This window comes from Motacilla alba, chromosome 1 (assembly GCF_015832195.1).
Source record: "Motacilla alba alba isolate MOTALB_02 chromosome 1, Motacilla_alba_V1.0_pri, whole genome shotgun sequence".
Classification (NCBI taxonomy): domain Eukaryota; kingdom Metazoa; phylum Chordata; class Aves; order Passeriformes; family Motacillidae; genus Motacilla; species Motacilla alba.
Genome location: NC_052016.1, coordinates 93,560,087 through 93,803,879, shown reverse-complemented (window position 1 = coordinate 93,803,879; position 243,793 = coordinate 93,560,087). Strand labels below are relative to the sequence as shown.

Sequence of the window (243,793 nt, the reverse complement as noted above, 5' to 3'; positions counted from 1 at the left end):
GCAGATCTGTTTATGTGGGCACAATTGTAGGACTGGGGCTATTTGCTATTTGTACAACAAATTCCATATACCAGAATCAGAAGAAGTCAATAGTAATTTTTATGTAAATTGCATTAAGTAGTACAATTAATAAGATTGGTGTTTCTAAGTATTTTTCTCTTATTTCTCCTACATTCCCATACCACTATTATACCTGCTTTCCTATACAGGAATCTCCACATGCCCTATGTTTTCCCCCAGAATTGGCCTTCCGTTCTTCTCAGCCTCCCCATGGATACACTTCAGCACATCCCCAGCGTACTGAAAGGAGGTTGTAGCCAGGTGGAGGTTCACTCTCTTCTCCCAGGCAACTACTTTCCAACTCTAGGTTGGACATCGGGGGAATTTATTAATGGAAAGAGTTGTTAAATATTAGGATGGGCTGCCCAGGGTGGTGGTGGAGTCACCCTCCCTGGAGGTGTTCAAGAAATAACTGGATGTGGCACATGGTGCTATGGTTTAGTTGACAAGGTGGTAACCGGCCAAAGGTTGGACTTGACAATATTGGAAGTCTTTGCCAATATAAAAGATTCTGTGCTTCTGCAATTAAGAATGCAGAATCACATGGGAAGAGCCAGTGGGCGTTATTCCGTGTCCAGCACGCGAGCGGAACAAGCAGGCCCTTCTTCTGCGGAGGAAATCCCTTCTGCAGCGCGGGTGGCGAGGCCTGAACCCGGCTCAGCTCCCGTCCATCCAGGAGGACCCAGCCTGCTCAGGGTCAGGGCTGGGGGGTGACCCGGCTCCCGGGTCCCCGGCCAGGAGGTGGACGCGGCGGGGGCAAGCACGGCCACAACCCCACTCGGGCCTTCGCCACCCGCGTCCCGGCTGCAGGGCGCTCCCCGGGCGCGGGAGCTCCGGCGCTGCCCGGTACCGAACCGCCGCCCGCCCGTGCTTGCGGCGCGCCCCTCGGGCCGCCAGGGGGCGCCGCCGCCCCGCGCCCGCCGCTGCCCGCCCGCGCGCCTGGGGAGGCGCGCGAGCTCTCGCGCCGCGCCCCGCCCCGCCCCTCCCCGCCGTCACGTGCCCGTCGCGCGAGCGCCGCCGCCGCCAGGCGCCTCTCTCCCTGCGGGCGTGCCGCTAGGGGGCGCCGCGGCCCAGGGGCCCTGCCCGGGCCGGCGCGCGCCGTTTGTTGACCGCGCGGCGGCGGCGGGTTGGTGGCGCGAGACTCCCCCGTGACGCGCTCGCGGGAAGGGAAGGGGGTGGGGGGGAGGAGGGGCCGTGCCGGGGACACCGAGCGAGGTGCGGGGAGAGGAGGAGGGAGGGACGGAGGGAGAGAGAGCGGCCGGCGCTGGGGAGGAGGAGGAAGAAGGCGGGCAGGAGGCGGCCGTTGCGTGCGTCCGTCCGTCCGTCCGTCCGTGCCGGAGGGGGAGCCGCGATGTGAAGCTCCCCACACACACAACACGCACACACACACGCGCACACACGGCCCGGCAGGGCGGGAGGCGGCGGCGGCGCTCCCGGGAATGTGTGTCTGGGACGCGGCAGAAGGTGAGCGGTGGCGGAGCCGGCGCCTTCCCCCCCACGGCGCGGCGGACCCACGGCGGGAGGGTCGTGCGGGGGGCTGGCTCGGGGACAGGGAAAAGGAAGGCAGGGAGGAAGGGAGGGGAGCAGGAGGCAGACGCGGGGCCCGCAGCCGCTGCCCTGCCTCGCAGCCCCTCCCTGGGCCCGCGGCCTGGGCCTTCCCCGTTCTCTTCCCGGCGCGGGAACGGGGGGAAGGGAAGGGGAACGGCGCGCGGCGTTATGTAACCGGCGCGCGGGGGCCTCGGCTGCCCGCGCGGGAGGGCGGAGGGGACACGGGGACAGACCCCGTGCGCGCCCGCCAGGCGCCGCGGGGGCGCGCCAGGTGTGCGCGTGTCCGGGTCACCCGCCCCTCCCGCACCTGTGCGTCCGTCTGTCTTGTCTGTGCGTCCGTATGTGTGTCTGTCACATGGGGCCTGCGCTGTAGACACAACACGGGTCCCCCAGGCAGAGCCGGGGAGAGCGAGGCTGTGCCACGGCGTTCTGCCAGCGCGGAGGGGTCACTGCAGGGAAATAGGTTGGAGGGGGAGGAGAGGGGAAGCCCGAGCCCCGGCGCGGCCGTGCCCTCTGGAACGCTCCCGCGCTGTAGCAGCGTGTATCTTGTCTGCGGTTTCCCGTAGTGTTTGTCACAAGTTGCATTTGCTGAGCAATAGTGCTGGGTATAGCTGGTGTGCTGAAGGGAAGAGGGAGGACCTGTGCTCGATGAGCAAGCCCGTGCTTAACGGCACTGAGGGACAGATGTGTTCACATCTTGACTTGACCCCTTCCCCGTCTGATTTTGGTGCTTTTTGCTATACAGTTACCATGGACTTGACCTGTGATACTGAGCTAAAAGCCCCTGATGGGAAATGAGCTGTAATGGCATGTTAACCCTAAGAAGGAAGAGGAACATAGTATCACCAGTACGTTTGGGGTGTTTTTGGTAGAAAGTCTGCGTGTTCTGTGCTGTAACATTCCATTATTTCTGACGCTTTAAAATTAAGATCACAGTTTTCAGAATGACAGGGCTGTGAATTCTCTGCTTGTGTTGGTAACTGTCTTAATGAATAGATGAATTGATGTTTGTTCTGCATCTTGATCTAAAATCCAGGTCCTGCCTCAAATTTGACTCACTAATCCAAAGAAGCAAAACCAGGGGACTTTAATTTTATAATCTGGATTCTTTATTCATTTAGATGCAATTGTTGCTCAAATAGAACTGGTTTGAACAGTTACCTAATAACCATTAGTTGCAAGAAGTTACAGCTAAAATTGATTTCCGGAATAGTTACCATTTTACTAAGGTTTATGACATTCAACGCAAATGAAATCCAAGATCAGACAGAAATCCAAATCTCTGACAAATTCCTTGCCATCTTGCCTCAAGCATGTAGTTATTACCCGTTCCCACCATATTGGTCTTTCATTCAGTCCATTTCTTCTGCTGGATAATGTACCAAATCCCTGTTAGTAAATAATCCCAAGCTGTCACACTGGAGGTCACTGGTAGGACAGTGTTAGTAGAGGCACAGTGCAGACACCTACCTTGTGACTCACTCATGTTTAACTGCTTGAAGAAAGATTTTTTTTTTTTTAAGTAAAGCGCTAATAGGAACAATTCATGAGTATATTTCAAGCCTCAATTGTAAAGTGGTTGTACATTTTTTTCTGATAACAATATGTGATTTTTTTCAGTACACTATCTAGTAAAGGGCCCTTCAAACCTAGGACCAGTCCATCTTTCTGGATAGTACATACACTCTGGTACAGCCTGTTCTGGTGCAGTGATAGTGTGTTGTAACAGAGTGCCAATTTTCATTAGTTGTTTCTGATCCCTTGACCTACATGACTTCTTGGAAGAATTTTTATGGCAAATTTTTAATCTTTCTACCATCCCTTTCATTTACTAGAGAGATTAAAAAAAAAAAAAGTAAGAATTAAATCTGGTTTTGAGTAGGTAGAAAAAAATTAATGTGATTACACAGAATTTTTTTAATAATCCAGGACAAGCAGGAAAAAATAACTTGCCTGACCCTGCCATGTGCTTTCCCCATTTAATTTGTTAGCTATTGTTTATTTCATAGATAATGGGGTTTTTTTAATTCAACATTTTTCTCTTTTAATAAAGGGGTATATTATTGTCACTGAGATCTCTGTCAGCCCTTAGGAGGTTTGCCTGGTGTATATATAACAAGGGAGCTAAATATCCCAATGTTGAAACCCTTCATCAAGAATATAGTGTAGATTAATTTGATGATAGTGCCACATGTTTACCTAAGCATAGCAAAATGAGGAAAAAATTGGAAATTAGTAGAAATGAGAGTGGCCACAGAATTACAAAAAAAGTTGGAAGTAAGAGAGCAAACCTTAAAAACCATGAGGCATTTTTAGACATGTGTCATACAGTATACTTGTGGAGGTGTCTTTGTCTAACAGATAGGTATTTGTAGTGCTCTGCCCCGAGAGCAGCTTTTTACTCTTGTGGAAACCAGACGGCATTTAATTGGACACACGAATGTTTTTAGGGAAGAGGGCCTGCCATATCTGTGATCCCTTCACTCTGTATTTCATGTGGAATAGCTGGTGCTCGTAAGATAGAAATCAGAATTAGGAAAGACTTCTTTCTCAGTGTTCAGCAGAAGAGAGGTGAGTGTGCAGAACAGCCCTGAATTCTGGGCTGCAATGATAATTTCCATTCCTGTGGCTTTTATTTCAAAATCAGCTTAAGGACTGCTGCCATTGTAGCTAAGGAATCCATGACCATGAAATTCCCCTAGGAGATACTTTTAGTTTGGTATACCCATAGCAAGGATTGTATATTCCATATTCCTTGCTTTAAATGACAGGCAGACTGTGGTCCCTGGATTTCAGGGTTAGCTCTTGGCTAAAGCAACTCCTTCCCTATCTCAAAGTTTCAGGTTTCCCAGCTGGAATTCTACCAGCTACTGTTATTAACAGGTATTAACAGGTATTATTAACAGGTATTCTACTACCTGTTTGGTAGTGCTGGAACTGGTGAATTGAAGTTCAGTCACTTGCAGAAGTAGAGCTTAGCCATGCTGTGGCTAACTCTTCTGTTGGTTTTGCTTTTCCATTCCCAGCTATATATAACTACTTTACCCAAGTCCCAGTGTCATGGAATTCTTGGTTGTAACCTCCTTATTTGGTTTGCCTCAAGTAATGCACATCTCTTTGGTGTCTTGATTTATGAAAGTAAATAACCCTGGAAAAGAGAAAGGTGGTTTCTCTTAGGAGAAGACACTGCTCAGGTACCTTGTAGAGTCATTCTTGCAAATGCAGGTGGATTGGTTTGAATGCCAGAATAAGAAAGCAGTACAGAAGCTGCGCAGAGTAGGATCAAGAACTACTCTAAGGTTTTTCCATATTAACATAGAGACTGGCAATCTTCTGGTAAGGTGAGGTATGTGGTGTATTTGGCAGAATCCTGGGTTTTGTCAGGTTCTAGTTGTCAGTGAATATCCAAAGTAAAATAAAGTTCTATCCACCATGTTCATGACTTCACCTCTTTGAGCTGGCTCACATCAGGCGTTTGTTCAGGGCATGATGAGTTAGCATCTTTAACAAATGGTTGTGCTCCACTGAGGTCATTTCAGAAACCTAGGAGCTGTTGCTTTTTAAAGGAAGTAATGGAATTCTTACAAACAGGAAAGCCCCTGACCCCATGGCATATAAGGTAAATGATTAGTGCAGTTTCCCAAGCAGTGTGAGTGTATTTTACCATTCTGTGAAATTGAATGAAACTCCCATTTGAAGTAAAGAACTAAAATGATGGTTTATATTGAAAGGATACTGTTCCTGATTTCTGAATCTGCTTGTTGTTTTCAGGAAACATTGGAGCACTCAGCTCTAATGATGTCTTTTCAGTCACAATTCCTTGATTTTCATGCTGTAATTGCATTATTTGGTAGCAGTTCCAAGAATCCTCTTAATAAAGCAATACTAGGGGAGAGGTAAGGTTGAAATGACTTTTTACTTTAATTTCTGGCTGATTTGAAGTTTTAAGCATTGCCCCTTCCTGTAACTTCTACATTGATTTTTAACCCAAGTTTTAAAATTGTAGCATTTGCTTGGGATAGGCCATTTTTGCTCTGTAGCCATTTTTTATTGTTCTCTCTCCACTAGGCAGCAGTCTAACATTGCTGGTTTTATGTCAGAGGTGCTTAAAATACCAATTTAGAACCAGTACAGGCCAAGAACACAATTCAGATTTGAGTTTAAATGAAGGATCTTGAAGAATTAGAGCATTTTTGGTTTTTCTCTGTATTTTTCCTAGAAAATACAGAAACATGATGCTCTTCTTATTTTTCTCTGAACATAGGAGGAAACTTGATAATATGTTGGGTCAGATCAGAAGTTTGTTCTGTTAACAATAAGCAAACACACTGAATTACTTTCCCTTTGTGTTCTGAGCTTCTGTAGTTTGTTACCTTAAAAAAATGGAATATGTTTTTATTCCATTTATCTATTGAACAGATATGGACTTTTAGCATCCTTGGTATCTGGTGTCACATAATCTTCAAATAAACTAGGCTCTAGATTAAAAAAGATTTCCATTTCTTTTGATCTCTCCACTTGCTAGTTTCATCTGATTCTTCCTAGTTGGTCTGAGTTGATGAAAAAAAAGTAATATCTGTGGACTAAAGAAAGATGTAGAAAACTTGAGTAGAAACTTGAAGCTTCAAGGCTAAGCATAGAAGCCTTATGTTGTGAAGATTTTACTTCAAAAAAGATTTTGCAGCTTTGAGAGTTTCAAAGGCAATGTCAAAAAAGCATTTGGGAACTTGACTATGCAATGTCAGTTGAAATTAAGTAATGTCATTCAAATGCTGCTATGAACAGAAAATCTATCTATTTCAATACTGAATCTGTAGTTATCAATGCTTTTTCTGGTGAAGTTGTTGAGTTCTTAGAGTTTTGCTGCCCATACATGAGTAAAGAGTTCTCCTTAGTATCTGACATCATCTACCATTTGCAAAGTAGATGCCTTCTCTCTCATTTTCCCTGAAAAGCCTGGCAGGATCAACACTTGGTCAGTGATAACATTGGGTTGACCATAAAGCACAACTGCCTTGGGCATGTCTCCTAAAAAAAACCCAACGTCATCATGAAATAGTCAGGGCTGCAAAGAACCTTAAAGGTCATCTAGTTCCAGCTCCCCAGTCCTGTGCAGGGACACCTTCCACTAGGCCAGGTTGCTTAGAGCTCCATCCAGCCTGGTCTTGAAGACTTTGAGGGATGGGGCATCCACAGCTTCTATGGGCAACTTGGTCCAGTGCCTGACCACCCTTACAGGAGGGAATGTATTCCTAATCTCTGATCTAAACCTACTCTCAGTTTGAAGCCATTCCCTCTTGTTCTGTCCCTACGTGCTCTTGTAATAGTCTCTCTCCCTTTTTCCTGTATTCTCCCTTCACATACTGGAAGGCCACAATTGCATCACCCTGAAGTCTTCTATTCTCCAGGCTGAATAATCCCAATTCTCTCAGCCTCTCTCTTAGCAGAGGTGCTCCCTCCCTCTGATCATCTTGGTGGCTCTTGTCCGGACTTGTTCCAACAGGTCCATGTCCTTCCTGTGCTGGGGACCTCAGAGCTGGACACAGCACTCCTGGTGGGGTCTCCCCAGAGCAGAGTAGAGGGGCAGAATCCCCTCCCTTACCCTGCTGCCCACGCTGCTTTGGATGCAGCCCAGGGATATGATTTGCTTTCTGGGTCATGTTCATCCTCCCACCCACCAGCACCCTCAAGCCCTCCAGGGCTGGTCTCGATCAGCTCATTCCACAGCCTGTATTGATTCTGGGGGTTGCCCCTGCCAGGTGCAGCACCTTGAGCTTGGCCTTGTTAAACTGCGTGTACCCTCTCATTGCACTGCTTACAGCGCTGGCCCAGAGCGCTGGGATTTGTGTCTGTGCCAGTCACTACTGCCAAAGTGGGCAGTCTGGGTAGCCAGCGCTCACGTTGGTCAGCAGCAAAGATCAGTTTGTTGTGTGTGCACATACATACAGATACCCATACACGTGTGTGTAGTCAGATACCTAAATTCAGTCAAAAAGATGTAGTCTCTTCTGAAGGATTTCACCCATCTCCTGGGCTGTAGTCTGCTTTCATCTCTGGGGAAGCTGAAAGTAGTATATGTCAGGTTTTTACAAGCACAGTTCCTCTGAATTTGATATTAATAAATTCAGAGCATCCACAGATTCCTTGCTTTGATCACCTCATGAAAATTTTGCAGTTATTTTTGAATAATTATACCTCCACTTACCCACTTTTTCTGCCTTGTTAATTTTTTCTTTAGCTTTACAAGGATGTTTCTGTTGTGCCTAGAAAGTCTCAGAAAGTCCTTAATCATTCAGCAACAGCAACTCTTCTAATTATTTGGGAGTAGTGATCGTGGGTTTACTTATGCTACCTACTGACTTCTTGGCCTATGCCTTAGTGTAGACTGCTTGGGGAAGACAGGAGTTGTGGAACTGGATTGTCATACTGAGTGCACAAACCAAAAACCTTCTAAACAAGTTCTGTTGATTTATTAGGTAGAAAACTTAACATGCCAGTCTTCATTTTCAAAGAAAAAAGAGACATAATTCTCCCTTCTCAAATATTATAGATAGCTAAACAGAGGGGATTGGAGGATGACTATGCAGCTCATAATAAGCTCATCTTGTTTATTGTTTTGGATGCTCAAGTCCAAGAGAGCATTTCCTTTTGGTGATTTACAGTCCCTTCACTGTGTTGGTATTAGAGTCCTAATTTCACAAACTATGTTTCTTATTCTGATTTTACTTAATGGTTTTTATTCTGGATTCTAGGCACTTAGAAGCTGGCATAAAGATTATGAATGTGCCAAGTCCTCTTGGGGTTGAAGCCCCAGAAGAATTTAAGCAGAGAAAAGAGATTATAAAGCCAGTTGATGAAGTTTGCTGAATCTTATCATTGTAGTGTGGCACTAAGAACCCTTGTGTGAAAGAAGTGATACTTGAACTAAAAAGTGAATTGAGCTACCTGGTTACGTATAGCAATAAACATTTGTGAAGAAAAGCTCTTAATCACTGGAGAACTCTGAAGGGGCTGGGGAGGTCATGACTTAAACAAAAAATGCAGAAATGTTGAAACTGCAGGCCAGTCTTCTGTAAGCAGAAGAAAAACCAGGTTAAACCACTACTTGTGACAAGCTATAAATGAACTGTAGCTGTTACTGAGTGTTATTTCTAGAGGGAAATTGACAGTTGGTTTCAAGTTAAATCTGCCTTCCTGTTTTTCAAAGAATTAGCCATCTCAAATGCCATGTATAAAAGCAAAAATGATATATTGAAAACAGATTGTTCAAAGCTGGTGTGGATTGTACAGTGATCCTGGTTTCTGGACCTCATGCTCATGCTTCCTCAAGTTGTGACAAGTAAAACAATTGTCTGTCCCAGACTCCCAAGTTAGTTGTAACAATATATAAAGACACTTGTCTTGTGCAGCTCTGGTATAAAGTTGTTACAGTTATCTGCTGTACAACTGCTTTTTGTATTATTGTGACATTTAGCCAGGAAAATAAATCTATATTTCTTAGTTGTTACTTGTGTGTGAAGTATTTAGTCCATGATTGTACTGATCATGAAAAACTGATGTGAAATAAAGACCATTTTGATTTGCAAAAATAGTCAGTTTGGAAACTGGATTAGTTTAGCAAAGAGTTCTCTTTCTGAGGGGCTGATTGAACTGAAAGTTCTCAAGAATATAATTTCTTTGCTATCAACCTCAAATGAAAGTACGCACAGAACATCATTTTAGAATAGTTATCTGCTCATGAGGAGTTGATTCTGAAAGACTTGGAAGTTTTTTCATGTTTTATTCGAGTTGTATGGTATTTTGCCTTTCTAGCAAATGCCATGGATGCTCATGTTTTAGACAAATGGTATTTCTAAATTTCTCATACTGTTTTCTAATATTTAAATTGCCAAGGTTTTAAAGTTTGTTCTTTCCTAATTTACACTCCTATCTTTAATCACGGGACATGGAGGTGGTGTTGGGTGTTTTTGGGGATAGTTACTGGTTCAAGCGTCCTTCAGCTAATTTGATTTCTCTTGATTTAAAAAAGATTGAACTGCAAAACAGAAGTTGCTGGTTGGCCCTGTAACATCAGGTGCTTGTAGTTAGTGCTTATCCTTTGGGGTCGGGTGGCGTAAGATGTGGAGCTGCTTGAATGTAACTTCTTGTTAAAGCCTTTACCCTATGGAAAAGGTAAGGTAGCCTATCCCTCTGGTTTATCGCAGGGGAAAAAGCATAAGCAGCACTACTTAATGAACAGTAGCCAGCTCATTAGAACTCTGTATCTACATTTACACTGCCATTAGTTACAGTCATGACCCAAAAGTTGCTAGTGGTCGCTAAGATAATTTTAAGATCCCATCCATTCCTCTTTTTTTGCCTGTCTGCTTTGGCTTTATCTGATGCTTTTGATAATCACTTCATCTTGCTAAACTTAGGGAAAGCTAAACCATAAAATTATGTCAATTTTATGTTGATTTAGTGAGCTGAACTGCACGTAGCACCAGTGTGAATGTAGGGGTCATATGAGCTTGGGAAGAAGGGATAAAGCCTGTTAGGCCAGCAGAGGCTGAAGAGCAGAATCATCACTTTTGGTAGCAGTCAGCCAACAAGTTGACTCAAGCATATTATGAAACTTCACCCTGAGACTTTATTTCTCACCTAGAATAAAATTCAGCTGTTTTGCAATGTACTAATTGGTAATTTTAATATAGAATAGTAGTGCTAACCCTGAATTGGCTGAAATCACAGGCTTTTAAGCATATAGTATCTTTAAAAAAGCTTTTGATTTTTTTGTGAAAGTTCTTTTTACTGGATTCTGGACTTCCTAATATGCGATAAAACATAGTTTTCTACCCTATAGCAGCAGCTCTTTTCCAGAAGATTCAGCCAAGAATAGGACTCTTGTGCTTAGAAATGTATAAACACATAAGATAGTTCTTTGCTCAAAAGAGCTTGAGGACTAGTGCCAAGCAGAGTAGTGAGTTTGATGTGGGAGCTGGAATGTAGAGGCGTGAAACTCAAACAAGACACAAAATACCCACTTGATGGAAAAAGCTTCTAAGCCCTGCTGAGCTGGGATGAATTCAATCTAGGGTTCAAGGAAAAGATTCTGATACTCATTAGCAGTGGCCCGAGACACCCATATTTCTGCTGGAGTTACACCTTTTATATAGGCTTGTAGCATGTGAATATGTTAATATGTGAATATATATAAATCAAGTTCTTTTGCATTAGAGGACAGTGACAGCGTGTCTGCTCTGGTCAGAAATGCAGACTAGCTGTTATAGTGTGTTATACTTCCATACAGCATTTAGTTACCAAAAATTGGGTTATCTGGATGAAACATTACTTGTGTGATGTATTTAGACACAACTTTGGCAGGGTTATTTGTTGAGTCACAGTGCAGCCTCATTTTGTCTTTGGAAATAGTTCATATGTTTTCTTGCAGAGAAGAACCATAAAGTTTATATTCTGCCAGATTCAAGTTGGCTACTTGAAGAGGTTGCAAAAATACCTCTGCACTGCACGCATGCTTGGCAGAGATATTGCTGAAACATATGACAGAAGCAGGGACTAGTACTGCACTGGAATTAAAAAGTTCATGATGATCCATGTTCACTTCTTGCAGAGTCATTGCAGAATACAGATCTGTTCTCCCAACCATTTTTCCCCATAGTACCTGTGATTTTGGTCTGGTTTGGTCCCTTAGACATGTTAACAAACTTGTGCAAACAGAGAAAACTCTTCTGAAACAAGTTAGATACTTTAGGAAAGATCTACAAGAAAGACGAACTCTTGTCTGAAATTGGCTTGTTTGTGATGGCTGTTTGAAGTCCTCTGTCTTGATTTCTACCCACTCACACCTCATCTACTTCCCACCTTCACATGTTCTTTACTAAGTGTTTCTCTTACTCATCCCTTCATCATGATTCCTATAGGGGGAGCATCGTACCATCTTTACATTTCTTATTTCGTGAACCAGTGAGCATGTTTAAAATCTTGCTTAACTTTCCCTCTGGTTTAATATATCTTGGGCAAGAGATTTCTCATGCTCATTTGTTCCTTAGGTTTCAGCAAGGCAGCTGTAAGAGGTTACCTTCATTTTCAAGGAAAAATTCACACTCTAAGGACAAGTCTTTAGCAGAGAGGTTTCTCTGTAGTCCAGAAACCTTGGTTCATCATTCAGTTCCTGGAACTGTAAAGGAAGAAACTAGTTTCCTGGGTTTTCATATCAGCACTAAGAAAATAATCTGTGACCCTGAAAGGGAAGACTTGAGACAGAGGCATCTAGTAATGGCTGAAGTATCATGTTCCTAACCTGGGTGTTCAGAATTTCAGTGAACTGAGTCGAAAATTGCATCTGCTAAGGAAATGGTAAATCACTATCAGATGTTTTAAGTAGGCATTACAGTCTAGTTTCTCTAGTTTTGCAGGCTCTAGGAAGACAACTTCTGAGCAATTGATAGATCATGGTTTTAGGACCTTGACCTAAGTAGTTTTGTTTGATTTCTAATTTTAATCAAACTAGGCACATAACCATGATTCTGATTTTAATTGGCTTCACTTTCAGACTAGAGATCTTTCTTTCTTCCTCACCTTCTAGTGTCCTGAATAAAAATGAAACGTGTTTCAAGGTTTCAGAAAAGCTCACTCTTATGAAGGCAGTTCTTCAGTGTATCAGGCATTAGATTTTTTAGTTTTAGCAGGAGGTTGTTGGATAGGGGTCAGAGTTAAGACCTATGAAATCCTGTCTTCTCAGTGATTGGTGTTGTGGTGATTTAGAGTATGCATTTGATACATCTTTGTTTTTTTCAGAGCAAAAGTTTATATTTGTATGAGGGTTTTTTCTTTGATACTCTTAGAATCATAAAGCATCCCAGATTGGAAGTGACCTTAAAAGAGTATCTGGTCCAACCTTTCATGGGTAGGGAAGCCTGGTTGAGGTTATCTGGTGCCCTGTCCAATTACAACATGAAAATCTCCAGAGATGAGGACTCTGCCAGGTCCCTGTGTTCCAGTCATTGATTGTTCTCACTCTAAAAACTATTTTTCTTATGTCAAGATGAAACTTCCTAGTGCAGCTTGTATCTGTCTGTTGCCTCTTATGCTTTCCGTGTGACTCCTTATGAAGAGAGAGCCTCTGCCATTTTTGTAGCCACCTTTTAAGACTTTGTCATCCTTGATTAAGAGGGAGAAAGAGTAATCATTAGTTAAGATTCTGGTGTCTCTTATGAGCTCATACACTGATATCTGTAGTATCTAAAAAAACTAGATTACATTTTCGTTAATGGTTTTTCTTTTTTCATGAACTTACCCTTTTCTGTTTTTCCAAGAATTTCTTAGCCAGAAGTGATAGATATGAAATACATTTCACTTCAGCCAATGAAAAAATACAAATTTTCCATATGAAAGAAGTCATCAAGCCATTTTCACTGTACACTGTCCTCTGCAGGAAAAAAAGTCAGTTTTGTATCTTAAGTGGTCATCTAGCTCACCTCCTCTCTTTTTCCTCCGTGCTTAAGAGTTCTGTGGTATCTATTAGATGCAATCCAAACCACTAAAAATTAATTTCAGAAGGCCTGATGTCTTGGAAACAGGTCTGTGGGTAAGAAATGCAGATACCTAGAGGGAAAACACAGCAATTTGAGGAGAGGTTGCTTTGTTTTGGATGTTGGTGTAGAGCTCATCTCCTTGATTTGTAATTGATCTTCATAATTGCACACACAACAACGTCTATGTCAGTTGTGTATCAAGTTACAAGCAATTGTTAGCACAGAACCAAGTGCATCATGATCTTTCTGTGTTTGTGGAGGTCCTGAAACATAAAACAGATGCTTACCTTTTCAAAATACCTGCTACCTGCTTTGACTATAATTCTGTGGTTGCCTGATTTGGCATATGTGCAGTAGTCAATGAAAATTATAGTACTTATGAAAAGTTCTGCGGCAGCTGTGTCTTATTTTGCAGTCCAAGGTGGTTTAACTGGATATCAGAGTATGCCTACTTAGTCCTCTAGGACAAAAAGGAATTAAGAGACAAAAACTAGGACTCACATTCAGCTAGGTTCATAAGAAATTGAATGTTAATACTATAAACGGGGTAGTCTCCAAAACAGTGCAGTAGAAGGCCTGGATAGGAAAATGACCAGAATGTGTTATCATCTCTGTCCACAGCTGTTTGTGCTTTCTGGTAAGCTGGAGACTGAGTGAAGCTTCTGTGCTCTTGTTACTGGACAATGCTGTGGATAGTCCAGAGACTCTAAAAGCAAGGATGTGGGCAAGGATGGAAATAAAAGTAGTTGACTTTCTTCTATGTATTTACTGTAGTTTTGCATGGTTTTTAGGGAGGATAAAGGAATATAAATTAAATATATAATGAAATAGAAAACTTACGACAGTCACCTTTTTTTCGTTTCAGAGTCTTGTGCTGATCCTCTAAGAGCTGATAGACCTAAAAGACTATTTTGTCTTTTTATTTAGAGAACTATTTTGTCTTTTTATTTAGAGAACTATTTTGTCTTTTTATTTAGAGAACTATTTTGTTTGAAAAGTGAGTGATGTAATACCAGGCAGTGATCTCATGATCTTACCACATCATTAATCAATATTCTAAAATCAGTTTTACAACAGCTATAGTAAATATGAATCACTTGGGTGCAGTGAACAGTTGGCCACAGTCCAAGCATTGCTTTTTCTATCCAGGAGTTCTGGTCTAGCCAACTAATAGCTCATCTGGGGACACGGCTGTGTTCAGCTTGTGGTCCAGGGATAAGTGTCTTGCAAAAAGGAGAACTGCAGTTTGGCTGGTTGGGTTTGTTTATTTATTTATTAAGCAATGCAAATAAAAAGCCTTAAAGAATCAAATCACAAACCTAACTATAGATCATACTAGGTCACTTAAACTGCTGGCTTTTCTTTGACCATAAGATCACCTTTGGTTTTTGCTTTGATGTGATATATTGCATTACAGCAACATATGCTTGGATGTTTTATAATCAGATGTAAATCCATTGGTGTCTCCATTGTAAATCCATTAATCCAGTCTCTAATACCAGGAGATGGCTGCCTGCATTGCACCATGTCTATGGTATCAAATAGGAAATAAAAGATTGTTCATGACCTGGACAATATTTTGCATGGATGTTGGCAGTTGTATTTAAGAACCTTTTATTATTCCTTTTTTAACAGGAGATGTATGATGAACAAAAAGAATGTAATAAATTGTAATGGACAGTGAACATTGTAAGGAGTTTTTAATATTCAGGGTGAATAAAGCAAAAGGTGCGTGTGTGGTTTTTGATGTGTCACAGGAATCACGGTATGCATTACTGCAAAACTGGGGAATGTGTTTTTATGTGATCTTGCATTTCTAGATTGGCTGTGAAACTCAAATACTTCAGTGAAGTTGATTGAAAAAAATTAATCTTTGTGATAATCTGTAAATGGCCTGTAGTGCCATCATTGAAATGCCACTGATGAACATTTAATTGATCAAGCATTGTTCTTCCTCTGCAGAAGCTTCAGTATGAGGCGGGGTGGATGGCGGAAACGAGCTGCCGATGGCGATGGATGGGGAATATGGGTATGTTCGAAACCTAGTGGCTTTTTTGAAACAGGTAGATGGCACTGTGGTTAAAAAGGGATTACAGTTTTGTTTTACATGCTAAGACGACGCTATGAAACCCTTTTAACTTTACTTGAAAACACATAATTAAGTTTAAAAGAAAATTTTTAATTACCAAGTTTTGAAGTCTGTGTTCACAATAATCACTAAATTTCATTATAATAAGTGCAGACCCTTGAATAGTTCTAAATCACCATTTAAAATATAAGTAATTTGAAAACTATTTACAGTTGTCTCCACCACTTTCTGTAGTTGGACAAACAATAACTGAGCCACCTAATTTACATCAATGTGTAGAGTACTACTGTCCTGTGTATATTTAAGGACTGAAAATATATAGAACCACATTGTTTTGTTAGGCAATGAGTCACCGATTTAGCACCCAAATTTGCATAATTGTGTTTTTTCATCTTCTTTTTATTCTATAAGAGTTTTTATATATATAGAATCTTTTTTATATATAGAATCTTTTCCTATAAGAAGAAGATTAAGGAGTATGAAATAAATCCTGCCATGTTGATAACAACATGCAGTTATCATGTAGATGTAAGTTTATAGTGGAGCATTTGCTATTTTTCATTTGAAAAATAAATGTCTTTTATGTGTCAACCAAATACATTTTGGAGGAATGTTCCTTACCTTTCGAGTCTTATAATTGACCAGTTTCTGTATGTAAACATTAGGAAATAGGACTGTCATCATGGGTTGTGTTTTGTTTTGATTTAAAAACTAGGGTGGGTACATGTCAGCAAAAGTTAAGAAATTGGAGGATCAGTTCCGGTCAGATTCAGCCATACAACAGCAGAGGGACGGAAATTCATCAAGTATCTTTAGCGGAGTCGCCATCTACGTCAATGGCTTGACAGGTGAACCTTTATTTTTCTTAAGGATCTGTATTGTGTCATTCTCATGTTTACCATCCTGAGTGGAAGTAACTGCAAAACACATGAATTTGCAGCTAAGTACATGACAATGGCTGTATATGTTTTGTATATACCGTTGTTTTTCGTTATTAAGGTTTTCAATATAAAAAAAACTGATTTACATTCTGAATATAAATATTGCTTTACTGTATCATTTATATAACATAACTTGTAGAAATAGGAGTAGATCTTTCCATGTTTCTGTGATCTTATTATTTGAAATGAAGCCTTTTAATATCCTCCATCCTCCTACACTCATTAAATTTTTAATTTTTCAAATTAGTGATGGTTAGATTGTATGCCTTAAATTTACATTTGGGAGAATCTGTCCAAGTTTTCTTGCTCAGAGTGACATAATGTGTGAGACAGAACCTACTGATAGGGGAAGGAGGAGCAAAAGGTAAGACTTTTGTAGATTGTAGGGACCATCTGTGATGGACTGATAGTGCATGGTAGCTGGAGTAAGGTTTTTAATCTACCATGCTTATGTTCATGCTTCTTATTTCTGTAAAGCAGCTTAATAACCTTTTGGAAACTCCCCAGAAGCCTTATTCAGGGATCTCTGCCAGGAATGTTGTGATTATTATGTAACTGATGCATAGAGCTTCTATGGGATAGATTAGTGCTGGTTTAAGCACAGGGCTCAAATGGATTGAAAAAGGTTAAAGTGGATATGTTAAACCATTAATACATATGGATTGGTTGTTTAATGCAGGCATTTTCTTTGGTGAAAATCCAACATTTGTATATTCTTCAAGGGGCTAGTCCCTTAAAAGAGCTCCAGAAGATGGTTGTCCAAAAGGCTGGAGTAGGAAATGTAACACTCGTAGAAAGTGTGTGCTATTTTTAGTTAGAAGTTAGAGGAATAATGAAATGTTAGACATTTTCTGAGAGTTTAAAGAAAAGAATTGTAACTGTAGCCTTTAAAAAATTTTTCCTCATTCTTGTATTGTTCAACTTCTTAAAAAAAATATCTTGTGCTAGATTCACTATTCAGACATTGTGTTGGTGTTGACCCAAATCTTTTGGTGCCTGTGTGATGCCACTGCAAACATTTTCCAAAGCTAACACTTTCTTTTTTTTTTCCCTACTTCTGCTTGCAAAATAAGTAGTGTTTTTAAAACGTTTGAGGAGATCAGAAAAGTTGTTGGTTTTTAAGGTATTCTTTGTTCCCTGTAACAACTCAAGAATAACCTGGTAAGGAAGGAGTGACCTAACTGCTTCAGTACATCAGAAATTACATAGTAGGAGTTCTGTGCTGTTGCTAAACCCTTTTGATATTAATTATTTTCTGTGGCTTCTGGGTATAAACTCTTCTCCTGAACTCTGGTGAAAAGATAATCCAATTTTGTATTATGTTGATGTAAAGCATTTTTGATGTAGTTTAATATTACTTGAGTATTTTTTCCTGCCTTCTGCCATACATTTTGTGGGAAGCTCCTCTTCGCAAGTAGAATGTTTGCATTTTGAGTTAGTGTTTTCAAAACCACAGTTTTCTGCATTTTTTTGCAAAATGTTTTTCTGATTTGTTATTTGAAGAACTTGTAAGTTTTTTTCCAGAGTAAAACAATGGTTTTCACTCTTTCTGACCATGGCATCATATTTATCAATTAAAGTTATTTCTCTCACTGTATTTGCTGACACTAAACAGGAATATTTCTGGTTTTAATTTTATAGATCCCTCAGCTGATGAATTAAGAAGGCTGATGATGTTACATGGAGGCCAATACCATGTGTACTATTCCAGATCAAAAACAACTCACATTATTGCCACCAATCTTCCAAATGCCAAAATAAAAGAATTGAAAGGAGAAAAAGTAGTTCGGCCAGAGTGGATCGTGGAAAGGTAAATTTACATCTACTGCATTTGGAGATTTTCCCTTTTGGGGGAAGAGAAACCAAGAAAAATCTGGACAGAAAAAAGATTGCATTTTGAGATTATGGTTTAGCTTAAAATAATTAAGTCATGGAACAGCTGAGTAGAAATACCACCGTTACACTGAAGATTTGTTTCTTTGGGATTGTTCTTTAAGAAACTTCACCAAGAGCATTCAGAAAGTCTCAAGCATATTAGGAAACTGAACATTATCCTCTTCATTCTGTTTAATATCTAACCAATTGACTAGACATCTCAGGATGTTGAATAACTACTATGTGATTGTTTTAAATCTCCTGTCGTGTGTTTTGCATAAGTTTCATGTCATCTGTATATAAAGAAGGATGGCAATTGAAAAGTGTTCACATAAAATTGGAACTAACCCATCTAAACATTTATTGTGTTGTGACTTTGTAAGAAAATAATAAAAACTAAAGGAAAAAAAAGTCTACATTTAATTTACAAAATATTTATGTTCTTTGTTTTCTCCATCCCCTGGAATATATAGAATCCACTGAAGTTGTCCTTGATAAAGACAATAGCCAAGCTCAGAGCAGTTATTGTGGCTTGCGTCTCTCTACTTCCGTCTGAGGAACTCATAGGAAATAGAACAGGCAGGATCATGTTCTAGAAATTATCCTGCTGGTGTCAGGCCATTCTTAAGTAGCCTCTTTCCTAGATAACCAGCAGAAACAGGCAAGGAACTGTTCCGTAATGCATGTGTGAAATCTTATTTGCAGTTTGATGGTTTCCAGTCCTTTGTATTCAGCTGTTTCATTTAATGTATCTTTATGGTCAATTTTTAAACTTTAGTTAGACATTTTAAGTTATTCAGCTTGAAAAAGACTTTGGGTAGATTTTTTTTCCCAACACTTTTAGGGCCTCACCCCTGTGTTTAAGGACTTGGAAAACTGATGGCAAGTGTGTTTTTTATTTGGAAGATGTGACTGTTTTTTATTTGTGCCATTAGAGCTTGGTATGATTTTGACCATATTGGAAAGATCAATTTGTGTATGTTCAGTAGAGACTTCATAGAACCTGATATATCAAATCTTCTAAAATTTTTATTCTGGTGTGTTGTGTTCAGATTCCGCATTGTGGCTCTGGAAGGTTGTACTCTAGAATAAGTCAGAAATAGCAAGCATAGACAGATACATGAGTTTGAGCACAAGAAAATGGGGGGATTCACTGTCTCAAGAGAACAGGGTTCATATTATAATCTAGAATAGAAGCTAATTTTGTAACCACATCTTTTTTGTTTCCCTTCTTCTCAACAGTATTAAAGAATACTCAGGGATTAAATAATACTTCTCTGTATACGGAATACCAAATTATGTTCTCAGTAGATCAGTTAGTGAAAATTAGTGTAGTAGATGTAGAGTTTCCGATTTCATAGAATTGGAAGGGACCTTAAAGATCATGTAGTTCCAACCTCCTTGCCATGGATTAGGTCACCTTCCACTAGACCTTGGATGAAATTGCTCAAAGCCTCATCCATTCAGGCATGGGGCATCCACAGCTTCTCTGAGCAATCTGTTCCGGTGCCTCATGATCCTCACAGTAAAGACTTACTTTCTAATACCTGATCAAAACCCACCCTCTGTCAGCTTCAAGCTATTCCCCCTTGTCCTGCCACTACACAGTCTTGTAAAGAGCCCCTCTGCAGTTCTCTTCTAGGCAGTATGATGGGTTTGCAATTTTTTCAGTTTGGTTAAGAATCTACCCTAAAATGTTGCTGTCACAAACTGCTGGCAAAACAGCGTTGTTAGATCTGTGGTCTTGTCACCCAAGGTTGCAGAATGAGGAAGTTGTTTGTCTGTGGAGCTTTGATTTGTTCCTTATGAGCATATATTATGTTTTAATCCTTAATTACATGATCACATGCCATCTTTTTTCACTATGGCACCTGCCACGTTCTCTGTACAGAAAAGATTGAGTTCAGGTTACAGACTGCTAATACAGTGACCTGGCTTTTCCTTTTTGTCTCCTGTTCCTTACTTATTGCATGTGACTTGAATTCTTTGCTGGTAATGAAATGAATAATTAATTCCTGTCTTTTATTGGTGCTTATCACTATAGCATCTGTCTGCTTTCCAAAGATTAATGAATGTAACATAGCACCATTACAATGGCTATTATTTAATTTAATTTTTTTGAGAGCCAACTAAAGGACATTGAGGTGAAACACCAGAAATGTTCATAATTTGGAATATGCCATGGAAACTATATAAGATTCTGCAGAGTTACTTGCATGAGGATAGTGAGGCATATGAAGAACTTTATTGTTGCATTAAAGGCTTTGCGTATTCTGAACTATGGTCTGAAGTCAGACTCTTATAAATCTGTTGTTAAATGGAAGTGGCTCTAGAATTTTAGTTTAGTTAGCATCCCATAGAGATCTTCTGTAACAGTAGTTGCAAAATCCAGTGTTGCAGAGTAATAGTGTGGTTGCTGTAGCGACAAAATCATTCTTTCTGCATGCCCCTTATTGTGTGTTTTTGCTACCTCTCCATGTTTGCAACAAATGAAGAGAATTACAGGCACGCCTTCTTCCTAAGTCAGTATTACTTTATTTGAAAAATACACCATTACACTATACTACCATTATGTAGCGTGGAAAGGTTATTGTGCAGTGAAAGCCAAATTCAGATGATCTGAGGGCTTGATTTTAAAGTTTGAATATTCTTTTAACATTCTTTGACATTTATAATCACTTTTCAGAGACTGAGGATAGCTGACATGAGGTACCAGTATTTGTGGATTCCTTATTTTGATTTTCAAATCAGGTCAATATTTTTTCCTAAAGAACCCTGTTAAGCTAATACAAATATGAAGAAAATAGTTTAAAATATTTTTTTAAAATCCTATTCTGGTATGACACCTAGTTTTCTGATGAGGATTTCAAATGCAAAAGAGAGGAGTAGCTATCATTTGCTATGACTACAGTAGTGCTTTTGACACAGTCCCCTGTTGCATTGTTGAAGACAAATTGGGGAGATATGAATTGGATAGTGGGCTGCTGGCTGAGGGATGTAAGTAGTGGCCCAGCTGCCTCGGTCACCACAGTGGTCAGCAGTTCAGAGTCAAACTAGCAAATAGCCACAAGGGGTATTTCTGAAGGGTTTATACTGCGGCAGATACGGTTTATGAATTCACTAAAAATGTGGACATTGGTGATACAGTGGAAAGTAGCTTCGGCAAGTTTGTGGATGATTTAGAAGGCAACAGTTGATACACTGTAGAGAAGGTCTGCCCTTTGGGGAGCATCAATGGACGGTAGGAATGGGATGGCAGAAACTTGATGAAATTCAACAAAGCAAAATGCAGAGAGTCCTGAACGCAAGACAGAGTTAGTTCCATGCAACCAGACAGGCTAGGGGCTCGCTGGCTGAGACACAGCCCTGTAATCCAGCAGGACCCTCAGCTCTTACCCTAAAAGATAACTGTGAAGCTGCAATTGTGCCCTTGTGGAGATATAGGCTAACAGCTACTGGTTGCATTAGCAAGACCACAGTCCAGATCAAGGCAAGGTATTCTTCCAATTTGTGCAACACTTCTGAAGTTAAATCTGGAGTTGTGTGTCAAATTTTGGGCTTTTCAGTAAGAGAAATACTGACAACTGCAGTGTTCAGTTCAGAGGAGTACTACCAATATGAGCATGTGATATATAACAAGAGACTGAGGAAGCTGGTTCTGTTCTGCTTGGAGAGGGGACTAGGATGGAGTCTAACTGTTGTCTTTCATTACCTGTATGGTGGTTACGAAGGACGTGGAGCCAGATTTTTCTTCAAGATGTACAGCAAGAGGACAAGAGGCAATAGTCACAAGTTGCAGAAAAGAGAAGTTCGACTATAAGAAAAAGATTTTTCATACTTAAAAGAGAGTAAGCAGGGAAACAGGCACCTAGAGAGGGTTGTAGAGTTTCTGCCTTTGGAGATACTCATAATTTGGGTGGACTTTTAGTCCAGGGCAACCTGATATGACTTTAAAGATAACGTGTTTGGACTAGAGACCTCCAGAGGTCCTTTCCAACCTAATTTTTTTTAGTTATTATGAATTCTGTGACACAGGGAAGGTGAAATGGGTAAAGATGTTGAATGGTGTATCTTAACTAGGATTCCTATTGCTTCGTGGTAATGCAGTTTGGAAAAAACAACTGTTTGTTTATCTAGTAATGCAGCTACTCCAGTAGCTAAAACCGTGGCGTTGTGAACAAGTTCTTAAATAAATGTGGATTTCTTTAATCATCTTGAAATTGTAGCAATTACTCTGAAATATTGCCAAGTTGGTTCTGCACCTATGTTCACACGGCCTTTTGAGAAACAGTCAAGTCAGTCATCGTAAAAAACTCAGATGCTGTATTACCACTTTGTGTACAAGAAAGCTTTGGAACTCTCCCAGGTGTGTTTTTAACTCTGTTTGGCAATGTTTAATGCAAATAATGCTCCTTTATGAATGATATATATTCATGTATCAAACAGTATTCAATTGATAAATTTTTGTGGCTGTTTTGCTATTCCATTTCCATAGAAACCTTACCAGGTATATGTATATGCTTAACTAGTTTTAATTTATCTAATTGGGAAATGTGATCTCCTACTATATTCTCTCTAATTGCAGCCAGAAAACTCACAAGGGCTTTTGTTCTACTGTCCAGCTCCCTTGATAGTAGTGCAGATTGGAGCAAGAGAAAGCATTCAGGTGCTGAAAAACACAGAGCTAAATGATCTTTAAAATCTGACTCCAGTTCTATCTTCAAAACTGAATGCTAATACTAATCTGCTTTGATACGGGAGAGGTTCCTCTGCTGGAAGAAGTCCCAGCGTCTCTGAGCCAGTGTTCAGTATGAGGAATTGTGTACAAAAAAGAGGTGAAGTGTAGGCTTGGAAGGCTCTTATCTCTGCTGCAGCAACAGGTGTTGGGGTGGAGGGATTAAATCATCCTGTGGTGTATTTTTAAGACTATTTCACTTCCAAATGTGTGGCTTCCCTAAGGAATTTAGCAGTTACTCAAGTATAATTGCAGTTTCAGTGGAAGATGAAAAAGAAGAGGGAGATAGACTGGAACACAGTAGGAATAACTGGAATGATTGCTGTAGATATTTATGGTAGGTCTGTTTGGAAATTATTCTTCTGTTTAGCTTGCCTCAGTGAATTTTTTACAAGAAAAGGTAATTAGCCTTGTGGAATGGAAAAAGTAGTTAATTTTTAACAGTGAACCACATCCTAGCTGACCTCCTTCAAATTCTACCCTAATTTCTTCCATGATAAAGAGCTCAATCACTGTTGTTCAGGTAGAATAACCTGGACCACTAAGCAAGGGTTTTCTGACTGTTTTGTTTAAATTAAATATTTGGGGTTTGTGTGTGTCAGTTGGAAAGAGAAATGGATGTAGACTACTGACCAACACATGTTTGCAAATACCTCTTGTTGCACAAGTCACCACATCACAAATTACTTTTCAGTTCAATCCAGTTAAGGGTGAGAAAGGGGTTGTGGAAGGCACTACAAGTACAAATAAGGGGGTTCTTTTAACATAAAAGGTTGGGATTTCTTCAAAATTTCTTAAGCAGTGACCTGGTTTTTCTTTTTTTTTTTTTTCAGCATTAAAGCTGGACGTCTCCTTTCCCACATTCCATATCAGCTTTACACCAAGCAGTCAAGCGTTCAGAAAGGTCTCAACTTTAACAGCGTACGCAAACCTGAAGATGCTGTGCCAGGTCCAAGCAATATAGCTAAAGATCTCAACAGGGTGTAAGTGTTTCTGATTTTGTAATGCAGATGCTCATCATTCACCCACAATGAGTTTGCATCTGTAAATAGCATTTTTAAAGCTCATTTCAGCTTTTTAAGGGGCATTTCAGCTTTGTAAGCTCTGAGGTGCTGAAATTTAAAAGTAAGGTACAGCTGTATGAATAGTTGGGGAAGGAACTCAGTTACCCTGACTCCAAGCCTTATCTCTAGTCTTTGGACCACAGTTTGTTTGATAATATGACCTAGGAGTCCTAGGATGTAATATATCTGTATGGAGGTAACAGGCATGCATTAAAGGATTCTGATAGGTGGGACTGAAAAGTGAGTCTTTATCTCAAAAATAAAAAGCTGGTGACTGCTTTTGCTAAAGGTGCCTAGGAATGAATATAAATGCATACTAGTTGTTAATCTCTTTTTTTAGCCTCTTAAAAAAAAAAGGAAGTCCCAGCATACATTATGTATGCTAACACCAAGGTTTAAGTCATGCTTGAGAGAGAAGATGGATTGAAAAATGAAATTACAATATAAAAAATTATCCTAAGACACCTAAGACCTTGAGAGGAGACTTGAAGAGAAAGCACCAGTGAAACTTTTTCACTGGCAGAGGAATTGGAGTTTGGAAAGAAACATTCCACTTGAATTCTTCTAGATATTTTTTTTTAATAAGAAGGTTCCTGCATCTTTTTCAGAAATACATTGTTTGTTTTTTATAGGCAAGAATAATAACATTATAGAATTTTTTAGGTTGGAAAAGATACCTTGATGTCATCTGGTTCAACACTACTACTCACGGAGGGCCAAGGATACTGTGCAAGATACTATACTTTGTGATTTGTGCTGGTGATCTGAGTTCTTCCACAGTCTGCTGATTTTTTTACAATCCAGTTGTGCATAATGCTGAGCAGACTTCACCACATGAGTGGGATTTATCTACACTTGGGAAAATAAAACCAGTCTCAAAAAATTAATATCTCAAGCAGTATTTCATACCCATATTTTAAACAATGAGTGGTACAATCATCATCATCACCTCTTACTATTGCATTGTTGAAGATTTTTTAAATGAGAAGGATATTCAGACTTCCCAAAGTGTCAGTGTAGTCTGAAAAACATTACTTTAAAAGCCTGCCTATCCACTAAGTATGTGCCACTTAATATACCATTTTCAACCACACAGCTCTTCAAAAATACGATCTTTACTGCAATTTATATTTGGATAATCTTAACCAAATTGTTTTCATGCTTAATTGAGTTTCCAGTTTCAGTAGCATACTGAATAGCTAATTTTTTCCCCACCTATTTTTGTGTACTTAAATTGCTAGCTTTGGTGCTGGGAGTGATGGTTGGGTTTGTTGGGGTTTTTTTTCCAGCAGAATAAGAGTGTATAGAACTCTTGAAGACTTTGGTTTTCATTTCCAGAGTTAATTTTTTGATTGGAAGCTTTGTCTTTGTGCTAGTGTGCTTGTGGCAGAATACTTTGGTTTATCGGCTTAAAAGCTGAAAATTAGTTTGTTTGTGGTTTTTATCAAAGCTAAGTGATTTCTAGAGCTTGAAGAGATTTTTTCATTATGAAAATATAAAATGGATCTAACATTAAAATAATTTCCAAAAAAATAGTTCTGTGTATATATTTGTCATTTCTTTTTGTTTGTTTATAACTAGTTAAGGAAAATCACATCTCTTGGTAAAAGAACAGCTCCTTCTGATGGTTTGCGTATTCCTGCAACATTCATGCTGCGTGTGGCAGTACAGTTCTGTTAACAAACAAATAATTGCTGTAATTCAGTGGGAAACTGCCTGCCAGATTAAAGATCTTGGAAATAGCTTTTCTAATGTGAGCGTGGTCACTCCCATGTAAACTCCTTGTTAATATTGCATGAAATGTGTAAAATCTTTGGTTTGGCGTTATCTTTTGTTCTTTGAGAGGGTGTGACTCAGAATTTGAGATAATTGTCTTGGGAATGTAACTGAAGTATAAATTGAGAACACATAAGTAGAAAAAGCTTGAAATTACATGTAAATGTACCTTTATTTATAAAATATATGGTATTTAATTACTACATCTGTTTCAGAAATCATATTAAGAAGTATGAAATGGAAAATGAAATCACACCCAATGGAATAAACAGCTGGAATGAGGAAGAGGAAGAAGAAAGTGACGATTTTGGATTTATGGAGCTGGAGGAGATTCTTCCCATACGGAAACAAAATGGGATTCAATCTCATAAAGACAGCACTGCCCTTTTTAATGGACACACACACACTTCTACCAGTGCCTTAAAGACACAGGATTGCTTGGTGCCCTCCGGCAACGGTGTTGCAGGCAGGTTGTCTCCAGGCCCTGTGCAGGAGGAGGGGAAGACTGACAAAGGCATGGTTGACTTTAGAGACTGCACAGTGCAGCAGTTGCAGCAAAGCAACAAAAATACAGACTTTTCTTGGAGTCCACACAGGACTATGAGTAACTCATCCTCATCTTCATTTTTGCACAGTAATGCTAAAATAAATGGTGCTCACCACTCAACTGTTCAGGGGCCTTCAAGCACAAAAAGCACTTCTGGACCTGCTCCTAGCAAGGCAGCTTCCTTACCTGTGTCCAAACCTTCAGATTGTAGTTTTATTTCTGACTTTTATTCGCGTTCAAGACTGCATCATATATCAACGTGGAAGTGTGAATTGACAGAGTTTGTCAACAGCCTGCAGAGAAAAAACAGCGGTGTCTTTCCAGGAAGGGAAAAAATTAAAAAATGGAAAACAGGCAGGTCTGCACTTAAATCTGACACAGGTAGATACTTATTTAAGAAGGTTTATGTTAAGAAGATGCCTTATATCTTCGTACATTAAATGTCCAAATGAGACTACATAATTTAGTATTGAGTATTCATATTATAGTCAGACTATCTGGAAAAACTTGATGACTTTGGTGCATTGAACACTAATGGATGCAAGTGCTGTTGGCTTTGTTGGGTTTTTTTAACTTAAAATGTTACTTAATGTGATACTCTGGTCTATATTCAATTCTTCCTTGTAGAAATAGTATTTCTGACTTTACCAAGATCTATGGATTCATAAGGGAGAAAAACACCATGTATATCTAATACACAAATCTGTAGTTGCTGTGTGAAAATCTGCAGGGGGGAAAAATAGAAGAAAAAATCCTTACTGTTCAGCATGAGCATTTAAAAGATGAGTAACATTTGGACGTGAATTAAAATCCAATTTTTTTTTGTTAGTTAGAGTTTTATACAGCTCTGTGTCTGTTAAAATGGGTAGTAGTGTCATAAGAGACTTTTAAACCTGGCTTGAAGAGAAGTATTTGATGTCATTGCATCAAGGGCCAAAGTGAAAAAATGCAGAATTCATTACAGTTAAAACGTTACAGATAAAATATTTTACATCTTTAGAATCTCTTGTTTACAGTCTTACTAAATTAAAAGGTTAGCTCTGTACCATTAAAGAGATTCTGAGTCCTGTGCTGTAAAATTATTCACTTGTAATCATACGAAAATATGCTTGAGAAATTGCAGCATCTAAAAAATTGTTAGATAATAAATTTGCTGATTCTTGTGTTTGTGTTAGGACACCCCACTTATAAAACATGTTAGCTTATGAACTACTTAATGTGTATTTTTTTAATCAAAATGTGGTATAAGCTAATATATTTTTATTTTCTCTTTGATTTGGCCTAGAGTATTCAAATAGTTAATGCCTGTGATTCAGTTGACAAGTAGCAGCTCCTTGACTTGATCACTTGATTTGTAAATATGCTCATTATAAGACAGTCCTTATTTTTCAAATGAGTTCAAAATGTAAATTATTAAAAGCAAGAGGATATTTTTCTGATTATTCAGTTAATTAACTCAGATGTTAAGTGGAACAGTTCACTTGATGTACTGAAGTATTTTTCACTGTTACACTTTATGCATTGTTCAAGTTAATTTTTTTTGTTAGATATTGCCACCTTTGGTAGGTCAGCAACATAGACATGCAGACTTGAACTTGTAGAAGGCATTTCCAGTGTTTTAGGCATGTACAATTTTCAGTGAGGAGTTACCTTGCTCATCTTCACTCAGTGTTTGCATGCATCTAAGTACAGCAGTGACAAAATCCAGTTGCATGGGACTTTCAAAACTAATTGTGGTGTGTTTAATGAAGCATAATGGTAGCTCATAGTGCAGCTAAACTTACATTTTTATCTTTTGAAGCAGTCTTCTGATTGATGAGCAAAAAGGAGTAAAATTCTCTTCTGATTCAGTGTTAACATAACACAAGTAAGATCCAGTGCCAACAACATGCATTAATCTCCTTGGATTTGGGGAACCTTGTTAGGATAAAAGATGTTAAGTATAAGAAAATAAAAACCAGAAACTCCTAAGTTAATTCATTGTTTAGGCTGTTTGTGTACTGTTTATGTTTATCTTTCTCAGAGTAAATACCTTTTGGTGAGAGGAAACAAACATTTTTATGGTTTAGAGGTGGTAAAAACTTGGTAATAGACCTTGATGACTACTGTGAGTAGCACCGAAGTGTGTAAATTAGGGTTCAAGTTTTCTGTTGGTGTATCTTCATACTAGGTAATGTGTCTGTTGCGAGCTCAGCCAAGCCACAGAGCTGTATAATGCACGTGGATATGGATTGCTTCTTTGTGTCTGTGGCTATCCGAAATAGACCAGATCTCAAAGGTCAGTATTTTAAGTCTGTATGTTACCGTTTATTCAGTTAAGCCTTTAAAAAACCAAACTTGCACAATTATAAAGTTAATTTGGCGTATTAATCTTTTTTCTTGCATCTTCAGTAGTTAGGCCATGCAACTTTCATATTCCTGTTTATTTTCTCACAATCCAAAAGGAAGTGGAAGAGAGAACTGGAATTCTCCTTGCTATCTCCTTTCAGTATCTAAAGTAAGAAGAGAGAATTTAAATCTATAGTAGCTATTCTTTGTGACGTTGTACAAAAACTTGCTCAGATTTTAATCTGCCATATTAGAAATTGGAAATTGAATGTCAGTTATACTAAAAGTGGGGTATGGGCACTGTCTATTAAAAGAAAAAGAGATAAATTAAAGAAAATTGCATAGTCTTAATATTCTTCCTGAAGTGGTTTAAGCAGCTTTGTTTAACTAGAAAAGTGGAAAGGTCAAGGTTGAGAATTAATTGTCTCTACCTAATGCATATTTTTCAAGAGAAGTTTGCTTCTCCTTTCCTTTCCTCTCTAAGCGATTACACATGACATATTATAAGACCTGGAGGATTCAGGAACAATTCAGTCGGCATTTAGAGGTCTGAGTTGTGTGATCATCCTTAAGACACAGGAGAGTTAGTGGAGCACCTTAGCAAACTTTGGTGGGTTTCTTTTCTACATGTGCACTATTCAGAAGTGGAGATCCTAGTTCTGTGCAAACACTGAACTTCAGGGGTGCACAAGTTTGAGGGCTTGTTGCAGGGGTGACCATCTCACATTCCCAGCTATCACAGACCTTGGGAAAAGAGTAAGATGCATATATGGTTCCATTGCTCTCTTCTGTCCAAAGGCAGGAACAGCGGTATTAAAGATTCTTCTGCTATGTTTGGTACTTTAAAACTTGATTTCCTGCCAAGTTTCAAATTCCATTACTGGAACATAAAGAATGTAGGACTTTTTTGCAAATACTTTTTTCTGTTCCACAGAAGTTTGCCAGACTTTTCAGTGCATAAATTAGCTTGCTTTGGAAACATCATGGATGTGTTGATATTGCAGAAAAGTCAAAAGTTTACTAAAAATTTTGGTTTGCACAGTTAAACTAAGTGGAACTAAGTGTTTTGGCCTGTGTATATTTTTCTGATTTATTTAAGCTATAAACATGTTGAAGTATTTAAAATCAGTCTAGTGTTTGCTGTATCTTAAACTAATGAATCGTTAGGTTATTGGTGACATTTCACAGCTTCCATTTATATTTGTTATTAAAGACAAGCTAGTGTTAGCTGTATTTTCCCTTGTGAAAAGCTTTTCTTCTTTACATATGACTGCAATTAAGACAGATTCGTTGTTGCAATTCCAAGGCCGTTTCATAGCTGTTCCTTCTGCCTTGAGAGCACCTAAGCTTGAAAGAAATTATAGAAAATAAATAAAAAATCCTTATGATCTTATCCTAGTTGTGCTTTTATTAAAATGTAAGCTATTATAGGTATTGATCTATAAGTATATGCATTTTTTCTTCACAGGCAAGCCAGTAGCTGTTACTAGTAACAGAGGTACAGGGAAGGCACTGCTGCGCCCTGGTGCAAACCCCCAGCTTGAACAGCAATATTACCAGAAAAAGCTATTGAATGGCAAAGCAGGTACAGATAAGTCTGTCTGTATGTATGTTTTTAACTGTTGTTATGGAAGACTTTTTCTTTAAAATTATTCAGAAAGTGTACATGGATAAATTTATTTCTTTCATGTGGGAGATTTCAGAAAAGAAATACCTTTGGACAACACGGTGTTCTGTGGCTTCAGTAATAGCAGGACACCGTGGCTTCTTGTTAGTTAGCTTTGCTCAGTATGGGTAAATTATTTTAGAGTAATTTTAGGTTTTACTCACTTTCTTGAGGTTGAGTGTAAGATAGAATGTTAGTAGTTATTTAAAATGAAAACTAAATATGGATTGTCCAGGATCACCTTTTTCTGAGAAAGCCAAGTATAGAGAAGAAGGTGCAAAATAAATTTTAAAAGTCTACTACATGTGTTTCTTTCTGTAAAGGTAGTAACAACAGCACATGGCCAGTGAGAAACTGATGGTTTGAAGTTGGCTTTTGAGTTGCATATGTAGAATGTATGTGTACAATAAGTTAATTTGGGTGGTCCATAGAGCATTTTAGGTCTCTGGAAAGTCTGTGCAATTTTCATTATTTCTGTTTGTTCAATATTTTGTTTTTTGAAAACCAGTTTGTCTGTTGTAGTTTTAGAATTCTGTACTTGCCTGCAGGAATTTAGAAGTGTGAAATTAGAAATAAGTGTGATATTAGAATTTAGAAATTACTTTGTGTCCTCTAGTAGTGTACTAATATAAACTAAAGTTTTATTAATAGTGCCTGAACTTTATTTAGTATGAGAAAGTATATTGCTAAACATTGGCAACTTAAGTGCCAATTATTAATTTAATATTAATTAAATTTATATTAATTATTTAATCATCTAGAAGCCTAGTTCTTGCCACAGAGTTGGTAAAAAGTGCATATACAATGTATGCATATGCATGCATACATTAAGTTTGGTTTAGACTTGGAAGTTGAGTTTCTCCTTCGCCCTTTTGTATATGCAGTTTTTACCAAATTTGTGATACTAAGTACTGTTTTTATAAAGTTTACACCTCAGTGTTTTATTTTGGTGAGACAAGATGGGGCAAAAGACAAGTTGTTCTTCCATGGTTGTTTATGAAACATTAGTACTTTGGAAATTGGCAGGTTGTTGGGGGTTTTTGAAGACATACAACCAGGGTATTACTGGAACTGATGCCATTTCATTTGTCTTTTTTGCTGTATTTTAAGAACACTTCAAAATTGAGTTAGAATATATGTTTGTGGAACCCACAAGCTTTTAAGGACTTTTCAGTATGCTCCAGGCAGAGATAGCTGTGGTCTTTATGGAGTTGGATTTTCTGTAGTAGAGCTTGTATATGAAGTATTTATTGGTAGTTCAGTTTATACAGTGACTTGTTAACTTTTATTAGGGCCTTGAACTGGATAAGGATGTGACTATACAACTGGGTGGTTTGGAGAGTTAGATGGTTGAATTACAGTTTAGCTGATACCTGGCATGTTCTTTTGACTCACAAATTCAGTAGTATCTCTTCTGCTGTATTGATTGCTAAGTGTACAGCAGCTTTCAACCTTATTGTATAACAAGCTCAGTTTCTTACTGTGGCAGCTTTTTTCTGGATATCACACATTCATTTCTTTAACTTCAGCATCCAGTCTCAACTGGCTTGCATGCAGGCAGGCAGCTAGCTCTTTCTTTCTTGACACTTAGGCTGATTGTGCAGCCTATTGTTTTGGTGAAAGGATTTTTTCCAAACGCTCTTTTTATAGTCTCTGTTTTCATTAGCTGCAGTTCATAATATTTTTGAGTCTCTGTTTATTTTATCTCCATGTGCAATCATTTTGCCAATTAAAAAAGACCCAAACCTGTTGTTTCTGCTTGCTTTTTCTCAGGGTTTGTCTTCCTTTTGGGGTAAAGAAATTATAGTTAGTTATGGTCTTAGGTGTAAAGGTGGAATTGCTGATTAGGCTTCTCAGACATCACAGTATCTTAGAAAGTGACACACTTCACAGCATGTGTTTAATTGTGCCATGCCAGAGGGAAATACAGTGCAGTGGGCACAAGCATTACATGCAGAAATGCTTTTACAAAATGTCAGAAATATGGAATAGTAAATTAGGCTGTTAAAACAGACACAATGGGGACATGTTATTTATATGAAATAGAAGGGTAGTTGGGAGGAGCTTAGAACATGAGCATATTTTTACATCCATGCTTCAACATGGAACCCACTTCAATTTTTGGTGCTTCATACTTTCTAGGCTGTTCTCTGATATTGCCTTCTCCAGATCTTGCTTATTTGAAAAAAGGTTCCAAATTACAAACCAACCAAAACCGCAGAAACAGAGCACCTCCCCCCCTCAAAAAAAATGCCAACAAAAATACAACAAAAAAAACCCCCCAAATGCTTGTGAATCACTTTTGACCAAAAACTGAATTCTGCTGCTTCATTTACTTCTTTTTTTTTTTTTTAATACTTCTTTAGTGATACTGGTTCCTGACTTTGATCTGCATTGTTAGACAAAATCTAGTGTCAATAGAATCTTCAGTCTTTTATGAAATACTTTCTTTTTCTTGTATTAATTCATCTAAAAATGCATAACTTTTAAATTAAAAAACTTGATACCGTTCTCACCCTAAATCCCCAAATTTGAGATAGGCTTTCTAGGTAGTAGAAATTGCTTCTCTGCATACATGCCATCTTTAACATTCATGTTCTAAAGATAAAAGATTAACCTGTGTTAATCAGGATTCATAGTTTGGGGTCTCTTCCATGGCCAGGATGCCCAAGATGTGAATGTTTTCTAGACTTCCTTTCCCTCAACCCTAGAATCTCCCTTTCAATTCTAAAGAGCAGCAGATTTTAACCATCATATTAGTCACAGATTTATTCTCAGCGATTTCTTTTTCACAGACTTGGGTCCTGGCCTCTGATTTCTCCATCCGTTGCTCCACATTCACCATGTGCCTGTCTAGTTTCCCAGCTTTTGGTGAGAGGTTCTCTACCTTGCCTTCCATTGAGGACAATGTGTTCTGCATTGCCCTGAATTTCACATGAAGTGACTCCATCAGCTCATGGGGGGATCTGCTCTGCTGCGATGTGGAAAAAGTCGACGAATCCAGTGAAGATAGACAAGATGACAGCATCATCTCAGGCCAGGGCACAGGAAGGCATGGACTAAAGAAGTTGTTCTTGTCATTCTTATCTTTATTTGGGGCATAATTTTGCTCTAATTTTCAATTGCAGACATCTTAGGTAACTTATTGAGCTCATCGTAAATAAAATATTTAAGAAATTAAAAAGTGGACAAATTTAGCAGGAATTCTGAATAAAAGCAGTTTTCCACATGAGTTAGGCTCTACCCCTGGTATCTCCACTCACTCATTGCACCACTTTCTCTGGTTTGATAGCTACTCATATGTGCACACAGCACCAGGTTTCCTTTCAGTCAGATTGTCGGTGTGTAAGCTGTTAGTACTGTGGAGTATAATTAGGCATTGTGGCACTCTATGTTCATTGTGGGACTATAATCAACTCCCATTTATTATATTACAAAGGTGCATGGTATTAAATAGACGACAGTAATGAAAAAGAGCTGCGTAGTAGATTTCATTTTAAATAAATAGAAGCATTTTATCTATATGATACCTTGTTGCTTTGAATCTGATGGGAGTTTGGGCAGGCCTAGTAGTTTTTGCATCTAGTGATTTTTTTCCAAGCTGATTCATATTTAGAGTATAGCACATATTTCAAGGGTTACATACTACAAAAACCCAGATAGAACTAGAAATCTTTTGCTTGTTTCCATTATTCAGTGTCATGGAATTCTGTCTAGTACCTAGTACCCAGTGGGCCTGGAGGATCCTTTAAAATTTATGTAAGAATATGTAGTAAAGTTTTATAGAATGAGGGAAGGTCTGTCTCATTTTAAGTCTGAGGTTGCAGTACCTATAATTGTATCATTTTGATCCAAGATAGGTTTGTGGTGATATTTGAAAGAAATTGACACATCCTAATAAGGGAATTATTAATAAGTAAAAGCAGAATTATTTCAGTTAATAGCCCCATAAGAGTGTTAAAGAAAATAGAAATTTCTAGCTAGTGTTTTTTATTTCAACTAATTGTCATTCTGGTTTTCACTTCTTAAAAATCACTTTGTGGTATCTAGACTAATAGAAAAATAGTTGCAAGTCTGGTATGAAGTGGATTTATATTCTATATGAAATGTCAGTGTTTTGATATCAGGGATGCATTTTGTAAAAAGGAACATAGCTAAGTGTCTTCTTGTTTAGTTGAGCAATTGTTAAATAATTTTTAGTCTCTTGTACTTGTTGGCAGGATGTGGTTTTAACATTTAGCCAAGTGCATTTGATCATTTTTATGGTCAGTAAAGCTAAGATCATTCTTATTTTGCAGTATGGTATATGTAGTCACCAGTGAGCTGCTGTTGAATAATTTTGGGGGAAATACCATTTTTCTGTTAATATTATTCTCAGTATGTACAGTCCTATCCAGAGAGACATTACTGGGGAAGGGGTCTGGTTTTTTTTCTGGACCACAATATGAATCAATCTTATTAAGAACATCTTTGTCAAAAGATAACAGTATAGAAATTGTATAAAATAAAATCCATAATTTTTATTTGCATTCATTCTGTTGAAGTCTTAGGAAGAATAACATAGACCAATTTTATTTTTTAAGCAGAAATTAGAGTACCTGATCAGCTGGACTCATCAGTCTGGGAGCATACAGATTCCACACATGTGAACGGAGCTGACTTCAATCTCACTGTTCTGTCCATGGCTGAAATAGCTTCTTGTAGTTATGAAGCCAGGTAGGTAAAAGTTACCCAGTAGTCTGCTTGAAAATCCCATACACAGAGGCATAAGATGTCCAAAAATAGGGGTTATTAGTGTCCTTAAATTTATCTGGAGGAGAAGTTTCTGTTCAAAAAATATAATTATATAGGTTGTTAGAATTTAACAGAAACTCTTCCCTTTGGGTGCTGCTGCTTGGTAGATGCTGCTCAGTACCTCTCAACCCAACCTACGTATAAGTTGCAATAAAGCCTGTGAAGAAAAACCTTGTGCCTTTCACTGTGATACTCTTGAATTCATTTTATCGTCATGTGTTTGTTGCATCAAAGTTGCAGTATTTTGTAGAACTAATGACACATTCTGAAGGTTTTATTTCAAACAGAAAGTGTGACTATTAAAACCATTTTTTGCAGAGACTTTGCTGACCATCACCAGTGACCTAACTTACAAAGGTTTAGAATGTCAAACGACTTTTATAAATATAAGCACAGTGTCAAAAATACAGGGGGTTTTCCCTGATGGAAATAATACTCCAGAAATTATTTCTTGGTTGGAAGCTTTCTTAGGCTTGCTAGGATAGGCAGGCTTCTATTTGTATCTCCGCAAGACTTTATTTATTAGCAGGAGCCTAATTATGTAAGCTTGCACCTTGGAATACAAGATCTTGCTGCCTCAGTCACTGTCATATATGTGTGGTTTTAATTGGAAACAGAAGATAGCAAGTGTGCTTTCTGGAATCTTTGTCTTTAGCATTTTCCTAAAGGCAGATTTCTTATGCTCCATACACAACTAATTCAAATACTCTAGTTGCAGTAATTTTTTTAACCTATTAAGTTTCTACCTGTTGACTGAGTTCTTACTCCCATTTTTGTGGGGAAAGACAAATAATTAAATTGAAAGTACTCCCAGTTAATTTGTGGAAAACTTTGCACTGTGCTTACTTGGGATTTATTTTATTATTTAATTTTAGACAAGTTGGCATAAAGAATGGAATGTTTTTTGGCCAAGCAAAAAAGTTGTGTCCAAATCTTCAAGCAGTTTCATATGATTTTGATGCATACAAAGAAGTTGCACGGACAGTATATGAAATACTAGCAAGGTAATGTGCTGTTTGCTTGCATGATCTTCATGGTAAGGTTATCAAGCATATTTTGTTTGCCACTACTGAATGCTATTATTCATTTTGGATTTTCATCTTCCACTCTTCAGCTTCAGTGAAGCTATTCCTGTTTGAGGTCTTCCTTTGTAGTATTTTTGTTACTTTGAGCACCATGCTTCTGAGCATTCTTTTGTCCTTAAGCCAAATGCTGTAAACAATCAGCATCTCACTTCCAAATGAGTCACTGTTTAATTTTTTACTGATTCACATAGTGAGAAGCAGATCCGTGCTTAGAAGGGAGATCCTTCCAAGAGATGTTTTTGAGTAATTTAAGAATGGGTTATTAGAGTAATAACTATTAGAAACTACTTTCTGGTTTAAAATGCACTTGAAATAAAACTGGAAATTTGTTATTGCCAATGAAAAACAAATATTCCACTCCCTCTCCAGCTGTTCCTTTAAAATCAAGATGCATGTTGAAATTAGTCTTACATTAGTAATATTACTGTAGTTTGCTGTTTTAGCATTTTTAATATCTAAGTGATGTGTGATACAAAATAGGCAGGGAAATGCCACCAGAAAAGGAAGACTTTATTTGCTACATATTTGTTTTAACAGATGGTGAGCTGTTGCTGGTGTTTCACCTCCTTTACTTTGTGTTGATAGCTATACTCATAACATCGAAGCAGTCAGTTGTGATGAAGCACTAGTAGATATCACTGAAATCCTTACAGAGACCAGACTGACTCCAGATGAATTTGCAAACGCGATCCGCACTGAAATCAAAGACCAAACTAAATGCACAGCTTCTGTTGGGATGGGTAAGTAACTTCATTTCTGTTTACAAGCAGTGACTGCTTTTGTTAATGTATCAAAGTTGTGCGTTTGCTGAAACTCCTAAGTTTGTAGAATGTGTTGCCATTTATATTAAAATAGTGTGAATAAAAATGCAAGAAATTTTTCATAACTGGAAAGTTTTAAGCAAAAATGTATAAAATTTCTATATCAGAGACCACAGGATATTCTAAATTGGAAGGGACCAGCAAGGATCATCAAGTCCAACTCTTAAGTCAACGGCCCATCCAGCTATCACTTCTCATTTATCTGAACACCATCCTAAAATTCCACTCTTGCATTCATTTTTATGAAATGCTTCCAGTGAAATGTTTCCAGTACATAGAAAAAAGAGCACAGATTGTGTTACTTAATGGAGATAGCAGTAAGAGTTTACAGGGTGACATGATTTTGCATAGTTCTTAGAAGGTATTGAGGGCAAAGACTTGTGTGATTTGTAGTAGGTATTGTATATTAAATCACACATCTGGAAATACTTTCTTGATTTGTTTCTTCTTGGCTGGTTCCTTTCTCCTTTCTTTTTGTTCTTAATTAATACTAGAGTTGAGTATCTGTACATACCTGTACTGAGTGTATGTAAGTGTCTGAAATCCACTTGTGGGACAGGCTAAAATTCATGACTCCAAGGAGAATTCTTCCCTTACTAACTTTGCAATTGCAGTTAGCACTACAGTTTAACTGCTGTTATAGCAAATAAATGCTAGCTGGGAATTTGAATGTAGACACCGCAAGTATAGATTAATAGATTTCATTAAATTCTTGGTAAAAGTTAAAGAATTTGACTGTACTTTCTGCATTTTTTCCTTGAGTGTTAAACTGTGGCATTCTACTTGAGCATCGACAGAAGTTATCACAGACATGCTTTAATTGGTTGTTTTTACAGGTTCCAATATTCTGCTGGCCAGAATGGCAACTCGTAAAGCAAAACCAGATGGGCAGTATCACTTAAAACCTGAAGAAGTGGATGATTTTATCAGGGGGCAACTTGTTACCAGTCTTCCAGGTACTCCTATCTTTGAGAGGGCATTTTGCCTCCTGATATTAAACCAGTTTCAGCTACAAATTTGCTTTCTAGATCAAACAGGATTAGCTGCTATTCCATGTTTATGATCCAAAAATGTGATAGACAGTAAAAGCATATGGCATCCACCTGTATGAAAACAGGCTTTATTGTATTTTTTCAATTGTTCCAGGAGAATACTTAAAAGGTTTGTAACATAAAGCATTTCCTGGCATGTAACTCTATATTGTTACTTAGTACACATAGATAGTGTACTGTGACAGAGGCTCGGTGCAAGAAGTGTTGAGTAAGCGCTCATTTATGCTTTCAGTGATCAGCTGACTACAGCCCACATGTATACACATATATTTAGTGTTAGATATAAAAAATAGTGTCTTCGTCTGTTGATGATTAAAAAAGGAGGGGGGGCAGTAAAAAACAGGCAGCCATAGACACTGAAATAGAAGAGTGGTAGAAATAGCATCCATAGACAGGTGCAGGTTTGCCAGAAATTCTCATTATGTAACCCTTAGTGGCCAAACACTACAGCACAGCTGTAATTTCTCTTTGGCATAACTTACAGGAGATATTTTTCCTCCAGAATATTTACTCATATAGAACTGTGCTTTGACTTTGACACTTTAAAGTTTTCAGAATTCACTTGCATGTTCATAGTTAAAGCACTTTAGTGTTTTCGTTAATAATACCCTCTCGACAGAGAAACGGATTATCAAGAGTAGAATCTGATTACCTAAGATTTCCAATTTTTGCTGACTTTGGTAGTGTGAACTCATAGGATTAATATTTTCTGGAGGTAACAGGCCACCTCTCCAAAACCCAGAAATATACTTCAGTTTATCACACTTACATATGTGCCGTTGCCATGGATACCTACAATTTCCAGTGCTTGGTAATTCGAAGCACAAGTGATACAGGTACGCTATCACTTCTGCCTGAAATATTATTTTTCTACCTAGGAAGCAGTGCAACAATGGTCAAAATATTTGTTGGTTTTCATTTAGATTAGATCACTTGTACATGAGGGGAAAACATATTACTTGTTGGACACTCGTTTTGGACTGAGTTGTTGAGGGGATTCAGAATGATACAATCTGTAACAGGCAGACAATTTCCAAGCAGGATTCATTCATATTTTACCCAAAAATAAACAAACGTGCTGTAGTGCAACATCTTAAACGAAATATGTGAAACAGATTAAAGATACACTGGTGATGACAGCAAAAGTTTCCATTCAAGCCATGTTTTATGTAGCAGAATTTATTTTATAGATATTTATTTGTTAATTTGTTTTGACTTAATATAGGTTTAAAAATAAAAATTTTATGTAATCAGAACCTAACTGGCTTTGCATTGTATAAGGTTAACAGAACTAATTGCTTTGTTGTTAGGAGTTGGCAGGACAATGGAATCTAAGCTGGCTTCTTTGGGAATTAAAACCTGTGGAGATCTGCAGTGTGCTTCAATGTCAAAACTACAAAAAGAATTTGGTCCAAAAACAGGACAAATGCTCTACAGATTTTGTCGTGGTTTGGATGACCGACCTGTTCGTACAGAAAAAGAAAGAAAATCCGTTTCAGCAGAAATCAACTATGGAATAAGGTTCACACAGGTAAATTAAACTTGCTTCTTTTTTCCAGTGACTTCTTTCAGCTGTAGAAAAATCTTCTCATATTCTGATTATTTTCACTTACACTTTGATCTGTTAGAGCACCATCTTAGCCACGAAATAGAAATGAGGAAAATGAAGAAGTAGGAGACCAAACGATAAAATGGGAAGAGAGACTGCAAAATATTGGACTGAAAAGAAGCTTGCACAAAATTAGCTGGCTATTCTGCATTCGTTATACAAGTCTGGTACAGAAAAAGAGAACTGCAGTAGGTTTGTCAGCACCTAGCATTCTCTTTCATTTAAATGCTGATTATTCGAAGATGCCAGTGCCTGAAACTATCACCAGCTGCTCCCGTGCAACATTTCTATTAGATTTTTTTTTACAATTACTTTTTGTTTGGGGGGAGAATGTTATTAACAAAATTGTATTTAAAAAGTAACTCAGCACTTTTTTGAGATCTTGAGTATTTATAGAAATGATAGGGAAAAAAGGGAGTTTGAAGAGACCTGATGGTGTTGTGTAGTCCAGACCTTTGCTCAAAGCAGGGGAAGCTAATAAATCAGATCAGTTGCTCAGCACTTTATCCAGTTGGCATCAGAAATCTCCAAGAGTGAAGGCTGCAGACTTCCCTGAGCAACGTGTTCCATTGCTTGACTTTCCTCATGGTGAAAAAGATTTTAAGTCCTATACTCTTCATCTTCTAGGTTTGTGCTTATACTTGCAATTTTGTGTTGGGATTTCTAAATACACTTTTAAAAGACTTCTTTCAACATTAGGACAGGAATCTACCATTTCACCTAAATTAAGTGACCTGCAGTGAAAACAAACCACTTGAAGTTAAATGAGACAATTGCTTGTGAGTCAGCTTGCTCTTTTCAGTTTGCGCAATCTGGATTGTATTAACCCTTAATGATTTACTTTCAGTATTCGAAAACTAGTAATTATCTAAACAGGTTGTTTTTCCCCTTCAGCCTAAGGAAGCAGAAGCTTTCCTTCTGAGCCTCTCAGAAGAAATCCAGCGTAGACTTGAAGCTGCTGGTATGAAGGGTAAACGATTGACCCTTAAAATTATGGTCAGAAAGGCTGGAGCACCAGTAGAACCTGCAAAGTACGGAGGTCATGGAATCTGTGATAATATTGCCAGGTAAGTACCAGACATGAACACACTTCTGCAGGATCTGAAATTTATAGGTAGACAAGACATAAATTTCAAAGTGCCTGGTACTTCTTGTCTATATTTAAAACTTGCACCAAAGTAAGAAGATTATTATTATCAAAACTCCTCTGTGTTTGGGTTGTACATTTGGGTTGTACATTTGTGGTGGTTATCAGTAATGTATATGTGCTTCTGTATTGTTGGTGTAGCTTTCTCCAGCTTGCTCAGTATTGGAGATGAGGGTTTTCTTAGAGTGTTTCAGGAAGATGTATTTATGTCCTGCACTATGACACACATGCAGCACCATTGATTTCTTTAAGTAACCAGCCTCCTATAACTTTGTTACTCCAATTCTTTGTTCCTTACTGGTAAACTGGATGACTAAATATTTTTTAATCTGAATATTATTTATGTACTTGCATACTAAAAACACAGGGATATAATCTAGACGTAGAGTATCGTATGCTGTTACATGATTGTCATGGAATCTACATACACATATATTCTTCAGGCATACACTTCTTTATCAAAGCAGTTGTTCTTCAGTACAAGATGATCCTGGCTTTTGAGAGACCATAGGTCTTTCTACTTTTCCTTCCATCTCAGGTGGTTGTAACAGACTAATCCCTCCTGAGCTGCAGGGTCGTTTGGTGGGTGTTGCTGGTAACAGAAGAGGTGGTGGAGTTCACAGATCACAGAATATACTGAGTTGGAAGGGACCCACAGGGATCATCAAGTCCGGGTGCTGGCCCTGCATAGCACCATCCACGTGCCCAGGAGTTCTTTCAGTGGGTTGGAGTTCAGTAGTAAGACTTGCATGCATAGAGCCTGTCCTGCTTGTGATCTTGTTGCATAGAATTCAGCTGTAATAAAAGCTGAAACTACAAAATTCATGTTTTACTGTAAGGAGCTCATCACTTTTTAGAATTGGTAGATACACCAAGAAGAAAATCCCTCTGTCTATACTTTTGTCTTCTGGCTATCCTGAATTCTTTGAGCTGAAGATACATTCTTAACAGCCTAAGAACATATCTTAATATTCAGTGCGCATTGAGATAGAGCTTTATTTCTCTCATATTTTAACTATTGTCAGAGCGCATTTTCGTGAACATATCAGTGCTTTGGACCCCTTTTCTGTGGCCAGGCATACTAATGTACACATGCCCTGAAATTTCCCTAATTCATGAAGTCTTCAGTAAGGTCAGGGGGCACCCAAGAATGGAAAATTGTTCACACATCGCTAAATCAGTTCAGATGCCAGGATTTTGTTTGGTGGTTTCTCTGTTTCTGGCTTTCCAGTGACCTTGTCAACCCCAGACCATCCTGGTCATGCTGTAGGTGGTGTATTTCTGTCTTTGTTAGAGCATTTCTGTTCAGCCCAGTAAAAAGCTTTTTAGCAGTGGAAGGGTAAACTCCTAAAGCTGAATCCAAGCAAATGGATTAGAATCTCAGTGTAGTGTTCCCCAAGTGACCAGTTTCTCTCTTCAGTTTAAGATTTTCTCTGTAGCTATAGCTCACAACTCATTTCTTGCTCCTTTACCTCACAGTTGAATGGCTTGCTATGCTTTCTTATCCTACAGGTCAAGATCCCCTAGCATGATAACCATAGTACCTACAAAGGATTCAGACTTGCAGACACACTTAAAATCAAACTCAGCTTTTGAGATTAAATGGTATTTTTCCTGCATCTCTGAAACCCAGTCGTGATAGTTCAGCACAGACCTTTTTAAAATACTTTTCTGAGAAATGTTGTGTACCTTTAGTGATGTTGATCCCCTTTTTCTTAAGAATACTAACATGTAAAGCTTAAGGAGATCTTCATATTGTTCACAGTCTGAGGGTTTTTTGTTTTCATATTGGCAGAACTAGACCTTTCCAAAGAGCACTTGGCTGTTCATGGTGGTTTCTGACAGATTCAAAAGCAGAGTAACACCATCAAAGTGTTTAGTAAGTAGTCAGGATGCCACCCTGTCAAAACACCAAACTTCATTTTGTTGATAGAGCCCACTCTTATCAGAGCTAAAACTGCATCAGTTATTTCAGTGAGAAGACTTTACATCACTCACATGCGTTTGATGAGCCACTTGAAATTTTGTCAAAGGTTAGGCCATTAGAGAACCCAGAGCTATCCAAGCACTGCTGCTGCCCTGCCATACTCTCAAGTGGTAATCTGTAAAACTCAGAGCCAGGTTGTTTTGTGAGTCTTGTTGCAAAAAATCGCCCATAGCTTAAGATAATTTGGAATGTTGTTTAAAGTTAATTGCCATTAATTTGAATTCCTTGTGGCTTGTAATCCACATGCACATGCCTACGTCTGCTTCCCCTCTGAGTTCCTTTTGAAACTCCTGCTGTAGACAATTGACAACTGAAATAATACTGAGCAAACTCTCTGTGAACCAAGCTTAAATGAAAGACAAAAATGCAGGCATGTATTTTTGTGCAAACTGTAAACTTCCTGTGAAACTTTTTGTCTCGCTTCAATAGATGGCATGTGTGTGTGTGTGTGTATATATATATATATATATATATATATATATACACAAAAATTGACCTTTTAATGTGTGGACTGCACACTGAGAATGTTCAGTTAGTAAGCATTCTGCTTTTCTTACTTTTTCTATAGATCATGCTTAGTTTTAACTACCTTTAAAACAAAACACAGAACAAATAAAAAGTGTTCAGTTTCTGTATGCCAAGAAATTATGATCTGTCTTTCTTTCAGGTCCTCTCTGGAATAAATACAGAATTTTTGTCTTCAGGATTTGTGAACAGTTTCCTTTTTAACCATACTTGTTTATTCTTTTTAGAACTGTGACTCTAGACCATGCAACAGACAGTGCAAAAGTAATTGGGAAGGAAACTCTGAACATGTTTCACACAATGAAACTGAACATATCCGATATGCGAGGGGTGAGTTGATGGGAAAACTGAAATTCATTCTCTTTAACAACCTGTTTCTGTCTTTTGTGGATTTTCAGTTCTGTATGGTACATGATAACCAAACTTATTCAAAAGTGTAGGTAGTACAAAGCTAATGTAAATTAGTGTATGCAATTATATTATATTTTCTGACCTTTGAAAAACATGGTTACAAAGCCATCACGTAAAAAAAAAAAAAATTTTGTGATATAAATTAATGCACAACTTAAAACATCCTGAGGTGACAAAGTAAGACTGTCTCTTCTACAGTTCTATCAGCATGTATAAGTTTTATTTTGTCTTGGAATTTTCTGTAAACTTTTGCTATACATTAATTATGTAACTAATATAAACTAATATATAACTGTTTGTAATGCCAACCAAAGATAGACATAAAAGGAGTTTTTGTTCTAGACTGCAAGTCTTAGAGCAAGAAAAGTTACCAGCCCATGTTTTGACCTTTGTTTGAAGGCTCTTTTGATTCATGGCTTATTTTAGAACTCCTGCTCATCTCAGTGGTTTTGTCATAGCAATGTGACCCCATGATGCTGCTATTTTGACATCAGCCGTTTGTTACAATAGAACACAGTTTGTTTCTAAAACAAACCTGCATTAATTCATCGTCTGGATGTAGAAGTAGGATTTGATTCACAATGTTGCTTTGCAAAGTCTGCTCCCTGGCTTGGAGTTGAGGAAATATTTAATTTAAATGTCATATCCCATATTGCAACTAAGAAGGTGTTAATAAACAAAATCCTTTCTATGTAATTATTGAAGAAAACGTGGTGGAAATATATACAGTAGCTCCTTCATGCTTTCTGAGTCCCATATACAAGTTTTTCTAAGTGTCGGGGTTTTTTCTTTAAAATTATGGAGGATTGGCAATAAACTCATACAGTGCACCAGTGCATTCTAAGTTAGTCATGTTTTGAACCACTGCTGATTTGGTATTTAAAAATTAAATGAAAATCTAGGATGTCTTGAAAAATGAGGAACACCTCATCTAAAAAAGATTACTTCTACCAAAGTAATTTCATCTATTGAGACTTTGCAAAACTAGTGTTTACAAGTGAAACAATAGTATTTTTTCTCATTTATAGACTGGGGTGATGCATTTAGTATAGATTGTCTTTGGGGAAAAGCATTGCTGGGTAGCCAGATTTAGTACTAACCACATTCTTGTCAGTATTCCTGTATTTGTTAATGTCTAAGAAATTTCATAAAAAACACATTGCTTCATGATCCTGTTGACAGCACTTTCTTATATCAGAGACGTTCAGATGGTAGTACCTTTGTAATTTCTTAGTTGTTGGATTATGGTGGGTAATCCTGGGATTTGTTTGGGATGTTTTTAGTGGCTGTTTATGTGTATTTCAATATATTTTTATTTGTCCTCCCCCTCACCCACAACAGGCAGTCAATTCCAAAGAAGGGAGTGTTATGATATAATTACATATTTAAAAATTAATTTTGTTTATTTCAAACTTCATTAAATGAATGCATTTATTTTTGGATTTAGGTTGGAATTCAGGTACAGCAGCTAGTTCCCATCAGTAAAACAACTTCAGCTCTCTCAACAGTACAGTCTGGACATTTACCTGGTGGATCCCATTCAGTTCTTGATCTTTTTCATGTTCAGAAAGCAAAAAAGCGCTCCGAAGAAGAGCCTAAGGAAGGTCAGTAAGCTTTGTACTTGGCATGTGTGATAGTCATCAGTTCTGAAGGACCCTCACATAGATCATCTTTTGGAATAATTATTCAATATTATACCAGTGTAAATTATGCAACATAAAATTTCTGAGTGGGGTTTGCTGCTGCAAATGAAAATGCTACTAATAAAACTTTGTATAGGATTAGTCCAATTAGGTTTTTTTGGTTAAGTTTTTTAGTTAATAGTAACAGAGGATACTTTGAAATAAAGTGTTATGATGGTGCTACATATTGTGTAAACTCTTCAAATAATCCTAGAAAATACCTTTTGCTGTGTCTTGAATCTTCAGAGTATTTTTAACTATTAGATGATCACTCTGTGTTTTGTTTCCATATGTATAGTATTTGTGGCTGCTATGGACCTTGAAATATCTTCTAATTCAAGAACTTGCACTTTCCTTCCATCTCGTGGTACCAATGTCTCAACACCTGGTCACAATTCTAATGCCAACAACACCGAGTCTGCTGTCAAGTGGAATGGTGTGCATTCTCCCATCAGTGTGAAATCCAGGCTCAATTTGAGTATTGAGGTTCCATCTGCTTCCCAGGTAAACCTGAGAATATGAAACATCTGCAGTATATTGTAATCACTTGGGATTGTCTGTCTTATTTGGACAGACCCAAAAGGAGCTCTTTTTAAATACAAAGAGTTCTAGTAAAGTACAGTGCACAGTAAGTAACTCTTATTGATGCAAAAATATTTTGCCTTAATAAATAATGTTGAAGTTAGGATGCACACTTAACATTTGTACAGGATACCACTATTTAGATGAGAGGAGGACAATCTTTATTTAAATAGAATATTTCTGTAGGATTTGGGGATTTTTTAGGTGTGTTTTAACAAAGGGACAGCCTTCATTATTTCTGCCCCACATGCTGTTCAAGTAGACTCTGTTAGAAGGGTCTGCTATGAGACAGCTGCACAGACTTCTGCAGGTATTTTAGATACAAGCAGACCTACTTCTCTTCTGTAAAAATCTGTCATTTAAATGTCTGTCATTTAAATCTGTAAAAGCATTTCTGTAGTTTTTTAACAGCTTTCTCAAATATTTATCAATTTTAAGAAGCAAATTATGCTTTTGGCAGGAAACGTGTTCCTATAATGCAATATCAAAGCCAGCTCAGGATCTAAAAGTAACTTGATTGAACAGTAAGAAGCTCTGTACACTCACATGCTGCCACAGGAGGAATATGTATAAACAAGTGAAAAATGCACTAGCTGTTCAGCAAAGTTGCTACTTTGGTGGCCTTATGGCACAGTATCTTTCTTTCTGCTTTTAATCATATTATAATAAGGAATGTAATAAAAAATTCAGGGCTGGGAAGGACTGGTGAGAGTTAGTGTCACACTGCTGTTTGTATACTGTACTAGGGTAAACAGCAATCCTGGGTATTTCACACCTAGGATTCCCAGGAAATTATTATAGAGTTTTATATGAAGCAAATTTGGAATGAGTGAATACAAACAGAATATGGAAGAGTAACTGAAGTGATTAACAATACAGACAGCTTTCATCAAAAGCTCTCAGTTACCAAGCCATGTAGATTTTCATAGGTATTTGTGGTTCTTCTCTGTAAATCCAGAACCTGGTCATAAGCTCCAAAGTTTCCTCTTAAAGGTAAAAGAGAAACTATTCTAACACAGCTATGAAGTCTTACTCAGCAGAACTCAGAGGCAAACGTTGGCATTTCTCTACATAGTTTTATTCAAATTTTACTTGAGAGAAAAATGATGCTGTACATCTGCTTGTCAGTTGTATTCATTCAGTTGTTGTGCAGCTGTTATTGTACACAGCAGCCTCTGGACACTGAGGGGCTAGCTCAGTTCTTTCAAGTAAATAATTGATAGTAAGTAAAAGCTTATTTCATCATCCAACTCTGGCAAGTCTGACAGTGTGCAAACATATGTAATACCAGTTAAGTAAATCAGTAACATACACCCTAGAACTGTATAAAGAAATAAATTAATTGCTTACAGCTTTGTGCTGGACACCAATTTAGTATTCATATCAACCTGTTGCCTGTATAATTTGAACTCAGAATTCAGGTTACTTTATCATTAGGTAGCTGTAGAGGAAACCCTATATGGTTTTTGGTAAGAAGACTGATCATTGTGAAAAGATAAAACTGAGCATTCATATTTACTGAGCTGCATAGTCTTAAATGATATTTTACTGCTGCAGAGTGTAACTCTCAGGTTCCTAAGGATGTTTGCATACACAGGGTAATATGTAGCGGGTTTTGTAAAATTCAGGAACTGTATAACTAATGTTCTGACTAAAATAGCTCTGTTACCTGTTCCTTAGAAAAATCTAAAAGCTTTTATGTACTTGTAGCTAGATAAGTCTGTGCTAGAAGCTCTGCCACCTGATCTCCGAGAGCAAGTGGAGCAAATATGCACCATTCAGCAAGGAGAGAGTTACGGGGAGAGCAAAAAAGAGCCAATAAATGGATGTAACACTGCACTTCTGTCACAACCAGTTGGAACAGTGCTTTTACAAATACCAGAGCTCCAAGAACCAAATACCAATACGGGAATCAATGTAATAGCCTTGCCAGCTTTCTCACAGGTAGGATGTTTGCATGGTATAAATAAACAATTCGTTTTCATCTATAGGAATTTAGAAGCTCTTTCATGAGACAACTTATGATTAACTGGAACCTGTGCCTTCCCACAATCAATTGTTCATGGTCTCTTAATGTCTTTTAAAAGTCTGTTTTTTAAATGTTACTTTATCTGTCAGAAACATAGTATGGTAATATTTCTTGAAGATTATAGTCATCAGTCTGCCTGTGTTCGTGCTGTTGTTCAATGCAAAACCCCCTCAAATATGGTCTGCTTTGCAATCCAGTCTGTAAATAGCTTTTTTTTTGCAGCTGAGTTACACTGAACCATAAGTCTTGAAGCAGTCCTAAAATCTGCTTAGCTAAATCACAGGAGGCTCTGGTAAAGTGTGTGTTCTCATGGGGTATAGCCAGCCTCTGCTAGCTTCTTCTGTAGATGTATTTGTTTGTATCCCATTCCTGAGAGAAGGGCAGTCATGGCTCAAGGTTGTGCATATCTCCATAGTTTTTAAATGGACTCATACATAGAATGTCCAGGATGAGAAAAGAACAAAGATGTTTGTCAAAATAGGGACCTGAAAGGGCAGCAGGGAACAGTAAGGATGCTTCTAATGTTAGTCTGCTCGTCAGTCCAAGAAGGTGCTGAAAAAATGTAGTTGAAAAATTAAAAGAAAAAAAAATTTAAAAATCAAAGATTGGCTTACCCAGAGATACACTGTCTTGCATTGCATCATTTAAAATGGAGCAGTGTTTTTATTTTTCTGTTTCATCGCACCTTTGCTGTTCTCAAATGAAGTGATACCACTTAATCACATTTATAGATTTGTTGCTTTTTCTAATGCATAATGTTGCTTAGCTGACAAAAAATCCAGAGAAAATAATGTAGAAATTCCACCAAATAGTTAATGCACAATCGTTATTTTTAAAAATTGTAGTCTGTTCTTTTACTAAAATTTCCTCATCTTGATTCAAGTTCATTGATTCAGAAACAGTTGTGTCAGTTTTTATTCCTGAGCTGCAAAGTTTGGTTCCCCCTGTGGATTAGTGTGCAAATAATACCGAGTTCTCTCTGCTCCAGCTGTTTTGAATTTCGTAGTTACATCTGTCCATGAGCAAGATGTGTGTTAAATTAGGCTGTGCACCCCTCCACACTTGGCTTGCCACTCAGTACTGTTTTTCAGAGTAAATGGTAACTGCATATGGCTTTCTATAAAAATTCTCTTTAGCTTGTTTATGCTTTATCTGTCTAATAATTAGGTAGTCAAAATTGATTGTTATTTTTTAAAACAGCATTACTTTTTGAAGTTTTCTTAAAAGGACCTAGTTTGAACTAGTTTTTTGCACTGTTTTTTGTCTCTCTACTTACGTATTTTGTGACCCAGTTACTTGATCCAAAGATGCAACTTAGTAGAGCAGCCTTTTTGTTTGAAGATGTAGTACAAGAGGAATTGAGTACTTCCTATTTATTTGTCAAGGATATCCATACTATCTGTTTGAGAGTGCCTTATGCTCATACTCAAAATTTTCTCCTGAAAGCCATTCACCTTTCTTTAATGGCAAAAAGAGCACTAATATTTACAATTTTCATTTTCTGAGTCAGGTCTAAGTTTAATACCTAGAATAGTATGGTTGAAAAGCTTCCTGTAGGCTTGGTGGAAAAAAAAAGGGCTCAACCCAGTTCATTAATACAAGAAGATTTTTTTCTGTGTTAAAATCAAACATGAACTTAATTCAAAAATACCATCTTACTCTAAATATAGTTTGACACATTTTTTTCTCTTAAAGTCTTTGTGGTAGTGTATATGCTATGACTGCACACAAACATTTAAATCTACTTTGTGGCCCATGAAGCAGTGAAGTGAGTAGTCATAGGTTTTGGGTATAGAAGTACTGCAAACCACTCCAAAATGAGTACTTAATCTACATCAGATGTAGATTATGCCCTGTCATCTTTTTATAGCTTAATAAGGTTTGTTTTGCAGCTCTTCATTCCTTTTGTCTGAGCTGAGTTTTATGATCAGGTGCAAAGCCAATTGGCTGACAGTGATTTATTCATTAGAAAACATGTGGAACATTTCCTTTGTTAGGTAAAGTTCTCCTGTGAAAGGAATCCCGATAGGTTGCATTCCTTTTCATCAGTTGCTGAAGTAATCTTAAAATTTAGAATAGTTGTATATCTCTGTTGCCTGGCTCCTGCAGAAGCGTAGGATGCAAAACATAAAGATTACAGATGCCTAGAAATGAATGACATTTGTAATAATGGTGTTAATTAGTGGTGGCAAGTTTTCATTTAATCCTTGCAGTGTCTTCACGTGCTCCAGATTCCTCCTAAGGAAATTGATATAAGCACATCAGAAATACTGATATCTGTATGCTGAGGTCACCCCATAACTCTGTAAAACCAAGGTTCTCCATAATGTGAAAGCTTCCAGATACCTGCATGACAATGTTAGGACATTGTACAATCAGTTACTTGAAACTCCAGTTATATTGGACAATTCATGTGAATTCAACTGATGGCTCTTCTAATTGAATTTTTCCATGTCACACTTTGAGAGAGCAGTGATGGGGGAATAACAAAAATGCATCCAGTTCATGTACTGCACTATTTCTGCATTAATTAAGTGGTGTACACAAAAGCCAGTGTCAATTCAGAGCATTCCAAATCCTTGGCTCTTGAATGCTTTACCACAGAGCACTAAACTTTTTTTAAAAGTTTTATGAATTAAAATTTGTATTTAAAAAGATAACTTATCACCTGTGATGTAATTGGCTACATTCCACTTTAGTGCTTTGTTCTGCACAATGTATATGGTAATTGAGGTCAGAGGTGTTCCTGTTTCCTCCTTCAATTAGTGCATATTCTGTGGTGAAAAATTCGTGTTACTCATGGAGTTCTGAAAAAGGAACAAACTTGTGCTGAGTTGATGAATTCTAACCTGTAAGAGCACATTCATGTTTATGATCTGTATTATTTAGACATCGTGTGTGAATAGCCCACTGTACCTCCCTGTCATAGCATACATGTTTTGGTTTAAAAAAAAGAAATCTCTATTGAAAACAAGAGATAAATTTTAATACCTTTGCAGATTGACATGCAATAAATGCAGTATTTCAGATAATGATAGAAATTGCATTGTACTCTTTGAATAGTAATTGTAGTTTTGACCAATTTTTTGTTGTTTCTGCTCATCTCTGAATTCTGCCAGTGAAATGGAGGGCACTCTCCCACTGACAGATTTAATCCACTAAATGATAGCTTTGCTTTGAATTAGATTTTGAAGATTATGAGCTGAAAACACTGTTTAGTTGTAATGGGAAGCTCCAAATACAAGATGAGTCTGTCACTGATGCGCTACTTCAGACACGCAATGAGAAAAAATAACTGATAATACAAGAAATTTTATTTTGTCCATGTGAGTGTGTCTGGCAATTGGCATCAAATTATTTCCTGTCTAGACTCCCCCTGGGACAGTTGCAAGGGACTGTGCTTTTATCAGTCAAGCAACTGATGGACAACTGTGGGAGAAAGAGATTAAACCCTTTGGTGCTAATTCAAAATATGACACAGCTGGACTTGGATTTTCCTATCCTTTGGGATATCTTTGGGATATCTTTGGGATATTCTTTGGGATATTCTAACAAAAATAGTCTAAATACCCCAAAGAACTGAGATCATTTCCAAGAATATTCTGAGTTATATAGCAGCTTGCAGGAAATAGAAGTTTCAAAAGAAAAGGAGGAACAAAAATCTGGTGGTCACAATGTTTGTGTTTTCAAATTTGAAGGGAGTGCTCTCTGGGTTAGGCTTAATCCTGCTCTTAACACAGCTGTACTGGGTATCAGTGGGTGGGTAAAGATGGTTAGTGCATTATATGCTCATAATAGTAATTTTATTAAATAGAGTAATATTAGATGTACAGTTTGTTGCTTTTACAAACTAAAATATGCAAAGAAAATGCACAATGTGTTTTACAGTATTTCAGTTCTATCTCCTTTTTTTTTTGCTTGCCATAAAATGTAAATGCCTTTCTCGTGTGAGTGACCTAGAAAGAAGTAAACGGTGCTGCTCACTGCTACAATAATCAAATGAATCTTTTGTTACTGTTCAGGTGGACCCTGAGGTTTTTTCTGCACTACCTGCTGAGTTGCAAGCAGAGTTGAAAGATGCATATGATCAAAGGCAGAAGCAATCAGAGCAGCAGCCTGCTAACACTTTAGGTGAGAATATGTAGTTGTGCAGTAGTCTTCTGGTGTAGGAGTTGTTTGCTATCTAAACAGCTGTGCAACCCTAAGTAACAAACTGGAAAATGTAACCAAAGCTTCTCTGAAGATGCTACGTTCAACTGAATTTCTGTATTTATTTTTGACAGACTGTCAGTTACAACCAGCTGTGGTTTCAGTTTGCGAACAGGTGCCCAGCTTTACTCAAATGAGTAATTAATTCAATTCATGGGGACTGTGGCACTAAGCTTCCCCACATCCATATGTTTGCCAAATGGAATCCAAACTAGATGTGTCTTGTGATTTAAAGTATTGCACTTTCTTAAGTTAGTTAAACTCTTTTCAGGGAGCAATCTCGTGGTTCCCTGAAGCCCATAGCACTGGCAGGGTTTTGGGGCAGCTAGAGAAAGATATACTGCATCTCACTGAATGTCTTACAGTCAGCTGGCTTTACTCTGAGCTGATCATCCAGGTCTTCTTTTTATAATCAGTAGAAAGAAATAAGACTAATTCCCTATGAACATGCTTTGTCATAAAAATAGATTGTAAATGTTATTGGCTTGATTGCCAGTTAAACACTGCACTGTAATTATAATCACACCCTGATTTCATAGCCAGTGGACTAATGCAGATATGTGAGAATGATGGAATGAGAGAGAGATTTCCTTCATTAACTGTGATAAAAGCATTGTGGGGGCTTTACACTGCTGGCTTGCTGCTAACCCTGGTGGGACAGTGCTCTGACTGAGGTGGGGCAGTTTGTCCAGGAGATTCACATTTCACCAGCTGCTTAATGTGAGCATTCAAGTACTGAAATGCTCCCCTTAAGAAGCTTATGAACAGCTGAGTGTACAATGAAAGTCTAACAGTGCTTTCCAGGTCTGCAATGGTGTGTACGTGACAGTTGCTTTATCTAGGCTATGGTTTCTCAAGTGATCATTAGGTTTTTGTGGGAGATACAGAGTCCCCCTTTCAATGGAGAAGTATCAAATTTTAAAAGTATCAACCATTGACTGTTCCTGTGTTTTTCAGTGTCAAAAAATCCTTTCCTACACCTGAAGCATACAACTATGAAAAATAAGAAAAAAACACGGAAAAAAAATCCAGTCAGTCCTGTGAAAAAGATTCAGAGTCCTTTGAAAAACAAACTTATTGGTAGTCCTGCAAAAAACATGCCAGCTACATCTGGAAGCCCACAGAAGCTAATAGATGGCTTCTTGAAACAAGAAGGAACAGCTGCTCAGGTACTTTTAACACAAACAGCTTTTGGTAAAGCTGTGTCTGCTTCTTTAGACCGAGTTCAGGTTGCTGTTTTTCTTTACTGGATTCTTCACTGACACTTACCTCTGTATGTACATGGTGTTCCCATATTTGTCAGACTGAGCATTGTCCACTTCCATGTTTGGAACAGGCAGAAGCAGTTCCATCAACTTCAGATTCTCCAGGCCCATCCGCTCTGCAGACGGAGCAGCAGCCGGGCTTGTTCAGGCCACAGGCCCCAAACCTCGCTGGAGCTGTGGAATTCAACGATGTGAAGACATTGTTGAAAGAGTGGATCACAACTATCTCAGGTGAGGGATGTCACACTGGGTGATCTTGCAGTGCATCACAAAGAAAACTGCTTTGAGTAGGCTTTTTGTACTTCCTTTCTCCTTCAGTCTGTGGCTTTGTCAGCTCCTCTTGCTTAACATCATGAAAAATAACATGATCCTTCTTGAAGCCCTGTGTCTGACCATTGTCCTGTGCCTCAGTGTTACTTGTGTCTGAGGTTTACTCTATTTTTCCAACATATTGCAACCGCTGGGATGAAAGTTCTTTAAAGGGAATTCATTTCTTCTGTGAAGATCTCTTCTTAGAGGCAAAGGAGTGCAGGGTTTGGGGTTTTGTCAAAATAAATGCTGGGAAGAACACTAGATTAAAAAAACTGTGCAACTGTGACACTCTTGCTGAATTGTGGTTTGAATTAGGTCAAACAAATAGCAGCTCCTTAAAACCTTGGGAAATTTGACCTTCCTGCCCTGGACATTATTATTCTCATAAGTTTCAAAGCCACTGCATTCTAAAACCCAGTCTCTTTTCCCTTTGGCTACTGCTAGCTTTGCCGTCAGTTGTTATTACTGAAAAGAAGGATGCCTACAGGACAGGTATTTCAGGACCCTGCAGTCCTGTTACATCCACAGCTTCTGGTATCAGGAAGATGTGCGAGAATACAGAAATTGTCAGGTTGGCCTCTGATATGCTGACACTGCAGAATTTCTTTCTATTGCATTCCCATTATTCTGTGATTATTATTATTCTAAGTATACTTAGAGAAAAGACCTCATTTAATTTTTTTTTTAATTGCAGATCCTATGGAAGAAGACATTCTACAGGTTGTGAAATACTGTACTGATCTAATAGAAGAAAAAGACTTGGAAAAGTTAGATCTGGTTGTCAAGTACATGAAAAGGTAACTTAATTGCTAGTATTTGTGAAGTTTAGACTATTTTTGTTAGAATTTATACACTAGATGCTGCATTGTGAGCCCATTAACCCATTAGACATTCCAGTGATGAGTGGTTTTAAGCTTGAATACTGGGGTTGAGGGAAGGAGTTGGAGTGTTAAAATAGGTAATTTGTGAAAAAAGTAAGAGTAATATTTAGTAGTAATTCACAGAATCACAGAATGGTTTGGGTTGAAAGGGACCCCAAAGATTACCCAGGCCCAACTCCCCTGTCATGGTCAGCCACTTCCTTCACTAGACCAGGTTGCTCAGAGCTCCATCCAGCCAGCCTTGAACACTTCCAGGGATGGGGAATCCACTTCTCTGGGAACAATTTCTAGACAAAGACTGTAGTTTTCATCAGCATTGTCTCTTTTCTTCATCCTGTTTTTGTTCATTTTTTCATGGTATCTCTAGACCCGATTTCATTCTCTTGCTGTATCCAGATTCTGTCTCACCTCCAGCCTTTAGATGCATTCCTGTTACTTTGTAATTGTGCTCCTATTACTCTTGCCATGAGGTTTTAATCCATTTATGACTTGCTTACTAACTAAAGCTTAACTGTGCAGCTCAGCTTTCTAGGTTTTAGATCTGCAAATATGTTTCACAAAATGAATCAACACCAAAAGGACTACAGAAGTGTAGGAAGTTCACTGGGCTTTTGTATTACATGATATCTTTAGGCCTTGGGAAATGCAAAATACACAGTGCAGTGAACTGTTTCATGAAATGTGTATAGCAAATTCTTTATAAAGCTCTTCAGAATTGTCAGAATGTCCCATTCCTGGTCCCTGTGTGTTGGATCTGCACTGGTGGCAGTGTGTCTCCCCAGAGGGTTCACACTCACCCATGTGATGCTGATGTTACCCCCTCCAAAGCCCTGGGTGTAGGAACCCTCTGCTCTCCTGCAGTACAGGGATCTCTAGAAGGGAGATGGAGAGGGCAGAGCTGCTTTGTTTTCCTTGAGCAGTACTTTCATTTGCTTCTTGCAGCTGCTGATCATAAAAGTAACTCATCATAAGGGGAACTCATAGTTCTCTGTGGATTTTGTTTTTAGCAATAAATATAAAAAATAAAAAATTAATATATAAAAATTATATAGTGCCCCAAACCCTATTATTTAAATGTGTTGATTGCACTTGGCATTTGTTGGAAATAGAGAAATTGCATCTCTGTCTTGGGATGAGGAAATAAAGATCAGGATTCAGAAGCTTGCCATTTCCGTTCTGCAGTGTGCAGTTGGTGGAAGGTCACCCGCACTTAATTCACAGGCTCACACCACTGCCAGGTGCCAGCCTTCACAAGCTGCTGTGACACTGCTCACAGCAGGAATTCGTGCTGTTAAGTAAGGCTTGGTGTGTTCAGGTAGAGAGGGAGGGCTTTACCAGAACTGGATCAAAATTCCATTCGTGGGGAGCTGTTGTGATCTTGTTTTCTGGTGTGAAGACCAAAAGTGATTGTAAAAAGGACTGGTTCTGTAATGGTCATTTTCAGCCTCTTCTTCCTTTTCCCCCTCAGGTTAATGCAGTCATCTGTGGAATCAGTTTGGAATATGGCATTTGACTTCATTCTTGACAATGTTCAGGTAGTTTTACAACAAACTTACGGAAGCACATTAAAAGTTATCTGAACTTGTAGTAAAGAGCTTGATGAGAGCCTGGAGCTCTCTGCTAGCTGTGCCATAAGTGCTTGTGAGGTATTTGCAAAGTGCATGACAGTAATGCCCTGAGTTTTTATAATTTCAAATTTCTTTTTAAACAACAAAGTGTTTTGTACATTTCTTTTCAGAAAGTGCCAAATTTGTCAGTATTGCATGTAAATAATTGTGTTAAAATTCTTTTATTGTAGTATAGAATCTATTTACAAAATGTTTGTTTATAAAGTTTTATGGATTTTTACAGTGAAGTGTTTACAGTTGTTTAATAAAGAACTGTATGTATATTTTTGTACTGATTCTATTTTGTGATGCTTCAGTTTGAATATAGTGAAGCCCTTTTACTAAAGCTGCAGCTTGGATTCATTTCACAAAGTTTTACACAGTGGCTCTGCCTCAACACATGGAGGAGGCTGCTGTACATGCACCTGGCCACTTTTTGTTTCTTCTTGGCTAACTTTATTACAGATTTTAAGCTGAGGGAAGAATATTAGTTCATTTTCAGTTTCATCCTTCAAAGATTCAAGCAAGGGTGGCCCAGGCACTCCTGAAGCGCACAGGATGTCAGCTGAAGGCTGGGTGCTGTGTGACCTTGGGTGTCCTGTCACCTCTCACGTGCTTCTGGAGGAAGGCAAGTCACCCCAAAGCAGCACTGTAAGGGAGGGGGAGTAGCCAGCACGGAGCATTGCTCAGGCCTGCTGCATCCATCCTCTGCATCGCTCCTACTCAAGGAAGAGCCACGTGTAAAACACCACCGTTCTCCCCAGCCTGTGGCACGCATTTTCTTCATGCAGCATAACAAAATAGGTTGTGGGGAGCAGCTGAGACAGAATAAACCATCCCATCACTGTGTCCCTGCCTGGGGGGTGAGCTTGCATCCCTGCGGTTCATGTTTCGGGCAAGTCTGCTTTCTGCAGGTGTGCACCAGCCTCACACAGGTGTACTTGGCCCAGTATGCTGAACAAGGCTGTTCAGGGACCTGGAGAGAATGAAGAACGCTTGACAAAAACCCCGTTGGTAAGAAAAATCTCTGCTGAAGAAATGATGGGGGGAGATGAGAAGTATCCCACGTAATGCTGGGCATAGAATTGAGAGCAGGAATGCAAGCTGGAGCTAACCCTGGAGCAGCATTTGCACCACTGGCTTAAATGGAAGCCCCTTGCCTAGCACAGGGCAGGAGCTGCTGCATGGAGAGCAGCTGCCAGTACAGCTGGGGCAGAGAAAGCTCTGTGCTCCATCCCCGTCTGCAGCGCTGCTGGCAGCAGTGGCAGCAGGGTCTTAGCTGGGACCTTGGCTTACCACACACTGGGAGAGGTGCCACCCTCTACAGCCAGGTGACGGGTGAGGGAGGGGCAGGAGATGTCACTTCCCTCGACTTCAGTGTGGTTTTTCCTTAAATCTCCTGTACCATCCTCAGGGAGAAGCTGATGAAGAACAGGCTGGAGAGAAATTTACTGACAATTGGGCAGGCAGGCCCTGGGCGTGGTGGGCAGTGCTACGAAGTCCTGTTAGGGGCCAGGCCCAGGTGGTAGCCAGAGCCAGTAGCAGGTCCCGTCCTGTCGATCACCTTTGTAAAGGACCTGGGCAATGGGGCAGCGCAGCCTCAGCGCGTTTCTGATGGCACAGGGTGGGCTGAGGGTGGGGGGTGCTGCTTCCAGGGACCCAGCCGGCGCTGGGAGCCGTGTGAAGTTCAGCACAGAAGCGCCAGGTTCTGCTCCAGGGAAGGAGGGGCCGGCTCTGCACCAAGGCCTGGGGCTTGCTCGGCGCAGCACAGGCAGTGCCAGGCTGCAGCAGGAAGAGCCCCAGGAGTCAGGGCAGGCGCTTGTTCCCTCTGCTCAGCACTGGTGAGAGGCAGCTGCGGTGCTGAGCCCAGTGCTGGGCCCCTCGGCAGGAGAGGCACAGAGCAACTCCCAAACACAGGCCCCAGCGGGGCCACTGGGAGTGGAGCTTCTCCCACAGCACAGGGAGGGCTGAGACAGCAGGGAGCTTGAGCAGGCTGGGGGAATCTGACCCATGTGAATAAACAGCTGATGGTGCTCATTTCCTTGCATCCAGTCATCAATACGTGTCTAGAGGGACATTCATTGTCTGAGCCAAGACCTCTTAAGTTCCCTCAGTCTCGAGGTTGGGTCTTTTGGAGCCCCTTCAGTTGCTGCTATAGAAGCTGCCTTTTTCTCTTGGCGTTGGTTTAGAAAAACCAGCACATCAGCTGCTCCCATCAAGGCAGGCACTGCTGAAACTCAGCGGGTATTTTACCAGGCAGGTGTCCGGCACAGCCCTGGTTTTGGAACTGGCACCCAGACAGATGGACAGTTGGCATCTTTAAAAGGACTCTGCATTAATTCACTGTCAGGCTAGTTTAAGTTCCACAACGGGAGCCTGCCAGAGGAGCACATCTGTGTCACAGTTTTTACCTATGGGAAGAACACCCTTATGGAGCTGAGCAAACAAAGAAGAATACCTTGACCACACTCTTGCCATCTGTGTTCTTAAGAACTTTTTATTAGTGTAGTTTTCATGATTGCATAGTTTGCAAAAGAAAATCTTAACAATGAAATGCAGTTTCCTCCCTCTGATCATTGTGTTCGCCCACTGATGGGAAGTTGCACCGCACACCAACCATAGTGAAAAGGTCCTTTTCCATGGCAAGTTTAAAGTCTAACAAAAAAAAATCCAGAAAGTTAAATTCCATTTGCAAAGGAGGTAAGTTACTAAATGTTCCTTTGTAATGGAGTCCACATAGTCTCAATCATAACATTCAGATTTTTCCAACAAAAAAAAAGTAATCCAAGTGACTGAAGAAATCTGATCAAACTGCATGTTGAATGTTAAACTCCTGTAAGTATCTTAAATGCTAAAAATCTCAGCTGCATAAACGATCCTCGATTTTGTTTCAGCTTGTGCTTTTGAAGAATGTTTGTTTTGCTCCCATCAGCATGAGCCGTGAGTTACCCAGAGACAGCCTCAGAAAGAATACATCAAGCTGTCATCCCAGGCAGGGAGGGAGAGGGGAAGGGGGGTAGGAAAATGCTGGGATTGCAGACTGACTCCTGGTCATCACAGCCATCCGTGCTGGAGCTGGTTCAGTCCCACGCTGTCAGGTGACTCCACAGCTGTGATGCAGCATCCACAGTCACAGCTCCCGGGCCAGCAGCTGTTGGCAGGTGCCCACACCCCTGAGCAGCAGGTGGAGAAGAGATGCCTGCAGTGACCTCCGGGAGTTTGCCGTGTTAAACACCTGGCCTGCCCTTCCCGTGCCTCGGGAATGCTGACATCACCACCTTGAGCACACAGGAAGTGCATTCTGAGGAGGAAACGCCTTTGCTGGAACAGCCTCCACCCTTCTGCCAAGCAGAGGGAGGTAAGAGGGTCCCTACCTGGCCTTTCCACACTTGCCACAGCCCATGAAGTGAAATTGCGATTACCGAAGCAAACTGTAAAACAAATGGGCTGCTGTGTCCATCTCCTTTATTTGTGGCTCTGCAGTATAATGATTACAGGTTGACTTCCATGAACTGTACAAGCAGTAAAAGGTGGGCAGCTATGTTTACAACATCGTTTCACACAAAGCAAATACAGAGATACCCAATTACCTAATTTTCTATTTAAAAAAACTCTATAGGCACAAAGCAGAAGAATGTTGGAAAAGAAAGTCAAGGAAAGAGGTATGCATAAATAAAGAAGTATTTCTTACATCAAAAATGTCCCGAGAATCACAAAGTCTGCAGAAGCTTGGTTAATCAAATACTGCAGTACTGCTCTCATCAGTATAAAAGTGAAAGAGCTTTAGTTCTGTAATAAAAATTCAATTTATTTTATTTTGGAGAGAAGGAGGGAAAAAGGGTGGAAGGAAGGTGTAAGAGAGGGAAGGGCAAACTTTAAAACAGCAGCCAGTATTAGGAAGGGTAGTAGGAGAGGTGAACAGGCACATTGGAACCATGGGAACATGTAAATTGACCACTGTCAAACCAGTGTAAATTTCTTGGTTTCTCATGGAAAACATTTTATCCACATATTTTCCTCCCAAACATATATCCAACACTGTCTTCAATATAGGACTTTGTTGGTAACTTTTTTAGTAACAGGAAGAGTGCGTTTATTCCTGCCTCCCCATTGCTGTACAAGTTATCTAGATGATTTCAAACACTTTCTTCAGTTCTACTATAAGCTGCCAGTCAGACTTCTGCATCTCATCCCTGAACCAGTCCTTCAGAGCATCGATGGACTGACGGCTGATCTGTAACACACGAGACAAACCCATCAGAAACGCACAGGAATCGACAGCAGCTTTCAGCACACTGGAAACAGTTATTCTGAAGAAAGAATGAGTCCACCTGGCGTGCAAACTGCCCTAAGTCCCCATTTGCTACTGATCAGCTGAATGACCCAACCTCTTTGTTTCCCTTCATTTCTCCTCACACCACGTCCCTTACCTGGTCTAGAGGGGCTGCGGCTGTACAGACCAATCCACACCTTATGCAGTGAGGCAAGAACTGGAGAGGTCTCCTGCTTCCACCAGGGCCTACAGGACCAGCAACCCCTGCCTGTGCCAGGCCCTATCGGCCCTTCATTTGTGGGCACACGCCCCGGCACGCGCGTGGCAGGTGTCCCATGACATGGTGACTAAAGCAGTTGGGAAGGTGGAGAGCTGTAGCTTTACTTGCAACAGCAAAAGATGAAGTGAAGGATCCTCCTCATTCAAGCCCAGGGTCCCCCAGTCAGAGCAAGTGGAGGATTGCTATTCGTTGTGCCATTTCAAGCACAGGCTGTGGTGCCCTGGGGCCCAGGCTGCTGAGCTGTGTACGAACAGTTGGCAAATAGTGAGTGTGGCACTTTGCCCTCTCAAGCACTCTGAGCTGCAAGGTCTTTGCAGCCACAGCACCTCCTTCCTTTAGGCCTCTGCAGGGGCACCACTACAGACCTCAAACCACGGCTCCAGAGACCTGGGCTGCACGATGCCACACACACCCTTCCAAGTCAATGTCAGTCTGTGACACAAGGCTCCTCGCCTGTTTTTGAGGCTTCATGCTATAATTTCACTTCGAGCAAGCTGCCACTCTGTCCTAAGCCCTCTCCACGAATGCAGATTGCTCTTACCTTGCTGACAAGGATATCTGTTGCTTCAAAATGTCGTCCATACATTTTAGGTGATTCCCCGGGAATAGGTTCTATTTTAACACAAACTTCTTGGCCTTTCTTCGCAACGTCCACTGGTTTGTGGTTTATTTCAATACTTGTAACTATTCCGATTTCAACAAACTGTAATACAATGAAGCAGCTGTAACACATCCACCAAACCTCTGCACATGCACCCTTCTCTAAACTCCTGTTTGTAGGCACAGACCTGCTGCAGGAAGTACGGCACTGCCGGAGCTGCTGCCTCAGCACAGGCAAGCAAAACGTACAGCAAGTGCTTCATCCTGAAAAGGGCAGGGACACCAACCTCCCACAGCTCATCCGGGATATCAGCTGGCTAGCCCTTAAAATGTCAAGAGCTGGTTCTCCCCTTTTTTAGCTAGCAGGTAGGACAATGTTGCCCGTTACTCAACGGCACAGCACAGAACTGGCAGGTGCCCTGCAGCCACACTTCCTGTGCCCTGCTCCAGCGCTCAACTCTTCCGGCAGAGCGCAGTGAGATATTGGAGCACCAGAAGAAAGACCTGATCTGCAAGTCTGACCCTCATCTCCCACCAGCGATTTGTGCACTGAGGAAAAGCATGCAAGTGCTCCAAGGAGCATCATCCCAGGAACTACCAGCTGGATCAAACTTGCAGTGGGAAGAGGCCTTACTTACATTTTTGCTAGGTACACACATGGGAGTCCCCTGCTTCACCTGGCCGGCCTCAACCACCACACCCATCACTATTGGGTCACGAGAGTTGAAAATGAACTGAGGGAGTATTTTCAACTTGCATGGGAACACTGCTATATGCCTGGAAGATGACAAGAAAAGGCACTTTGAAAGATACGCTGGAACATTGGATATATCATTAACAGTTCTGCCTTCTCCCACACTTCTTCGGCATTCATTCTAGGAGTGTTACTTGGAGAAAGGCAGGAAAAAACCTCTTTTCCAGTCTTGCTAATTCTAGTCCATAGCTGTTCTTCAAGAACTACAGGGAGTAATAATCATTCATGCCTGGCATGGATTTTAATTTGACAGGCTTCAGCGCTCAACTTAGACCAAGACCAAAGGAGTAGTAGTTTCACAGTGTAATTATAGCCTCACAAGAACACAGGAATAGAAATATTGCTGCCTGAACTCCAAAATTTCAAGGGGTTTTTTGCCAAGTGAACAAATACATTTAAAAGCTGAGCTAAACAAACTCAAGTTGGGATCAATATGAAACAAAACAAAATACATTTTCATTTATTTTGACTGCCCTTATTTTACTGAAGGCCACCCAATGACACAGGATTCCAAAAATTAATTTTGGGTCCCTATAAATCCTTGAATGATTACATATTCATGTTACTGCAGGCAGAATTAAGCCCTCTACACCAGGATCACGTGAATACAAAACAATAGAATCCAAATATTTTCCGTTTTGTTTTTTTAACTCTGCAAGACTAACCCATCTGCCACAATCTAGGAAGAGAAGCCAAGTACAGAAAGCAAACTGTAATAAGAACACTCCTTATTACACAACTGTTCTAGCTGAATCCTGCATCTGCTGCACAGCTTTCACAGTTCTCACCCTACTAGGCCTAATCCAGATCTAAACAATTAGACTGGAGCACTGAATTCTTGAAAACTATCAATTTATTGTCCTACCATCTTCCTCCTCTCCTCCCTTTCCATGAGAACTATATGCTAAGTAATAAGAAAACAAGTAGTTAATTACAGCTTCATTTGCACTAAAATAAGAGAGAGACTTATTTGGGAAACATCCAGAAAACAATTGCTCATACTTACTTGAATTCCTCCTGTTTCTGTTTTTTGTAATCTTGTCTATATTTTGTGAAGGCATCAAATAAGTGATAAATTATTTCAGCACTAAAGATCCGAACTCCTAAGCTGTCGGCCATCTCCTGTGCATCCCGTTCGATCCTCACGTCGAATGCCAGAATGACGGCGTACCTGCAGGAACAGCGAGCCCCAGGGTTCAGCAGGCTCCCCACAAGCCCCGAGCAGGCCAGGCCTGCCTGCAGCACCACTGCATATCTACCAGCACGGTAAAGCACAGCTACTTACTGTGGGTCATGCTCCAACATAACTGATGCCTTCATAACATCTTTTTTATGGACAGGACCTATATTAATTCCTGAATACTGTTGAAGAAAGCCACAAAAATCAAGTCACTGATCTCTGAGTGAAAAGGAAACATTTACTGACTAAACACAGAATCAATGGCATCAGACAAAGCACAGTAGTACTTACTGGCACTTCTGATGTTTTAAGAAATTCAAGTAATGCCTCTAAAGAGCCTAAAGTAGAAGCCTGGACATAAACACCTTTCTCTTCTAATTTGATTGCATTCAGTGTTTGCTTCAGTTCATGTATTAGTTCATCCTTTAGGAAAAAAAAAAAAAAAAAAAAGAGGAGAGAAAAAAGCAAGTTTTAGTTCTCTCGTTATTTATGCCTCAGGGTACAAAATCTTCCAGTTCATGAGCTGCTGAAAACAGGCAACAGCCATGGTGATAGGTCCCAAGTGACAGAGCTACAGTGTAAATCATACACAGCCTGTGAGATACTGACTGTTTCTGGCATTAGAAAAGCCTCCGCTGAACTAGACCTGAGGATTATGTGGGAAGATGATCATATAAAACTGAGCAAATGCCCACCTTCGGAGCTGGAAACATTTCTCTGCAGACTACACATCACTTTCCCCAGCAGTCCAAGTTTCTGCTGGCAAGGCTGAGCAAACACATTGCGGCAATGCCTTTGGCTGCCTGGGGATCAATGTCAAAAGCTGACACCTAAAACCACGAGCTGGAAAGGATCCTGAACACTCTTTAGGCCTGGGTACCAAACAGGATGCAAGAGCAGCAAAGCCAATTTGTTGCTTTTAGAGAAGTGAAAAAAACACATTTTTTCAGAGCCTATGCCTTCTAACCTCAAACACTAAAGTCTCTTCCTCAAGCAGATGAATGGGTTTTGCCATTGACTTTTAGCCATTGTGTATCTACTACCAGTAGTACACTTGAAGTAAATACTCGTACACAGCAACAAGGTCTGTGTTTGGACGTCCCAGAAGTTTAACCTCCCTTCAAAGGCACAAATAAGTAGACAGAAGACTAAAGGAAGACTATGATCAAAAGTAAATTAGCAATGTGTAAACTGGCAGCATGTAAATGAAAAGTAAATTAGCAAACTAACTTCCTGCCTTTGGAGAAGCAAAACAGAGCAGTTTTGAGCTTGGGATCGCTACATCCTTTCCTCTACCATTTTTAACATATAAGTCACAAAAGAAATTTATTGCAAAAGTCTTAAATTAGCTTTGCAATTAGGAGAGTTTCCAGAACACCTCTAGTAGATATGTACCTACTATAATTTGATTAGAATATATCATAATTTACTACAAATACCAAATCAGTAATTAACAGAGTCAAACTATGCCATGATACTTGTTTTCAAACCTTATTCTAGCAGCAGAGACACCCCAGCAAAATATCAGGGAAAAAACTAATGGTCAAGATACTAAAAACATCACACCACCAAAGCTTCACATGGGCACAAGGCTAAAACCTAAAACTGTTACTGGAACAGTTTTTAAAACAACCAAAAAACCCACTTATTTGCAAACTGAGCTCTCAGCATTTGAGCTTCATCACCAGAGAGCTCAAGTTACCCTCAGTGTGCTGTACTTCAACATCAGCCACCTCACCTTGAGGACTGGGACTTCATCCTCTTTATGAGCTACAAGCAATGGCAAACCAGCCAAGGTTTTTTCCAAATCTTTCCCAAGAATCTTCACACCTTGAGCAGCAATAACCTCTTTGTGCTTTTCATACTGGTTCTGAAAAAGAGAATATACACACTAGCAAAGAGTTCTGCACAGAGCAGCTGAAGAGCACGGCGGGGAGCAGTGAAGTGCAGCAGTTCCCAACTTTCATCATTATTGCCTTCGCTTTGCACTTGCACATTTCAGTCCTCCTGCTCCTCTCCCTGCACCCCTGCTGAGGTGGGCAGGGCGCAGGGAAATGTTCTAGAAGCAGAGAAGGGGGCCAAAAAGGAACATGTACTAGAAAAAAGCAGGCAACAATAGGCATCTACTCACTAATAAAACCCACAAATTCAGCCCCATAGGCAAGTAATGAGAAGATGCCAACAGCTTAACAAAAACACTAAAGCTTAGCTGACACACAGCCCAAGCCTCTCTGCAGGAGGGGCTGTCTCACTGTCCCACTGGAGGCCATCCAGCCTTCTCATGTGCTTAATTCCATGTACAATATCCCAGGTTCTCTCCCCATCCCAGGGGAACCTCAAAGATGTCACACTCAGGGCATGGCTCTAAGACATAACAAAACCATTTCTGAAGATCTTTAAATTGATGCTGGAAGGATTTTCTGATTCGTTTCCTAATTTCTTTTATTTAGATGTCCCATCCTTTTCTTAAAACTGCAAGGCAGCTCCCTTCCTCAATAAGCACTTTGTTCCTGCAAACCTCTATCCTTTAGCCCTCCACCCCAAGAATCTGGATCTTATTTCAAGGATGACAATTCCACATGAACAAGCTGAATCAAAATGCATCCTCACTGCCTGCATCAAAAAAGCCCAACAGCTCCCCTAGGTTTACTTCTCCAGCTCAGGGTTCCCAAATCTGAAAGGCTTATCCTATTACATTCACCTAGGTTATCTACATGGTTTTCTTTGCCTTAAAACATGTCTGTGCAGACATTTATTCCTTCCATTTCAAACAGGAAACATCAAAGCAGTTCTTTTCATCATCTTTGAACTGCATGCATTCATCTTAACATACGTATTAATTTATTTAGAGCCTTTTGATTCTGTGTCTCCTCCTCATTTCAAGGAAAGCCATGCAGGAAGGATTTCAAATTCAGGGCCTCTCCTCAGGCTAATAAGACTAGGGCAGCAGAACCTACAACTCCTGAAAATGCCAAGAGGCTGCAGATTCTGCAGAAGTCCTGGTCACTGCCACTCATCAACCAGCCCTAGAAACTCATGTGTTCATTTTTCTCAAATGTAAGTGTATATGGTTTTTGTTACTAAAAAACCACTTCTACTAATATTATAACTTTAACTCAGAAGCTGCTGTACCGGTACACTCCAGTTTCCATTTGAGATGGGGATTTCCCTCTCACATGCAGCCACATACCTGAATCCCTTATTAAAGCATACACACCCTAATCCTCACTGCAAGGTAATTCCTTGATCATTCTCTCTGCCACTGTGACAACGCACACCCCAACATGAACATACAAGTATATTTTCAAAAAAGACACCAGATTTCCCCTGCATTCCCCTTGAAGCTCCTTTTAGATACCATTAATATAACCACATTCTACCACATTGTCTTTTTATAAAGCTTGATTTTTTTCCTGGTTATAAATGTCAGTACAGTAACCAGCTGCCATACCTTAACTCGTAGCTCCTTCATAGGAGGAGGCAGCAGCAGACCTCTAATCTGAGTCACGATAGGACCTTCTACCCCAGGAACAATAATGGTGTCTCCTTCTCTCAGACGTCCATTAATCAGAATAACATCTATGGTAGTGCCCATGCCTGGCAGCGCTTTAACCTGAATAAAAGGGGGAAAAAAGTTAAGCACTGCAAACATACATTTTTTAATAGAAGGAAGGATGCAGGGAAGGGAGAAACTTTTATATTAATTTCAAGAAAGAGTTGCTGCATTACCTCCATGACTTGAGCTCTCAGCTCCTGACACTCAGCCAGTCTCTTGGTCAGCATGGTTTGTGTGAGCTCAACGAGAAGAGCTATCAGACTTCCCATGCCATCCCCTGTGTGAGCAGAGGTAGGTACAAGAGAAACAAAAGTGCGGGGATCCTTATTCTCATAAAACAAGGCAGCGTTCAAGCCCTGGAATCAGGATTAACAGTTACACAGGGAAAAGCACATATACACATCAGTATTGACAGTAACATTCAACCCCAGGCAAATACCACTGCATTTTTAAAATCCCAATTTAAAAAGCCAACACTGTTACTGACAGCATGCTATGGAACAGGAATCCTCAATCCACACTTGGAAGCAGTGTGGGATAATTCTACAAAGCTAATTACCCGATCTAGCTTCTAGACAGCATTGCATGTCACCAACAGAGGAAGTTCCCAGAACTGATGTGATTCATACCCTGCCAGCATCCAAGAGAAAGAGACAGATGGGATTCTCTCAGGCTATTCCCAAAGAGAAAGAGAACAGTGACAGAAAACCTCAACTGCTATTCATGACTCCATTGATCATGCACAGAAATTAGCTATTTTTCTCCAAACCAGCAGTAAGCATGGAGCAGTTAAAATGATGCAAAATGTAAAAACAAAGTTTGGTTTATAAAAGGTTAACACCAATGTGTCAGAAGAGATGCAACAGCTTTCTTGAAATTCCGAGTTGTTTTGAGGAAAGGGGAGAAAAAACAAAACAAAACAAAAACCACCCACTCACCCAAAACAAACCACACCACACACCAATCCCTCTTTACTAGCACTTTTAAGCAAAAACGCTTGAGTATTCCAACCTACCTGTTTTGCAAATTCCACTATGATAGCTTTTGCACGTTCTTCGAATTCATCTTTTGTATTCTTTTTCTGCTTCTTTAAGGTGACAGCTACATCTGTATCTGGACTTTTCTTCCAGTCATATAACCTATCAATCTTGAAAATACAACAGTATGTCATCTTATGCAGCTTACTAACGGGTGTCTTTATGCTTATGCCATATCATCAGTGAGAAATACTTTATCAACCAACTTAGCCAGACATCTATCTGCTCCAGTAATCAAATTAAAGTGTTCTTATTTGCTTTGGCTGCTATATTTAGCTCTCTTTATGTCAGGCAGTATTACAGGATAGCAACGTTACTTCAGATTTTAAAAATTCAAGCTATAGTAATCTTTTTCATATGGAAAAAGTTTATGTGCATAAATTACACCAAGGTTAAAATAAAACATCAGAAGAGGCCTGTTTATAGATTCACATACACACAAAAAAACCCCAAAACCATGGAAGTGTTTGTGATTTTTCCTGAAAGGACACTACACTAGTTTCACAAAGAACTTGTAAAATTTCCTGGTAAATATGGACCCTTTCCCATGTTGCTACAGAGAAGGGACCAGAGTGAGGTTGTTTAAAAGACACAACTATATTTCAGAAACATTTCCCCACAACAGCTGCCAAAGCAAGACAGACTTAGCCCAAAAATATATTTGCTGTAGAAATCAAAACTACATCTTAGGAAAATGGATTATAACCTGGTCAAATAATACAACTATAACTTAAAATGCAAGAGCGCTTAGCCATTTAATTTCAGACTCATTGTAGGCCTTTGATGGCAATGAATAACAGTCGGGTCTTCGGGTCTGACCGAGAGACAACTCTCTACTACTCTGCCATAAGGCCTGGACACCTCTCCATCCAAGAGGCTGGTTGTATTCTTTCAAAAAGTAGCTGGTTTTGGCAATGAGATAATGGCCTCCTCAGTTCCAACCACCTTCAATCTTAAAGCTCCTTTCATTAAGTATATTGCAATTTTTACACTGCAAATAGCAGTGTAAAAATAGCCTTCTGACAGCCTTCTGACAGCTCTCCCTTCTGACAATAGCCTTCTTACAGCTCTCCCTCAGCAGATCAGATGGCTTCCAAAGTCACTGGACATGAGTAATTTCCATATATATAAAATAATTCATTGAGTCATCACAAACAGGCAGCGTAATTTCTCATGCAAAGGATTTCTAAAAACAGGGCTGAAAAGAACTGGAAATTTTCCATCTAATATTGCAAAGCTCAAAACACTTCCCACCAGTGATCAACATTACTGCTCCATGGCCTAAAGTCAGCTTGTGTTCAAGTCAAACTGACCGGTATCAGTGGCTAAAATAAAGTATGACTCATCAACAAGAAGCTTGTGCTGGAATTTTATCAGAAAATGGACACAAATCTATGTAAGTAGGCACAAGGAAAAAAACCCCACAATTGAAGAAGAACTTCCGGAAGTGTGAATCATATAGAGAAGTTACATAAGGCAACAAAATTTACCAGTCAGGACTCCAAGAACTGATTGTTCTGCAAAGCTCCCGTAGAGCCATTGTGGTATCAAGGACACAGAAAAATGCAACACGCAGGACCCAAGAACCACCCCTTCAGATTTTACACAAAACAATTCCAGTTCAAGGAAGAAAAAAGACAATTGTCAAATGCCAAATGCACTATTAGAGTGGAGAAATATACTAACAGGATAAAAATCTATCCTACCTTGTTGAGAGCTACTATAAAGGGGCATTTCTTTGATTTCAACAGATTTATTGATTCAATTGTCTGTGGTTCCAAACCATGCATGATGTCAACTACAAGTATAGCAATATCACAAAGTGAGCTTCCTCTATTTCTTAGATTGCTGTGACATTAAAAGACAGGAAAAAAACTAAATCAGTCATTTAGCAACAGAACCTTTATAAAAACACAAAGTACAATGTCAAACTTACACAGACAAACAAAAACCTAAAGCTCATCAGTTATTTCTCCTAAAAAATGTAAACCATTCAAATGACACTTTGTAATTTTCATTTAACAAAACACATTAAAGAATGTGTAAGCTAAACTAAAATTATTATTATTATCCTAAAAGTTTTCATATTATTATATATTTTTACAATGCAAGATATGTTCTGTTCATTTTCTGCACAACAATTGAGACCGTTAAAGTGAAATGCAGGAGTGCAAAACCTGAACAAGACTTTTTTTTTGTATACGGCATAAACACTATCACGATTTTATACAGTACAAGGTAAAGAGACTATCACATCTTTGTTGGCAAACGAAACCTGGCTAGAAGATGGAGAGCTGTAAGAGGTACCATGCCAAGGTACTGATCTGAACATCACCAAGTGCTCCACAACACAGCGTTTCGATGCTGACAAAGGTTTTTACTGAAAAATGTCACATCAAAGTCTTAATCCTTCTGTTTCAAGATTTCATCCAAGATCTCACCTCAGGCAGTTCAGTTATGCTTGTCATGTTTTACCTTTAAAAGCTGACTTAGTGGCTTGCCTGTATGCCACTGGTGTTCCTAGAATGCATTTGATCTCTGCTAAGACTCAGATGACTTGTGTAATTAGTAACTTCCAGTCTTACAAACTCAGTTACCTTAACTGGGACACTATGAATGAGAGACCAGGAAAAAAGTTTTAATTTTTCAAGTACTTAGGTCACCTGAAATCCTCACCTTTTTTCCTTCAGCTAGCTTCCTGCTTCCATCTTTCCTCTTACACTAACTATTTATTTACATGCTTTTTCAGATATTCATGGCTCAACTGGCATGAAGACAGAAAATTAATCAGCTATAAAAGGCCAGCAATTAACCAGATATAAAAAGCACCTGCAAATGAAGCAAATCCACTTAATTCCTCTACTTTAAGTTGGTTTTGTCAGACTTTTTTTCAAGTGAGAACTAAAACAATAGATTAAGCAAAGACCACACTTAACTAAGAATATCTCCAGATGCTTTTGCCACCAGTTCTGAGAAGTACAACACTGTGAGAAAACATTACCTGAAAGACTCATGTCCTGGAGTGTCGATTATCAGCATGCCTGGAATTTTTATGTTCTCTCTGTCAAACTAACATTTCAAAATATTAGCCATCTTGTAGAGATTACACAAGAAGAAAAAAGAACAAAATACGAGCTGGCAACATTACTGACAGTCGGCACTTCAAAAATCCAGATACATATTTTAAGGCCAGCACCCTCTATAAACCAAATCAGTCAACAGTCATTTCAACATTAAAAAAACTGATGCAGCACGTTGCTCCAGGTGTCAACTAGCCACAAGCTAAGCTAAAATCTAAGACAAGGCAGCCTACAGAAGAAAAACCATTTCAGAGTAGTGAGATGTACCATTCTTGTCTTGATGATTTTCTCCTCTCCCCTAAGTTTACAGGTTTACTAAGTTGAGTTAAATCTTGGAAAAAGTCATTACCACACCAAGGCTTTTAAGCCAGCTGCTTCTGCAAGCAAAATAGGATATAGTATCCAAAACAAATGATATAGAACAGTTACTATTTCTGTAACAAGATAAAATTCATCGCCCAGAAATTAGCCAAATTTCAGTACACCACAGCACAGGGTAAGTTTTCAACACAAAATGTACTCAAGAGGTTTCAAGAGTCTCAATTTACAATCAAAATACTGACAAGTAAGCAGTCTGTGTACATATGTGCACTGTCCAGAACAGAGTGAACAGTATCTTCATATTTTTCTGAAGAAATAGCAATGCATTAACTGAAATCAAATGTATGAAAAATGAGACAGCCTCCCCTTTGCTGGGGGAATGATAGGAATTAAAAAACAATAGACCACAAAATTAGAGGGGGGGAAGTACATCTCCCTGTCCATGTCAGGAAATCTCACAAGGCCTTTATTAGTCTACATTTCACATTTTTTAAGATGCAGTAGTTGAAGTGCTGTAACTTACATTTTTCACCATCTTCGTTTGTTCATTAATAGCTTCAAGAGGAACATTAGTTGCACCAATCTGCTGAGTGATACCACCAGCTTCACCGTCCTGCACGTGAGTGTGGCGGAGCTGAAGACAAAAAAGACCAGAAATACTTACACAGAAGAGACTAAAGTCATGTCTGAGCACACTCTAATTCTTTCTGTCTTCAACCAAAAAAATAAATGCTTAAACAAGAGGCACAGGCAGTGCTTTCACACTCCACACCTTACCTTATCTAAAATTTTGGTCTTGCCTGTGTCTACATGCCCCAGGACACAGATAACTGGTGCTCTGAGCTTTTCAGTGTTCATATTTTTGCTGTTTTCAGCTCGTCGTTTCTATGTAAAAAACAGGTAAAAAATTGGTGAGTATAAACCAAAAACCACAGCTCACCTCTTGACTTGATTACATACATACAAACACAGAGTTAGCTGTGGCACTTATATTTTCAAGGCAATTTAAGGTCTGTCATCCCTCTTCTGGTAAATAAAAAATTTTTGACTAACAGTTACATTTTCGTTTGGTTGGTTCTTCTAACAGTCTAGTAGGCTAAGTTGTTATAACCACTAACAGTAGCTTTGCTGAACAAGCACCTTGTGTGAGAAAACCAAGAACATTAGCAGCCATGAAAGCACTGAACAGTTTAGACACATCTTTTAGAACATGAAAATATCAATCTGCAAAGAATAAAAGCCTCTTTTTCCAGGAGGGATATAGAGGTGGAGGGGAACAACACCTAAGTTGCCATCTTTGTGGTCAAATTACCTAAAAACAAATACTTTATCTTAACACAAAACCAAGTATTTTTTTCCTTAATTAATACAATTTCTGAACCTGCTTAAATACTAGCCCTGACACAACCACCATTCTGACAAATTTGACAAAATTAACTGAAAATTAATCTGCTTGCTATACAACACAAGAATCCAAGTGTATCTTCATACCTCAATTCTCCGTTTAGCTTTGTCATAAGCACGCTCCTCCTTAGTGCGGTCGTCATCAGAGTCATACTCAGAATCAGAGCTAATTTCCTTGCTGGGCTTTTTTTCCATAGATTGTTTTCCAATAGCTTGGGAGTCTGCCTCTCTCTCATCTGAAGTCTTTTCATCCTCATCTTCACTGCCTTCACTGTCTTCAGATTCTTCACTCTCTTCTTCCTCTTCCTCCTCTTCCTCTTCCTCCTCCTCTTCATCATCCACTTCATTTTGTTCTTTGACTTCAATATGGACAGGTTTGCTCTCTGTTAAAAAAAAAAAAAAAAGAGTAAAGTAAAAATTCTCTATTAAAGTTCCCACTTCTGGGAGGAGATGGCACCAAAAAGCAAAAGAGACCACTAGAGAAGAATGAGGACTGAGAGTAGGTTCTACAATAAGTGCTTGTCAAGATAATTTTTAAACTTCCAATGCAAAAAAAAAAAGGGGGGGGAGAAAAGGTGTTTCATGTTCAGAGTTGTTGGCTTGTGCTTGAAATCCAGAAAGAAAGCAAATTTAGGGTGGAGTGAAGAATGATATTATCAGCACACTTATGTTTAATATTATTTGCAAACATTCAGACATTCTTTAAAGTCATGTGCACTTCATAAAGGAATAATGCAACAACACCTTTTTAATAAAACCAAAATACTCCAAATCATTACTATATGGATGCTGTACACTACTGATCAGGAAGGCACATTTAAGCAGACATAATAATCAGAACAAATGGTCTCTTTTACGCCCAGTAAAAAAAAAAAAATCTCCTCTTCAGGTTTTCTTAGATGGTTCAGAGAAGATTAGCAATTTTCACAGGAATTCTTCAATAAACAAACAAAAAGAATTATCAGTAAGTAATTTTCTTTCTTTGGAAGCTTCCCATTTATAATCACTGTGAAATCATAAAAGGCAAGCTGATGATCACTTTAAAACCATGGATTCTCCTCCCTACAACACTGCTGGCAGGCTCACTGCTCTTAGAGATTAGTAACATTTCCTTGCTACACTCAGTCCATCAGCTTAGTTATACACTAAATCTAATACCCAGGAAGTATCTTTTTCTGTATCCCACTGGCAGAGCCTTCAAAGCCAAGCAGTAAGAAGTGCTATGTCCTCTCCAGGACAGTGGTGCCAGACTAAAACAAACACTCGAGAAGGCAAGCAGCCCTTAGAACTCAAAAGCACCAGAAGAACACATCTGTGCTGGAATTAAATCCATTCTGGAGTATGTACCTGTATATCAAGTATCACACTCAAAAGCACAGGTGTCAGAAGTATAGGCAAGTAACAAGTATTTGGTGAATAAATAGCCTGTAAGCATAAGAAACAATTAAGACATTAAGGAAGCACCAAGTCCAGTAATCAACTCCTGTTCAGGACAGCTCAGAGAAATACACTTTCCTCCACCACTAGAAGAAAGTATCTAAGAACGTATCCCTGCACTGTAGCACAGCCCTAAGATTCCCATAAACACTGCTGTTGAGTACAAACAGCATACGGCCTTTGGCACACATGCACAGCAATATATATGTTATGGCAATTCTTTCCTTTCTTCTAAACCTGCCTCTCAAAAGATGTGTGTGTATATATATATATATATATATATATATATATATATATATATATAATCACAGAATGGTCTGGGCTGTACGGGACTTCAAAGACCATCTAGTTACAGCGTCGCTGCGAAAGGCAGGGACACCTTCTACTAGAGCAGATTGCTCAAAGCCCCATCCAACCTGGCCTTTAACACTTCCAGGGATGGGGATCCACAGCTTCTCTGGGCAACCTCTTCCAGTATCTCACCACCCCCCATAGTAAAGCTCTTCCTACTATCTCATCTAAACCTACTCTCAGTTTGAATCAATTTCTCCTTGTCCTGTCACTACATGGTCTTGTAAATAGTTTCTCTCCATCTTTCCTGTAGGCTCCCTTTAGGTACTGGAAGGCTGCAATTAGGTCACCCCAGAGACTTCTCTATTCCAGGCTGAACAATCCCAATTCTTTCAGCCTCTCCTTGTAGAGGAAGAACTTATGGCACATGCACACTTAACCTTCACACCCTTTTATTCCTCCACTTTGAAAATTTCTTGCAAGGGTACTTCCCTAGATGCTGCCAGATTCACTTAATAAAAATATACCACAGCTTTGAAATGATTACTAGAGAAATACAATACCAGGTAAAAGGTTTCCCTAAGCTCACAGAGATGGTTTAAGCACATATTAGAGAAGAGGATTTTTACTCCCATAAGAAAGGACAAAAAAATACAACCCATTTATTTTAGATGGTAACTCCACATAAGAGTATTTTCAAAGGATTGTCTTAAGCAGTATTTGCATGGCTTCTGAAAGCTCTGCTTTTGAGAAGATGTTGTTGTATTTATCCTCATACCTACCTCAAAATTTATCTAACAAAGCAGAGGAAAAATCTAAGTCAAATATTGTTCTCTATAGAAACAGAAAACTTAGCCCAAAGCCTCTTAACAAGAAAAAACATATACTTGGTATTTACATGCTCACCTTTCTCTCCATCTTCATCACTAACCATAGCTTCCCAGTCATCCAGACCTCCATCTTCTGTTTCATCTTCTTCCTCCTTTTCTTCTGAAACCAAGAAACCAAACACTGAAGTTAAAAAAAGTCAGTCCAGCAACATATAACATTTTTAGATGCCCCTTCTTTTGACATACTGACAACTGCAACTTGCAAGTTCATTGTTACCATAATTCTATTGAAGTATCTCCACATTCCATAAAAAGAAGATGCTGCATACTTAAAAAATAATCTCCAATTCTCTCCACAAAAAGCATGTAGTGCTAGTATCTTTGCCTAGACAAACTTTTGTGGAAGACACAGAAAACCTACTCATCTAGTTCCTGTCTACATATCATGCCAATGCCTGCATAATGCCTGCCACACAAACCTGTACCACAATCCCGATCCTTGCAAGGAGCTGCCCAATTAACAGTCACCATGTGTAACAAAGTAGCAGAGAAACAAGAATACAAGTTACAGTACAATTTTAAATAGTGAGAATATACAAATTGTCTATAAAAAGGACACCAGGTGCCTTAACATAAATACACCATGGATTCCAGAAGCATTAAACATATTAATTCAGCAGGAATTCAGTTAGATTTATGAAAAGACTGCAGCTCTTAGTAATAGACTGATGGAAAAATGCAAACATACAACCCTCTCCAAAAGAGACATTATACAATATACGTTTGCTGCAGCACACGTGTCATAAATTTCAGCTCTCTGAAATGAAGACTAAGTTCCACACTGCTAGAATATTAGCTAGGAACTAATGTTCTGCCAGTGAGCCCCTCTCTTAAGGCAACAGAATGGCAATCATGAGATAAGTCAAGCTAGAATCACAGCACACATTCAGCTTTGTTTTCAAAAGCTGCATATTTTGTCAGTATTTATCTGACTTAATAAGGGTAAAAATTGAACCAGTCTCCTTGCAAAGAAAGAAGTCCAGTACAATGTGATTTTGACCAAGCAAGTACTGTGTGTAAGCAAAGATGAGGGCAACAATCTGATCAGCAAACTTGCTGATAACTCAGTTTCACAAGTGAACACAAGTAACACATATCCTCTTCATTCAGCACCTGTGAAAGCAAAACATCTGGCATAAAGAATATAATCACTGTGAATATTGCACTATCAGTTCCAGAAGCAGCATATTTCCTCCCTACCTCCACCTAACTGTTGACAAAACAGACTTGTAAAAGAAAGTGAAAAGTCAAGGGAGAGAATAAGGCACTGAATGTGCTCATCTGGCATAACTGATCAAGCCAATTGAACATCCGAGTTCACCCAGAATAAGGAAACTTGACACACTCATTTTGAAGCTTCATGCCTTTTACTCCATAAAATTTCATCAGTTCCTCCTTTAAGAAAGGAGAAAAAAAAAAAGAAAAGGCAATTACCTCAAGAAAGGATGGCCATTCAGCCCCATCCAGCAAGGTACAATAATTATCATGCAGCACTGACACACAAGCTTAAGTGTTTGAAACTTATTAGCATTACCACCAACCTGGATCTACAGGAACAGGAGCCTCTTCTTTCACTGGTGTTTCCAGTTCTACAGCATCTTCAGCTGGGGAAGTTACTTCCACACTTTCTGAAATCACAAGACAAGAAGTTGGTTGCTACATACTTTCAAAGTGCAAAGTGACTGACTTACACAGACAGCTCCACTCCAGCTTATTTGGAAAACACTTGGCTTTCTAAGCAGTTTAACATATTTATAAGATAGGTCCCTTACTGACATTAAAAACTCCTCACTTTCTTTAAAAGACAAAAGAAAAAGAAGTAATACTAGCAAACTACCCACATCTCCCCTACTGTTCCATTAAAAATGAAAACTAAAAAAAAAAAAGGAAAAAATTACTCATACAATTCAGATCAGCACCATTTTCAATTCTTTACACACACTCCATAAATGATAAGCAGGCACGTAACTAATGTCAAAAAAAAAAATAGAAGAAAAAACAGCTAAGTAAGAAATACATCTGAAATTTTTAAACTAAGGGTTAGTCTTGAGAAAAGCCACAGTAATCCCCTGGAGGAAAGTAACAAACCACAAAAGTAAAAAACTGACACGTTCAGCCCACATCTACCAGTGCAATGAATTCTAAGGTTTCAAAAATGCAAGCTCTTTGAACTGCTCTGAACTTGCACCCAGGAGCCAAAAATTGGTTTTATATACCAGAAAGCAAATGAACAAACTGTCTCCAATTCAAAAGTACTAAAACTAGGATCAATGTCTTTTCATCCTGGGACAAACTCAGACTTTTAATTAAGTCACTATTATTTAAACAACTTTGTATTTGACATATATATGCACACAAAGCATTCAACATCACATTCGTGAAGGCCTTTACACCCTGTACATACCCAACATTTAGAAAATCTAAACCCTGAAATGAAATTAGCTTAAGTTTAGCTGATTTATTTCTAAAATACTTCCAGAAATGTGACTGATCAATTAGGTATCCCTATATGCAAACTATACCTTCTTTATTTTCTGGCTGCTGCTGCTTCTTTCTCTTTTTGTCTTCATATATTGGCCTCTTCTTTGGCACAGAGTCTTTCGATGGCACTTCAACACCTGTAAAACAAACAAAAAAACTGTTAAAAAGAAAATCCAGGTAATTAATAAACAAACTTTGGTTTAAATGAGAACATGTTTTCCAAAAGTGGAAGATGGAGGAAGAAAGAGTAGAAAGTATCTTCAATGCATCTTCTATCTTTTTTAAAAGTCTGAATTCAAAAGCTAGAAAACTTAAATGAAGTAGTTCTTTAGATACTCCTGACTGCTCTCTAAAAGTCAGATAACTGGAGGAAGGGGATGGCAATGAAACAAAAAATAAACAAAACAATGGGGCTCTACGACTGCAGGTTTGAAGTTATCACAAACTTGCATAAAATGCCATGAACACATATGTCATGATAAACAATTTAAGGTCTGCTATACAAAAATTCACTTAAAACCTGTCTGCCAACGGTCCTAGTTTCAGACAATTTGGAGCAGTTCACAGGCAGAACTCCTCTTAAATGCTTAAGGCTGTTCAGCAGATAACATTTTCCCTTCTGCTGTGCGGGAAGGTTTGTGTTTTTCAATTTGTTTTGTTTGTTCAGGTTTTTGGGTTTTGGTTTGTTGTTGTTTTAAGGGTTTTTTAATTGTACAATATTGATGGTTTCAGGTATTAAAATAATGCCAGGTTCAGTTCACCAGTTTAATCTTTGCCTCACCAGGAAGTGTGTGCTGTAATATATGAAGGGACTCCATCAAAACCAGAAGTTTGGTGCGAAGACAAATTAAAAACTGAATTACCGCTGCACATTCAAATATTTTTTCAGGTACTGAGTGATTCGTATTGCAGATCTGACAAAAATCCAGTTGTAGGGGCACATAAATAGAAAGATTCTACTAGCTACAGCAACAACCAAGGAGAAATAGCCTTCGTGTATGTTTAAGAGCTCCAAACATTTTACTAGCTATGAAGATTCCTACATTTATACAGCCACCTACCAGTGAAGTGTCACATAGTGTACTCTACAAATACACTCAGCTCCCACAAATTACTTTCTTTTTTTAGTCAAAAACCAGTTACCAAGAACAATTTAGGACATTTTACTTACAACATATTGGAGAATTTTACTTCATTCTAATGGGGACAGATTATATTTCACAGAAAAGCAGGAAAGCTCTTCCATACTCCTGGCAAATCCCAGAGAAAAACATATCTTCTCCGTGGACTTCCCCATTGTTTTTGAAGCAAAACAGTGCACTTGCCTAACTAAGCATGTGAATTAATTCAACAAGATCCAGATCACTGGTCTTACAAGACCTTCAGCACAACCCATGTGCCTTTCCTGGCTTTTAGACTACACCACTTCTTTAAGTGCTTTTTCCTAAGTTCCACAAGTAACATCTTTAAACTGCAAGTAGACTGTATTAAAAAGCTGGATATTCAAAGTGTTAGATAAAAATAAAGGCACTTAAATCTACTTAAGAAATAAAGGGGAAGGGAGGGCACACACTGCCTTCCTTGACAACAGAGCTGCTTTACCTGGAATCACTCAGTACTCAGCCCTCCTAGCTCCAGATAGGAAAAAAAATAAAGACAGAGCCATAACAGATACAAAGTTTGGTTGGGTTTTTTTGTTTGGTTTTAATTATTATTTAGCTCTACTGCTTACCCTGAGCTTGGAGTAGTTTAAGAGTAGCCTCTGCTCTGGCTCTGGCTTCTCGCTGAGCTTTTGTTAAAAGCTTTCCCTCTTTCTTCAAACGCTCCTTCCTCTCTTTTTCCTTCTGTTTCTTCCTTTCTTTCCTCTCTTGCTCCAATCGTTCCTAGAAAAAGATAAATAAACATGCAGAAACACTAAAGCATGCTTTACACAAAAGCTGCCCAAGTATGTTCTGTTTATGAGAAATGTATTAAGGATTAATTCACTAACTGTGCCAGCAAGCAGACACATTGAAGTTACTGTCTTCCTTATTTTATCCTTGGAGTGAGATATACAGTACCTCCTCTTTGCGTTTTGCTTCAAGTTCTTCCAGTCGTCTTATGCGTTCTTCCTCCTCCCTTTTTGCCCTTTCCTCCTCCTCTTTCATTTTAGCCAAGGCCTCTTGCATGGCTTTAACTGTGGCTTTACTGGGACCCTTCTTCTTCTCTTTCTCTTTTTCTTCTTTCTCACCTTTCTTTTTTTTCTTGTCTTTTTTCTTTTTGTCCCCCTCATTGTCATCAGCTACAGAAAGAAGAGGCATATTTTCAAAGACCCCAGAAATTTCAAAGATACTCTAAGTACAATTCATGCTTCAAATATGATAAATAACATCAAATGAGGAATATTTTCCCTGGCTTCTACATAAACATTTCATAATGAAAACAATTAAACTCTCTTAAGTCATGGCCTGAAGTCTTAAAGTATCAGAATAACAGGGAAGTGAACAAGTACTCTTGCAATATAGAACTGTAATCATATACTGTAATGAGAATTCACCATTTGGCTTGTTTTCTCATACACCTGAACAAACTACAGGCCAGAAAACACAGCCGCCTGTGAACCAACACAGAGGCAGACAAGGCTATCAAATTTCTAGTATTCACAATTCAAAACAAACCAACACACTACCCTCACTGCCTGGTACCTCTCTGGCCTTATAAAAACTACAGCATTTAAAATAAAATTTAAGAAACCATGTTACAAACCTTCTGCTCCTGCAGCAGTCTCTCCTTTCTCCCCAGGGCCAGGGATTGCTGTACCTTCATGAGAAGCCTTCTCTTCAGCTTTTTTTAGCGATTCCTTTGGCTTTGCTGGTTCTTTACCACCTTCTAATTCTTCCTTCTCCTTCTGCTTCCTCAATTTAGCTTTTTCTTCTTCACGTTTTTTTCTTTCACGTTCTTTTTTTTCTGCCTTCTTCTGAGCCACTGTTTTTACTTTGAACGAAGATTCTTCTTCATCATCCCCACTCTCTGCAGCAGGAGCAGACTTTGGCTTTTGGTTTTTCTTTTGTCCTTTTCTAGACTGGGAAACCTCATCTGATTCATCACCACTCTCGCCTGTAGACACTCCTCCCCCACGCTCTTTACTTTTCTTAATGTTAGTTTCATCTTCTTCTGACAAATCATGTTTTTTATTTGACTTCTGAGTTTTCCCTTTGCTTTTCTTAAGCTGTGTCTCATGATCATCATCATCACTGCCAGAAAGCATGTCTTGTTTTGCTTTCTGAGTTTTTTTTGATTTTTTATCTTTATCTTCCACTTCCTCACTGTCATAGTCATTTTCCAGATTGGCTTTTTTATTCTTTCCTTTTCTTTTTTTATCTTGCTTTGATATGCTTTCTTCATTGTCATTGTCAACCTGGTAATTAAACAATTCAATAATTAGCCATGAAAAATTACTTGCCATCATGAGCTAAGCATTGAGATACATCAAAAAAAACCTCTCTTGTTGAACACAAAGTTTGAAAGCAATAACTACTCCTGCTGAGTGTACCATACTTCAGCCCACAGGTAAGATTTATTCTGACTGGTTTTGAATAATTATCAGCATGACGACATGGGGTTTTTTGTGATTAACTTTTTACTATAAAAATATGATCAAATAAAAGAATGTGCTAGCTGCACATTTCACATAGGATTTCCACTACACTACATACTAGAAGTTCTCTGGGACAGAGGTATCTCATATTTTAATTATTTCCTATTAAAAAGCCCACTCCCCTCTCAGTGTTCACCTTTCCTGTAGAAGGTTGTTCCCTGTCAACTTTCCCTCCTTGCGCCTCTATTGACAGTTCCTCCAGCTCCTTCAGGATATCATCTTCACTAAAATAAGAAAGAAGTTAGCGCACTTAAGTAACTGAGTTTTTGGACAATGGAGTAAGATCAGGCAGGTGGAAAAAAACCCTAACTTACTCAAAATCTTGTTTCTTCTTCTCTTTTTTCTTTTTGCCTTTGGATTTTTGAGGCTCTTGATCCTTTGCAGCTCCTGCACCTTCTATCTCAGCAGCAAGGGCATCAATATCAATATCATCTTTTGCACTAAAATGAAGAAGGAAAGCAAGGTTATCAGTAATCCAAACGTTAAGTTTACATAAGTAGAAGCCATTTGAATACAAAAAATAGAAGTTATAAAATGCAAAATCAATCACAAAACATATGCAATGCAGGAAAAAATGCTCCATGTTTAACAAACGATTATGCACTTTTACCTTATTCCACGCAGTAGGAAAGGAAGGAAAAAACCTTCACACATGTGGTCTGCTTGAAGGGAGGTGGAACAGTAAAACCCATTCAGTCCTTACAACCCCAGCTTTGAAAGTTTAGCTGTGCAATTTGATGTAACTTCTTGGAGGAATGCAACTAGACTGTTCGACTTTGGTCCTCCAAAAGATAAGTTGTTCAGCCCTTCAATTCACAGGTGTCCTTGACAGAAAAGCAGCCACCACTATCAAAGTGTAAAAATGAAGCACAAATTCACAACCAGGGGATCCTACTAAGAGATATTTATCTGCTCCTTACACCCTTTAGAAAACGAAAAAAATGCTGTATTTTTATTCAGCAAATAAGTGAAAGTTCTCTACAGCTTCCAACTCACATTAACAGTTTCTTGTGCTTTGCCATCAGACAAAAATTTTATAATCTTTCAAGAAAAGAAGTCACACAGATGAACAGAGTCTAGCCCCAAGCCAGACTTTAAAGCATAGAATAAAAAATACCAATGCAGTTGAGTTGGCAAGCAATCATTTGTAGCACTTGCCTTAGCATTACCTCGCTGAGGCCTAAGGAAAGCCAAAGAAGTTTTTATCCAGGCATTTTACCACCTAATCACACTCACAGTACAACTGTAAGAAAGGAGACTTTTACTTATTTCGCACTTCACACTTAGAGCTTGGGTACTCAGACCAAAACTGGTTTGATGCTACTTTTATCACAACTTGCAGTTTCAAAACCTATTTAATCAACAAGCTGTTAATATTTCATTTAACTGCCTCTTAGATAACTGGACAGAAAACTGTTGTTTTACAACTTCACTGTCTCATTTATTAGCACCCACTCAGGATAAATCAGCCAAAGGCTGACTCACCAAATACCCAAAACTGTATCCAGAAAATAAGGGAAATAAATTTCTTCCAGATTCAGGACTTTCAAGATATCAGCAAATTCTAAACTACCAGAGCTTCAGTTGTGCCAATTTATAAATCCAGAAGATGAATCTTAATAAAGAAAACCAAGTATTTAATTATTCAGCAACAGATTCTAAAATTCAGTAGGCCTAAGCTGCAGTTCTCTTTACAAAAAGGAAAGGGCTGGATTCTTCTGCAGGTGAATGCTGACATATTGGGAATACGCAAGTCACCAAAAATTGTCTACATGTGACAACAGCACAGTTAAACAACAAAGGCTGTCATTTCTTTAAAGGCCAAGACCTATTATTTGTATTTTTACGATTTTATCTTTTCTTCTGGGTAGACAGGACAAACCAAACAAAAAGCAGCTCAACAAAGTACCTGACAGTACAGCACCTGTATTGCCAGAGATACTTTTAGTCAAGAAGAGAAAAGACACACCTAAAATACACCTAGTAACACTTCCTCATCTGCTGATTTGTAATACATTTGTAAAAATAAATGTATCTCTCAAATAGTTAATGTGAGATCTCTAAAGCAATCCTCACCTCCCTCAAGAGAAAACACACATTTTGGCCATTCTCACCCGAAGATGGTTTGATGTTTCAGCAATTAAAGTGCCATTTTTACAGGCAGTTTAACTGGCTGTATATCAGGGGTAACAGCTGAAATAAAAATGCCACTCACTTCTATACCTAGAATTAAAGCCCTAATGTCAGGCTAACTACATTATATCCAGGCCTAGACATGGGCCCTCAAACTTGTTTTTGCATTAATTGCTGAGTATCAAGTTCATTAAGCAAGCACACTTGCTTACCTTCTGTTCCTCCAGGAGTTAATGGAGGAGACTGAGTCACATCCAAGCTTGAAGCAGATTCAAAACACCCAAACACATGCTCTACTACTACTTCCTCCAAGGCTGTACTGCTCCCCTTACTACAGGATCTCAACATGTGGTTGTCCAGATAGCAAAGCAGCAGGCCTTTAAACAGCTCATATTTTACATGGGTATTACCAAGGCTGATTTTCACAATGCAGTTCAGCAGAAAGTTATGTCCAAACATAAAACACACGGGCTTTTTGCTACAAGCAAAAATGTCATCTCATGTGGTATCTCAAGTTTTCCAGGGTACAGGCTTTAGGAGGGTAAGGTTTTTATTTGCTGTTAAATCAACTCACTTCAACCAAACTTTGAAGAAGAAAAGTTCTTTGGGGGGGGGGGGGGGGGGAACCTTAAACACTGAAAAAGCTATTTGACAGACATTAAGTTTTAACACCCACCAGCAAGAACAGTTTAGGAATAATAATAATAATAATAATAATAATAATAATAATAATAATAATAATAATAATAATAATAATAATAATAATAATAATAATAATAATAATAATAAAGACCGCCCAGCTGTCACAATATCGGCATCAATACAAAAGCCTTTCCAAACTTGTCTTTCACTGTTTAGTTTCTGAAAAAAATGGCCAATGATTTCTGACCAAAAAAAAAAAATCACAGAAACAAGCAAACAAACAAACCAATCAAAAAATCCTCCATAGTTTCCACTTCACTTTCATTTATTAAGAAGTGACAGAGCAAGCTTCAAGTATTTGAGCCTCAGTGGAATAAGAAGTAAAATTAAGGCTGCATGCAATTATATATACAGCTATAATTCATAAGAACTAACAAATAAGAATATCATTGGAAACCCAAGGAATTCACACATTGGTTTCCATTACTGTAAGTTTATTCCCATACTGATCTTGAATTTCCTTAGCTTTTAAAACTCCAATAATATTCCACTAGGATTTTATAAGAAAGTTGAAAAGAAAATTAAGAAGGTGCTTCCCTCCACTCCTGGGAGATTCTTACTCCTTTTTATAAGGAACCCACTACACTCAGACACATAACATGTACCACATTTCCTATGGGCATTGTTAGATACACCATGGAACTTTTTCCTGTAAAGGCTTTTAACCAGTCTCCCAACACACATTTCAGAAACCCAAACATTCTTTCAGGAGCCTCCTTCTCCAACATCTCCAAAGGTCTCCATTCAGCCTTTACTAGGGTCCAACCCTAACAGGGCTTGATACAGGAACCTGAAAGGAATGCTCAGGAGATTTTCAATTTTGACCTCAAACTGCTTTTGCAGGAAGACTTTATAAACAGATTTCACAGCCTCACTACCTTAGACCATTCAAGACATAATGCTTTGGCACTTAAAAAACCCTCACATTCCCCCAAGAGACTCAAGGAGATCTGGAAAACAAAGTGCTGCTGCACCGCAGAGATGGAGTTACTTCCCTGATTTTCCTTTGTCTTTGTTTCACAGGCAAAGCCTAAGCCACCTCTGTTATTCACATACTTTGATTTCAGCCTCTGGTTTTGCTGCCAGATATAAAAAGAGTTTTGATACTGCTAAAGCAGCGTTTCAATGCATTCAATTACAGCAGGAATTAGGTGTGTGTACTTCACTTAAACCCAAACAAGCAGTTTTCAAAAAAAAATGGCTGCAGACATTTTTCCACTGAGATCTGGCCTAAGATAGGGCAAAACTCTGCAGTGGAAAAAGACAAGTCACACTAATTAAAGGAGAGTGCAGTAATCAATAACATGTACACAGAGATCACTATATTTCACATATCAAACAAAATATTACATCACTAGTAAAAAAGAAAGTGCTCATCATTTTCCCTACACAATTTCACTGCCTTTTGCCATTTAAGCAAGATTACAGAAATGTAAATCTTTAAAATAACACATAGAAACATTTACATACTTCATACTGAAAAAATACTTACCTTAATGCCCTAATGCTCTAGAACTTACATTAAGAACTCCACTGTTTCCCAAAAGGGTTTGAGTACAAGTTGTCTGCACAGACTAATGAATACCTGTATTACGTGGGAGAAGCCACTTCAGGATAGATTCCTGAATATTCACTGGGTCACAAGTTAAAAGCTGTGCTAACACAATATTCTGTACAAAGCTAGGATCAAATATTCCCAGACCATCCCAAGTAAGTGTTTGGAGATTTTTAAGACACAGGCAACAGAAGAAGTTCAGTAACCTCACTCACACAAAGCATCAAATCAGGCCAGTAACAGAAATTGATAGCCAAAACATTAACCTAAGTTGCTCATGTTAAACAAAAATGTTCAACAACAAATAAAACTACAATCCCAAATCTTGCCTATAAGAGAAAGTATTAAATTTTTTTCAGTGGGAAGATTAAAACAGCTAGGAAATAAAAGAGCTGTCACCTACCACTGCTACCACAAAGACATCCAGTAGCCCTGCTATTTATAAGATCCCACACAGTTGCAAGCTATTGAGTCAGAAAAGGGAAAAAAAAATCTCGTGACTGATAGATGCACAGTCTGTAGGAAAAAAACCCAAAAACCTCTGCTGTGTTTCTCTTGCTTTTACAGCAAGGAAACAGCATTAAAGACGAGAAACACACTTTGAAAACAAACCAACCAATCCCTCAGCTAATACATCACATCTGCCAAAAAATACTAAAAGCACCTTAAGGTGTTGCGTTTATTTTATTTGAAGGGGTGTTTGTGTTTTTTTAAACATTAGAAACAAGCACAGTTTTGGATGAAGTTCTTTTTCTGATGCAATAGCCCGCAACAACCAGAACCTAGAAATTCCCTGGGGAAGCCATGTGGATACCAGAGTTGACCTTAAGACTAACTCTGATTTACAGATACCGAAATTAACGTTAATCCTAGGTTTCCCATTCTAGGGTTTGCTCTAGTCTTTCATAGGTAGCTTTCCTATTTTGGTTAAAAAAACCCCTCACACAGGGGTTGACAGTTTCTAATACTTGTTCACGATTAGCAAGATTTATTTTTAAGTTCTGAAGTTCCACCATTTCTTTCAGTCAACAATACTACAGGTGTTCATCAGTGCACCACTCACTGGAACAGAAGCTGTCATGCTCCAAATCAAGATTTAAACCTACAATTCTCAAATACCAAAAAACATCAATGCTTCCTAATAAAGTACATCAGAACAGTTACAAGTACACTTCAACTATTTATCACTAGTACACTCGAACTATTTATCACTTCTCTCTTCCATGGAAGGTTAAAAACTTACTTCAAGTACTGACATAGTTAATATGTTCATCATTAGGAGATTTCCGTAGTGTGAACCTGCCATACTAAGGACAGACACTGCCCACAATAGAATCTCTGAAACAGACAAATGTAGGCATGGAAATTTGAAAGACTTCCTCAGCATTGCCCAGGAAAATGAAGCCAAATGCAGGAAGACACTACTACAGCTATTGAAATAAGAGTTAATAAGCTTTTATCATTTTTCTTTGCTCAGCAAACTTCTGCAGCTAAAATGCATAATTGCCTTTCCTTGCCAAACAAGCTCCTCCAGCTTTCCCTGCTGGTTCTAGTGCAGGAAAGCCTGACCAAGAGCATTTCACAGACTCTCTAATAACAGACAAGCTCATTGCATTAGCAAGACCACCGGCAAACACGCACATTTTCCTCCTGTGCTTTCTTAAAGCCACACACAATTAGGACTTCCAGTACACTTCTTACAGTACCTACAATACACATCCCCAAACTGAGGGAAAACTTCATTATAAACAGGCACCTTGCAGCTACACGGGACAGAGACGGCATCCTGACCAGCAGAGAGATAAAGGGCAAAGAAAAACTGCTAATCCATTCAAGAACAGAAAGAGTGGAACAACGGATTATGCAAAGGAGCTGAGTTACCCTCATTCATATCAATTTGACACTACTGAAATTAGGTAAATGAAACTGCAGAAAATAAATGGAAGAATTCACCTTAAAATGAGGCAAGCCCTAAACTACTGGAAATGCAACTTCCAGCTTTGCAAACAAAGTGGACAGGATAACACTGTCCTGCTGAAACCAAAACTAAAGTGTACACACAGACTAAAAAATTACAAGCACTTTTCGATCCATTGCACTGAGCAACACAAATATGGTTACTTACGCTTTCCTTCATCTTACAGCGAACATGCTAACTCAAATCAGGCTAAAAATCTTTTACTTAGGATTGGTTTTCAGCTCTCTTTAAGGTGAAGTTGAAACATAAGAAAACACTGTACAATTAAAAACAGACTGAAACAAAGAAACTAAGCTTTCATGTGCAAGGGGCAGAAGTCAGCAAGTTGACACAGCAGGAAAGTTGCATCACTGCTGTGAACTCACTGCCCACATTCCTGCATAATGAGAAGACTCATTTTTGCTGAGGCAACCTTGGAGATATTTCATCAGTTACATTACACCAGCTCTTCTAAACACCTTCAAAAGTATGTCACTAAATAATTTCCTTTGCTTAAGAAAAAAAAGTCCTTGACCTTCAAAGACTGAAGAGAAGCTGAACCATCTCTTCCCATGTGTTTGGTTTTGCAGTAGTTTTAGACCAAGTAAAACTAATACCTCTAGACAGATCTTCATCATTGTTTCCCTAGAGCCTTATCCATCCTCCACATACGTGAGCCGTAAACCCAGTAATAAGATAAATTTCTAAGTACAAGATTATCCAAAACCAGCAAGTTACCAATGCTGAATGACATACTTGTAGTTGTTTTCACCTGTAGTATTAAGACTGTCTGAAAGAAAGAATGCTAGTTCAAGTTCTTCTAGAGCAACTGTTTTAAACAGTGCCAAAACATAAGCCATTTTGGAAGTAATCATTAAATTGTTCAAAACCCCACATCACCAACTTGTTCTTTAAATGGGTTATGAAATGAAAACTGCAAGCATCTGCTGGCTCAGCAAGGCTATTCAAAACAAGGAAACAAAGCCCTGGCCTTTTTCTCATTTTGGCCTATCAAAGTACATCAACATCACAAGCTTCTTTTTTTGGTTTTCTCTTTTCCTCCACTGAAAACATTTAACTTACTTATGACTGAAACAGTTTGAAATTCAGGAAAGAAAGAACTGTGCTCCTTTCTCAGCCCAGAAAATGAAGGAGTGTCCACGTGAGTACCAGCTACGCAACCCACCACTGCTGCTCAGAGAATAAAAATAAAATCTCAGCCCCAGAAATAGGGCACCCTCCTCTTGCCTTTTCCTCAAACTAAGGTGTAGGGGAAGGAGGAATTTACTTCCTCGCCCATTCCCAGCCACATTTCCCCCTCTTATCAGCTCAGGCAAGACTGTGGCCACATGTCCATGTAGAAAACCCTTTGAGGGCAGCAGATGAAAACACACACCAGATCTGTACTGTGGGCCCATGAGCACTGAATGCACTGCACGGGAAGCAGGTACAGCTGGCAGCTGGGGACAGCAAGAGTAACACCACAGGGCTTGAAATGCCCAGCAGCTCGACTGAACTGAGCTTTACTTGGAACTACACCTTTGTGATTTTTCATAGGTGAACGAAGCTGGTGAGCTACCTAATTACATGAGAGAGCAAGGAAGTAAAATCTGACTAAAAGGGTAATTGCTTTTCATTCCAGCTCCCAAGACAATGATTCCATTATTAATATTAAAGAGTCATGCCTTCTCTTTCAAGTTTGGCTGGGGAAAAAGAGTGGCATAACTATCAGCTAAGCAAAACCCTCTGATAAAAAAGATAGAGAACAACACCTTTAACCCAAACAGATTCTAGAAAACTAAGAAGTCTCCTTTATATAACCCAGATTAAAAAAAAAAAAATCCAAACCAAATGAGCAATCAACCAAAAACAGAAGAAAAAGAATCACCAACGGGGAAAAAAAAAAAAAAAAAAAAAAGCACAAACCACAACTCCACAACCTAAAATTCCCATTTAAACAAAGATATAGCAAAACTTCAAGATAAAAAGCTTCTCTTCATGGTTCAGTTTATGTGTTTACATCTCAAGAGAATAAGATGACTAAAAGCATGGAATATGAAACACTAAGTAAAAAACTAGTATTCAGTCTTCCCTGAACAAGTTATTTTGTTTTTTTTTTTTGTTTGAGAAAAGTGCAGACAACAGAAACTACCACCAAGTTCAGTGTTTCACAACTTCCATATCCTATATATCTCACTGTATAAAATCAAAATACATCACAAAAGCACCATTTAAAACAACTTCAGAACTACACTTTACATTGCCCATAATCCTGAAAAGCAAATGATGCCCACCTACATGAAGTGTAATTAAAACCAATACTTCATCTTACAGCACGTATTTAAAGAAACACATTTCACGCTTTCAGAAGTCTGCAGAGAACTGAAACAACAGGTTCTGCAATTGCCGATGGCTTGCACTGCACTATCGTCATACTTTTTATGAACACTAGTTACACATGAGGTTTAGATGCCACCATGAAGATAATGAAAAGAAAGATTTCCGCAAGAAAAGCTGCTTCTTACAATCTCCCTAGTGCAGTGCAGTGTTTTTTGGTTTGTTTTTTGGCTGCCCTTACCACAAATATTTCATGATCCTTATAGACTTTTTACAATTATGCTTTGCTTTAAAATAAAATCCAACAAGTATATATAGTTTTCTTGTAAAGATGAAAAACTATAAGTTTGGGAGGAACAGAAATATACATTTGCATAGAACAGGACAACAAATTTCTGTAATGATGAATTTATTTTGCATTATTTTAATCCATCTTTCAGTACAAAATCTTCCATCTTCCAGATGAGATTGGAAAAACAGGGATTTCAAGGGTTTATCAGCTATTGTCCTTGATGGAGCTACAGAAACCTTTGCTTGTGGAAATATTTTTGAGAAGCAGATAACTTACAGTGACAGAATGTTTCCAAACTCTGTTCTAGCCTTCACAGAACTTTCCTACACAACATTGAGAAGATTTTACTTAACACACTAATAGAAAAGGAACCAAATAGACTGACTAGTAGACAATACCACATAAAAAGCAATACACAGCATCAGCAAGAGCTAAAAGTCTCTAAGTCTTATTTTAGCAGCTGTGTTCACTCTTGGCTGCAGAATCACAGCCAGCACCTGTAATTTCCAAAGCAATAAGCATGAATGATCAGAGTGGAATGCCTAGGCAACAGGTCACATTATTAGAGGGCAGAAGAATAAACACAGCTAAATGCTACCTACTGGAAGCTAAGAAAAACTATTAAGAGAAAAAGAAGGTGACTTAAAGCTGGGAGACAAGGACAAACACATGAAAAGCTAACACCTTCAAAGGGAAAGATCCATATTCTAGGCAAGCAATAATCTGTAACATAGAGCACACAGCACACTCACTAGGAAGTCTACAGCAGCAATTTGAGGCTCAGATTCAAAGCAGAGGTCTGTAGTTTATAACAGCCTTTCTACACAAACATTAAAATAAAAATTCCTAAATTCCAAAGATAGTAGGATAGGACCTTGACATACCTTCTACCATTACAACTATATCAAAGAACCAAAGCGTAACACTCCTCTCAAAAGGAGCTAGACTATACATCAGAGAACCTGTTCTTCAATTAGAAAAGCTTGAAAACATAGATCTCTCATATTTTTATTGAAATATTTGCCACGAAATTTCATTTGAAAATGAGTGGTCACCACAAAAACAAAAATTTTGAAGAGGAAACAATTAAAGCAACTTCCCTATTCAGGCTCAGGAGCTATTTTTACCCAAGACACTCTCCACCTTTACAAAGCACCTAACACACCACGAAGTCACCAAGTATTTGACCATTCTAGATAAATTTATTCTTCGTTGGCAGATGCACAGCAGCAGGAGTCACTAACAGAGTTCCAGAAGGGCATAACAGAGGTGCTGGTATGGTATAGATTTGTTGTATAGATTTGTAGTGTCATAACAGATTCCAGTCGTGCTTTCCATTCTTTTTCTGCTCATCACACCTATCATCTCACTCAGGGTCTTATTATACAAACAGGGTATAAGTACATAGGGACAAAATTCCCTGCACACATCAATAGCTATTGGTATGACCACTACCGTACTCAGCAGAAACGGGAGGAGGAAACGCCACTACAGAAGTCAAAGCTGTGAGGCTGAGGGGAGAAAAGCAGAGTAAAGATTACTTGTACCTTACATAATTTGTCTCAGTGTGTCGAGCAGAAAATCTCCTTCCTCTCACCACATCGATTCTCAAACAAATATTCATACAGCATAAACATCACCACCTGCACCTTCCCACATGCTTCCTCTGCACTACAAGTTGTGCCCATGAGCTGCCACATGCTTTGGGAGCCGCAGCCAAAAAGGATATAAGGGACTGTACCTGTAACATAACTGTTGGGGAAAAAAGAAGGGAAAAGGAGGGAACAAATAGTACTGCACTATATGGCACAAAACTGAAGATACAGCAAGCAAATCCAACTGGAAGCCTTTGAATGCACAGTGCCATTCCTCTCACTTTACTGAAAACGGAGGGGAGACTGATGGGAGATTTTGGAACTCCAAATTCAAGCCACAGATACAAAGATGCAGTGCATCCTCTCTCTCAGGGGAACTTGACATTCACAAGGATGCCATCTAGAACCAAAACCACCAGAAAATGAAAGTTATCTCTGCAGATAACACCTGTTCCAAAACATGACTGGCCTTCCAGGTCCATCCTCACTTCCATCCCTCAAAGCCCCTGCTACAAAACACAGCCAAGTGTAACCATGCTGTTCTCTTTTCTCAAACACGTGCCTGTTTGTACTCTTCTTCCACATCATCCCTCTCCCTGCCATACAACTGCGTAGCCCTGTGACAGTACTGTCACTGCTAGGAGCAATTACTAAGCTCGGTACCACACCGGCAAGACCTCGGGACTAAAGCCTGTCAAGGCCTACTTTGGCTGAACTCCTGACCTGCTGCAACCGTTCCTTGCTTTAGCTGTGACAGCGATTTCTCCAATTAACCTGTGCCTCATTCTACTGCTGTTTACCTGGGCACGCTGCAACCATCGTTTCATACAGAATCGGTGACAAACAGTCACTGCACAGAATGAGATAATCGCAAGTCCACAACAATAATGTAGTGTAGAGAAATACAGGCCTGGTATGGGAGCAGTGGCCTTGGAAGAGGCAGGACACAGCGGGCACAGGCACACGGGATAAACAGAGACTTGGCGCAGGACGCCCCACAACCTGAGAGACACTGGCTAAAAGAAACACAGTTCTGAACAAAATCGGTTTTAGGGGTAACAAACAAGAAAGAAATAGTATTTTACACAGTGCCTTTCTCTTTTTTGGATGTACTGTGGAGCGAACCAATGGAGGTAGCTAACCACAGAGCTTCATGGAATAATGAGCGAAGAGCAAAGCCACATTACCGAGCACATAAAATGATCTCAAGTGGATCCTAGAGCGAGGAAGATGAAACCACAACCATGAGCAACCACACGCACCCGGTGAAGGACACCTGATGCTGACAGCTCTCTGTATCAGCTCACCACCACCACCAGCATGAAACCACTGACCTTAGGACTCGGCAACAGGGAACACAACTACTGTAACTGCACTATTATTCTTTCTTTTTCGCAACATTAAGATCTGAGGCAATAATAATCAGGCTCTCAAGATGTCAACTATTCTAACAAGAAATTCTTGACCTTTGCTTTAAGGTATGCTCCCATTTTTAGTCACAACACTTTGTGCGTAGCACACCAGAGAGGCCTGTCCTCAGTAATTCACACAGAGAAATATGAGCAGAGATACACAGAGAGAACGAAGTATCCAGCAGGTACCAAGACTCTCAAAGTGTTCCCTGCACACCAGCCACTAGCCCTGAAACAGCCCCAAGAAGCTCCAAGAAGCAGGGATTCAGTACCCAAAGGTTTTTCCATGCATTTGGCATCTACCACACTGCATACAAAGAGGGGCACTAAGTCTTCTTTCCTTTTGAGCACAAATGTCCAACCCTTCCCTCTTCTTTCTCAAGTCACGCTCAACTCACCTCAGAGCTCCTCACCAGAGCTGCTCCCAAGACATCCCTGTCAAATACAGCCCATGAAACAAGTCGATACTAAAAAGCAACACACATGGCACGGCAAAAGGCATCAGGAAAACCAGACAGACAGGAAAATACCTCACTGAGAAAACACTCATTACCCAGAACGGACCGGTGAAACTGAAACAGTTTATACCCTAACCCGATACAGAGTAACAGCCTTAAGTTAGCATTGCATTTTTAATACATGCTTAAGTAATAAGTTCTTAGAGACAAAATAGTATTTTGTGACACAGCTGTCATGGGAAGAACTTCCAGAGGAGAAACACTTAATGTCTCAAGGAAAAAACGTTCTTGTTTCTAGTTCATACACGTTTAAAGACATCAGCTTTCATTTAACTACCTGTCACTATTAAAAACTAAAACCACTCTTTGAAGTGATTGCATCTTTGTATTATTACTCTATAGTGACGAGCAAAAGTACATTCTCTCCTGCTAGTGCATATATATACACAATGTCATTCGATAAACATTCCATATGGTTAATACAGCTGCCTTCACAGGAAACTCTTCGACACAAAAAAGTTCACAGACGGGGCATTGTCCACGACGATATGAATATAGCGACAGAGGCGACTTTCTTGTCATCCAACCACTAAAATATTCAACGCTTGCATTTATTAAGCAAGCGCACGAAGCATGTAGATATCAGTGTCACAGCACGATCTATAGCACTAACGCCCAGTAAGAGATAAAAAATAATTAAGAAACCCACATTTGAATCACTTCAATTGCACTAAGCAGTTATTTTTCAGCTGGAAATCGAGCTGCCTGCCCCTTCACGGACAAACACACGCACGGCCAGGCCGAGCCGGGCCTGGCGCGCCCCGCCTGCGATGAGGCCGCGAGCCCCGGCCGGGCCCGGCGCCTGACTCAGCGCCGTGTGGGCCGTGTCACGCCGCCGCGGACGGCCCGGCGCGGGGGTCCCTGCGGCGACACGGGGGAATGGGAGGGGGTTTCCCCGCGTCCCTCACCTCTCCTCGCCCCGGTTCTTCTGCTTCTTGCCCATGGCGGCGGCACCGGCGCGCGCGACCCCTCAGCGCTGACCGCGCGCCGCCCCGCGCGCCGCCCCGCGCATATGGCACCGCCGCGCGCCGCGCACGCGCCCGCCCCGCCCCCAGCCCCGCCCCGCCCGCGCCGCGGGCCCCGTGCGCGCGCGCCCCCTGCCCGCCGGAGGGGGAACGGGCTCGGCGCCGGCTGCTCTCGGGCGCTGCACAGACCGAGCGGCCCCGCGACACCGGCTCGGGGCGCCCCGGTTTGGACGTTGGGCAGCCCCCTCAGTGAAGCCCCGAGTCTTGTAGCTTCCCTCCTACTCCTCAGGCAGCCCCGGGAAATGTCTAAATGATGCCCTCAGTCTGTAGTTTCCCTCCAGCCCTCCTGCATTTCCAGGGGCCCCAGGACGTCCTGGCGGGATTGTGGCCCGATTGGCCACGAAACCTGACTGATAGTCAAAATAAACACGTTTGAAAAGTTTTACCTGGAGGCAAATGGGATAGCTAAGCCAAAGTGGGGGAATGGAGAGGCTAAGGGGGAAGTTTTCATGGAGCAGGGCAGCAGTACAGGGACCAGGAAGTCATTTTGGTGCGGGACATGCCCAGGACACCTCTCCCAGCCCTTCACGGCGCTCTGCGGGTCCGTCACCCCCAGCACCTCCCCGCCTACCTTGCAGGCGAAGTGTAACCAGTGTACCATCTCCCCTGAGGGGACTGGCCTTTTTCCTAACAGAGGGGCCTAGGAGGCAGCACTGAGTTTATGGCAGTGACCTAATGGAGCTCTAGGAGTGGGAGGCATTTAAAGTACGGTAATTCCTTCCCCGCTGCCAGATTTTCTCAGCGTACAAAGCTTTCCCTCCCACTCCCCTCCAAGGAGCCTAGGGAGCAGGAGCTGCGCCCTCTCACAGGAGCGCCCGGCTCCTGCTGCTGCGGAGCAGGCGGGGGCGGCCGACGTTCGGAGACCGCGGGGAAGCGAGGCAGCAAGCACCACGAATTGGGGCGGAGAGGCTTCAGGTGCGACCTCACCTCCTTGTGGTGACTTTCCTCCGGAGCAAAGCAAGGTGGAGCAGAAATAACAACGCTCACAGGCAGCACAGACATCATTTTACGTATTTATTTAATAGGCTTTGAGAGCTGCACGTGCTCTGTTGTTGTCATCACCCTGCCACCGTAACTCCCTTGGTCGACAGAGCAAAGCTCACTGTTCACTACACCCTTCAGCCTCAGGATCACCACCTCCATATTACTTCGCTCCCTAGGACCCTGAGTTCTTACTTCCCTTTGCCTTTACACAGCTGTAGCTCCTTATCAGTCTCTTCCACCCAGGCTCAGCCGACTGCAGATAAGGCCGAGTTTATCTTCCCACCCTTCCCACCCCGTCAGAGAACTTCGGTACCGGGGAGCCAGATTTCCAAGAAAGAAGAAAGCAGAACACGTGTGTTGGGTTTGGAGTTTTTCGGGGGGGTTGGTGGTTTTGGGTGTTTTGGGTTTTTTTGGATTTTTGTTGCTGTTTGCTTTTCTAAAAAAACCCACGCTTTAATATCCCATTACTTATATGAACGGATCTTCCAGCGCACTTACAGGAAGAACCAAAGAGACAGCGAGCCGCAGCTGCTGCAGCACAGCCCGGTTCTCGGCGAGCCCGCCGGGGCTGCGCAGCTCCCGCAGCGGGACTTACCTCACGCCACCGCTCCGGGGCCCGGCCCCGCCGCTCCCGACCGCCACACCCCCGCCAGGGCCGGCCTCGGCCTCACGCCCAACCCCGAGCAGGAATCCCCCAAAGAGCAGCGGCGGGCGCTGCACCGCCCCCTCAGCAGCCGCCAGGGCCGCCTCCGCGACGGGAAACTGCCTTGGAAGAGGGGGCGTGCCCTGCCCCGCCCCTCGCGGCCAAGCCCTGCCCGTCACAAGCGCGGCGGGGGAGGGAACCGCAGCGCCCCAGCATGCGGAGACACCTCGGGGCGGAGCTGCGGCGGTTCGGAGGCCGGGGCGGCCGCCTCGGGCGAGTCGCGCTCCTCCCGCGGGGCGGGCGGACCCCAACTCCGCGGCCCCCGCCCGCAGGTGCGGCCGACGCACGCACGCACGCACGTACGTACGTACGTACCCGGCATGGGGCGCACGCGCGCCAGCGGGGCGCAAGCCCGCGGCCAGTCAGCGCGTCGGGAGTAGTTCCGCGGGTGCGCGCGCGGCCTCCCGCAGGGGCGCGCGCCCGCTTTCCCGGCCAATCAGCGCGTCGGGGGGCGTTCCAGGCGCGCGCGCGGTGCGCCCCGCGGTGACTCTCGCGATAGCGGCGGAGGGGCGCGGCCGGCGCGCGAGGAAGCGGAGGGTGAGCGGCGGGTGCCGGGAGCGGGTCGGGGCTGCGGCCGCGGGCGGTGACACCGCCAGCACCGAGCCCGGGCGGGGCGGGCGGCGCGGCGCCCCTGGAGAGTCCGTCCTGAGCCGGGTGCGCGCATTGTCCGTGGCGTTGTGTGTAGCGACCCCGCGGAGGAAGGCGCGCGGCGCCTGCGCAGTGCCCCCGCCGTGTGCCGCCCCGCTCGTCCGGGACCCCGGCGCCGCTTCCCGGCCGAGCGGCGGAACCGCGCCCCCGCCGGTGGCGCCGAGGCTCCCGGCTGCCTAGGAAAAGCCTCTTGGCACGCGGGGTTCCGCGACTTGGGAGCCGGGATACCACTGGGCAGCCCGGATTGCAGGGGGACTGGCGCGGGTTGGTGCTGCTTTCCTTCCCGTTGCTGGGAGGACGAGCCCCCTTTCCCCAGCTGAGCCGGGGCTCTCCGGCTCTCTCTCGCCTGGAGACCTGCTGGCCTCTGATCTTCGCCGGCAAGGTTCATGTTGCCTCTGGAAACATAAGAAAGTGTGGGGGGCAAACAGACTTGGTGGTTAGCAGCTTTGGGAAGAGGGAGGCAGAGCGGGGTGCCGCGGCTCGGAGCGAGAGTGACAGTGACACGCGTGGCAGCGGGCCGGGCGCTGCCGTGCTGCCTGGACCGCGGCCGGCATCTGCGTACTTTCCCCGTCGTTGCTTAAAGTGCTTCTCTTGCCTGTGTATGCAAGATGTTCGCAGAGCCAGTGACGCTGGCAGGTCGCCTGCTTTGAAACACAGCCAAGAGTACCCTGGAACGCAAATTCGGCACCTCAGATCCGTGGTCAGCAGGTTGAGAGTCTGAGTGGGGTGACTGTGCACTGTCACTGTTTCAGAACTGTCAGTCACTACCCTGATAATTTTCTGCAGTGTAAGTTTATTGGGGAGAACAGTCGATTTTGTTGTCACAACTCTTCATGCACTCTGGTTAGTGTTCTGTGTCTTTTGATGTGTTTGGGCAGGGAGAACTTAACAGAAAATTATTTTGGCTGTGTTTCTTCACACAGCAATTAGGTAGTGGCTTTTAAGTCCTCTTGCTGGCTGCCACCGGTTGCTGTTTGCAATAGCAATTTTCTGGAACTAATTGAAGCAGTGTATTGGCCTAGAGCATTTGCTGTTGAGCACCTTGTCTTTCTTATAGCTGAGGAGAGGAGTGTTAATTCAGATTTATATATGTTACTGTGCCTGAGGGGCTTAAAGTAAATGCATTTAAACTACTGGCACAAACTTACATACTGAGCATTGCTTAGACTTGCTGTGAGGCATCCTTTACCTCCTCCCAGCAGCTTGGAGCTTTCCAACTGAATCTTCTTGTTTCAGAATATTTGTTAAAGTAGGTGCATCTTCCATAATTTTGGAACTGGTGAATTTTTCTTCTTTATATTAACAAGCAGTTTTAGGTTCCTGTGCACTTTCAGTAGCTGCCTTTGGGGCTGAAATAATCGGACTTGGTTTGTGTCTTTGCCATCTATGTTCATCATGAAAGTATTCTCCAAAGTGAGTTGCAAGAAAGAAAAGAACTATCTGCTAAATACTCCTGGTTTCAAATAGCAGAGAAGTTTGTTTTCCATGGTGTGAATTGCAAGCAAAGAGTTTTAATTGTTTGTGTAAATGTTAATTCCTTGTATCACTGTTTCCACAGCTCTGAAGAGACCACTTTCTAGCTAAAGATGGCTGCTGATACCTCTGTTGATATCCTTCAAAAAGTTCTGGAGAATGAAATACTTCAGTCAACCAAGGTTGTGGAAGAACATCTGGATGCTGAAATACAGAAGCTGGACCAGATGGATGAAGATGAATTGGAACGCCTTAAACAGAGGAGGCTTGAGGCCCTAAAAAAGAACCAGCAGCAGAAACAAGTAATTTCTGTAGTACAGACTCCTGATATGTAGAGTGTGACAGACTTTTTGGAAATTGTATATGTGAACTAAGTGTTTTGGGGTTGTTTGGTTGGTTTTGGGGATTTTTCCATCTTTCTCTCCCTTCCGTGTTTATTAATTTTAAATTATCCAGGAAAGTAAGTGTCTGTCCACGTGTGCATGCTTTGTGTTTTTTGACAGGAGGAGAGAAGCACCTCTGTGATTGTTACAATAAGGACAGGATAAGGAGTCTCATACAGAGATTTGAGTGTGTCCCTGTTCACTGAACATTGCTATCTGGAAGCATAAGTCTTGTAGGCAACCTAACCATAAGGCTTTAGGCTCCTTCTGAAGTGTCTTCCTTCTGAAGCTTCTGGATTTTTACTTACAGTATGTGATATGTGCCCTCCTGTTAAGGTATTTTGTAGAAGGGTGAAATGGGATTTTTTCTTGCTCCTAGTCTGGAATAATTTGTCATGCTCCTTCTGAGCCAATGAAATGTTGGCTTTGTATGTCTGCTCATTTCCTCTTACAGGAAGGAAATACTGCCTTGGGATCTGACACCTCATGTCACATGAGGTCTTTATGCTCCCTCAGAGCTCTTCTTGAACAACAGTTTACACCATAATTTTGGTAACTTATAGTGTGAGACCTGAATTATAAGTAAGGAAGCTGTAGGTTTCTCAGATTATTCCATCTGAGCTAACCTAAACAAGAAGTTGATTGTGGTGGGGGAGAAGTGGCTTGGCTGAAAGGAGATGCCTGGCTGTGATGGAGTCCACAAAAGCTGATGCCAGACTTTGAAATGGTAATGCAGTGAAATGTCATGGCATGGCTGGGATGCTGGAGGACGGGCAGCGCCAGCAGCTTTGGTTCTGTAAGCACAGAAGCAGAGAAGGTGGCACACTGTTCGCTTGTCTTCAGAAGTTCAGTTTATATTTGATCCTAGTGTCTTCCTTTTTAAGAATTCATAGTACTTAGATGTCCTTGGATGTGAACATGTGATAGGTCTCATGCAAAAACTTCTTCATGTCATGGTCTGAAGTCACTGTTGTCGCTCGCTTTCAAATGCGAGTGTGCAGTAGGATACTGCTCAGTAAAAGGAGTGTGCTGTCACGCTATTCCAGAATAAATCTGTGCAGAGGGGAATTAATGCATAATCACTGTTGAGGGATAAGTGAGTCCTTGATTTGCATCATGATGACTTCTTCATATGCTCATACTTCCATGAATTTTTAATGTATACAGTATTCAGGAGATTCTTTGTTCTATTCTAATTTAGCTTACAGGATATCTTTGGTTTGCTTGGAAACCTTTTTTTTCTTTCACCTTCCTGAGACAAAACTGAAAGATTAAGAACAGTGATTTATCTAATTTTTTTCCCCCATTGGAAAATTAAGGTTTTTGTCAAATTTTGTCATACTGCACTACTTCTAATCACTTAGTCTGACTTGTTTAAATACACCGCAATTACCTTTTAGCAATGTACAGGCTGTGGGTTTTTTCCTTTAAGTGTAAGATTAGCTCTTTGGAAACTGTTTGCACACTTAATCAGACAGTTTTTGAAGTTACCTCTAAATTTTAGCTTGTGACATTCTGTTTCTCCATTGATGTTATGACTGATGGTGCACATGTGTTTTCTGCATGATTTTCTGTGAGCTTGGTTCATGTTAAGATCCCTTCAGTGTATATTTGATAGGTAAACATAATTTATTGCCGATGAGTTAGTAGGCTTTTTCTCTCACGGATTTTTTTCATAGAGTAAAAAATTAAAATAAATTTATTTAAATAATGTAATTACTTGACTAAGTTTAGACGAGTTCTTTGAGTGTACATAAAAATTTTCAAATGCCAAGAGTTTTTGTTGTATTCTTTGAACTACTCTTGTCTTACTGAGAGGCTGCATTGCAGAATTTTATGTAGCTCTGTACGAGATTTGTATTTCCAAATAAGTAAGGTGGCCTTATCTGTGTATTTTTTTAAATAAAACTAAAGGGGAGGAAGTAATTTGTTTCTCCACTGAAATGGGTTTTCACTGCAGGCCCCCTCTTCCATTTTCTAAAAGCTGTAGAGTTTGCACAACAGATAGACTAACAACCTCCGTACTAATTATTTGCTTTTATGTTTTTCAAGGAGTGGCTTTCAAAAGGACATGGAGAATATAGAGAAATCCCAAGCGAGAGAGACTTTTTCCAAGAAGTCAAAGAAAGTAAAAATGTGGTTTGCCATTTCTATAGAGATACAACGTTCAGGTATAGTAAATAAGCTGTGCTGAAGAAACTTTTGTTTAAAGATGTCTACAAAAGCAATTGTGGTTTTTGTTCTTTCAAATCCCTCTCATGAACAGGCATTTTTAGAAGTATTCACATTGCTTCATTATAAATCTCAGTCACATTTCAAGACATTTGATTTTTTTAAATGTATTTTTTCTACTACAGTTAATCTGAACATGATTGGACAACAGTTAATATTCTGCTACATAGTTGATTAGAACATAGATGTATAACCTGTTTGACAATATGCTGTGTTTCATTACTGATTTAGTTTGAGGCAGCTAGGTCTGTAAATGTAGACCATACGAGAGCATCCTTTCAAAAAGATGGCTTTGGTTAGTCCACATAGAGATAATCTGGGAGGTTCTGGCAAACAGAAAAAAAAATACCCAAAATCTTGTCTAGGCATCTTGAGAATTTAACCTTTTACTTTGAAAGGATCAGTTGCAGCTGCCTTCCCTTTGTTCCTGTGCCTTTGTGATTCTGTCACTTTTTTTAGAGTGTGAGACACCTAGATCTGAGAATATGTGGTGACTCAGAATAGGAACCCAAACTAAGATGTCCCACTTCCTTAGAAGAATTTTGGAAGTTCTCAGTTGTAGGCTGTTCCTCACTGAGTCTCTCTCAATATGTTCTGTTAAAATGCAGTAGCAAAGTAGAGTAGTTTATTGAAGGAGGAGCCAGTTGTCCTGGTTTTGGTTCTTTGGGGTTTTTTTTCCCCCCAAAGGTGTTATGTTCTCCCTAGCTTATAGAATATAAACTGCAACAGCCTCCATGTGAGAAATGCAAAGAGGTCAAGGCTGGATTTTGCAGTGTCCTACATTTCCTAAGTGTTTAAAGCAGTTTTGTTTGGCTAGCTTTTACTCAAGAGGGTGAAAGGCTATCACTGCAAATAAAGTAGCTTAGGACAGGTTTGGGTTCCTGTTTCTTCAAGCAGCAAAGTCTGTAGGCTCAGACAGGAGAAGGAACTTCTGAGAAAGTGCTTTGTAAAGAGAGTCATGCTGACAAACAGGTTGAAGCTCATGTGTTGGGTTTGCCAACCACCTTATCAAGTTGCTTTCATCTTTGCCCAGTCCAGCTTTTTCGATCTGTTTTAAGGACAGTCACATCACAGAATTCATGCAGCTAAGTCAAACCGCTTAAGAGAAGGCAATCCAGAAAGCTGAGATTGCAGGTGACAAGTCCACAAATCTCTGTGATCTGACAAGTATTTTGGGCAGTTCACATCACTGTCCCATGGCTGAGAAACAGTAGTTGTATGCTCACTCCTATTCCATGGCATCAGAGAAGCCAGGTATTATTGCCTTTAGCGCTACTGTGCAAAGCAGTCCGTGCAAATCACCTTTTTTTCACTTACACTGAGTTATTGCATCTCAGCTGTGAAGGTAGTGACTGCAAAAATCCAGAACATTGTAACATGTTGAGAGTACTTCTCTGAAGAAATCTTCTCTAGAGAAATTTTTCCATTTGACAGGCAGTGAAGCTAGAGCTGGAACAATGGAAAGAAATGTCATCAGTAAGTGCAGGCCTCCAGAAATAAGAGTGAGGCTTCCAGGTCTACGGAAGGTAATTAGGAAGAAATTAGAGAAAGGGATGGTATAATTAAACAGTAGAGGTGCTCCAAGCTGTTCCACTATTAGTCATTAAATCCAGCTACCTCTGAAACATAGTTTGTCTTGAAACTAAATTCTCTATTACAGAGGTAATGTCTAAGTATTAACATGATAGATCTAGCTCTTTACTGCTCCTTTTAAACTTCCTCTCAAATGCATATTCATCAGCTTATTCATTCTAACACTTGGTATATTTTGGGTTAATTTTTCCACAGGTGCCAAATAATGGACAAACATTTGACTGTATTGGCAAAAAAGCACATTGAGACAAAATTCTTGAAATTAAATGCTGAAAAATCTCCTTTCTTGTGCGAGAGACTGCGCATCAAAGTAATTCCCACTCTAGCACTAATAAAAGATGGGAAAACACAAGACTACGTCGTGGGCTTTACTGATCTTGGTAACACTGATGACTTCACTACAGAAACCCTAGAATGGAGATTAGGCTGTGCAGATGTAATTAATTACAGGTAATTAAGCATTTTGTTACTCTTGTTTTCAGATTAAGTACAAAGAGAATGAGCTTGCAGACAGGAGACTCTGAAAGGTTGTAACTTTATTATGTTGTATGCTAAAGAAGGCGTGTAAGAGTTTAATCTAGTTACTTAATCTGTGTGCTTTATCAAGGGAAAGAAGATAATCTCTTTGGCACAGTATTGAGACATTGTAATGAGTGTTGAGTTGTCCTTTTTGCAGAGTAATTAAAATAAACTCAGTTCTTGTCATGAGGTGTCTGGAGTAGCAGTGATGCTCTGATACGGCTTCAGCGTCATGCATCTAATGTAATCCTATAGCATCTATAGATGCTTCATGTCACAGTTGCACTGCAGTGAAATCTGAACATTTTTCATCCACTTCAGAGAAAACTCAGCAAGTCATGCTTAAACTGTATCTAAGTCAGTATTACATACATTAATATACTTCTTGCTTCAGCAAATTGTACTGAAAATGGAAAATAATTCACATAAATGTAAATAAACTGAGTAACAGTACAATATAATCATCATAAGTACCTTGTTAAAGACTACAGAACACAAAATGCAGTAGAAAATGTCTGTTACCACAACAGCCTAACTTTACAGGAGAATTATTTACCAAAATTCTGCTTTCCTTTCCAATGTGGTTCAAATGTCATCTCTCTTGTTAGGTTAATTTTGCTCTATTGCTTTGAATGTCTTTAGAGCACTTTAAATTTTAAATTTAATTACCTGAATCTATTTAAATGTCTAATGAGGTAAAATTTTGGCAAGAAGTATTGTATCTTAAAGCCAAATAAGGTACTACTCAATTTGACTTAGTAGCTGTTGAACTCTGGGTGAAATGACTGAAATTTATAATTTTAAAACAACTGGTATTTCCCAGGTCAGTAAAAAGCAAATACGCAGAGACAGCTTGGATGCATATTCTAGACAGCAACAGCCTTTTATGGGAAAAATCCTTCACTGGAGTTCTGTCAAGCACCTCTGAATTTGCTAAACATTGATACATTGGCTTGTGGCATAATTTTACTTGTACTTGACTCTACTAGCACTGTGTATTTGTTCTTAGCTGCTCGTGGCGTGGGGGAATTTTGTTCCTCGTTCCTTTTGGCAGACCCTGGCTTTGCAATGCCAGCCACGTTTCCTCACTGCTCTGAAAGTAACGTCCCATTCTCTGGAGTTCCTGAAAAGAGCATAGGCCTCCTCAGAGCTTAGAAATAGTTCTTTTCCTTCAACCTGTGAGATAGCAGATGGTAAAAGGGTATACTTTATTTAGGGGAAAAACTGTTCAGGTCAGATTATTTGCCCAAAACCAGGATTCAAGTGGTATGTTAACATATGTGATTAAATCGCAAACTGTGAGCTGTATATTTAGGATTAATATCAGCAAAAGAGTATTAATATTTTGTAAAGAACTACAAATTTCTAAACACCCCTTTATAGCTAATTCCAGAAGGTTGTAACTGTTGTAATTGCTCACTCATTCACTGACGCTTGGATGCAAACCCCTCACAGGTCATGTGAGCAAAAGCAGGGCACACCCTTTTCTGAGCAGCCAGAGGGGATTTCCCTCCTTGCACAACCCTGCTGGAAGAGAAGCAGGTGCTCTAGCTTTATGTGAAAACCTGCTGCTTCCCATGGGGAACACAGGCCCATTCCCATGGATGCCATGCTGCTGAGAGAGCCCCTGCAGGATCATGGGGACACTCTGCGGTGCAAGTTCCCTCACCATCCTGTCGAAGATGTGCAGTCTTGCAGGGAAGAGATAGCACAAGGTGGCTTCTGGCAAACCCCTGTTCTGACTCCAAAGTCCTTGCTAGCAACATTTTAGCTTCTTTTGTGCTGGTGGTTCCTCACCTGTTTTGAAAAGTCTCTCTGTAATTCCCTAGTTACAGTTTAACCTGGCAGATTGTTGTCTTTAGCATGATCAGTTTGCAGGAAAAGCCTTTTCAGTTTACAGCTCCACTTACAGGTGCTGTTTACTTTCACACTATTATCTTAATTCCAGTTATCCAGGCCATTTTGACCAGGATGTGCTATGCTAGCAACACCACAGTGCTGCTTAGGGTGGCTGTAGCAAGTAGGCATTGTGTTCTTTTAGAATGTGTTTTTCTGGAGAAACAGGTCATTAGACATAATGCTTACTGTCTGTATGAATATGGCTTTAATCAACTTGTCTTACCTTTTCTCCGTAGTGGAAACTTGATGGACCCACCTTTTCAAAGTCAAAAGAAATATGGAACAAGCTTTACAAAGCTGGACAAGAAGACCATCAGAGGAAAGATATATGATTCAGATTCTGATGATGACTAGAAGAGCCGCTAAATATATTTGTAAATCATCTTTTGTTTATGCGTGGTACATTTCTAAGAATGTTTTTTATAAAGCTTACTGCTTTTCATTACATCTGCACATAATTCTCATTTTTCTATACAGTTTTATACAACTGAGTCACAGCAGGAAAAAGCTTAAGTATTTTTTTTTCCTCTTTTGGAAGTCATTTGTAATTTGAGAATCTTAGTCCTTCTATCTCAGTGACATGGCAAATGATGAACTTAAGCCCTTTGTCTTAAGTATAAGTTTATGAAATGTTTTGAAGTAACTTAGAAACAGCTGTATGAAGTCAGACCAAAGGTCCCTCTGGCCCAGGATCTGGTCTCAGTGGCTAAAAGGAGATGCACAAGGAAGAATGAAAACAGGGTGACCAGACAGCAATGCTTCCCCACAGTCTACTTTAAGCAGACTGTGGCTTGGGGAACACCGTATCTGAGAGCATTTGCTGCTTAAAATAATAGAAGAAAAATCTCTTGAAATCCTCATAGTATTCAGGCATCCACATCATGTGGCAAGGAGGTCCCAGTTTAACTGTGCTGTGTGAGGAACTACTTCCTGTTGTTTTCATTGAATCTGACAAGGTGTTTTTTTTTTCTGGTTTTCATTATTAAAGGAGGTAACGTACACTTCTAAAAAAGGGTGTTCTTCATAAGTTCCTCTTCCAATTATGTTTTTATATTTATTATTACTTACATTATCAGTAAAGCACCACAAAATTATTAGTAAAGAAACTGTGCATTTTAACAAATAATTGCTTTTCTTATGGTGCCATATCATGCCATTGAATAAATTAACTGCATTGCACTATAAGTTGTAAAAACAGTCATAACTTCTGTGAATTCTGAAATAGATGGCCAAGAGAAATGCCCTTTTACCATCTATGAATGCTGCATGTCAGAGCTGATACAGCAGGCACATAGCAACAAGTATATTGAAAACAGCCTTGTTCACGGGTTTGTATCATTCTGTGGTTGTGAATGTGTGGATTTTATAGCAGATGCTTTGTACAAGAGAGTAGAATAGAGAAAAGTATTTGGGAGAAACCTTGATTGTTAAGTTTAGATATAGTGCCACATACTGTGTACTGTTCTTCAGTGATGGACAGAATTTTTAAGAGAGATCTTCCTTGGACACAATGTAAAATCCCTGGCTAGATGAACCATTGATGAGTTTTCTTTTCATTCTCAGAAAAATTGTTTGCTTTGTGCTGAAGGACCCTTGTGAGGTGGTACTTTGAACCCAGTTGATCCAAATAGCAGTGAAGTGGGTCTAGCCAGTCTTGCTGCATTGTAGTAGAGAACACTTGTGATTGGGCCAGCCCAGCAATATATCTCTTTAAGTTTAAAAAATTATATTTTATTTCTGTTCATGTACATTGAAATAAAATTATTTTAATTCTAATGTTGACTACTGTATCCTTTCAAAGAAGATCGAGGTGCTCTGGAATAATTTCTCTGTTAATAAAGTCCATCAGAAAGTTTGTTTGAGCCCTTTCTGAATTTCTAACAAGTGATACACAGTTCTGTCCTGTCCTAACATAGAGGATCACTTTGAGAACACAATCAGCTTAAGACGTACACAGCTGCCTGTTGATCTAGGAGAAGCATAAAGGAGACTTGCTTCACGTTGATCCCTTTTTTAATGCACAAACTCTTTAAATGCATTAGAAAGTGCTCCTTTTTTTCTCCTGCATCCAGTTGCATGAAATTCAGAAAACCAGCGTTCCAACAGTATTTTTACAAGTGTCTTAGCAGGACTCATCACTGAGCCCTAATTATGTTGAATAAGCTGTGTAAATATAAAATCACCTCTAATGTAGTTGTGTGCTGTGTGGAAATGCATGGGCTTGTCGGGATTCCAGCATGGTGCGTTGTTGGAGGTTACTCAGTTCCACACGTGAACAGCCTCATTACAAACTCAGTGCAAATCCTACTTGGAGTCTGTGCTTTCATGTTTAAGCTGATGATTCTTTTTCTAGGTTAATCTTCCTTCTTCCTTCATCAGGCTTGTAACATGACCACACATACTCTAGTGCTGATACAAGGAGTTTGCAGGAATGTATGGCTCGGGTAGAAGCAGGCTCAGGGAATGGGCTGGGTTGGAAGGGACCCTAGAGATCATCTAGTTCCAACCCCCCTGCCGTGGACATGGGTAACAAGGGAAGTTGAAACTGTTTGTACTATAAGTTCAGATTTATTTTGAAAGTAGCAATCTCAGATTTGCTCCTTCAAGTCTTTACTTTCATGGAAACTTTTCTAGTTTCTGCATGTTCTGTCTTGAATGAATATTAAAACTGTTACTGAAGAGTCCTCTTGGTTACACCTCCATCCTGCATATTACTTTGAGATGAACAATTCAAGCCCAAAAATTTTATTTTTGCTGAAACCTAGAAGTTCTTTAAGAAATGGGAAATTCATCTTTGAGTAGTGAGGAACAAATTACTCTTCTGTGGTAGAGTTTAATGATTTTGCCATACAGGTTAAATTAATGAATTGTCCATGATACAAGACCTGGGACAGCAAACTAGAAGTGTCACGATACAGAGAACACCAGCTCATATAAATGTCAGCTGTACAGACTTGAAAAGCAGAAAGATAAATTTGTCAACAGCAATCTAGTGGCCATATGACTGATAGATGAGATGATGATGATCTGCAATATGCAGAAGAAACACAGGTTTTATGTGATTAATTGCTTACCACAGGTGGATGAGGTATGTGAGGACATGACTGACGAAGGTTCCTGAGCCTAGACCAATCACAAAATGGTACCTGGTCTGGCATGTGTCAGCCATGAAAGGCTGTTAGACAACAGAAAAGTGAGGAACGTTCAGGTATAGCTTTGGAAGTGATGGGGCTTATGCTTGAACTCAGCATATAACTTTAATAATATTAGTGCTTAAGTCTGTGCCTGATGCTTGGTATGAAATAATTAAAAAAAAAAAAAAGCATGAAGGCAATAATAATAACCAAACAAGATCTCGGTTGTTCAGCTCTTGATGCTGAATTATGTGGACATGACTGAACACTCCTTGATCACTGAATGATCCTGGGTTTTGCTCTGTTTCTAGAAATCTACCCTGAAGTGCTGAGCTGAGCTTTGGGATCTGAGACTGTGGAGAAGTCTGGTCCCAGAAAGAGGCAGGATGAGAACCAAATTCTGGAGAGGGCATCAACTGAGTAGCTGCTCTCAGATCCCATTGGTAGGTTGGATTACCTGCAAGTGTCACAGGAGTGGAGGGAGGCCAACTCAAAAAATTAATTGATGCTGTCAAGTCCTATGTTACAAGTAATCCCCTTTTTTTTTTCTATTCCCCACCTAGAAATGCTAAAATGAAGGCTTTTCTACAGAAATTTCTGTAGAAATTTGGGCTTTGACCAATACAGTTTCTAATACAAGCCCTTTGTCTTCCCCTTAAGAGTAAAGCTGGTGTTCTCAACCCAGTGTGAGGGATGCTGTCACTTCATTTCTCACATACACAAAAACAAGCCCTAGCTGATGCAGAAATAGCATGGCTTTTGTGCTCACTGCATATACAATAGCTGTGTAACCCACTTTTTGAAAGGAAAATTCTGTCAGTAGTGGTTGATCTATCTCTTTGGAACAGCTGTATATGACAGTTTGAGAGTGAGAGTTACTCTCTGGAGCTGAAGAAAAGCCTCTAAGAATCAGAATGTACTTGATGTTACAGTAAACTGCTTGAGAACTTCTCTGAGGAGTATGTTGCTCCTGAGCCACATTTAAAGGATAAATAGATGTAGCTTCCACCACATTTGACACAAAACAGGTCTACTCTGATCTTTTGTTCTTGGATCATGCTTGGGAGCCTCAGCATTCAGCCAGTCCAATATGATTGTGGTGATCCAAGACATTGCATCTGCCAGATGCTCCTTGTTCCCTGTCCCTCTGCAGAGCACCATTCTTGTGTCATATGCTCAAGGGAACTTATGCTCATACCTTCTTCATCAATTTAAGGTAACACAGCAAACTGACTAAAGCAGTACATAACACCCCAGAGCATCACCCAAAAATACCTTGTTCAAATTTGGTTAATTAATTTTAAATGCACGTACACTGAGAAATACTGGGTGCTTGTTGATGGAAAGGAAGTAGTTAAGAAAACTTAGAGAGCCCATAAGGTACATATTCTAAAGCTAATTTTTTGGTTTTTGATTAATTGTTACAGCCATGACTTGAGATGCCTAAACTAAGCCAACCCTGGTCTAGTAGCCACATAGCTGTGTCAGCTCAGTGTTGAATCTGTGTTAATATAATTTGCATTTTGGAACACAGCCTGTTCAAGCATATCCTACCTGGCGGTATGACTTCCACATGTGACTCTTATAAAAAAGGTTTAAAAATTAACTTACCTTCTTTGCAAACCATGCAATATCCAGTAATGATTGGCTTTTCCCAAGATGACATTGTATGAAAATCAGATGATTGTAATACACAGAACAACATTAATTACCTTCCTGATCTACTTCCTCCTTGCTAATTATTTCTTTTGTTACTGCACCACCCTAGAAAAAAGCCTGAAATGGTTTCCTGTTTTCTAGAATGTTAACAGTCTTCAGTGCTTTGTATCATTGATTCCAGGCACACAGAAATGTCCTTAATAGTTATCATCAAAACACAGAATGGTTTGGGTTGGAAAGGACTTTAAACATCCCTTAGTTCCAAGCCCAATGGGCAGGGACATCTTCCATGAAACCAGGTTGCTCAAAGCCCTGTACAGTGTGGCCTTCAACACTTCCAGGGATGGGGCAGCCACAACTTCTCTGGGCAACCTGTTTCAGTGTCTCACACAAAGACTTTCTTCCTTGTATCAAATCCAAACCTACGCTCTATCAGTTTGAAGCCATTCCCCCTTTTCCTATCACTACATGCCCTTTGTACAAAGTGCCTCCACCACTTTCTTGTTTGGCCCCTCAGGGTAGTGGAATGTGCTATAAGGTCTCCCCAGAGTATTTCCTTTTCCAGGCTGAACAATCCTAATTCTAGCTTGTCTTCCTAGGAGAGGCGCTCCAGCCCTCTGATCACCTTGGTGACCCTCCTCTGGGCTTGCTCCAGCAATTGCACATCCTTCTTACTTTGGGAGCCCAGATCTCATGAGACTGTAGTGGAGGGGCAGAATCCCCTCCCTCAGCCTGCTGGCCCCTGCTGACTTTGCTGCAGCCCAGACACAGTTGCCTTTCTGGTTTGTGAGTGCACATGGCTGGGTCATGTTGAACTTCTTGTCAACCAACACTCCCAAGTCCTTCTCAGGGCTGCTCTCAATCCATTCATCCCCCTGCCTATATTTGTGCTTGGGATTGCCCCAACCCATGTGCAGGACTAACTTGGCTCAAACTTCGAATTACTTTCTTTAGGTGATAGATCTGTGTTTAAGGTAGGATGTGAACAAACTCTCATGGAATCCAATCCAGTTACCTTTTTGCTAGGACACCTTTCATACAGTAAAATTAAAAACTTCATTTTAGAAAACAGAAGGAAAATACTTTTTTCCCTCCCTCATAAACTTCTGGCTTTAGATACTTCATGTGAAGGCCAGAGAGATGCAGAAGGGGATGTTACTTTAATGCTCATCTGCATTCTTCAGAAAGTCAAGGTAAAGGAAAAGATTTGGACCCTCAGCACTTGTTCACTTCTGAATAGAGTGAAAACTGACAGCCTCATGTCTTACAAGTTTGAAGACTTTTGAAGATGTGTAGATGTGGTGCTTAGGGACGTGGTTTAGTGGCGGAATTGGCAGTGCTGTGTTAATGGCTGGACTCGATGATCTTAGAAGTGTTTTCCAACCTAAATGATTCTATGATTACTTCCAGGTATAGTAGATGTTAGAAAGAAGATCTATGGAAATTAATTATTAAATTGGGTGTGTCCCTTTAAAAGCTGGGAAGGACAACTGTAGAGAATTTGTCTGAGATGATGCTACAGATGCATCTTTAACTGGTCAGTTAGTGGTAGGTATCCAACCTGCGTCAGCGGTGATGGGCAGCTTCCCTATAAAGCAGTTACAAAGTCTGGGAATACCCGGTGTTACCTGTAATTACATATGAGACAAAAGGAACAATCTGAGAAATGAATCTGCCAGTCGATGTTATGAAACAAGTTGAAACTCACAATGGAGACAATAATTAATGTGAGTATCATTCCAAGTAATTTTAGATGGTATTCTCACCACCCAGTGACTTGTGATGCTAAAGCCTGCAACCTGAAGGAGAACAACATGTGCAGCATGTAGTCCTTTTCAAAATGATGCTCCATTTTGATCCCTTCTACATCAAGCAGAATGTAAAAAACTTCCCTTGGCATGAGGGGGAAAAATATAAAGTGAAAATCTGTGAGTAGGAAAGAACTGTTGGTACTGAACCTTGGTGTGCTTTAGATCTCAGGAGTGGTCTCTTCTAGTTTATGTAAGACAAGTGGAAGATGCAGATACTATTTGATAAGTGAGCTCCTCCTCTTTCCTTGACTTTTCATCCCCTCCCTCCCAGTCACATGCTGTGCTGACCAAATCCAGCACAAGGAGAATAGGTATTGACACTACTCCTAATGAAAATTTCCAAGTTAAATCTATCATAAAAATGAAAAAATCTGCTGTACTAGTGACAGATGCAGACCACTCTCATTAAGTGGCTCACCTACACTCCATGCTCTGTGTTTGCACAGCCCACAAAGACCCTTTAGCAGAAGATGGCAAGCCAGGCCACCTTCATATGGCTTTGATTAAATCCAGCAGCACTTAAGAAAGCTTCAGGCATCTCTTTTTGCCTTGCTTGGCAGTACTGGGAAGTGAGGACTTAGAACTTTGCCAGTGATGTTTCTGCAGCATTGTAGGAGATGTGTTGAGAAAGTTGTTAAATGGAAAAGGAACTGGAGGAAGAAGGGGGAAAAGGTTGTCTGTATGGCTGCCATGTTGGTACTCCCCATGTGCTGAGCCGTGGTGCAGGCATGGGCCAATACCAGTGCAGATGAAGTCCTACAAAGATAAAGCAGCCTCCCTTCAGATTTAAGCCATGTGAAGTTAAGGTATGAATTTCCTTGCTTTCCGTACCTTTATACATAAGTTACCGCCGAAGATTATTGGCCGGGTTGGATTTGTCCTGTTATTTCTGTCCTTGTAGAGCTGCTGAACAGTGTTCATTTACTGGCTTCAAAAGAACAACAGAAGACCCTCCTGGAGATACATAACAGGAGTAACTAACTCCTGTGTTTTGGTTAATGTAGAGCAACAGGGTGATGGAAAATTTGTGATTGAGGCTGGAGTCCAAGGTCTGTGCTGTGGTCTTGTGGACTTCAGCATTTTTTTCATACTTAGAAATGCCTTCAGCATTTTCTAACATCGTGCAGCTCTCATTAGGTGGTGGTGTCTTGGGCAAATGCACTAGCCAAGAGCCCTGCTCCATTCAGTGTATATGAGCATGTTTCCATAGAGGCTGCTTGCATTTGGCTTTTACTCTAAAAGGCAGTTGGAAAAATTTGTGTGGATAAAGAGGTTTTGAGTGAGAAAAACTCCATAACACTGCTGAGAAAATATGCTCTTATTTGGACTTACAGTGGAATTTGTATGAATACAAGGAATCTGTCCCAGGGACCTAAGAGCTTATAGCAGCACAGATGAAAAAACTTGCATTTAAAACATAACATCCATTACTCCATGAGTATATAAGGAGCAATGCAATGCAGAATAGGCATTAAGAATTCATGTGACTACTGTGGAATGTAGAAAAATGTGATTACATGGTAATAAATGAAAGAGAAAAATATGTAGCAAAGACAAAGAGTATTTCAATTCAAAACTTTATCTTAAGGACCATCAGCAAGTGGACAGCACATTAGGAAATAAATCTTGCCTAGGATTATAAGTTACTTCTCAAAGAAGGTCCCAAGTCATCAGCATGAACACAGGCTCAGTGACAGAGGAACATTAGTTTTTTGTCACTAACATGATGTTGTTTTTATAAAGGGTACCCAGATGTTAATACTAAATTGTTATAATCTATTTGAGACAATACATCTCTTTATTAGACAAAATTATTGTCTCATTCTGTAGAGAATAAATGAATGTATCTACTGGGTTTGCTGCCATCAAGCTGTGCACTATGAGCTTTTCCCAGATAATTTCTTCTTCTTGTCCTTCCCTCCAGCATTTCATCAGTAGCTATTGCCTTTGAAAGGATTAAAGCACACTGTAGGTGTGATGTTTCTAAGTGTTAGATCATGACAACACCACAAAGATGTGCACCTTACATTGTATCCAACTTTACCTTCTGCTGTTCAAAATGTTAAACCCCAGTAAAAGGATTATGTGATAGTCTAGCCTGAGATACCACAGAAGATACCAGGTTTGTGCATGAAGAATGATTGCCTGGCTTTGCTGTGATCTTTGGGAAGGTTTCAGTAGGAGTTCTATATTTAAGGCTCATCCCTTATACTAAACCTCCTGTAGCAATGCCTGGTTTTGAACATATTCATTAGTATCTGGCCAAAACAGCATTTCCTACCTGCCACATCAGTCCCAAAAGACCAATGGGAATAGATGGATTCGTGATGCATTAAATAATGAAGAGAAAGCCACTAGAATAAAATCTTGGCCTTCCTAACCTCCATGCATGCTGGGCAGAATCCAGGGGAAAAAAAACAAAGGCGGCAAACAGAAAAGGATTGAACAGCACTGGCCCCTCAGACTGTCTTTCATTCTCCAAGTGACTCAGATGTTTTAGATGTGTGAAAAGTGTCTTGGCTGCAAAGTCCAAGTCTTTCAGAGCCCCTCTGTGTGTTCCCACTAACTTCAGTTGCTGAGAGACCAGTTTCTTCCTCCTAATTTCTGCTGCAACCTCTTGCCTCCCCACACCTTAAACTCAGACCCTGCCTCTGCTCGAAAGCAGTCAAGTGCCCACCCTGAATTAGGTTTGTTGTCAACAATGAAGCAGTGGAATGATTTTCCTTAATTGTCCTTGTTAAAATTCATGTGGTACTTAATTAAAGTATGATACTTAATTAAAAGCTTGCCTATCTGAAACCATTGAGGAAACAAGACAAAAACAATCCTTCCAGAAATATGTCCAGATGCAAAGCAAGGAGAGGACTACTCAGAGATCTGGTTTTTGCCTGGCCTCTGCCACTGATTCACTTCAATAATTTCTGCAAGTCATTTACTGTGCATTAATGTGCTTATTGATGGAGGAAACCCAGTGTTTATTTCCTTTCACAGAATTGTCCTGAGTCTGACTAACCACCCTTTGTGCAAATCTTTGCATGAAAGAAATCATTGGAGTTCTAAGCTCATAATACATATTACTTAGTGTACTTTAAAACAGTCATCACACTAGGTAGGAATTAACATTCCAAAGCCCATAGGGTGGATACCCTTTCCTATGTATATATATAAAAGTCATCAAGTGACCTGCCTCAGAGGAAGGACAACTGAATACAGGTGAGTCTGAATTCGCTCACAGAATATTTATTTAGAACCAGAAGCCTTGATTTGTTTTGATTTAGCATTTTGCCAACTTTGTGATTGCTATGGTGTTTCTATATAAGGCCTGTGAATTTTTTGTGATGGGAGTGGGGTGAAAAAAATTCCTGCATGTGGAAACAGCTACATCTTGTAGCTTTCAATAGGGACGCTGATGGATTTGCCATTGAATTCACAGGTGTTGGGTCAAGCTGGATTGATCTGGGCTTGTGAATACTTAGCCTTAGTGTTAGAGCTCAAACAGAGCTACTGGGTGTATGGGTGTACCACGGGCATTGCTGGCCTGAAAAAGCTCAGTCAGCATAAGAGAGTCTTTCCAATGATGCTGGTGGATTATTTGTGTTTCTGCATCCATATAATCTGGTTTGCAGTAGAAATGCAGTCTAGAGAAATGGTTACATGCTATTAAAGCTGATAATGTGTTTTCAAGTGTTAACAGGATTAGTGTTAATTGCCTACAGGACTCATGGTGTATTTTGTATTTGAAATCTTCTTGGAAAAAAAACAAACAAACAAAAAAACAAACAAAAAACCCCAAAAAACCAAGCATTTGTAAGCCATAAAAGCTGCTCAGTTTAAATGTGTTCATCAGCAAGGCAAATACAGTCAATTTTTTTGCATTTGATAGCTATCATCTGATGATATTTTGGAATTTTATTAATTGGCACAACACACACAGTTATTAGTAAAGTGGTTATCTGCCAGTACCACACAGAGAAGTATTATTTCACCCGATAAATGTTGGAGCTGCCTTGCATGCTCTTAGCAGAGTATTAAGGGTCATAGCCCTTGATTTTTGAAAACAAGTTTTTCCAAAAGCCAACAAAAAATCCTTTTTGAACAGAGAGGCAGGGGTTGTGTGCACGTTATAGCACATTAGACTTCAAACACCTATAAAATTAAAGCAAAGCTAGTGGACCTGCTCGTCATAAAGACACACTGTGGGCCTTCAGGAGGGGCTGTGTGAACAAGCAATGACAACTGACAGGGGCTAAAAAGGCCCCTGCTAGTCCAGGCTACCAACAGGGATCTCCCTGGTCCCAACATCCCTAAGGGGAGAAAGTTCCTCTGTTGCCCAACCCTTCTTCAGCTAATGCCATCCCTGTCTGGTGCCTCAGGGTGGAAGCTTTTGGCATGCCAACTTTGCTAGAGTGCTGTTGAAAATCAGCACTAATTTCTTCATATTTTGCAAACTACTGTGTTTCCAGGTCTCCTGGGACAGCCGAGGAGAGCCATCACCATGATCCCCGCACTGCTGTTGCTGGGTCTTTCAGCCCTTGTGGGTAAGACAGGTTTGGGTTGCTGTCCAAAGCACATTTGGAATTGTTTGCAGAAGGACCTTGGAGGAGAAGTGTGCAGGAGGCCTGAGGCTCCCCTCCTGCATGGCCCTGTAAGATTCTGTGTGGCTGAAGGTCCTCAGCTGCTGTATGAGGCTCTTGCTGCCCACATGTGCCTTTTGGAGGACAGGACTGAAACCAAGGGAGTCACAGCCATGTTTCCTCTTGGTTTTCCCAGCTAACCTTATCCAATCTCCCTGCCTTCTCAGAAACGGTCACACAAAAGCAGCCATCTTTTGATGGAGGCTATTTGTTCCTCAGTTACTGGGGAAACAGGGTAATTTTCCCAGACTGAGGCGAGCATCCTGAATTAATTCCTCACCAAGTTATTGAGGGACACAGCAGACAATCCCAGCCAGGGTGCTTAGTGACCACCATCATCTGAGTGGTTCCAAACACTGGGAGGCATCGAATGGGAACTGCCCTCTGAAATAAATGCAGAGGCTCTGGTTCTCCTCCCCCACACCAGCCTTCAGACCTAACGGGGCAGGTGCATATTCATCTAAACAATCATTAGATCCATTTGCTTCAATATTCAATTAGAAAAGAAGCAATTTCTGTTCTCCACCTTTCTTTGATAACATTACTGATGGAGACCAGTGGCAACTGTACAAGCAGGGCCAGCACAGGGGGATGTGGATTGCAGGTCTGGACTCTCTCATGCTTGACTTGTATGCACTTGCAGGACTTGAACAATACTGCTCTGAGATCTTATGTGTTCAAACACTTCTGTTTAATATTTCAGCTCCATCCCTGAGTTACAGTTGCTATGGCGATATAAGTGCTCTTCAAGCCCCCACGATCTCCTGTACACCTGTAAGAGCCTCTGACTGTGGTATGTATCATTCACTGCTTGATTTGTCAACTTGTTTGTACCTGACAGAGAGATACCTCACCTCCTGCCATTGCCAAATTTAATATGGTGCATTCAAACAGCCAAAAGGGAGAAAGCAACGCTTCCTCTCGCAAAAGAGCAGGTGAAGCCTCCAGACCTGATGGGAAGTGGAAGGACAAACTTCATGTCCCATAGTCAGGATCTTTGGCCTCAAAGCAAAAGGAAATAGTACCACATATTTTCACTTAAAACAGCTCCTTCATCAGCCAGGACTTTAGCATCAGCCTCCTCACTAAGCCCCAGGGCTTGTCTGCTCCCAGGGGAGGATACGCAGAGCCAGGTCCTGAGTGCTGGCATGTTGGCTGAGCTGGCCAATGCTTCACATTTCTCTCTTTCTTGTCTGGTGCTACTGCCTGGTGTGAGCTCACAGCTCACTATGTCACATTCATACTGCTCATATCTCCAGGGATTTTGTCATGTTCCTTGGATGCAGGCTCTTCCAGGGCAGACACCTGACTGCAGGCATTCAAGCATAGATCTGAACCTGCTTGCTTGTTTCCAAACTGTTCCAAATTTGCTTTAAAAAAGCCCCCACTCTCTAGAAATAGAACACAGCTGTTACTGAAGTGTGGACAATCTGTAGTAAGATAACTCTCATTTTTTTCAAATCCATTTTGAAACTTCACTTTTCTGACTCCAGAGGTGTAGCAAAGATGAGGACCATGACACCACCTCCTAAGAAGCCTCCCTGTTCCCCTGGTCATCCTTGGGTAGTGGAACAGCAGCTCCCTGGCCGTGGTCAGAGCCAATAGAGCTGTGCTTGTTCCTCAAACCCCATTGCCCAACTTGATGTAGATGTGATTTCTTAAAAACTTGAGTTACTCCTTTGACACACCTGCTGAAGGGGGAAGCAAGGGGTTTGGGCAGGGGTGTGTGTAAATCTGCCTTTTCCTACGCCGCAGGATATGCCATGATACGGAGGACTGCTGAGGCAGACCTCCCACGCCTGAGGAGATACGAGATCCCGATTAAGAGAGTAGCCAGAAACCTCTGCTTGGACCCAGCGCTCATCGGTGCCATCATGTCCCAGGAGAGCCGTGTCGGCCTGCTCCTGGACAACGGCTGGGACCGGGCAGGGCAGAAGTACGGCCTGATGCAGGTACTCCAGGGTGATAAGCGTGAGCAGCAGCACAGCAATGCGGTGCATACCCCAGGGCTTTATCTTAGCAAATGACTGTTCTGGGTTTGAAAGAGCCCTTTATTGCAATCCCTCTGTATCAAAGGCTGTCCTGAATAAGGTCACTTCAATGAGTCAAAGCCTGGGAGTGCAATGAAGAGGGGGTGGCATTCAGAGGGAAACCTGTTTTCTTACTTGTCTTTCCTAGATCAGCAGGCAGCAACTGCAACCTTCTGTGATGTGGGATAGTGAAGAACACATAAATCAGTGCTCGAATATCCTGGTTCTTTCCATTAATGAGGTACGGGCAAGACATCCTACCTGGACCTGGGACCGGCAGCTGAGAGGTACGGAATGGGCTTTGTACTAGGGAGGGACAGACTGACTGATGGGAGTGCTGTGGGCTTTTTAGTGTCACTTTTAAGGGAAAAAGAGCATCAGTCTGGCAGATTTTACAGGATCTCTTACAAAAAACCCACAAAAACAAAAACAAAAACATAAAAAACCCAAACAAACGAAAGAAACCCCCAAAGCCCCAAAATAACAACCAGAACCAGAGTTTTCTAGTTTAACAGAAGCAGTACCAGACCAGCAGACTGGCAATGAGAAATGGCTGTTAGATGGATAAATAAGATGGAAAGCAACTAAACAAAAATCACTGCAGAATGCAGAAACTGAGGCATCACAACACAATAATATTATATTATTATTGCAGCAACCTGTTAAGTTCTGTCCAGGAAGATTGCAGTCCAGGTTTCCTCGTAGTTCATGCTGTGTGCTGTTTTGTTCACCCAATGCTATTTCTTACTCTCCCTTCCTTGCCCTTCCTTTGCTCTGATTACACCCTTTCCTGGTGACAGTGTTCCATTTCCACCTGCATTTGGAGAGAGTCATGGGCTCCTTCACTACAGCAATAAAGATTTTACAAAAGCAGTCACTTTTCAACAATAAAGCACAATTGACACTTTGTCAAGCAGTTCCTGTTTGGTGAGATGCATGGTGGTTTTTTGCTACAAATTTTTGCTTTTAAATCTCTATCTCTTACTTACAAGCCCATAACAACTTCTTAACTTTTTCCAGGGGGAATCTGCACCTACCATGCAAAAATGGGCAACCTCCAGGTGTACGAGGCAGACCCGTGCAGCAGAGACTACAACTACGTCAACAGCGTGATTAGGCGAGCCCAGTACTTTAAGAGAAATGGGTTCTAGATTTTAAACCCACCCCCCCCCACGGAGCCTCCCCTCTGCAGACTGGCCCAGCAGCGATGTAGTACCCACTACAGCCCAGTGCTGTAGTACCCACAGCAGTTCCTCAGGTCTCCTGGCAGGACCAATGCTGGTGGCATTGCCAATGCCACCTTGCTCGCTCCAGCGAATCCCAACCCCCTGCTCACTGATGGGCAAGCTCACCACTGACTTCCAGGAGATCCCCAGGGATGAGATCCCACAAGCTCAGGGCATTTGAAAGGCAGATGGGGACAGACCTGCAATGTTTAAATTTTGAGTGAGGAAGGTGAGTCTTCCTGTTCAAACCTGCACCCCAGGGCTGTTTGTGCATCTCCCAGACATGCACACAAACAGCTCTCCCTGGGTATCAGCTGTGCTCTTCCCCTCTGCATCCACTTTCTTTCCTCCCCATGGCCAATGCAGGGGATGAATGCCCTGCACTTTCCTTGCCTTGGTGCTGCTGGTTAAGGAGCAATGAAGAGACTTCTCAGTGAGCCTTTGGCCTCTGCAGGAGCTGAGTGTTCCTGTCGCCAGCCTTCAGGGGAACAATACTAAGCATGCTTTGGTTGGTCTCCTGAGTCCACGGCCATGGTGCAACTGGGGACCTCATCAGGGCATCTAGATGGAAAATACTGCAAGTGTCACAGCAGGCAAAATGCCTTTCCATCAGTGAGCAGCCCTTGGAGCAGGAGTCAGCCTCATATGTACCCATGCCAGGAGCCATATCACAGCAATAGTTTTGGTAAAAAACCCCACAACCTTTCCTGCTTTAACTTTGGCACATTTATGCTGAGTTTCTTCCCAATTTAAAAGCATTTCAGCATCTGTCTCTGTGCCAGGAATCCCAGTTTCTAATAGAAGTGAATGAGCTCTGGTCTGTTTGAAAGTGGATGGGTCTCTTGGTATCAATTTATTAATTAGAGAACAACAATGCGAATAAGATAGAAATAAAGATAATGTTAAATCCCAATGTTTATTTTTTTTTCAGTTTCATGGGGCTCAGTGGGTAGCAATCTACAGCTTGAGTAAATAACCCCATTCAGTACTCTTGGAAGGGGTCTACAACTCCGTTTGAGAGCAGAGAGAGGATAATGGTGCTCCAGACTGGATAGGTCAGAAGAGCTGGGCTTGAGCCTGACTTGGGAACATGGTAATAAGAATGTTCACATTTAGCCTTTCAAATAACCATTTTGGAGGTGTCAGAGTACTTTTCTTGCAGCTGCCACCATTGCTGATACCATTGATGTTCCTGGCAGTCCTTGCCTGGCGGCGAGGGGCAGTGCTGTGCACGTGCCTGGGCTGCCAGGCAGGGTCAACACAGGCAGCATGAGAGCTGGCTTGGAGAAGCTTTTGCCAGCAGAGCACTTTTAACACTGTGCCCCTTGTCCTGCCAGTCACTCATCCGCTTTCCACCATGGCAAGGACTCTGCATGATTAACATATGTTACAAGCAAACTAATTTTATCACCTCTGGAGTTCTATGTTGTCTCAAATATCATTGATTTTTTTTAAGACTACCATAAACAGTTCAGAGTTGAGCAATCACAGCTATTGATATTAGTCTCTAATTAATTCTGAGATATATTAATATAATTTTACTAAAATAATTACTTTGTAAGACAAACTTATGAAATGTATCACATGGTTGTCTACTTAACATTACTTATGTAAAATTCATAGGATGAAGCCTTTGGTGCATTATGTTATGTAAACCTATGTTACATAAACCTCTTATGTAAAGCCTATGAATGAATTTTTGGTAGATCAGTATAAACTTCACATGGGGCAGGGAATCTCATTGCTGCCCATGTGTACAAAGCTGGGGCTTGAGTTCCAAGGGTGAACAAGAGTGGAGCTTTCTTTGGTTGCCTTCATGTCATCTTCAGTTGCTGCCAGCAAGCTCCTTGTCACCACTATTGGTGCTGCCAACCCTGCAGATCTCTGAGCTCCTCAGGAGTCCAATTTGAACTGCTTCTTTGTGCTGCTGCTGCTTGCTGGAGCTGCTGCTTCATGCTGTGGTAGTGCAGCTTCATGCTGGAGCTGCTGCTTCATGCTGTGGTAGCAACACCCAAGGGCCTGCAGACCTGCGGGCTGAGTTATGCAGCATCACCACAAAGGATTATTTATATTTTAAAGTCTATTTAAAATTCCAAGTTATGGAAATCCTACATTTTGTTCCAAATTTTGTTTTAGGGTATCAGCACTTTGCAACAAATACAGAAAATCTCTGCAGAAAATGAGTTGAGGATTGATAAATCGGTAGGAAGGAGCAAATAAACAAGGGAAGTTTAACAGTAGCATGCTGCCTTAAGATTTGAGCAAAAGGTTTCCTGACAAATAATGAGTTCAGATTGTTGCTCCTCTCTGATTTTTTTCTGGTCACCTCCATCCATGTTACTGGAAGTTCCTTTTCTGCCTGATGTAGACAGAGCAGCTGCAGTCGCACTCTTGGTCACCCTTTTGACCCATGGCCTATTGGAAAAAAAAAAACCCCAAAACGACAGACATCTTGCAAAGAGAATTATTTAATACCAAGTAATATATCAGAAAAAGCAGAAGCACAGGAAGGAAAGAGAAAAACCAAATCAGAGGGGAAAGAAAGGTCCAGGAAATCAAAGACCAAGACACCTGCCTGAAACATTGAGGAAGTTACTAGAGTAAAGGATCGAATGGTTCCTTCAAGAGATCCTGTGGGACAATAAAGCAGCAAGAAACCATCAGGAGGGTGCTGGCAGCCTGGCTTGGCAGGGAAAAACCATCTCAGATCAATTAAAATCTTTATCTAACTGGGTAAGTGGACAAGAGAGAAGCCATGGTTTTGCCATATCATGAGATCAATAACACTTTAAGCAGAAATATGAAGTGCCCTCATATGTGAAGGTCTTTAAAATAAGTGGAAAAAGCACTGGTTAGCAGCAGCTTCTGGCCAAACTCATGAGATTTTCAAGTGGAGATACACAAATCTGTCCTACAGCAGTTTCTCTGAAATTTGCAGTTAGAAAATAAACAGAGCATGTGAGATATCAAACCATGGGCTACATGGAAAGGGAACGTGAGCACTTGCATTGTGGTTAGAAACTGTGAAAACCTGTGAGGAGCCAAAGCACAGGACTCAATTAAACACAGGTTCAAAACACTCGATGAGGTCAAGCAGCAGTGTAGTGGGTGGGCAACCATCCCACAGAAGGGGCTGGGGATCCTAGTGGGAAGCAAAGTTGATGCCAGAGACAGAAGAAACCAAAAAGAAGGAATATCTCATTTGTGAGTTTATCTTTGTTACAGCACTGTGTGTGAAGCACCTGGGGTAACTCTTCTCTCAGCCATCAGTCAGTGAGGCTTGGTAACAGTGTTTGAGCCTGTTGCACCAAAAAAATATGCTCAGGACAATCACAACCCTGATGGAAAGTACACTCTTTGGAAATAAGGAATTAGATTCCCTCCCCCCACCCCCCCCCCAAAAAAAAAAAAAAAAAAAAAAAGAAAGAGAAAGCATGCAGTTATGATTTCCTAATATGCAAAAGAAATGAAGGGCAAGGACCTACTTGCTTCCATTCCCCCTGAGGGTAAGACAAATAGCAGTGAGTTTAGCAGCAGATTTGTCAGATACTTTAAAAACTTTCAGAATAATGAAGCAACGCAGCATTTCCTGGGTATTTTAAACAACATTCAAGACCAACATGTAAAAGTCACGGTACATCATATATAATCACAAAATGGTTTGAGTTTGAAAGGACCTTAAAGATCACCAACTTCCAGCTCCCCTTCCATAGGCAGGAACCCTTCATTAGACCAGGTTGCTCAGGGCTCCGTCCAACCTGGCCTTGAACACTTCCAAGGATGGGGCATCCACAGCTTCTCTGGACAACTTATTCCAGGGCCTCACCACACTCACAGTAAAGAACTTCTTCCCAATATCTAATCTAAACCTGCTCTCTTTGCAGGCATGTTTTGTAGAGAGGAGAAATGCAATAGATGTTGTTTAAGGACCTTTCCAAGCTAACCCTGCTGAATCAGAATCAGCAGTCAGCAAATGGAAAACAAACTGCAGACAGGGAAGAAAAACTTTCTTTGTTGGGGTCCTGTGATTTGGTTTTACAACTGATGTTACTACTGGGAAATCTATTTAAATGTGCTTCCTACAGTAAAGAGCAAGTGTGAGGTGGAGTCTTTCTCTCTCATCAACTTGTTAAGCTGCAGGTGGCACGGGCTGATCCCTCCGTGGCTCAGGCAGGGATCTGCCTGGAGACTGGAGCTGCAATGACTGGTTTTCATAGAAACCAGGCAGAGGGACCAATTAAACAACCTCTTTCTGCAGTAACTGAAGCAGCAGGAAAACACTGTCAAAACCAAGTCCCTGTTGGGTCAGAGCCCTGAGCTACGTGGTAGAACAGATTGTTCTGATGGCTGATTTTGAATGCTGCAGCTGGATCTGTTTGAGCCACGTGTCCATGTCTATCTCCCTGAGATATGCAGAAAACAAAGGGAAACACAAGCACATCAAAGCAGTGCTGAATAACTGTGTTTGTTCTGCTTTGTTACTCACTGCAAAACTGGGCTGGGATTTCCTAGCCAGCAACTTGTCCCCAGGACAGAGCCTCTTACATTGCCCAGGACAGGCACCAGCCTGTGGTCCCAGGGACCCCTATGGAGCCAGTGCTGCAGCTGGGGGTAACTGTTTCTAATGCTTTTCTCAGTTTATTTAATTGTCTTCCTTGAAACTGAATACTCCCATACTGGATGCACCTGGCCTGCTTTTTCCCATTTCAGTGTTAAAAGAGATCACATTGTAGGATTGCAACCTCAGATCAGTTTTCCACCAACATCCCTCAAACAAAATCCTTGTGCCTCTCTGTAGCTTTTGTTTCTGTGGGTTCCTCAACCAGCTCGCCCTAGAAGCAGGGATTTATTGCAACCAAAAATTCTGCTTCTGCACCTCATCCTGATGAGGCACTGATGCGGCCAGTGTGTAGGTTCTCACTCATGCCACCATCCCACATTTACTGCTCCTCTGGCCTCACTGACCACTCCCACAGAACTCAAAAAGGATAGTACAGTCCTACTACAGCATTTTTATCATTAGCAACTGGGATTTCCACCCACAGGTTTCTAGGGTGCTTCTCTTTTCCTGTAATATTTTTATGTTGTAACATTTTTATCCTTCACATACAGCATCACTCTACATACAGCATCACTCCTCCACATCCTACTCAGTGGTTCCTGTGAGGTTGGCAGTCCTGTATCTCACTGGTTTTCTAGCCTCCACCAAGTCTCTGAGACACCTTCTGAGTCTGGGTTGCCAGCTGGTCCAGGCATTTGGGTTCTGGCTTGATTTTGAAGTCTCTAGCAACTGTACATAAACACCTGCAAGTCTGTCTTTGCTTTGTTGCTTAATAGTGCATGTGCCAAATCCTTGCCACTGTATTCTGTCTATTTTGGCTTTCTCACCTATTGTGATCGCGGTTTATTTCCCTCGTGTTTTTTTCAGAGGTGAACTGAACATCAGCCTTGTTCACCTTGCAGATCACACGAGTTCAAACTAGATACTCCTCTGTATTTGTCAGCTTTCCCCTGCTTCTAGTGGAAATGTTCCTCTAAAAGCTCTTCAACTTCCAGTGACACTGGTTGTCTGTGCTACAGCTCAGGTGCAGCCTGCCCCTTCTATGCTGCACCTCCCATGTTTTTCCAGTTCCTCACATGTCTCACTCATCCACAAATCCCTGCATTTCCCCATGAGGAAAATGCTCTTGCAGCCTCAGGACACAGACCTTCTCCCAGCATCCAGAGCATCGTGCCTTCCTAGCACAGGCTGGGTAACCTCCCACAGTTTAAATGGGATTGATTGCCTTGGGAAGCTTGTGTCAGCCTAGTTTCTCCCCTGAAAGCATAACTAGGATCACTCATTTCTTACCCACCTCTTATCAAGCTAATTAGCAATTAGAAGAAATGTTCAAGAACATGAAAAAACCTACACAGTGAGGATGTGGCTGACCTGAGTCTCTACTGCTGCAGCCCTCAGTCTTCCACAAACACTCATTTTCCAAGAACTGGAAAGGTTTCTTGTTCCAAAGCAGGCAAGAAGAAATTTGACTCATTTTTGTCCTTTAAATCAGGTTTTATTTTATTAATTCCCTGCTCATTCAGCCACCCTTTAGCTGATTCAGATCAAGAAACTAACAAAATTTTTAAAGGGGTTTGGGTGTGTGCATAGTTACAGAAACCAGCCTTATAGATTCCTGTCATAATAATAAAAATCCTGGCAGCATATTTTTGTACCTTTCCTCTAGAAATGAAGACAAACTCTAAAAAGGCATAGCTGCATGCCTGAGCCATAAATGCCATAATACAGGACCAGATTATCCCACAGATGTTTGCCCTGAACTATTTAATTGCCAGAGGCAATTCTTCCTTCCTGCCAGACACATGAGAGAAGAGTGAAGAGTAGCTGGTACTAGATCTGGTCCAGCACCCTGCAGCCTTGCTTCTGGGTAAACCAAATTGTCCCTCTGCTGTGACTCTTGTGATCAATAAAGAGCTGTTTGCTAATTGATCATGGATACTGATATTGAATGCATTATTGTGGCCCTTGTTATATGTACTACAGGTGGACGTCCTACAAAACACTTCACTGGTAGAGCTGTCAGGTTGCTCTAGGGAGAGGCTGAAAAGCTAGCTGAGTATAAATAAAGTCTCGGGGAATTCAGGTGAAACTGTCCAAGTGTGGCAAAGGAGGTTTGTACAGAGAATATGGGCAGGGAATAGAGCTGCTCATGGTGGGAGTGCCTCAGTTACTGTGATGTAGAAGAAGCAAACTAGTACATCCTTTATGTTTCTGCCCCAGAAATAAGGGAATAGTAGCACAGACCATTTGAAGATGCTTGGTTTGTGAATCACCTTTGGTGTTTTTTGAATTTTTTAAATGTCACTCGTTTTGAGCCCCATCTCTTCTATTCTCCTTCCTGTCAGATGTGCTTTCCTGTTGCAAGCTTCTTTACACTCAGTCATAATTGTGACCATGAAGAAACTCATGCATGAGCTGCTGTGACTTAGTGCAGCTGATTCTCTGTGGGAAGTATCAACAGCACAGCAAAAACTTACAGAATCTCTCAGCGCAACGACACGGGACGAATTCCCCCGCTAAAAATGCAAAAAGAGCTGCTGAAAGAGCAAAACGGCATTTCATACCCTCGAAATCTGCCGTGGGGGAGAAGCGGGTCCGGATAGATTGTGCCGCGGGAGTTCCGCCATCCAGCGGCTGGTTTCCTTACTGCCGCACAGCTGCAGTAGCTTTGAAACCCACCCCGCCGGCTAATTCGGGGTTGCTGACCTTTGTGGTTTCTGTGCAAGAGGGGATAACAACAGGGGCCTGGCGTAGTCTCTGCATATCCGAATGCTGAGCAGTCGCAGCTCTGGTCATGTTATTCTTCCTGGATCTTTGCCTGCAAAAATGTCATTAAATCCAGAAGCGCGTTTTCCCATTGTCAGCATGTTATCGCTTTCAAGAACTGAAGGGGAGCAGCCGTTTTCAGACAAGGCTCCTCCTAGTTCCTAGCAATGCGACTTAAATTAAAAGCTGTTTTATTATTTTTAAATTCTAACTGTGTTTGTGCTGTAGAACAGAATCCCTGTTGTGTTTGGGAGGATGCACAAGTTGTTAGGTGTTTCTGTTTCTTGCAAGACCAGCGGGGGTGGGAAGTGCAGGGAGCCAGCTGTTCAGAACACTGCCAGCAGATACAAAGCCCATTTGTCTCCAGGAAGTGCATTGAGAATGCGGGGAGACATCCTGCAGCAAACATCTCAGGTCTGTGATCTTTGTCTAATATTCTTGTAAATGATTCACTGCATCAAAGTCTGTATTCCATTAGATGAATTGTTCCTCTCAGTTGATGTTTGTGTGTTTTCCCTCCTGCAATGGTGTGCTAAGAACAACAGATAAATGCAGATAAATTGCAAGTCAAATAATCTGCAAGTCAGATAAACTGTAATGAGTGTAATTAAAGGATGTTTCTGTTTGATTTTCTTGTAGCTATGGAAAAGCAAGCTGGAGCCAATAAATAGTGTAGGATTTCAATTGACTTTCATCTTTTTTTCTTTACTTTTTAAAAAATTTTGGAATAGAAAACCTGCCTTTTTGAGATGCCTTCCTCCACTGGCCATGCAGGCAGCCCAAGTCACAAGCTTAGAGTAAGACAGCTAAGATTTAGGTAATTAGGGCAAATGAATTGGGCACAAGGCACCAGTTCACAAGGTACATGAGCTAGCATGACTAAGAGGTAATCCCCTTCAGAGCAGGCCTTACATACCAGACTGCATGTGCTAGCACAAACACCTGCACTAGTATCAAAAGGATGCCATGGGTTTCAGTCAGGGATCTGAAAGCATTTTAGCAGCATGAGTCACACATTGCATCGGCCTGACATCTGGTTGTAAAGACTGCTCTGTGCTGGTTTCAGCTGAAAGCAGCACGTGTTCCTAGGCTGTTCAGAGCCTTATGGGAACATACTGATGACACAACTGGAGCTTTGGGGGCAACTGTGAAAGCAGATGCTCTGAGCTGTGTAGGTAGGCACTAATGCAGTTGTTCATTCCCCCCTTGCACCCGTGCACAAGCTCATGCCCATTATGGATCCTGGTCTCTGACTGTCTGTCATTGCCAAGCAAGCAGATATTTTCACAACCAACAAAGATCTTACTTGGGCACGTAAGTTTATGCTGGGAATAGGGTTGACTTTGAGATGACATTTAAGACCATCACAGAAAAAATGAAAGTCTGCTGCGTGCATCCAACCTCTGAACCTACTTTCCTCTCGCCACTGAGAGTTTCCCTGAAAACCTGAACTTTTGAACATTTCTCCACTATAGTCCTAAATTAAAAGGGACTAAATCTGTGACTAAACCACACAAAGGCTTAGATTTAAAACTAAGACTCACCTTACGTTCAATCTGCATGCTGGAGAAATGCCCTCTGAATCTGAACAAAAAAGTCTTTATATAATCTGTGTATTGATTTCTAAAGTACCCTTCAGTAAAATTAGTCAATTCTATCTTTGTTTTGCTCTAAACAGATTCAGAAGGATTCAAAATGCCAGCTCAGCCATAATGACCTTTAGAAAAAAACTGGGTTTGGATTCTAAAATGAAAGGCAAAGTCATTCATGTCATTTTCCTGCCTCAGAGAAGACAGCAGAACGTGGAGAAATACCAGGCCAAGATGGCAAAAGCTGGCAATGGTGAGGGTCTTGCTCCAGCTGTGATTCATTGGTGGGGCTGGGACAGAACTGAAGGATGGCCTGGGTGACCATGGGAATGCATTTAGGTTAATGCAGGTATGGTCAGCCTTCTTAAAAACATAAATCTCATCTTCCTTTGAAGCAGAGTCAGAAGAGTGGCAGGAGCCCTGTTGAAAGGCAACCCTGTAAACCTTTCCAACCAAGTCTGGCCAGGCTAAAGCAAATGCTGACGAGGCTAAAGCCAGTGCTGACCAGGCTGCCAGCTCCCAGCACCAGGGAAGGACCTGGGTGAGCATCAGTGCTTGAGCAGACTGCTTCTACACTGTGAAATTGATGATTGCTTCCCAGCACTCCCGTGGGATTGAAGAGATTAATTGTTCTTATGTCACATTTAGATATGAAGTCTTTTTTTCAAAAAGCACCTTTTAAAAGTGAGCATGATGTAGGCTGCAGCTACTACCATCAGGTTAATTACACTTTAAACACCACAGGGGCCTGGGTTGTGGGGGATCTTGCTTCATTATTCATGCCTACATTTGTGCCTAGCTTGTTTGCCAAGTTGTAGCCTTATCTGTAAAATCCCTAAACATTTGCTGCATGCATGGGATCTGCTTTTGTAACAGCTCCAGCCCCCTCAGATTTGTGCTTTACTACCTCATGGATTAAAGGGAGATCCCTATAGCAAATGGATTTTCCCACCCTTGATTCAGCTGGGGAGGAGAGGGGCAGTCACCTTACACCCGGAAACACTGGGAAGCAGCAGTAATCCTGCTTTCTGCATACTGTCACCTTTACAACAGGAGCTGTGCTGTTTTTTTAAGGCTCTGACAGACAAGGGCTGGCAGTCCTCTTCAGTGCCCAAATGTCTGCTCTTCAGACATGTGCTGGCTTTGCCTGTGCCATGAGAAGCATTTGTGTCCTCTTCATAGAGTCACAAAAGAGGTAAATCCGGAGATTAAGAACCAAAATGTACACAAGCAGCCTGTAAGCAACAAAGAGCTCTGGATGAATAGTGGGGTATCTGGTGTGGTGATGTTGCTGTCTCACTTTCAGGCTGGCAAACAATACCATAAAATTAGGGAGCCATGGGACACTGAAGAGCACTTAGCACAAGACACAGAGATTTTATATAGGATGATACCAGAAAAAATCTCCATCTTGGACAAAGGAACAGCACCTCAGAGGTTGAGTTTTGTCAGCTTTGAAACACTTCACATATGTAATGTCAAGCATGATAATGCTGTAAGCACTGTAAAAAGCTAAACACATACCAGTCCCTATGTTCATGTGGAATAATATTCTTCAGTATGCACTAAAAGGAATAGAGGAATAAGATTAGCCTTCTAGCAGGATTTCTTTGAAACCTGGCAAATACCATGCCATTTTTCAGTTGCAAGGAGTAAGGGTGGGCTCTCCCCCTCCTCTCTCCATTCCATTTGTTTTGTGGTTCTATACCCACCTACAAAAAGTAACCTTTCCTGGTTGCCTATCCTGGCAACTCTGAAATATTATTTACTGATGAAGTAGCACCTCTGTTTACATGTTTCTTTCACCCTCTTTCCAGGTGGGATCTCAGCCTATAATGCAGGAGTTAACACAGCCCAGACCTACGACAAAATGGATATTGGCAAAACACACAACTATGCCAATGATGTGGATGCAAGAGCCAGGTTTTATAAGAAAAATGGATATTGAGATCTCTGAGTAATGATGAGATTTGAGGCCCTGATTGCATACTTTGCTTCTAATTAAAAACATTCTGAATTTCTCCTCCAGAAACAGTAAATACGGGGCAGGACAACGAAGCCAGGAACAAAAACAAACTTGCAATGGGTTTTTTTCCAGCTAAGGCTAAAAAAACCCTTAAGAGATAACACACCTAATAGTCCAAAATGTAACTTACCTTTTGCCTTTTATTTTTCATCTTACATCATGAGAATATCCAGAGTTTTCATTTGTGCCTGCAGTTTCTCAAGCAGCAGATTAATGCTGCAAGGAAGTTGTAACACTATTTAACAAGATTTTACCCGCCTTATGTTTTATCTGTCGATACACATGTCTAACAGCTGTACAAAACAGCAGCGCCAGCTGTGGAGAGAGGCTGAGCTGTCCCTGTCAGTGGCTTTCAACACCCACTAAGCAATCTCATCTGGCCTCAGTACTGGCCCTGTGTTGAGCAGGAGGCTGGACTAGAGACCAGAAAGGTACTTTCCAATCTGAATTTTGCAATCATCTTAAGTCAGTCTGTTTGTTCCCTATACAAAAAGGCAATGTCTGTCACCTGTGCTTCACAAAGATCTACATGGAGCATTACAAAGCTCCATTACTGAAAGGGTGTGGACACACACGGTGTTTGTGCACATTGCTGGTTCAGGTTTTAGGGTTTGAGAGCCAATCTTGAGAGAATGTATGCTCATACAGAGCTTTGGGATAGCAAACTAACTGTGGGAGAGTGGGGGCCCTTGGGGGAAATACCATTTCAGAAACACCCAAACGTACACATATATTAAAAAGTTAAAAAACCCCATCTTTTTCGTTGGAACTGTCAGCTTGTCAATTAAACATCTCTGTAAAGATCACTTGCAGCTGCATCTTACTCAGAAATAACAGCTACTATGTATTTTCCCTTCTCTCTATGTGGGAGCCTGCAGTGTCCGTAGTTTATCAGACACTTCTTTAGCTGTGAACGGTACCAAGCCTTTTCATTAACACAGGCCCTGCGGGATACCCTGCAGCACTTTTGTAGGCTGCAGCGCATCCATAGGCTGCTACTTCATATCCATACACAGAGCGTGTGGGATGGAGCTGGCAGAGCCCTCTGCTGGAAGCTCCCCAGGCTGCAATGCCACGGACGTGAATCCCGAACGTGCCTGGCAAGGCTGAGCCAGCCTGGCCCTGGTGCTCTGGGACACCGACCCAGCCACAAGTCTTATTATTTGCTACCCACCAGCAGCGAGATCCATTTGCCTAATTTTTTGTGTCCTAGTACTTGCACCATCTCTTTGAAGAATACCCTGTGCCTTGGATACACTACACGTCCTTCAAAAGGGCTCAAATTCCAGCTTGTACCTCCCTGTGGGAATACGATCAACACCTCGCAGAGACTGCAGTTATAACACCCTGCAGCACAAGATGCTGTGCAGATGCTGGAAGAAAGGCAGCAGGTGAGAAAAGCAGCATTAATTTGAAATAATAATAATAAAAACCCATAATTTATTAATAATGGTAAAAATAATAATTTATTTGAAAAATTAACTTATCTAAAAAGTGATTAATTCATCACTTCTTCCATGCTATTTTATTTCAGCTCATATTCTCATTTCTGCCTTCAGCCTGGCCATAGAGGCCATTACACTCCTCAGTGCCACTACCACAGCCTATCGTTTTCCCTCTGCACGGTGCCTCCAGCTCTTATGTCCCTGTCCTGATATATCTCTTCCTTTGAACTCCTACAGGTGTTTACTCTTCTCTGCAAGCAGGCAGAAAGGATAAACACTAATTCTCAGTGACTGCATCCCTCTGATGTTCTCACAACATGCAGTCATTAAGATTAACTCCTCTTCAGTGTGTCTAAGGTGGGAGAGGCTCACAGCATGTTAAATTACAGAATTTATCCTGACTGGAATGCAAACTACTTTATCATTTGATACAGCAGCAGCTTGCTAACTCTGGCCACAGTTCTTAAAACTGTAAATAAAACTACACACACAGTAGTATTTTATAAGCTTGCAGCCCATAATTCCAACTCACATCAGAGGTTTGCTTCAGGGTCTCCACATTTCTAACGTCTGCCATTCTAGAAAAGGAAAAGCATTAACTTTCACATGGACTGCAGCTCTTAGGCTGTTCTTACTGAATACTTAGGATCAGGGGATACATATGAACACAGCAGGTTTCCTGAAAGACAAATTAGACAACCAATCCAGAGGTGAATAACTCCTGTTACTCCCAAATGGAGAGTTCACATGCTTTGTAAGCTACAGAAGAAGCCAGAAGACAGACTGTTTGCTAGGGAACAAAGTGAGATCTGGATAACCATGGTAAATCACCCTACGTGGACAGCCAGTCAATTCTCATGTGACAACTAAACAGAGGGTTTTTCAATTCCAATTCACTCCTCAGTGCAGTGAAAGTCCTGCAGTATTGCTGTAAATCTTTACTGCTAGCTGTGAAATGTCCTCACCATCAATTAGCTAGAACTATTCTGCTCACTTCTCTGCTTATTTGGCTTTACCAATAAAGTCAAACTGTGAGAGAACTTAGAGTTAGCCAAAAACTGCAGCAATCTAGCCACAAAATTAAAACACAGAGAGCCTATAATTCATTTTATATTTCAGGTAACTATTAACAACATTGAATTTTGTATCTGTACACTTGCAATCCTTCTTTAAGCATCAGTATCACCTTTGCCATTCATTCACCTTTGCAATTCTTACCAGAATAAGAATTTTTACTTTTCATACACAAACTCTTAACTGGGGATTTAAAGTATTTATTTTATAAAATCTGAATCCAACCAGCACATCTTATGCCTTAATTTCTTTCTGCTCCACAGGTTTCAGGCGCTTTTTAATGATAAGCTCTCCCCTGGTTGTCAGAAAGGTGCTGGACACTTCCTCTTCTGTTGGCAGCCCGTGGGGTAGTTTCAGTGGCTTTATTCTAGAGGCAAAAGAGTTTGCTTAGTGAAGTCCTGTGACTAGAAGGGAGTCACATTAAATGTTCCAAATAAACAAATAGTTAACAAACCTTATCAGATGTTTAACAACTTTCAGTCTGGAATTCACAGAAGGGATATTTTTGTGCAGTCTTGGCTGATGTGCCTACATAAGGGATAAAACAAGTTTTACAAATGTGTTGCCAAATCCCAAATCTTTGTTCACTGAACTTTGCACGCTACCAGTACAAAAATAAACTGGATTTGCAAATGTAAGATTTAGAGAAGTGCCATGCATCAAAAACAGACATAAAAATATGCAATCAAAACTTGATTCCAGTAAAAAGACAATTTCAGCTTTATTCCCACTTCACTATAAATGCATTTTTCTTCCAACTGTTAAAAATACTGTAAATGTAAATACAAGAGTTCAGGGGCAAAACTGCTTTCTTCAGTTATATTTTAAATTGATCAAGCACACATTTTTTCCCTGTAATATAACACTGGCTAGACAAATCTTTGCATAATATGCAGTTGGCCTGAAAAACTCAGATAAACACATCTTTGACACAAACTTTTAGAGTCCTGAATTTGGAAGCCCTTTCACTGATAAATGAGTTTTATTTGCCTTCCTAGAATTTCTGAATAATACGACCCACAGAGACCTGAACTGAAAGTATTTACAAACCTATTTCTATTATTTTAGAAGGATTCTCAGGGTAAAGTTCTCCTCAGGCAATGCAGCACAACACCATACAGAGATATTCTGAATTCCCACTAAAAGCACATTTGCTACAAACATTCCCCTCAGCTCGTAAACACATCATCACCTTCTCAGATTGCTTTATGGCTGCTGTAAATGTAATTCTGGTTTGTAATTCCTCCAGCTCCAGAGGTTGGAGGTTTTTATAAAACCCACCAACTTAGTGCTATGTTTCTGAAATACACAAGTATGAAAAACAACAATCATACTTTATCCAGTCCCAGATCACGTATTATCTTCTTTTCCCAATATGGGCGACCAATGACACTTTTTATTCTAGTAACAACATGGATTTTGTGGGGCTCCTCAGGGTCACCTCCATACTTTTCATGATCTCCAGGCCGTGGCTGAAATACCTAGAATAAAAAGTTCACAAAACCAGAGTTTTTTTCCCTAAAAATCTGGCCATCAGTACTGCAGTTAACTACTGCCCAAAACATACTCCAACCTTGGTAAAAAATCTTACATATTTTTCTTTTCAGGCAGTCAAAGCACTAACAAAGTGACCTCAAATTTAGCTTTTACAACTTGAAGTCAAACGTATTTCTATAATGGTTTGCTGATAAGTATAGTAATTCTTGATTTTAGCCACAGGATGGCACAGAAATACATGGACAACACCCTGTACCAGCACAACACCTAATTCATGTGCATTTTATCAGGGAGCTTGTGATCAGCCTCTGGAGGGCAAGTTTTTCCACAGGCTTTAAGAATGTTTTCAAGAAAAAGAGTCAACTGACACCGGATGGTATTTGGCAAAATTAAACTAAAACTATAAATGTAAAAAATGTAAAGTGCAAGTCAAGCACATACCGAGTCTGGAATATTCGACCTGGTAAAGAGACAACGAACCCACACCGGGAACGCCATCCCCTCCATCCTCTTCCCCAGCACCTGCAAGGAGAGGAGGGCATAACTTTCTGCACTTTCCTTACAGATGCGAACAGACGACACAGCTACGAGTCCCAGCCCCGCCTGGATCCCCACCTTCCCAGCGGCCGCGGGGCTCCGAGCAGGATCCCCGGCTGGATCAACCCCCCCGAGACCCGGCTTGGATCCCTTTCCCGGAACCCCAGCTGGCTCCCCACTTTCCCGGAGGCTGCAAGTCTCCGCCCCAGCCCCGATCCCCAGCTGGGTTTCCGTTCCTGTTCCCGGCTCCCGTTTCCCGTTCCCCCCGCTTCCCCCTGGATTCCCCCACACCCCCAGTTCCCACCCCACATCCTCACCTTCCCGGTGCCCGCCAGCCCCAGGCCCGCCCGGCCCGCCGCGGCCGCCATCTCCGTGCGCACCCTTAGTCCCGGCCGGACACCGGTGCCGCGGCACTTAGGTTCCGAGCGGGCGGAAGGACAAGGGGGTGACACCTCCCCTCCGTTCCGCCGCCCGGTCCCCGCTCCCCGTCCCGCTCCCGTCGCCGTCCCGGTTCATGTCCCCGTCCCTGTCCATGTCGCGGGCGGGGAACGATGGCATCGCCGCGCTGGAGCGGGCCGGGGCGGAGACGTTGAAGCGGGCGGTGCAGCTGGACGTGGCGTCCCGGTTCCAGGAGTCGCTGGTGTGTTACCAGGAGGGCATCGACCTGCTGCTGCAGGCGATGAAAGGTACCGGGCCAGGCGCCGCCGTCGGGGCTCGGGCTGGCCCTGGGGACACACGAGCAGTGCTGGACCCCGGCGTGCCACGGGGAGGAGCGGGAGCCGGCGGTCTCCTCCCGGGAGAGCCGGGCCGGGCAGGGCTCGGGAGGGCCGGCCCCCGTGCTCAGCTGGCCCGCGACTTTCTGTGATTCACAGCCACGACTGATGAGGCGAAAAAGCAGCGCTACCAGCAGAAGATATCCGAGTACCTGACCAGGGCCGAGGACATTAAAGAACACATTAAGAAAGAAGGTATAAACACCTAAATGGGGGTTACCGAGAGGAAGGAGTCAGGCCCTTCCCGGTGGTGCCAGTCACCAGGACGCGAGGCAAGGGGCAGAAACTGAGGCACAGGAAGTTCTGCCTGAACACGAGGAAGGTCTTCTTCACTGTGCGTGACACCGAGCACTGGAACAGATTGTCCAGAGAGAGTGCAGAGTTTCCCTCTCTGGAGATACTCAAGAACTGTCTGGACACAATCCTGTCCTTGTGCTCTGGCATGACCCTGCTTGAGCAGGAGGTTGGATCAGATGTCCCACTGTAGTCCCTTCCAGCCTGACCCATTCTGTGATTCCATGGGCTGGGATGTACCCGACGCACCCCTTTGCTTTTAAATGTCTGTTGTTATGTGAATGTTTGATGGGTGAGGTGGTTTAACATGAAAATTATGTCTTGACCTTTATTTAAACAGAGATTTATTTTCCTTTCAGATGGCAAATACCATAAGCAAATCAGGATAGTAGAAAATGCAACAGGATTTGGTTATGAAAAGCTTTTCCAGGAGTACCTCACTGAGAAAGTTTCTGAAGTTTGGGTGGAGGACCCGTACATTCGCCAGGTTCATCAGGCAAGTAGATATTTGGTGTAACTTATACAGATGTAGCCACTAGAGAAGTTCCAAGCTACTAAATTAAACAAAACTTTTTCAGTTGTATAACTTTCTACGATTCTGCGAGATGCTAGTTAAGGGGCCTTGCAAGGTGAAAACAATCCACCTCCTCACTTCCTATGATGAGGTAAGTGTCTAGATTTTGAGTTCTATTCCCTGTACTCAGATGAGGCCACATGCAAAACAAAATATAAAAATACAGACTTGTTCCTAGATAGTTGAACATAGGTAATTTTGTAAGTTTAGAGTTTTCTGGTTAACAAATTCTGAGTAAGCAGAATCTTAAATTGAAATTTCTCTGAAAGTTTTGTTGTGGAAAATGTCATAAAAACCAAAGCATCTGTTGAGACAGAGGGTTTTTTGCTCTTCCAACAGCTGTATTTGTCATTTTAGAGGCTTTCATGAGCTGAAATCTCTCAAACTACCACTGCGCTTATTTAAACTATTACTGCACTTACTTTGGGTCAAAAAGTACATATCTAGTTTCAAAGGGCTGAGAGTGAGCTCCTCCTCCACATCCCTCAGCAAATATACCTGTAGTCTATCTGCTTTTTATCCTGTCTTTGAAACTGTAAATCTGCCTTCATCCAAGTTACTTTCTTTTGGTTTACTTGACACTGAAAAGGTTTTGAGTTTAAAGGTGTATAAGTTTAAGAAGTGGTGACCAGAAGTAGAATATGTCGTTAAAAAAAGAAAATAAAACCCCATCACGTTATTTTTGCTTTTGATAGGGTAGTGGGAGGATTCAACAGATGACTGTCTTGGAAGAAATAAAACAGTCATTGAGTAATTATGGAGTAACACTGAATATTGACTTTTCGTCTTCAATACATGATCGAGAAATCAGGTGGGTGATATGAAAAATGACCAAATAGCAGTTATTTGAACTCAAAACTATTTAACCCTAAAAGTTAACTATTTAACTTTTTGAGATAATTACAGCTATGGTTAACAAAGTAAAAGGCACTGGCCCTCACTGGATGAAATCAGCCCTCTGTAGTTCTATCTTTTGTAATTGTGACTATAATATTAGTTGTCTCTACACAGAATGGTGTCTTCTGTGGTTCACACAGGTATTGGTGACACTAGGAAATAACTGTGATTGAAACAAGGAGCTTGTGCATCATGTGGATGTAACCTTTTTATCGTGCATTTTTCAAACAGATTCAACAATGGGTGGATGATTAAGATTGGAAGGGGTCTTGATTATTTTAAGAAACCACAGGTAAGGATGCTTTGACTTCTTAATTAAGTTAAAATGAGCTCTTCTACAGTATATGCTCACCATGGCAGTTCTGCTCATTTCTGCAGGGTCGTTTCAGCATTGGATACTGTGACTTTGACTTGAGACCTTGTCATGAAACAACAGTGGATATCTTTAATACTAAACACACCAAGAAAATGTGATCAGAAATGACTGCTTTTAATAAGTGTTTTTATAAGCATAAAAATGTAAGACTGAAAGATGTTGCTTGAGTCCAGCTGGTTGCCCACAGAAGCAACTCTTCTAAGTACTTAGTGCAGCACGGCTTTTAAAATCTGTATGTTTTAGAATGTTTGAGACTTTCCAGTCTGAGAAAACAAAACTGCATGATTCCTTCATTGTACTTCTTCTGTAATCTTAATTACAATCCATGTCTAAATTTTATTTTGATTTCGTAACAGACCCTCAATAGTGTCTTTCAAAAGCCTTTATACTGTCATTTCTATTTTTACTGTTGATTTTGTATTGAGCCTGTTTTGGATTTTATATCTTTAACTGACCACCTCACAATCATTGGAAGCTGGGCTGCCACATGTCCTCTTTTATAAGCAGTCTTATTTATTTCCTTTAATTCCTGTATTCTAGTCATGACTACTATTTTGCTGGGTTTTTGTCAATCCTGTAATACTTTGTTTCCCAGACTTTACTAGTAATCCCAGTTTTCACATTCCATTTTCCAAGCTCTTTGCCTATGAATGTGGTAGTGTTCAGTACACAGTCATTTTAGGGTTGTCTTATGTTTCTCTGCATAATGGATTTTGGACTGGGAAGGCTGCAAACAGCTGTAATCTCCTCCCTTGCACTCCTGTGTGTTCTTTTATTCCATGATACATGACATATACCTCATACCCATCCTTTGCATTAAGCGTGAAAAGGATGTATGGTCCTCTCCCAGTTTTACTCTCTGACTTTGAAGTCCAATGACTGGCTTTTCATGCCACTCTCAACTGCAGGAAGTATTTCGCTACTCTTAAGGTAGCCCCGAAAAATAAAATTTTTTTCAGAAGTTGGGTACCCTGAGTATCTCAGTTGGTCAGAGCATGGTGTGAAAAATGCCAAGGTCATGTGTTTTATCTCTGTAAGGTCCATTCACTTAAGAGCTGAACTTGATCCTTGTGGGTTCCTCAAAATATAAAAAGTCCCTCAACTCAAAATATTCTGTGATTCTAAGCAATATGCTATTGAGATTAAAGACAAAGTCTTCCCTTGTCATTCCTTCAGCCTTTGGAAACCAGAAGGTATTACCAGAGGTACTGTTTTTTGTTTTTTTCCTTATACAAGGGTTCTTTGTTAGCAAGAATCTGCCTAAGTCATACAATCTGATATAAAAAACAGGCAGTGGCCTCTTTTTCAGGTCCCATCAAAATCTTTTCAGCCTTCAGCCTCAGGACTGACACGTGCCTTACACTTTCTGCCTTGTAATACAATAGGCCTCTATATTCTAGTAGCATGTTTATTGCTAGAACTTTTTTTGTTTCCTATATGTATTTTCCCTGATGGTTGGTGTATTCCATTATCTTTTTTTTTTCCCTTAATGTACTTTATTATTTCATCTTCTGTCATCTAATGCTGCTATTCTTTTCCTCTTGCTTCTAACAACAAATCTATTCCACAGTAATCAATAAGAAATGGAGCTGGTTTTTGCCTTGTTTTCTGAGACACAATTAGCCAGTGGTCTGCCTTCTTTATCCTTTCTCATAATAATGTTTCAGCTTTGCAGTGTTGCATCAGCAAAATGAATAATATATGTGCCACAGAGCTGTGTGCTATTAGTCATGCCCCCAAACATTCCATAGGAGCTCCCTGGTTTGCTGCTGTGATACAAAGTTTCTAGTCACTTGTGAATTTTATTAAGTTATGTATAATATATGCCTATTTTTAATGGGAATAAAGGTTATTTTTTATTGTTTGTAGCTTCAGTAATCTGTTTGATTTCTTCACAACGTCAGGAAATTCAAGCAAGCTGTGTAATGCCTCATAGATCCAGCCACGTTCTGGAGAAGGCTCACTGTAAATACAGTAATTTCCCAAATGTGAATCTTTGTGTCTTTCAACCTAGTCCAGCAATTTCAAACAGAGAATTACAGAATTAACTAGGCTGGAGAAGACCTTTGAGATCATCAAGTCCAACCTGTGACCTAGCATCACCTTGTCAACTAAAACATGGCACTGAGTGCCACATCCAGTCTTCTTAAACACCTCCAGGGATGGTGACTCCACCACCTCCCTGGGCAGCCATTCCAATGCCCAATCACTCTTTCTGTGAACAATTACTGCCTAATGCCCAACCTAAACTTCCCCTGATGCTGCTTGAGGCTGTGTCCTCTTGCCCTGTCACTGGTTATCTGGGAGAAGAGCCTGAACCTCACCTGGCCACAGCCTCCTTTCAGGCATCTGTTCTGACCTAATCAAAACTGCATTACACTTTTTCTTCAACAACAGTGAAATACACCTTGAGCCTTTTTTTCATAACTTTACATATAACTATTATTTAACAATAAAACTGTCACTTCCAGATCATCGTTGCCTTTTATGGGAAAATCTGCTAGGTGGTAACACAAGGAAACTCTTTCTCCTACATCTGTTTGCATTTTCAAGTGTTTAGCTTTGACACCAGTACCCATGGCAGGAGGGACGCCCAGCTTTGTGCCAGGCACAAAGAAAGAGGAGGCACGTGTGGCCTCCCAGTTAGCCTCTTCTGTCCTCATCACATAAACCTCCACAGTGAGCTTCCTATCTCCCCCCGCTCTTGCACATGCTTGGACAAAAGCCCTAACCCAGGCTGGGCCTGCAGTGATTCACCACCCAGCGGTGAGCTGAGCTCACTGCGGTGCTTGCACAGCAGAGGCACAGGGGCACCAGCACCCTGCAAGAAAGGACTTGGACTCAGAAACCAGGGAACATTCTCCACACAGCTCAGGGGCTGTGACACAGCCTTTGGGCTACTGTCCACAAGGAGCAGGATGCAGGCTGGGGCATCCAGTGCAGCAGCACAGCACCAGTTTTACACCTACCCCATTCCATTTGTGTCAGCCACTTGTACCTTCTCTGCTACAGGACCAATTTGGGATGTCCCCACCATTTTCCCTGGTTCAAGCAGCAATGATGTCTTGTCAGCAGTGGTTTCAATCCTACAGTTTGGGAACATCAGGTGCAGGCAGTGTGAAATTTAATTGTAATATTAAATAAAAGCACAAGATTGAACAGTTTGTTTTCTACAAGCTGAATTTTTCTCTTACTAGTGATTGTTTTTAATTTTGTTTTCAATACATTAAATAAAAAAGCAGCAGAAGTTTAACTTACATTTTCAAAATGCAAGTTACATTAATCTTATTATATTCTCACACAGTAGACTCCACCTGCTGTGCAACTCATCGTCTTGTGGACACACTCTTAGCAATGTTGTCACTAGCGTAGTGGTTTCGTTTGGGCAAAACTTACTGCCAGTAAGACTCTTGACCAGTTCACTGTACAGTCCTGCTGGTAGCCACTGCTCTGGCAGATCAATGTTACAGACTTCAATCCTTCCATGCTTTACATCCATATTTACTTTAACGTCAAGAGCTGAATCTTTATAGATCATGTTAAGACATGTGCTAACGCTGAACTTCGGTGTCTTTCCATACACCCATTCCCAGGTTTGTAGTTCTTTAGTTTTGTCACTAATTCCAGGAAGCAGAGTCTCATCAGCTGGATTTATTAAGGTGATGTGGTGATCTATCTGGTGTTGCACAGCATATTCTTTAGCAATGGCATCCAGGAGCATCTCAGAAGTTAAACTAGGATCCTCTTCAAAGAGATTTTTCACCAAGGCAGGCACACTAGGAGTGGCATTGCTCTTCAGCCCTTTCAAAGGACTTTTTAGCACAGAAGATAAAACAAACTTATCTGCATTACAGAGTAAGGTACAGTGGTGATAAGCACTTGTCCTTCCCAGTTTTGCAGCAGTGCCTGAGATTTTGTATTGCCTGTCTAGCAAGATGTCGTATCTGTCAGTGACATGTACATCTAACTGGGGTCGCAAGGCTTTCAATGCCTTCACAACGAGCTTCAGGTTTTCCATTCGTTCATATTTTTTTCTGGTTGTGAAGAAAGTCAAATTGATATTGCCTAAGTCATGGTAAACTGTCCCTCCTCCACTTCTTCTCCTGGCTAGTTTTATATTTTTTTGCCTCAATAGCCTGAGGTTGCATTCCTGCCAGGGATTCTGATGTCTCCCTATTACCACGGCAGGGGAATTTCTCCAAAGGAAAAGGACCTGTTGCTTCTCTAAATCCATGTGGTCATGGATCCAATCTTCCACAGCTAGATTTTGGTAAACATCATTAGAAACAGACTGGATAACGAGGCCTCCACTAGCTGCGCTCCAGAAGCAAGCTTTTGGAGTCCTGAGGACGCAGGACAGCCAAAGGCCGTTCTTTAATGACTGGAGCACCATGTTTTTAATAACTGCACAGCGCATGGAAGGAATGCCTGCTCTGCTAACGCTGAATGCGGCAGGAGCGCAGCCGGCTCCTGTGACAGAACTGAAACGCCAGTGGCGAGCATGAGACAGTCATGCTCTTCCCACAGCAGCGCGCCAGTTCCCAGGCATGCTGCTCCTCCGGCGATGCCGCTGCGACCCTGGCGGGAGCCTCACAGGACATCCAGGGGTGTCACAGCAGCTGCTCCTCGCAGTCCCCGGTGCCTGAAAGACCAAAGGAAGAAACGGAATGTGTATTTTCCTCCTCACTCAACGCAGCCTTGCTAATTCGGTTTCACTTTGCGTAGTCCAGCTTTGTTAGGGTTTTCTGCCTTCTTTTCCATGGGGTTCCCGGCACGGCGTCCCCTCAGCCCCCGCCGCCGCCCTCACAGCCCCGCCGGGCGCCCTGCGCTACTCACGGCGGGGAGCGGCGCGGTCCCAGCGCCCGTCCGTGCCCCCGGGGACTCCTCGGAACCGGCGGCATCGGGAGCGCCTTCCGCTTCCCGGGTGAGAGGTGCTGGGGGCGGGCGCTGCGCCTGCCGTGCGGCGAGGGGGGCTGGGGGCGGCGGCCGGGAGGGCGGTGAGCGGCGGGCTGGGGGCGCGGCCTGGCGCTCGGTGAGCTCCGGAGTCCCGCCTGTCGCAGCGCAGCCACGGCACTGGGCGGGGGATGGAGTTGGGGAGAGCGGGAATGACCCGGTCACTGAATCACAGAGCCGATCAGGTTGGAAGGGACCACAGTGGGACATCTGGTCCAACATCCTGCTGAAGCAGGATCATCCCAGAGCACATGGCACAGGACTGTGTCCAGGCGGCTCTTGAATATCCCTACTAAGGGGAACTGCACACCCTCCTTGGGCAACCTGTTCATTGCTCGGTCACCTGCGCAGTAAAGGTCTTCCTCGGGTTCAGGTAGAATTTCCCGTGCATCAATATCTGGCTGTGCTTCTCATCCTATTGTTTGGCACCTCCAAGAAGAGCCTGACTTCATCCTCTTCACACCTTCACTTCCGATAATTTTTGGCATTGCCCACAATATTTACAGGGCAACAAGAGGCCGATGCACAATGCATAAAATGGATGATTTTTCTTGCAAGACCCAGATGTGCAATTCGTCTCTGCAGGATATTCTGGATGCTAGAAGCTTTTGTAAGTTCACAAGGAGACAGAGTTAATGCAAAAGCAGAGACTTGTGAAGATACAGAAGCTAAATGTCGATAGTATAATTCATTAACAAGCTGGAAAGTGATCAAAGACTAGATATATTGCCGGCAGCAGATTGTCTTCAGATTTGCATTTAAGCCATTCTTAAAGTCTGCCAGACCTTAGCTATAATTCTTCATCAAAAGCTATTGTCTGTGCTTAAGCTTACACTGTGGAACAATGTTCAGTGCTAGCTGAAGTTTTTTTTTTTCCACAGTAGTATCCCTATGGGCAAATATGTGCTGTATTTCTCTTGTTCATGGATGTGTATTTCTAAAAGGTACATTACATACCTTTATCTTCCATTCTGCCTTAAAAGAACTGTGTGGGTATAATAGGGCAAGTAAGAAACCATCACAACCTGTGTGCTGGTGGTGATTAGTGAGAGAAACAGACTCTAAAAGGAGCTTGATGCGATGTGTGTGCCAGCACCTTTAATGTTGCACTGTCACATTAAAAAAAAAAAAAAAGGTATTTTTAAAAGCAATTTTAAATTGACAGTTTTTTGCTGAATTAGAATGGTGATACTTTTTCATTGGGGTGAACTATTCTGTAATGCACAAAGTAAAAAGCATGTGGACTTTCTCCATAAAAATGTACTGGAAATCAATGTTGAAGGCAGTTGACAAAATGCAAACACAAACCCGTGCATTCTAGCCGTGGTCAGAAGTATGGAAATGCACCTTGTGAGACAACTGATGTTACTAATACTCCCCAAAAATGTGGGACCACTTGTCTCCATTTTGGCACTTGATTTTTGAATGTTTGCAGTGTGTCATTTTGCCACAGGGTGTCCCTAAAAACCTACTGAGAGATGTTGCAGTCTGTGTTTTTCTAGTCAAAAACTCTTTTCATAGTTAGAACCATAATTTTCTAAAAAACATAAAGTGTGTAGAATACTGGGTGGACAGATAAAAATGTCATGGGTCTGTTTCTGATAAGCTGAAGGATGAATTACACATGCAACAATAAATGCCTTCCTATTGTTGAAGACAAATCCAGCAAGATAATTAGAAATATTCTGACAATAAGCAAAAAGTATGAATTTGTAAATGCGCACCATGATTTATTTATCTCTTCTGGATTGGACATTTAAAATTTTTTATGTCCCAACTACTATTGTATAAATCACATACCTGTAAAATACACCAAATATTATTTTCACTTTTGAAAACAATCCTGGATATGAATTTAATTTCTTTTTTGATTAATAATGCATTGTTTGATATTCAAAAAGCAATGCGACTGCTCTGCATAATGTTAACCAGCATTAAGATATGAAAAATAATTCACCATATATCCCTTAGAGGATACCTTAGACATACCAGAATAAAACCAATTAAAATTTATCATTTCACTCCTAAAATGAATTTTCATTAGGAATAATTTTGTTAAAGTTGTGAAAACATGAGATGCCCTTTTCACATCTCTTTTGGAGATAAACGTGATAATACAGAGTCTCCGCTTCCACCATGCCAAAATTTGAAAGTAAGATTTACAAGAAATCCAGGATGGGGAAAGGGAAAATAAAAAGACTTGTTTCTCTAGCTCTGTTTCTGAAAATTAAAATCCTCCAATTTCTTTTCTGGCTTTAGGTGGGGATTGTATTTCAGAGGTGTTACTCACTCCTAATGTCTGAAAAGGCGAGCTGTATTCATGAGTGCTTAATAGTGGCTGCTTGCCAAAAACCCCCATTACTCACCCTGCACTGTCTCCAGAATATAAAACCTGTGCTAGTGGCTAGCAGGGAAGAGAGGACATTTTGTCTATTTTCTCTGCTTGACTTTGGGAGTACCTAAAGCAGCCTCTTACAAAGGCTGTTTATATCCTTGCCGTGAGCAGGCAATAGGAGTCCCAGGGTTCACATGGCCTCCTTACCCTTTTTGCATCACTGTCTTCGAAGGCACCAGTCTGCTTGTCCCTGTCTGTGCCATTCCAAGAAGAAGATATGTGCAGCCAGAGGTACTGTAAATAAGAATTCCTATCTTGGGATATAAGGAAACATCAGAAGTAATTTCTCTGAAATTATTTTGTTGGTGGAATAAAGAAAAGCTTAATTAGCCTTGTAATACTCTGATGTTGCAAGTTCATGATGTTTGTAAACCAGTAATATGTTAGTACTGGCATTAAAAATCAGGAGTGTGTTCAGACTGGAGTTTATCATATGTGTGAAGCTAATGTTTGACACTGTCAAGGAACAAGTATAGTGCAAAGAATATTTATTCTGGATGATACAACTGGCACATAGTGTTACAAATAGATACATAAATTAGAGGGGTTTTTGATAGAAAATAAGGTTTAATTAAAGGAAGCTATTTCCACAAGATTAAGTCAGTCTCATCTAACGCTTGCTTTGTTCTTGTCAGGCCTGAGAGATTGTGTGGCAATTGCTGGAGTTTTCATCTGTAAAAGTGTCTCCTTGGGTATTAGTTTCTGGAAGAGATGAACCTAATTAGAGTAGAGGTGTTCAGCTGAGCTCCCCGAGTTCACTGTCAGTCCTGCCTGATCAGCTGTGGCAGTTTCAGAATACCCATCTCTCTCCTGGGGCCGGACTGACAAGACTTGGCTGCTTGGCTTTGTCTCTGAAATCTTGTGACCTGTAAGCATTGCTCATGCTGCCTTTCCCTGCCTTTTGCTGAGGCTTTTGCATTAATCACAGGCAAGGCCTATGCTTCATGTATGGGCCCAGGAGGTTTGGGTTAAAGGTGCTTTAAAGGAATTCCTTAAAAGAATTTCACTCCAAACAACAATGGATGGTGGTATTACATGTGTCTTTGTGTGCCAATTTATGATCCATCCTCCTGTTTCCATCCCCAAATAACTATGGAGAATTTTAACTATTATTTGAGGAAGTTATCTTTTTATCTGTCAAGGTGTGGAGAGAGTGTTGTGTCACTTGAGGAGAAGCTTGGTTTAACTCCCTCCCCCAACAGAAAAGCTCTTCAAAAAGATGTAGCAGCAACTGGTCACTCAGTATTCATTTGTACTTAAAATCAGAAATAAATATGAGCACCTTTCTTTGACTTTAGTAATGTTTATTGAGATACTGTGCTCTACATCATAAATCTGATAGAGAAAGTTGAATTTTCATAGATAAGAGTTATTTAAAAACCTCCCAAGATGAAACCAAGTAGAGAAATAATTAAAATTTCTATGAAAGCAGTGGTCATAAATATTTATATCAGCATTAATGGGAAAAGGGGCTTATTTTTTTAAAAAAAAATACTTTCTAGGAATATTTCTAACCTCTCATTTTGTTTTGCCTATAGAATTTCAGTCATATACACCTGTAGGGACATCAGATACTATGATCATCTTAGAAAGCAAGAGTAAAGAAAATAAAAGTGCAGAGATGTCATGCATACTAGAAAGCAATTTAGGTAAGCTGTTGTGCTGGTACTGAGCTAGAGGTCAGTGTGTCCATCATGGTTGCTTGGCTTCTGTCCTATAGAACTCCTGCCTCAAGGAAATCAGAGTCATAGAATAGTTTGTGTTGGAAGGGACCTTAAAGACCACCTAGTTCCAGCTCCCCTTTTGTGGACAGGGACACCTTCCACCAGACCAGGTTTCTCAGAGCTCCATCCAGCCTAATTTTGAATACCTGCAGATGTGGGGACTCCACAGCCTTTTTAGGCAATCTCTTCCAGTGCCTCATCACCCTCCAAAGAAGTGAATTCTTCTTGAAAATAGACGATTCCTCCCTATTATCTAATTTAAACCTTCCTTCCTTCAGCTTAGGGTCATTCCCCCTTGTCCTATCACTACATTCCCTTGTGAAAAGTCCCTCTCCTGCCTTCTTTAAGCTCTGTTTAGGTACTGGAGTCTCCCTGGAGCCTTCTTTTCTCCAGGCTGAACAATCCCAGCTCTCTCAGCCTGTCTTCCTAGCAGAAGGGAGAGGGCTCCAGCCCCCTGATCAGCTTAGTGGCCCTCCTCTGGACATACTCCAACAGATCAGCATCTTTCTTGAACTGGGGGATCCAGAGCTGGATGCAGCACTCCAGGTGGCGTCTCAGGGCAGAGTAGAGAGGGAGCATCACCTCCTTCACTGAGCTGGGCACGCCTCTTTTGTTGCAGCCCAGGGTGTGGTTGGCCTTCTGGTCTGCAAGGCCACATTGCCAGCTCATGTTGAACTTCTTGTCCACCAGCCCCCCTAAGTCCTTTTCCCCATGGCTGCTCTCCGTCCATTCTCCTCCCAGCTTGTGTCCATGTCACTGACAGATGTTAAACAGCACCAGCCCAACATCAACCCCTGAAGAGCACCACTGGTCTCCACTTGGACATTGAGTCATGGGCCAGTTTGAGTGCAGCCATCCATCTAATTCTTCATCCACAAAATGGTCCATCTGTGAAGCCCATGTCTCCTGATTAGAGACAAGGACATTGTGCAGGACAGGGTCAAATGCCTTGCACAAGCCCAGGTAGGTGATAGCAGCTGCTTTTTCCTCACCACTTACTTTACACCACTGCTGCAATCCCCGTGTAGAAGGCCACCAAATTTGTCAGACATGATTTGCCATGGTGGAATCATGTTGTCTGCCGCTAATTACCTCCTTATTTTCCATGTGCCGTAGGGTAGTTTCCAGGGGGATCTGCTCCATCATCTTGACAGGTACCAAGGCAAGAGTTACTGGCCTGTATTTCCCTGGGTCTTCCATATTTCTTTTCAAATCACTGGTGAAATATGTCACAGCAGTAAATTCTTACCACTATATGGCAAGTGTAGTGTAAGTATATATTTTAGGATATATAAATATTATCATGTTTTCCAAAAAGTGCTCTTTCACAAGTTGGTAAATGTAGTATTGTGAGTGAGCAAATACTGTATGCAAATTCTGTGTGTAAATTTGAGTCCTCGATGCTCAGTGAGGTACTGAAAGTGCCAACTGCTTGATCTGTTCCCTTCCCTAGGACTAGGGAAATGCATATAACTGCAGAAATTGAGTGACTCTTTCAGAGAGAACAGTATATTAGGATGGGATTCACCTAATCTACATGATATGTCAGCAGTGATGATGACTGTAATAGATATCTAGATATCTAGATAGCTGTCTTTATCATCAGACGTACTCCTAGGACATGATTATTTAATATGAATTCTAGAATCTATTGTAGGAATCAATTTCTAGAATTTACTCTTTGTAGTGACTCAAAATTACATTAGTTTACTCTTAAACAAATGGGATTTGATGTGCAATTTTGAATTTCAGAATTGCAGTTTATCTACACAATCTGTTTTAGGCTCTTACATGACTTTCTGTATTTCAACAATACTTACTTGCACAGTACTTTATTTCCACTGCAAAAATTCACCTTTCATGGACCTTAAACAAACGTAGTGGCCTACTTTCTCTCATATTTAAAAACTCATTAGATGTTCCAGTACAAATCTATCCTTAGTTTTGAACAGATATATTTCAAGTTAATTAACATTTAGCTTTTAGGTCCCTTTCTTTCTTGGTAGATACATATTAGAAGGACATTCAGGCGTATTTGCAATATAACAAAAAAGAAAAAATACAGACATTCAGAGTTACTTTAAAGTATTATATGGATATTTATTTTAATTAGATATCTGCTTCATTTTAAAGAGTATATTTATCCATTTTACATTGAAGTATCAATAAGTACAAAAGTTTTATTTCAGTGCATGCATTCTTTCATTTATGCTAATGCAGGTTATGTTACAAAGACAATATGAAATAAAGCAAGGGGATCACCTTCAAGGCTTGATGCCTTTATTTAGTCACTGGAAAAGGACAGAGACTGCCATAAATGTGAGACTGAGAATTTGTTGAAGGTATTAAGAAACACATTCTCAAGTCCTAAATAAATCTCAGCTTGGGGCAGCATAAAAAAATCCAAAAAACATCCATTCAGGTGAGCTTGGGAAGTCACTCTGGAAGAGGAGGAATATATTTTTTAGAATATATCTTATGTTAAACTACTACAGCTATAACTAGCAGGAAGAAAAACTAGTCGATTGTAAACAGAAGGATGCATAAGATGGGAATGGGCCAATAATACACGTTTTCAAACCAGATACAACAAGAAAGTGTTTCAGGTTTTGTTTTGCTACTTTAACACTATATCACCATATTCTTTAAGGGAGTGGTTTCTGATCCAGAAGTCTTGAAAATATTGAGAGAATGTGAAGACCTTGAGTCAACATGGAAGATAAATTAACGTTGTGGCAGAAATTCAGGGTAACTTCAAAGTTTTAACAGCTGAGAGAGACAAAATTCTCAATCTTTATGAACTGGTAATTTTATTTATATTTGTGGGGTTAATTGAAATAACAAGGTAATGTGCAAGAAAAAAATTACACTTTTGGCTTCGTATGAAAGAAAGAAAGAATGCAAAGTATTTGCATAAAAAATAGAAAAAAAGTTATGGAAATTCTGTGATTTGAATCTGTCAGTTCAATACAAGTTTGTAAGTGCTGTCTTTAGTTAAAAATGCTTTCCTGAATCAAAGAATATGTGCACAAATGATTACTTCATCTTCGATATTACAAAGTTTTCTAGGATGCTCTACATTACCAGCCACAGGTACCAGTAATATATTTATTATCTATTCCATGTTTATATTATTCTACTGTTTTTCAAAACAGACACAGGAGGAGATTTCCCAGCTTTGTCAGGAAGTTATAATATGCCCCAGGACTCCTAAAAGCATCACTCCTATGACAGCTCAAGCTGTATTAAGACACGTGGAGATAGAAAGGAATACAGCACTGTCAGATTGCCAAAGGATGGCTACAGAATGTCATAGCCTCGGGGAGCAGTTACAGGTTTGTCCCATCCCACCTCAGCCCCACCCCACAGGTTATTTAAACATGAAAACTACCTAGCAGTGTAATTAAAGTTGCTAAGGATTTATCTTCTGCTCCTGAGAATTAATTGCTTTACAAGTCTGTGGTGAGTTGAGACTTGTTTTATATGGGATTTTGTTGTTACTGTTATTTGATACAGATTTCCCAAGAAACTGCCTTTAATGAAAAGGCTCATTTGGAACAGACAGTTGAAGAACTTTAAACTACTATTCACAATGTAAGGCAAAATAATTATTTATGGAATTGTAAATATAATACAGGTGATGTTCTTGGTTAATCCTGCAGCACCAACCAGACTGCTATCAGGAAACAACAGGCTGAGAGCTGTGGATATTATTTACCAACACTCTTGTCCCTCTACTCTGCTCTGGTAAGGCACCACCTGGAGAACTGTGTCCAGCTCTGGGGTCTCCAACATAATGATGACATGGACCTGTTGGAGTAAATCCAGAGGAGGCTAGGAAGATGATGAGAATGGGCTGGAGCACCTCTCCTACAAAGACAGGCTGAGAGAGTTGGGGTTGTTCAGCCTGGAGAAAGGAGGACTTCTGGGATAGGTTTTGGCACCTTCCTGTAAGAAGAGAGAGGTGGGGAGGGAGTTTTCACAAGAACAGGGCGAGGGGGAATGGTTTTTAACTGGAAGATGACAGGTTTAGATTAGATACAAGTTAGAAATTAGTGACTGTGAGGGTGGTGAGGCCCTGGAACAGGTTGCCCAGAGAAGTTGAGGATGCCCCATCCCTGGAAGTGTTCAAGACCAGTCTGGATGGAGCACTCAAGAACCTGATGTGATGGAAGGTGTCCCTGCCCATTGCAGGGGGTGTGAAACAAGATGGTCTTTAAAGTCAATTCCAACTAAAGCCATGCTGTGATACTGTGATTTTAAGACTGTACCAAGCTTTGATAGTGTTACCCACAGTGATCTTATATCCAGATGAGGATTGGCTCGTTTCACCTGGAGTAGAAGTGACTTAAGAGGGACATAAGTCCTACCTGCCAGTAGGTATGACATCAAGAAGTCATAAAAAGGCTTTTTACTGCAGTGCTTGGTGGAGAGATGAGCAACAATGGGCATCCATTGAAGCCAGAAGGGTTCAGGCTGAATACAAGGAAATACTTGTTTTTCATGAGGGCAGTCAAGCAGATTCCAGTCTCGGAGATTTTCAACACTGGACTGGACAAAGCCCTGAGCAGCCTGACCTCAGAGCTGGCTCGGCTTTGAGCAGGGGTTTAGACTAGAGACCTGGAGTCCATTCAAATGTGAATTCTCTTATGACTGTGTATTACAAAGACCTGATGCTTCAAAGCTAAATGTAATTGCACTCTTCTGGCAAGTCGTATTTAATATGGTTTAAGTTGCTTGTATGTGCAATTATTTGCTAACAAATGGCACTAAAATAGAAAATGGAAACATTAATACAATGAATATAAATCCTAAATTTACTTACAGTCTTGGTAGAACTTGTTTTTTAAATAAATTAACCTTGATTTCTGCTGTATATCTTTCTTCTAGATCTTATGGTTATAAATTCTGGTTTATCTTCTTTTTCCACCTCAGCCTTCTAAAATCCTACGAAGCTTATAATACCACAGTTTATGATATTAAATAGAATACATCTGATATGAAGAATACCCTGTAGGCTGAAATAGCTCTGAGTAGTAAATTAACTTTAATCACACGCCTACATATGACGTGTAGTGAGTATTGGGAGCCCTGTTTTAGGTACATCATCTTATTTCTTCAGTTCTTTTGGTACCCTTTGAGGGCGGTACATCAACATGAAATTTATAGCACTAGTATTGAAGAAGCTACTGTATAGCAGAGGCTTACAGACTTGCTCTTTAGAGGCCTGACCTTTGATTACAGTAACACAGAAATTAGTACTGAAAAATTTGGTAAAGGAGGAGAGGGATGGGGTGAGAATATTTGTACTTTAAAAGATATGTTTCAAATAATTTAGAAAGGACAGTCTTTTGACTGTTAAGTGTAAATATTTTAATAAAAAGATAGAGGTTTCTTTAGACTGAAGATTTCAAACCAGCTTTGCTGGAGTCTGTGCAAGAGGTTTTGGATCTGTTCTTTGTTTTAGCTACAGACCTGAAGGCCTCATGGTGGTAACTTGGTTACATAGTGCTTTATGCAAGTGTTTTGCAGTGATTTCTCTACCTGGTTATTGGCACAGGCATGTAACTTAATAGAGGTCTAAAGCCATTATTGGTCATGTTGTGTCCCAAACCATGATTTCTCCCTTCATACACTCATAATAATGTTTTCTTCTATGTTATTTTGCACTGAAAAAATTTTAATGTTGATCAATGCTGAACATTTTTGCCCTTGGGCATTATTACCAACCAAAAATGTATATGAATAAATGAAAATATTCCCAGAGATCTAAAAGATGAGAAATTGATTTACCTTCAAAATAAGTGAAAGTCACATTTCAGGTCTTTGCCAACTATCTTCAGCAAACTGAGTGAGGCCTTGAGTAAATGAGATGCTTGGACATTTCTTCTTCAGCAAAAGATTTGTGCTAAAAACAGAGTAAAAATTGAAATAAATTATATAAATCAGCTCTTTCTTTTTTCTCAGCTGTTAATGTTTCATTATATTTATGGTTAGGTAGTGAACAGTTAGAGCAGATGTCTCAACTGCACTGATGAAAGACACCATTTCCACACCTATGTGGAAACCACTGGTTTTTGTATCTGTTATATGGCTCAAAGGGAAAGGAATTTATGAAAACTGCTTATGAGCCATCCTTCATTTTGGAATGAAATTGTTTTCTTCATTGCTTGTTTATATGTAAATGTTCTTGTCTTATTGATATGATGATATGGTGGAAACCATCTTCAGAAAAAGTAAAATTCCTTTTATTTAGAGTTAGGAGCTTTCTATTAGAAGCTACAGGGATTGATGGCTTTGGTAAATAGCATATGAATAATTTTTAAAAAAAAAAATTTTAAAAATAAAAACAGGTAAATACATGTAAACTAGTGAATGTCGTGTCATTAGTTTTAAAGATCCATTTCTTACTCTTGGAGCCTTTTCATGAGAGGAAGTAAAACTGAATCTTTGTGTAGGGCTTATTGTCTGCTGCTCAACTGGAGTTCCCAGCCATGTTCAGAAGCATAGGGGGACTGGACTCAATCAAAGCCTTTAGGGAATAAAACATATATCAGTGAGTGCTGCTTTATAATAAGTTGTCAGATTTATGAACACTGTTGAAAACTAGGCACTGCTACTAAAAGATCTTTTTCTTTACACCCCCGAACCAAACTGATAATTCTTTTCAGTTTCTTGAACAGTGTAAGAATCATTAATATTACTACATTTGAACAGATAACTTGGTTATAACTTGAAACAGGTCAGGCATTCCAATGGATGTCCCAGGGGATGATTTTAATGTTAATTATTTTTGTGACTTTCTTATAATCACCTGTTGCAAAGAATTCCTCTTATTTTTCTGTAATCCTTTACACAATTATTCAGAATTTAATACACTGAGATTAAAGTTAACATTAATAAAATATCCCAAACAGTCTAAAATAGACAGAAAAATCTCAATTTTTCCTATTTGCAATTTTAGTGACCTATCTAAAAATAGTATATCAATGTCTGAATTCTCCTTTTTAATGCTTCTGCTTTTCCAGTTTATTGAATGAAAAGACAGAACTGAGTCTTTCAGAGATTGAGTGAAGCCTTGTGAAGAAAAAACTTAAAATGCAACTTAGCCAGGAGAAAATGATACATTCAGATTAAAAACTGGTGAGTGACAGATCCAATTTTTATAATAAAATTCTCTAGGGTAATTTTCATATTCTGCTGTCATCTTTTTTTTAATGGGTTGAAAGAAAAGGCATTGAATGCAAATAAATAAATAGATAGAATTCTGAAAGTTTTAACATTTTGAATGCAAAAATCTTGTTTTCCTTCATTATTGAAAGGGTTTTGCATTTTTAAATTACGTGACAGAGCTCTGGCAAGTGTAAGTTTCAGTGACAACACGAATTTATGTTTCTTCAAGAGCTGCTTTTGGATAGAAGAGACTTGAAATAGTGGGTTATAATACAGCCTTACATTATCTACTGTGTTATTTATCTCTGTGCAGTTCCTAGTGTAAGTAGTTAAAATATTTCAAGTGTCATCTCATGCACACACAATACTCCTGCACCGATATGTTTTCCAGGCAGCTAGAAATTTAGCTTAATACCTGTAGGAGTTCATCACTTCTGTGGGTGATGTGGGTTTTCTGCTTTTTCTTCAGCTTCTTGCCTTCATTTGGGTTTTCTGGTACTTGATCTGTGCACTTGCTCTACTGCTCAGAGAACTTGACTTTCTCTTCCTCCAGAAGTGCTACTGAGTTTTAAAGGAGCGAATTAACTGTACCTGATGTCAGATATATAGAACTTTTAAGTCATTAAGGGTCCCTTTTAAGTGAAGAAAAGTCCTCCAGGAGATTCATGCCTCCCCAGTTTTCAAAGTGATTAATTTTATCTCACCCCCGTCATTATAGAGTTAGTATAGCTAATGGATTTAGATCAGGTGTTTAATTCTTAGGTGAGACCACTTGCATTCTAAATAACTTTTCTCCCAAACATACTAATTTTTTCTCTTAAGTGCCCTCCTAGGAAAGGTGAGGTTGGTAGTGGCTTTGACTGCCAAAGGTTTACCAGGGAACCAAGTTCTTCCCCTTCCCTTGGCATCACACTTTATAAGGAGGATGTCAGCTGGTACTGGTGCAGCTGCCTGGTGCTCCCAGCTACTTTTGAAAGGTTCACAGTTTTCTTTGCAATCCCTGGATGCTTGTAGAAGAAGTGGGAAACAAAAAATTTTAGTATCATAGAATGAAGTACTTTTTATTAGAATTGCCTCTGGAATAGGTATTGGTTCCTGCAGGCCCTTCCATTAATTGAGGTGATACTCCAAGTATTTAAAGTATTATCATTTCTTTGTGTGGGTTTACTGGAAAATTTCCAGAACACCTTTCTCAGTAACTCACAGCCTTTTGCAACAGGAATAGGGGTTTCTCCATAGAGCCTTCCCCACACTACCACACCTTCCCCCAGTTCTTGCAGCTGAGTTCTCCTAGTAATTTTGCATAGAAGAAATTTCTGAACTGTGCAGTTCAAGACAGCCTTTCTGCAGCTCTTTTTCCTTCTTCTGTTCACTTTGTCAAGCAATAATTCTCAGAAGTTCTGTGTCTGTTCTCCTAATATTTGTGACTTTATTTCTCCTGATTGGGAGATAACCACTTGATTAATTAGGATGTAAGCAATTCCGTAATAATTAAATTACTTAATTTTTTATCTGTCTTCTACTTTCAAAAATATAGACTATTTAAAAACTGTAATGTAAAAAGAGATGGAATTGATTGAGCTCTGCTTGTTAAATGGGAGAGGCTGGGTTTTTTATGACAATCAAGATGCTAAATAAACCATCTGTTTTTTTCTTTTTAACTGTTACATTCATTTACAGACATTTTTGTTCTTTCTAAGAAGATTTAACATTATTTATAAGTAAAAAATATTTTTCACAAATGAAAAATTTGGTTTATAAAAATACACCTAATTTATATTTCACATAGCCTTTAAAAACCAGGCATTAAAGCCATAGACCTTAATTTTTTTTTTTTTTTTTAAGGTACAAGCAATATACTTAAACCTTATGGGAAAAACCTTTCTTCATAGGTACTATATAAAAAACTAGCAAAGTGCCCAACTGAGCTTGATGATATGAAGTTGAAAGCCCAGGATTCAAACAGAGATATTTGCAGGCTGAAGCACGTGCTGAAGCCTAAAGCGAGTATACAATTAAAACTATTGGGTTTTAGCTAAATGAAATTTTTAGGTATCTCCATAGAAGAATTTGCTTTCTAAGAAAAACTCACTTGCATTCCCTTAATTTGGTTTTAGTAATTTGGACACATTTTCATGGCTGTTTTTGCAGCCATGCAAAATTGATGCAGAATATTTCATTGTGGTTTTATATAAATATGTCTGTGTATATATATACACACACACATACATGTGTGCTTATTAAACTTAAAAAATCAGACAGAGAATAATACAGAGACTTGGAACTCTTTACTCTTTATTACTTTATAGGATTAAAGTAAAAAGAAATATTACTGCACTATACAGACATACCTTGCACTAAACTACCTTACTGCACTAGACATACCTTGTATGTCTAATGTTACCCAAGGCATTCTTAACACATGTCTATTGATCATTAAAGTGTACTCATCTTGGACAAAACTCTGGTTCTTGAGAGGTCTCTCAAAGTTTTCACTAAATGGCAGAATTTTCAGCAGAAAGAGAATATCCAATACCATATCTGTAGGTCTATAAATATCCCTATTTTTGGAGCTTACTCTAAATTATTAAATAAATAGGCTTTATGTGTTAGGAGAGAGAACTGTGAGCTCTTATCACAAAGCCTGTGAACAAGGAGAAAGTTGGGAAACAAAATGCCATGAAGCAGAAACAGGCTATTCCTGTTAGGCTGGCACTGATCAGTGCAGTCTGAGAGCTACAATTGGAAAGGGAAAATAGAGTCCCTTGAAACACAGATGGAGCAAGTAAGTTGAAATCATTCTTTCCATACTTCACCCTTGAAATGGTCTGGTAATATTTTAAAATTATATTTCATGCCACTTCTATTTCAGGGAGATTTTCCACCATGAACTGTAAGTATTTTACTTTATATAATAATAAGATTAGAATTCCACTAGTCACACTTGGGAAAAAAAATCTTAAAAAAAAATCTAGGAAAATTAAAAAAAATTAAATGCTCTCGTGGTTTGGAATCAATGAAGGCATAAAGTCATACACAACTTCACAGCATACCTGAATCATATCAAGTACTTTGTCACCTGTCATATTCCTGTCCCTGCTCTTCTTGCTTTGAGCTTCTTAGCTTTCTTTCCACTGCTTTAGATGTCCCAAAGAGCCTCTTCCCACTTGAAAATCCGAAGAGCTCAAAGAAAAATTCATAGCTTGACTTTGGAAATACGTTGTGAGCACATAAACGTGGTTTGGGGGCTCTCCAATTTTTGTTGCAGATCATCTCTGCTTCCTGAACATCACATAAGCTGCTGAGGGCTAAAGAACATTAGATACTGTAGAGGAACCAAACTGTTCTTGTTTATAAAGTGGATGAGAACACAACAATAGCAAAATAGCATAGGAGGGTGGTGTGGCAGATTTTGGCATTCCTTGAAGACAGAATAAAACTGGTACATGGTTCTAGTTTGTCCAACAAGCCTGAAAACGGCCGACATTTTATCCTTCTAATCCTTCCCACATGCCTGCTATTAAGTATAGGAATAAACAGGCCTCTTCATGAACACTATGTCAACATATTGGGTCAGAATTCCAAATGTCATATTCCAGTTCATACAGTTACATGCAAGGCACATGTCTGAAACACAGATGTTTATATTCAAAAATCTTAATGTGCTCAGCGGTGTTCTGTGTTCCTTGTGCTTCTTTTTTTGGTGAGACAGAGCTAGAATTAATGTGATGTGCTTCCATAAAATAACCTCTCTGGATGTAATTTCTAGTAAATCCTTCAAGCAAATCACAGTGCCTTACCTCTCACTTTGTTAACCTCCCACACTCATTCTGCCACCCACTGAAACTTAAGGAGTTGAAAGTGGCTGACCAGGAATATCCCTGGGCAAAGTACAGGCATTTTTCAAAAAGGAAAAACCTAGGCTATGTTAATTTTAAACGTACAAAATTCTTAATGCTTCTAATCAGATCTACTGCTGCTGCCTTGTGGACTCCACTTTAATGTGACTCTCTCATCTCTTGGTCATGCTTGAATTTACAGGCGACAGCAGTATAAATATGACTGACAATCTCAGCATTCACAGATCATCTACATACAAAACCAAATTTTATTGCTAAAATAAGACGATGTCATCTGAAAATAAAATGTGGTCCATGGCAGAATTTTCAACCTTATTAACTCTGCAAAAGGAGTAGAATTCTAGGAATGGAGTTTGAAATGCCAGAAGATAATTTTGCTGTCAGAAGCAAGAACTCTTCTAATTTTTGTATACAGAAGTTATTTAAAGAAATAACTTTATAGTTTACTGTAGGATAAATTACTGCAGCCTCTTAAAATTTGCCACAATTAGAGATATTTCATAGGATTTTGGAAGCTGTTTTAATTATTTTTAGTAGAGTTTTATATTGCATTAATGTATCATTTAACAACAGAAGCAGCATACAAGTCTCCTATTTTTGCCTCAAGCAACTCTTGTAAAAATGGGCAGAGAGCCTCAAAATATACATTAGGAGAGAGTCTCTGTACTTGAAAATGCCTCATCTACACCAGAACTTTGCATTAAAGTAGATGCAATCAAAGAACGATTAATTTAGCATTTAATTTCCACAGCAGAGAAGGTAGAAAAAGTATGTGAAATATATTAGAAAAATAAGTTTATGTTAATGTTACACTTAAGGGATCCAAATATACTTTAGGATCATGAATGATCACATTTTCAATTTTTTCAATGTTTAATTTGGCATTTCTCAGGGGCTTACTCCTCAAAGGGTATGAGTTGAACACTTTTTGAAAAGGACACTGCATCACTGTTTTGCAGGGCTTTACTTTGAACACTCAAAAGTCAGGGCTAAAAAGTACTGTTGTTTTCAAGAAAGATATCTTGGATTTTACATCTAGTCCCTAGGTAAGCAGAATAGATGGAGCAGTTTATTAGCAATGAAACTTGGTGTGGACTTTAAAATGATTGGCTAATTTTGGAAGTATCAGTATCTTTAATATTTTCCTAATTTCCCTTAGAAATCAGTTTTTGTTGAGCTTGATTTTTACAAAAACTACAAAATTTATGTGTGATATACACATTTTTTCAAGATTCAGTGCTATTACTGACCTGTCCATCCTCTGCTGCAGCTGAGATAATTTCTTGTTCTTTATAGGCTTCCAGCAGTCTCTTTAAACCTTTATGCCTTTTGGAAGCACAGTGGGTAAAGCTGCTGTTTGTCAGTTGGTTATGCATTCCAGCCAAATGTGTGTGATGTATTTTGTATCCTTGTGAAATCCTCTATGATTCTTTTGAAATGGACGAGTTCCAGCGTAAGACATTTACCTGAAACTTTTATGAGATCTAATATGGCTAAGCCTCCCTGGATCCTTCTGTGAAGGGGATTGCTGGGACTGTGGAGAACAGCAACAGTTTCAGGAAAGAAAACTACAGAAATGCAGTTGGAGAGTTGGAGAAAAGTCGGAAGTTGGGAAATTTTCACTAATTTTTCTGTGTCTTTCAACCAGTAGTCTTTCATTAGCCATGTATAACCTTCAGATAAGGCTCTTGCTTTACACAGTATTCCAGCACAGAATCTGCATTATTTGATTGCAGCATATTTATATTCAGATGTGGAAACCAAGCCTGATTCTGAATAATATTGTTCTTTCAATGTTTCTAATACCGCTTATTTTCCTGTATCTTCTTCTGTCTACAGTTTTCGGTATTCTTCTTTTCTGAAATACAAATGTAGAATATCAAAACTGTTTCTCTGCAGAGTAACTAGATTTTTGAGTGACATAGAAAATGGGATCTTTCAGAGTGAAGAAACCTTTCAGTTTAGTTTGGTAAAAGAAAAAAAAAAAGATTTTTGTTTTGATAAATGACAAATGCTTTTTTCTTGCTTTTTTTCTTTTTTTTTCTGCCTTCTGTTGGCCTATGATCTGAGTTCTTCCAGTATCTTCCTCCTTTGAATACACAAATGGTTATCTTCTGAAATTTCTGAGAAATGTGCTGGAGAGGTGGAGAGTTTGTTAAGATGTCTCAGTTCACAGATTTCCCATGACCTTTGGCCAATCATTGTTGTGCTTAATGTAAACTAGGCTTGAGTAAAATACAGATAAAAGTGTTGCAGCACCCCTGACTCAGTGAGTCAGACTATAATGCATATATGAAAAGATGAAGGGAAAATAGCATCCAGTTTACTTACCCTAAGATTGAAACAGGCAGTTTTCTTTGTCTCTGTAGCTGACCCAATACTGATTTTCCTGATTCTCAGTTTCTGGAATTGCTTTTTTAATGTGTGTGTGTAGCTATGTCTCAGGTATGTCCATTGTTCCCTCTGCAGTGAAATATACTAGGTTTTTTGGATATTCTTTTTGAGGTTCCTCAAAGATTTCTAGATATTTAATCTCTTTGATTGGATTTTATTCATTTTCCATTTCCCCCCAGTTTATTCTTGATACTCCTGTAAGTAAAATAAGTGTAATCTCACTCTGCCAGTGATGTTGGTACCGGTTTGTAGTACCACATGTTATTTCCTCTGTGCAAACAGTTAATTAATAGCTTCTTGCCTCAACAAAGTGTGAAATTTCCTTCCTTTTCATTAATGATTCTGTCTACATAATCCATTGATCCATCTATTTCATAGCATTTTCTCATTTGTATCAAGTATATTTATATTAAGATATATACATTGGATGATTTTATAAATCTTACAGAGGATTTTGACTGGGAAAATATAAAACTAACCACCCATCTTGCATCTTTTGTCATTGATCCCAGACTTCCTTTTTTCAATTTTTATCTTTTTTTTTTTTAAGATTACCCCAATAGAATGCCAGTAAGCTTGATAGACATACACCTGAAACTTTAAAATCTTTCTTTATCTGTAGAACAAGTGTGAATCAAACCATTCTGAAACAGAGCTGCTGAGAAAACACTGGGAAATGAAAAAGCATCTATGAAAAACCTGGAATCTTTGCTTGTGTCCAATTGTGAGAATGAATTTCAGTCACAGAGAGCAAACCAAGAGAAAGTCTCTGAAATTCAGTTTCACAAGGAACAGCTTGCTTTAGCAGAAAATAATCTGTGAGTAAATGACCAGGAGAGTATTGCAGCTTTTCTCATTATTTCCAAGTGTATTTAAACAGATGTGGTTTTATATCTAGCTGCATTTTCAAATGGCTAATGTGCCTTGACTATATTAATAGCAGAAGACACCAAGAACCTGCTTCAGATTTCTCAGTTCAACCCCAATAGACTCTTCTTCATAGTGTTATATTTTGCTCCAAAAAATGTTCATAATCTCATTTGCATAGTATAGCTGCCCTTCTGATTTTGAATAATTGCATATGGCTACATGGTTGGAGAATTACAGTTGCTATCTAGTTACTGTGTATGGACTTCACAGTGCTGTGCAGAATCAAGATTTTACTCACCTCAGAAACAGAGCAGCTCAGTTAGAGTCAGAACTGGATATCACCAAAACACAGCTGGAGACTGAGCACTCTGATAGGCAAGTGTATGTTTTTGTATTGTGCTTCCTGCAGCTAATTGGGGTGAAATGCAGTATAGGACTCAGGCTAATTGGTCAGATAAACAACAAAGTTTGGGTTTACACTGCTGTACATTTCCTATGTGTTCGTAGACTATGCATGTCACTAAATTTAGTCTGTTCAGCTATTACACATGCTGTCTAAATTAGTTATGTAAGTTGCATGTGTAGCCAACAGAATGAGATCAACTACCCTCTGGAATGGCCTGGTTTAGGATGAGGTGGGTCACTTTCTTGAATATATTAATTTCTCTTCACTCATTTATACTGATGCCTGTCTTGATCTATAGTGAAAATCCAGGTGACTAGTTGTTTATACAGGTGCTTTATAGCCTACTAGATCTCTGCACCCTCTGGAATGATTTTTGCCTGTACCAACCCCCTTTTTCCCAGGTACTACTTGAAGTGCTATGGGTGGTTCCCAAATGGCAGCATGACAAATAATTTTTTTTTAAATTTGCAAGAAGAGAGTTTAACAACATGTAGGAACTATTTCACTTGGTTTGGCCACAGAACCAGAGAATGGTCCATGTCCTGCTTTGTGCATTAATTTATCTGTGCACTAATTTATCTATCTTGGTGTCTTACAGTTTTCTTATCTTTAAAACAACAATACTTCTCTATTTCATGGATGTATTGAGGATAAAATATAACAGTTTTGAGTATTATTTTGGATATGTAAAACAGCGAGATAAAATAAGCAGAGTGATGTGATTATAGCACAAGTCTGAGAATGAGGTGTCTCATTTAACTAGTAAATTGTTGATATTCTGTTCTCTCATAAGTAAGGATGAGGAGTCTGAAGAGGACATCTCTGGGAAGATCATCTTCTTCATGGGAAGAAATTAAGCATCTTCTCAGAGCCAAAGTATTTTTCTGCCACTGGCAAGTGAAAACTAGAAAATTTGCCATATAAGAAAAATACTATCATTAATATTGTCATGTTAGAACATAATGGAAGCAACAGCTGTGAGTAGTGACTGGTTTGTTGTTAGTTTGAAGAAGTGGGTATATGCTATCCTTTTTATAAGAGTGGCTGGACTAGTCGTATTTATTTACTGCCTTGGTGCAGAATGAAATAATGCCTGAAATTAGGAGCTGGAAGTGCCAGCATTGTTAGACTTTGAATAGGCACCAAAACAGTGATACCAGGAGGCTTCATCCATCAGTCTGGCTTTTTCTTCACCAGCCAGGAAAAGCACGTCCTCATCCCTCCCATTTCTCTGACTGCAGAAGCAGTTTGGACTCCTGTGGAAACAAGAGGTTTTAATTATTGTCCTCCCCTGGCTATGGTGACCAAGCACAGGGACTGTTGGGCTTGCTGGGCTGCTGTTGCTAGAGCAAGTCCTTTTGTTGTCCCTAGATCCAGCTCCCTGAGGCAGTGCTGAATGGGATTATTCCCCAGCAGGCTTTAGTGACCTGCTTCAGTGGTCCACTCCACAGGTAGGCCTGTGGTACTGGCTGAGCCACACTGAAACCCAGGGATTGTTGTAGTCACCCTACCTAGCAGCTTCCCAATCAAACACAGACTAGATTTTCCTTAATGTAAACAACTGACAGACTGAAAACAGGATCCCAGAGAAGTATGTACCTTCAAAACTTTCCAATGGATTATCCAATCCCACATACTTCCTTCCCATACAGCCAGATGCAGGAGTTATGGATTGATCTAATATCCAGGCCCCATCTCTTGCACTCAAAATGACTGGACTTCCATTTTGCAACTTTCCCTTTGGGGATTCCAGCATCTCTTTAATATCCATCAGTTTCAGGGCATTTCAGTAGACTCTAGTTCAATGGCCTTGCCAAATCAAACAACACAGGAATAGCACAAGCAGCACTGTTCTTACTTTTGAATAACCTTAAAATTAGGCTCTTCCTCCCTGGAGATGTTTACAGTTTTTAGTTTTAAACCTGCAGTTACCATAGATATCTTCTGTCTTTCAGGGAAAATTGAGACAATGGATGCATAGAAATAAATCTCAGTAAGGGAATAATACAAAGAGACTCACTAATCTATCTTTCAGAGAAATATATGATGAAAACTGCATTTCCTTTTAAAATAAAATTTAGAAGCTGACAGCATGCATAAATAAAATATTGCCAGTGGAGGGGGAAGAAGTCTCAGTTCATGACTTGCTTTTGAGATGATTATGTACTTCCAAGTTTAATTTGTTCACTGAGATTATTTCCTTTGGCACTTGACTAATCTTTGCTATCAAAGGCTTCTCTAAGTATTAAAAATGGCTCCCAATAATAAGAGACAAGTTTCCTCGGGTCAGCGAGCTGGTTCTGGTGCCCTTAGGAAGAAAACACAGCTGTGTATGACAATTATTTTTTAGCTACTGCCAATGCTTGATAGAAAGTACAGGGAGTCTTCATTCCTCTGATAAAATTGTGTCTACTCCTTCTTCATCTGAGTACAGTGTAGCTCTTAAATATGTTGAAAGAGACATTGTGTCATTTGGAACAGTTTTATTTACTTTTAATTACCATAACAGTTTCTTCTATTTTTGATACTTACAAAGAGAAGAGGAAACAATCCATGTAGTCACCACACTGATACTAACAATTGTGGTGCCTTTTCTATTTGCATTACTTACTCCCTTTCCAGGGTAATGAAATTCCATTCTAAGAAGTAAACTTCTGGCTAAATAACAAATGAAGACTAATCTTCTACAAGCTAGATTAGGAATTCAATTCCTATCTTGCTTGATGTTCCTTTTTTTCCCTGGCTTTGTGGGGGATTTTTGCTTGGTGTTCTGTTTTGGTTTGATTTGGGCTTTTTTATCCTGGTTGGCCTTATGTGATTTTTGCACATGCCTAGGGTACAATGAGTTTAAAAACTAAAAATGAAGAAAGTGAGCCAAGTTTAAAATTTTCAGACTGTTTTAAGCTAAGTTTTTCTTAATTAAATCTATGTAGCTTTTGCATGGCAATGAACTCAGTTTTTCTGTTTGGTTATTTTCCATTTTTGAGAACTCAAGATATATACTTCATATGTAATAACTAACATAATTCATAACTTTTCATCCTCATCCAAATCCTTGTTATAGTTTTGTGTGTGTGTGTGTGTGTGTGTGTGTTTGGCTTTTTTTTGTTGTTGTTGGGGTTTTTTGTTTTGGTTTGGGTTTTGTGGTTTGTTTGTTTGTTTTTGTTGGTGGGGTTTTCGTTTGTTTGTTTTGTTTTGTTTTTTTTTTTTTTTATGGGAAGAGCTAAAGTTGTTTCAGACTTACAGAATCCTAGAATTTTAAAATGGTTTGGGTTAGAAGGGAAATTAAAGACCATCTAGTTCTAACCTTCCACTAGACCAGGTTGCTCAATTCTCTTGAACACTACTTAGTTACTTGTTTATGCTAAATGGTTTGGAATTGTTTTTATTTTAAAAAATGCAGTAATAACAGAAACATTATCAGTTGGTGCTACATTTTAAGAGCTTAAATTGAAAGAATTTATCAGGTTTGCATAGTGTAGTGATACAGGGATGAATGAAATAGCCTGTTAGAAAAGGCTGTCCTAAAATAGAGCAGAGATCTGAACCTGGAAATGTCTGCTTTGTATAAGTGATTCACATTTGATCTGCATATTTGTTTTAATGTCCACAGTACTAAAGTTCTTGATAAATGTTATGTCAAGAACTTAGAGTGTCAATCAAGAATGAGATGAAATAGTAGAAATGTAAGAAATATCTATGAATGATGATTTCCCTCTCAGCTAACTCTAGAAAGACTTAGAAAATTCATTGAGACCATAACAAAATAAAAACAAAAGTAGAATATTGCCTGATAGTAAAAGCAAGAATATCAATGCAAATATTTAGGTGTAATAATCATCAGAATCACAGAATTAGGACTTTTAAAATAGATATTTGGGGAATTGATAAAATATGATCTAGGTGTAAGTTCCTGTTAAGTTGTGTACTACTATTCCAGGAGGGTCTTCCTGAAGGCGACATCTCATTTTTCAGCCGCTTTAAGACAAGTCACCACGGATTGAAAAAGGTACTGTAGAAACAACTGCTAGAAATTGGAGAGGCTTCTTCCACAGTTAATGTGTGACTCTGCTGCATGAAGTACACATGAAGTATAATGAGATTGTAGTGTTGGAATCACAATTAATGCCCTTCCTTCTCTCCAGCTGCTATTTCAGCAGACAGTCTGTGATGGGAGATGAGGCAGACAGTCACCTTTTCATTCTATGGAGGATGTAATATCAGAAGTAAGTTGGACAGTACCTTTTTTTTTATTATTCCATCTTTCTCTGTCTAATTATTGTACCAGAGTCCTTGCTCCAGTAAAGTGAAAAGGATGTGCCCTTCAGTTTGTGTTGCAGACCTTGTGGGAAAGACCTTTTCTGTCTGATTTTCTTAGGTGATAGGAGTCCAAAGCTTGCCTTACACATCAAATGTGCTATGACATTATATACAATAAAATCTAATCTGTCAAATGATCTGGGTTGACTGTTAAAGAGACTAGGAAATTTCCTCAAAGTGCTTTCCGAATCCACACCTAGATTAATCCTTTTTGCTACCTTCATAAAATAATTGATTAGGTCTCTGGTTTATTTTTGCAAGCAAAGGCATGTTGGTCACAATAATGGATTAAGCATGTTGGTCACAATAATGGATTAAGCATAAACTTGCACATATATTCCTTTATACGAGTTTTTTTGTGACAAGCTGACTGCTCAACATTAACATATGTGCCTGAGTAATAATTAAAGAGAACATAACCCAGATGAATGCTCCTAATACTGAAATAAAGCAACTGTGTTGCTTTTTAGGAACAGGTGGCTTTAAAAAGCCTCTAAAAATAGTTTCATGAATAATGTTTTTAAAAAATTAAAGTGTAGATATATACATGCAACATAAATTTTAGGTTTATCTTCCACAAGAGTAACAATATTTTTCAGTACAAGTGAGCTGATTTTAATTTGGAGGTCCTGGTTCTTCATTCCTTATTTGGCAGACAGCCACAGAACTCATATCAGCAATCACCAGTGTTAATGAGACTGCTTGCAACTAATAAATAAAGACTGTGGGAGCAGACATAATGATATCAACCATTGCCACATTATGCAGTTATTAAAAGGCATATTGTGTACTTTTCCCAGATGAGAGAAGATGATCATTTCATTATCCCAGAAGGTGAGAAAGAGATTTGTTGTTTTGCAATCATACTGTCATATTGCTTTTTTTTTTTTTTTCTCTAGAAGATGATCACAAAACAGTTTGAGATATGTGATCTTGGTCTATAAAACTAATACCCTATCATCTAGAAGATGGGAAGCAGATATTACATAAACATAGTACCGATAAAAGTTCTTTTGGGGAGTGGATATGCTGAGCAGAGGCCCATGTCCCAGGATGTAATTCTTTAGTTACAGTGATGATGCTTTTCCATGTAACATAATGAAGAAGTCAGTAAAGAAGGGCTAGGTGCTCACTTAAAAAGTAAAAGCAGAAGATTCTTAAGCAATTTGGACTTAAAAACTCTTATGCAGAGAAAAATAAAGGAATATGAGATTATAAATATCAAGATGTAATAAACCTGCTTTTCTTGAGTACTCTGGTAAAGTAATAGACTTTTTATTAGGGTTAACCTTTCTTTAAAAACTGTTTTGGAAATGAAAACTTTTATTTTTTGCAGGAAAATTGCAAGGAGATTATAATATCATGGATTGGAGCCAAAGGAACTTTTGTCAACGGTGATGACATACAGACTTCAAGTGACTTCCAACAGCAATTAATTGCTGCATAATTTTTGATGATTGAGGAAAAAAACCATTCAAGTGAGTATATTCAGAGAGCAGGATCACTGTAGTGGCAATCCCCTTCTGTCTGATCTAAGTCAGAAACTGAAAGAAAGAAAAAAATGAAAAAAAATCATTGAATTTGCTGAAGTTTGCAAACAATATGTTTTATATGACAATAAATTTGCTTGTTGGCAATGTCTGTAGTAATAGCCCAAGTGGACTGGCACAGTGTTTGTTGGTTGGGAATTGCACTGCCCCAATAGTATATTCTAAAAACCTTCAAACCATGATTGAATATTAAAGGCCAATAAGCTCAGAGTTTTTACAGTTCTTTACTTTTGGTTGTAAACACTCTAATCTGTAATACATATTAATTTTTTCAATACCCAGGAATTACTGTTCTATATGCCCAGCCTGAAATGTGTTACACACTTTGTGATAGTATCTATTTCCTCATTATGTTACTTGTTACTTGTGATTTTCTTATCATTGCTTAGTTACAATATTTTGATTGGAGAGAGACCTACATCAAAAATATTTATTTATCATTTGTTAGCATTTGTGGCAGTTATTTGCAACTATGAACAATGCTATACTCGATTTTTATACATATATTTAAATTGCCTCTTACCACAATATTTTTACATAGGCAAACCTGAAAATACACTTTGTGGTTTTATAAAAAAATAAGAGTATTTTAAATTCAGCTATACTGTTATGACCTAAAATCATGTGGTTTACATAACAAAGAAACCTATAGTATTTGTAAAAGTATTCATGACAATTTTTAGCCACTGGTTATAGAGTTGTTTTTCACTAAGTTTTCTTACCTGTGGCAATGGAAATTATCCCCACTTCTCAGTAGAAGGTATTTCACTCAAGCATAACTGGTTTACAGGTTTTGTAGAAGAAAGAATTCAGTATCTCTGGTGTCATTCTCATTATCTTTTCTGCATACTAGAAGAAGCAGGATGTATGCAGGATGGATGCATACAATGGTATCTCCATTACAATATGACATCTGTTGCTTTCCCTTTGTTGACCAGTGCCATCATTCCTTTTCTTCTTTTCAGTCACTAAGAAAGCTTGAGCTTTAGCAACATGTAATTGGGGTTAAAATTTTGCTGTCAGTGTTAAAGGAAGTGGTTTTAGTCTTTGAGCAGAAAAAATGTTCATGGTATGAGGTAGTGTTTGGTAGTACTACCACTGAATTTTTTGTTCTATCCCCTTCTACCCCCTTTCTTCTCAGACCAACTAATCCTGCTGGTGTCAGTGTAAGCAGTGAGATATTAGCAACATGGCTATCAGCATCAGGTACAGTTTAGCCATTCTGTTACTCAGTTCTTTTTCTATATTTATTTAATCTTTGATATTGGCAGTTACAATGATACAGTAGAACACATACAAACTTAGTAATATTCCATATTTAACTAGTTAATTTGCATTAGCTTCTCCTTCCACATCATTTTGGAATGAATAGCCCTGCAACAAGAAATGCAAATTGATTTACTGATACAGAATGGAGGGTCTGTAAAGAAGTGTGATCTTTTATTAAAAGAAGCAAAAGAGGCTTTTAAATGTATTTTGCACTCTTAATGATCTTTCCTCTGATCTACTGAACTTTCACACTAATTCCCAGCAGAGGGAGTAAGTGAAATGAAGATGAATGAATCATACATAGCTTTGTGGTATTAACATGCTCTGTTATCTGAACACGTGGAAAGATATTTCAGTTAGTTTTACATTTTGGACATCTTCCAAACAGAAGAAAAAGAGCTTGATAAGATGGGTAAAATTTTCATATGACTCCACTTGGATTGAATCTATCAAAACACAACATTATTTCATGACAAGGATCAGAATTTTTATTAATAAACTTTGAAAAAATAATATTAGTTTGTAATTAAAACATTATGTATAAAGGTATGGCCTGAAATTATGTTCCCTTCCAATGGATTTTTTTACCTGACTCTCTAATATACTGTAATTCGATTTTTCTCTTGGCTGTCCCACATTTGATTTTTATTAAAACACATGAAACAGTTTAATAATTTATTTCAGCAGATGCAAAAGTCTAAACTGAGTTTTAAGTTTCCTATCTTGTGCTTCTCATCTATGTTGTATTTTTGGTGCTTTTATTTTTTTGAGGTGGGAGAACAAACATTTTTTATCTTGAATGCAGCCTACACCCAAGCAATTACATAGAGTACACAAAGCAGAAAACGTCTTTGTTGTCAGAGCTGCACTGCAACCAAGCAAGTGAACAATGTACTTCTCAGATTTGCTTTACATGAGGGTCTTTCCTGCACATTGAAATAGTTTATAAAATCACTTTTGCCAGTAAAGCATGAATATTTTTAAAACAATGCTACTTGGCAGAAATAAAATCTATGATTGAATTTATTTTTTGACCCACAGTGACTGCTCTGGAAGTGTTGAAATGATTTTTCATTTTAAGACTGAGTCAGTGTGCACCAGGTTTCCATTTTCGTTTCTGCCTCCCTTATCAGTGCCCTAAGAAACAAGCAACCTCCACAGCATTTTTCACTCTGATGCTTTTACCTTGGACTGCAAGTCAGTGTAGTGTGGTGTTCATCCATTTATTGGGCAACCCATGTATTTTCTATCCAAAATCCTGGCCTCAGACTCACTAACTTTACACGGGAGAGACTCCTTAGGGGGAAAAAAAAGTGCTCATGTTGAAACCAGAACTCACAAGTTTGAGAGAAGTTTATTAAAATACATAAGATGCCGAAGTGGGGGAGCAACGACCAGATGTTATTTTGGTCTATTTTCTTCCAGTCAGTTCGCCCAGCCTTCCTTCTCACCTCTTGCATAGAAGCTGAGCTTGAAACGCCCCATTTGAAGATCCCAAGGGCACTTCTGTTCGCAGATGCAAGCAGCTTCAGCAGAAGCCTTTCACCAGATACCAGCGCAAGGATCCTGACTGTAGCTACGTGTGCAATTGCCCCGCCACCTCCAACACTCGCTCGAGAAAATGCAGATGGCCCGTCGCTACCTTAAGCCACTTAGGGTAGGAAAAGAGGGAAAGAAAAGCAGAGGCGGAAAGTTGTAGTATTGAAATCGCCCTTTCTCAGTGCCTGGCGGTTCCTGCTCCTCCTCGCCCCCGCTCTGTGGCTCTGTGACCCGGCCGCGGTCAATGTCTTGCCGAGGTGGAAAACACCTGAGCGCCGCACCCCGCCCGCTCCGGGGCAGCGCCGCGGGCTCGCCTCGCCTTTGGCCCCGCGGCCGCGGGCGGGTCCTGGGCCGCAGGTGGCGGCGGGCCCGGGGAGGAGCGGGCAGGCCCCGGGCAGGTGGCGGCAGGTCCGCGGCTCGGATGGGTCCGCGCCGCCCGGCTCCGCCGCTCCCCGCCGCCGGCACCGCTGTGCCGCCGCCCCGGGCCGCCGAGGGCCGCGCCGGCCCACACGGGCTGCAGGTGAGTGAGGCGGAGCGGGACCTGCCGGGCAGCGGCTCCCTCGGGCCGAGCCGCGGGCGCTGCCGTCGGGGGACGCTGGGCGGCGGGCAGGGCTTCGCTTCCTTCCCCGCGTCTTGTCCGGAGGCTGTTTGTCTGCGAGCACAGCGACGGGAGACGCTTAACCTGCAGCAAACAGGCGCTTAATTTAGAGGCCACACGTAGCTAGTGGGACACCGGTTTCCGTGGACACGAACGGCTCCTTCGCGACCGGCGGGTCCAGGTTTCTCGAAGGTGTGAATTGGACTGAGGTGAACAGGCTTGTTGTTGACTGCAGGAAGGCCTAGCTCAGCAGGCAGTGTTTTCTTGCCCTGAAAGGCTGTGGCTTTTCCTCTCCCATTCCTCAAATATCTCTCAATATGCTGACTGATCCTCTACCCTGAAATTAGCCATAAATTGTATGACTTTTCTCTCTCTTTAATATATTTTCAGACATGAGACCTGATATACCACAAATGCATTGTTTTCATTATTATGCTAGCTTCTGTTGACAAAATTTACTATCCATAGTATATTTAGTGTATTGAATTTTAATTGCCCCTAATGGATCTTAGGTTACTGTATAGGAATCTCTTCAATTCAAAACCATTTAAGAGCACAATGAAATTTTAGTTATGAAAACATCACCTTGTCAGATCTGCTATACAATTAGCTGAAAACCACTCCATATATAAAGAGAAGTTTATAGGAACACCCCAACAATATAAACACTAATTGTTTTCATATTTTCACACTAGTTAAAAAGCCACATTTTTTCCTATAGCTTTTAAAATTGTATTTAAATTGGATAAAGTAATGTGTGTCGTATACTTTATATGCATATAAATACCAAAGCAATTTTAGTGTCAGCTAGAAGCATGCCGTGGACTGTACATTCCATCCTTTGTCTGAAAGTAAATTGTTATTCCAGGTAGACACACAAGATCTTCCAGAAGCTTTTCCTGTTCTCTTATTTTGCCATTATAAATCTTAGGTACCATAACGATCTCCCATAAATCTTTCTTTGGTTGGACATCATGTTCTCTACTCAGTACTGTACCTTCTCCTGTATTTGTCATCATTAAGAAGTTCATTTGCTTTACCACTCACAGATCATTAGCTTCCAAAAATAGCAACCATGCATCAAAGCCTGTTTGATGGTGATACAAGGCTGTACATCATTTTTTGCATCAGAGTAATTTCTCAGTCTTTGTATCACCATGCCAATAAACACTGGGGCAACAGTCCTTTTCCATGCAACATGATATGGATTGTTTGTATGTAAATTTTAAGTGGAACTGAGCTCTCATCAGCAGTTTCTACAGGGCAAAGATTAGATTACAGAAGAAAAAAATGTAGCTTTATTACTGGCACTTGCCTCGTAGCTCTTTAATCATTGAAAGAAGGCGTTTTCGGGGTAGGAGTTGGCTTATCATTAAAGGAAAGGGAGCAGGTGCATTTAGGCTTATCCAGTGACGAGGTAGGAACTGTCTGTGGTTGTTTATAGTGATGGGTAATTAGTTTGTCTATGTACAGACGTCAGAGTTTAGAGAAAGTAGAAGGTCATGATTCTTTGCTTTCACAGAGACCTTGTGAACTTAAATTCTGCTGTGTTTTTAATTAAAAATGTTTTATTTAGCATGTGCTTCTGGGTGTATAGGGTCTAATTCTTCTCTTGGAAAAAACCCAGCTAACCTGGCAGTGTTGCTTCTAAGGCAGTAGATGGGAATATGAGTGTGTGCTGCCTGCCGTTGAGCTCTACAGAGGAAAGGGTTCTGCTCCCACTCAGCCTGTGGTGGTGCTGACAGCCTCTGCTGTCCTCTCTGTCATGCAGGACATTAACAGCTGTACAGTACTTGGCTGATAGCCTCAGAGTTTATAGTCATGAAAAAAGAGTAGCAAAAAGGAGGAAAAAAAGCTCCTAAATAACAAGGACCGGCACTGAACTGTTACCGAGGAACTGCAAATAGCATTGAATTATGGAAATGTCTCAGGCAAATATTTATTGCAGTAGCAAAGCTGCATTTCAGATTCACTAGGACAAAAGTGAAATCATCAATGTCTAACACTACATAGACAAGTTTTCCCTGTTTTTTGTGAAGGTTTAATAAATGGTCATTGCCTCACAGCCCATCTGTTCCACTCTTGATTTCAGACGTGTGTTGCGAGCATTTTGACTGGAGAGCGTAACCAGTACGCATTGTAGTAGGGACCTGCAGAGCACCCACTGTGCAGAAAGTGAAGGTGACTCTGAAGTGTGTTGTTACCATGTCACAGATCTCTTGTCCAGTGCCCTGCGCAGCTGGAATCCATCAGTTCTCTTCTTCTCTGCGGTCTTGCTTCATAACAGCGAGCTCAGGCTTTGGCCCATTAAACGTAGTATTTAGCCAGCAATGCACAGTTCATTTATCTTTTTGTTACAGAAGCCTAGAAGTGCCTTTCTGCAATTGTAGGTGCTGATGAACTGAATATGGCTGGTTTTTGAAGTCCAAAACACTAAAGGATATCCACTTGAACATGGGAATCTTTGTTGGAAGGTAATACAATGAAGGCTGTACATGCCAGGATTGTAAAATGCTCTTAGAAAAAGCTGCTTCATTTCTCAGCTGTGCATATACTGGAAGAGAGTTAACAATCACAAGAGAGATGGAAGTTCAGTCATAAAATGTAATTTATCCAAGGTATTAAATATACAGTTTTCTCTTTCTGCAAGATTTATGGTTCTGTATTATTGAAGGAAGAGTCTGTGCAAAAAGGTCAGGAAAGGAGACCATTTACCTACCTATTTTATTGCAGTGAAATATCCATTCATGGATGTTGTCACTTAAGGAAGATGGCTTTATCTGCACCAAAGCACTTCTGTGCATTGCTTGCTCATCCTCAAGTCAGCAGAGCTCCCTCAGAATTATTTGGGTTTGATAAGCTTGGGTCCTCTCAGTTTGTTTTTGAATTGTCCAATACTTGCACAAATCCCTCCCCAGTGCCTTCTCAGTGTGGTACTGCAGCCTCTCTCCCTCCACACTACACATGAAGAGGCTTAAGCTAAGACGGGCTCATTAAATCTGTGTCATCTCATAAAGTCATTAATGGAAAGATCTTCCTGATACAGTAACAAATTTGATTAACTTTTTGGAGGCAGATGTGGGTAAAACAGTGCAATATAACAGTGCAATATAAGAGTCTGGCTGCTCTGAAATACATTTAAAATGGGAAGTTTTGAAACTAAACATGAAAGTAACCAATGCAATCAGTACAGGAATTCTGGAGTAGTCAATTTTTTGGTGTCTATAAAGAGTGCACATAGTGGGTTGTAGAATTCTGAGTGTAAGATGCCTACATCTGTTTGATGAGTTATAACAGGATGAAACTAAAAGTCTTGGCAGCTCAAAGCCAAGCAACTGGGTGTGTTGGTCTCTGGGAAAATACAGACAGCAGTCTGGGAGCAGAGTGTAAATGTATTAGTAGATGTTTCTGTGAAAAATATCAGCAGTGATGCCTCTAGTGAAGTTCAGACTTAAATAATCATTGACTTAATTTCAAGGGTACCATTTTACTGTTTTCATACCTCTTGCAAGTCCTATTACTCCTGATGCCTGTACTCTATATAGCCTCAAAGGGAGTCAACAGAATTCCTCTTGGCAGTAGTGGCTTATCCAGTAGTTGCGGGAATGTAACAGAAAATTGTCTTGGAACACTTTAAACAGCAGATGGTGTATCTGCTTTTGTGCAGCACTTTTGAAATGCACCTTGGGAGCAAATGTCACTGTAGACATTGGTGATACCTTAAATTATGACAAATTTTGAAATAATCAAAAGGAAGATTAAATCAATGACTCAGAGAAATATGCATCAAAACAGGTATAAGAGATGAAGTGGAGCTTTTTAGCAGTTTATCACCATTGACTCTTCATGACCTTGAATGAGTCTAGTGAAGTATAATTACTGGACTATTTACTCAGGGTAAATTGTTTTTTAGCCAGCCTGTTGATGTTCAACAAGAATGAGATAAAACAGGAAACTGATTTCTTTGGTGTTTCTTCCAGTGCATTTTGTTTCTCAGAATTCTTAGGCCCATGGTTCTCCATGCTCCCAGCTGCTTCAGAGCAGACTTCATCAGTCAGGTCCAGGAGTGTGGAAAACCTACATGTGTATAAGCTGGCACATACGTTCAGTGGTGTCCTCTGCCATCTGGTTCTCTGCTGAAGTTTGTTGCTAAGTTAAGACAGAAGTAGATTTGAAAAGAGTCCTTCAAGGAAAATTTGACAGTACTTGACAGCACTTTTTCTTTTATGGAAACACTAAATGATTTTAGGGATAATGTCTGAGTTTACAGACGAGACACACCGGAGAGTACACAGTAATAAGAAGTGCTTCAGCTTGCACTGCTAAGATACAGTCCCCATAAACAGTTTGTTTGTTCTGTGGATAAAAATACACAATAGCGCTGCTTTTTTTGCTTTTTCTTTCTTTCCTTTTTTTTTTTTTCAGAAAATGAGTTTTTTTTAAAAGTCTATTTATTTTTAATGAAATTGTTTAATATTGCATCCCTGTTAAGCTAAAAACTCAGTGTGTTTTGGTTTGTTTGTTTGTTATCTGCAGCACATAAAAATTCTGGGCAATGGAGACAGGTAGCATTTTTACTTCTTTGTATCTTGAAGTGGTGAGTGAGATGGGAAGATTACACAGTTCTCATTCTCCATGTCATTCTTCTTTTATCACAACAGCTTTGGCAATTCTGCTATTTAAAGAGAAGTAGGATATAATAAAGGAACTGCTTCATCTTCCAACTCATTGTCTAATACAATGCAATCAGCTGCCTGTATTTTAGAATTATGGGGTTTGTTTGATTCTTGAGTAGATTTCTTTCCTTCCTAAAATGGAAAATATTCTAGAACTGAACAAAGAAGCTATAAATACAATATAATGTGGAACTTAAAGGACTCAGGGCACTGTATGCCATCAAAATTAGTAGTTCTTTTAATCTTATGGTTATGGCATTCTTTCCTTAATACTGGAATCAGTATCACTAAGGTTGATAGTGAAAGGTAATACCTTTTTTCAAGGTATTGGGGGGTTGGGCAGATGCAGGAGTTGCACTGCATCAACTGGCCATGGAAACATATAAAGAGTTTCCGTAGGTACTTGGACAAATTGGAGGTTAAGGAGGGACAGACATATGATCTGTCTATCTGTCCTTCTAATTCCATTCCTAGAAGAAGAACAAATTGCTAATTTCTGCATCTACAGGCCTTTTGAGTTGGTGTAGTGTTTAATGCATCACCATAAAGTCAACAGCTTCATAGGTAGGAGCACTGTGCAGAACATCCCTATGGCTTAGGTCTCGACTGGTAGGACTACAGGACAGAGAGATTCCAGATCCACATACTTTGTGTGTTGCTCTGGTCTATTTGAGGTCTGATTTTTACTTAATGATGTTAACTTCAGAAAATTATAGTATAGAAAAGCTTCGGGAGAGGAAGAGAATTAATGTCTCTGCTTAGTGGTCTGAAGCAGAGTACAGAAGTAGAGCATGAATGAAGTTTATATGGGAGTATCTGGGAGAGCTCTCCTTTAGGCCTCACAGAAACTTCAGATCTGGTTTCCATCATGTCTTCTGCACTGTAGAGTGGTTATGTGGTGTGTTCAGGCATGCTCTCTGGTGTTTGAAAGGAACCATTCATGCTGGTTTAGTTGATATTCACCTCAGAGTCACCTATTCTTCTCAGACCTTCTGAAAGCAGTCTCTTCATCAGAGAACATCAGAGTATCCATCACTGGGGAGATTACTTGGTGGAGTTGGAAATCACAGAGGAAAGATGACAAAAGCATGCCCCCTCAAACGTTTTATTTGATGTTTTCCTTGCTGGGTGGGGTGATGTTGAAAGTTTTAGCAAAAGATAAACAATGCAATTTTTAGAAATTTAAATGCAAATCAAAACTGTGCAGAGGTAGTGTGGCATTCAAAAAGACTATAGGTGGCAGCATAATAATAAAATAGAGTTTATTTACTGTCATTAGTCAAAGAGAAATCAGCCCTTAGTTTCTTCAATAGCATGTCATGAACAAATATATAAGACAGAGTGAAACAAAAAGAGGAGATGAAAAACCTGGAGTTGATCATAATTTAAGCAATCAGTTAAAATATGCCAATCAGCCTCTTAATCTGTGTGATGTCAATTTTTGTAAACATGAATGAACATGCAGACTTGCAGAGATCCTTCTCCATATCTTGCTTGGTGCATTCAAGCTATTAGTGGTAGCTGAATCTTGCCACACTGGCAGATAATCCAAGCAAGAAAAAGACAATGCTATTCTCATTAGGACTGTTGTCTCAGGATTTTAAAAAGGAGTGTTTGAAGAAAGACAAAGCAGTGTATTTTAGTGAAGTGTCCTAAATTTTCCTAGGTGGCTAATGTCTTTGAGACATTGAGGGTGGATGAACTAAAGGTTGATTATTTTTTTATGGAGAGGAGTACCCAACAGTTTATGAAAATGGAGCCCATTCCAGGTATTTTAGATGTAGCTTCCAAACATGACTACTTCTAAGTTAACTCTGAAAAACAAATCCGTTGTTAAAATAAGGAGGACAACATTTTTTACTTTTGCCCCTCTTACTTGCCATTAAGGTTTATAGGAGCTGTTAATGAGGAGCATTTTCTTGTGTCAATGTGTGCTATAATTTTGTCCTAGTATTGGTTTATAGTGGAAATGAGAATTTTTTTCCCCTGCAGCCCAGGGAGAACTGTCAGACCCATTTGGCAGGGCACAGATTCACTTTTTTTCTTGTCCTAATGCATTCCCCTCGAATCACTCAGTCCAAAATTATTAAAGTGAAGTCATAGGCTGTATCTGGTGTATGGGTTTCTTGTTCCTCAGCAGCCTGCTTTATAAGATACTGTAGAGTTTACTGCTCTCAAATATTCAATTATATATGTACTTCTCTCAAAAGTTATTTGGTACAAAATTATGGGAGCACAAGTATAGATTTTTTAAAAATTTAATCTTGCAGCCTAGCTCTTTTTCAAATCTTATTTTGAGATGAAGTATGGTGCAGGCTGTAAACTCAGTTTGTTTAATTGCTACTGAAGCAACTGGTGAAGAGTGCTATGCTTCTTTATTGGTTTATTTCTCTAAAGTGAGGTGCTAGATGTACGTCAGTGTTTTAAACCGACTGGGCAGATTACCCAGTTCTAGGTGACTTGTATCATTGAAAGGATGCTGGGGGAAAAAAGTCAAGTATCACTGTGAAAATTATTTGTTCTTTCTAATGACTTAAGGTTCCCTTTTTTGATTACGCCTACAAAACCTCTTTGACCAAATGACAAACCGGTGTGAATTAAATATTTAACTATTTCTGCCTGTTTTGTGTCTCACGCTACCAGGTAGTGTTGAAATTTACATGAGCAGCTTCCACAGGACTTCAATTTGTTTGCTCAGAGATAGACATGAAGCAAGGTTGCAAAGCTGAAATATGCAGGTGTTATTTTTTTTTACCCAGCAGAGGGGGGAAAACACTTGCCTGTACTATTACTCCTGTATTTCTTTCTTTCATAAGTCAGTGTAATGGATTAGAGACATTGTACTTCCATGTAAAGAGATAACAAAGGCATCACACTCAACACAGAGGCTTTTAACATCTTCAGGGATAAATCCCAGTCAACTGCAATAGGAAGGAGATACCTAACCTCAAAATCCTGCTGTGCACCTTATTGGATAATGATTCCTGTTCACTGCAAGAAGTGATGGCTCCCATCTCTATCTTTAGGTATTTAATGGCTGTAAAAACGTGATCCTCAATAACTATTTATCTGAAGAGTGGGTGCTCATAGGAAGTACTTCTGAACTTTTGAGCACTGGGTGTGCCATGCCTGTAGTATACAGACATGTCTGGGTAGTAGCTATATGTGTGTCATTTTCACCCCCTTTCCTTGTTCACGTACTTTGATTTCAAGGAAAGGAAATTTGGTTCTGTGAGCAAGGAAGGTAGCTGCCATGTACCTTGGACATGCTACACATCTGAACAGTTTGGGTAGGTGGACAGGGAAGATGCATCTAAACTACTGAGCGGTGCAGGAAATGTTCCTGGGTCAGGCTGTCATTGATCTTGGGTTGTTGGAACTGACCTGGATACAATTGCAGTTGGATAGGCTGGTGATGGTTTGCAACAAGCGGAGTGGATGGAGTTAACCTCTTTTGAAGATCATGGGAGTTTAGCAGTCTGGTTTCAAGCATTGTCCCTGGTGCCCCAGAACAGTCCTGAGAGTGTTTCACTTACAAGAGCAGATGCAGCCCGAGGCAGAGGCTCCTGGATATGGGCTAGGCTGCATCAACCACATCAAGCAAAGTGATTTTGTCTTTACCCTGGCAGGTGTCAGTAGGTGAGCATTTAGGTATATTGAAGGGGAGGGGAAATTGTGTCTTCTGTTTTGATGATTTTTTTAAAGCACAGTTCTATTTTCTGTGCTAGTCTGTGGACTTTTTATGGCATGGTATGAATGATTTGTGTTTGATCCCACAGCTAGAGAGAGCACTTCCAGTCTGTAGGGCAAAGGAGGTCATTCATGTGTTGCTGTGAAAGGCTGTGGGAGCAAATGCCAATTTTCTCACTGTCACAACTCACACTTCTCTTTACACTTCGGGGCTGGAGGTAAGGTCAGTGGGCAGCAGGGTGCCGACAAGAGTAGGAGTTCACTGGAACAAATGAATGTTCACCCAGCTAACGCTTATTTCTGTCTTTTCTTTTGCTGTAAGATTATAGCCCCTAACTCAAAGATGGTCTAGTACAACAGTGTTCCAACAGCTGCTGTAAGCAGAAGATATTCTGGGTATAATCAGACTCTGTACACTGATGACTGATCACACAAATGTGATAAATTCTTATGACAGGATCTGTGGCTTTGAGGTTCATTGTAGAAGCCAGATTGTGCCTTATTTGCTGTTAAGGCTTAATAGAATTGCCCATTGATTTCTCTGCAGCCACGTCCCCCAAGGGATTTATTCATTCAGGGATTAAAATTGTTCCACGGTTGTCTGATTTGTTTAAAGCTCATGCATTTTTCTTAATTGGAGACAGTGACCTCAAAAATAGCCAAAACCTTCAATTATCCTTATGTGGAAGAGAAAGGTGTACCAAAAAACCAGTCATATTCTAATTAATAAAGGCTCCTACATTTCTACTTTTGTACCTTCCTACTTCTGCTTGCTTGAGTCAAAAATGACTTGAAATATCTGTCTGATGAATTTGTTTGGAGTGGAAGGAAGCCAAGAATTATTTTAACAAATGTTTTAGCTTGACACTGAGTATGGAGGCTTAGTTTGCCAAGCTGGAAAAGTGAATAACTAGGCAGTTTTTGTGAGGCTTATATAGGGTGTGGGTCATCTTGAATGTCAGTTCCAATCTGTGTTACATATTTGTAGAGGAGTGTATGTAGTGAATGAATTGACATGTTCTCATAAGTTTCGTGTTTCTCTGAAACAGCAGATTAGTTTTGAGAAACTGTGGCACGTAGTGCAGTCAGCAGAGAAGCTGAAGGGACTTCAGGAAATCAGCTCCTTCTATGTGCTGGACAAAATTTCTGAGGTACCTGCAAATGTGTGGAGGAGCGTTGTGTTGGGTGCCGTGGTGGTGCGAAGGGAACGTGTCTGGTAAGCTGGGGTGCAGAGTACAGTGAGGAGCATTATGGCTCCCAGGAAAGGTGGATGGAGTTCAGCACAGGAGAAGGAAGCCTGTGAGCACAGGGTCCCATGGTTTGGTGGGCTGAAGAGCTGTTGTCTTGTCTGTGGCCTCTTGGCTGTAGAACAGGCTCTCTTGCTTTTTTGACAGGTGTGCCAGTGTTAATTCTTCCCATAGTTAATTCTTTCCCATAGTGAAAGAAATCAACAAAAGCCACCTGAAAGTCCATCTGCTGCTGCTTCCACTTTTGCACCAGCATTTGAGATCACAGTGTAGTGTGTATGAAAAGCCATATGTGGGCAAGACAGAACAAGGATCTGCTGCAAGATCAGAATTGAGTTGTGTCCCTGGAGTCACTTGAGATCTGAGGCTGTCAAAACTTAGGTCAAAACCAGGCTTTTAGCTAATGTTAATCTGATGATGAAGCCAGATCTAATCCTGGTAATTAAAAACAAACCCCAAACCTTGATTCCATGGATGAAGTAGAATTCATTGAAGAGGAGGGAGGCTTCTCTGAGCATCACTCCCTTTTTTGTTCTGCCACCAGTGAAGTGGTGCTCTATCATTAGCCCATTTTAGGAATTTTTTTTCAGTAACTATTCTTGCTTTCCCTTGGACTTCCTGCAGCCTTTACTACTGTTTTTCCTGCCGAGTTTCTCCTTCCTTGCTTTCTTCTTTTATATAGAAACATCTCTGCCATACAAATACCTGCATTTGTGGTAGCAATCTTAAGGGACACCTCTCTGCCCCAGAACATCAGTTGCTCCTTTGGACTCGCCATGCATCTATAGATGATGGTTCTGTTGCTTTCATTATGTCCTTGGATAAGGAAGCTCTGTTGCATTTTACTCTTGCTTTGAATTGCTTCAGTAACGCTTAAACCAGTCGCAACAAGGGGTTATTAACTTGAAATTTAACAGTGGAAGATGATAGGAGGAAAATAAGTATATTTCTTTCCTAGAAGCAAGTTGAAATCATGGGTTTGTAATAATATACCACTGCATATCTGATGATCCAGGGTCCCCAAGTGGGCTTCAACCCTTGAACAGGCAAAGTTTTATGACACTAAAGGTTAGTCCATTTCAGAAATACCTGAACTTGAGTAAACAGTCTGGCTCCTCTGACATTTGCATTGAGTCTGCACCATACAGAAGGATAATAGTAGCTGGCCTGCTGTTTTGACAGAATTATGCTCTTTAAACTGGTTACCAATGCTTGTGTAACTCAACACTGTTAGCACAAGTGTATGAGTGTTTTTATTTGGACTCTGATGGAGTGCTTTAGGGAAGTGCTGTCTGCTCTAGAGTAAAGAGGTTGTTTCCATGACCTTTCTCACAGTGAGAGGATGTTTTTAGCAATAGCTAATCCTGTGAATCTGATATGAAATGATTCTGTGAGCAGAGAGCACAGTAAATTGTCATGTTTACACAAACAATTTTTGGTCAGTTTTCTTAAAACATTCTCTGCAATTCTTGCAATGAGCCTGGTGTAGCAAGTTCCTTAGTCAAAGCAAAATACTGACAATTAGAATTTTAAATCAGATTCTGTAGTTTTTACTTACATTGCTTCAACAGTCTGGTTTAATAACCAGCTCAGCTGCTTTGCCGTCTTATTCTGAATGAAAGTCAAAAGCTGTAGCTCTGTCACAGGATAAAAGTACTGTGTGTGCATCTCAACCTCCTGTTGAACTCCTAGGTACTTTGGATCTGTGGATGATGGTGTGAGAATCTCCAGCAAGGGCTTCTTGGTTCCACCTACACAAAACAAACTTGCAAATTCTGCTGAAAAGTATTTCATTGTTTTTTCAACCACATCTGCTCCTACACAACACTGCATTTGTCAGCTGTATTTCCATAATATAAAGTCTTATTTCCTCCTAGCTTTTTGTATCTGACTAGTTGTTATTTTAATAGCCTCTATTTCTGACGCATAGGGCAAAATTAAAAGTGACCAATCTAGTTTTATTCATTGTATTTATAAGTGATTACACCATTTTGTTTTCTCAGTCGGTATGGAATGTGGCTGGAATTTACAATAGCACTGAGCATCATCCTAACTGTTTATTTGGCTGTTAGAATTAGACTGAAGCTGAGTGCTTAGACTAGCTCAGCCCAAGAGTCTGCTGTGATGTTATTAAAACTTTTTACTCCACAACAGTCTGTACAGCTTGTAGTGATCTAGACAATTGTAGAGACAATAGCGGCTTTAAAAGTTTAGGGTAAGGAAGCAAAAGCCATTTGCTAGTGAAGGCAAGAGTGCTACTGTGATAGGAGCATGGAAAATGATCTACTTACATGAGAAGGTTCATTATCAAAATGATCTTCAACTTTTAGCTAGTCTTTGTGAAGTTTCCTATTACTCAGCCACTTTGCTTAGGAATAGGAAATTGCCAAATACTGGGTGAGACCACTTCAGTTTTTAAATGTCTTAATTAATTATATTGGATGTGTAATGCCTGATAAGATGCCGATTATTTAACCAGAACGCCCTGGCAATTTTGTGCAGACTGCTTGTCAAGAGCATTATTTACTTTGCTGAGTCAAAGCACAAGGCTGAGTGTGTCAGAACCAAAGTTCATTGTGGAGCTGTAACCTGCCTCTTGTATGTGGGGTGGACTCCAATTAGACCATCCCAAGTTACTCATCCTTTTGTCCCCTCACTCGAAGGACCTAAAAGTTACACCACCTGCCAAAGTTATGAGCAACTGAATATAATGAAGGGAATTAATACAAGTATCACTGTTATCTCTACTAAAATATCACTAGCTTACAGTAAAAACCTGAAGGGAAGTTAATCAAGAAATAAAGACGTGTGCTGCATGAATCATTGCTGATTTCACATTGCTGTAAAAGTGAAGATGTAAATTGTTTACGTGCAACTATCAATTCTAAGACTTTGAAAACCAACTAAAATAGAAAATTACTTTTTCCTGGTCTTACATGTCATTGGGAAAAATAAAAGGTACTTAAGTCCCATTTTCTTAAAGGCATTATAGAATTTTACGTCTTATTCTAGATTAGGAAAGTGGTTTGCTCTGATGTGTAATTATCAAATCAAATCATGCAATATTTAGTAACTAGATCACACCCAACTTATTTTAAAACAGATTATTTAAAAACATACCATGTAGTTAGTATAGCTTGGAAACAGAAGTTATATTTAAAAAGAAGGAGGAACTTTTCTGCTTCTCTTTGGATGTTCGAATGACTTTCTGGGTATGTAAAGGCTTTGTTTTCCTCAATTTTCTTTCTATTTCCCCTTTCTTTTTGATATCAGTCTTTCTTGTCTCTAGGAAAACCCAAGAAAAACCTGGACATGAAATAAGCCAGAGCATTGGACTCACATATCTAAAACAAAAAATTGTAGCAGGGGCAGGAGAATAAGAAAAGGAGATTTTTAAAATAAACTGTATTTGTGTAGATTTTTCATCCTTTTGCTTCAGAGGTTATGTACAGCAGCATGGAAGATGGAGCCTATTTCTTCTCTTTTGTCTGACTTCTGCCTGGCAGCTCCTCATGCAGGCACCCAGAATCCAGTCCAGGTGGGTTCAGCTCAGTGCTGATGGTAGTACTGCCCTCCTGCTCCAATGATGGCTGTAAGGAAATGGAGATAGATGGCAGTTCTGTGAGAGTTGTTAGAGGAACACAGAGCACTTGGGAACTCAAGTGGTTGCCCTTTGAATCATTGGAATCGTAGTACATGTGTGAGGACACTGGTATCACTCTGTGTTGCATGGAGTTTTGGCTTTTTAATTCTTCTGAAATTGCTTATGCTTCCTCTGGACATTGTCCTTCAATAGTAATAGAACTTTTATGACTAGTCATGAAACAGTAAAAATTGTAAAACCCAGCCTAGAGCTGATACAGTTGTGTCATCATAAATGTATTCAGAGCATACTCATACACACAGAGGGAAATGAGCTACACTGGCACTTGGCAGTGCTAGATTAGCAGTTGGACTTGATGGCCTCTAAGATGTTTTCTGGCCTAAATGGTTCAGTGATTGGTGCCTAAATAGTGTATGCTGAGATCTGCATAGAAGGCCATTGTTTCTTTCTGTAGTCTTCACGTCCCAACTAGCTGGTGTATGTCTTGGGTACTGTACTGTGTGATGTATATTATAATGAGTTGTTTCAATGGCCACTGGGTTCGTTTGCATCAACTTCAGCCTAGATGGAACAAGAGCTGTGAACATTCAGAGACATGGACTGCAGTGCAGGCTAGACAAGCCCTCTGAGGACTGAAGATGCCATGTTGGTCTGTTTTCCTTGTTGCTCTTATAATAAGGAGGTGCACATGTCCCCAGCCTAAATAATCTCACTAGATGGTGTGAGCTATTTAGCCCTCAAAGGGGAAAATAATTCTTTGTTCCCCATCTCCCAGCTCCTTTTCTCAGGAGATCCTGTCTTAGTTACCATGGTTATGTAAACTGGTGGTACAGTCTTCCCAGCCTTCATTCATACACCTACTAACATCTGCACCAGTGCAGCTTTCAAATATAGGCCTGGCTTGTGCTGGATCTGGCTAAATCTGGAGCTGTTTTACACATTTCTTTGACACATTAATTTTGGCTGGTTGTTCTACCTTTTTGAGCAGATGTAACATTTCATAACTTGTCACTGAATTTTTATCCTTCCATTCATGATGGTGACAACCAGAAATCTGATTGTGAACCACCAATGTGAAGCATATAAAGCAGCTTGGGAATTTCAAGAAATCTGTTTCTCAGCACCCCTCCCTTGAACATTGGGTGGTGTACTACGTGTGAGATTACATAGAGACCTGGAGCAGGTAGGTCAATTCCATACAGTTCAGCAGCAAAGGAATTTGCGTTGCAAAAGAATTTATACATCTTATTCTTCAGTGGCACTCAAGCCTAATTGCACTTGATTTGACACTAACTGGCTAATTAAGGAATCTTTCTTTAGGCTTCAATGGACATTAGATCAGAGCTGCTGAGACCAAGGGCTCTGAACCACTGGGTTAGGTGTATTACCATCATAACTGAGGTAGGAAGCTCTGGAAAACTAGGACCAGCTCTGTAGTATCAGTATTTATCTAAACATTAAGAGATAAAGACACTGCGAACGTCACACTGTTCCCACTTACTTGACCATGTAATGTGTGGAGAAAGTGGAGAGTAGACAGGCTACTGGATGTCAGCTGAGCCACCAAAACCACAGGGGGAACAGAAAAAGATAAGTGTATTTGCAAATTTAAATATACAGAGAGGCATTGAAGTAGGAGTTCTTACACTGTTTTGGATAAGCTGTTGGTCTTTTGTGACATTTGGATATGAAATACATTTTTTCTGTCTTTACCTATAAAAGAAAGCCACAATAGTAATGAGAGGATTAGCAAATGTTTTTGTTGAGAGTGTTGCTGTGGCTGTGATTTTTCCAGAGCCATGTCAGATCTTCTCAAGTATGAATGGCATCAAGGTTTTTATTGCTCTTATTATTTAATTGTATTCTTACAGTATTCAAAGGACTCAACCAGCACAAGAGGCTATTGTACTGGTTGGAACTGTGGCTTGGAACTGTGCAAACACTCCAGACAAAATAGTCTCTAAAAATTTCTGAGTTTAACGCAACAAGACGGGTAAAACGTGCATTCAGGCAACTCCATAATACCTTGCTGTTAGGCATTTAGGTGGGGTCATAACAAGAATTTTTGTCACCTTTCCCTTCCTCCTCCTTTAATGCAGCTTCTGTCCTCCTCCTGACACCCTTCCCAGCCAGCTGCTATTGCAGTTTTGCAAGCCCTTGTTCTGGCACTGCCCCTGTAGGGCAGCCCAGGCTGGGCACTCTGCAGGGTGCAGGCATGGTCCCATATCCACATGAGTTATTTCACAAGAGTCCTCATACATTTTCACTGAAAAGAGTGAGACAGTTGCTGAAGACTCTGGAAAATGGTGTGAAGGTTCCAAGTCTTTTCCCACACAGCATTTGTTTCTTTTGGAAGTCCACATGCAATTCTCTGCACTTAGCTGCTGCACAGCTTGATGTCTTCTCTGTACAAGAACATGCACTGCCAGCTGCTGGGGCTGCAAATCCTGCTTCCAAGAAATAGCTGCAACACAGACCACTTTCCATCACTGAACATGGTTCACAGTTCTTCTTGGTACCTGTCTTTCTCTCTGGCTTTGTACTTTGTTCACTCTTAAAAACTTTGCTCCTATCCTAGTGGCTCTCAAAGGGACGAGGAGAAAATTGCTGTTGGTGGAGCAAGACATTACCCAGACCTGCCAGCCTGCCTGCCATACTATTTTGGATGCCAAGTTGACAGCAAGAATGAATTTATGCCATGAGATTGAAAAGGAAGTGTATCATTCAGCTGTTTGGACCAGCAGATGGCAAATGTAAAGGAAAAAAAAATCAATCTAAGAGCCAATTCAGAGAACAGACATTAAATAAAACCATCTGGCAAACATATGAAGGGAGAGAAGATGATGAGACCAAGTTCTGCTTTAAATATCTGCTCACATTGAGAGGAAGTTGGTGGGAACTCATACCATGGGAGAGCAGGCTTTGAGCCTATAAGGAGTCCTGTGGCAGTGTTGAGGACTTAAAAGGACTCAAAATTATCAAGCCTAAGTAGCAGCATTCCTGCCTGTGTGTGGTCCTGGTGATACTCCACACAGAACAGTGAATACAGAACTGCTTGATTCCCCATGATGGGATTGAAAAGACCCACACCTAGGAACCTTGTTTGTAGAAAGGGACTAGAAAGATAAGCATGGAAGTAAGCAAAGAGGGTAATCTAATATTAGTTGTGGATGCCTCATCCCTGGAGGTGTTCAAGGGCAGGTTGGATGGGGCTTTGAGCAGCCTGATCTAGTGGAAGGGAAGATGCCCCTGCCCATGGCAGAGGGGTTGGAACTAGATGATCTTTAGAGTCCCTTCTAACCCAAACCATTCTATGCTTCTATGATATCACAAATTCTGAAGGACCTTGATAAATCTATTTTTATGCCAATACCATGGCATTTTGTTACTTTGCCCTACTACATTAATTTCTGGAGAAGAAAGATGTGTGTGGTTTTGCACTTAGGCTTTTACGTCAAATTTCTAAAGAGAAACATAGTCCATTGAAAAGGGAATTGGTATCTTACATAAGTGCCCAGCCTTTCTTTTGGAAACTTGCTCTAAGGGAATGTGATTTCAGAGCCCAGAAGTCTAGCAGATGTTATTACTATTTCTGTTTTACAGGTCAATGCTTTTGGTTTTTATGCTCTGAGAAATGCCTACAGCTGCTAGCCTGTCTTTTATGTTATAAAAACAAGTCAATTCTGTATCATATTCTTAATATATACATGATATTTTCTTTTTCTGGTAAAATGGGGATACTATTGAACGTTGCAAAAACATCTAGTAACCAAGAGTTTTGTTAGCAGACTGTGTCATCTTATTTCTCTGAAGGGCAACAGTGGATAATTGTGCAGTGAATTTTGTCCTTGATATCCAGACCTATGGCATTAAACAGAACAAATAATCCCACCACTTAACTGAAATAAAAGGAAAATATTTCAGTATTGTAACCTAAGTTTTTAATGCCTTTGTTGATAATAAGGTTCACATGAGTGATGATGTCGTGGCAGTATTTTGTGCATTAACTGTTGTTTTCAGATATTTACATGGGAAAAGTTGCCAACTCTCAGTAAACAAAATTTTCAAATATTTATTTGCTTTCCATTTCATCTGTGTTGTTACTGATTAGTTGCTGTATCTGAGAAAGTTTTCTTTAGTTTCCTTCTGTGTCTAATAGCCAGACTAACAAAAAGGCAGTATTTCTGTCCCTCTGCTCAGATGAATAATTCATTGCCCTGCATTTTCTTGTGTCAAGTAAATTTCAACTCTTGGTTTTGTAAAGATGGTTTGCGAGGGGTCCTGGACACACAGAAATTATTTGCTGCCTTCAGGCATGTCATTATCTTTCCTGAGAGGGAAGTAACAGTTTATTTCTGTTAAATTTTGGTTAAAGAATTTACTATGCTGAGTGTTAGAGGGATGGTATCCTTTAATTGAAGTTGGAGTTTGGCAGGTTTTTTCAGTGCTGTTCTGCTGCTATTCTCCCCAGCTCAGTTGAACAATGGGCTGGAGAGATGCTGGCAGTGTTGCTTGGTTACAGTTCATCAGCGTGAATCAATGCTTCACGCAGCTCCTTCTGCGGCTGAACAACGCGGAGACTTCTCGGCACTGTGTCACTGATGTGAGCGGAGATGTGAGCAGATTAGGGACCATCTCAATTACTGTAATACACACCTTTGCAGAGGGATTTGGACAGCTGTGTTTGACTTTCAGTGATTGAAGTCAGGCAATTTAGAGCTGTCTGTTTTATATGGCCTTACAAGTATATAGCCAAATAAAGTGAAATTTTTACAATGTGTTTTGTTGCAAGGTGTGTTTGACAAGTTTGGCACTTTGGCATCCTTCTGTAATCATCAGGGAGATTAAATCCTGCATTAAGTATGTTCCTCTGGAATAGACAAGCCATTTGCTGAAGCTTGCCTGCAGGCAAAGTGAAACATGTAAGAGGAACTGCTACCTTCCTCTTATTGCATTTACCCGAGTCTTAAGCTGGCATAAAATGAAGCTGGTGGAGTTATGCCAGTTTAGACAATAGGAAGATGTGACAGGTTATTTTTAACACTATGGAGTGAATTTTCTCTACCCTACTTAAATCCTTTTTACTACTTACCTGTTCTTGCTGTTCAAGACATGACCGGAAGAAATGTTAGAAGAGAGGAGAGGTCTCCAGTTTGTGCTATCCATGGAATCAGCCTTTCCAATAGCATTGTTTCCATCTACATCCTTTTTCTAGCTTTTATATGAATCCTGAAATGATTTGCTTCTTCCTCTCTCTTTAGGGCTCAGCAGTTCTCCCTTTCTTCTCAAATCTACCATACTTGTGTTTTTTTTTCTCTTTGCCTCTGTTAACAGCCTCACTAGTAAAAGCTTATATTTGCCACACCTTTGATCTTGCCAAAGCTTTCTCTGTTTTCTCTAATATCTTCTATTTAATGCAGCTTGTTGCATGGCTGAACATTAAGGCCATTTGGAAGAATCTGTAGGAAAAATTGCTCTGAAGTGCCATGCACTTCACTTGGTTTGCAAAAGCTGAATCTATAGTAAAAAAATTAGTTTAGAGCTATCTAAAACACGAATATTTCTGTGAGTAGATTCTCTGCACTATTTTTCCTCCTGGTGATGGTATCTGTAAGATGGCCTTTCATCAGAAGATTGTTTCAGAGTACCTGCACTGCTTAAAAATCTGTTGCACTGCACAGAGCTGTGATTTCTGATTTGTGCTGTGTTGTTACATGATCAATTTTTCTTTAGCAGCAGGTGAGTATATATTTATTATCTTAAATTTTCAGTATGTTTCCTCCAAATGCCTATTGGTTATCTACAGGGATCTTTATATTTTGAGTCTATTTAAAACCTGGATTAATTTAACCCTGCTGAATTCAGACAGTGGCATTTGTAACTATGATGTCTGGAAATTTAAGTGCTTATGGGATAGGACTTAACTCTGACCTCTTCCTGTTTCTGCAATAAAATGAGAAAGGGAAATGAACAAAAGATCTAGAATTTTTCTATCAATATTATGAGTTTCGGCTTCTGTTCAGAAAGGTACTTGAAGCACCATAATACTCATCTTGTTTTGGGCAGCTATATTTGCTGCAGGGATAGACTGATTCCTTGGTTAAATAGGGACATTTATGGGGAGGGAAAAATCTGAAGCATATCTAAGAGACTGCTTCCTGACCTCAGGACTGTGCTTAACACAGATTTATCGGGCGACTGAAGCTGGCTACAGTGAAAGGAGAGCCTTTTTGGGGATACACTGCATGCATTAGGAGTAAGCATTAGGTGTGCCATTGCACATTTGAGCGGGGCTGGTGTTCTGCAAAGACACTTGTGTGCCTTTCCCTTCCATTAAAGTATTGCTTTGTTTCTACCACCTAGAAGGCTATTGTGGAGTAATTCCTATTAAGATCATAGCTGGACTTCTCTAGACATGATAGGCCATTTCTCCAGTCCCTGAGACCCTTCTTTAGGAGAGCAGTTGCCTGCGTGGTGGTTGGGTGGTAGGGACACTCTCTGCAGAGCCAGGTACACCCACTGCAAACTCATGCAGAGATATGAAAGCTACTGCCCTGGCTGAGCCGGAGTCCTCACAGATATTCCTGTCTGGGACTGGCAGAATCTACTTGAGCAATGAGGGAGCTGCTCACGTGTGAGAATGTGCTCAGATGTGATGGAGAAGCAGCCGGCTGGAATGAAAGGACTTGTTTCTGCACTGATACCCCTCAGCCCTCCCAGCCTCATGGGCCCGTCCAGCCTATGGGAGCCTTGCCATATGTGGTGTGCACAGCGCTGCTTTCATGACATTTTTGCCAAGATGTTCCTTGGAGCCAGTAGAAAGCAGACACGCATCTTTCCCAGATAATTGAGTCTTTGACATTCGTGTTAATGCTGCATATGAGGAGGCATTATTTCCTTTTGCTATAAGAGATGATAGGGCTGGGTATACCTCATCCAAGGGACTCAGAGGCACTTTAGCTCTTCAGGTCTGGCTCAGCATTTACTTTTCATCTTTTAGAAAATACATCCTGAGGAATTTGCAAGCTAAAAAGAGTAATTAATACAATGGCATGGCAATAACTTAAAATATTTACATGGCCAGGAAATGTAGAGTTCTTGTGTCATCATCAACTTCCCTGATTTGCTTCCTTTCAATTTTCTATGTTGAGTTTGGCTTTAGATTATGCTTCATAGTAGTGTGTATGGGATAACATTTTTTTTTTGTTTTCATATACTTAATATTCTCTCATTGCATTTGTTAATGTTGAGGCTGTGCACATGGTGGGTGGTTTCTTTCTTGCTTTATTTAATGACCAGATTTGAAATAGATCTTGTTTTAAGGTTAAAAACTTTCTGGTTTCATTAGCATAAAGAGCAGAAAATGTCACCCTCAATTTTTGTATGTGCGCTTCCTACTTTCACAACAGGTGCCTTTTTATCATAAAAATAGCTCAGCAGCTGTCCCTTTGTCCTGGGTGCTACCAGTGGCCAGGAGTAACTTTTGGCATGGCCCTCCCTTTCCAGGAAGGACCCAGCTAAGCTTCCTGAGTAACATCAGCCTCTGCTAAGAATTCAGGTCAGGATCTCCCTGCTTGTTACCTAGCAACTGGGGGATACTGGTACTTTTTCCTCTGACCGACTCCTTCCGCGTTAGATCCAGGGATCATTGGGGAAGGATCAGGGCAGTGCTCATAACTCATGCTTTGGGAAGGCAGAGTAGCCCCATGCTGGCTATCTGATGAGATGTAGGATGCACTGTACAAGTCAAACAGAATTGAGACTTTCAGAATTCTCTGCGTAAACTTGAAAGTGCCTCTGCTGGTTTTGCTACCACTTAAATGTCTGGCAAGGTGACAGATCCCTTCTGAAACACCAGTAGCCTTTTGTGGTGTGTTGAATCTGACAAACAGGAACCTACGCAGGTAAGCAGCGGAAGAAAGTTTATGTCTGAGGTACTTTAAGGGTTGTTTTCCTACAGGTGAAATGTGTTTTTTGGTGACACAGGTGCACGACATGCAGTTCTGGGACTATTGACCTGCCTTTGTACTTATTAAAGTTTCATTGCATGGTAAGTAAAAAAGTTAAGTAGAAAGATGAACTGTCTTCCCTTGTTCTTTGTGGTGTGTGTTTATATATAAATTGCTGAAAACAACCTTTAAACTTTTCTGGTTAATTTATTGTAGAACTGGCTAATGAAAAATCTTTAAGTGATCAAGAGTTATTGGTTGCCATGCTCTCACTGCAACTCACTGCTGGTAGCATATTTGCAAAATAGAAAGCAGCAAGTCCCTCTGGCTGTGTATTGTTTGCAGAGGCCAGCAATCATTGCCTCTGGTTAGTAACACAATGGGATTTTGTTTCCCTGTGATAGATTACAAGTAGAAACCCTTTGTCAAATGTAAAAATTAGAGCAATGTGCCATTCTAAGAAAAATACTTACCAAAAAAATGTCTCCCTTGTGTTGTAGCTTCTCTTCTCACAAACAGAGACGGTGGGAATCCAACCAGAGTATGTTTATATCTAGTACTGGTACAGGGCTGGCATGATAGTTTTCTGAAGGACCACTCTTCCCAGAAAATACAGTTTTCATATTTTGAAAAACATGGAAATTAATGTTTCCAGGTGCATACAAGATGTTTAACTTGCCTTTTTCAGAAGTCTATAAGCAGCACATTCCATCTCTTCAGAAATAGGAATTGATACATTTCAGATTAACTTGAGCAAAGGCATGCCAAGTGACATCAGTCAAAGATCTGGCTGCACAGCTCTGGGACAGGTGCACTGTAAGCACGTTTATATGGTTTTTGCACAGAAGGTTGTAGTGGTGGATTCTGAATAGGGACATAAAAGACCAGATTATTTTAAAGCAATATATTTTAATTACTTCTAATGTGGAGCTGTTTCATTTGAGTGCTGACTCTAAGGCGTTCAGAAGCTGATTTCTTCAGAGATACTAAGTGCAGCTTCAATTGATATTTTCCACATTTAGTATTCAGAAAAACAATTCCCAGAGTCTCACATTGCATACCTGATACAGCAGCTGCTTTTTAAGTGTGCATGTCCAATTTGGTATTCCACACTTTTTGTCTCTATCATACTTCTGGGAGAGCTCATACATTTATTCCTAGGACTTGCAGGGTGTGTGTGTCCACACTAGAAGAGTGAAAAAATATATACCAGGTCAGTATCTTCATGCAGTTCACGATGTCCTTTATTACAAAAAGCTCTCCCAAGCTCTCTCACAAGTATGTGTAACTTCATACTACTGTCTGATTAGGTGATGTAGGACAGAGTAGGAGAAATATCTGTTTGAGGAGGTGCTTCACATTTCATTTAATTGTTCTGGTCTCTAGGTCAACAACTTTCAGGAGGCAGTTAACAGCAGAAACCTCTTCAGCTCTCTCAGTAAAATAGCACCCTCAGAGCATAGTGTGGGACCTGAGAGATTAGGTCACCCAGCACCTCTTGATCTTTTCTCTGTTCACAAAGCCTGGTAGTGTCCTCTTAGTAGTGCTCTTCTGGCAGAGCTAGGAGTTCTGCTAGATATCTCATTCCCTACCCATTGCTGTGACTCACAAGTATTTTTAAAATGTTTAAAAAAAGGAGGCCCCTAAGCAAAGAGGATCAGAATTTCTTCAGGCTTGAGCTAGTATATTTGCCAACAGCATGTAAAAGGCTAAATATTTTCCCATTATACCTACACCAGAGACACTCTGTAGATACACAGATGGCTGGGCCCTTGCAAATTCAGCCAAGGGAGCGTATGCTGGCACTTCAGGGTTTGAAAAGAAGCTGGAATGGGTCCTGCAGTCTGGTATTGGCAGTCAGCAGCAGCATCTGGGTGGTTGGACCTAGGAAAGAGCCAAGTCTGGAAAGGTTATTGCAACACTGGACTTGCATGAACAGTGTTTTTTGATAGTAAATAGCTCGAACATGTACTTGGACTCTTCAGTAGTCAAGAGGAGGCAGGTGAATGCTCTCTCTCTATTTGTTTGTCAACATGTGCAACCTAACTAGGAGCTGGGAAGCTTAAATCCAAGAGTTATCTCTGTATCATTTAGCTATAGAGGCTGCCTGGTACCCAGTGTCTGGTTCTGGGCATCTGGCTGCCAGAAGAGGTGAAGTTGAAGTAGGGCAGGTGCAGGAAAGAGTTAGTAAAATGTCAGGATAATAGAGGGTTTCTATCTGTGAGGAAATTAAGATGCCATGACTTATTTGGCTTTGCAGATGAAGGCTAAAAGGGGAGATGGACATCTTCTCTAAATACCTGTGGCAAAAGAAAAAGGCTCCTTCAAGGAAAGTATTACATTAGCACAAAACCAAACAGGTATACACTGGTCATTTAGTCATCTGGGATTTTCTAATAATCAGAGTTACCAAGTTCTGGAATAGCATTTGAATCTGAATAGTTTTCAAAATAAGACTTTAATCAGCCTGTGAAGAGCTTATATTGAGTGTTTGCTTGCATTGAATGCTCAGGAACTTCGCTCTGATAGTATGTTCCCAAGTTTTATTCTGAAACATCTGTATGAAGCTGGAAGATATAAGTGTACCAAAATATTCCTCAGGATTTTCCTAAGGAGTTTTCACCACATGAGAGAACTGAAAAAGTCCAGGCAATGCATGGAGCTCCTGCAATGGGAAGGACCTGATAGGTGGGATGCATCTGATAGTAACAGGTCTTGCAAAACCACAGAGCTAAAGAGCCTTTGTGAGCAAAATGACTCGTCTGAATTTGGACCTGCCCAAGCGACCAGCAAAGGCCAAGAAGTGCTGGGACTCTTCTAAGATGCTGTGGGACTGATTATTTTGGACTTCAGTTTCTGATTTGTTGCTGTAACTAGCCCCATACGCATGGAATTTTCCCTTACCTCCCTGGGAAAGCGAGCAAAACACGGCAGTTTGAGGCAGGGAGTTTCCTCCCTAGGAGTGATGGGGTAACCCTGGAAGTCTGTGCCATGCCTGAGAGACAAGTTGTTCCTGACTGAAACCACTTTGGTAGTTTCACTCTGCACCCTCTGCCTTGGTAGGAATTATTGCAGACCCACAGGAGGTGGGAGAAAAGCTCACACAAATAGGGTTTTTTATTCACAGCTTTGCTTTTTGAGCTTTGATTAGGAATATTGCTCTGCCACCCTGTCTCACAATGGTGTCCCTTTTGCTGCCCATGGGGATATTGTCTGCTTCTCTGTTTCTCTTCCTATGTCTGGGCTCTTTCTAGCATGTGAATGTCAATGGCGTTTAATTTATGAATGCTGCAGTATGTTTTGTTGTGCTTATTTAAATAAGGCAGAGATCAAGCACTGTACAGTCACATGCAAAGGTGATGGCAGATGAGTGCTCTTTATGTCATGCTGGATTTCTGCTGCACACTTGCATGTATATTTGCCAAATTACAGGCAGGAAATTTTTGAATTAATGACAAATATTTCCCAACTGTAGTTACTTAAGTGCCTGCACATGTTAAATTAACCATAATAATCTTGTCACATAGTCATGAATTAATAACCTGCATCTCATTGGGCTTTTGAGAATTGAAGTAAAACATTTGTGGTACATTCAAAGAAGAGAGCCTGGGGATAATTGGGATGTCTCCAAATGGCTTTACATTCCTGTCCCCACCATCCTATCCCCCTTGCCAAGAAAGCCCCAAAGGCTATACAGGAACGTGAAAATTAGGTTTAGAAGGGGCAGAAGGAAGAGATCTCCTCTGCAGAGGGGTGTCTCTTTCAGGTGAAGTGATTTAGACTTATTCACTCCTGAAATGTCTTCCTCTCTCCATTGGTGAGAGGGAGATGCTGCCAGAGGCAAGTGTGCAAGCAAGAGATTTCTGACAGAGATCTTAAGCAGTGAGGAGTTTAACAAGGAAGGTGCTTATCATGTCAGAGGGGGATGGGAAGGACTTCTGTCCCAGTGGCAGAAGGGAGAAGAGGCTGGGCACAAGTGGCGATGTGGGAAAGGGAGATATTTCTCACAGTGTATTCCCCATCCGTGGTCCATGAAACCCCTTCCAGTGGAGACCCAGGGAGCATGATCAAGTTCCCTTTGCCTCCTGAGTTCCGCTACCCCACAAGGTGCCAGGGGGATCTGGGCCCTAGGCTAGAGAGGGCACCTCAGTCTATGCCATTGGCTCCAGCTGAGCTGGACCAAGGGACAGGCCTGGAGCTGAGCGTTGCTTCTGCATGACAGGCTTACTCCGGTCCCTGCTCTGGGAGTAACAGCTTGAAAAACATCAGGAGAAGCATGTAACCTCTCTTGTGAGGAGAGACTGCAGGAGCTGGGCCTATTTAGTCTAGAGAAGACTGAGAGGGGATCTTATTAATGGATATAAAAGTCTCAAAGGCAGGTGTCAGGAGGATGGTGCCAGCCTCTTTCCAGTGGTGTCCAGTGACAGGATGAGAGCAAAGGCTATAAACTAAAACACAGTAAGTTTTACCTCAACATGAAAAACTTCTTTATAGATGAGGATGACAGTGCAGTGGAACAGGTTGCCCGGGAGGCTGTGGAATTCATCTCTCTGGAGACAATTCAGAAACCCACCTGGACATATTCCTATGTCACCTGCTCCAGATGACTCTGCCTTGGCAGGGGGCTTGGGCCAGATGATCTCCAGGGCTCCCTTCCAATGCTAGCAATTGTGTGATTCTGTGCTATGCTTTCTACTTCCCAGTCCAAGGGAATGAGTGGGCTTGTGCAGGTGGCACACTAGAGACTTGCCTCTGGATTTCTGACAAGGTGGCAGTAAAAACTATTAGGCTGCATTCAGAGTTTTGACTTTCAAAAGTCTGCAGGTCTGAAGCAGCAGCTGGAGGTGATACATACAGAATGGCTCGCCAGAGGTAATATTTGCTGAGATTATTGCTGCAGGGAAGGAGTGAACAAGAAAACAAGAATCTGAGCTAGTGGCAGTTATTTCCATTTGCTCATATCTTTGCTTTGGAGCACAGTGTGGTTTGGAGCATGGACCTGCAAGTAAATGAGATAAGAGCTACAGAAAAATATTTCCCCTCTTTCAAATATAAAGAACAATGATGTCCTGAATAGATAATAAGAATGAAAAGTTTGCAAGTTCATGTCATGAAGGGAGGAAATGACAAATAATTATGGCTCTTACATTGGTGAAATCCTGACTGATTTTCTTATAGACTGTGGAGAAAGTTTCTGAACAAACATGAAAAAACTCAGCCATGATGTTTATTGTGGCATGGACAGAAAGCAACCTTCCAGTCTTTTTGTGTAGGAAATTATTTTGGTTACGAAGTCCAACTTAACTGGACTCCTACCTGAAACCTCTGAGGAAGTCATGTATTACGGTAACCTTGTGTTAAAAATCTTGTGCTCTTCTTCTAGAAGCGATCTGAATGTTACTGGTGTGGAGGAAAGATAAAGGAGCCCGTGGCACATCTGTCTCCCATCAGGGCTCAAGAAAATAATTATAATTTGAAGGCTGAGAGGGCCTAAATTAGGAAGGGTCAAAAGAGGCTAAATAAGGTCCTTTCCAAATGAAAGCCTGCCACATGTACTACCTCAGAGCAAGCCTCGTACAACAGTTAAACAAGAGGCTGTTCAGCTTTGCATTTGACCTGTGGGGTTTAATGCAACAGGAATGTGGAATGTGTTTACAAGGTAGCAGTTATTGCTGAAATATGTGAATGCTGTTGCCTGGGGAAATTTCAGAGGATTGTGACTGTGCTGACAGTGGCTGTACCTCTTGGACGGACTGTGTGGATGTTGGGGAGGAAACTGGCCCCAAAGTCTGCAATCTACAGAGGGAATGCAGGGCACGATGCTCCTCTTCCCCACCACAGCCCGCTGCCATCCTGTGCCTTCAGCTGGATCTCACTCCATTCTTGCTGCTCCTTCGTGCTAGGATGACCTGGGAGTGTGATCTGGTCCTTGTGCTGGAGACATGGCTTCTTGTTATCCCTGCATCCGAGGGGACTCCAGGTTAGCACGCGGCTGCAGCCGGTTCAGCAGAGTGGTCAGGGCTGGAACGAGGTAGAGCTGAGGACTGAGAGCCCCTGACGGCACCTTTCATGAGCAGGTCCTGGAAATCAGCCTGCTTATGTTCTGCCTAGTCTCAGCTGGTGTAGCTCTGCCTGGAAGGACTCAGGCTTCTCCTAGAAATATCTGTTTTGTTCTCTTTGCATTTCCAACTTTATCTTCTTTCCTCTCTATTTTAAATGTCCAATATTAAGACTATTCTGCCCATGGTTCATAGATGATTTCAATAATTACTCACTTTCCTGTACTTACAGCACAGGAATTCCCAAGGAAGCTGGTAAAGCCCAGCTTAGTCTCTTTATTTCATTCACTTTCCTTCTTACTTAAGTTTGCCTAATTTTCATCGCCCTAATGGCAAAATATTTGGAAGTAGGCCTAGGATATAACTATATTCTGTATCCAGTTGAACCCAAATTTTTTAAAGATTTGTCATTAACTTTTAAAGAAACTTCATAAAACTGTTGAATTACACTGTTGACTACACATTATGGACCTGTGAAATTTGGGCCAAATTCAGCTCTAGATGTTAGCAGTTGATCTCCTTGTCTGGTTAACTTGGCCCACTGAGTCTCCTTCAGAATTGCAGATAAAGCTGAACAAGGATCTCATTCCAGGTACTGCTGAACACTTTCTGCATCTTAAACTCCCATTAACCTCTGCACTGTACAAGAACACTCTTACATTAGGCTAATTGGTGGGGCAGCAGGTGTCAGTGAGCCATTGCTCAGGGCTTGCTGTGCTTACAGGGGAGACTTACTCTTTCTTCACCACAAAGGAAGTGTGTGTGTGTGTATATGCCGGTGAATAGACAATTTATTGTATTCATGGTTCTGAAAAAAACAAGGAAAGATCAATGAAAGCTCTGTTATATTTCCATGAATTTAAAGGTGCTGAGACCTTATAAAACTCTTGATATTTCTACTCATTCTGAATACCAAAAGACCTGGTGTAATTATTTTTGTGAAATAGCTTCAGGAATGTTCCCAGTGCTGAATTCAACAGTAATTGCAATTGCAATATGTAGAATCAAATGTAATTTTGTTTTAACTAAAGAAAGGCCTTTTACTTTATTTTCTTTTGCTTTTCAAGGAGAAGCACAGTGAATTTTTAATACTTCACTGACACTTGACTCTGAGTGATGTTAGCCTGCTATTGTAAAAATGTATGACCTTCTTCAGAACATTATTAGCAAAATACTCTATGTAAATACTCAATATTAGTTAAAAATACAGATTGTGCTTCTATCAATAAAAATGGCTGGTAGAAACCTAAAAGTCTGGTAGTGTACTGAGCTGTTTGTGCTCATAAATATGGCACAGGATCTCTGGTAGGCAGCTAGCTAGGGGAGATCTTGTGTCTTTGTATAAAACAGCTATGCCTTTATTATCCCTAAATGCTGAGGAAGAAGGAGAGCCAATGTGGCTTTTTTACTTTAACAGTTCTAATAATCATGCCTTCCATGTTGGTGGAATAAATCTCCTGGCCCCTCTATTAAATCACAAAAAGTAAAAGACTGAAAACAAGAAAGAAGGATTACTGCATAGGAATAAGACATTTCACATGAGTTTGCTTTATTCTTTTGCCCATGCAGACTCCTCCCCCCACCCCCCTTCCTGTAATTCTTTTATGTGGTTGTTTGCTTTGCTTTGGTTTTGGTTTGTTGGGGTTTTTTGTTTGTTTAAAGAAAGCATGCAAGTCAAGCTAAGGCTTTTTCTGTGAACAAGTGTGACCTTTGTGGAGGTGTATACCTTCAAGTTACTGGGTTCTATCAAGGAAGAAAGTTCCCTTCACCCTTCTGGAACAGCTAATTCCCTCCACTATCCAGGACACCAGACTGGGCAGCCCTAGTAATGCCTTCTGACCTCTTTTTTTGTATGTTCTGTAGCAATGCACTGTTTTAAAAAATAAAAATCCCACTCCTCACAAACTGCTTGGGAGGAAAGTTTATTTTATTCTCACCTCTCAGAAATGCTGAGGGAAGGAAGGACTATTAATTCTTGGGGGGGAAAAAAGAGGTAGAAAATGAAGGGTTTTACCTCTCCCTCCCATCTCTTGGAAATGCACTGTGCTTGTAATAGAGAAAGGAATGTGCTCTTGGCCAGGGCATGGCAGGAGGGCTGATGAGGATCTGATGAGAATCTGCACAGCCTTTGGAATAGCAGGGGCAGATGCATCAGAGGGTAATTTGGGCTGGTTAGGCAAAGGAAAATACACACTGCCCAGCAGCAGTGGAAGACTGAAAACAACTGAATGCCCAGAAAACCCTTGAAGAATTGGGAATAGTTCTCTGTTATAGTCCCTAAAACCTCACCTGCTATTCATGGCAGGCCTTGCCCTGTTTGCACAAAGGCTCGGGCTTGAAGCCTATGCAGCAAACTTTATCCTTCCTCCCCTATCCAGTCTTCCTTTTAGCAGGTATTTTATTACATGACATCCCTTGATGTGTCTTCTCAGTGATCACAGGGACGTCCAGCACCACCTTATGTTTACATCGTATGTAACAGGAATTTGAGTGATCGATGCGAGTACTGCAAAGGCAAGGCCTGATGCAAAGGGGCAGCACTATGTCAATAGTTACACATTGCTGGTCCTTGTGGCACAGCTTGGTATTCTTCCACCTCCATCCACAAACTCTGGTGCAAAGAACAGCATTGGAAGAGACATGTGCTGGTGCAACTGACTTTTATTAGTTATTTCTGAGAGAAAGGGCAAATCACTCACAGCTAGCTCTATTCATTATGACAGTGAGTGGGAAGAGGATTAGAGGATCCTGAGCTGGCAGAGTTTTAAAAGAGAAGGACGTTGACTTTATGTTCAGGATGCGTGTTCTCACCTGGATGCTGGCCTAGGACTCATGCAGCCATGGAGAGGATGCTGGCAGCAAAGACACTTGAGCCAGCCTTGCTCTGAGTATGAGGAGTGGCTCATAGGCTTTCACCACACCAACGTGGTTGTGCATTATGCAAATTTTCTTTTAACACAAGAGCATGCTACAAGCATTGCATTAGCTGGAGATAAGTGTTAGCCACAAGCAAGGAAACAAAGCCTTTTATTAGCCAATAATGCAGATAAGAAAAGATGGGTAAAGTGTACCAGCTTCAGTGAGAGACAGACGAAAATGGATAGCAAACTATCATTTAGACAGCCAACCATTTGTGAAAATACCACATTTGATTGATGTTCTCATGGGCATCAGTATAAAATGCTAACAGCAAAGAACACATGAAGTCATAGACTTTGCAAAGCAGTACTTTTTGTTTACTGATACACATCAGTTGAACAAAATGGAAGGAGATGATTGTCAGCCCAATTTTGAAAACAAATGGCATAGTTGTATACAAAAAGTGAAAGGGTGTTTTTCTTCCTGGTTTGGCATGAAGTTTATTTTTTATATTTTATTTAGACTTGGTTGTACAAACCAGTGCAGAAAATGTCTTTTCTCAGAAAATGTCTTCTCTGGGTAAATTATTTTTAATAATTCATAAATGATGAGGATGCAGCTAGAATATGTACAGACACTGTGGAGATGCTGACATATGGTAGAAAGGCAGAATGACCACTCAGTCCCAGTGCTGGCACTCTGGATAAAGCTTCTAGGATGGCCGTGTGTAGGTAAGCAAGCACTCAGGTGCATTTATTCTCTTGATTTAAAAATTGGAGACCAAATAAAAAATGAAAAGTGAAACTCCTTTGATCTAATGAGAGGTCTGAGGCAGGAAAATGTATGGTTTTGGAAATGGTGTTGCAGTTGTTATGAAATCTCCTGTCCTTTTTATGAGCTTTTTGGATGTGTTCATACAGACTAATAAGATTCCCAGAGAGCTGCACTTCACTCATGTGGACACTCCTAATATCTGGGCTCATATGTGCTGTGCTAGCTCAGGGGGAGCATTTCCCTGTGCTTTTTAGACCTCTTGCAGGTTTATCTTAGAAAGAAAAGTTCAGGATGATGGCTGCCCTTTGGAAATGATTTTATAATGGGATGTACTGTGAGAGATTTAGTTTTGGCTAGGCTCAAGCATTGTCACTTGGGAGCACTGAAAGTTGTTTGAGAGTTTGAAAGGAGGGGACAGTGATCTCTGTTAGCAGGAGGAGGTCTGAGCAGAGAGTTGTGTTGAACAGCAGGGTTTCTTGAGCTGTGTGAATACCTGCCCGCTGCCCTACACTTCCTTCTGCCACACCCTGCACAATGTTTTCAGCACAAGGTCTCCCCTGGCTGCAGAGACAAAGCTTTGTGTGGGAGGCAGGTGATCACAACACACTTTTGAACCTGTGCTATGCCAAGGCATGGCACCCTGGGGCAGTGTCCGGGTGGTGCTCTTGCTGGTGCACATGCCAGAGAGCTGGAGCGCCCCCAGGGTTGTGAAAGCACTGCTGATGTGCCTGGGATGGCAGAGGACCATGGCAGGCACTCTGGGCTTGCTCCCTCTGGAAGCTGTGAGCTGTCCCGTTTCTGCAGTCCAAGTGACAGGAGAAGAGGCTGTGTGGCCTCTGGATGGTGCCTTCATTTCAGGTCTGAGTCCTTAGAAAGGGGGAGGATGAGAAAAGGCTGCCTTAGTCTTTGGTCCTGGCACTTCGGATGGTTTTGGGTTGGTCACTCTCTCAGCTAGAGGAGTATCTCTGAGCATTTGGGTTTTCTTTATATCCCCAGAATCCCTGCTTTATCTTCTTCTTTTTCTCGCCCCTCTCCCCCCCCCAAATCTTCAAGGCTGTGTAATACCAGTGGGAATGTTAGTGTATATTGTGATGTACTGAGCAAAGGACAGCTCTTCGTCTCATGTGAAATCATTTCCCTAAATTCAGATTTTTCAACTCCTCGTGTTTGTACTAGAAAAGGGATATTCTTATACAAAAGAGAAATGAAAGATGTAAATTGCTGTTGGTTTTTGGATACACACTTTTGAGTGTATTGGCATTTGGAAGGGATAAGAAGGGAAAAAACAACTTGTGATGCTATATTCCATCTCTATTCTCTGCAGTGGCATAGTCTCAGATTTATTTCTTGTATCTCAGCTTATCTGGAAAGGACCTAGGAAGGAAGAAGGAAAGTGAAAAAAGTCTCTGCTGGGAAAAGTCCAATGTAGCAAAAATACTGTCATAAACAGGTAATATTTAGCAATTTGTCACCAGACATTATATTTGGCTTATGAAAACTCATAATAAATTGATAAACCAAGTATCTCTAGTATTCCATTGTGAAAAGAACCACATATACTATGTGGAAAAAGAAGGGAGGAAAAGGGTGTGACTGCCAGTGGTGTGGTAAATCTTGTTCTTACTAACAAGGAAGAACCAATGCAGGTTACTTCTTTAGGATGAAAATCCTGCTGAGTTTTCAGATCACAGGATGATTTAATTAAGTGATGGACTTCAGTAAATCCTTGGGGAAACTGGAAATGAGAAAGCTCAGCAGCCGAGCCTCTAGATCCAAGCATAAGTGCACAATGAATGCCATCCCTCCCAGTGGGTGCCAAATTCAAAGCTGCTGGATTTTGTCAGTATTTTGTTGCACAGCTCTTAAGCTTGTAGACCATTATAGATTTTAAACAAAGCTTTGAGGGTGAAAAAACTCAGTTCCAGAGCAAAAACTGCAATCTCTGTTTACATCAGGGAAATGACAAGCAGTTACAGTCATGTCAAAGGTAAACTCTAGATTTTTTTGTTTCTCCTTTTAAGTATCGTGTTTTATCAAATCTTTCCTTTGATGAATGTATTAATACAGAAAGGCTTATTACAGATGTTGAGGAAAAGGCATGAAAGATTGAAAATCTGCCTAAAGACACCATTTAAATACATTATACTGAAAGGAAAAGGGAAGATACAGATAGTATGATTCTCTAAGTTTATATATTTGGGGAAAAAAACCACTAGGGATTATCTCCTAGTGGTGGAAACCAGTGTTTTCACCAAATGAAACATTTAAAAGGAAGCCCAGCTTCCCCCATGATAATAAAAACAACACAGTAAAGTTTAAGGTAGAAATGAATGTGATTGTCTAAAGCTAGGTTTGGTGAGACACATAGTCAGGCAGTACTTGGTTTGCAGAGCATCACAGAGGGATCTCTGGCATCTGCTGGATGCTCAGCAAGGACCAGTATTTCTTCACACTGTCTTGGGATATTGCTCTAATGGAAACCACCACTTGGCAAAGTTCTTAAGTAAGTGGCTAAGTGTCAGCTTCAGTGTTTGCTCAAAACCAGGATTTGCTAAAAATGAATCTGTTGGCTTTTGAGCATTTTTCTGAAAACTTGAACACCAGCACACTGCCCAGAAGCATTTTGCAAGTTCTTCCAGTTCTCTCTGCTGCCTTCTGATTCCCCTCCACCCCGTGCCCTTCTCGGGTTAAGGAAACATGTGTCCATTCATCCTTTGATGCAAACAAATCTCCCTTTGGTAATAGAAGGCAGAAAACTCTTCCTGCATCCTTGGTATGGAGCGGGTGGCTGCACCTCACTGCCCTTGTCATGGTGTATGTTTGCACAACGTAGTGACTGCTGCAAGGGCTGCTGTCACCTCCTCCTCTGTGTCAGCCACCATTGGCCTGGGACAGTCACACCAAACCCTGGGTTTGGGCTGGAAACTTGTCTTTTGAACTGAAACCCAAATCCTTATAATGGCATGATGAATTGAGAGGCAGTTTTTATTAAAAGCCTTACAGTCACCCCACTTCAAACCTAGTACTGCTTACCCGGCCCAAACTTACAGGATTTATTTACCACAATTTAAAATAACCATTTCCTTGCTGAGGGTCTGGGCTCCTGCCCAGGATGTTGAGGCCACTGGTATGTGTGCCCAGTGTCTCCTGCACACAGGTGCCTCTGACCTGCACCTTGTGTTGCTTTCTGCCTCACTCCGAAGTTATCTCACCTGGACAAGCTTCGTCCCTGCACACAGCTTGGGTCTCTTTGGCAGCTCTCCCACAGCAAAGCAGCCAGGTTTTTCCCCAGGTGACACTGAGCTGTCTAGGGATGACTCTGGCAGCAGTGGTAGGACCTGGTGTTATAGAAATTACACATGCCAGCCATAATGACTGGGTTTGATTAGGTTTCTGCTCAATCAATGAGCTGAAAGACAGATTCCTCTGTAAAAGTATTTTAAAAGTACTTTTTAGTAATAGCATACAGCCTGAGTTGGGCATCTCTCAAGAAGGTCCTTAAACAAAGAAATCCCTGGATAAAGCAGTACATGGAAAAATAGTCTCTTTCAAACACTATTTGTGTGTTTTGCTGGTAAGGAACAAATCATTTACATACTGGACAAATTTAGAACCCCTAGGTAATACAAGATCTTTTTGATTTTCTCTTTGTCACTCTGACAAGTGATCCTTAAAATAGTTGCAGATGTTAGAGGCAGCTGGGTCCACAAATACACTTGCTACTATTTTTCATAATAATAATAATAATAATAATAAAAATAATACTAAGATTCTGGAGAGTTATTCCCCTGTACCTCAGCAGTATCCTTTAAAATCTTTTCTAGTAGTCACTGTATGTTACTCTGGTCTCTGTCTACATTCCTGTACTTTAGTTCAATTTACTCGTCTCCTCACAAGCTCTAGTCACACCTTGGGAGTTACTCTTTCTGATTATAACAATCCCAACCAGGATCAATGTGAGGCCAGACAGCTCAACTTCCCCTTGCCACTAGGTCAGCTCCAAATGGTTTTTTCAGTTGTTTTATCTTGCTCTTTTGAGTGGAACAACTCCTTCAGCAACAGGCCAGCATTGGCCCAGGATGGGTCATATCCAGAACAAGTAATATAAAATAATGATGCACATTGACCTGCATCTTCCCTTAACATAGGAATTTGATTTCCCCACATAACCAAATCTCCAGGATTCCAGGGGTGACAGAATATGAGGACCACATACAGATGCAGTGGCCAAGCACCTCCTTCCTTCTCACAAGCCAAGGCTCCAGCCCTGTCTCTCTCCTTGCAAGAGACACAATAGTGGAGGGCTGCCTTCCTCTGGGTAAGACACACAATCTTAAATAATGTGAGGAAACAGCAAAAACGTGGTGGGCCTGAAGAATTGCTGCATGAGGAAAGAAAGGGAGTGAGGATCTTGCTTCAAAATGCTTGACTGGCAAGAAGAGAGCCCATTCGAGGTTCAATGTCCTTCTGTTTCCTCTAAGTGAGGAGATTTATGCTGCACCCCTGGTCACATATTAGTGTCCCTCAATGTTTGAAGCATCCAATGGAAACACTCTTTGTGACCTCAGATGTCACAAAATAAATCACAGTAATCTTTGCCTGCATTATGGTGGAGCTAACTTTTTTTTTTTTTTTTAATTGGTTTTATTCTCTAGAAATTTGGCTGCCAAGGTTTGGGACAGGAACATAATAGGTTTGTCAGGAATATAATATACTATCTGATTGAATTTTGCCAGAGGGAACATGTTTATACTTGCCTGCATGTTTCCAACAAACATTGTCACTGTGTGGGGGTTTATCCCCCAGTGGCTTTGCTATTGAGAACTAGTGAAGTATGGCATACAAACATTTGGATAAAAAAATAATATACCCTCACCTGAGTGCAGCTGAATGCAGCAGGCTGATGCCAATGAACCACAGATGGGGATGTGAGTTATGTCATCCACAATTTACACAGAGCCTGTAGAATCCCACTTCTGGATGTGTGTAGCTTACAGGGCATGCATATAACAGCTGAAGCTTTAAAGATACTGATTTACTTTCCTGCCATTGCTACTGCAACGTGACAGCAGGAATCTGAGACACCCTGTTTAACAATGGACTGGGTATGTCTCAGCCCACAATACATATTTATCTGTCACCTCCCAGTGGACATTTACTTTAAAAATAAAGGTATCCTAGATCACAGAATTGTTTGTGTTGAAATGGACCTTAAAGAACACCTAGTTCCAACCTCCCTGCCATAGGCAGGGACACCCTCTACTAGACTGGGTTGCTCAAAGCCTCATCCAGCCTGACCTTGACCACTTCTAGGGGTGGGGTATCCACAGCTTCTCTGGGCAACCTGTTCCAGTGCCTCACCACACTCATCCTTTTTTTTTTCCTAGGGTAAGTTCCTTATTAATTCTCCATACTTCAGGCAGATGCCCTTGATCAAAAGTTGCTCACCCTCATGTTTGTGGTAATTCTGATTTGGTACCTGGTGGGTGGTGCTAGTGGGTGTTTCACACCCAAGCTATGGGTCTGTCTGGTGCAGCAGCCCTGGAGCTGCCAGGCAGTAGAGGTGCCTTTGCTGTGGCTGTTCTGCAGCCCTGCACTGTGGCCCAGCCCAAGTGGCTGCAGGTGGCTCAGGTGATGTGTTGTGTTGTGTTTTAGATTTGAGTAATAAAGGTTTCATTTCCATTTCACTGCCTTGTTGGATTTTCAAGCCTTATTTCTTTAGTCTCCTGGTACTTCAGTGGATCAAAACAGCCACAGTCTACTCACCCTCCCATGCAGGTTGTGGCATGAGCATCTGCCACCGTTACAGCCCAAGGAGTGACTCTACGGCATTTAACTCACTATCCAATCAATGGCATCCATGACTTTCACCTTGACCATGAAATTACGGCTCTCCAGATGAAGAAAAGAGAGCACAAACAGACTATGCACCAGAAATATAATTTAAATTACAAATAAATTGTCTTCAGGCTTTGGACATATGCAGTTTTGCAATTATTTTTAGTTTAGGAACCTTAATAAGCAAAGTAATATTTTGCTTCTGAAAAATAAAGAAGAGAGAAGAAAATAAAATCAGTTGTTTTATATTTACTTTACTGTTACTAATTCTCCCTAACTCTGTTATCTATCCAAAAAGAAAGGAATGGAAAGAATCACTACCTTCCCCCAAGTTTCTTTAGAAAGAAGAAAAACCACAATCTGTAAGATACTCCAAATTCAATATAAATAAGGGGAAAATACATGGGGTTCTCAACTGTTGTTACTTGTACACTTGCTCAAATGCTGTAATTTTGTCATTTTGTCTCTGCACCTAAATGGGCTGAGAAAGGGAGAAACAAATAAGCCCACCTCCCCTAATACATATTTTTAGAAGCATTCAAGAATTCACCAAAGTCAGTCTTGAGACAGGAGGGACTGGTCGACTAAACTGTCATACACTATTGCCTTCTGAAGTGGAAATAGTCTCTGTAATCTGTTATACCTCTCTACAGCCTAATAAGTACCATATGGGATATTTTTATATATTATGTATATTTATATATATATATAATATACACACACATATGTTTAGACATGTATGGAGACATATATTATGTAAACATACACATAATATTCTATTCTGTACCTTTATATTTTAGCAACTTGCCTTATGTATGTGTACACATATATAGTGAAGTGCTGTTATTTTGTTGATACAACTAACACTTTTTGTATTCCTTTAGTGATTGCCACATGAGTTCCTCAAGGACAATGGACCCTAAGATGAGAGAAGCTGAAGGAGATGGAGAGGACAATTCAGGTATAATTTCTCCCTTCCTTGGAGAATGAAAAGTGCTGTAACTTCTTGAGCTTTTATGCCTTAGCTCTATCATAGAAGTGAATTTGTTTATTTAGAGAACTCATTCTGCCTTTCTCTTCACCCTTTTCCAAGAGCTGTCACATGTTTTCAGCATTTTCAGAGGCTTGAAATAAGATTTTTGTATCATCCTGTGACCAAGCTAACTTTTTTGCCCAACAAGATCCAAGAGAATGAAATACTGACAGGGATGCTTTGCAGTACTGTCATGTCAACTTAAACAGACCAGGCCCAAGTTGTTGGAATTCTTGTGGAAAACACTGATTTAATTTGAAATAGTTTCCTTCACAGAGCTGCAATTGATCCTAATTTAGGTCTTTCCTCACTGAGCAGACTAGAATTGCTTTTCAAGGTTATTGCTTGATTCCTAGATGAATACTTTGTGATCTTGTAATTGAATCTTGTAATCAGCATTAAAAATATTCTCGATGTATTATAAACCAAACATTTTAACAGCATTAGCCTCCTAATACTGTGCATTCACCTATGTATGCCTTTTCTACATTTAAATTGGTTTTGGTAGCCTTGCTCTTATCATCACTATTTAGCTTGCTGAACAAAGGTTTCCAAGTAATAATTTCTTTTTCATATCCTAGGCAGTTAAGACAAAATTTTTCCTTCACAGTTTAATCACCTCAAGAGGCAAGTACAAACTCTATTAGGAATGATTCTACACCACTGGTTATTTCGTATGTCTTATAAACATTGTAATCCATTCTCCAAGATAACAGTAATTTCATACTATCTGTACAGTCTTGAAAGACATTAATACAACAGTGGACTGTGTTACATTTTCCAGGAAAAAATCCACTTATGCAAAAAATTGCAAAGAAATGTTTTTGTTCAAAAATTTGCACATGCTTCTGGTCGCATCTTCTTTATGTTTCTTCACTTAGGGAAGAAAAAATCTAAGTTCAAATCTTTCAAAAAGTTTTTTGGTAAAAAGAAAAGAAAAGAGACATCATCTTCTGTGAGCAGCAGTCTGAAGTTGTGCCAGTCAACAAATGATGTCGCAGCCTCTCGTGACATGCGCACTAGTTATGATTCTGAAGATGAACTTGAGTAAGTCTTTGGACTCTGTTTGGTAAACAAATGCAAAATTGCTACAATGTCTGTAGATTAAAGACAGCTCAAAATTGCCTCCTCCCCTTGTTCATAATGCTGTGTTTTCAAATAGTTGCTTTTCTCAGGAAAGTACAAATGGAAATGGTTGATGCAAGGCAAATCAGAAGGGAATTGAGTGGGATGTAGCAAGAAATATTAATGAAGAAAGATTTAATTTAATCATAAATAAGCCTTGGGTTATAATTTCAAAATAATGTAATTCCCATCTTCAAAAATGAATTAGGTAATCGGTTTATATCCTACCAGGATTGTGTTATGCCCCTGAAATGTAACTACTAAGGATTGTTAGAGAAGGTTAGATGACCAACCATTTATGCCAGAGTTTGAAAGCAGGAAGGAGTAATGGGATGACTGCAACTGAAATCAGCAGGATCCAGAGGCTCTGAAGCCTTCTTTTCCTCTGTATACATGGGATTCATCTGACCAAAGTAAAAATGTCTGCATATGGTTCTAGAACCATAGATTCATAGAATAGTATGAGTTGGAAGGGTCTTTAGAGATCATCCAGTTCCAAACTCTCTGCCATGGACAGGGATAGTTAGTTACCAGCTGCCTTTTATAATCAGAGAGAAGTCAGCATTACTAACAAAGATAGTATCATCCTTATGCATGAAATAGGCTCTGAAAGTGCCTATACCTCCCCACTGAATGTAAACAGAAGCCTGAGATAGCCACCTCCATTGTAAATAGCTGCAATTTGATGTCTGAAGTTAGACCAGATGAGTCCCATCCTGTGTACCTCTTTGCCTCTGAAAACCCTGTCTTCACGTTACTCAATATGAAAAGTGGCCATGAGAAACCCAGTCCAAATATTCAGCTATTTCAGTTCAGATCTATCTCTGGACAGAGAGCTGGACTGAAGAGCAAGTCTTTGCATTGGTGGATGTTGTACCTCTCAGAACAAGCCTCCTGGTCCTCAAGCAAGGGGTGCTGCTGTGCCCAGGAATGGGAAAGGAAACCATCCCGGCCATTTAAAATGACATTATTCGATGTGGCCACCAGACAGCGCCAAACAACCAAAAGACAATATTAACAATCTTTTTTTTTTTTTTTTCTTTGATGGTTTAGGTTTTTTTTTTGGTTTTTTTTTTGTTTTTTTTTTTTTTTTCTTTTTGCTTTCATGGCATTGGCAATAGTAATGTTAGTTAGTCCAACATGAAGCCCTCAGAGTTCTGAGCTGGCAGCGCCAGGTGGTGTGAAGTGCTGTCCCCCCTGTGTACCTTAACAAGGTCATGTCTGAGTGGGTGCCATCTCTGGCTGTTCTGGCCATATTCCTGTGCTGTAACCTGAAGCGTTGTTACATGATTGTTTCTTAATATTTATTTGGACAGACAAAGACCAGGAAATTATTTGAAAGGAAGGAAAATTAATTTGAACACTCTTAATCTGAGGAGACATGCAGGGTACCTCCATTATGCGTCTGGGAGGGATACGTGCTAGAAAGAGGAAATGAGGATGGAATACTGGATAAATGTGCCCATGCAGTGACACTGCCTGTGTGGCTGCCGCCCTGGTTGAGTGCTGGTGCATGGGGCACCACTGCAGCCTTGACTGGCACCTACTCTGCAAATTACTATAGATCTGTCTGACCTTGGATGCTTTGCAGGGATCACATTTGCACTGAGAAAAATTGTTCTTCTAATGTCTCTAATGCGTTAAGCACATGTAGCAGGCTTTCCTTCCTTCTGCAGCAAGAATGTAGATCAGGTCTTTCCTGCTATTGTTTTATCAAACATATTTATAGCAGCCACTATGGGGAAAATGTTACTGTCTGCCATGATTGTTTGTTTGTCTTCAATGTCCCTATGACAGTATCTAGGATCCAGAAATACAGTTCTTTTTTCTTTTCTGCTCAATTCACTTGATAGTTACATAAACCCAAACAATTATCTATTCTGCACTCATTTACCCTTTCATAGCGCCCTGATTAAAAAAATTTGAAAAACGTATTCTTAAAAAATGTTTTGTGTACACATTTCTTGTCTCTTCTCAGTCAGGGCACGAGCTAAGCTGAGGAAAATGAGGACAAGGAACCTCCTAGCAGCTAGCTGTCTGTCTGTGGGCTTCCTCTAGTGCTCATACCCCACATGCACCATTTGCAAAAGAAGTTACGTAACACATGCATCAGAAGTAGAAAACAGAATATGAAACTGCCCACAAAGCATCTCCTACTTCCCCCAACTAAGCCACAAAGATTGTCAATGAAGAAATGGGCCCCACAGGCTCATAAGAGAAAATCTGAGGGACCTTGTTATAGAGCACAACACCTTTTAAGGATTTGTGCAAAGGATTCCATGTAAGGACTACATTGTCTGAAATGCTTTTGCTAATGATCTGTATGGCTGAGATATATTAAATGCTGTGCCACATTTAGATAGTAAAAGGTACTTATTCTTCTAGGGTAATTCTTCCTAGGGTAACTCATTTGCAAGACATGGTCTTACATTAGTAAGAAGTCTCAGTACAGACTTGTTCATGTGAACTCCATTTTGCACCTGGGCTTGCCTGTGGCACTGTGACACCACCCAGCTGCTGGCTTCCACCCAAGGGGCAGTAGCTTTTTTTCATAAGACATAACTCGTCTTCTGGGGTTAAACTGTCTTTAACCTTGATTCAGTTCGTTAACGTGACAGGTAACAGCACTTACAAATTTTTTTTGGTTTTAAAAGGTGTTACTTAGATTACCCTGAATGGCTGTATTCATGGGGAAGTCTGGAATCTTGTTTGTGATGTATGCTGTGCATCCCTGTGTCCCATTCCACATTCAATAGACCCCTTGAGTTAAGAGAAATGGCAAAAAAAGTTTGCATGTTTTCACTCATTTGTTATATTATTCTAGGACACATAAAGGCATTATGGGAAGCAGAGCTCTGTCGCATGACAGCATTTTCATCCTTGAGACTGGGCAAGAGCCTGCAAGGCCAGTAAGAGTGTTTTCTCAAGAAAACATTTCTGATCGGATTCGAGCTTTACAGGTAATTTAGACAATATCATTTTTTTTTCAAATGCAAGAGATGGAATGTCTTTCCAGGCTTGATTTTTTTGGATAGTATTTGTAGTTGAATGTTTGATTAGTAAGTAATATCTGTCTACAGTTTACATGACATGTTGCATTTGTTAATTAGACAGCAGTATCCCTCTTGGTTCTACATAAATGATAGCTGAAAAATGGATAGTTTATTTGGCTCCCTAAGAGAATGTGTAAAGTCAGATGTCCTGTGCCCTGGATCATTCAGTTGTGAAGTTAAAATAATGGTAACTCATTGACCTCAGCTAACAAATGTTCTGGGGAAACCTCCATCACTATCATAAGCTAATGTATTTTATGCCACGCTGAAGCTGAAACTCCAGCCTACCATGAAATTGGGACCTCCACCTCCCTTTGGACTTCATGCCAAGCGAGCAGAGGATGCCGGGACCAGTTCTGAAGATGATGGATTACCCAGGAGCCCTCCAGAAATGTCTTTGCTTCATGAAAGCCTAAGCTCAGGCATGAGAACAAGAGTGAGTAGTTCCAGCGTTGACAAAAAATGGGTGTTTAATGACTTCTTTTACCTATGTGGGGATGGTAGAATAAAGTATTTGGTTTTACATATCCCTATTTTACCTCTGAACAATTCAGAAATACCTTACTCAAATTGGGAAAACATTCTCTCTCTGTAAACAGCTACTTAGAATCTGTGTTCCTGTTAAAACATAAATATCACACCAGAAAATGCAGAACTAGGAAGGAGAGTATGTGATTGTGTACATGCATGGGAATGCTATGTTTTTTACAGAGACTACAAAGAGCTTCCAGACATAAAAAAATAAGGCTGAAAAATCTGTATTCCCTCTTGAGTGTGTTGATAAGAGAAGTCTCTAATGTTCTTATAGGTTGTCATTGGAAAAAGAAACATAAAATAATCTGATTTTTTTTTAATGGTAGTTTTCTTAGACATTATTTCATTCTTTATCTGCCTGTCTTACACTTTATGTTTGCAGTGTCCTTGCTAATTCCTAAGACTGTAGAAGAAAACAACTTACATTGTCAGTACCTTTGTGCACTTTGTGTAGATGATTTCTGCGATTATATCCACCTTGTTTGTCATCTTTTACTGAATCTCTTCCTCATTCCATCCCACAGTTCTCTGACTCTCACAAGCACCTTAGCTCTTTGAGTTTAGCTGGAACAGGCAGTGAAGAAGAAGAACAGGTAACTTCTGCCAAATATATTAAGGGACAAGTAATTACCCATAGTAGTTTTTAAATAAATATTTAAAAAAAAATATGTTGTTGCCTGTCTGCTGCAAAAAAACAACTTTGTATGCATGTAATTGCCTGCCTGTCTGTTTGCTGTTTTAATGTCTGTCTATCTAACATAAAAAACAATGAAAGTCATGCCATTATTATCCCATTGATAATAATTAATGTCTCTAGAAAAGCTCATATCCTTTAGCAAACGTTATAGACATGATTTAATCTCCAAGCATAACCAACCAGATTTAGACACTGAAGCAGCACCCATTTTTTCAAAGATGGGAAATTGCAGTAAAGGCTGCTTGAGTTGCATGCATAGGATAAGGGAGAAAGTTCATTGAAGAGTTGAGAACAACTCTGCAATCTGCCCAATCCCTGCTTTAAGTATGAAGTGTCCTCACACTGACACAGAAAGTGTTTGCCTGATGATAGTGGCTGACATTGCTGCTTAGGAGTCTGAGTTCAGCCTTCAGTTGGATTCTGGCTGGGAATTTTGCTGAAGTGATGTTTTTCAGAGCTCAAGTATAGGCGCATGGTTGGCTTTCTTCAATCAGAAGCCAGCCCTTCTGGCTGATTAAAGGGCTGTTTTGGAAAGCTCTGAAGAGTCCCTTTTAGCTGTCTGCAGCTGGAGTCCTGGTGGAAACAACACAGGGGGTAGAGGGAAGAGCATTTTCTAGGAATAGGAGGAGGAGTGGAAGGAAATTGCAGAAATGAAATAGAGAAGCTAGTCCTGAGCTGACCATTTCTTGGTAATTATGCAAAATGTATTTCAGGACCAGCTGCAGCAGGGCTCAGGAAAGATTTCTGGCCTTAGTTCTTAGATTCTACGTGAAGCTGTTTGAAAAAACTGCTTATATGCAGCGCAATGTTATTATTCTTAAAATAAAAACAACAGAACTCATGAAGGAAGTATTTCTTGAAAGCTGTTACAGGCTCACTGTAATTGTGCCCAGTCCAGATGCATGTTCACTAAAAGAAGATTTATGTCTCCCTGTTGTTCCATTAACATTACTTTCTGACTCACTTGCTGACTCCTGAGTCGTGGCGGTGACTACATAGCTGTTTAGCTTTTTCCACATGCCCCATCATTTAGCTCAGAGTTCTCTTCAACCCATGCCAGTTTGAGAGTACAGCCAGAATGCAGCTCCATCTAAAGGCTTTCCTCCCAAACCACAGGATCTACTACCTGGCATTTCGGAGAAATTAGCCCTGGTTCTAGAAGTCAGAGAAGACCATTTCACAGGGCTGAGGAATTTTGCACAATCCAGTCCTGAGGTTTTGGGCAGCAGTGACACCTTGCTGTGTCTTGGCAGCTTTTCTGGATTGAAGAAAGGAATCACAACTCGTCGGTCTGGGCTTTGGGGATGGGATTTCCTCCTGGCCCCCCACCTTGTGCCACCCAGCACGACCAGCTGAAGGATGACTGAGCCATGTGCACATGAGATTTGGAGAAAGGGGTCTGCCAGCTCTTTCCTTTCCCAGCAGGCTTTGTCAAAGCCAAACTTCGTGGGACAAACAACTTCTGCAGCTGGCTCAGAGCTGGCATTCACTAGGCTGCTGAAATTTAAGTAAGAAACCAGATTTTGGATTTTCCGGTGTAATGGCCAACACTGAGCACTGCCAAGGAGAAGACATGCAAAGCTCTCAATGAAAAGCAGGAGCCAGAAGAAAGGCAGACAAATAATGACATGCTTTGAAAGAGAACATGTGCTGTGTTTTTATCATGGAGCTGAAATGTCAATGTATTCACTGTTAGGTACTAATGTATAATGCAGCCACCTATCGTTTGTTGTACATTAGTCATGTTTGACTGCTAGACTGCAGATATTGTAGAGTTAAAATTAATGAGAGCGTCCATTATCCATTATTCAGCATGTCTGAGCTACTTCTTTTTCTTAAGTAGAAAGTATGATTAGAAGGTGTGGATCCAGCCTCTGCTAAAATCAATCGGAGTTTTCCCCTGGCCATTGAGCAAGCTGTAGCAGGCCCTCACTACACTACAGAGTATCTTTGAGCTGCAGTGCATATTGCAGAATTCTACTTGCAGATATTGCTGAAGCTTTTTCCCTTCCAAAATAAATTGAACACCAACCCGCCCCGCTCTTCTCCCATCCAACTTCCTTAGTAAAATACCACTTCCAGAAAAAAAGAAAGAAGAAGAAAGAAGAATGCCCACAGAAGAAAGTGTGGCAAAGGAGGAAATCTCCAAAGAAATGAACCAGAATTTCAAGCCTACAAAGGGAGTGCTGTAATAAGTTGCCAGAGGTGATGTTAATGCTGTGACAGATAGTTTGGAAATACCATTTTGCCTATTTGCAAAACTGAATTTGAGAGGAAGGAGGAACCCTTTTTAGAGTTTATTTTTAATAAACTTTCCAGTGTTCTTGTTGCATCATCCCTGGAACTAGGGTAGTCTTTCGTGAAGCTCACAGGCAAGCTGAATTCCAGCTTCGTGAAAGTATGACACCCCTTGCAGCATTCAGGAGCTGTTTCTGGATGGGTTATTGGCCTCTGGTAGGAATTATCCATTGCTTCCTTCCCCAGAATAGTTTACTACTGAAACTTTACATTTCCAGTAAATGCAGATATAAATACATGAGGTAAAAACACAAGCTGACTTAAGTGACAATGACACTAATTCTTAATTCTTTTGTCTTTGGGAGGGTATTGTAGAGTTGGAAGGGATGTGTTGACATATAGGAAGCTAAAGACACTCAGCACAAAACAACTGTGGGTAAGAGCCTAGACAAAGATGCTGGAGGACAGACCCAGAAAGGAAAATGGCCCTTTAGGTTCTGTAACTGAGTACTCTTCATAAATCTGTCTTCTAAAACATGCTGGCCATGTATTTGTGTGCTTTAGATCTTCCAGTTAGATGGGATTTGCTCCTTCCCCCTGGACAGTTTATCACAATATTCAAGCAGCTAAAAATGCAGAATTGATAACACCAGTACATGACATGCAGCATTAGGAAATGCAATGTATTTTAAATAAATGTGAAAAAGAAAAAGAGGCAAACTTAAAATGGTAATAGATCTTGCTACTTATTTGTAGAATTGTTATTTTTGTGTCTTTGTTTCTTTATTTGATTCTCCATTTGGGGATTTTTTTTTTATTTTTTTTTCAGATTACATTGGGTTCTTCTAGATCTCGCTCTACAGACGGTCAGCTGTTCATTAGGCATGGAAGTAGCAAAACTGGGTCTCCCCGGACATCTGACAGTACCATCTCCCCTACAGCCAATTTTGACACTCCACCTGAGCTTTCTGCTTTCTTGGATAATTCTGCTGCTAAGCATAAGCTTTTAATAAAACCCCGGAACCAGAGATCCAGTAGAATGAGAAAATTTTCTCAGGTACATGTGAAAATAAACAGTGTCTCACTTTTGACACAAACCCAGAAAGTTCTTACTGGGCTTTTTGCTTCAAACTCAGATATGATAAATGAAAGTGCATACTATTTTTTAAAGGCTATTAAAAAGCATGTCATATTAAAAAAAACACACACATTTTTTTCTAAACCATCCTAAACACAATTTATCTGATCCATTGTCATATTTTGTGGAGGGCATAGCTTAGTTTTTCTTCGTTCTTTTCTTCCTCTCTTTTAGCACTGAAGTTTTCAACTTTTACTACAGTATTTATACTTTATTGTTTGTATGTTTTTCCAATGTTTTATATACAGTAAAACCATTACTTTGGCTTGCTTACTGTCAGAAATATTATTCCCTCTGTCTCAAAATATTACTAGCTGATATTCTGTATTTCTCTAAATCTGTGAGTGACCTTTCAGCTCGGTAGAGCACCGCTGTGGGCAGCACAATGATGAGGCCAGTTATTTAGAAAAACACATAAAGCAATAATTCAGCGATCAATCCTTCTTTTCCATCCTAACATTGTTACTAAAATACGATTGCATTGTCCAGACTGCCTATTACTGCCAGCTGACTGAGCCCTTCTGGATTCCCACAGAGAGTGTTCACATGTTTTGATAAAACAGTTTTTCATATTTTCTTGCCCAGTTCTGCCTGTGCTCCTTGTTTCTGGCTGATAATCTTGTGCTTTTATGTTCTTGTGTATGGATTGTGGATGCAGGTGGCATTGCAACTGGGTTTTTTTTGCAATTGCCTTTGCAAAACAAGAAGCCGTAAGCACCCTAAAGTATCTTTAAAGTGCAGTTTCTGTATTCTTAGAATTAGGGCCTATGTCCAAAGTATATATTTACCCAACAAACTATGGGGAAACAGTGAGCTAATACAGGCACCATATGAAAAGGCATATTCAGCAGCTCACTACTGTGCTTTCAAATAATCCTGTGTACTTAATCAGCCTTCACATCAAGTTTAATCACAAGACGTCACAGATAACTACACATGAGTTTGTTAACTTTTAAACTACATTTGAATTTATAAACTTTTATCAATTAGTTTAACACTTGAAAGAAAAAGAAAACTTTTACACAAAGGAAGCAAGGCTGTAATGCTGTATGACAGTAGGATTAGAAACAAGACTGTCATATGGGGCAGATACTCAGCTGGAATGGAGTGTCTAATAGGATGGATTTGTTAGGCTTTTGCTCTTGCTTCTATGTACCCTTTCCTCTTCAGGGTCATGCTTAAGGAAGAATGGCTTGTTTTATTTTTAATGCTAGTATAGAGTAGCAAAATACAGAGACAGATTTTTCTCTTTCAAGTGTTGCCTTTTGCCCAAGAGCAGCACAACATAGACAGTATGCTCTGGAGAATCAATTGCCAAGGACAGTCCAATGGCCATTGTTCTGATGGACTTCCCATCTACAAGGGCATCATAGCACTAGTTGTGCAGAAGGAAATGTCACACGTTGCTTTTATATTGGTTATATGCATTATTCCAGGATCTGCTTAATTAAAAAAGCATCTGTAGGTTAAGAAAACTGCAAGCTCAGCACTGGAGGATAGTATTGCCTTCCTCTAAGATCTCAGCTGTAAATGTAATGATAAGAAAAAAAGTGAAGCTGTACGTGGTGACGGAGCTTTCTCTATTTCTTTTTCACAGAGGACTCAGTCTGAATCTCTGACTGATTTGAGCTGTACCCCAGAGGAAGAAGAAGAGGATGATGCTGTATTCAAACCCAACAACCAAGAACTGCCATGCAGCACAGCTGCAGCGCAGGATGTGGCTTTCTGGCCAAAGCCCAGAATGCCTGAGGACCTCCCCCCTGCTCTGAGACCAGTAATGACTCAGCCTGCTTCTGAGTCTGCTGATGGACAGGAAACCCTGCTACCAGAGAATAAGCCAGAGGACTGCCAACCAGCACTGGAAATTACGTGTGAGACGTGTGAGGAGTCTGAGTCCTCATTGCTGTCAGAAGGCAAAGACTCTACAACTTCTTCCTATTCCAGTTCAGACAGAGAAGTACAAAAGCAAGAAGATTCCTCAGAAACACTGGTTCTCTTGTCTGAGGATGGGTCAATCAATATTGTAAATCAAGAAAATAAGGAGCTTCCTACTGTGTTTCCATTAAATGAATTATCTTCCGAAGAAAATATTTCAATTAGTAACAATAGTATTGTTTGCTTGGGAAAGTCGGAAGAAAATAAACAGAAGGAGGATCAGCTACCTGTGGAAATGCCCTGTAATGAAGGGGCAGACAAAGAGTTTACTCTATTGTCAGAGTCCAGCAAGGAGTGTTTCATGGGTTCTTCCCAGCCCACAGACTTATTCCATGTTTCACATCCTGCTTCCTCGATGCAGGTGGTATCATCTACTTTCTGCTCTCTAGAGAAAACTGCACAGGAGGGAACTGCTTCTGATAAGGAGAACAGTCAGTCACTGGTCCACAAGGAGGAACAGTTGGGGAAGAAAGCTGAAAAAGCAGTCAGTGAACTAAATGCCTTCAAAAAGTTTTCTGTTTCTTCTGCACGGGAGAGACCAAGCACCAGAAGCCTGTATTTCCCAGAAAGATCGGAGTTGGAAAGCCCATTAAATACTGGATTCTTCCTGTCCAAAGCAAAGGTCTCCTCAAGAAATGAGAAGTGGCAAGATGACTTCCAGAAGGGAAGACATCTGGATGAGGAAAAAAGTAGCAGCAAAAAGGAGACCTTGCTGTCAGAGCCCAACTCTGAGAACACAGGCCAGCCTACAGAAAGTTTGGCTGGTTATGTTTCCCCAGCTGTTGATGCAGTGCCGATGCCAAGCAATTCTTCAGTGGTATCTCAGAATCAGTCAAGTTGTAAAGATAAAAGTCCTTTTCAAGTGAAGCTTAGATCCACCTCACTGTCCTTGAAATATGAAGACAACTCACCACCAGAATCAAAAGGGATTAAAAGATACAGTGCAGAATTTAATTTAGAAAATGAGGGATTGCCTTCCTTTCTAAGAGGTGATAAGGCAGAGATCAGAAAAACAGCCAATACAAATACTCGTGATTCTTTAAATGAGAAGATCAAACCCAAAGCAAAGTCCTCTGAGCAGCTTAGTTGCAAACCTCCATTGCCGAAAAAGCCAGTGTTGCAAAGCATAACCATTCCAAACACTACTGCGAGCAAGGAGAAGCAGAACAAAGCTATTCACTCTCCTGAATCCAAAAATGAAGACCGAGACTTGGAGAAACAGTCAACTGCTTGTAAAGTGCCTGGTAAGATGCCCAAAACTTTATGAAGTTACCTTCACTTGCAAAGAGTGACCTTACCTGTGGAGAGTATGAGGCAGCACTGTTGTGTCTGCCTGGTGAGCACGAGCTGATGGCTCTGCCTTCAGTGATGTAGCTTCCTTATTTCCCCTTGCTGAAAAGATTATGAAAAAGACAGCAGGGATGAAACAGCAGACAGAATAAGATATTTTTACCTTTGCTTTTTGAATTTCAGGGTATTGTTTAAAGGATGTTCAAAGTGACACTCAAAAAATAAAGTACACTAGCACATATTGGAAAACAGTAATAGCAAGCCACTAAGTGTCCCCATTTTGAGCTGCTGCATGGCTATTCAAAATCCAAGAGCCCATATTAAGTGTAGTGCCCCATGTAGGACGAGTGACTCAGACCTCTAGAACTTCTTTTTCACCATAGCATTGAGTCAGAAATGCAACGAGGCCCCGCTACTGCCTGCCATAGTAAACACACCACTTATTTATTCCCTCCTGTGAGGTTTTCTTATTCATTTATCTATCTTTATCATTACTCATTCCTTGTTTAAAACAAAAATTAATGACCCTGCAGCTTCCTGGAGTTCAAAGCCAGGAGAGACCATAAGATTGTGTCTACTGCAGACTGTTATATTTTACCCTGTTGTCTGTATTATATAATTGGGTTAGAGATAAAAAAAAAAAAAATCAGACCTCTGGAGACTAATTATACATTGTGGACTACAGGCAGAGAACAGAAAACACTGGAAGCAGCACCACTGTCTGGGGTTTTTGCAATGACAATAAACAAGTTAGGTGAAGCACACTCAAGCAGTTCTAGCAGGAGACTTCTGCTCTTCACTTCAGAGAAGACCTGAGGGGGGAAAAACTAAATCTTTAGGTCTTCTGATATGTGGAAGACTTTTCTTCCTGGACCTGTATGGGCATGGGTTTGATGTTATAAATGTGAGAAGATGCTGGCCAAGTAAATAATAGGTTGTCTTTGTGCCATTGCAGAGCTTCCCCCCATCTGGTTGTTCTTCTCTGATTGGGGTATGTCTCTGAGGTTTGGAGTAGGGAAACACCAAAACAGAAGAAGATCTCAGGGCACAGGACGCCACTTGTCCTCTAGGGTGACAAAAGTCTTTTCCTGGCCCCAGAGGCAACTTACTGATGCCCTGAATGACCTCTGATTTCAGTTGTCTTCTGCTGCAGCATCACAGACATTTTTGCAGGACTTTGGCCATGTTCACAGTTTCCTGCTCCCTCAGCCATCATAAAGGAGGAGATGCATTAAGATCCACAGCTGGATGAGGTCCCTACAGCCAACCAGCCAGAGCCTCCCCACACCCTGCAGGCATGGATATATATATATATTAATGTAATCCCAACACTCCCTTTAAAGGCATCTCCTCCTCTGTGCTGCCCTGAGTAGTTGATTGTTTGTGGTGATGCCCACATCTCTGATGGACTGAGATTCTGAGATTTTGGGGAGGGTCATCCTGGGACAAGAGAGGAGAAGACCAAGCATAGCAGGGTTGTTCTGGCAGGGTATGGAGGAGAGCAGTGGGAGTACCAGTGCTCCCTGTCTCAGCTCTTTATCACATCCCTCTTGCTGAGTCCCAGAGGGCTTGCAGATGGACTGGAATGAGTGCTGGAGAAGGAAGAGGAAGAAATGAAGCCAGGGAGCACATTTCTCCTCCAGGCTTCTCCTGTGGTTCCTCAGCCCTAGGATGAAGGAGACTCTGCCCTGAGATGCAGGACTGCCCTCTGCAAAATAGGGTGGGTGAGAGTTGCACCTTGATAGAGATGCATGCACCTGGAGTTTGAAACAGGGTTAAGAAGTCCTGCTGTGTTCCCCTCCCCGTGAGAGTATTACACCAAATCTGTATGGTCTGAGGTTGTTTAAAATGATGGTTCAGATTGGTCTGTGATGGCAATTAGTTTTCTTCCTTATCCACTGATTTCATTAAACACCTGACCAAGCACCTCCCTGTGCTAAATTGCCACATCAGCCTGACCTGGCCACCTGAAGTCATGGGTGAATGAGGTGTGCCCACCTCCTCTGAGTGTCCTGGAACCACACCAGGGAAAAGTTATTTGGGAAAAGTTGCACAGTGACCCCCAAAATTATGTCCCTCTGTGAGGCATGGGAGAGTCATGGGAGGCAGTGAGGACTTGGCAGGGAAATAGCCCTGCCCAAACATAATTTTAAGCTCTTTGAAAAGTTTCCCTCAGCTCAGTGAGTCAGGACCATGTCTTTGCAACTGCAAACAGGAGAAATCTGACAAACACAATCAACACAGCCCCTCATGGATCACATGTGTCTTATCGGGCATCTCTGGCCTCCGGATCTGCTTGGACACTCACTTCTTTTTTTTTTTTTTTACTTTACACACACCCAGCCCTCTCCTAGCCCTTGAGTTCATCAGCCTTTTCAAAGAGCTGTGGTCACCATCAGGAGATGCTGTTTATTTATGCTGCCAGGGAGTTTCCACTGCATGTTAGGAAATCTGTGTGCTGAACAAGAAGACAAGCTGTGAAATGGTGATACAAGGGAATGCAGTTCCCTTCTCATGCACACTCATTTCAAAAAAGTCAGTTTGCTGTGTCATTGAGGTCAGCAGGAGCAACATGGTTCCCTCAGTTCACATTTTAGCTTTTCAGCACTTTCGGTACCAAAGGAACAGGAGAGCTGATGGGATACTGGCTTACCACACCAGGTGAAAGCAGCACTCCCACTCCCCAAAGCTTTCTGGGGAACTAATGAAGGATTGCTTTACCTCTCTCAGGCTGCAAGGAAGCCCTTTAATGTCTGTGTGAAATTAGTCACACGAGGAGGAGTAATTTTTAAGTTTCTGGAGCTAAAGGCACAAGTCCTTGCAAGATTTAAAAGGTTAAGCTGTGTTGTTTGGAGTTAATACACTTTGCTATAAATCCTGTAAAGGGCAGAAACAATTACCATATGTTAACAGGTTATTACAACAGCGAAACCGTAAGCAATACTTGTCTGAATCTGCATATTAGGATAAACAAAAATCAGGAACTGAGGAGCTGTAGTGGGCAGACATCCTCTGAAAAGAGCAAAAGAGCTCAGGGAAGAACAATAGGTGTTATGGCGAATGAAATTGGTGTGCATTGTCTGGCAAATAGAGGCTCTGGAATGACAAGAGAAGTGTTTTTCTCTACATCAAAAAGACATTGCTTTAATGCTGTCCAGGCTACAGCTGAAAAACAAGCTGTCTTTTTTTTTTCCCCCCAAAAGATGTTGCTTTCTCAGTTGTGTCAGGCTATTTTGCAACATGGCTGTTTTCCAGCAGTGAAATAGACTTTGATGCAAACAGCGGTTTCTTGTGTACAAAAGACTCTTCTAGCATCGGTGGTATAGATCCAATCAAAAGTCAAATATCTCTCAGAGCAGTTTAGGGAAGAAAGAAATGTCAGAAATACTTAACCAAATCTTTAGAATAGCTTTGTCTGAAATTAAGGAATTGAATGTGTATACTGGCATGAATGCATGCAGTACTTTAATAAACAAAGGGAAATATATAGGCCAGAATATTCTAAATGCTATATGCTTTTGTAAAGTCCTTCTTAAAATAACTGGAGTTTTATAAATGAGCAAAGATACAACAGTGTAGAATTAAATATGTATGCATAAGCAGTGTTATAAAACAATGACACTTACATACAGAGGGTGTTATCTCCCCGTGTAAAGTTGTTTGGATTAGTTTTGAGTATGTTTGCTTTTAAAATAATCACAAGCTAGCTTTGCTTGCTGTTAGTGGTTTGACTTTCAAAAGACACTAAATTCTGGCTCTGACCTTTCACCTGCACACATACAGGGCAAGAATAACCACTCTTTGCAGTCCTTGCAGGCGTAAGACGTTCTTTTCCAAGTGTAAGAATTACATGTCATAAAGAACCTCTTCTACAATTTATGTGCACAGAGGCTTTTAGATGTAAAGAAAGCAGGTCTCAGACTTAAAGAAAACTGAGGCCATCTCTAAAAATGAAAAGGTTAATCCCTAAATCACAGGGTAATGGTTAAATGTGTCTTTGCTGTGTTTATCCATATGAGCAGCGCACACACAGGGAGATGCATTTGAATACATGAAGTATATCTGTCTGTCATTAGACAGAAGTAGGTATGTATTTTTTCTTTCACTTCCTGCCTGTGTGTATAAACCCATGCACAATAACAAGTCAATCACAGTTCCTTTTGTACATTAAGATTATTAGTATTATCTTCATCTTATTGTTCATACAACCAGTCTGACACACATTACAGGATAATATCCAAATATCAGTGAGAAGTGTACACATTTATTTCCACAATATTCAGGCAGAAGACATTTCATCTATAAGATCAGAGCTTTAGTCTGAGGAAAAAAGAGGAAGTTGTTTTTGTAAGATATTAAGAAAAACAGATACCTGTATTAAATGGGGTTGCAGCAGGGGAGTTTCCCCCCTCAAGGGGACCACTGAGGCAGCCAGCCCTGATGATTTCAGACTCAGTGGAGGAGAGCTTAGAGGATTCTGATCTGCAGGAGGGAATTGAGAAGGTGGCTATGGTTCACTTGGCTTCAGAGCTATCCTCAGTGGTTGGTCTGGAAGCTGTGGAAGGGGTGAAGAATGCAGCAAGAACAATTGACCTTGTGACTGTCCCATGTGTGTTTGTTGGCTGTGGGGAGGATGTGAAGGGAAGGCTTCAGCAGCCTCTGGGTGTGGTTTCAAGAGGCAGCCGAAGATCTCAGCTTACATTAATTGCTGGCTTTAATACATGGTGACATTATGCACAGACTGGCTTGACAAGTTCCGACCTGGTATCTTTCCATTGTTGGTGGCTTATCCCAAGGGGAAGAAGGGGCTCCGCTCTTTCAAAAAAGCCTCAGGCCAAGCCAGCTCTGAGGAAACCAGGGAAAGATGCAGTCACGAGGTTAAAGCTGTGAATGAATGAGAGACAAATTGCTGCCAGCAATATCCTTTATTAGCTTATGAAGTTATTAAGGAATGAGTTGAATAGCACATTGTTTAAAACAACATGTTGTAATATGAAATGAAGAATATTATTTAGATTTTAGTTTTGCTCTGAAAATCTCTCAAGTGCAACACGGAAAGAAGAGGCTCAACCCTACTTCAACAAAGGAGAAATGAAACACAGGGCATTTGTGGAGGCTGTGATCTGTCAAAACTGACTCAGCTTCAAATGGAGCATACCACTGCTTGCATTTTGTACTACTTTGTTATCTCCCTAAAAGTGGCATTTACCAGCTGGGAGTTTCTGTGTCAGTTATTGTGCATGTGACATGCAGCAGAAGCAGGAATTAAAATTGTCCTTTTGAGTACTTTTGGTTCCACTCTGGCTACCCATTTCCTTAAATGCTATGCTTTGCCACGTGGTAAATCATAAAAGCACGTGGACTATCCCATGACTAGATAAGACAGAGCTTGTTCAAGGTGATCATACAGTCAATGAACCCAGAAAGATGTGTGAGTGGCACTTCCTTTGAGAACAGTCACTTCCTGAGAAAGCTTTTTGCTTCTTTGTGTCCCTTTGGGTACCAAGAGCTTCATAGGACAGTCTCAGGTCACCTTAAACTGCCAGCTCTCTTCACCATACTATCCCCTGGATTACTTCACCACCTTTCATCCTTCTGGCTGGAACAATGGTGCATGTATACTGCCAAGAAACCTTATCTAATTGGAGGTGGGAGGATGCAAAGGACCTCTGGGCAATGAGATAGATAATAAATAGTGAATATGTCTCTTCTACCTCTTACAGTAATTCTGGCTGATGGATGAGGTAGCAAATCCTGCGTGGGTTGCATCTGATGGGGTTTTTTTCTGAAGATAAGGCACTTCCCCTGCCTTGTCTGCCTGTCTGGCTTTCAGCAGCAAAGACTCTCAAAGGAACAAGGGCAGAATGTAATTGCTTAAAGATACAAGAAAGCCTCTCCCAGCAGCAGGTCAGTTCTTGATCCTCTGTAGTTGATACTACTCTGCTGTCCTAAGTTGGCCTGTACATATATATATATATATATATATATATATATATATATATGTAAAGTCTTCAAGATTATGATGAAGAGCTTTTGTTCCCTACTATCAAAGGGAAATTAAATTTGGATACCATCTCTTATGGAATGATACCTGGCTCTAATTTGGCTGCCTTCTAATTGGCATGACTAGGATGTCTGGCATCTCATCAGGGAGAACTGCCTGAAGAGTAAGGGTGCTTGATGCCTTCGTTAGACTGTCTGCCTTATGAAAAACATTGTTATAATTGCAGCCTCCAGACATATCACTGCAGGACTGGGAACCCTGTTATCCCAGGCAATGCACACTGAAATAACAGTGAAATAACTTAGGATTTATGAATCCTAAGTTCATGAGGATGACAGAGAAACAGAAGCATAGGTAGCAATATGACCATTACATGTAGTGCAGTAAACAGAGCCTGGGCATAGCATTCATTTTGTCAGTGCAGATTGTGTGGTGGAAGCACACAAGGAACAACCTTGATGTTTACATAAAGCTCCTGTGGTGTGACAGGGAAAATGGGATAAAACGCAAAGGGGGATTTGGAGTCACAACAGCTAAGATGTACATCAAGGCAGAAGCCAGGTTCCCACTATTACCAAAAAGTGTGGGTGGACTGAAAAGGACCTTCAGCATAAAGACATTGGAGTTTTTGAGCACCAAGACATTACAGATGGTAAAGGAAAGAGGTGGTAGAAGAGGATGCATGTGATGGTGTGTCTGCAGCTGTACAGCCAGAGAGCTGCTCCTCAGCTCTGAGGAACACGGAACAGCTCCTTCAGTCGTGGCTCATCCGCGTGCCGCAGGAGCGCTTTGGGAGCTGATGAAGCACAGCACCTGGTTTTACTGGGCAGTGCACTAATAAGTCCTGCCCAAAGTGCCCACCACCAGAAAAGGTGCAGATGAGCTTAAGGGCACGGCTGCAGATGAGCTTAAGGGCATGGCTGCAAGTAAAGGAGGGAATGTGATGGCAGATGCATTAGTAGACATCACATCATTTCATCTGTGTGGCTTTACTTAGGATCCCAATGAGGTTTGTCCTAAGATACTGAGAGAAGATGGCTAGCAGACTTTGACTTGCTAGTGGTTATCCTGGAGAGCTGTGGAAGTTGAGGGGCACTGACTGACGTGTACAGAAAACCATTCCCGGTGAAGTGGTTTAGTCCTTCCATGTCAGCCGATGCTAACACTGTTTCATCTCAAGTGCCAGTTCTGACCATCATATTTGAAGGAGATTTGACCAAACTAGGACAATTCCTACAAAAGAAAGAGTGATTTAGAGAATAAGATTAATCAGAAAAGTAGGGGAAAAAGAAGTAGGGAAAAAGTGGTCTAAGTCTTCAAATGCATAACGGGCTGTTGCAAGGAGACTATGAGTAATTTGCTCGTGTCCATAGTGTGTAGGAGAAGTAGTTATGGATTTAAATTAGAGCAAGGAAGATTTAACTTACCCAACAGGCAAAAAAAAAAAAAAAAAAAAAAAAAGGTAGAAAAAAAAGAGCTGTGCCATAGGATAGGTTGCTTAGTGAGACCTGTCCTGCTTCTGGAGAGTTAGATACATATTTGTGAGGAAACAGTTTCCATGAAACTGATGTTTCAGCTGATCTTGCCTTGCAGTTGAAGGATAGACTACCTGACATATTGAGATCTCTCCCAACATTGTTCTTTAGCATCCTGTAAAAGAAGATAAAAATGAAGCAAGGAGAGCCAGTGGAAGGCTGATTGGAAAACAAGCAAAAAAAAAAAAAAAAAAAAAAAGACAGTGATTGGAAAAAGAATATGGGAGGAACAGCTGTTGTCATGTAAAGATGGGGGTTAGGTGGGATGCAGAGAATTAGAGTAACATGCTGTGCAAGAGGGAGAGAAACTCCTTCAGTGTTCAGTGACCCTGTTTTATCTGTGCTGCATGGACAACTGGACTTCTGAGTTGTTTCTCCCAGAGGTTTTCCTGCAAGATTGCATGAGGTGAATGTGAAGGGAAATGCAGGCATCAGCTGGCAAAACATCTTGCTTTGGCATTAAAGCATGGGGTTTTTTTCTCTTTTTCATTTTTTAGCTGACATAGGCTTTACAATGTTTTCTTGTTCAAATAACTACTCTCTCTCTGGTGAGGTATAAAAATGACTTGAGAAAATCCCTGAGCAAAGCAAGTTTGTGGGCTTTCATAATATGCCTGTGTTGGCAGACTCCAGCTCTTGGGAGTGCATCATCCCTTTTATCTTCCAGCCTTCATGAGGCATCTCAAATGTGCCTTCAGAGACATTTGTCTGCTTTCCTGATCAGGGCCACATTCCACCAAACTAGACCATAGTGCTCCAGAAATGTGTCTGACAGCTCCACAGGGTCCCATGGCTTGCTCTACTGTCAGCAGAGAGCAGCTGAGCCCCCAAGGGACCCTAGGGCAGTAATCCTTTCTGGCTGGGTCTGCCTCCTCCCAGGCCCCTGAACAGGATGCTGACTAAGTAATAAACTTTTCCAAAGAGTGGAATCACACAGGATTTGAGAATCAGAAGCTTAACTTCTGCTCTGAAAGAGCCTTCTGTAAATTTTGATACATCAGTGACCAGAACTGGCTGGGAAAGGTGAAATCAACCTTCTTGGGTCTGAGGTTGTTACTCTTGTTCCTCATTTAAATTACACAGAAGCTCTACCATTCATTGGGAAACTCAATTTTGTTTTCAGTGTGAGTCAAAAAATGGAGAACCAGGGGGATGGAGCCAGTGGAGCTGCTGAGGCTCTTCTCTTGACCAAGTTCTGTTCAGTGAATAGACAGTATTTCCCTTCTCAGAATATTTGAATGCAGGGTATTTCTCTTTCCCATAACCCTGGATTCTGCATGTCTTTCAGCAGCAGTTGTGAGGTCAGCAGGGTAGTGGTTTTGACTTTCTTCTCCAGAAACTGTATTTTTTCTTTTTGTGTTACCCACGTCTCATTTCTGGTAGAGCACAATGGAAGTTACTGGCCCCAGTGAAGACCATGGTCATCATCAGCAGGGATAAGTCAATGTAAACCTCACATCCAAAGACTGGAAAGTCACTCTGTGGTTTTAGCAGTACTTCTGCGTGCTCAGTCACCACAGACTGCTGTGCACAGGCACCCATGGCACCTGCAGAGTCCGTAGAGCTGGGGAGGGGGCTGCTCCTAAAGGGGTTGAAGAAAAGCAGGAAACAACTAAGGCATGGGCTGCTGCTGCATGTGGGGAAGCTGCTCCTAAAGGGGTGGAAGGAAGGCAGGAAGCAGACTCAGGCATGGGCTGCTGCTGCATGGACTGCAGAAGAGCAGGAGCTGAGGGTAGCCACAGTGGGGAAAAGTTTGCCTTTGTAACACCACAGTCCCCTGTGTCCACCTTTGAATTGTCTGCTGCTTGTCTCTAAAATACTGTGGGAGAGGGAGCAGAAGGGGCAGACCTTGGGAAATGGGTAGATTAGAGAAGTTTGATTCATGTTTCTGCCTCTCCCTCGCCTCTCTCTCGCTGCGACTCCAGCTGAACAAAGATGCAAAGCGTTTCTCACCAGTAGAATAATAACTTAAACCTGTGAGCACAGGAAAATTGCTCTCTGGAGACCAAACTAAACAGAATTCCTATTTATCCAGTCTGGTTTCATATCCTGGGACCAATCAGTACATTGAGAAGGTATTAGCTGAAGCTGATTACAACTCTCTTTTCTCTAACCATGTACATAAATAATCTGTCAACAGAGAAAAGCGTGCCTTCCCCCATGGCTGCAGGAGACTCTGGAAGAGATCCTGACACCCCTACAGAGCCAGCCTGGATTTCCATTGCAAGGCAAAAGCAGAGGGGCATGCATCAGGAAAAGGAACTTGACAGAGAAAAGCTCGTGGCTCCAGATAATAAGTCAAATACAGAGAAACAGAATAAAGGAAAGGAACAAACAGAGGTACTTGGAGTACAAATTTGTGATGCTTTTGTATCGCCTCCTGTAGTGTTCTTGGGATCTACTGTTATGTTACCAGTCATGCCATAACAATTACAGATACTTAATGAGTGTAACTAAAAAAGACATTGCTCTCATAAATGTGTTACAGATTCAAAGTTCTCTGATTGTTCAGATAAGTAATCCAAGAAATCAAAATCCTGGAACTATGTGAAGTGTGTAAAATTTCTTGGCATACTTACCAGATCTAACAAGTGTATTGCATGCTGAAATATCCAAAAGGAAGTGCTAAATTGTAGTCTTTGATCCTCCTGAATGCAGAGGAAATATGTTCTCTTTTAACTATCCTTCTAAGCACAGCCTTTCATTGAACCTCTTATACCTCCTGACTGAGTTGACACCGAATGAGCAGCTTGGTCCCAGAAGCTCCTAGGTAACAATTTTTAGAGCCCTGAGAAGTGAAATAGGATAAAAATAACTTTTGCATGTGCAGAGAGTGCCAATATATAAATTCTGATTCCTTGTATATGGATAATTCAGAAGCCCATGTGATGCCATGGAATGTGGGCTGACACTGGCCCTTCAGAAATCCCATGCAAACAGGGTGATTCCTGTATCTAATGATCTTCCCAGCTGACACAGCTGTGCCAGTGGAAGTGCTTGGCATGGATCCAGAACACTCACCTGCTGCCTGTTTTGCATCCTGCACAAATAAGGACCCTGCTCTGATGCCGGAGCATGTGTGTCCTATTCCAGTATGGCATACCCAGTGCAAATGACCTACTTTCTTGCTTTGGGTGGCACTGCTAGCACCCCAGACAGATATATTATCTCCTGGAATAAGAGATGGTTTCTAGATGATGAAAAGTAGCAGTGGTTAGATTACCAAGAAATAATAGCTAATAAGAGGTCTCGGCCAACTTCTGAACTGCAGTAATGCCCAACACGATCCCAAAATACAGTTTCTATGTCAGAGCAGGAAACTCCAGATTTTAGCTGGCAATGATCCCTGAAATTTGTGCCATGCATTTTATTTCCTTGTAGCAGCTAGCAAAGAAACATGCCAAGATGTTTCTGACTGCAGCATGTGAGGCTTGGTGCCACTGTACTACTCCCACTTTCTCTTTCTCCCACATGGCACCAGGCACTATCACTTCAGGGTAGTTTTTGATACTGGCAAGAAAATCTGTTGTAGGATATGTTTGACTTCTTTTTTATGAAAAATCCATTTACCACCAACTGTCCAAAAATACAGTCCCTAGCCCTCAAAATTTGGGAGATAGAAGGAGAACATGAGAGAATGAGGCTGTTTCCAAATCCTGTGTATGCTTGTAGAGATGTGCAAAGGACTTGGAATACATTTTGCAGTGAAGACTATAATTATCTACTCATACCATTATGAAAAAGAGATACAGAGGGACAGTTTCAATTAGTAACATTGAGTATCATGGATGTTACATGAAAACACTGTAACTTTCTGAACAGGTGTCAGCTCAAGTCAAAGGATGGGAACCATTGTCTGCCAAACTGTGGCAGGCTCCCCATCCACTGCTTTGCTCTGTTCTTCCAAACTGAACTCATTCTCCCTGAATTGCTTGGATTTTATCCCTCTCTGTGCCTAGGGGCCAGTGAAACAACAATGGAGTAAACCTTCATACTTGGCACCTAAAACCACTTCTGAAGAGCAGAGGAAAGACACCAAGTCTGAAGCGAAGCCCCTGCTGAGAACCAATTCATTGTCACATTGTGTCCCTGGTAAGAAACAAAATTCTTAAAATGTAGTCTGTTACCTCTCAACCTTGTCAGAAGAAATCCTGCCTGAGTGTGCTGCAAAAGGAGTAGGGGCTGGATCCTAATCTCTTCCACAGTTTTCTCAGCACTCATGTCTGGGTTTTATTTAGTGTTTTATTTAGTTATTATCATATTTGAAGTTTTATTTATTTATATTCTTTTGACCAGTTTGATTACAAAGAAAAGAGTAAAAAGGGGTGACCAAAAACTTGTGTTGAAAGAAATGTGAATCAAGAACTCCAGGCCCTTTCACAGGACAGAGGCCCAAATGCACTATCCCAGTGTAAAATGTAAACAAAAATATTTACAATAGCACTCAATTTAAATGTGGCTTCCTCAGCAAGCTGAGGAATGGTGCAATCACAAACTATCTGGCCATCAGTCCTCCCACAATGAGCTTGTTGTAAATCTCTTTGGTAAATTCAAATCTGAAAGAAGAAGTTTTGCAGTAATAAAATTCCTGTGAACTGGGGGCTGAGTAAAGGAGGAATTCACATGTGAATACTTTAGCTAATGAAAAGACTGTCTCTTCTTTGGCCTGGGTGTTAACATAGGGCACAACAAGGAATTCGGGTCATCAAGCTGAATTTTGGTAAATTTAGGGATCAAAACATATTAGTGATGAGAAAAATATTGTATTATTTAGAGCACAGAATAGAAATTTTCTCGATAACTTATTGCACAAGTAGCTTCCATGTGAAATATAAGGATTTTCTACCACAGGGCAAGGCATTGGTAGTATTTAATAAATGAGGGTGTTTAATTGCTCAGCAGGTAAGTGTAAAATGTCCATGTGCTTTATTCCCAGTAGCTCCATCACCTGCACTGGTGGATAAGGAGGAAATAAGCCACTTGAAGAAAGCCAGTAATGCTGCTCCCAGTCAGCCATCGTGGATGGAGCTGGCCAAAAAGAAGTCTCAAGCTTGGAGTGATATGCCGCAGATTATAAAATAGAACGATGCAAACAAGGAGCATCTTTCATATTTAAGTCATCCACTTGACTGAACTCCTACAGACCAGCAAATCACAGTGAAGAATTTCTTGATACAGAAGGGTTTTATTATGCAGCTGTGGAGAAAGTGTGCAATAGGTGCAGTCAAAAAGTTTACCTTTAATTTTGTAGCAATCAGAATTGCAATGGCAATGGATTACTTAAATTATGCTAAGGACATACTTACACTTTGGAAAATAAAACTTTTGCCTTATGTATTTCCTGCATTTTCTGCTTTTACTGATGTTTGTATCCAAACAGGATCTTTGCTAAACTTCGCTGAACTTCTGTTGTTGCTGGAAAATTCTATTTGTTATGGTTTTCTCTGTTTACAGTCATAAATTGTGCACTTACATCCTGATTCTCTTGACATGTTTCACTGGAATCACGTGACACACTTTCTACCAAATCTGTTAGGCCATGGAGGTATTTCTGAATAGCTGGTAGTGAGTGCTCCCCTAAAATGTGTTGCTTGAACTTCAAGTTTGCCTAGCTAAGCCAGTGGTACAGTTTTTGGGGTTAGGTTGCATTTTGGGAGGCACAAATGTGCACATTTATGTGTGAACATGAAAAAAAATTCTAATTTCTTTCTGTGAGCAACCTGGGTTGCACAGTGTTTTCAAGCAGGCAAACAGTAAGGAAGTGGAACTGCAGTTGGAAGCTCATCAATACATTCACAGTTGCTTTCCTACCTGGATTCATCTGGCTGCAACTGGCTTTTCTTCCTGTGAAACCTCATGCCCAGTCAGGAGGATGGTACTGGTAACAATGGTCAATATGAATTTAATTAAAAATTAAGATCTGAAAATACTGGAGCTAAAGTTCAAACTGAAATGCCGGGGAAAACTGTGAATTTCATCACAGTGCCAGCTTCACATATCACCCCCCACATAATCTTAATTCCTCTCATTAAAAACCAGTAACATACAGATGGCATGTCTGTACTTGACTGCCTTTACGTAACATCCTCGTGCTCATTGGCCTGAGCCTCCCCCAGTTTGTGACTCCCACTCATGAAGTCTCCTTGGCTCTTCACCTTCGCTTGTTTAACAAGATTGACAAGATAAATCATTTACTGCTGATTGACTGAAACTACTCTGAACATATTTTAAGACTTCCCTATGAGTTACAGAAGCAAAGGACAAATCCCCACTGCTAAGACAAGCATTTCATTTTGTGCATTTTTCATATGCATGGGTGAAGTACTACCTGAGCACTGCAATCACTAGGTTTATTTATGTTTATATTAGTGGTTTTATTTTTATTATCACGTTACATTCTCTTTGGGAAAATGGGGGGAGACTTTAGGAAACAGGATTTTCTAGCACTTGTGTTAGCAATTTTGAAATCTTGTCTTCTCTACAGAGGCAGGAAGGAAAAGCTGAACCCTCTTGGTAAAGACAACTGCATTTAATAATGAATAAAGAAATAGAGAGTTGAGCACGTGAGTATCCAAGACACTGTAAAGGCTTTCAGTCAGGTTGTCTTTCATTGTTAAAAACAGGAGGAGGAAAAGCTAGTTTTATGTTTGCAGAGCCTTGGGACAGAGCCAGTGAGTCTGCATTGCTGTCGGGCTCAGTCTGCATGGCTGCTGGGGTCCCAGACCTGCTGCAGCCCATGCAGAGCTGTCAGCAGCCCTGACCCAAACAGGGTTCTGCCAGCTGTCCCGGGGTTTTCTCCTTCCTGCAGATGGCAAAGGCAGTGTGAGATACCTGCTGAAATCACAAGTGGCAAGACAGCTCTGTCAAACACATCCACACCAGAAATGGTAACTTAATTACAGGACATGCAGCCTTGGGCTAAATTGCCCGAAGGTTGGTTGTGCAAAAAACTTTCACACTTCTCCCCCATGAGCAAGCATGCACAGTCCTTAATCTCAAGTGATGTTTTTTTGCTTTTGGTATTAATATTCTAGGACCTACACTAGAAATAGACACATTTTTGAGATACATTAAAACCATCTTAACTCCCTCTCTTTTCAAAACGCCCTTTCTGAAATAAATAACTAATTAGCAAAAAGTGTAATGTTAAGATATGCTATTACCTTTTGTAGCAGTCTTGAAAAAAAACAAGTTTCTCTATTTAAGGAATATAACATATAAAAAAAGGACCAAATTTGTACCCTCTAATTATTGCCACTCCATGAAAAGGTTTCCAGTAAATGTAGTTAAAGGTACATTCTGTCTTCTTACAATTCCCTCCCTGTTAAAACAATTAAAACTGCAAGAACTTTGCAATCCTTGGTCTTCTTCATATTCTCCCACTACTGCGATGGCCTTGGCCGTTTTGCTAGAGAAGCCACTTGGCTACTTGAGCCTCTGATATGAGAGCCAGGGGAATTTTTATTTTCTCATAGTGTTGCTCTGTCTCCAGATTTCTAAGACAAAGGCTCATGCAAGTAGGACTTGCTACAGGTGTTCTGCAGCAGGTAGGCAGAAAACAGTTTTAGAACTCATGTATTTTTCTTTGGTGAAATGGCTCTTTTGTGGAAATAGAAAGATGCAAATAAAAATATAGTTCTCTCCCCTGTATGAACAGTGAGTTATGTTTCACACTCGATGCCACCAGAAAGGCCTTTCAGACCTGATCAGCTTTCCTAAGGACATCATTATACTTTTCCAGCTGAGAGGCAATATGACTAACTCAGGCTGATCCATTTTGCTCAGGCAGCTGCAATATATATTGTTGGAATATAACATCTAATAGGGAAATTAAATGTAAAAATTCACCTTTTGTTCATGACTCATGCACATAAACTAACAGAGTTGGAATTACAGTCAAAGAGCAACAACAAAATGGACTTGAAAAATAGAAGTTTCCTCTTCCAGAAGTGCTGCATGAGACATCTTTGCCTTTCTGTTTAATGAGCAAGGTGCCTTCCCAGCAGTGAAAGGCTTCACATAATGCAAATGAAATCATCTATCAGGCGTCTTTCAGCACAAAAGCCCTAAATTTGATGATTTATGCAGTTTACTAGTTGGATTACCCTAATCAGCTACCTCCCAATGTTTAGTAATTTTATGTAAAAAAATGCACCTAGATGATTTGAAATGGACAGTGAAGTGCAATTTTTAAGGCCAAAATATCCCCTCAGTCTTTACTTTGATATGGTGTTTTTCACTGTGCTGCCTTTGACAATAAAAACTGTTGCATTTCTTTTCAAGATGAAGAGGAACATAAAATCTTTTTCCAGTGAAAAAATCCAGCAGCAGTGTAGCAAGCAGCTTGCTGTAATTTTGCAATGCTATGAATTCTGTCTTAGTCTCAAGGAGCACAATAAACTTGCCAAAATGTTTGCTTTGTATACATGATGAGCCCTTTGCTGTGGGTAACAAAGGTTTAAGTATAGGATTTTGTGTTTGTGGTTAGAAGATAACTTTGGTACTGTTACAGAGTCAAAAAAAAAAAAAACCAAAAAAACCCCAATGTGAACACTGGGCAGTGCTGTGTGTCTGTAAAAACCCCAGAGGGGAGGGCAACCCTGTGTGATCCTGCACAATGGGGCTGCCTGGATTAACTCTTGTAGGAGAAAGCATTTCAGTTCCAGTGGGGCACAGGTCTCACTCAGGCTCACATACTCCCAGTGTTTGACAAGATGCTCAACGAGTGACAGAAAACACTGAGTTTTTGTAGCATAGGATCTTTTATTGTCTGACTTCACAAAATAAAAACCACATATTGATTTTTAAATGGATTATTACTCCCAGATAATGCTCTGCATCGTGTTTCACTTTGAAGCTGGGGACTGATGGGACATGTAGTCACAGACCATTCAGATCTTCTTCCTTTGCAGTATCTTGCAACACCTTTGCTGCAGATTCTAACTCTCTCTATGTACACTGGCTGTATTCCCAGAAGAAAACAACTCTAGCTTACTTAAGGCAACTTAAATGGAGATCATTCTGGGAAATGCTGAACTATCTCTTAAGAATTGTTAGGAATGCAGCTTAAAGCATATAAATATTACTGAAGCAAAGTGATTAAGGACCATTTTCCTTCCTTCCATCTCACTCACCATCACACTGAATACTTTCACTGTTGATTTCTTTTTGTTTTGTTCATTTACCTATGCAAATAAGTATGAAATTATGTATTTTGCAGGTTCATAATTCCATTGAAGCAGATTCAAGGTTGCTGAGCAAAGTACTGTGCTATCTTAACTCATTGTAACCAGTAGTCTCCACTTTTTCCCAAATATGGCTTGATTTCTCAAGTTTAGAATTCACATGTAAATTATTACCCTTCCTTTGAGAGTCAGTTCTTCCTAAGAAACCTCTAATTAAAAAAAGGAAAAAGAAAGAATTCTCTGTTCACTGTCTACTAAAAAATGACACTTGGCACCAATGGGCCCTGCAACAATTACCAGCACATGGCTTTTACACTGGCACTTGTCACCCATGCTGGCAGCTCTGGGACAAGGCAAACAGGCCATCCATGCTGCTCTTGGGCCAAGCAGCAGAAAACCACGGCCCCATCAGAGATGGTGAGGAGGCAGAGGAATCCAGCAAGACCTTCCTCTTGCCCACCACGATCTGTGCTGCCCTCCCCAGCCAGCAGCTGGTACCAGAACATGCTGAGGTGAGACCAACATTTACACATCTCTGGGGTCCCACTCCAGTCATGGGACTGATTGTGCAGGTGGCAGTCCAAGTTACTGTGAAGATTTCAACACTCTATCAGAAATGAGCAGTTGCTGAACTGCAGAGCCAAGTTTGTCCCAAAGACAGGCTCTGGTCATTGTGTCTCCCAAAGAAATCCTATTCCCGTATTATTTTTATTCCTCCTGCCCCAAATTATACAAGACTACCAGTAAATCCTTCCAAGTCCTTGCCTCCATTGAAGAACCAAGGAGAACCGTCTGGAAAAAGCAGAGGAAAACAACCAGATTTAGGACAAGAGAAGAATTCAGTTAATAACCCTTCAGGAAAATAAAAGCCACCTTTCTCAGCAGAAATAACAGAGACTCCTGTTTAATAAGCTGTTGGCTCATCCTCTCTGCACTCAGCACCGGAGATAATTTTGATGGGCAGGCTGCCTGCAGACAAGGCAGCAGAATAAGGTCCTGAGCCTGTCCAGGCAAAACAGACATCATCTTCCCCATCTAGCCACTCCTTGAAACAAGACTTGCCTTCTTTTAACTCATTTGCCTCTTCCTGCAGCACTCACCTCAAGTGTAGAGAAGGGACTGCTCTTTGCTTAATGAAGCCTGCGGGTTGGCTTATGCCTTCATGTTGAACCACAGCAATGAGAGTCCCAGGTAAGACAAGTCACGGCACCGGTCACTCCCTGGCCCCCAGCCTTGTGGCACTGCAAAGCTTCTTCAGAAAACGCAGCTCCAGTGCTCACAGGATGCGCTCCAACACCTGATATGCTGCCTGTGCTTTTGGGCAGCACCACAGTGTGTTGGGCACAGCCTGGCTACAGTGCTGCTACAATCTTGGAAGGAAGAAAAGCCATACAAAGAAATAAGTTTGAGCTAGAGATAACAGAGGGAACTTTTCCACCTCAGCTGGGAATTCCGACTGCCTGGTTTGCTTGCTGCTTCCTCACCTATGATTTTCTGTTTATTTTCTATGTGTGCCGAAGCAGCCCAGAGTGAGCTGCCTGCCACCCAAGGGTGCCTTGTGTTTGTGCAGCATCAGATCCAGCTACTGAGCTTGGTCCAGGAGTGGAGTACAGGGCACTTTCAATGGTGGATGGTGCTGTCAGCTGCTCACCAGAGAGCATTTGAACTGCCTTTTCATGCCCCAGCTTTCCCAATTAAAGTGAGAATATATTTTATCTTACCTTGGGGTCATGGAAAAGAGACTGGGGAAGCAGATTTTGATTTGCGACCTACTGCCCTAAAGCAGGATGGGAAGGAAGGTTTTGCTTTGGCTGAGGAAGAATGCAGCATTTGCTGTCAGAGCCTGTTTATGTGGGCCCAGGTTTTCATGTGGTGAAAGCAGAGGGTGGTTATTCCAGCAGATAGACTTGTGCTGGTTTCCCTGATTGCTTTATCCTTTTGCAAAAACACCTCCCCAAATTCACCTACCAAAATCAGCTATCCCCTCAGCACGTCCTGGGTGACAGGACCCCTGGCATCATGCCACAAAACAATAATGCACAGACTGAGCCTTCAAGTTGCACAAACAGTATTGGAGCAGGAGAGGTGATTTCCATTGGCTGCTTTTATGTAATTGATGGAAAAAAAGGGAGCCTCTTAACTGTATGGATATTGCAGAAACTGGCTTGAGTAATGTAGAGTTCTTGTTAGCAAGCAGCAGATGAGTTTCAGAGAGGGCAGAAGGACACAAGCCTAATTTCTTGCATAACATTATTGAAACACGATTGAAGTATAAAATTAAATTCAAAAGAAAGGATAAAAAAACTCAATCTTACCCAAATAAAATAAAATAACCTTTTAATTTTATGTTTCTCTTATATGCAAGCTCATAATTTCAAATTACTAAAATATTTTACTTTAGAGGTGAACGCTTGTTTCAGGACGTAAGACATACTTCCTGTTAATTTAGTGGGCAATTGTTCCTTTAACTGAGAAACAATCTCTGGTCCTGAATTCTGCCTTCCTTTCAAGCAACCTGATACAGTTTGGAGCTTTTACACTTTGGCAAAAGAAACTATTTTGATCAAATTGGAGTCCAGTAGGTAACAGCCAGGATCTGTCTCTTCCACTGCAGTCTGCAAATTTTACTTGCTTGAAAGAACCTCTGCACCTTGCCTTGTGCTGGGACATCCCAACATATTTGTCAACTTCAGTGTCTACTCTGACCATTCATTTTAGGGGAAGTTTTGTACTTACACACCAAAATGACTGAGACCCAAACGGGTCGCTCTTCCCTATCAGAAAGCAATGGTGCAGAAATGCTGCAGAAGCATTTCTTATGCCATCAAGGCAGATGTTTTTATTGTGTGCCTCTGGTTACTTTACTAGATCCTGTTTTGCTTTCTTCCAGCCTGTTAGACAGCTGCCTAGAGGAACCCTACGAAGAAACACCCCCTATCCCAGGTGCCACCGGGGTGGGACAAATGCCTGCCTGTCACCTGGTGTGTGGGCCCAGGCGCCTTCCAATGGGCAGCGTGTCGGAGCAGGAGCCTGCAGACGCCTTTCCCAGGCTGCAGCACCACGTGAAGGCCTCCAGCTGACTCCAAATTTTACCGTTCATGGACAAAAGGCTCACTTCAGCTGGCTCAATAGAATTGATCCAGTCTTCTCAAAATGTTATATATTGATTAAAGAGTGAATTAAGCCATTGAATTCTGGTTCCCTGACCCCTCCACGTTACAGCTGCTGAACTGTTACACTTTTAATTGTCTTCTGCTTGGTTGCACATAGGAGTTCATGCTGGTGGTTGCCTTGCTTGGGGACCTAATTTGGAATGGCATGTTTTGGTTACTGTAGATGCAGCTACTTGCTTTTTTTCTGACTAATACATTTCATGAGTCTTCCCTGCTGTTAATAAACATAGTGGTGTTTAATTATTGAGGCATTTCACAAAAATGCTTTTGAGAGGAAGGCAAATTTTATGTTCTGCCTAAATAATTAAACATTATGCAAATGTTTGCAACCCCAGCATTCTGGTTGTGCAAAACAATATTTGGATGACAGTCTTGTTTGCACACTGAGCTTGTATTGTTTGGCTGTAATTAGCAGCAGATACAGTATTAAAAATATAAACATTCTAATGACACAGGATGGTAAGACTGAGAGCCAGGCTGCAGCCATGCTCTGCAAGAAGAAAGTCAGATGTGTTTCCCTCAAGGACCACATACCATCTCAGCTGGGCTCCCTGGCAAGCAAGGCCAGCCCCAGGCTCCCGGGCTCACACTCTTGCACTTGGCAACCTCACCTAAATGCAGAGGGAAAAGGAGACACAGCTTGCAGCATGGGAGAGACAGGGAAGAAAGCCACTGCTTTCCAGACAAGTCCACTTTGCCTGTGCCCAATGTGACCCTCTCTGTTTTGTCCTCGCTTTTACCCTCCTTCAGCTCTGGCAGTCAAGGAAAACACCCAGTCCTTGGTGGTTTTAAAGTTTAATTATCTGTTAACAGGAGTCATCCTTGGAACGTTGCTGCACATGTGGTCTAACTCTGTTGCCTGTACTCACCTTAAAAAACTAAGGAGTGCATGTGTCAGTCCTGTCATTTATTTCAGCTGTTTCTCCCAGCATAGGGATAGCAGCAGTATTATGCATGGCATGCAATATGCCAGCGATACAGCTGTTGCAGTTATCAAACTCATCACCACCAACATGGTACCAGGCTACGAAAGGGTTTATTAATTGCTCAGTGTGCTCCATCTGCCAGTGGTACTCAACAGCTTTGATTGGAGTCTGCTCCTGACCCCTGTCCCGTTCACTCTTGCACTCACTGCACATTTGGTGGGTGGCTGCCCAGCACATGGGATCACACTAGGAGCTGTCATTATGAAAGGTAATTTTTGGGAATTAAATACAATGTCAACACATTGCTCTTAAACCGCTGGTTTCCCTTTGTATGCCAGGAGAGTAATCTGCATGCAGTAGAGAGGAGGCTGAACATCTACTTTGCAAGTGGAGATGGGAATCTAAATCTTCTTTGAAATCAGTGAAAAAAGGGAATACACTGCTTCATTAAAAAATGTCTGTCCTCACTGTCCTTCCTGGGGGAGGAAGCTGCCTGATAGTCCCAAAGCTCTTACGTTATTACTATAATTTTTGGTGCCTGTTGGAGCTGCAGCAGTGCCTGGCTTGTTGCTACTTACGTGGTATTACAGCTATATGGTTAGGGCTCCTGTCTGACTGAGGTTCACTTCTCCTCTTCCTGAAATTATGGTCTAAAAAGTCCTAAGACCTAGGAAATTGCATTCATTATTTCTAAATGCCACAAAGAATGCTCCTGTGCTATCTACGTTTTCCTTGCCACCCACCATCCTCCACTACTGCTTGGATAACGACAGGTTTGCTTTATGGGGAGGAGATGGGATTCTAAATTGGCAGAAAGATAACGCTCAAATGAAAGAAACATCACTAAAGCCTTTAAGGCCAGTAAGAATGACTTAATACAGCCTGGATCCCTGCTGTGATAGGGCAAAGCATGAGATCGTTTCATTACAGCAGAGCAACAGCTCTTCTAGTTTAAATGGAGAGTGGCTTTGATAATTATTTTCAGTGCTGCAGTTCACAGGCTCACAGTGATTATCTTGACACTTGATGTGTCTTGGAAGAAGAGAAGTTAATGTTAATGATATGTACTACAGGTTGAACAAGGGGCTCTAAAGATACAAATTCTCCTACTCCTTCACCCCCCACCCCAAATTGCCTGTTGACAGAATCATTTGGGCATAAACCTCAGGTTCAAGCAACAGACCTCATCCTCTCCAGGCCAGATTTGAGCCCACTGGTCCATGGCCCTGCTGTGGTGTGGTATGACTTGCACAGTAAATACACTGTTCAGGGTGAAATTTAGAGCAGGCAGATTAATGAGGAGACCAAAAACCCCTTGCCAATCATTAGGGATCTACTGGATTTGAACATTTCACCCATATCTGATGGGATGGTGCTGGACATGATTAGAAGAGTGCAAGCTTCAGAGTCATGCTTTGTCAAGGTCCTCATGAATCTGTCTCTTTTTCTTCCATTCATACCAGTGTTAATGGGATCAACCACTTCTGCCTGCTCTTCACAATATTGGCACAGCATTATGAAAGCAAAGCAGCTGGGGCAGACAGGAGAGTGGCACAGGATCAGAGCAGTAGGTGTGGTGAGGAAGGCACAAGAGGAAAGGTTCTGCTGCTTTGCCCCTTGAGGTGATGCTGACTCTGGTGCTGGTGGGCCACTGCTGTTAGTGCCAATCTTCACCCAGCCATTATCTCCAGCATCAAATTCCATGTACACAGTTTGGACTGGGAATTAGGTCACTAGGCATGAGTGCACACTGCTAGAGTCATTCATGGACATGCAGTCTGCTCCATCCTTGAAAAAATTCCATTATTAACTTGTTGCTACACACCTCCCAGCTGATCTTTTGCTGTGAGAAGAAATCTTCATTCCCAGCCCCATGCTATCTCTAGTGACAGAAAATGTTCATCCTAGTGCTCTCTTTCTATAAAGAAAGAGATC

General features: G+C 40.5%; 11 protein-coding genes across 43 annotated transcripts; 7 read left to right on the top strand and 4 right to left on the bottom strand.

Annotated features, from left to right (window-relative positions):
• Positions 1-757: 757 nt before the first annotated feature.
• On the bottom strand, positions 758-2,193 carry LOC119703673 (basic salivary proline-rich protein 1-like). Its single transcript, XM_038143784.1, has 2 exons — positions 1,964-2,193; positions 758-1,601 (listed from the first exon to the last, which is right to left on the bottom strand). The coding sequence occupies exons 1-2, from the start codon at positions 2,191-2,193 to the stop codon at positions 758-760; spliced, it is 1,074 nt and encodes a 357-aa protein (XP_037999712.1).
• Positions 1,273-56,445, top strand: REV1 (REV1 DNA directed polymerase). Of its 9 annotated transcripts, none has more exons than XM_038157227.1 (23): positions 1,273-1,524; positions 15,105-15,171; positions 15,947-16,079; positions 17,814-17,982; positions 23,616-23,765; positions 25,838-26,550; positions 28,340-28,447; positions 29,966-30,082; positions 34,750-34,879; positions 35,833-35,961; positions 36,628-36,782; positions 37,700-37,819; positions 39,226-39,446; positions 40,419-40,591; positions 43,411-43,513; positions 45,042-45,198; positions 45,575-45,780; positions 47,569-47,802; positions 51,910-52,018; positions 53,054-53,265; positions 53,433-53,592; positions 54,368-54,470; positions 56,023-56,445. In XM_038157227.1, exons 2-23 carry the CDS (start codon positions 15,115-15,117, stop codon positions 56,132-56,134), a joined length of 3,771 nt encoding a protein of 1,256 aa, XP_038013155.1. In that variant the 5' UTR covers positions 1,273-1,524; positions 15,105-15,114; the 3' UTR covers positions 56,135-56,445. The 9 variants fall into 9 exon arrangements, with proteins under 9 accessions (XP_038013155.1, XP_038013145.1, XP_038013162.1 ...); XM_038157217.1 differs by having other exon boundaries at positions 34,747-34,879; XM_038157234.1 differs by lacking the exons at positions 1,273-1,524; positions 15,105-15,171; positions 15,947-16,079; ... (1 more) ...; positions 23,616-23,765; positions 25,838-26,550 and having other exon boundaries at positions 28,327-28,447; positions 34,747-34,879.
• A 2,185-nt stretch (positions 56,446-58,630) lies between these two features.
• Positions 58,631-94,928, bottom strand: EIF5B (eukaryotic translation initiation factor 5B). Its single transcript, XM_038157307.1, has 24 exons — positions 94,792-94,928; positions 81,697-81,822; positions 81,519-81,606; positions 80,491-81,142; positions 79,806-80,026; positions 79,478-79,628; positions 77,787-77,882; positions 76,806-76,892; positions 75,281-75,364; positions 72,734-73,029; positions 72,020-72,127; positions 71,766-71,876; positions 70,843-70,910; positions 69,548-69,689; positions 67,820-67,951; positions 66,978-67,160; positions 66,700-66,861; positions 64,987-65,118; positions 63,540-63,671; positions 63,354-63,430; positions 63,075-63,239; positions 61,953-62,091; positions 61,256-61,417; positions 58,631-60,395 (listed from the first exon to the last, which is right to left on the bottom strand). Exons 1-24 carry the CDS (start codon positions 94,824-94,826, stop codon positions 60,288-60,290), a joined length of 3,657 nt encoding a protein of 1,218 aa, XP_038013235.1. The 5' UTR covers positions 94,827-94,928; the 3' UTR covers positions 58,631-60,287.
• A 645-nt stretch (positions 94,929-95,573) lies between these two features.
• Positions 95,574-107,118, top strand: TXNDC9 (thioredoxin domain containing 9). Of its 7 annotated transcripts, none has more exons than XM_038157374.1 (5): positions 95,574-96,244; positions 98,802-99,018; positions 101,152-101,270; positions 103,120-103,374; positions 105,579-107,118. In XM_038157374.1, the coding sequence occupies exons 2-5, from the start codon at positions 98,830-98,832 to the stop codon at positions 105,694-105,696; spliced, it is 681 nt and encodes a 226-aa protein (XP_038013302.1). In that variant the 5' UTR covers positions 95,574-96,244; positions 98,802-98,829; the 3' UTR covers positions 105,697-107,118. The 7 variants fall into 7 exon arrangements, with proteins under 7 accessions (XP_038013302.1, XP_038013264.1, XP_038013291.1 ...); XM_038157336.1 differs by lacking the exon at positions 95,574-96,244 and adding an exon at positions 96,759-96,894; XM_038157363.1 differs by lacking the exon at positions 95,574-96,244 and adding an exon at positions 96,881-96,902.
• A 126-nt stretch (positions 107,119-107,244) lies between these two features.
• LOC119709505 (lysozyme g-like) lies at positions 107,245-121,342 on the top strand. 4 transcript variants are annotated; one of them, XM_038157406.1, is made up of 6 exons: positions 107,245-108,919; positions 116,410-116,484; positions 117,284-117,373; positions 118,336-118,532; positions 118,759-118,897; positions 119,631-121,342. In XM_038157406.1, exons 2-6 carry the CDS (start codon positions 116,442-116,444, stop codon positions 119,759-119,761), a joined length of 600 nt encoding a protein of 199 aa, XP_038013334.1. In that variant the 5' UTR covers positions 107,245-108,919; positions 116,410-116,441; the 3' UTR covers positions 119,762-121,342. The 4 variants fall into 4 exon arrangements, 2 of the variants coding, with proteins under 2 accessions (XP_038013334.1, XP_038013318.1); XR_005259374.1 differs by lacking the exons at positions 107,245-108,919; positions 116,410-116,484 and having other exon boundaries at positions 116,514-117,373; positions 119,631-120,065; positions 120,203-121,342; XR_005259372.1 differs by lacking the exons at positions 107,245-108,919; positions 116,410-116,484 and having other exon boundaries at positions 116,514-117,373; positions 119,631-120,521; positions 120,768-120,845.
• Positions 121,343-127,544: 6,202 nt separating this feature from the next.
• Positions 127,545-130,700, top strand: LYG2 (lysozyme g2). Its single transcript, XM_038143770.1, is given in 8 exon segments — positions 127,545-127,577; positions 128,237-128,279; positions 128,282-128,334; positions 128,951-129,033; positions 129,035-129,101; positions 130,059-130,144; positions 130,146-130,189; positions 130,570-130,700. Coding segments are annotated over 8 exon segments (540 nt in total).
• A 2,611-nt stretch (positions 130,701-133,311) lies between these two features.
• MRPL30 (mitochondrial ribosomal protein L30) lies at positions 133,312-135,760 on the bottom strand. Its single transcript, XM_038150443.1, has 5 exons — positions 135,649-135,760; positions 135,236-135,316; positions 134,632-134,778; positions 133,752-133,825; positions 133,312-133,664 (listed from the first exon to the last, which is right to left on the bottom strand). The coding sequence occupies exons 1-5, from the start codon at positions 135,697-135,699 to the stop codon at positions 133,532-133,534; spliced, it is 486 nt and encodes a 161-aa protein (XP_038006371.1). The 5' UTR covers positions 135,700-135,760; the 3' UTR covers positions 133,312-133,531.
• Positions 135,713-140,372, top strand: MITD1 (microtubule interacting and trafficking domain containing 1). Of its 2 annotated transcripts, none has more exons than XM_038150430.1 (7): positions 135,713-136,017; positions 136,204-136,299; positions 136,758-136,894; positions 136,977-137,063; positions 137,668-137,783; positions 138,101-138,161; positions 140,115-140,372. In XM_038150430.1, the coding sequence occupies exons 1-7, from the start codon at positions 135,846-135,848 to the stop codon at positions 140,121-140,123; spliced, it is 678 nt and encodes a 225-aa protein (XP_038006358.1). In that variant the 5' UTR covers positions 135,713-135,845; the 3' UTR covers positions 140,124-140,372. The 2 variants fall into 2 exon arrangements, with proteins under 2 accessions (XP_038006358.1, XP_038006350.1); XM_038150422.1 differs by lacking the exon at positions 140,115-140,372 and adding an exon at positions 138,248-138,819.
• Positions 139,464-143,203, bottom strand: LIPT1 (lipoyltransferase 1). Of its 2 annotated transcripts, XR_005258572.1 has the most exons (4): positions 143,082-143,203; positions 141,504-142,887; positions 141,215-141,331; positions 139,464-140,208 (listed from the first exon to the last, which is right to left on the bottom strand). XR_005258572.1 is itself a non-coding variant. In XM_038150406.1 (2 exons), exon 2 carries the CDS (start codon positions 142,660-142,662, stop codon positions 141,520-141,522), a length of 1,143 nt encoding a protein of 380 aa, XP_038006334.1. In that variant the 5' UTR covers positions 142,663-142,887; positions 143,082-143,203; the 3' UTR covers positions 141,408-141,519. The 2 variants fall into 2 exon arrangements, 1 of the variants encoding a protein (XP_038006334.1); XM_038150406.1 differs by lacking the exons at positions 139,464-140,208; positions 141,215-141,331 and having other exon boundaries at positions 141,408-142,887.
• A 523-nt stretch (positions 143,204-143,726) lies between these two features.
• Positions 143,727-170,806, top strand: TSGA10 (testis specific 10). The gene is given in 17 exon segments (XM_038143755.1): positions 143,727-143,808; positions 149,568-149,752; positions 149,968-150,047; positions 150,049-150,121; positions 150,473-150,652; positions 150,834-150,916; positions 154,346-154,436; positions 156,383-156,497; positions 157,104-157,191; positions 157,193-157,232; positions 157,234-157,275; positions 158,346-158,351; positions 161,367-161,409; positions 161,412-161,562; positions 161,885-162,005; positions 165,961-166,029; positions 170,585-170,806. Coding segments are annotated over 17 exon segments (1,671 nt in total).
• Positions 170,807-171,001: 195 nt separating this feature from the next.
• On the top strand, positions 171,002-237,104 carry CRACDL (CRACD like). Of its 14 annotated transcripts, none has more exons than XM_038143276.1 (12): positions 171,002-171,218; positions 192,500-192,563; positions 208,877-208,953; positions 209,907-210,072; positions 212,975-213,110; positions 213,475-213,639; positions 214,262-214,330; positions 217,502-217,729; positions 219,408-220,989; positions 230,715-230,914; positions 232,534-232,666; positions 233,511-237,104. In XM_038143276.1, the coding sequence occupies exons 3-12, from the start codon at positions 208,887-208,889 to the stop codon at positions 233,654-233,656; spliced, it is 2,892 nt and encodes a 963-aa protein (XP_037999204.1). In that variant the 5' UTR covers positions 171,002-171,218; positions 192,500-192,563; positions 208,877-208,886; the 3' UTR covers positions 233,657-237,104. The 14 variants fall into 14 exon arrangements, with proteins under 14 accessions (XP_037999204.1, XP_037999143.1, XP_037999134.1 ...); XM_038143215.1 differs by having other exon boundaries at positions 192,474-192,563; XM_038143206.1 differs by lacking the exon at positions 192,500-192,563 and adding an exon at positions 173,687-173,770.
• Positions 237,105-243,793: the final 6,689 nt, after the last annotated feature.

Coding starts and splice junctions, on each gene's coding strand:
- LOC119709505 (XM_038157390.1), top strand. CDS start 117,172: ATGTGGATTGCAGGTCTGGACTCTCTCATGCTTGACTTGTATGCACTT. Junction 118,533..118,758: donor AGAAGTACGGCCTGATGCAG/GTACTCCAGGGT, acceptor TGTCTTTCCTAG/ATCAGCAGGCAGCAACTGCA. Junction 118,898..119,630: donor CTGGGACCGGCAGCTGAGAG/GTACGGAATGGG, acceptor AACTTTTTCCAG/GGGGAATCTGCACCTACCAT.
- MRPL30 (XM_038150443.1), bottom strand. CDS start 135,699: ATGGCGGCCGCGGCGGGCCGGGCGGGCCTGGGGCTGGCGGGCACCGGG. Junction 135,317..135,648: donor GGCTGGCGGGCACCGGGAAG/GTGAGGATGTGG, acceptor CTCTCCTTGCAG/GTGCTGGGGAAGAGGATGGA. Junction 133,826..134,631: donor GTGATCTGGGACTGGATAAA/GTATGATTGTTG, acceptor TCCCTTATGTAG/GCACATCAGCCAAGACTGCA.
- EIF5B (XM_038157307.1), bottom strand. CDS start 94,826: ATGGGCAAGAAGCAGAAGAACCGGGGCGAGGAGAG. Junction 73,030..75,280: donor TGATGAAGATGGAGAGAAAG/GTGAGCATGTAA, acceptor TTTTTTTAACAG/AGAGCAAACCTGTCCATATT. Junction 72,128..72,733: donor AAGCTAAACGGAGAATTGAG/GTATGAAGATAC, acceptor TTTTTTACATAG/AAACGACGAGCTGAAAACAG.
- CRACDL (XM_038143180.1), top strand. CDS start 198,405: ATGGCTTCTTGTTATCCCTGCATCCGAGGGGACTCCAG. Junction 213,111..213,474: donor ATCGGATTCGAGCTTTACAG/GTAATTTAGACA, acceptor GCCACGCTGAAG/CTGAAACTCCAGCCTACCAT. Junction 217,730..219,407: donor GAATGAGAAAATTTTCTCAG/GTACATGTGAAA, acceptor TCTTTTTCACAG/AGGACTCAGTCTGAATCTCT.
- TXNDC9 (XM_038157374.1), top strand. CDS start 98,830: ATGGCTGCTGATACCTCTGTTGATATCCTTCAAAAAGTTCTGGAGAAT. Junction 101,271..103,119: donor TATAGAGATACAACGTTCAG/GTATAGTAAATA, acceptor ATTTTTCCACAG/GTGCCAAATAATGGACAAAC. Junction 103,375..105,578: donor GCAGATGTAATTAATTACAG/GTAATTAAGCAT, acceptor TTTTCTCCGTAG/TGGAAACTTGATGGACCCAC.
- REV1 (XM_038157217.1), top strand. CDS start 15,115: ATGAGGCGGGGTGGATGGCGGAAACGAGCTGCCGATGGCGATGGATGG. Junction 28,448..29,965: donor AAATAGACCAGATCTCAAAG/GTCAGTATTTTA, acceptor TTTTCTTCACAG/GCAAGCCAGTAGCTGTTACT. Junction 30,083..34,746: donor GCTATTGAATGGCAAAGCAG/GTACAGATAAGT, acceptor TTATTTTTTAAG/CAGAAATTAGAGTACCTGAT.
- LIPT1 (XM_038150406.1), bottom strand. CDS start 142,662: ATGCGCTGTGCAGTTATTAAAAACATGGTGCTCCAGTCATTAAAGAAC.
- LOC119703673 (XM_038143784.1), bottom strand. CDS start 2,193: ATGCAACTTGTGACAAACACTACGGGAAACCGCAGACAAGATACACGC. Junction 1,602..1,963: donor GTCTACAGCGCAGGCCCCAT/GTGACAGACACA, acceptor CCTGTCCCCGAG/CCAGCCCCCCGCACGACCCT.
- MITD1 (XM_038150422.1), top strand. CDS start 135,846: ATGTCCCCGTCCCTGTCCATGTCGCGGGCGGGGAACGATGGCATCGCC. Junction 136,018..136,203: donor GCTGCTGCAGGCGATGAAAG/GTACCGGGCCAG, acceptor TGTGATTCACAG/CCACGACTGATGAGGCGAAA. Junction 137,784..138,100: donor ATACATGATCGAGAAATCAG/GTGGGTGATATG, acceptor TTTTTCAAACAG/ATTCAACAATGGGTGGATGA.